General features: G+C 42.4%; 5 protein-coding genes, 3 long non-coding RNA genes and 1 other non-coding gene across 11 annotated transcripts; 6 read left to right on the plus strand and 3 right to left on the minus strand.

The window, feature by feature from the left end:
* Positions 1-8,564: 8,564 nt before the first annotated feature.
* Positions 8,565-9,886, plus strand: LOC134207985 (uncharacterized). The gene is made up of 3 exons (XR_009978452.1): positions 8,565-9,044; positions 9,135-9,200; positions 9,282-9,886. It is a non-coding gene; the product is annotated as an uncharacterized LOC134207985 (long non-coding RNA).
* Positions 9,887-10,780: 894 nt separating this feature from the next.
* Positions 10,781-14,953, plus strand: LOC134219343 (uncharacterized). Its single transcript, XM_062698066.1, has 3 exons — positions 10,781-12,366; positions 12,434-13,030; positions 13,120-14,953. The coding sequence occupies exons 1-3, from the start codon at positions 10,781-10,783 to the stop codon at positions 14,951-14,953; spliced, it is 4,017 nt and encodes a 1,338-aa protein (XP_062554050.1).
* Positions 14,954-16,184: 1,231 nt separating this feature from the next.
* LOC134219354 (uncharacterized) lies at positions 16,185-16,787 on the plus strand. The gene has a single exon (XM_062698077.1). It carries the CDS (start codon positions 16,185-16,187, stop codon positions 16,785-16,787), a length of 603 nt encoding a protein of 200 aa, XP_062554061.1.
* Positions 16,788-24,331: 7,544 nt separating this feature from the next.
* LOC134219369 (uncharacterized) lies at positions 24,332-25,003 on the plus strand. The gene has a single exon (XM_062698090.1). The coding sequence runs from the start codon at positions 24,332-24,334 to the stop codon at positions 25,001-25,003; it is 672 nt and encodes a 223-aa protein (XP_062554074.1).
* A 20,174-nt stretch (positions 25,004-45,177) lies between these two features.
* LOC134219417 (homeotic protein proboscipedia) lies at positions 45,178-145,315 on the minus strand. 3 transcript variants are annotated; one of them, XM_062698158.1, is made up of 7 exons: positions 145,283-145,315; positions 144,489-144,839; positions 94,303-94,460; positions 66,661-66,754; positions 66,480-66,584; positions 66,274-66,407; positions 45,178-46,494 (listed from the first exon to the last, which is right to left on the minus strand). In XM_062698158.1, exons 2-7 carry the CDS (start codon positions 144,787-144,789, stop codon positions 45,460-45,462), a joined length of 1,827 nt encoding a protein of 608 aa, XP_062554142.1. In that variant the 5' UTR covers positions 144,790-144,839; positions 145,283-145,315; the 3' UTR covers positions 45,178-45,459. The 3 variants fall into 3 exon arrangements, with proteins under 3 accessions (XP_062554142.1, XP_062554135.1, XP_062554126.1); XM_062698151.1 differs by lacking the exon at positions 145,283-145,315 and adding an exon at positions 145,054-145,272; XM_062698142.1 differs by lacking the exon at positions 145,283-145,315 and having other exon boundaries at positions 144,489-145,272.
* Positions 145,316-158,503: 13,188 nt separating this feature from the next.
* On the minus strand, positions 158,504-159,296 carry LOC134207986 (uncharacterized). The gene is made up of 3 exons (XR_009978453.1): positions 159,197-159,296; positions 158,847-159,053; positions 158,504-158,771 (listed from the first exon to the last, which is right to left on the minus strand). It is a non-coding gene; the product is annotated as an uncharacterized LOC134207986 (long non-coding RNA).
* A 49,032-nt stretch (positions 159,297-208,328) lies between these two features.
* On the plus strand, positions 208,329-208,457 carry LOC134208452 (U11 spliceosomal RNA). Its single transcript, XR_009978678.1, has one exon. It is a non-coding gene; the product is annotated as a U11 spliceosomal RNA (small nuclear RNA).
* A 30,850-nt stretch (positions 208,458-239,307) lies between these two features.
* On the minus strand, positions 239,308-241,788 carry LOC134207988 (homeotic protein proboscipedia-like). The gene is made up of 2 exons (XM_062684095.1): positions 241,460-241,788; positions 239,308-240,999 (listed from the first exon to the last, which is right to left on the minus strand). Exons 1-2 carry the CDS (start codon positions 241,701-241,703, stop codon positions 240,125-240,127), a joined length of 1,119 nt encoding a protein of 372 aa, XP_062540079.1. The 5' UTR covers positions 241,704-241,788; the 3' UTR covers positions 239,308-240,124.
* A 15,811-nt stretch (positions 241,789-257,599) lies between these two features.
* On the plus strand, positions 257,600-277,292 carry LOC134219432 (uncharacterized). Its single transcript, XR_009981562.1, has 2 exons — positions 257,600-257,697; positions 277,197-277,292. It is a non-coding gene; the product is annotated as an uncharacterized LOC134219432 (long non-coding RNA).
* The last annotated feature ends 11,066 nt before the right edge of the window (positions 277,293-288,358 follow it).

Genomic DNA, 288,358 nt, shown 5'->3' on the forward strand with positions numbered 1-288,358 from the left:
GGCCTGGACGTATGGGTGGCGGTTGTTGTCGGAGTTGAGCGCGGCGAGTACGCTCGCCGAGTCCGTTACGATGAGGATGGGTTTGTCGGATGGCAGAGTAACAGCTCGAAATATTGCCGCGGCCTCCGCCGAGAAGACAGAGCTCGCGTCCGGTAGCCGATGGATTCTGAAAAGCCGTCGCTGGACTCGATGCCGAGGCTAACCTGCCTGCGGCCTTTGAACCGTCGGTGTATCGGATCAGGTGATCCGGGTATTTCTCGCTGATCCGCTGTGCGAAGAGTGCTTGTGCCAGGTGTTTATCGGCACCCCTGCGAAGCTGCGCCTTCAGGAAGTGGTCGATTTTTGGCCTGGTGGAGGACCAGTTCCTAGGGCCGAGGCGGTGGAGGCCGGTGATTTTCGGAAGCTGCTGTTGGGTGGTTTTTTGAAAACTTTCGTTGGCCCTGTCGAGGAGGTGGCAGGAGCCGTCGGATACTTTGCTCTTCTCCAGGTACCCAATCGTTTTAGAGCTTAGTGTGGCGACGATCTTATGGCGGAAGGGCATTGCTCCGGCTTCGGCGCATGCGATGTCCGCAGGTGTTGATGGCAGGTGGCCGGATACTAACCGAACTGCCCTGTTGTAGACCGGGGCCAGAGAGCTGGTGACTTCGGGTAGGTTGATGGACGTTAATTCGAGCCCGTAGGTCAGGCGGCTCGTGATGACCGCATCCACAACGCGAAGGAGCAAGGCACGATCGCTTCGGCTTCTTCTCCTGGAAACTAACTTTATCATGTTGGACCTTACCTTGCAAGCTTCTTTGGTTGTTCTACAGTGCTCGACGAAGGTCAGTCGGCGGTCCACTGTTATTCCCAGGAGACGAACGGAGTTTTTGGTGGGGATGGTTGACCCATTCAGCACGATTGGCCGGCCGGGGGGCCGATGGTTGACCTGGCAGATGTGCGTCCTTACGCACTTGCCAGCGGACATAGTGAAGCCTACCGATTGACTCCATTTGGCGACCTTGTTGACTGCGGCTTGGACTTTCCTCTGTGTTTTCCTGGGATGCTTGCCGACGGCGATGAGGAGTATATCGTCGGCGTACACAAGGATGTGTATGTCCTTAGGAAGGCCCGCGAACACCTCCTCCATCGCGACCAGGAACAGTGTCACCGCAATCACCGAGCCTTGGGGTACTCCGGTTTCCTCCTTCATCGATTTTGATGTATGGTTGCCGAGTAAGACTCGGAACGAGCGGTCGATTAAAAAATTTTTGATGAAGGTGAGGAGATTACCGGAGACACCCCAGAGTGCCAGTTTCTTGAGGACGCCGGGGGTCCATGCGCGGTTGTACGCACGGGAGATGTCGAGGGACACGAGCTCGACGTGTTTGTCTTGTGTCTTAGCCTCTTCCAGGATTTGGCCGAGAGAAGCGAGATAGGTTCCGGTACCACGGCCGGAACGGAAAGCGTGTTGGCGGTGGTTGATCTTACCTGAGGTCTCCAAGAAATGCGTTAGGCGACGGTTGACCATTCGCTCCATAATTTTGGAGCCAACATTGGTGAGGGCGATGGGTCGGTAGCTTCCGGCTTCATTCGCTGGGCCCTGGCTTTAGGGTATCGGGACTACCAAGCTGGTTCTCCACTCTGCAGGGAAAGTGCCGTTGATCCACTCCTGGTTGATAGCCTTCAGAAGGCCGCCTTGCCACACGGTGGGAGGTTACGGTACATTTGGTAGCCGGTGCCGTCCGGGCCGGCTGACTTACCGCTGCCTTTTTGGAGGGCGAAATCCAGTTCGGCCATGGTGAAGGGTCGGTTTATATCGTTGCCATTGTCCGGTGGAACTTGGAAGGAAGCGATTTCCGCCGTGGGAGCAGGATGTTTTTTGCGGAAGTCTTCGGGATACTCCAGGAAGGATGATTGTCGGTGGAAATGGTCGGCTAGTGCGTCAGCCACGACCTCCGGGTCCCGGTGGGAAACGCCGTTAACGCTCAGGGTAATTCCGTTTGCTCGTCGCTTACCTTGGAATGCGTTGATTCGCCTCCAGAGTTCGGTCGAGGACTGATCCGGATTGATCCCGTCTAGAAAGTCGACCCAGGCTTTGTCTTTCGTGTCGCGTAGTGTTTGGCGGCAATCGTTCCGGGCTGTTTGGTACTTGGAACGGATCTCGACGAGGCGCTGGTCGTTAGCTGGAAGCCGTGCCTTGGCTTTTTTCAGCGCTCGGAGCGCCTTGCGCCTGGCTTTCACCGCCTTTTTGGTGGTGTCGCTCCACCAATGGACGGCCTTGCGACCCGGGTTGGGACTAGTCCTGGGGATGGTACCTTCTGCCGCTTGGAGGATGATGTTGGAGATCTCGGAGATTGACTGGTCGGGACGTAGGGGCAGCTCGCGTTCGATCTCCCGCTGAAAACTGCCCCAGTCCGCCTCTCCATATTTCCATCGTGGTCGGCGGGTGATGTTTGTGGGGGTGCTGTCCAGGGCCACGAGGATGGGCGAGTGATCACTACCTCTTGGGTCCCCATCAGTGGACCAGAGAAGCCGACCCAAGACGCCGCTCGAGGCCATAGTGATATCGACGGCGGACTCCTGGGACCCTCGGCGGAAGGTAGGAGTGCCGTCATTTAAGATTGCGAATCCGGCGTCGGCGGCGGCGTCAAAGATGACTTTGCCTCTGGCGTTGCTGGTGCGACTTCCCCAAGACTGGTGATGGCCGTTGATGTCCCCGAGGATGACTGCGGGGGTGGGGAGGCTTTCGAACGTACTCACCAGTTTGTTCTTCAAGTTCGGGAACTTGCCGCTGGGGATGTAGATCGACACGATGGTTGTCGGAGTTGGCCATTCGATCCTCACAGCGACAATGGGGAAGTCGGCGTCGATGGGGATTTCCGTGGCGGGGATTTCCTGGAGTACTCCTACTGCGGCAGATCGGTACACGTTGTTTTCCATCTTGGTAAACCATTTATACCTACTTCCAAGAGTTCGGTTCATAGCGGCGGGTGTGGTTCTGTGGATCTCCTGCAACGCTATGGCTACCGGGTTCGAACTTGACACCAGCAGCTCCAGGTCACACAGGTTGTTGTAGTACCCGTTGATGTTCCACTGGAGTGCTAGCGTGGTTTTGCGGGCGTTCGGCGGTCTTGACTGTAGTTGGGCTTGCAGTGGTGGGTTGCTTGGAACCGGAAGGCGGTTGGCTGGGGTCGCAGGTCCGGAACCCACAACCGGCGGAGATGGGGGAGGCGACGGGCAAAAAGTGGTGTTAAACCATGAGTTTGGTGGGGGTGTGCTCCCCCCCAGAGCTCCTCCGGAGGCAGGTCCCGCCTTGGTTGGCAACTGGAGCCTCAGGAGGCGGGTAGGAACGTCTTGAGGGACCAGGACGGATGGCTGCGCTGGATCCATACCTTATCTTGTGGAGAATGTCGTACGACTCCGCCGACGTTGCCTCCGGCCCTAGTGGAGAGAAAGCTTCGTCCGCGGCTGCGGCACTTGGACTTTGCGCTTGGTTGTTCTTGCATCCCGCGTCGTCCGTTGGGGAAAAATGTGGCGTCCCAAGAACGCCGACTGCTATGCGCTTGTCTCCCACGAAGTCCCTCGAAGATGCTTGGTCCGTTATGGCAGGGATGGCGTCCGAGCGCCGGGGGTTGTCCGCCAGTTCCGGTTGGGGTGTAACGTCCGCACTGGCGGGGCCCCGACTACTCGGATGCCCGTCTGCGGCTCGGATTCCGTTGTCCTGGGTATAGGGCCGGAGGGTGTTGCGGTGGTGGGTGGGTGGTATGTCGAGATTTGTAACTTGAGTAACAGGTACTCTTGTGTGAGGCTCAGTTTGCGCATTTCCGTTGCTGGGGATATTGGTAGGGTGTGGATTGAAGATGATGGTGGGGAGGGTCTTGTAGGTGTTAGCAATGGAAATCGATGGCGAAACTGAGCCTGTAAGTCACTTACTTTCTTACCTTGGGTATTGCGCCACGCTTGCTCTTCGGGTTGGCTGCGGAGTCGCTGCTTTCCCCGGAGTCCCGCGACGTCCGGTCTCTCTTCGGCGTTTGCTTAGCCGGTGTGTCCGTGATGTCGGACTCGTCGCTTGAGAAGATGTTGTACACATTCTTGTTGCTTGGCTTGACCGATGATTCCTGGCTTTGCTTGACTTGGGTCCTCAACTTTTCAATGATCTGATCCTTGACGTTTAGGTTGTCTTGCATTTTGCCGATCTGTTCGGTGAGCTTGGCGATCTTTTGTACCAGGTCCTCGATGGTACCGCTTTTTTGGACTGTGGCCAACCGGGTGGAGACTCCGCTGTTGGCCGTCGTAAGCTCGCTGACCTTCTTACGAAGCTCCTCGATTTCGGCGTCCTTGCTGGTGGTGGTTGTCTTGGCGTAGGAGCTAACTTGGCTTGATCCTTGCAAGGCTTCTACCTCCCGTCGGGCTTGGGGGTAGGATAGGCCTCGATCCACCTTCAATCGCTGAACTTCGGTTTCCTTCTTGTAGGCCGGGCACTTTCTGCTTGACGTCGGGTGTTCGTTGGTGCGGCAGAATTTGCAGTATTGCTGTTCCGTGCACTGTGGGCGGGTGTTGTCATCGGTGTTCATGGCAGAGCTGTTCCGGTGCTGCTTGGAGCAGTTGCCGCAAACTTCTTCGGAACTGGGGCACCTCTTACCCGTATGGCCGAAATCCCAGCATCTGTAACACCGCATGGGATTCGGGTAGTAGTTCCTGGTTGGGCAGCGTGTCCATCCGAACGTAATGTGTTCCGGGATGACAGTGCCGGTGATCGTCAGCACGATGGCGGGGGTATTAACCAACTTACCGTCTGGCGTCCGCTTCTTGATCCGGTAGATTTCTCGGATTCCCTGGCTGCGGAGCTCATCGAGCAAGTAGTCGTCTGGCAGATCGATGGCGTCGTAACAGGAAACCACACACTTGACGACGTTTAGATGCGGGTGTTCCACAACGGTCACGGGAGTGCCGTCGGCGAGCTGCGTCATCGTAAGCAGTTTGGCATACTGCGTTTTGCTTCGAACCTTAAGGACGTAGGAAGCGCCCCGGTTCTCCTTGCTTGCGCCATCGATTATTCCGCCGAGGAATGCCTCCACTGAGCGACGAAGAAGGAACGGATTGGCCGGAAGCGGTTGGCCATTTGCGCCTTGCAGTCTCAGTACCTGAAGCTGACCAGCACTGTTTGTCGCGTCCATGAATACAGGGAGCCTGCGTCCCGTATATTCGCCGTCGAGGCGATTTGTCACTTGGTTGCCATTATTGGGGCCCCCTGGGTCCCCTAGGCCGAAGGAGAGGCCCGTGGCCATCTCCGAATACCGCACTCGCGCCGCCAACCGGCACGGGCGGTTGAAACACGCTCAGAGAAGATAAACGCGGCGTGCGTGCGATGTCACGGGACAAAAAACGACCGCGGTCGCACGAAACACCACGCGTCTCCACCAATTGGTGAGAAAAAACGCACGCGAAAATGTACTCACCGGATCACGGATATCTCCGGTGGCCGTTGTCCGATCGGGTCGGAACCGATACTGGGCGGTTATACACTTCGCCTTTCACACGCTGTCCAATTTTTATCCGCCGCGGACGACGGGAAGGTGTCCTTTCACCGCACAGAAAATAGTCCGAAAACTCGCGTCCTACCGTCCGAATCGGGGCGTCACCAGCCGAATGACGTCACACCCGAATGGTTCGATCTCCGGTCGCCGCTGGACAATTGTTCCGGAACCGGGTTCACTCGACGCGGCGTTCCGCCACCGGCGCTCCGCCCGATTATTGAGCGGGGCTGGCCACGGGAACGGCAACTATCGCGTTTTTTCAGTCGTTTGCTTCGAAAAATTTTCCGCGTCCTACCCGCCGAATGGGTAGCGTCACCGCCGAATGACGTCACTCGCGAAAAACGGAAGACGGAATAACGCACTGGGACGGTCCGGGACCGATTTTCTGGCAAACGGCCAGGCACTTCCACTACTTCACTCGCGAAAGGGCTGACAATCAGCCGAAACCCCGAAAAATCGAAATTGGGACGAAAAAATACTCAAAAAAACGCACTCGCGTGGAAACACGTCCGTTTCGATAGCCTGTTAGAGCTGAACTGAGGGCAGGCTCTGCTTTTGCGGGGGTGCTGGCCACTGCTACACTTAGAACAAAAGGGCGACAAGTCGCACCTTTTATCCTCTGCGATCGGGTGAGAACCCGAGCAGTTCCCACATGTGGCGTTAGAGGCTTTGCATCTTGTCTTGGTGTGACCAAACTCCCAGCAGTTGAAGCACTGCATGGGAGACGGGTAATAGGGTCGAGTGGGGCACCTCAAGAAACCAAAGAAGATGTGCTCCGGTCTTGAGGTCCCGCTGAGCGTTATGACGAGAAGGGGAGTGTTCTCCCTACGTTCGCCACCGTTCCTGGTAATCCGGTGAACCTGGATCACGTCCTGTTCTCTCAATTCCTCGAGCAGTTCTTCTTCTGACAAGTCAATAACGTCACGACAATAAACAATGCATTTCACAGTGTTGTGAACCGGATGGGCAATCACCTTAACAGGGATTCCATTGTTGAGTTTGACCATGCCTAGCAACTTTTCAAAGTGCCCTTGGTTCCTCACTTTGAGTGCGTAAGACCGACCTCCTCCTTCGGGGAAGGCGGAGTCGATGTTCGCTCCCAGGAATTGTTGAACCGATTTCTTGATCAAAAAGGGAGCAGCAGGTAATGATGCTCCGTTCACTCCTTCTAGCCGAAGAACCATCAACTCGCCCCTCTCGTTACGCGGATCCATGTAAGTCGGAAGCGTCCGACCGGTGTAGCTCCCATCTATCCTTCTGTGTTGTTTTTGTGTACGAGGGGGGGGGTCACCTCCAGGGGGAGGCCCCCCAGACCTAGCTGACATCCCTTACCCAAAAATTAGCCCAGAGATAGTTACCTTTTTTAACCAGAAAGCCTCTTGTAGTTTGAACCGCGATGATCCGATGAAAACCAGGGAAAACCGAAAAAGCACCTGATTTCAAAGTCTTCTAGCTCGAAAACCGTGTGAGCTACAACCCTAGAACCGACACTGGGTGATAGCTCCGGATCTTAGGAACAACTTTTGGGGGGAGGGGTAAGGGTTTTGGGGGAAAAACTGCGGAGAAGGGTGGAATCGTCCCCAGACAAAAATGGGGGAAGGGGGGGGGGTAAAAGTGTCCCACAAAAAATTGGGGTGAGGGGGGGGGTAAAGTGTCCCACAAAAAATTGGGGGGAGGGGTCGGAGGGGGGGGGGTAAAATGTCCCACAAAAAAATGGGGGGGAGGGGAAGGGGGGGTCCCACAAAATGGGGGGAGGGGGAGGGAAAATTACTATGTGGTGGGGGAGGGGAGGGTTCCTGGTTCACTCACTGCCGCGGGGGATGGTACCCGGTAACTGTTTCTTCCGCGGGGGTTCAACCTCACCGCACAACAACAACACCAAGCACGTGCTCCTACCTCTTCCCCGGTAGGGCAGAAGTACCCAGCACTATGTTTGTCTCTTCCCTGACAAAAATATCGTCCCAGCAAAATGGGCGATCCTGGTTCACTCCCGGTCAAAGGTGTGCCTCCCTGCAGGGAGTGCACCTAATTAGCACTTTTAATTTCGGCAAGTCAAAACTTTCCGATCCGATGGTACTGAGGAAAGGGACTTTGCCGAAACAGCCGCACTTGACCGACCTTTTTCCGCCCTTAAAGGGCCACTTCCGGGATAAACCGCACTATCCAGATGTTCGCAAGAATGCGCACTTCACAACTGAAATGTTTTATGACCTCCCCACCGCACGGGGAGGGCCTGATCTGGGTTCAAATTCCCCTCTCTGTGAGGGGAAGAACCGGCCTGTAGGCCGAAAAAGTCCAATAAAATTGGCTTAACTGTTACGGAAGGTGTGCCTAGCTTCACCAAATCACACCGCACAGCGGTAACCCCGTGATCACAAGGAAAAAGCACAAAACGAAACACACTAACAAGTAACAGAGATAAAAATCGCACAGCGATAACAAACGCGTCCGCATATAACGAATGCTTGACACGAACTGAGTCAATATTGGTTGTTTGTATCACCATTTGTTTCCTAAGGTGCGTGCGGGAGTAGTGAAAAAATTTTTTGTAGCAATATTAAACCGTTTAAATTATCTCTTTCCAGGGTAAAAAAGGCGCAGAAGGCGTAGTGGGAGGCTCCCGCCAGAGATCCCTATGTGTCGGCGAGTTGTGGGGAATGAAAACATTTTTTTTTTTTTTTTTTTTTGTCTTTATTATAGAGGTTTTCAGCCCTTGGCTGGCTCACCTCTTTTGCAAAGGATAAAAATACATTTCAATTTGTTATTCTAGTGAAAGAGAAAACGGTCCAGATGGGTACCATTATAAATTTGATATTCTAGGGTGATAACCGGCGAGAGTGCCGTAAAAAGAAAAGATTGTTGTTTTTGTTGCTAGCTGTAGGGTTCGAGATTCAGAGTGTCCTTTTTCGTTGCAGTGGTTGGTTGGGTTTCCGTGGCGGTTTGGTCAGTTGTATTCCGTTTCCGAGGGAAGTCAAGTTTCATTGCGGGGTCAGGAGTAGTTCCGATGGGGTTGGAGTTTGTTTAGTGTGTCCTTAGAGATGTCCGGGTGCATTGCTGGGTCTTCAGATTTTGTCGTATAGTCGACAGTCCTTGAGGAAATTTATTAGCAGCTGCTCGCTAACTCTATCGTTCTGCAGAGCAGTTGCTGCGTTGGTGATTTGGTACGTGATTCTTGGCTCGTGGTACAGTGGGCAGGAGTTGAGGATGTGCTGGATTGTGATTCTGCAGTTACAGGTCGTGCAGTGCGTGTGGAAATCACCGGGTCCAAAATTGTGTGTGACCTTTGTGTGGCCGGTGCGCATTCTTGACAGCACGACCTGTTCCCGCCGGTTTGGCAGATCCTCACCAGGAAGGATGGAATTTTTGGCCATTCTGCAGATGTTACGCTGCCTTTGCCACTCACCTGCCCATGTTGCGGTGACTTGCTGTTTGGTCCATAACTTTGCGTCGGCGGCGGGTATGCAGCGGACCAGGAAGGGGCTGTATCTCCCGGTGTTCGCTTGGACGTCGGCGCGAATGAAAACATAGGTAAGACCGTGTTCTGACGAGAAAAGCCTCGTGTCAATTTGAGGTTGTGTTTTCGGGAAAGTAAAGTGCTGTTTTCTTTTGTCTTTCTAGGGAGATGCTTCGGATGCCGGAGCCTTACTGAATGGCAGACTGGAAGAAAAGGGGCTAACCTAACAGGTATGATATCTAGAGTGGGGTATTTTAACCGGCGGAAAACGGCCGGTAGTATCTGGTTTGATTTTCATTGTGTTTTTTCAGTATTTCAGGTTGTGACTCGTGTATCTGAGCAGGTCCATCCCATCCACCACGGATGGAAGGAAGGTTCAAGTCATCGCTCGGTGGAGGAGGAACTGGAGGTGATGTTCGCATTCCGCCTGGGACACGGTCCGTGTCTGTCTTGGAGTCAGTCCCATCATCCAAAGCCGCCTCTGCATTAGCCGTCGTCGACCACTGACAGGAAGGGGTGTGTTGATCAGATAGCCTGTTGACGGGTGATACGGTCCGTATCGGAATGGAAGGTCCAATTGGAGATGCTGCGAGATGTTGCCATGGTTCCGGAGGATCGGCCCTGTTCGATCCTATATGGAGGCTGGACCTTAGTCGGCTAAGACCGACGGTGCCCAAGTTCCCCTCGGCGATGCGACGGCAGACGATGCAAAATTCCGCTGGTCGCCTTCGGGTGTAGTCGCATCGGTCCACCGGGGGGGCCTTTCATCAATTTACATTGGTTTGGGCATTGGGCATCGGCAGCCGACAGGGCCGAAGAAAGTTTCTGTTCGGTTTATTCCCGGACAGGGTGAGAGGTTGTAAGTATTGTTCCAATCAGTTACTTTTAACGATCAAAAATTCATCTGTTTTATCTTTTTTAGGTTTTTTTTTTTTTTTTTTTTTTTTTTTAATCTTTATTTCTGTGTTTTTTTAATCTACAGATTAAGTTCAACACCAAAAGAAAGGGGCTGAAGAGACCCTTTGCGGGCCAACCTTGGGTCCCGCCCATAGCGGTGCAGCAAGACTAAATTATGGAGAGGGTCGGCCGGAGGGCCGCCCTGCGTGCCAACCAAGGGCATCGCCATTTGACTTAGAACTAAACACTTGACTAAAATCTAAACACTTTAAAATGGGAAGTTAAATAATAATAATAAAGGAGTTCTGAAAATTAAAAGTACGATGATGACACTACACAAAACGAGTTAAAAACGGGGGGTTCCGAAGCGGATGGGGACTTTATTCCCGGTGTAGGTACTTCGGCGGTTGGTGTCCTCCTGTGCTCTCCGATAAAGTTGGCGTTTGCTCTGCGCTCCTGCAAAACCCTGTAGTCCAAGAGTTTCTTCTGGGGATCCTGCTATAGTTTGGCAGTCTCAGGATGTCCTGTTGTGGTTTTGCGATGCGCTGTTCTCCGGTGGTGATTTAGCTTCCGGGTGCCTGAAGTAAGTGGTGAGGCCCTAATCCAGAAACCTCCTCGTCAAAATTTGCCATTCTTGAACAGAAAACCTTTTGATTTTCGACCTTTTTACGTTAAAAGGTTCAGAACGCCACCTGGTGGTTGAGGCGATATTCGGAATCCGAAAAATTCGGAGGGAGCCTGAAAAATGCTCGATGATTTTTTATCAAGATCCTTCGGTGAAGGAAAAGAAAAATTCGATTGCGGGTTGGCATATGGTTTGACGAGGTATGGCTGTGGAGGTGGAAGGTCGATGCCCCCCCAGCCGAATCGGAATGGCGATCGCTGGGGGGGGGGTGGGACTTACATTTAGGAAATGCCCGTTCGCCTGATGTGGAGGGCCTCAAAACCGACGCATGACGTTATGGAACTGTCAGACCGACCCCGGCACCTGGTAAAGACCGAGGACGAAGAAACAAAGTGTAGAGCCCTGGATCGTCGGGGCGCCGGTAGACCGGACGCCAAGACCCAACCGGAACGACCGAATCGACCTCGGCATCCAGTGGACGAAGAAAGTAAGAAGAGCCTGTCAAGATCTCTTGGTAGTCGGGGCCCCCCCAGTGCGGACGTCTTTCCCACACCGGAACTGGGGAACAACCTCCGGCACCATCGGATAGACGGAAGAGGGACGCATTATCCCCCTGCAAGCTTGTCAAGCGCAAAGTACCAAGCCGCTGTTTCTCCGGTGGACCTCGAGGGATGCAAGCGAAAAGCAGATGGCGTTCTCGGGTCGCGAGTTTTTCCCCCGACGGACGACGTGGGATGCAAGCTGCAAGGCATCGAACAAGCGCAAAGCAGAAATTTTCAATTCAACACGAATCTCTCCCTCTCACCAAGGCCGCGCTCCGGGCAACCCGGGGACCTCCACCCGGGCCATAAGTCCCAACAGTGTCAGCGTCCTGGGCTCCCCGGGCACTCCAACCCGGGCAATAAGTCCCACATCCACCGTTCTTCTCCCACTTCTGGCGGCTCTAGCGACGCAGGCCCATCCCGGTCGCGCATCGCAACGCCCAGTGGTTCCAGTTCCACCTCGTCGTCATCCTCCGACGCATCGAGCTCCGGGTCAGTCAGTGGATCTCCTTCCTCCATTGGCTCTGGCCTGCCCAGGATACCTCCAAGAACAGCTTCAGGTACGGTAAGAAACCCTCCCTCTTCTCTATCGTCTCCTTTCCCAACTCCGGCCCTCCCGCTGGAAGTAAAATTCTGCCTACAATGGAACATCAACGGGTATTGGAACAACCTTCCAAACCTTGAGCTGCTGGTGCACCACAGCTTACCCTGGACCATTGCTCTCCAAGAGGTTAACCGAGTTTCCAACGCCCTCATGGATCGAACCCTCGGAGGCAAGTACCGTTGGACCAGCAAGGTTGGGAACAACTTCAGGCATTCCGTAGCCATCGGGGTACTGGTGGATATCCCCTTTGATGTCCTCGATATCGACGAGGATCTGCCGGTTGTCGGTGTCCGGCTGCACGGAAATATGCCCATTACCATCATCAATGTTTACATCCCTTGCGGCGCCTTCCCCGCCGTCAAAAGAAAGGTAAGCTCCCTGATTGAAAACGCTACTCCCCCACTGCTTCTCCTCGGGGACATGAACGCCCACCATCCCATGTGGGGAGGGTCAAGGGCCGACCCTCGCGGCTCCGCACTAGCCGAAGCGTTTCAGGAAGGCGATCTCGTCACCCTCAATGACGGGGCTCCCACCTTTTTCAACGGGCACGTTGCCACTTCCATTGATGTTTCCGCGGTAAGTAGGTCCATTCTGCCACGCTTCTCCTGGAAAGCTGGCACTGATCTGTACGGTAGCAACCACTACCCGGTGCAGATCTCCACCAACGCTCCCCCTCCTGTGAACATCAAGCGACGCCGCTGGAAATACGACGAAGCGGACTGGGAGGAGTACGAGGCGCGCCATGTCGACTGCCTGCGTGAACCAACCTCCCTCGTCCTTCTCCGATTTTACCAGCATGATCCTCGATGCTGCCCAGCAAACCATTCCCCGGTCCAGCGGCTATCCCGGCCGTCGCGCACTCAGATGGTGGTCCGAGGAAACTCGGCGCGCGGTCAAAGCCAGACGCAAAGCTTTGCGGGCTCTGAGGAAGCTCAGCCCCAACCACCCTCTCAGGCCAGACGCCCTGGACTGTTACAAGGAGAAGCATCGACAGTGCAAAATCATTATCAGGGAGGCGAAATCCAAGCAGTGGGAAGACTTTGTCGACAGCATCAACCCCTCCCAATCAATCGCCGATCTGTGGAGACGGGTAAATGCCATAAGTGGTAAGTCGAGGGCGACGCCCATCCACCTCGACCAAGGCAACCAAACGATTTCAGAACCCGCACAAGTTGCCAACACCCTCGGGGAATACTTCGCCTCCCTGGTAGCAACAGCTCAGTACCCAGCTGACTTCCGAAGCACTATTTCCGCTCGAAACTTGACTCTCAGCGCCATCTTTATTCCCGCGGACCCCCCCAACTGCCTGTTGAACCTACCCTTCTCAGCAGGTGAGTTGGCCCATGCACTCTCCAAGTGCAATGGGAACTCATCCGGCCCGGATGAGTTGGGGTATCCCATGCTGAAACGGCTTCCTCCAGACGCCAAAACCCATCTTCTCAAACTCGTCAACGACACTTGGGAGAACCGCACTTTCCCAGACGAGTGGAGGAAAAGCCACGTGATCCCCATCCCAAAAACCACACCACGGGTCGGGATCCCTCCAAGTTTCGTCCGATCTCCCTCACCTCCTGCGCGTGTAAGACCATGGAGAGAATGGTCAACCGCCGGCTCCGTGAAAAACTGGAAGCAGATGGAAGATTTGGCTTCCAACAGCACGCCTTTCGCCCAGGGTATGGCACCAGCACATACTTTGCCAACCTGGGCAGTGTGCTACAGAGCGCGTACAATGAAGGCAAGCATGTTGACCTGGTCTCGCTGGACATTGCCAAAGCCTTCAGCAGGACCTGGACACCCCTGGTCCTCAACAAACTACTAGAATGGGGCATCACCGGCAACATGCTTGCCTTTATCAAAAATTTCTTGACCGGTAGGACCTTCACGGTCCTCATCGGCGGCTCTGCATCCGGAGAATATGCCGAGGAAACTGGGGTCCCCCAAGGGTCGGTTCTTGCGGTCACCCTTTTCCTGATCGCAATGAACGGGGTCTTCGGCATATTACCGGCCAACGTCCACCTATTCGTCTACGCTGATGACATCCTTCTAGTTGTCGTAGGCGGAACCCCCGGACGAACCAGAATCAAAGCGCAGGCGGCTGTTAGCGCAATCCACCGATGGGCCACCTCCGTTGGTTTCACCATGAACGCGGGCAAGTGCATCCGAGGCCACGTTTGCCATGGCCGCCATCAAATTGGAGGCCCGCCCATTAAGCTTGGCCACGACCCCATTCCCAACCGGAAAATCGTTCGTGTTCTTGGTGTCGATATCGACCGACGGCTCACCTTCCTACCACACTTCCGGGCCGTGAAGGTGGCCTGCAAACCGCGAATCAGCCTTATGAAAACTCTGGCCACTAAACATCGTACGAACAACCGGCACACCAGGCTAAACATAGGCCAAGCCACCATCGATAGTCGCCTGCTGTATGGTCTAGAGTTGACCGCGGCTGCAAGAAGGGACCTCATCAGCGTGCTTTCCCCAGTTTTTAATAACTACGTCCGACTAGCTTCCGGTCTCCTTCCCTCCACGCCAGCAGAAGCAGCTTGTGTCGAAGCCGGGATCTTCCCTTTCCGGCAGCGTGTCCTCACGGCCATCTGCTGCAAGGCAGCCTCCTACGCTGCGGTCACATCAGGCGATTACGGGATCCCTCTCCTCGACGAGGCTGACCGGATCCTCAGAAGCGTGGCCGGCACAGGTCTCCCCCCAGTGGCGCGGGTCCACTGGCACGGAGCAAGAAGCTGGTCGATGCCTCCCGTTAAAATTGAAGGCTCCATCGCCGCGCGCTTCCGAAGAGGCGACAACTCCGAGGATCTAAGAAGGTCGGTCATCGAGCTGGTGGCCACTCGCTTTCGGAACCATACGGTACGGTACACCGATGGCTCCGTATCTAACAGGGGGGTAGGTTTCGGTGTTTCCGGTACCAACCTAGCCAGGTCCGAGCGCCTACCGCCTCAATGCAGCGTCTTCTCCGCCGAAGCTGCAGCCATATTCGTCGCTGCCACCCTTCCAGCAAACAGGCCAATCGCTATCCTTACGGACTCAGCCAGCGTGGTGGCTGCCCTCCAAAGCCACACCCCAAAGCACCCGTGGATCCAAGGGATCCTTACTGGTATGGCACCCGATACCATTTTCGCCTGGATTCCCGGCCATTGTGGCATCAGAGGGAACGTAGAAGCCGATGCCTTAGCAAGCGTTGGGCACGAAGGTCTTCCCTACACCCGCTCCGTCCCGCTGGCCGACGTTAAAAGTGGACAAAAAGTGTCGTCGGCCAGGACTGGGCACGGACTTGGAACAACTACCACATGCCTTCTTTGAGGAAGATTAAAGGCTCTACTGGTCCATGGAGGGAACTGACTTCCCAGAAAGAGCAGGTGATCATGTCGAGGTTACGGACCGGACATTCAAGGGTCTCCCACAACTTTGGTGGTGGCCCTTTCCGACCTCAATGTGACCTTTGCGGAGTCAGGAACAGCGTGGAGCATTTCATTTGTCGATGCCCTAAATTCGAATTTCCCAGGGAACTTTACGGGATCCCAGGCAGCATCAGGGAAGCTCTAGGCGAAGATGAAGCCAGAACGGCAGCTCTCTTCTGCTTCTTGAAGGATGCTGGGCTTTATCATCAATTATAGGACCCCCGAACACCTTCTTTCGGGAACAGGGTCCTCTGTCGAGGCGAACGGGCTTTCCTCGGATTTAAGTCCCACCCCCTAAGTGAACCACACACCGTTCAGCTTAGGGGGCTTCAGTCTCATCTTCTAGTTTTCAGCCTTCCTTCTACACGACATTCTGCCATGTTCTCGAAACCTTCTCCACCTTTTCATCAAGGTTTTCAAGAAAACACACTTTCGAGCTAAATGGCTCCTCCGATAAATTCGGGCTCTGAAATTGCCAGTTACCGAAACACCTGGCATTCGAACCTTTCTAAGAAAGGACTGAATGATCCGACAGGATCCGTTAAGGCAGAAAAGGCTGAAAAGTACGAACTGAAGATAGACAGAATTTGAACATAGCCCTCATCCTTCAACAAACACCGGAGAACAGCGCACCAAAACTCTCAAGACTATGGAACGTCATCAGGAAACCGAACTGCGATGCGGACAGAAACGTGGCTCATGCTCCAGGAGGAGCAGCACGTCAACTTACCCGGATGTCCCACTAGATGGATTCCCAGCTACCCCCGTGATTATCTGTGAAAATGTCATCATCTTTTTACTCTTTGTGTCTTTTATCTCGTTTATTTTATCCGTTTTACAATAATTTTGATTTTTAATGTGTTAGATTAAGCAAAATAGTAATAAGTACATCAACGGGCGAGCCCTAGGTTGGCACGCAAGGGGGGCCCCTCCGGCCCACCCTTCCCTCTTTTCATCAGACACAAATAGGCATCGTGGCGGTACCCTTGGTTGGACCGCGAAGGGGGCTCCTCAAGCCCCTTTCCATCCGGTGTTGAACTTAATCTAGAATTAAAAAAACACCTAAATAAAGAATTTAAAAAAAAAAAAAAATAAAAATCTTTCAAGCGGTGTCCCAGCCATGCAGCGGATCCATGCTGATCGTGTCCGACTCGGCTAGCGCCCTCTCCGCCCTGCCCTCCGCAGCAAATCGCCATCCATTCATCCAGGCCATCCAGGAGAACATCGATGAAAGGACCACCCTGATGTGGGTCCCTGGCCACGCTGGCATCGCTGGCAACGAAAGCGCCGACATCTTGGCCAACATCGGCAGAGCCAGTCCACTGATTACCCGCAGCGTCCCGGCCGACGATGCGAAGCGCTGGATTAAACAGCAGGTGAGCAATGCCTGGGCTAACGAGTGGCACAAGGAGCGGAACCTATGCAGAATGGTTAAGGGCTCCACCCTTCCCGGAACAGACCTGCCCAACCGCCGTGAGCAGATGGTGCTGTCCCGACTGCGTACGGGGCACACCAATCTAACGCATAACCTGGGCTCTGGGGATTTCCACCATCGCTGCACCACCTGCCAATGTAGAAACACCATCAGTCACATCATCAACAACTGCCCTGAATACGAAGGAGCACGGCAAGCCAACAACATCGGCAACGCGGTCGAGGCACTCAACAACAATCCCATCAACGAACGACTGCTTATCAACTTTTTAAAGGATAGCAAACTATACTACCGGATTTGACAACACCCCCCCAAATGATACTGACCCCAGCAAACCAACCCTGACAACTCTATGGAATACGGAACACAAACTACCACGCCAGATCACCACCGGAAAAACGCTATGCACTACGGACATGACATGGACAATGCACCAACCTCGTTGGAAACCGAAATCTAGAATAACCAATTATTACGGCTCCCCTCAGGACCAACATTATTTTTTGCCACGGCACCCTTCCGGGCCGAAATCGATCCTAGGTTATCAAATTTTTATGTAAAACACTATGTATTATACTCTCTTTTTCTCGCCGGAGACGAGCCAGCCTCGGGCTGAAAGTCTCCTTAATAAAGACACAAAAAAAAAAAAAAAAAAAAAAGGCACAACGTACGCCCTGAAGGTGAGAAACATGCGTCAGGTCAAAGCCTTGCTCTCGATGACCGCACTAATCGATGGAACTCCAGTCACCGTTACCGAACATCCGAACCTTAACACCACCAGATGCGTTGTAAGCTGTCGTGACGTCATTACCATGTCCGATGCCGAGCTTCTCGAGGAGCTGAAAGACCAAGGAGTAAGGGAGGTTAGACGCATCACTCGCAAAAACGGAGAAGGAAGAGAGAATACGCCGACGATGATTATTACCGTCAGTGGAACAACGATGCCGAGTTTCATCGATTTCGGTTACATCCGGTGTCGAACTCGGCCATATTATCCGTCGCCCATGCAGTGCTTTACCTGCTGGGCCTTCGGTCACACCGCAAAGCGCTGCCAGGCCAAATCCCCCGTCTGCGGCAAATGCTCGGGCAATCACGATATTGCAGAGGACAGAAGTTGCTCTAACAACAAATTTTGCTCCCGCTGTCAGTCCGATGATCATGCGCTGTCGGAGCGCTCATGCCCGGCCTACAAAAGAGAAAACGAGATTCAAAGAATTAAAGTCGACCTTGGATTGTCTTACCCTGCCGCCAGGAGAGCTTACGACTCGAGAAACAGTAACAACGCTTATGCTAACATCCTCCCCCGCAACGACAACAACAACGAAGACAACATAAGGCAGATCATGGCACAAAAAGACGCGGAAATAGCTGAGCTCCGTGCGGCACTTTCTTCCCGTGCCCAACCAACCACCCCCAAGGATGACACGACCATCGCAGATCTCAGAACAATAATAGCCCAACAAGCAGAACAAATATCCCAGCTAACCACACAGTTGAATAGCTTCCTCAGAACCGTGATGCCAGCCAATTACATCACCCCCCCCTCAGCAGAAACTCCCCCTACACAAAAAGCCACCCGAAAAACCACCATCGAAAGCATCCCCGAAACCGACCCGTTCGAAGGCATCTTCACCGACTCTAACGATTCGGTGAACATCAGTGACACGGAAGTCACGCCTACACCAGCTACTCAAATGGAAACAACAAGATGATCGGCAGTTTAGCTCGAACACGCAAACGTGACGGTCGTTTTGATACCAACGGGTGCTTCTAGAGCTATTTTTCCGGTGAAAACCTTAAGCGATTTTTCCGACATTTGGTGGACTGGATTCTGTTAGTGCGTTTTAGAACCACACCAATTCGCGAGCCGATCCGACTACGGAGTCCGGAGATACGGTGGTGTCGTTTTTCCCTTGGCCATTCAGGCCGGTTCTTCCCCTCACAGAGAGGTGGAATTGAACCGTGGCTGGACCCTCCCCGTGCGGTGGGGAGGTCCCAGGACAATCTCGTGTGCGCGAAGCGGAACGTGAAGAAGGGCTGGACAGTTCGTCCCGTCCAGCTAGTGTGAACACAAGGCGGTAAAAAAAGGGGTGAAGTTCGGGTGTTTTAGCCTTTTCACCATTAAGTGCGAATGCACCGAAAGTTTTGATTTTCGGTTCAATTTAACTGCTTTTAAGGTGCACTCCCGGCGGGAAGGCACAGAAACGAACTCGCGTGAACTTGCGTCGTGTTGTTGTGCTATTTTTCTGCCCAGTGACGCGTTTCGTAGCCACTCGGCCGGGACCAAGCAGTGGAGGCGCACGGTGGTCCACCTCGTGTGGTCAGGTGGAGACGCACGGTGGTGGAGACGCACGGTGGTGATTTCGGGAGTGAGTGTGAAGGGTGAAAACCACCCCCCATCGGCGCGGTGGAGACGCTTAGTCGATAGTGTGATACACTAGTGACTTGCGCGAAGGGAGTGTTACGAACCAAGGGTGGTCGCCATAGTGACTTGAGCGGTGGTAGTGAGACGAACATTTCTACTGGAGGCGTGGTGACTTCAACGATAGAAGTGAGGCTAACGTTTTTCAAAAGACCGGCGAACACACACGGTAGTGAGACTTACTTCTAACCGAACAAACCGCGAGTGTTTTTCTCGATTTTTTTCACGAAACGAATCCCGCCCGTGCCGGTTGGCGGTGCGCGCGCGGGACCTCGGAGATGGCCACGAGCCTCTCCTTCGGCCTAGGGGACCCAGGGGGCCCCAATAATGGCACAGTAAACAACCGCCAAGACGGCCAGTTTACCGGTCGTAGGCTACCATCTTGGTTGGACCCGATGGACACATCCGGCCCACTACAAAACCTTCGGTTGCAAGGAGTAAACAAGCCACTGCCAGCGAACCCGTTCCTAATCCGCCGCTCCGTCGAGGCCTTCCTCGGAGGAACCATCGATGGCGCATCGAAGGAGAACCGTGGCGCCTCTTACGTCCTGAAAGTGCGCAGCAAGGCTCAATTTGATCGGCTACTACAAATGAGCAAACTCAGTGACGAGACCCCGGTATCCGTAATCGAGCACCCGCACCTGAACACCGTCCGATGCGTCGTCTCATGCATCGACGCAATCGATCTCCCGGACGAATACATCCTGCGTGAACTCCAAGACCAGGGCGTCAAGGAGATTCACAGGATTAAACGGCGAAACCCCGAAGGTAAGTTGGAGAACACTCCAACGATTGTGCTTACCATTACAGGCACAGTGATCCCCCAGCACGTCCATTTCGGATGGACCCGATGCCCGACACGGAATTATTATCCGAATCCGATGCGGTGCTATCAGTGCTGGGACTTTGGGCACACGGCAAAGAGGTGCCCCAGCGTGGAGCAAATCTGTGGCAACTGCTCTAAGCACCATCCGATAGATGCAGCCATGGCTACTGACGACGACGCAAGACCCAACCGTCCACCATGCAAGGAACAGCAGTTTTGCAAATTCTGCAAGAACAGCTCACACCCTACGTCGAGCCGGAAATGCCCAGTTTACCTCAAGGAGGTCGAGGTAAATCGCTTGAAGGTCGACCAAGGCATACCGTACCCGCAAGCCCGCAGGGAGATCGAACTGCGTTGCGCTTCCGGCCAAACGGGATCATTTGCCAAGGTCACAGGCCCCAGCACAACCAGTCAAAGCAAGGACCAGGAGATCGCAGACCTGCGGAAAATGGTCAAGGACCTGCAAGCTGCCAAGAACAACCAGACATCGGCAGTTGGCAACCGCATGGAGGCCATCAAACAAAATGGCACGATTGAAGATCTGATTCGCAAAGTGTCGGAGCTGACTCAAACCATTGGTAAGTTGCAAGCTAACCTCGATGTGAAGGACAAGGTCATCGAGAAGCTGCGCACCATGGTCCAAAACAGCGACGGCAAGGACACCAGAAAGGCCAAGCAAACCAGCAAAACAAGCTCAAGCAAGGCGAACGTGACAACCACTCCAAACATTTACGATATCTTCAGTGACAGCGAAGAAATGGAAGTCGCACCAACACAAACTCCCAAGCGCGATCGTATTCCGAGAGACTCCAGTGAGAGCGGTAACTCCTCAACCAGAGCTCCACGGACGAAGCGTGTGACAAGTAGATTAGCTAAGTAAGTAGTTTAATAGGCTCTGTTTGCCTCTATTGGATCCTAAAAGTTCTTCGCCTACCCCAACCCCCCCCCACCCTTTTCAATCCCTACTTTAATATAAAAACCTCCCACAATGATGTGCAAGCCGAGCCTCCCAGACGAGTACCAGTTACTCAAACTACACCAACTACTACCCTACCACCACACGACTACAACACGACCAACAGCCAAGCCATACGAAACAGCCAAAAAGCAGATGAGCATCCGAGTAGTCGGGGCCCCACCAGTGCGGACGTTACACCCCAACCGGAACTGGTGGACAGCCCCCGGCGCTCGGAAGCTGACCCTGCCAGCCAGGATAAGTCAAGATCGCCGAGGGACACCGAGGGAAGCAAGAGAATAGCTGATGGTGTACTTGGGCCGCAATTCTTTGCCCCAACGGACAACGTGGGATACAAGCACAAGACCTGCCAAGCGCAAAGCCCGAATCCGAGTCAAGAGCAAAGCCCAAGCGCCGCACCCGCGGACGAAAACCAAGCATTCCCTCCATTAGAAGCTGGCATAACCGCCGACCGCTACGATGTACTTCACAGGAAAAGGTACGGCCTCAACGCCGTTATCCTGCCTGGTCCTTCTTCACACGTGAGTACTGCCACCTCAACCACAGTTGACCGCGGCGAGGGACCTGCCTCCGGAAGAGCTCTGGGGGGGAGCACACCTCCGCCACAATCCTGGTCCAACACCACTTTTTTCCCGTCGCCTCCCCCATCTCTGCCGGTTGTGGGTTCCGGACCCTCAACCTCGTCCACAACACTAGCCCTCCAGTGGAACATAAACGGGTTCCACAATAACCTGTGTGACCTGGAGGTGCTAGTCTCAAACACGGAGCCGATAGCCATAGCGCTTCAAGAAGTCCATCGAGTCACGCCTGTAGCCATGGACCGTACCCTTGGCGGGCGCTACAAGTGGTTCGCCAAGATAAAGCAGAATGTCTACCAATCCGCCGCGGTTGGTGTTCTGCAGGACATCCCAGCAAGCGAAATATCCGTCGTCGCCGATTTCCCAGCCGTAGCCGTGAGAATCGAGTGGCCGTTCCCGATAACGGTCGTCTCGGTGTACATTCCCAGTAGCAAGATACCTAACCTGAGGAACAAACTGGTGAGTATCCTGGATAAGCTACCGTCTCCTGCAATCATACTGGGTGATGTAAACGGCCACCATCGATCCTGGGGCAGTAATCGAAACAACGCCAGAGGAAACACCATCTTTAACGCCGCCGCCGACGCCAATTTCACGGTCCTTAACGACGGCTCTCCTACCTTCCGCCGAGGGTCAACGGAGACAGCCATCGACGTTTCCATGGCCTCGAGTGACATTGTGCGGAGACTTCTCTGGTCCACCGATGGGGACCCTAGAGGAAGTGACCACACGCCGATCCTCCTGGCTCTCGACACTGCACCCACAAACATCAGCTACCGGCCGCGGTGGCAATACGGAGTGGCAGACTGGGGCAGTTTTCAGCGGGAGATCGAACGCGAGCTGTCCCAACTGCCACCTCCATCGATCTCCGAAATGTCAGAAATCATCTTGCGCGCAGCCGAACAGACCATCCCGAAGACCAGCCCCAACCCGGGTCGAAAAGCAGTCCACTGGTGGAGCGACGGTACAAAGGCGGCTGTCAAAGCCCGCCGCAAGACACTTCGAGCCCTCAAGAAAGCGAAGGAACGCCTCCCAGCCAACCATCCGCGGATCGAGGAACTCCGAGTCAGCTACCAGGCCGCAAGGAATGACTGCCGTCAAACCTTGCGCGAGGCCAAAGAAAAGTCCTGGGCTGACTTCCTCGACGGAATAAATCCGGATCAATCGGCAACGGAGCTTTGGAGGCGAATAAATTGCTTCCAGGGCAAAAGACGTGGAAAAGGCATCACTCTCTCCATCAATGGAGTCACCGAGCGAGACCCAACGGTGATTGCTGACGCGCTTGCTGACCACTTCCAGCAACAGTCTTCCTACGACAGCTACCCGGAAGCCTTTCGAAAGAAAAATCGAGCACCCGCTTCGGAGATCGCCGCTTTCCAAATTCCACCGGATGACGGAAACCCTTCAACCGCCCCTTTACGATGGCCGAGCTGAATTTCGCGCTCGAAAAGGGAAAAGGTAAGTCTGCAGGCCCGGACTCCACCGGGTACCCTATGTTTAAAAACCTCCCCCCGAGTGGAAAATCAGCCTTCCTGGAGGCGATAAATAAGGAATGGTCGGACGGTACGCTTCCCTCCGAGTGGAAATCCAGCGTCGTTCCCATCCCGAAGAGTCAAGGTCCAGCAAACGAGGCAGGAAGTTACCGCCCGATCGCGCTCACCAATGTCGGGTCGAAGATAATGGAGCGAATGGTCAACCGGCGATTGACCCAGTACCTGGAGGCTACCGGCAGGCTGGACGATCGGCAACACGCGTTCCGGTCCGGACGTGGCACGGGAACACATCTCGCATCCCTGAGCCAGATATTGGAGGACGCCAGGATACAAGGTATGCATACTGAGATTGCTTCGCTGGACATATCTTCAGCATATAGTCGGGCTTGGACCCCAGGAGTTCTAAAAAAGCTGGCCCTCTGGGGTGTCACCGGTAACCTCCTACACTTTATCAAAAACTTCTTGCTGGACCGCTCTTTCCGAGTTTTACTCGGAAACCAGCCATCAAAGACCGTGAAAGAGGAAACCGGTGTACCCCAGGGATCAGTGATAGCTGTCACACTATTCCTGGTGGCGATGGAGGGCGTCTTTGCCGACCTCCCTAAGGAGATCTTCATACTGGTCTACGCCGACGACATTTTGTTGCTCGCCGTCGGAAAGCACATCAGGACAATCAAGAGAAAGCTTCAAGCGGCCGTGAACCGCGTCTCCAAGTGGTGCCAGGCTGCCGGCTTCACCATGTCGGCCACCAAGTGCGTCCGCACCCACATCTGCCAATCCGGCCACCGACTTCAGCCCATCAAGTTGAACGACTCCCCCATCCCGACCAAAAACGCCGTCAGGATCCTGGGTGTTACCGTGGACCGCCGCCTCACCTTCGGTGAACATTGCAAGAAGACCCGAGAGGCTTGTAAGGTACGTATCAACATGCTGAAAACGATCTCCAGGCGACGAACACGAAGCGACCGAGCGTTGCGACTCCAGGTGGCCGACGCCGTTATCACTAGCCGCCTAACGTACGGGCTAGAAGCCACCTCGATGAACGCCGACGAGATCACGCGATCCCTGGCCCCGATCTACAATCGCGCGGTCAGAATCGTCTCGGGTCATCTCCTTCCACACCAGCGGATGTCGCATGCGCCGAAGCGGGAGTGCTCCCCTTCCGATTCAGAGTGGCTGCCGCGCTAAGCTCCAAAACAGTCGGCTATCTTGAAAAAACGAAGGATTCCAACAGCACCTGCCACCTCCTCGGCAGAGCCGACGAACTCTTCCACCGTACAACCCAACAAGCTCTTCCCAAAGTCGCCGGACTTCACCGCCTCGGTCCAAGGGACTGGGCCTCCAAGTCTCCAAAAGTCGACCTTTTCCTAAAGTCCCAGCTGCGAAGAGCCCCCAATCGGCAGTTGGCACAAAACCTCTTCACTGAGCGGATCAACACCAGGTACCGAACACACACCATCAGGTACACCGACGGATCCATGGCCGCCGGAAGAGTAGGAATCGGAGTTGACTCCAGCGACGGACAGTCCCAATCCCACAGGCTGCCTAACATGTGCTCGGTCTTCTCGGCGGAGGCCGCAGCCATCTTTCAGGCAATCTCCCAACCGAACAGCGGACCCACACTTATTGTGTCTGACTCGGCAAGCGCACTCTCTGCCTTGCCCTCCGCATCCAACCGCCACCCGTTCATCCAAGCGATCCAGGAATACATCGACGACAACACCACCCTGATGTGGGTCCCCGGCCACGCAGGAATAGCCGGCAATGAAAGTGCCGACATTCTGGCTAACATCGGCCGAGCAAGCCCCTATATCACCCGCAGCGTTCCTGCCGACGATGTGAAGCGATGGCTGAAGCAGCAAATCAGCACGGCTTGGGCCAACGAATGGCGGAAACAAAGAAACCTCTGCAGGATGGTAAAAAACTCCACCCTTCCCGGAACCGACCTGCCCAATCGCCGTGAGCAGATGGTGCTGTCTCGCATGCGTACGGGGCACACCAATCTGACGCACAACCTGGGCCCAGGAGAGTTCCACCATAAATGCATCATCTGTCACTGCACGAACACCATTTGCCACCTCCTAAACAACTGCCCACAATACGACGAGGCAAGAAGGGCGAATAACATCAGCAACGCAGTCGACGCCCTAAAAAATGACCCGATCAACGAGCGGCTGCTCATCAATTTTTTGAAGGACAGCAAGCTTTTTCACCGAATCTAACGACCTGGAAACCCGAATCGACAAACCCCCGAAGAAATTATACTGACCCCCGCAAACCCACCCTGACACTTCTACGGACACCTTTACACAAACTGCCCCACGCTGGAACTATCATCGGAAAATCGCAACATACCACGGACATCCAAACGGAAAATGCACCAACCCCGTTGGAAAGCAAAAAATAGAATAATTAATTAGCTACGGCACCCTTCCGGGCCGTCAACCAACATAGAATAACAAATTTTGTATTATAAAATGTAATCTTTCCCCTTTCTTTTGCCGGAGACGAGCCAGCCTCGGGCTGAAAGTCTCCTTAATAAAGTCAATAAAAAAAAAAAAAAAAAAAAAAGATCATCGGGCGCAGTCCCAAAGTCTCTGTTCCAAAAGGACAACGGACCAAAGGCTGCACCCAAAGCCCAACGAAGCAACCAACCATTACCTCCCTCTAGCACCCCCGCGAAGCGCTTCCTCTCGAGCGTTTCCCCAGCCGACCCAGCAAATCTGCAGCAGCAGCAGAAGAGGACCAAACAGAAAGCAAACCGGTAACTCATCACCCTTTAAACAACAATGTCGATCTCTTATCCAAAAGGAACTGAGTCATCATCGGCAACGAATTACACAGTAGCAAATGCCCCATTAACCGGTAAAAGAACCCACTACTCGTTACCCAAAGCTGCTTTTTCTGACTCAACGATCTATGACCGGATCCTCAGTCAAGCCTTCGGCCCCAACCTCAAAATTGGAGCCCAATCGACATCTACAAGCCATCTTTTTTCTGCCGTCGGGGCGGCCCTGCCCGTGGTTGGTCAACCCGCGGTACCGATCACGGGTGGTAAACCGCCTTGTTCGTGCCCGTCCAGCCCGCTATCACCGCTTGCTAAGCCTTTCATACCTCGGCAAACACAAAGTAACCAGTCTTTCCTCCCACTGGAGGAGCTTGGGCAGCCCAAGTTCCGCAGCCCGGTCTTGGGTCGTAAGTCCCACCCTTGCAATCGTCGCAATCTTGATGGAATAACGCCGCCACTATACGTTTTACCGTTATCTGCGCTAACGAGTTCGCTGATTTATGACCAATTTTTAACCGATGTCTTTGGTCCCATACCAGGATTAGGAGTCGCCTCCTCCTCAAACCAACATTTTTTTCCTGCCGTCGGGGTTGCCCTGCCCGTGGTCGGTCAACCAACGGTACCGGTCACGGGTAGTAAGTCACCTTGTTCGTGCCCACCGGGTCGACTTTCACCATACGCTGAACCGTTCCTCCCATCCAGCTATTCCCAAAGAATAAATAGCACCGGTACCAGTGAGCTTGGGCAGCCCAAGTTCCGCAGCCCGGTCTTGGGTCGTAAGTCCCACCACGTTCGCCGTAGCAACTCATACCAAGAAATAGCCGATAGCTCGATGTCCACTCCACCCGCCTCTGTGCCTGCTGTCGGGACGACTCTGTCCACGAGGGGTCGTCTCCCGCCTGGTCCTCATCCGGATAACTCTTCTCTCTCTTCGATTCCGGGATACTCATCCCAGAACCCAAATCAACAAGGCTGCAACGCATCTATCGACTTATCAGCGCCAGTTTTCCCACGTCCAACCCAGCCGGCTGCAACAAACTTCTGTTTGCAATGGAACCTAAATGGCTATTGGAATAATCTTCCCAATCTTGAGCTGCTGACCAACCATAGCCAACCCTGGACAATTGCGTTGCAGGAAGTGAACAAAGTCTCTGACGACAGATTGTCGAAAACTCTTAACGGAAAATATCGGTGGCACCACAAAATCGGCGCTAACTTTCGACATTCGGTGGCGATAGGAGTTCTAGAAAGAATACCCCACGACTTTCTGGAACTCGACACCGATTTACCAGCGATCGGGGTTAGGATTAAAGGTTCCATTAACATTACGCTACTCAATCTATACCTGCCTTGCGGTCCGCTAAAAGACCTCAAAAGGAAATTGGACAAGCTTATCAAATCCACTCCTGGTCCATATATGGTTGTAGGAGACATGAACGCGCACCACCCCCAATGGGGTGGAGGTCGTGCCGACCCTAGAGGAAGAATCATCCTGGACTGGCTAGAGAGCAACGATATAGCCCTACTAAATGACGGCAGTCCAACCTTTTTCAACGGGCACGTTCACACGTCAATCGACATCACCGCAATCAGCCAACAACGGATACCCAACTTTCAATGGTCCGCCTGTACGGATTTGTATGGTAGCAACCATTTCCCGCTACAAATAACGAGTAACGTTATAATCGCAGAACCCAGCTGTAGACCTCGCTGGCGGTATGATAAAGCCGATTGGCGGCTTTTCCAAGACAACGTTAGCTTAGAAATCGAAAGAGACACACCTACGAACATCCAACAGTTGACCAAGATCATCCACAACTCAGCGCTCCAATCGATACCTAGGACAAACCCCCGGCAGGGCCGCCGAGCCTTGCGTTGGTGGACAGCTGAGACTCGCCAAGCAGTCAAAGCTCGCAGAAAGGCACTTCGAAAACTTAGAAAGCTGCTACCCACCGATCCAGACCATGAAATCTACGCAGAAAACTACCGAAAAAAACACGCCGAATGCCGGTCAATCATCCAAGACGCCAAGAGAACATCCTGGGAAAATTTCCTAGATTCCATCAACCCAGCGCAATCCACAACCGAACTGTGGAACAAGGTGAACGCAGTTAGCGGGAAAAGGAAAACTACCGGCATCACACTGGATCTAGGAAACTCAACGATATCAGAACCTACAGAAGTTGCTAACACACTGGGAGACTACTTCGCATCACTAGTCACAATGGGCTCCTATCCACAGCAATTCCAGAAGAAAGCACGCAAAGAACTACCCCTTATCGAGAAACTAACCGCACACGCCGAAACACTACCATCACCATTAGATCGTCCTTTTTCCATGGAGGAACTCACCTTCGCCCTGACCAAAAGCCAGGGGAAGTCAGCGGGCCCCGATGGCGTCGGCTACCCGCTCATAAAGCAGCTGCCAACCCATGCAAAATACATTATGTTAGAACTGCTAAACAAAGTATGGACCGAACAAACCTTCCCGGATGAATGGAGAGAGAGTACAGTCATTCCTATTCCAAAAAGCAAAGTACCCTCCAGAGATGTATCAAAATTTCGCCCAATATCACTCACGTCCTGTCTATCCAAAGTGCTCGAAAGACTAGTTAACAGAAGACTACGAGAAAAACTGGAACACGAAGGGCGGATCGACCAGAGACAACACGCCTTTCGAGCGGGATATGGAACCAACACATATTTTGCCGCCCTCGGAGAAGTCCTACAAGACGCCTACTCTCGAGGAAAGCATGTGGAGTTAATTTCGCTAGACCTCGCCAAAGCTTACAATAGAACTTGGACTCCACTAGTTCTGAAGCAATTGGCGAAATGGGATATCAACGGAAACACTCTTGCGTTCTGTCGTAACTTTATGGCCAACCGGTCCTTTAAAGTTTTCATCGGGAATAGTTCCTCCAAAAGCTTCAACGAAGAGACTGGGGTGCCGCAAGGGTCAGTGTTGGCGGTTACACTATTTTGATAGCAATGAACAGCGTGTTCGAGTCGCTGCCTGCCAATATACATATATTTGTATACGCTGACGATATTCTCCTGGTAGTTATCGGGGACACACCAGGAAGGAACCGAATAAGAGCGCAAACGGCAGTCACCGCAGTACATCAATGGGCTATGTCAATGGGATTCACAATGTCAGCAACCAAATCGGTTAGAGGCCACGTGTGCCAATATAAACACCGACTCTCCGGCCCGGCAATCAAAATCGATGGCCAAATAATCCCGAATAAAAAGACGGTGAGAACACTTGGGGTCCAAATCGATCGGAACTTATCTTTCCAACAACATTTCGACGGGGTTAAAGCAAGCTGCCAAACCAGGGTAAATCTAATGAAAACCATCAGCAGGCCGCTCAAAACCAACAACAGGAAAATCCGTCTTCAAGTGGGGAGAGCTATTATTGACAGTCGACTGTTATATGGAATCGAACTCACGTGTATCGGAGGGGACAGAATCATCAAGACCTTGGCTCCCACATACAACAGCTATATTCGGATCATATCTGGCCTCTTACCATCAACCCCTGCGGAGTCGGCATGCGCCGAACTAGGAGTATTACCCTTCAGACTCAGGGTACAATCTTCCATCACGAGTAAAGCGGCGAGCATTGCAGCCAAAACAGCAGGAGAAGAAAGAACCTTTTTACTCAGAAAGGGAAACAGCTTCCTACGGGTAATCTGCAACAAAACGCTACCGTTAATCTCCAAAGTTCATTGGCACGGCGCTACAATTACGGGGAACGTCCACCTATCAAGGTGCAAAACAAAATTAAAAACAATTTTAACAAAGGGGATAATCCGGTAAAATTAAGACAAGCAGTAACCGAACTCATCCAAACTCGATACGCCAATTACGATCATCGGTACACCGACGGATCGATATCAGCCCGAGGAGCAGGCATTGGAATAAAAGGAAGAAACATGACAGCCTCCTTCAGCCTAAATCAGAATGTGTCGATCTTTTCGGCAGAAGCGGCGGCTATATTCTTTGCTATATCACAACCAGCTGAGAAACCAATACTGATCCTGTCAGATTCAGCTAGTGTGATTTCGGCACTAGAGTCGTCTTCACCCAACCATCCATGGATCCAATCGATTATTGCCAACTCTCCAACATCTACAGTTTTCGCATGGGTGCCAGGACACTGTGGCATCCCAGGCAATGTGGACGCCGATATCCTAGCGGCGACAGGATACGTGGAAGAACGTCTCACCGAAACGGTTCCCCTCGGGGACAGTAAAAATGGATTGTTAAATCTTTCCAAGAAGCGTGGGAGGTACAATGGTCCCAAACTCGTGTACCCCAGCTTCGGAAAATTAAAGGCACTGCAACGGCGTGGGAAGATCTGCCCTCTACGAGGAATCAACAAATACTATCAAGACTAAGAACCGGCCACGTAAGATTTGCTTATTCCTATGAGAAAAGCCCTTTTAGAATAAAATGCAGTTCCTGTGACGTCCACAACTCAGTAGAACACGTTCTATGCAACTGTCCGCAATACGAGTTCCCGAGGAACCTGTATGGACTAACAAACAGCATCAGAGAAACCCTAGGCAGAGACAGCATTAACATTGGAGCACTTTTCGATTTTCTCAAAGATGCCCAACTCTTACATCAAATCTGATCTGTAGAGTCAGTCGGCATTCTTCGGTTTCGAGTAGTATGTAACAACCTATTGCCTCATAACCCGACAGAAGAAGAAACCAGACCTCGTACAAAACCGTGAAGCACAAAACCAGCAGCCTGGGTCGGTGACGGCCCTGGAACCGCCGGGGCGCCCCCAACCGGAAGCTATCGGGACCGGAATGGGGATCCCCCCTGGCGTTCCCAGGAGCGATACGCCCTCCCCAGCTTACACAACACGGACACCGAACTCGGGGTCGAACTTTGAAATGCTGAAGCAGTAACATCCTGCTTTACAACACCGCAACCTCCTGCCTTCCGTTGCTATTTCATGGCCTCCACAAAGCCACATTCTACACGCGAGAACAGAATATCTCCTTGCTCGGGACGATGACGGCCCTGGGACTGCCGGGTCGCCCCCAACCGGAAGCATTTTCGGGACCGGAATGGGGATCCCTCTCGGCTTTCTCGGGAGCGATGCGTCCTCCCCAGCGCTACAAGGACCAACTTCAATCCAGCGAGATATGTCGACAAATCAGTTCGGTCGGCTTTCTTCCGACAATTCCACGGACGGTTGGCTTACTGCGATAATCCAACGGTTAATTAGTTCACCGCTAAGGCTCCCATGTGACGCCTTCACCGATGCAGCATCCGGCACCAAACACAGCGACATTTGAATCTCCGATTTTGCTTGGGACGACGACGGCCCCTGGACTGTCGGGTCGCCCCCAACCGGAAGCTCTTTGGGACCGGAATGGGGATCCCTCCCGGCTTTCCAGGGAGCGAAACGTCCTCTCCAGCACTCAAAGGAATCCTCCAGTACAGCAAAACACACGGTGGAAACTAGTTTCGGTTGGCCTACTGCCGACATTATCGACCTCAACCACACTGACGTAATTCCCGCAAATCCAGAATTTAAACCTGGTGGACAACTGGGAAATTATTTGCCGAATTTCCACGGCTAGTTCTTTTCGCTCGTCGGATTACTGCCAACCTTTTCCTGCAACCAAATCCAATCGAACCAGGATCAAGCCTGAAAACACACCCAAGAAGCAGCGGTTTCGATCTCCAGGCAACATAAATCGATGATGATGGCAACATAAATCGATGAGATTCCAAAAATCTTAAACGGTGGCAAGGAAATTCAAATTTTACTGTTTGGCCACGGCTAACTTTGCACTTTGTAACTTTCGAAAACAGCATTAAGCGTTGACGATCTTAGCCCACAAATCCAGCAACCTGGCGCTGGTGGACAACTGGGCTTTTCTCTAAGCAGCTCCTCTCGCTCGACGGCAACGCGTGAGCAGTCGGGGCGCCCCCGAACCGGAAATCCTGCTTCCTGGGATCGACTCCGGCACTTGACGCCTTCTTCAACAATCACCGCTCTCTCGAGCGCCTCATTACCAACGTCAAATGAAAGATAATCTCCGGCTACAGTGTTAGTTGGAGCGGCCTCAACCGAAAGTTAGTAGGAATCGGCATGAGTGCACCCCTCTGACTACACCACAGACCAGATCAACCTCATCCCTTCTGGCCAACCTGCCGAAAACGGACAACTTCTCCCCCGACCTGGATAGGTGGGACGCCGACGGCCCCGGGGGTGTCAGGACGACCCCAACCGTAAGCCGGTGGAAACGGAATGGGGACTCCTACTGGCACTTCCGGGAGCGGTACGCGTGCCCCTTCGCAACAAGTCAGACGAACGGATTGTTTTCCTCGAGTAGCCGGGCGCCCTCGAACCGGAAGTTTTGTTCCACCGGAATCGGGGGGTCGACCTCGGCACTTGACATTGGCGTAATTACTGGAAATCACGCACTAGGGCGTAATCTCAAATCCAACACCGAACGATTGCATCAGGTTCCTAAACTGGGACACAAGTCCCACTTTCTGACCAGGACTTAATAAATAATATCGGAACGAGTCACACAGATCACCATGCAGATAGAGCAAGGATTTTCGACTAACTCGAGCTACTATGGATGTGCTAATCACAGAGCAACACCGGTTACTGGACCAAACCGGCTGGAAAACCCTGTCTATCATCCTAAAAATGCATTAAACTCATCTCTACACCCGGCCACGAACGGGCTCCCCAGGTTTCTTTCCTGGGGCATAAGTCCCACCAGCTGGCCATGAATTGCAATCAGAGCAGGAAAATCTTTTTCATGGGTCAATTGGCTCCAACAAACCTGGTGATAAATGAAGACAGTTCCAATCTCCGCATGCAGCTTGAGAAAGGAATCTACAACAGCAACACGATCACTGAATACTTCGCTCCAAATAATCGGCGAAGGATGCATTGATCGGGGCGACCCCTACCGAAAGCCAATAGGAGTCGGAATGGGTGTCCTCCCCGCGACTACACCACTAGCCGAATTAGCTACAATTCATTATCTACCACTAAAAACTTGTTAACCAAGTCAATGAAGATACCGATTCGCAGGCAATACCGGTTACTGGACCAAGCCGGTTGGAAAACCCTGGAAACCACCAAAGAATCATTTTGCTGAAAATCTATCTAAAATCATAGAAATCAGTAACTAGTATCTTAACTTGGTAACAATCATCAACCTGCGGCCGGGAACATCCGAATAGCCGGGGCCCCCCGAACTGGAAGCATCGTTCAATCAGAATCGGAGAATCGAACCCGGCACTCAACGCCACTCAAATAAGCAACTATTTCTGAAACATTAGATCAACTCTAGTTGATTCAGTTCCCGTTTATCGTTCCTTTATCGGAATGGGTTTTTCCATCTAACTCCACCATAGACCATCTGAAAAGCTAACAACAACACACACTTAGGCAATACCGGCCCATGGACCTAGCCGGTTGAAAACCCTGAGTTCACCGTTTTCATCCCTTACGAAAAGGACAATTTGCCGCCTGGAGCACTCGAGTCGCCGAGGCGTCCCCGAACTGGAAGCTCTCACCCAACCAGAATCAGGGAACCGACTTCGGCACTCAACGCCCAAAACAACAAGCCATAATCCATCTTGCCTACTTCACCTGCTTCTGTCTCGTATTCATCGCCATTCATCGTAGCTCCGGATCACCAGCGGCTGGTACTAGGCTAGGGCGACCCCAACCGAAAGTCAGATGGAGTCGGAATGGGTGCTCCCCCCTGCCTTACCATAGACCGCATGAAAACAAACTACTAAAATGGACAACCTACCACTGGGAGCACTTGAGCAGCCGGGGCGCCCCCGAACTGGAAGCCCTCGCCCAACCAGAATCGGGGAACCGACTCCGGCACTCAACGCTCCCTCTAAAGACAACAAATCTTTGTGTCAACTCTACGATCATCGTATTTCCGGATCACCTTCGGCTGGTATCAGGCTAGGGCGACCCCAACCGAAAGCTAGATGGAATCGGAATGGGTGTTCCCCCCTGCCTTACCGTAGGCCGTATGAAAATGGACAACATGCCACCGGGAGCATTTGAGCAGCCGGGGCGCCCCCGAACTGGAAGCCCTCGCCCAACCAGAATCGAGGAACCGACCCCGGCACTCAACGCTCTCTCTAAAGACAGCAAATCGTAAATCTTCGAGTCAACTCTACCCACGCCTTGTTCCCGCCTATCTTTGACCAACGTAGTTTACCGATCATCAATGGCTGGTGCTTGGTTAGGACGACCCCAACCGAAAATCAGGTGGAATCGGAATGGGTGCTCCTTCTGACCCCACCACAGGCCACGGGAAAATCGGATAATCAGTATCACCACAGCGCAACTACCAACTGTCCGGCTTATCCTTTCGTGCTTTCGATATCGTCATGAGGTTTTCACTTAGGCAATACCGGTTCAGGACCTAGCCGGCTGGAAAACCCTAACGTTACCCATGTATTAAAATTTGGAAACCAAATCAGCAGATAAAGAAAACTACCACCTTCTACAAAAAGGAACAAAAGGAGACACACCGAAAAACAGGAAGCCCCAAAACGGAAGATTTAATCAACCGGAATGGGGATTATCCGCTGGCCTTCGTTTGCCCAATTTTGCCTGGACGCTACAGTTTTCTTGACAACTTGGGTTGCTACACAACAAGTGCAAATCTCAAGGACAACTAAACAGGGAAGTGAAAAACGGGGGTGGTGGTAGCCTAGGGAATGCTGACACGGCCTCAACCGAAAGCAGTTATGGGATCGGAATGAGACTCCCTGCCGGCATCACCCAAAGCAATACACCTCCCCCAGTAAATGAAGCTAACGAGAAAACCTAAAGAAACTCTAAAACTGACGTGATGGTAAACAAAAACGCAGCCTACTCGCAACTACCCTAACTTATTGAAACTAATAACTTAAAACTAACGCTCACCAAAAGCATGGACTATCTCCGTCCAAGATCATTCAGGGATCCCCCTGGCCAACAGCAAGGACCTAAAAAGGAAGAAAGGAGATGAATTATCTTGGCATTACAACGGACCCACTTGGAACGATACTTGCCCTGTTGCACCCCGTCCGTGGATGGAACCGGACAGTATGCCTTCTTCAACTCCACCGGCTGCCAACGTCAATGCCCAAACCAGCATTAAGCTGATGAAGGGCCCCCCTGGTTGTCCGATGTGGCAACACCATAACGGCGGTCTGCGGGATTGTGCATCGTCAGATGCCACATCGCCAGGAGGAGCTTGACGCTGTTGGTATACACCAACTATGGTCCAGCCTCCGATAGGATGGATGGAGTTGATCCGCCAAAACCTTGACCGTACATCATCCCGCCGCCATCACCAGCCACCATGCTTCTCCATCGAAACCATACCGCGCCCGTCTTTCCGTCGGAAACTCGTCGACAGCCGCCAGTCAGCCAAGCCCCTCCAGCAGGAACGGATCTGAAAGAGACAAAGGAAAAGCTGAATCAGAAACGAAAGGGATCCACAAGAAGAACAAGCAGCAAAATCAGGAAGAATCTTTCAATGCAGTACCCCAACCCAACGTCATCATTATCAACTTTAATACTCAGGACTTTCACACAAGCAAAACCACTTCCACAAACCAAACTGTCACCTTTAACCCTTCTCCATCAAAACCATCATACCGTCATAGGCCAACGATCAACCCCGTTCACCTACCCACTACTGAATCCGCACGTCGCAGCAGAACATCACATCTCCCCACCCACATCGGCTGGAACATCAAAACCACAGACCCAAAATTGAGAAAACAACAGTTCTACGATTCCATCTCTACCGTAATTTAAAAATTCCCAAGCTAGCCCAATCAAACGATATAATAAAATTACGAGGCACAGCCCGGCCGTCTTCCGCCGGACGTTACACTTTACACAAATGTAATCCACACGACACAACGCCACCATTGTTTCCCTAACCAAACTGGTTTTACCCGCGACAAACCTCTCCAGAGGTTTTAGGCAACCGGATCAACGTCACCATACAGACAGGAATATAACCTCAAGCCTGGCACGAGGTCCCTTCCCAGAAGGAAATTCACATCTGCTACTTTCTCACACCAGCGCTTTTACTCACCAAATAATCAATCATCCGGCTTCCCGTCCGGAAGTTTCTCCACCTATTCTCCTTGGCTAAACCCGAAACAAAATATTAAAAGCCGAAATCAGTAATTTTCGACAGAAGCATTAGGATTACGTACCGCACGCTTTTCCCAAACTGAGAAGATTGTTTTGAATCCTTTCTGACAACTGTCAATCTCGGTAGCAAACGCACACGACAAATCAGATTTACCCCTTTCTCAATGATTTTAAACCCTCCGGTTGGTAACCCATACGACTGAAAATAGCCACCTAGTGGACAGTAGCACAAATTTTTACCCAGCAAGCCCCACGTTAGACCCTAGTCAAACAATTTCATTTAAAATTTTTTTTTTAATGATTAGGATTTAAGGAAAGCAAGTTAAAATTAGGCGAGACCCCTAGGTTGGGCTCGAAGAGAAGCCCTTCCGGCTCTCTCTCTTTATACACCGTGATGAACTTATGTCAAACCTTAAAAAATCACGTTAATAAAGAAATTAAAAAAAAAAAAAACCAGGCTAAACATAGGCCAAGCCACCATCGATAGTCGCCTGCTGTATGGTCTAGAGTTGACCGCGGCTGCAAGAAGGGACCTCATCAGCGTGATTTCCCCAGTTTTTAATAACTACGTCCGACTAGCTTCCGGTCTCCTTCCCTCCACGCCAGCAGAAGCAGCTTGTGTCGAAGCCGGGATCTCCCCTTTCCGGCAGCGTGTCCTCACGGCCATCTGCTGCAAGGCAGCCTCCTACGCTGCGGTCACATCAGGCGATTACGGGATCCCTCTCCTCGACGAGGCTGACCGGATCCTCAGAAGCGTGGCCGGCACAGGTCTCCCCCCAGTGGCGCGGGTCCACTGGCACGGAGCAAGAAGCTGGTCGATGCCTCCCGTTAAAATTGAAGGCTCCATCGCCGCGCGCTTCCGAAGAGGCGACAACTCCGAGGATCTAAGAAGGTCGGTCATCGAGCTGGTGGCCACTCGCTTTCGGAACCATACGGTACGGTACACCGATGGCTCCGTATCTAACAGAGGGGTAGGTTTCGGTGTTTCCGGTACCAACCTAGCCAGGTCCGAGCGCCTACCGCCTCAATGCAGCGTCTTCTCCGCCGAAGCTGCAGCCATATTCGTCGCTGCCACCCTTCCAGCAAACAGGCCAATCGCTATCCTTACGGACTCAGCCAGCGTGGTGGCTGCCCTCCAAAGCCACACCCCAAAGCACCCGTGGATCCAAGGGATCCTTACTGGTATGGCACCCGATACCATTTTCGCCTGGATTCCCGGCCATTGTGGCATCAGAGGGAACGTAGAAGCCGATGCCTTAGCAAGCGTTGGGCACGAAGGTCTTCCCTACACCCGCTCCGTCCCGCTGGCCGACGTTAAAAAGTGGACAAAAAGTGTCGTCGGCCAGGACTGGGCACGGACTTGGAACAACTACCACATGCCTTCTTTGAGGAAGATTAAAGGCTCTACTGGTCCATGGAGGGAACTGACTTCCCAGAAAGAGCAGGTGATCATGTCGAGGTTACGGACCGGACATTTAAGGGTCTCCCACAACTTTGGTGGTGGCCCTTTCCGACCTCAATGTGACCTTTGCGGAGTCAGGAACAGCGTGGAGCATTTAATTTGTCGATGCCCTAAATTCGAATTTCCCAGGGAACTTTACGGGATCCCAGGCAGCATCAGGGAAGCTTTAGGCGAAGATGAAGCCAGAACGGCAGCTCTCTTCTGCTTCTTGAAGGATGCTGGGCTTTATCATCAATTATAGGACCCCCGAACACCTTCTTTCGGGAACAGGGTCCTCTGTCGAGGCGAACGGGCTTTCCTCGGATTTAAGTCCCACCCCCTAAGTGAACCACACACCGTTCAGCTTAGGGGGCTTCAGTCTCATCTTCTAGTTTTCAGCCTTCCTTCTACACGACATTCTGCCATGTTCTCGAAACCTTCTCCACCTTTTCATCAAGGTTTTCAAGAAAATGCACTTTCGAGCTAAATGGCTCCTCCGATAAATTCGGGCTCTGAAATTGCCAGTCACCCAAACACCTGGCATTCGAACCTTTCTAAGAAAGGACTGAATGATCCGACAGGATCCGTTAAGGCAGAAAAGGCTGAAAAGTACGAACTGAAGATAGACAGAATTTGAACATAGCCCTCATCCTTCAACAAACACCGGAGAACAGCGCACCAAAACTCTCAAGACTATGGAACGTCATCAGGAAACCGAACTGCGATGCGGACAGAAACGTGGCTCATGCTCCAGGAGGAGCAGCACGTCAACTTACCCGGATGTCCCACTAGATGGATTCCCAGCTACCCCCGTGATTATCTGTGAAAATGTCATCATCTTTTTACTCTTTGTGTCTTTTATCTCGTTTATTTTATCCGTTTTACAATAATTTTGATTTTAATGTGTTAGATTAAGCAAAATAGTAATAAGTACATCAACGGGCGAGCCCTAGGTTGGCACGCAAGGGGGGCCCCTCCGGCCCACCCTTCCCTCTTTTCATCAGACACAAATAGGCATCGTGGCGGTACCCTTGGTTGGACCGCGAAGGGGGCTCCTCAAGCCCCTTTCCATCCGGTGTTGAACTTAATCTAGAATTAAAAAAACACCTAAATAAAGAAATAAAAAAAAAAAAAAAAAAAAAAACGAAACTTGAAAACATCAAAAATCCACGACGACCTCAGCAAAGTACCCGGACCACTCTCTACACAACGGAACACAATCCAAACCCCCAGCCAAATCGACCAAGCAATGAAATAGGACACCCACTCTGAAAACGCACCACCCACTGGAACCAGAATGCTCCTGCTCAAAACCCTAGAATAACAAATTTTCCCTTTAAACTAGAATATAAAATTTTGCTACGGTACCTTTCTGGACCGCTAAAACCAAAAAGAAAAAACTTGCCAAGGCACCCCTCTGGGCCTTTTGGAAAAGAATCCAAACAACAAATATCTATGTGAAATGAATTGTATGTATAATTTTTTTACGATAAGAGGTGAGCCAGCCTAGGGCTGCAAACCTCTATAATAAAGATAAAAAAAAAAAAAAAAAAAAAAATTAAAATTTAATTATGTTAATCATTTGATTTAACCTTTTTTCATTTTCAAAAATAAATACGAATTTCAATTTTTATTTCATATTTAGATTCGTTATTTTTGTTTTCGGAATATCTGTAAAACTTGCAACACTGTTTGATGCAAGTTCAGTTTGTAAGTTGTATGTAAGTACTAGTATGTGATTAGTGTATGCAACACTGAATCCATACAAGTTCAGACTGTGGGTTGTATAAAAGTACTTGTATGTGATTATTGTATGCACCCATTTACTGACAGTTTTGATGCAAGTCATCTTCGTCATTTATGATGGCCGTTTTCTTTTCTCGTTTTCATTCCTCTATTTTAATTAATGAGGAAAATACACTTATTTCACTGTTTCTCACTTGTACACTTGTTTTTAATATTGAATAGCAGCGACAGAAAAAGCTTTAGCGCTACCACTCACTATTAATTATCGCTAAGTTCACTCGGAAAAACGATTTGACCACGAGCTGGCGAAAACACTTGTGTACACACGAAACAGTGGTTCTCTGCGTACACTACACTTAAACTACTATTTACAAAATTTGATGACCTAACTTGGGAACAAATCCCGAATTATGGGTTGCTCCGAGGATTGGCAACGGACCCTGTACTTCTCCTTCGACATCTCAAAGCGTTCATCGAGTGTTTTCATCTCGGCCAGACGATGGACCTCAGCATTTCGAGTCCTGGGAGGGGTGTTCAAAATCATCCACATGAATTTGTTCTGTACTCGCAGGAGTTTCAGATGATGGGTATTGGCGCAGCTCTCACAGACCGGAAAGCCGTCGATCACAGGGAGGATGATTTGCTTGTAGACAGCAAGCTTATTCCTTCCTTATGATGACCGGCGGTTGATCGAAGGGTACAGTAGTTTTAGCATAACGCTACACTTTGTCACCGTCTAGTCAACTTGTTGCCGGAAAATAAGCTTGCTGTCGAGGGTCAAGCCAAGGTAGTCAGCAGTATCGGCCCATTCCATTGATGTGCCATTAAGGGTGAATTTTCAATCCCCAGGCGGGACAAATCTGGGGGATTTGGAGTGGGGGAAGATGTTGGCCTGGGTCATCACCGCGTTGATACAAATCTTCCAGCTGGTGAGGTAGCTTGTCAGGACATCCAGGCCACGTTGGAGCTTAGCCACAAGGACTTTGATCACTCATCCCTTATAGACGATCGAGGTGTCATCTGTGAACAGTGACAAAATGCCGTCTTCAGGAAGTACTGGCATGTCGGAGGTAAACAGGTTGAACAACAGGGGGCCGAAGATACTGCCCTGGGGGATGCCTGCGATGATGCCGTGCGCAACGGAAGTCGCTCCGCTGAGTGTGACCCAGAATGTCCTTTCCGACAAATAGTTTTTGATAATCATTATTTCTAAGGTCCACCATTCTGGCTTTGATGATTTTAGTGATGCGATTGCAACGGGTTTTGAGTGCAGGCAGCCCAGTACGTTGATACTGTCTGCGAACCACTTTGCGAAGACGAATGAGATCTTTGGTGAGAGTGTCGATGGTTAGGGAGTTGCTTACCTTACTAGCCGTGGAGACAGGCTGCTCTCTGGCCATCGAGATTGCCTCTTCGATGGCGCACATCTGGCGGTCGATACTTTCTGGCGTCTCCGGACGCACCTCGTAATCGATGGTGTTGTCGACTCACTGCTGGAACCGCTGCCAGTTCACTCGATGATAGTTTCTTCTGGAGAGTTGGTGTCGGTTGATCGAAGAGCAGATTTCGGCCATCACCGGATAGTGATCGGACCTCAGTTCCTGATAGACAACCGGCTGCGATATTTGGTTATCCATGTTCGTGATGAACAGATTGGGCGTCGAATGTACCCCGGGTCTGCTCAAACGGGTGGGTGAGTCCGGGTTCAAGATGGTGTAATGGCCTTCTTCTAGATCGCTACTCCATATCATGCCGTTTCGATTGCTCCGATTGCCCTTGGCGCCGCGTTAGTTTGACGATGTCACTGCGGAGGGCGGCCGATGTCCCATCAGTCTCCTTGGCTTGCGTTGGGCAGTATGCCACGATGAGGGTCATGACGCCGACGGAAGTAGTAACTTCTATCCCAACGGCCTCGATGAACTTGAGCTGGAGACTTGGTAGCAGACGACAATTGATGTTGCTTCTCAGCGCGATGGCCAAACCTCCTCCCCTGGAATTCGGATACCGTGGCCAACTCAAAACAGTTCATTCACTGCGTGACGTCGCGATATGCTCGAGATGGACGAGGTACAGTTGGTCACGGTACCTGCGGTTTTTATCGTGCCACGCGTTTTTGTGAACCGCTACTGGTTGCAGTCCGTAACGTTTCAACTCCTCAACGACCCAGACAACCAGAATGCATGCATAATAGAATTGTTTTTCTGTTATGCGATGCCTATGCGCACAAATTTCATCGCTTACCAGTCGCGAAAACACTTTTTACGTACAAAAGTGGAGGCGATATAAGTGTATTTCTTATCCGACGTTGCACGGAAGTGTATGCGATGTGCACGATTTTTATGCGAGTTTGTTCGTTATGCATTGCGATGTAGTTTGTGATAACAAACTCTGTTTGACAGATAATCCGATTTCATGTGAGTTTGATTGCAGGAATATGCGATGTCAACAAATGAAGCTGGAATAAACTCGTAAAATAGCCTACTGTGCGGGAAAATTTATAAATAAACTGATGAGCTTTGCACAACAATGCGAATCTGATGAAACTTGGATCGGTAAACGATTTTGATCGTGCATTCTTATGCGATGTGTGGTTGTCTGGGGAGCTCCTGCTCCTCCATATCGTCGAGACCGCGGAGCACTATTTTTAGTAGTTTAGTACCGGGGAAGTCGTGGGTGTAGTACTCCCATTCCTTCCTCATTATATACTGCACCACGAAATCGAATGAGGCCTTGTTGGATACTTCACCCCCTCTGAGCAACCGAAAAGTGCCAAGGAGGTACTTGTTCGAGATCATGTCTCGAATGGCTGGCAACAGATTTGGCGTGTCTTTTTTCGGCATCGCCATCCTTTAAGCCGTAGTAGGCGTTATTCGATAGCATCTTCTTTGTTGCATTGCTTACCGCTTCCTCGTCGTCACTCGCGGTACGCTTCGATGTGCTGATCGCGACCGAGTTGGTCGTCGTGTCACCCATGTCGGGGCTGAAAACCGCACGCGACAATGTGCGCATGAATGAAATTCTTGACTGACACTTCTTAAATAGTTGACAGATGCCTGGGTTGCGTGTGCTGATTTTGAGAATGATGGCCAACTGGGCGTGGCTTATCATTCGTTGTCGTTTGTTAGACCGTGGGCTTCTTGGGTGCATGTGTGCTGTACGCCGAGTGCTGTACTGCGTAATGGGTGATTTCCAGGCACAGATGCAGGTTACACAATTTTAATTCATGAATACTGATTGAATTACTAACTAATGATTAATTCAACTTTTGAGCATGAGCATTATGACCGCACAATTCGTAGTTGCTACTCCGTGATTGACTAAACTTGCGAAATTGTACAGAAAACACAATTTCACACCCATTCTCAATGTTCACGTTTCGGGAGCTCAAATATTTAAAGACAATAATAGCGCCGGCCACGTCCTTACGGTCATTTAGGAAGGGTAGGATTGTTAGTACGACCCTCGTTGCTACTAGAGACCTCTGCATCTTCACGATTGTTTTGGGATAGGATACAAAGGATAATTTATCTGGATTCACTTCGGAGGGCGATGCGGAGCAAAGATAATTTACCATCATCGCGACGACTAAAACACGCACTGCACTTACTTGCTCGATGGCTACTGCAAACTATTGACGATCGCGCTTTTTTTTCGACCGGAGCAAAGCGCAATACATACGCATGAGCCATCGAACACAAGATAGATACCTATTTTACTACTTTCCCGACGACTAAAACACGCACTGCATTTACTTGCTCGATGGCTACTCACTAACTAATGATTAATTCAACTTTATGATTAACTAGGCAAACCTGTCCAAACTCGCTCAGGTATTATTTTCGATCTGTCAATCATTTCATTAATTGCATTAATTGCAGTGTCGCACTCTGGATTGATTTCAGTTCGAGCTTCAGAAATCATGGCCATAACATTCAACTTTCCTCGTCAAACTCATCAAATCATAGTAAATATAAACACAGCTGATCCCAAGACGGATCGCACTGTACTTACTTGCTCGGTTGCTACTGCAAACTATTTAAGATCACGCTTATTTCGACCGGAGCAAAGCGCAATACATGCGCATGGGCCACCGAACACAAGATAGATATTTTACAACTTTCCCGACAACTAAAACACGCACTGTATTTACTTGCTCTATGGCTACTCACTAACTAATGATTAATTCAACTTTATGATTAACTAGGCAAACCTGTCCGACCTCGCTAAGGTATTATTTTCGATCTGCCAACCATTTCGTCAATTGCAGCGTCGCACTCTAGACCGATTTCAGTTCGAGCTTGATAGCATGCTTCAGAAATCATGGAACCGTTGTATTTGGACAATTTTTCAACTTTCCCTGTCACAATGCTCAAATCATTTCTCTATATAATAAAATGAAATGGTCCGCATAACTCGAAAACCACTGGATGGATTTTCTTCATTCTTTCAGCAGCTACGTTCGTTATAGTTTCCGACGGGTTTATATGATTTTTCCTCATGCAAAAATGATTAGTAAAGTTGAGTTAATCGTGAAAATCTAAAATACAGATTCGTATGGAAATTTCGTATGGGTAGTGCACAATGCGCATTTTCTCCTACTATGCAGGACAACGTCTGCCGGGTCGACTAGTAAGGTACCCCGGGGCAAGTGAAAATTCGGGGTAAGTGGGTACTATGGCTGCCGATCAATCGATAAACGTTTTTAATGGTAACAATCTTCTAGATAGATGAAGCAGGACTATCAACGAATACAGCCGACACAAAAATATTTGGAATCAAAACCATTTGAGGCACCACGCTAATGCTATTGCTTGGTCATGACTTTAAACTACCGGGAAAAGCTATTACTTTTATTTTAATTCAATGGATTTCCAACAGAATAGCCGTTTCTAAATTTATCATTGATGTGGAAGGTAAATAGTTTGAGCAATTAAATAATTGTGTGACATCAAAAACGATTTATAAGTTTTAATTAAAACCAAAATTTAAAATTTTCACTTGCCCTTAGTTTTAACATACATGGGGCAAATGGGACATATTTGAACAACAATTTCGATAGAGCAATTTTAACTGTTTTTAAATCGTTGTCTAGTGAAAAATAACTTCGACACTCATATATCATATGGATCTGAATCAGATGCAGTTTCATATCGTTGGTTTCATTGTTAAATAGTATTGAACAGTTAATTAACAAATGTGTATTTTTCATTCTAAAAATTATCTCCCGCATTAAAAAGAGCAATATAGTTATAACGATATTTTCCGTTTACAGTGCAAATAATCTATTTGTTCTACGATAGGTCAACAGATTTTGTCTTGTGGGTTGTAATTTTCAAATTTCGCATCAAATTTACAGATTTTCAGATAAATAAAGTGCTCAACACATAAATTGACAATTTCGTTATATTACAAATTTACAACACTGTGCATCGCCTGAACGAAAACGTTTCTTTTGAAGTACTGATTCATGTAATAATCTGTGTTCTAAACACAGAAAAATTCACTCGAATGGTGAATAAAGATTTGCTTATCCTTTCCACCGAAAACTACAAAAGGTACAAAAGTACAAAAGTAACCTAATGAAAAACAAGACAAGAGCCAATTAAACAGTAAATCGGCTGTTGTCTTGTGTTCATATCTACTAAAATTATAATCCCTTCCTTGTAGCAAAAACAAAGATCCGAGAAGCAACAATCCTCCATTCATGATCCAAAAATACTACGACTCAGATATAATATGAACATTATATATTCCTTTAATTAGTTTAGTTCGACAGTATAAAAATGAATAGGTCCCACTTGCCCCATTTGAAGGGGTAAGTGGGTCCTACAGGTGAATTTCTTCACTTCAACACTTCTACACTTCAACAACGAAAGCATATGATGATGTATCCGTGGTTTATGTTGTGAAATATCTTGTTTTCTAAGTATGCGTTAACAATTTTGCTGAACTAGCGTTTTTTAGGTCCCACTTGCCCCGGGGTACCTTATTATATATAAACACAGCTGATATCAAGACGGATCGCTTGGTGAGGAAATCTTGCAAATCGGTTCATTCGTTCGTGAGTTATATTGCCTCGAACGAAATATAATCTCATTTTTATATATAGAAAAAGAAGAAGAAAATTTCTAATAATCTGCGTTGAATACAGCATCCGTATGTTGTAGGCTCTGTGGTTCAAGCACAGTAGAAGGGTAAAAAGGGAAAAATTGTGATATCTTAACAAAATAATTTCACATTTTTATTTGTTTATCTACATGTTATCTGCATAGAGTAGTTATCTATAGTTAATTCAGTTAACATAATAACAAAAACATTTAGTTTTGCTCCAAGTCTTCATCAAACGTAAGCATGAGTTGGTGATGATAATATTTGTCAACAGAATATTAAAGCTACAATGGACATTGAAGTTTAGGCTATGATTTAAATACAAAATATATTTAATAAACTGCGATGTTTTGCTTGTGATGCACAATTGATAATTATCTGTACACAATAAAAACGATACTACATCTGTGTATTAACTTAATTGATAATACTCTGGTGCAAAATCGTTTGCCAAATTACTCAAAAAATTAAAGTCGGACGATGAATTTGAATTTTCCAGATTAACGATGTTCGAATGTACATTATTACTAACTAAGTTTCCACTATTTGGTCCGTAGCTCATAGGTATAGTATTACTCTGTGCATATACAGGATCTTGTCCCATGTGTTGGTGGTTGGGTTCTATAACATTTGAAGAATTCATTGCTGGGTTGGGACCATGATGAAATGGAATATTCGTAGAATGAGGATCGTAATACGTTTGATGAAAGCTATAGTTCTCCGGGACATCATGTGCAGCAAGAATTCCGGTGTTTTCCGTTGTATATTCTAATGGAGAAGATTGCACTATATGTGTTCCGACGGTATTGTGGTGGTGGTGATGATGATAAGTGGACCCATCGTAATAGTACGATTGAACTTTCGGCTCATAATATCCAGCATTAAAATCAGATTGTCCATATTCGTTGTGATAACATTGGGAGTTGTTGAATGGAATATTGCAAGTTGTGCTCTCAGAACTGTAATAGTGTGAATTATGCATAGGATATCCTTCATTATGATGCTGCAAACGCGTATTCTCAGATTGTATTCGTACATTAATATTTTTTATATTTATAGACGGAGGATACTCTGCTTTCTGGACTGCAGTGTTTTGATTAATGTATTGACCATGGGAGGCTGATCTCGTGTACGGATATCCAGTGTCTAATTTATTCACAGTCTCGTGTTTATTTAAAACTCCATAGTATCCACTAGTATTTGATGGAGATGGATTTTCAGAATTAATATGCGCTTGCAATCTATTTTTTACATTTGGATTTGATCCGATATGGTTGAAAGATGCTTGGTTACAATGACTTATACTTAAATCTTCTGTTGAAACCGTTCTTCCTGATCCCGAAATATGCGAAACTGTTTTTGTTTGATCTTTTTTCGAAATCTCTTGACTTTTCGGCAAAATCGTAGTTTTTATTGCACTTGAAATATTTTTCCTTGTAGTCGAAGGCTGAAAAAAAATTGTTTGAAGACATTAGTAACCGATAAATAGGCATCTGGATCAACATTTGAAAAAAGCCTAACAGACAAAATGTAATCATTCCAGTTCTTCATCTACATGCTCAGTTATACATAGAGAACTGGATTTATTACTTTTTAGCTATTACGCCCTTTTCAAATATTGTGGTCTAGGTATGAAGACAGATTATAAGTTTAATTGTATATTGTTATGAATAGTGTAATGCTGTTAACATCCAAAAGGATACATTTTAAAATAGAAAAAACGTAAGTCCATTCGCTTTTAACCGATCAATGTCAAATATTAAGACAAAGTCCAGTTTTGTCTTTCTTGTATACCACGTATACGTGAAGGCTATATGCTCGCTCCAAAAACAAATCTAACTTAGTCGAGTCAAGTACGAGACACTGAAGATGGCCTCACAGTTAAGGTCGGAACACGTATCTGTAAAGATAACAAAAAGTGGTGGAATTAAATGGAAAGTACTAAACTCGTCTTAGACGATTGAGTAAATTGAACTTCAAATCCAATTTCTACGCCTTCAAATCTTCAATCCCACGCCTTTGCTCGCAAGGCTACTGGAGACCCGTTTGAAGGCATATATGAGCATATTTGAGAAAATGAGGATGCCCGGCATTATTTGCTTATGATTCGACATACGACGGGTTAGGGACAAAAGGTCGAAAGATAAAACGTCGAAAGACGAAAGGTCGAAGGGACAAATGGTCGAAAAGGACAAAAGGTCGAAAGGGACAAAAGGTCGAAAGGACAAAACGTCGAACGGGACAAAAGGTCGAAAGAAACTAAAGATCAATAAGATCAGAAGGTCAAAAGGGACAAAAGGGTCGTAATAGATAAGGAACTGAAACGGAGAGAGTCAATCTAGCACCAGCAGAGTTGCCCTACACAGTTAGCAAAAACTCAGCTCTTTTATTTTTCACAATTTTTAACAATTAAATAAAATTCATTCAGTATAACTAATAGATGGATGTTAAGTTTTCTAAATGTCACTTCGATCTGTCAAAATGGTGCACGCCGCACATCAAATACATCGGCGTATATTACACGCCGGTGTATTTTCAATGCGTGCGCCTGCGTGGCTGCGGAGTACACTATTTTGACAGATCGAAGCGACATTCAGAAAACCTTGATATTCATCTATTGTTTGCACTCATTGAATGAATTTTATTCAGTTGCTATTTATAGTTTAAAATAAAAGAGCAACTTTTTTGCCAACTATATAGGACAACTCTGTCTCGCGCAATACAAGTTTTATTCATTTCCTAAATCAACAATCTTTTTATCTCGCTAACAGAACTATCTAGATATTTATAATGTTGTTTCAAAGTAATTACTCCTTCTTTGAAAATTGCTCATTCTTCAACTTTGATTGATGTAATGAGTGTTTTATTTCTGCTTAAAGTTAAATGCATTTCATAAATTCTTTTGGAATACACCCAACTTGTTATCAACTTGTTCTTGATCAACCTTGTGTCCCTTTCGACCTTTTGTCCTTTTCAACCGTTTGTCCCGTTCGACCTTCTGTGCCTTTCGATCTTTTGTCCTTTCGACCTTCTGTCCCTTTCGACGTTTTGTCTTTTCGACATTTTGTCCCTTCGACCTTTTGTTGTTTTGACCTTTTGTCCTTTCGACCTTTTGTCTTTCGACCTTTTGTCATAGATTCCATACCACATACTATGTTTTCACGTCTGTTGAAATATGTACATACAGAGGTGAACCAGCCAAGAGCTGAAAGCCTCTTTAATAAAGAAGAAGAAGAAGAAGAAAAAAGTATGTACATTGATAACAGCTAACACAAGTCCTTTTTTGCGCAAACTCTTTTTCGATGAGGTATATCATAAATGTTGAAAATATCGAAGGAATACGAGTTTTTTTATTGACGTGGGACTTACGTCTTTCTCTACTATACTGGGTGTCATTTAGATTTTTGGAAATCGAGAGCGTTACGCTGAAAGGGAAGATTTTGAACGTTACTAGCGCCTTTATCTTTCGATGGATTTTTAAGATTCATATATCAATCGACTCGGACACTCTCCAGCAATTTGCCAACTTCATTGAAACTTAAGATTTTTAAAGATAAGCTATTAAAAATTTCTCAAATCTCAAAAATCTTGTCAAGGTCAATAAACATTTCATATATAATCAATCTCGTGCATTCCTAACACGGACATCAGAATGCATTGCCACGTGCCTTCGGATTCACCGCAAGATTTAATTTGTGCATAAAAGAAGCAGTGCCTTCCGTGTGCGAGTCATTACAGTTTGTGACAGCAGCACGTACTGACGTGCTTTTCGCTCCCGCATTTTTTAACTACACAGCATGCACTCGCCAGCGAGAGAGCTCCCGGTGGGTCTGCGAGTGTGCATGAAAGAAGAGGGCGCATTTTTTTTCTTGCTTGATGATTGTTGAATGCAGTGATGTCGGTTACGATCGATGCAATCGCCTCGCCCGGACTTCACGGCTAGAGGCTGCGAGGGCAGCGGTGGTGGATGAAGAATAATAAAATTAGCCCAGAGAGATTCTGTCTCATCCACAGAAAGTGATTGGTTTAATAATCCACTAATAATTCTACATAGTATGAATGTTGTCGTTTCCAATATCAATACCTATACCAATCAAACCTCATAAATTCAAAAGATAAATGTAAATACGTTACGATTATTCAAGTCCTACGTCTACTCGCGGTTATGTTTAACATTACCCATTACTTTTCATATATTTATTTATTAGGCACTCTGTGTTCTTAACCGCTACTGTGCCGTGATCTACTTTAGTACTCTGCTGTACAGAATTCGCACATAATCTATTTTTAGATGTCCATAATTCGTTATCGTTGTCGATGCCAGTCTTCCTCATCGTGAGTCCATTGTGTTCATATGAGCAATTTTATGTGAAATCGAAATCGATTTATTTTTGTATTTTTTGAGTTCTTCGTAATTTTGCATAAACATTTTTTGTGATCAAAAAACATAATTTGCATCATTGGTTTGCCATTTTGACTTTAGTCTAACTTTTGACAACGGGCTAAGCAAAAACACCTTGAATACTTGAAAAAAAAAAAAACTTGAAAACGGCTTGACCGATTGTTCTGATGTCTTCGGCAAAGTTTTAGGTAATCAATGGGGCTGCATGAAAAAAATATACACTGCGAAATCGACCCAACTTATCGACCCAATTTTAATTGTTGAAACATTGAACATAAAAATTAAAAATCAATTTTCTCAAGAACGAATTTTTAAATATTTTTTATTTTTTGATATTTAGTAGTTTATAATATATGTATTTTTTCCCCTACGAGTTATAATGGAGAAATGATGGACAAAAAAGTTATAATTTTAAAAAAATAGTTGGTTTTTCAAAAATGGTAGAAATATTTTTTTTTACCTTTTATCGACCCAATTTTTAGAAAGTACGTTAAATTTCCAATTAAAAAGGTGTACAGTATTTTTTTCTATGCACTACCGTTTCTGAGATACAGCAGGCATATAAGATAAAATATAACGATTTTTCAAATTTTCAGTAATTTTCAAATTGTTTTCGAACCTATTCAGCATAGAATCAAATTTTACTGAACCAACGGTATTTTTATATTTATTGACAAATGCCAGTAATGGAGTAGTGGCTGGCCATTTTCATGGTATGAGATGGTGGAGAAAAAATCTTTACTTAGAAACAATCAAATCCGAATCTTTCAACCTAACTAATGTTTAATATATTATTTGGCCAAAGGCCAAATTTTCAATATAGAAGGTGGATCAGGGTGGATAAGTGATAGAAAAATATAAGAAATGAACTTGATAATTACAAAATTACGATAAAAAGAAAGCCTAGACTATCCTTGGTCAATAGTAGAGGAAACGCCATGTGCATGTTTTAACCCTTTGGCATTCGTTGCAGTATATGAATTTGTATTCAATTTGTTTTAGACTTGCATGAATTAAGAAATATAGCCAAGAGTTGGAATTTCTTTTTTTTGCACTTAATTTAAGTGTTTTTTTAATCTACAGATTAAGTTCAACACCGGAGAGTTGGAATTGTAGGTTCCTAACAGTGAATTTGCTTGAAAACTCTTCCTCTCCATTACACAATAGTTCATTACCACTAGATTGGGTAGTTTGTCTGGCCAATTCCAAATCTACAGCAACTAATTTAGCAATCAGAAAGATTTCCAAAACGTTTTTTTAAACACGTTTTTTAATCCTTGCAACAGGTGTCCATCTTCAAATGTATTATTACTTTCTTAAGCTTGTTATCTGCTTGTCGTTATCTGCTATTTCTGTTATACTTGCCTACTATAACAGGAGAGTGTTTGATTGAAATATCATATATATATATATATATATATACGTTTCGGAAATAACCCGTCTTTTTTGTATATTGTTTTAAGTTTCAATTTTTGCCCACTTTGACCTACTGTGCAACAGTTTTTTGTAATAACGATCGGTTTGATGTCTTCGGCAAAGTTTTAGCAAAGTTCAATGGGGCTATGTGAAAACAATGGGGCTATGTGAAAACAAAGTAAAGTAACATATTTTCTTTTATTTCAATAATCCACATTCAAACCGAAAAAATCAACCAACATTATTTTCCGTGCATCAAGTGATTTGACGTTTGCGGAACAGCTTTCCGACGGTCGACCGCAATCTTCTCGCAATAAAAATGAGTTTTATTCATACATAATCCGGAACGTTGTACTTGTCTCTGTGAATCCTACAACCAGCAGTGATGGTTTCATTTTCATATTATTTTACTTGCCCGCACAACACAATCGTACATTTTTAAAACAGCGCGATCGTTCTATGTCCAACATAAAACACGAACAAACCTGTACTGATGGTTTCACTTTTATATTAATTTACTCGCCCACAAATCGGTCAATGGGGCTAGTTCGAAATGTTGCTGAAATTGTGAAACCCACAAAACTCCGTGATCTTACCGAGGCGAACATAACTGAGATCCTCGACACACATGTACAGCGGTTGAGTGCTCTTGCTAAACGATTGCGACGTTATGGAGAATGTTCGAAGAGGAAGGAGCAAAACCGAATGTTCAACTTCAACGAAAGCGAAAGGGAGTTCTACAACCACATCCGAAATGACAAAACTGACTTTGGCGAAGGCCTTCCGGAGATTGGAGAAGGCATGCAGCTTTGGTCCAATCTATCGGAGAACCCCGTCATACACAACGCCGATGGGGTGTGGATGGCAGAAGAAGAGCGATATTCTGGTGGAATTGGCCAACCGATATATCAGGAATGGGGCTGCACTAGAAACCGATTTTGTGCATAACTTCTGGTATAAAAAACTTAAAACGGTCCACGTGCGGATGGCGGAATGATTCAACACAGTACTGGATAAGGACAGCTACTGAAATTCATCACTAAGGGTGAACCCAGCCAAGTACAGACCAATAACATGCCTTTCGATTCTGCACAAAGTGCTGCCATCGGTAGGATGCAGAACCATTGTGACGTCAACAACCTGATGACCGAGGGAGGAACAAAAAAGTTGTCGACGCAATACACGAGGCTGCAAGGTTCAAGTCATCATTGATGTAGTCGTTGTTGGGCAAGCCATCCAATGAGCTAGACCTTACTAAGGTGGTGCAGATCAGCGCAACGAGCCACTAGTTATCTCTTTCACTCTCCCGCTAATCTTATGTAACGCAAATAGTGAAGTCTAGCTCCTTGCAAGCCAGCCACATGCTCACTCGTACATCAATAAAGTACTGCTAGCAGTTGTATAAGATAGATGGTAATGTCATCAGGGTAATGCAGCACGCTATTGGGATGTGGAGCACATCCATACGCATTACCGATGGAGAAAAGGTGTTGCAGTCCAGACTCTCAGTTTTGCCTTGTCATGAACCCTCCTAGCAGAGCACTCAACCAACACAACTATGGCTATTATTTGAAAAGTGGGGAAAGGAGTACAAACACAACAACCCACACTCTTTTTTATGGACGGTTTGAAGCTGTTTGAGGAATCTGTGGACAAGCTGACAAATTTCTGCAGGTTGTAATGGTATTCAGCATCGACATCCGGATGGAGTTTGGTATCGATAAATGTCGATCCATACATCTATGCCGGAGTCAACTGGTCCGCGTCAACGAACAGGAAGAGATTCGAAACATGGTTGAATGCGAAACGTTCAAGTTCCTAGGTTTCCTGCAGCTGAAGGGAATTCGCGTGATCATCGTGTGATCAAGAAGGAACTGCAGAAAAAGTTCTTGAATCGTGTCAACGGTATTTTGAAGAGCTTCTTGTCGGCCGGCAACAAAGTGAAGGCAATAAACACTTTTGCCGCGCCCTTGTTCACATACCGTTTTGACTCCCGAACAGGACTATTCCGAACACTGGCGTTTTAGCATGAGCATGAGCATGATTGACCACCCACGTTGCTACTCCGTTATTGCCAGGTCAGCTGTAATTACACAGAAATCCAAAAGATGATGTTTGGGACTAACATCTTCCTCAATGTGTAAAATCTGGGGATCCAAAATCAAGCAATACCAGCGCCTGCCGTGTCCGAATGCAGGTCAATTGGGGAATAGGTAGGAAAATGATGACGTGATACTCGCTTTGATAGAAGCCGACGAGTCATCTGCACTTCCACGAGAAATCACTGGGATGTTGGATATATGAGGTAGGAAGTGTTCGTTTTGGTAAACGGTTTGCCGTGTGTAACGTGTAGTTCGATGAACACAATTGAACGCGCACTAGTTAATCGATTTATCGACCGCACTTAGCCGAACAAAAAAATTTCGATGATCGCGCGATCACTTTGCGTTCTATTAGAAACACGATAGAACACGCGCTATTTTTTATTTGTTAGTTAATTTAATTACCCGCACAACGCAGAGCCAAATATATCAATGTTCGCGCGATCGTTCTGCTTATTAGAGGAAACCCGATCGTACGCGCACTAATGTTTCATTTGCTAATTAATTTATTCACTCACACAAAACACAACAAAATTATTCGAAGATCTTATGATCGTTCTGTATTTGTTAATTGATTTACTCATCCGCACAACGTAGAACAAAACATTTAGGTGATCGTGGGATCAATCTGCGCGCCAGAAGTTCCTACTATTACATCGATAGTTCAATATGTTTAAATATAATCTCTGGAAAGAAAGACTGGCCTGCAATATTTTCAACATATAAATTACGGTATGAAAACGTACACTCGATTTTTATGCAGCATAGAAAAGTAGTAAAACGCCTGTATGTTGAGAACTATTATCCTATATATCATTTCATGTTCTACTCTGTTTAATTCCGAACACTGGCGTTTTCGCGCCGTAAAACTAAAACTTTCATCGGTTTTCCTACTTGTCTTGCCTTGTCTTGTCTTAGCACATGCACAGCCAGTATTGAAAAGCATCCTGGAAATATAGGTTGTATTCCCGAGCATTTTCTTGTCAGCAATAATATTTGCAGCATATTACAAATATGACACAAATATTAAAACGGCCAGGCCCACCGTGCAGGCCTGGAATTGGGAGATAACTCATAGCTCACCGGTAATCGAATTATTCAGTAATGAATAACATGATCAACGAAGAGTGATGAATTAACGAAAGGAAGAAACGGGGACAGCCGTACCAACCGTTTCACATTCAGGGGTTATATGATTAGGTGACAACGTTGGGAGGGACATTGCTAAGAAGATACCAACCACGCCATGTCGGGGCCGAGGACATCCGTCGAATATCTGAATTATCATGGGCCGTGTACTCACAAGTATGTTCTGACAGAACGAGTAGCTCTAGTGATACATAGACGATGTACCCAATATTCGGATTAGTATCGTCTCGTTCTTTGTTTCGTATCTCCGATTATTATTTTAACACAATCCGCTACTACCACAGCTAGTGGGACTGACTATAGGAAGCTGGCCCAAGAGGTCTTGGGTGACGATGCCGAGGGTGAGGTCGTTGGGGCGGAAGTGACCATCCAGTGCAAGCAACTGGACGAGGTCACGAACGCGGACGACGTCGTCTCTGCCGTCAGAAACCAGTGCGGTACAGAGGTCAACAAGACCTCTGTACGCATAAGAGGCGGTCCCTTTGGCACGCAGGTAGCCTTCCTTAGGTTACCGGTTGTGGAAGCCAAAAAGGTAATGGAGCGAGGTAAGTTGGAGATCGGCTAGTCAGTAAGCCCAGTGAGCAGACTCCAGCCGCCTTCAGTGGACAGGTGCTATCGGTGCTTAGAGTTTGGACACGAGTTCTACAACTGTAAGGGCCCAGACCGTAGCAACCTGTTGTGGTGAGGAAGGGCACAAGGCGCATGAATGTGATAAGGCACCAAAGTGCAAAAAGCAAGCTGAGTGTTAACCACTGTGCAACTGTGCCCAGCAGCTGTTGTGGCAGTCGGTCTCGGAGTCGAGGACTGATGTCGCCCTCCTGTCCGACCCGTACAACGTCCCTGTCGATAACGGCAATTGGGTGGCGGACGGGTCTAGGATGGCGGCTATTTGCACGACGGGACGGTGCCCGATCCAAGAGGTGGTACACTCCTCTGCTGAGGTTGGCGCGATAGCTAAGATCAATGGTGTGTTCTATTGTAGCTGCTACCTGATCAGGAATACATAACAAAATTATAACTCAATTCTATCAACGGTTGTTATTTAAAACAACGTGTGTTATAATTAGATAGTTCGATAAAAATGTGTCTTCGGCCAGTTTTATTTCATATCAAAATTATAACAACATTAGTTATGTATATTTACACAAAATAATTGCCTAAATTTTTTTATATTGGAAAAAAGCGGAGGTAATCACCTCCAGCATAACTTGAATCAATGTTCGATGTTAATAGCTAGTACAAAGTTAATTGCCTACATTATGGATGGAAATCCGGCGTTGTAGCGTACCACATTTTTATACGTAATGTAGGCAATTACCATGAAAGCAGATTTTTGTACCTCATAATCATATCAACGGTTGTTATAATGTTGAAATGAAGGTAACAACCTCTGATATAATTATGTTACGGCTAGAGGAAGTTTTGATATAATTTTTGTTATTTTAACAACTAACCAGCCAATTTTATAACACATTTTGTTACATTATTTTTCTGAAATAAATAACTCCCCTTGTTATAATTTTGTTATGCGTTCTTGATCGGGTATGCCCCACCAAGGTGGCCATTAGAACAGTTCAATCAGATGATAGATAGGCTATCGTCTGACCTAGTGGGCCGTAAGCCGGTCGTCATAGCAGGAGATTTTAATGCTTGGGCAGTGGAGTGGGGTAGCCGCTGCACCAATCGAAGGTGTCAAGCGTTACTAGAGGTGCTAGCGAAGCTCGACGCAGTGCTAGTCAATGATAGTTCCGCTAGCACGTTCAGAAGGAACGGGGTCAAGTCATGGATTGACGTAACGTTTGTCAGTCCTGGTCTGGCACCAGTAATCATACCATCTACCAGAGCTGCGGCAACACACACGAGCTGGGAACAGCTTTCATAGTGATGGGCGACATGCAAAGGCGCGTGATCGGGTGGTGGCCGATCAACGAGAGAATGTGCAGGTTAAGGATCAAAGGCCGGTTCTTCAACTTCAGCATAAACAACGTCCATAGCCCACACTCCGGAAGCACTGATGATGATAAGGACGCATTATACGCGCAGCTGGAACGTGAGTACGATAGCTGCCCAAGCTACGACGTCAAAATCATCATAGGAGATTTAAACGCTCAGGTTGGCCAAGAGGAGGAGTTTAGACCGACTATTGGGAAGTTCAGCGCACACTGGCTGACGAACGAAAACGGCCTACGACTAATTGATTTCGCTGCCTCCAAGAATATGGCCATTCACAGCACCTACTTCCAACACAGCCTTCCGTATTGGTACACCTGGAGATCACCACTGCAGACACTGTCTGCCAGACAGAATCACAAATCGACCACGTTCTGATTGATGGACGGCACTTCTCCGACATTATCGACGTTAGGACATATCGTGGCGCTAACATCGACTCTGACCACTATTTGGTGATGGTTAAACTGCGCCCAAAACTATCCGTTATCAACAATGTTCGGTACCGACGACCGCTGCGGTACGACCTAGAGCGACTGAAGCAACCTGATGTCGTCACTGCATACGCGCAGAATCTCGAGGCAGCGTTGCCGGAAGAGGGTGAGCTCGATGGGGCCCCTCTTGAGGACTGCTGGAATACAGTTAAAGCAGCCATTAACGAAGCAGCGGAGAACAACGTCGGGTATATGGGACGAAGTCGACGGAACGATTGGTTCGACGAAGAGTGCAGACAGATTCTGGAGGAGAAGGACGCAGCGCGGGGGGTCGCGCTGCAGCAAGGTACCCGGCAGAACGTGGAACGTTATAGACGGAAGCGGAGACAGCAGACCCGCCTTTTTCAGGAGAAGAAACGCCGCCTGGAAGAAGCGGAGTGCGAGGAGATTCTCAAGAAACACGCAAGTTCTACCAGAAGCTGAACGCATCCCGCAAAGGCTTCGTGCCGCGAGCCGAAATGTGCCGGGATAAGGATGGGAGCATCTTGACGGACGAACGTGTGGTGATCGAAAGGTGGAAGCAGCACTAAGAGGAACATTTGAATGGCGCTGAGAGTACAGGCAGTGAAAGTCAAGGCAGCGAAGGAGATGACTACGTCAGTTCAGCGGACGATGGAAGCCAACCAGCCCCCACCTTGAGGGAAGTTAAGGATGCCATTCAACAGCTAAAGACCAATAAAGCAGCTGGTAAGGATGGTATCGGAGCTGAGCTCATCAAGATGGGCCCGGAAAAGCTAGCCACTTGCTTGCACAAATTGATAGTCAGAATCTGGGAAACTGAACAGCTACCGGAGGAGTGGAAGGAAGGGGTTATATGCCCCATCTACAAGAAAGGCGACAAGCTGGAGTGTGAGAACTTTCGAGCGATCACCATCCTTAATGCCGCCTACAAAGTGATATCCCAGATCATCTTCCGTCGTCTGTCACCATTAGTGAATGAGTTCGTGGGAAGTTATCAAGCCGGCTTCGTTGACGGCTGCTCGACAACGGACCAGATCTTTACTGTACGGCAACTCCTTCAAAAATGCCGCGAATACCAGGTCCCAACGCATCATCTGTTCGTTGATTTCAAGGCGGCTTACAATAGTATAGACCGCGTAGAGCTATGGAAAATTATGAACGAGAACAGCTTCCCTGGGAAGCTTACCAGACTGATCAAAGCAACGGTGGATGGTGTGCAAAACTGTGTGAAGATTTCGGGCGAACACTCCAGTTCGTTCGAATCGCGCCGGGGACTAAGACAAGGTGATGGACTTTCGTACCTGTTGTTCAACATTGCGCTAGAAGGTGTCATGCGGAGAGCCGGGTGTAACAGCCGGGGTACGATTTTCAACAGATCCAGTCAATTTAATTGTTTCGCGGATGACATGGACATTGTCGGCCGAACATTTGCAATGGTGGCAGAACTGTACACCCGCCTGAAACGTGAAGCAACAAAAGTTGGACTGGTGGTGAATGCCTCAAAGACAAAATACATGCTTGTGGGCGGAACAGAGCGCGACAGAGCCCGCCTGGGAAGCAGTGTTACGATAGACGGGGATACCTTCGAGGTGGTCGAGGAATTTGTCTACCTCGGATCCTTGCTAACGGCTGTTAACAATGTCAGTCGTGAAATATGAAGGCGCATCATCTGTGGAAGTCGGGCCTACTACGGGCTCCAGAAGAAACTGCGGTCAAAAAAGATTCTCCGCCGCACCAAATGTGTCATGTACAAGACGCTGATAAGACCGGTTGTCCTCTACATGAAACATGGACAATGCTCGAGGAGGACTTGCAAGCACTCGGAGTATTCGAGAGACGGGTGCTTAAAACCATCTTTGGCGGTGTGCAAGAAGACGGTGTGTGGCGGCGAAGAATGAACCACGAGCTCGCCCAACTCTACGGCGAACCCAGTATCCAGAAGATAGCTAAAGCCGGAAGGGTACGATGGGCAGGACATGTTGCAAGAATGCCGGACAGCAACCCTGCAAAGATGGTGTTCGCTTCCGATCCGGCAGGTACGAGACGACGTGGAGCGCAGCGAGCGAGATGGGCAGACCAGGTGCAAAACGACTTGGCGAGCGTGGGGCGTATTCCGCGTATTCGAGGATGGAGAGATGCGGCCTCGAACCGTGTATTGTGGCGTCAAACTGTTGATTCAGTGGTATCTGTTTAGATGTAGACTAAATAAATGAAATGAATGAATGAACTCAAGTAACCTTCTGTTGCTTGGGTGGGTTTAGTGGGTCCGGCGGGCTGGCTTTCTGCCTTCCGCGCCAACCCCACTCCCTGAGTGATAATTTCAGGTGTTTGTATGCAGATTTGCCTTCATCCCTCTAAACAGGAACCCCAGGAACAGTGTACGTTAATTTTTTACCGGATTCTCAAACAGCTGAACGTTCGGTAATCAGTTCGGTAAACGAATTCAATACCGAACGTACGGTAATCGTTTAGGATTGCTGAATTGTCAAAAATACAGAACTGTACGGTAATTTCATCAGACTATTTACCGTAGAACTAATCTATGCCAAAATTTCAATATTCATTCTATTGATTGTTATGTCATTACATATTTATATCGAGACGGTTTAGACCGTCTACATACTTTTTAATAAAAAATGTATTTATTCTTTCATTATATGAATGGTGAGAAAAATCGGTTGTTTTAATGACCGAGCGGACGATGGTACATCGATACAGCTTCCCCGTTCCGGTGGACCCCCGCAGCTGAAATTATAAAGTGAATGAAGGGAAATACTAGAACTAATGAACCTTAACTTGCATAAAGACTTTTTCAATGCGAATCACAATATATTACCTTAAACTTTGTTTTTCTGGAGACGTTAAATAAAAATAACATTTGACTATTGATGTGTATTGTAATTTAATATGGCTCACTTGTTTTGGAAAGATTTGTAAGAGCGTTTTTTTTCTTTTGTATCGACCAGAATCGTTGACGAATGTCGTAACTGTCAGACTTATTTTACAGCATTTCGGTAGTCTAAATAGACGATTACAGTTTTCTTCGGTTCTCGATTACCGAATTTAGTACAAGGATAAGATTACCGTACGAGTACGCTGGCTCCTTCCCCTCTCTTATTAACTGTATAATAAAATGATATTGATTGTATATATCACAAAGAACCATGGCTCCGTAAAGTGTTTTACACGCCTGAGCCTACCAACTAAACGAACTTGGAAAAAAAAAGATTACCGTACGTTCTGCATTTTTTTTTGACAGCTTCCGTCAAAAAATATTACCGAACATTGAAATAAAATCTGAGTATGTACGAGTGGCGTTAACTAAGCGTCGCATGCGCCATCCAAAATTGTCCATTGAGTATAGTAGGAGGAAGAGGCGTCACCGATATAAGCCTTTTCACGAGACGTTTGAAAACAGCTGGTTTTATCGTCAATTGACAGTTCTTCTATGGAAACACCTTAATAAAGAATAAAAAAAAAAAAAAAGTTCTTCTATGAAAGTGACAGCGTCGGATTTGAACGGTTTGTTCAGCGGTTGTAATCAATTGCAGTCCCGACAGTGTCACATGAAAAGGCCTATACAGTCGACGTGATGAACTTATAGGGGACCGGTTCGCCACTTCATCTCATAGCTCCTATTTCCATCCCATCAAAAACAAAACAATGGAAAGGAATTTGGTTTGTTTATTATTTTTGTGATTTTTTTCAGCAGTGAGCACGCATGTTGACATAAAGAAGCGACGAATTTGGTGCCGTATTTCTTTGTTTAGCGATGAGATGGATATATGTACAGTGAGATGGAGATCGGAACAGTTCCCCTATATACACAGATAAAAATATGTTGCGATTTTAAATGTACATATTTTAATCCACATATTTAGAGCATGCAAATAACCGCAAAATTCAATCGATATTAGTGTTCTTCCAAATCAGAATGAGTTTATAGAGTGCTTGCTTGTAAAATTCAATCAATTTTAACTGAATATCGAATGTTTATTCGTTTGTTGGGATCAGCTGCAATTTTACACGTCGTTGAATTTTCAAAATTATTTGCTATGTAATTATAAAAAAAATCACAATAGTAGGTAAAGAATTTAAAAAAATCGATATACAGACACTATGTGTTTCCCAGATCCAGCAGTTTCGAAGATACTTCGAGGAAAGCCAGAACCGCCACGAAATCTATCGCGCTGTGTGTGAAACTGACTATCAGCTGAATTCCGACATCAAAACTTTCGACGAGATGACCGCATCGTGTAAGAAGAAGGAGTTGCATGGGGCGCAAACCCATAAGCTGGAGCTGGAATATGTCGACAAAGCTTGAAGCCAAAAACGAAAACAGCTTCAACGTCCTTCAAAGCCGTTGTCAGAAGATTAGTTTAGAGAACATTCTAAATTTCATTTTTTCTTGTTAGTTCCACCTATTTGTTAGTTTTTTGATGAAGCTTTTTTAGTTTCTATTGTTTCAAGTTGTTGTTTCCAATGTTTTAGTAGTTTTTTAACGCATCCTTGACCCAATAATAAGTGTAAACTAACCGGTTATCATTCCCAATAAAAATTACAATTACAAAGTGGCGTCGAACACGTGGCTGGTGCGGGGTGAACTCTTCTCAGTAACAGAAGGATCCATGGTAGCCATCCAGGACCGGGTAATTGCGACGAAAAATTATCGGCTACGAAAGGCACGGCAAATGCTGGGTAAAGCGTACCATTGGTACTTCGCGTACCTGAAGGAATAAAATAGACCCCATTTTGCGGACCTTAGCCTCTTACCCAGCAACTCATATCCCTACCCCCTCGTAGTGCTGACCGGGATACGAGCAACCTTAGGGAAGATCGGGTAACCAACCCCGGTACTTCGCGTACCTAAAGGAATAAAATAGACCCCATCTCGCGGTCCTTAGCCTCTTACCCAGCAACTCATATCCCTATCTTCTCGTGGTGCTGACCGGGATACGAGCAACCTTAGGGAAGATCGGGTGGGAATTATGGTCTTATGCTGACAGGGAAGGCGGGGTTTGCTCCTCTTCAGAGGTGCAAATCTTATTGAGCGTCTGTACTCCATGTTAGGAGCGGCTCAAAACAGCGAATGTTCTCCATGTTAGGGACGGCTGATCATCGTCCGAGCGCCAGCGAGGGGCTCTAAGTGAAACTGTGTATTATGGTCCACCGGAATTAAGAAGGAATGGCCCTTCGGAAATTTGGTGTTTGGTGTCAGGCCCCCGAAGCTAGCAAAAAAAACTTACGCAACGAATAATCAACAAGAGAGTACGGACCGGAACCATCGGCGAAGACCACTGCGACGAAAAGGGACTAGCAATTGGAAACTCGGTTCGTGGAACTGCGAATCTCTCAATTTCATCGGGAGCACACGCATATTCCCCGATGTGCTCAATGACCGTGGATTCGGCATCGTAGCGCTGCAGGAGGTTTATTGGAAGGGATCAACTGTGCGAACGTTTAGAGGTAATCATACCATCTACCAGAGCTGCGGCAACACACACGAGCTGGGAACAGCTTTCATAGTGATGGGCAATATGCAAAGGCGCGTGATCGGGTGGTGGCCGATCAACGAGAGAATGTGCAGGTTGAGGATCATAGACCGGTTTTCAACTTCAGCATAATCAACGTCCATAGCCAACACTCCGGAAGCACTGATGATGATAAGAACGCATTCTACGCGCAGCTGGAACGTGAGTATGACGGCTGCCCAAGCCACGACGTCAGAATCATCATAGGAGGTTTGAACGCTCAGGGTGGCCAAGAGGAGGAGTTTATGCCGACTATTGGAAAGTTCAGCGCTCACCGGCTGACGAACAAAAACGGCCTACGACTAATTGATTTCGCCGCTTCCAACATAGCCTTCCGTATCGGTACACCTGGAGATCACCACTGCAGACAGAATCACAAATCGACCACGTTCTGATTGATGGACGGCACTTCTCCGACATTATCGACGTTAGGACATATCGTTGCGCTAACATCGACTCTGATCACTATCTGGTGATGGTTAAACTGCGCCCAAAACTATCCGTCATCAACAATGTTCGGAACCGATGACCGCCGCGGTACGACCTAGAGCGATTGAAGCAACCTGATGTCGTCACTGCATACGCGCAGCATCTCGAGGCAGCGTTGCCGGAAGAGTGTGAGCTCGATGGGGCCCCTCTTGAGGACTGCTGGAATACAGTCAAAGCAGCCATTAACGATGTAGCGGAGAACAACGTCGGGTATGTGGGACGAAGTCGACGGAACGTTGGGTTCAACAAGGAGTGCAGACAGATTCTGGAGGAGAAGGACGCAACACGGGCGGTCGCGCTGCACCAAGGTACCCGGCTGAAATTGGAACGTTATAGACGGAAGCGGAGACAGCAGATCCGCCTTTTTCAGGAGAAGAAACGCCGCCTGGAAGAAGCGGAGTGCGAGGAGATGAAACAGCTGTGACGTTCTCAAGAAAGACGCAAGTTCTATCAGAAACTCAACGCATCCCGCAAAGGCTTCGTGCCGCGAGCCGAAATGTGCAGGGATAAGGATGGGAGCATCTTGAAGAACGAACGTGTGGTGATCGAAAGGTGGAAGCAGCACTATGAAGAACATTTAAATGGCGCTGAGAGTACAGGCAGTGAAAGTCAAGGCAGCGGAGGAAATGACTACGTCAGTTCAGCGCACGATGGAAGCCAACCAGCCCCCACCCTGAGGGAAGTTAAGGATGTTTTTTCAAAGCTTTATTTAATTTATTTAAAGCGGCCGCTCGACATCTTTACTGCCCAGCAAATCCTTTAAAAATGCCGTGAATACCAGATCCCAACGCACCATCTGTTCATTGATTTCAAGGCGGCATACGACAGTATAGACCGCGTAGAGCTATGGAAAATTATGAACGAGAACAGCTTCCCTGGGAAGCTTACCAGACTGATAAAAGCAACGGTGGATGGTGTGCAAAACTGTGTGAAGATTTCGGTCGAACACTCCAGTTCCTTCGAATCGCGCCGGGTACTAAGACAAGGTGATGGACTTTCGTACCTGTTGTTCAACATTGCGCTAGAAGGTGTCATGCGAACACCCGAGTGTAACAGCCGGGGTTCGATGTTCAACAGATCCAGTCAATTTATTCGTTTCGCGGATGACATGGACATTGTCGACCGAACATTTGTCAAGGTGGCAGAAATGTACACCCGCCTGAAACGTGAAGCAACAAAAATTGGACTGGTGCTGAATGCATCGAAGACAAAGTACATGCTTTTGGGCGGAACCGAGCGCGACAGGGCCCTTTGAGGTGGTCGAGGAATTCTTCTGATAACAATGTTAGTCGTGAAATACCAAGGCGCATCATCTGTGGATGTCGGGCCTACTACGGGCTTCAGAAGAAACTGCGGTTAAAAAAGATTCGCCACCGCACCAAATGTGTCATGTACAAGACGCTAATAAGACCGGTAGTCCTCTACGGACACGAAACATGGACAATGCTCGAGGAGGACTTGCAAGCACTCGGATTATTCGAGAGACGGGTGCTTAGGACCACCTTTGGCGGCGTGTAAGAAGACGGTGTGTGGCAGCGGAGAATGAAACACGAGCTCACCCAGCACTACGGTGAACCCAGTATTCAGAAGGTAGTAAGCCGGTAGGGTACGATGGGCAGGACATGTTGCAAGAATGCCGGACAGCAACCCTGCAAAGATGGTGTTCGCTTAAGATCCGGCAGGTACGAGACGGCGCGGAGCACAGCGAGCAAGGTGGCAGACCAGGTGCAGAACGATTTAGCGAACGACGACTCGAACCGTGTATTGTGGCGTCAAATTGCTGATTCAGTGTTATCTGTTTAGATGTAAACTAAATAAATGAAATAGTGCACGAAAACGAGGGGGCCGCTGAACGAAGTGCAATTCAGTAGGAGACATATCGTATCCGGGTGTTCAGCCTTAGCTGATTCAGCCTATCTCGGTCGCCAAGATTGTGCACTAGGGTGGCTCAAAAAACACTTTTTCAAATTTTTTGAACCTCTTTTTCGGTTCTATTTGATGCCCTGATGCTCTGGACAAAATTTCAGCTAAATCGGTCAACGTTTGGGTGGTGATAAACTCGTTAGAAGTTTATATGGAAAAATGTATGCAGAAACATCCAAAAACAGTGATTTGCAGTTGGAAGGCAATATTTACAATCAAGAACAATGATACTCATTCAGTTCTTGTAGAATTAAATACAGAATGTTATGCTGAAAACCGCGAGAAGATTAGAGTTAATTAGGCAAAGATATTAGCATTTTACTGGAGTGTTGTAGGGGTGAATTTATTTCTTTTCAAAGGTAAAAGAAACGAAATTTGCTTAAACCTCACTTCAGAGAAATGCTAATAACTTAGCCGGGCAAACTCTAATCTTCTCGCGGTTTTCTGCATAGCATTCTGTATTCAATTCTTCAAGATCTGAATAAGTATCATAGTTCTTCATCGAAAGTTGTGCCGTCCAACTGCAATTCACTGTTTTTGGATGTTTCTGCATACATTTTTGCATATAAACTTCCAACGAGTTTAGCACCGCCCAAACGTTGACCGATTTGGCTGAAATTTTATCCAGAGCATCAGGGCATCAAATAGAACCGAATAAGAGGGCGGCCCATAAAAAAAATGAAAAAAGTTTTTCCCATACTAATTTGAGCCACCCTATTGTGCACCAACAGCTTGCTTTAAAGAGCAACTGGGTTAATCAGTTTGTCGCCTACTACAAGAACCGTTTGTTTGAGAAACTTCATATGTAACATTTTTGGTAAAATAAGATTTTCATATATTCTGAATCCTCGTCCAAAAATACGTATTCTGGCAAAAAATACGAAAAAAAAAAATTTTGTTCAGGAATGTATGATTTTTTTTCGTTTGTTTGAGAAACTACATATGTCCACGCACTTTGAAGAGCAATTGTGGAGTACTACTTACAGTTTTAGCACTGGAAGAGCCCCGGAGTGTTGAGTTTTGCCAAAAACTATTGATCTGTATCGAAGAAATCGAAAGATTCGGAGCCAATTTGTTCAAAAACAGTTTTTGTTGTTTTATCCAAATTGTGTAAAATGGATATATGCAGTTTCTCAAACAAATTATTCAAATGTGTGCCCAACCCGGTTCTGGAAAATTGTTCCGTGAAGCTATACTGGGATCGCGAGATCTTAACGGATGTACTCATTCGTGTCAATCGGCTCGATATTGTGGGCTACGACAAAAGAATGAAGCGAGTAACCCTCACCGACATTGCTGTATCGCTAGACCATGATATCCTAACAGTATGCTCCAACAAGATAACGAAGTACCACGACTTGGCGGAGGAGTTGAAGCAGATGTTGTACCTGTACTGCCCTGTAGGAATCCCATTAAACATGGGACAAATATGCGTATGCCGGCAGTGTAGGACGGGCGTATAATTCCGGTTGTTGTCTCAGCAACTGAAATCGTCCCGAAATCTTTTCTGAGATCCTTAGAAGAGCTGGAAATATCTCATAACCTCCATAGCATCCAAAAGACAGTGGTTCTTGCCAAAGTGCCAAAATTCTATAATAATAATACTTTGAGAAGACAAAATCAATTCCTAAGTTGTCTGACCTCCTCTGACCTTTCAAAGAGCAAATGGATTTACAAATAATACTGATAACAAAGAACAGAGTAAAAGCACGATGATCAATCAATTTCAACATCATCTCAAGTTACTATTGGCGTTACATTATTCATGGATTATTAAGTGAAATGGTTCAATCTTTTAAATATATTTACACTATCTGATGTCTTTTTAAGTTTGATATGATCTTCTTCTTCATCGTCAATACTGCCTGTTGATGCCACGCTGGAATCTGCGTTGAACATATTTCCAGAAGAAGTTGCTGTTTCCACTGTAGAATTTGGAGTTGCTAGAGATAAATATTTAAAAAATTAACATTAAAAAATTGTTTATGCATAAAGAGCAAAATAAATATAATTACAAATATTTGGCGTGCTATTATTCTGGCCTCTTGAATTTGATGTTGAGTCAGGTATATCATCAGATGGCAACTCACAACCTTGGCATGACTTTTTAGAGTTAGATTCTGAAATAATGAAAATATAATAAGAATGACAATTAAGAAATTAATTACTTCGATTTTTTTTAGTTGCAATACAAACCTTTCAAGTCATCTTTGCTAGAATCCTCATCATCAGTTTTAGATAATGTTTGACGCTTGTGTTTCATTCGTCTGTTTTGAAACCATACTTTAACCTACAATAAATAAAATAAAAATTTGGTTAATTTAAAAACGTGTATAGATTTAGATACCCATTATTTTTGCCTTTCTCGTACTAAGTACGAGTAAAGGTTATATATTCGCTCCAAAACCAAACTTTCTATAGAATGCCCTGAGACCCATAGTGTTATATACCAATCGACTCAGTTCGACGAATTGAGGTGATATCTGCGTGTGTGTCTGTGTGCCAAAAAGTCTAGTTCACTTTTTGGGCAATTACCCTTAACGGATTTGCTTACAACAAGTTGAATTCAACTGGGAATCCTGTCCAATTGTTTCGTATTGAAAATTAGCCGGATCGAAATTGGAAGCTATGGCCAAAATGCAATCTTTTAAATCTAAAAACGCGTAAAAAAGTTTTGCTCGCTTTTTGGGCACTTATCCTTAACCAATTTGCTCACAACAATTGCTTTCGGCTGGGAATCCTGTTTCATTATTTCCTATTGAAAATTGACCGGATCGGACAATGGGCTTGGAAGTTATGACCAACATACAATCTTTTTAAACCAAAACGCGTAAAACAGTTTAGCTCACTTTTTGGCACTTATCCTTAACCGATTTATAACAACAAGTTACATTCGGTTAGGAATCCTGTCCCATTATTTTATGGGTTCGAAATCTATGGCCAAAGTACAATCTTTATAAACCAAAAACGCGTAAAAAAGTTAGCTCACTTTTTGGGTACCGTAATCCGGGGGAACATTGATCACTGGGGTAACATTGTTCAGTTTCTCCACTTTTAAGAAATTAATAAAATATCATTTCCTGTTATAACAATTTCTTATTGTGAGTTAGGTATCTTAATCTTGACTAAATTTGCTGCTGAATGATATAACCTTCGGATGAATTTGCATTTATTTTTCGCCAAAATTTGAACAGCAAGCTGCCAAAAAAGCACTTAAAACAAGTATAATAACAAAAAGTAGAGGATTGTATTAAAGATATGACCGCAAATTGAACGTAGAATTACGTATAGTGCAAAGAGGATACGAAATTTGATAATCAACATTTTATACATGTTCAATGTTTATGCCGGATGGCTAATAACCGAAATGAAGGCAATTTACTGTTAAAGTGCAATTTCAACATTGGCTGGCGAAATTAAATTTTTATATAGTTAAATGCATTAAATCAATTGAAAAAAATTATAATGAGCGTCTTAGGGGAAAATGTTACAACGTTAAAATACTGCAAACTTCCATTTACTTCCACTATATTCACTTATGTATCATCAGATACGTATTTCGTTTTCTACTTCAAAACTTCTTCAGTGTTTTGTTATCGACTACAAAACACTGAAGAAGTTTTCAAGTAGAAAACGAAATACGTATCTGATGATCCATAAGTGAATATAGTGGAAGTAAATGGAAGTTTGAAGTATTTTAACCTTGATTAAAACATTCCGTGCCGATAGTTCGAACGAGCCTGTGTGCTGTGTCTCATCGCGGATTGTGTTCGGTAGTGCGAGTTGTATTGTGTGGTGCTATTCCTACCTACGGATCCAAGGCGATCGCTGTCGGCGAGTGAAGTAGCTGCTTCTGGCGACGCCAGTGAAGCAGGCTATTGTTACTGCTGCTACCTACAGCAGCAGGCGCAGATAAGTGGAAGAGATTGCTTTATTGTTCTCCCGTCACAGAGCGGAACTAATAGACACAAATTGAATTAGTTTTTTTTCTTGATTTTGTGTTTCTAGTAAGCTATTAGTTGTAAGTTAGCATAAGCAATAATTATCCTTCCACCTTGCGAGGTGAGAATGGAGGCAGAGACAGTAGGAGGCAATGGGCCTCCAAAAGATAGTACTCGCACACGATTGTACCATGCGGCTTCGCCTGGGCCTTGGGTTGTTTACTTTCGGCAGAAAGTGAAGAGCCTAGATTTTCTGGGCATAAAACGAGATTTGACGCGTCGTTTTACGAAGCTTGAATTCAGCCAAATCAACAGGAACAAACTACGCATCACCGCACCTACATACCAGGTGGCGAATGAAATTGCTGGCGACAGGGCGTACAATGTTGAATATTTAGTTTATGTGCCCTCGCGGGAGGTCGAGATAGAAGGCGTAATCAACGCAGCGAGCTTGACTTGCAAGGATGTGCTTGCAGGGAAAGGTCGCCTAAAGAACGCCCTGCAATCTACCGTGGATATTCTGGAATGCAAGGAATTGCATTCAGCAGCCACGGTAGATGGCAAAAAGGTTTATTCCAAGTCAGGCTCGCTTCGGGTGACATTCGCCGGTTCGATGCTTCCAAAATATGTCGATATAGAAAATATGTTGTTTCCGGTGTGTCTTTTTGTGCCAAAGGTATTTAATTGTACCAACTGCAAACAACTTGGTCACACTGTCAAATTTTGTGACAACAAACCACGTTGTGGCAAATGCTTAGAAAGACATCGGGAGGAGTTCTGCCAGCAACAAGCAACAAAATGTGCTTATTGTGGTTTGAACCCTCCCCATGGTTTGCAAGAATGCCCGGTGTACAAAAAGCGCACCCAAAAAGTGAAGCGCTCGTTGGTACAGCGCTCCAAGCAGTCGTATGCGGAAATGGTTAGGTCGCAAGACACATCCGCCACAGCCACTGCATCGACTGCTATTTCAGCCACCGTTCGTGTAAGTGATTATTATGATTCCATATCAATTGACGAATTGAACTCTGACGCAGCCGACATGGATGATTCTGCGGAGGTACACGTGCCCGAAAAGAGGAAGCAACCGTCTTCCCCGGGATCGCGCCGTAAGAGAACAAAAGTCATCCACAAAAGCTTGCCAAAATCTGAAGGTAATGGGGGTTTATTTAAAATCCCGAAGCAATCTGTCCCTACTGCTTCTTTTGATGCTAGTTGCAGTAAGACATTCCCGCCATTGCCTAAATCCGATGTTTCGAAGAAACATCCGGCTAGGAGAATCAACGAAAGAAAAAAACATATTCGCACTTCTAGAAAAAGTATTCCGTCCAAGCGAGGATTGATCTCCTTTAAGGACCTTGTGGACCGTTTTTTGAACTTGTTCAATATTCCGAATTCATTGAGGCCAATCATTGACCTCTTTATTCCAACAGTTGAAAGTTATCTGAAGCAATTGACTGTTTCATGGCCCCTTCTTGCAGAAATTGTATCTTTCGATGGATAATACGGCCATTACCGAAGATACAATCACTGTACTGCAGTGGAACTGTCATAGTCTGAAAAATAAATTAGACGTGTTCAAGTTTTTGATTCGCAATTCCGATTGCGATATATTTGCACTCTGTGAAACATGGCTTTCTTCTGAAGATGAAATCAACTTCCACGATTTTAACATTATTCGCCAAGATCGGGATGATCATTATGGTGGCGTTCTTTTGGGGATCAAAAAATGCTACTCCTTCTACAGAATTCCCATTCCGACTGTTCCCGGCTTAGAAATCGTCGCATGTGAAGAATAAAGATCTTTGCATAGCTTCAGTGTACATTCCTCCAAATGCCTCTATTAATCGTCGAAATTTTGGAGCGCAGTCTCCCTCCTATCATCTCCAGTATTGATATTGGGTGATATGAACGCACATGGTATTGGATGGGGCGAAACGTATGACGATTATAGAGCGCCTATTTTCTATGATTTGTGTGACAATTTCAATTTGAATATTTTGAACACTGGTGAAGTAACTCGAATTGGACCAAATGGTCAACAAAGCCGTATTGATCTGTCTTTATGTTCAAATTCACTATCATTAGATTTCACGTGGAAGGCAATTCATGATTCAAGAACCCATGGTAGTGATCATATGCCGATAGTTACCACAATTAAAAGTAGCTATCAACAATCTGAGCCAGTTAATGTTCCTTTCGACCTCACGAAAAACATTGACTGGCCAAAATTTGCATCGGCGGTAAAAATTGGTATTGAATCAACTGATACTCTTCCACCTTTGGATGAATATCGATTCCTTACTGAGTTGATTCAAAAAAGCGCACTAGAAGCTCAGAAACGACGCGTTCCAAGTACATATGTCATAAGAAGACCAGCCACTCCTGGATGGGATGATGAATGTACTAAGTTGTATTCTGAGAAATCTGATGCCTTCAAGGCCTTCCGTAAACATGGAAGGTCTGAGCTTTTCGAAGAGTATTTGAGACTTGAAAGAAAGCTCAAAAATATTCTCAATGCTAAAACACGTAGCTACTGGCGACGTTTTGTCGAGGGACTATCACGAGAAACCTCAATGAAAATACTTTGGAAAACGGCCCGAACATGCGGAACCGCATTTCCACTAACGAGAGTGAAGAATACTCCAATCGATGGATATTCAACTTCGCAAAAAAAGGTCTGTCCAGATTCCGTACCAGCAGAACCGCTATTTCGAGAATCAGTCACTGATCCCGGTTCTTTGGGTGGACCATTCTCAATGCTGGAACTTTCTATGTCTCTTCTTTCATCGAATAACTCTGCTCCGGGATGCGATAACATCAAATTCAATCTTCTTAAAAACCTCCCAGATATCGCTAAAAGACGATTACTTGACCTGTACAACTGTTTCATGGAGTACAACATTGTGCCACCTGAATGGCGACAGGTCAAAGTAATAGCTATTCAAAAGCCTGGGAAACCAGCGTCTAATCACAATTCATACCGACCGATTGCCATGCTATCATGCATGAGAAAATTATTGGAGAAAATGATCCTTTCAAGAGTCGACCATTGGGTCGAAGAAAATGCATTGCTTTCAAATACTCAGTTTGGATTTAGAAAAGGGAAAGGAACAAACGATTGTCTGGCGTTGCTTTCTTCAGATATACAACTGGCCTTTGCGCACAAGGAGCAATTGGCTTCAGTATTCTTGGACATTAAGGGCGCTTTTGATTCAGTTTCCATAGAAGTACTGTCAGACAATCTGCACAGTAGTGGATTACCCGTTATTTTGAACAATTTCTTGTATAATTTGTTGTCAGAAAAACAAATGAACTTCACACTCGGCACTCTGACAACTTCCAGAAATAGCTACATGGGCCTTCCCCAAGGATCATGTTTAAGTCCCTTGCTTTATAATTTCTATGCTAAAGATATTGACAATTGTTTGGAAGAACAATGCACGCTGAGACAACTTGCAGATGATGCCGTGGTCTCTCTAAGAGGTGCATGTGCAGATGTCTTGCAAGGACCATTGCAAAGTACGCTAGATAATCTGACTGTTTGGGCCAGACATTTAGGGATCGAGTTTTCACCGCAAAAAAACTCAGTTGGTTGTGTTTTCTAGGAAGCGGTACTCTGCTCAACTGAAACTTAAGCTGTTGAATGATGACATCAACCAATCTTTATCTTCTAAATACCTTGGGGTCGTGTTTGATTCTAAATGTACCTGGAAACTCCATTTTGAGTATTTGATAGAAAAATGCCGGAAAAGGATCAATTTTCTACGTTCTATCTCCTGCTCACCCGGAAGACCTCATCAAACTCTATAGAACGACTATTCTCTCTGTTTTAGAGTATGGCTCTTTCTGCTTCCTCTCAGCAGCTGATTGCCACCTGATCAAATTGGAACGAATTCAATATCGTTGTTTGCGTATAGCCCTTGGCTGTATGCATTCAACGCATAACATGAGCCTAGAGGTGCTTGCTGGAGTCACTCCTTTAAAGCACCGTTACTGGGAGCTCTCACTAAGAATACTCATCAAATGTGGAACAAGTAACACACTTGTCCTAGATAAGTTCGAAAAAATGCTTGAACTGACTTGTCGTTCAAGATTCCTTATAGTTTATCTTAACTACATATCAACAGATCTTTGTCTTCCGTGTTATAATAATTGGCGTAACTAATGAAAAATTCTAGGGGGGGGCTAACTTTTATATTAAGTTTTAACTTTAACGCTCGAAACATTTCAAATGATGTTCATTGACGCTCGGCCCTGACATAAAAATTTAGTGATCCCGTAGGATGATGTAAAAAATCAATACCTACTCATCAAATATTTAGCAACAAATTAACTTACATTAACGAATTTAAGCATATTTTCATAAAACAAGTCATAAACTGTCTGATAAGCTGCACGAGTTATCATCCAACTTCATTTTTTACGCCTACTGAGACATGTTCACTGGTTACACTGCTGCAGCGACAACAGCAGCTTTTAGAGAATCAGAATAAGTTTGCAAAGTATCTAAAATCCATCCGAAAGAATACCAAGATCTTTCTAATTTAACTGCTAGTTACCCCTCCTTGAAATCTAAGAAATTTGCCAATCATAAGAAGCCTACCGTCGCTGAGAGTACAGGCAGTGAAAGTCAAGGCAGCGGAGGAGATGACTACGTCAGTTCAGCGGACGATGGAAGCCAACCAGCCCCCACCTTGAGGGAAGTTAAGGATGCCATTCAACAGCTAAAGACCAATAAAGCAGCTGGTAAGGATGGTATCGGAGCTGAGCTCATCAAGATGGGCCCGGAAAAGCTGGCCACTTGCCTGCACAAACTGATAGTCAGAATCTGGGAAACCGAACAGCTACCGGAGGAGTGGAAGGAAGGGGTTATATGCCCCATCTACAAGAAAGGCGACAAACTGGAGTGTGAGAACTTTCGAGCGATCACCATCCTTAATGCCGCCTACAAAGTGATATCCCAGATCATCTTCCGTCGTCTGTCACCATTAGTGAACGAGTTCGTGGGAAGTTATCAAGCCGGCTTCGTTGACGGCCGCTCGACAACGGACCAGATCTTTACTGTACGGCAAATCCTTCAAAAATGCCGTGAATACCAGGTCCCAACGCACCATCTGTTCGTTGATTTCAAGGCGGCATACGACAGTATAGACCGCGTAGAGCTATGGAAAATTATGGACGAGAACAGCTTCCCTGGGAAGCTTACCAGACTGATCAAAGCAACGGTGGATGGTGTGCAAAACTGTGTGAAGATTTCGGGCGAACACTCCAGTTCGTTCGAATCGCGCCGGGGACTAAGACAAGGTGATGGACTTTCGTGCCTGTTGTTCAACATTGCGCTAGAAGGTGTCATGCGGAGAGCCGGGTGTAACAGCCGGGGTACGATTTTCAACAGATCCAGTCAATTTATTTGCTTCGCGGATGACATGGACATTGTCGGCCGAACATTTGCAAAGGTGGCAGAACTGTACACCCGCCTGAAACGTGAAGCAACAAAAGTTGGACTGGTGGTGAATGCGTCAAAGACAAAGTACATGCTTGTGGGCGGAACCGAGCGCGACAGGGCCCGCCTGGGAAGCAGTGTTACGATAGACGGGGATACCTTCGAGGTGGTCGAGGAATTCGTCTACCTCGGATCCTTGCTAACGGCTGACAACAACGTTTGTCGCGAAATACGAAGGCGCATCATCTGTGGAAGTCGGGCCTACTACGGGCTCCAGAAGAAACTGCGGTCGAAAAAGATTCGCCACCGCACCAAATGTGTCATGTACAAGACGTTAATAAGACCGGTTGTCCTCTACGGACATGAAACATGGACAATGCTCGAGGAGGACTTGCAAGCACTCGGAGTATTCGAGAGACGGGTGCTTAGGATCATCTTTGGCGGTGAGCAAGAAGACGGTGTGTGGCGGCGAAGAATGAACCATGAGCTCGCCCAACTCTACGGCGAACCCAGTATCCAGAAGGTAGCTAAAGCCGGAAGGGTACGATGGGCAGGACATGTTGCAAGAATGCCGGACAGCAACCCTGCAAAGATGGTGTTCGCTTCCGATCCGGCAGGTACGAAACGGCGTGGAGCGCAGCGAGCGAGATGGGCAGACCAGGTGCAGAACGACTTGGCGAGCGTGGGGCGTATACGAGGATGGAGAGATGCGGCCTCGAACCGTGCATTGTGGCGTCAAATTGTTGATTCAGTGTTATCTGTTTAGATGTTAACTAAATAAATGAATGAATGAAATGAAGAAGCCTACCGTGATAATTGAAATGCGCTGCATCTTTTAGAATTAGTTTTAGTTAGAAAGCTAAAGATCATACGCTTGCTCGATTTATATAATAAATACGCACAAAACTCTAAAAAAAACTTGAAAATCTTAGAGAATTATTCATTTGCTGATAGAGTCCGTTTCAAGATCAAGATTTGTTAGAACATCTACGGTCCTCTAAGCAATAGTAAGGATTCTGTGCTATTTAAAACAAAGGCAACTTGTCCAAAACTTCATGTTTACTCAATATCAAGACTAGTTCAATATTTTACTCGAAGTTTCTTTATTCAATCAAAATCTAAGAAATTTCAAATTTGTTAAAAGGATATCTGGCAGGAATGTAATATCCTAATAACCTATAACAAAAAATATGTAAGCGAATAGATTCAACTTGCTGTAGAGAGGGATTGGATAATGAAGATAATTCATTCTCTGCTTCAATTCTCTGCTTCTGCTTCGTATAATCAGAGGACTAAATATGTGCAATACTTATGTAAAGTAACAAATTTTCTAGGGGGGGCTAGTTAGATTCTAGGTGGGGCTAAAGCCCCCCTAGCCCCCCTGTAGTTCCGCCAATGGTTATAATCCATCTCGAGTTCACTTCACCAACGACAGTTCCTCCATTGAATACGATCTGTCCATGAAACATGCCATTCAAGGAATACCACATCATCTTCGAAAAATATCCATTCCCTCACTTTTTTCCGAAAAATATGAACATGTCAATTGCAACAACAGATATTTCACTGATGGTTCTTGCATCAACGGATCCACTGGCTTCGGTGTTTTCAATGTGACTTCAACCACCTTCCGAAAACTTCAGGAACCGTGTTCGGTTTATGTTGCTGAGCTGGCAGCAATTGACTTCGCTTTGGGGATAATTTCCAATCAGCCCGTAGACCATTATTTCATCTTCTCGGATAGTCTTAGTTCTATCGAGGCACTCCGGTCGATGAAACCTGTTAAGCACGCATCTTACTTTCTTACAAACATAAGAGAGCAGATGCGTGTTTTGGTCGAAAGATCATTAAAGATTACCTTTGTTTGGGTCCCTTCTCACTGCTCAATCTACGGCAATGAGAAGGCAGACTCGCTGGCAAAGGTGGACGCACAGGAAGGTGAAGTTTATGATAGGGGAAGATCCATTAATTACGTAACGCAAAAATTGGGCATTTTCAACCCCCCCTCCCCCCTATGTCACACTTTTTGTATGAAGCATCTAAAAATTATGTATGGGTCGTCACACTTTGACCAACCCCCCCTCCCCCCTTTAAGCGTTACGTAATTTGTGGACGCTCCCTAGACAATACTCGAGCAACGAGTTTTTCCCGAGTTTTTCCGTCATAGTACTCTTCAGAGTTGGCAAAGGAATTGGACATTCAACGAACTTGGACGGTGGCTATTTTCTATAGTTCCTAAAGTTTCTGGGCAAGCGTGTTTCGGAGGTGAGGACTTAAGTCGAGGCTTCATTCGCACGATGTCGAGACTTATGTCCAATTACTATTCACTAAACGCACATCTGTACAGAATAAACCTTGTCGATAGCAACTTATGTAGGTGCGGAGCCGATTATGATGACCAGTAGCGCCGGGAGTGGGTGGGACACGTAGGACATGTCCTACGCATGAAAATACTTGGGTGGGACACTCGAAGCATTGTCCTACCCATGATTATGACAAGAACTTTAATACTAAATATCCCCCAGCAGCACACATGCTTCACATAGGTTGCTGAAACTCATATGTGACCGGATTTAGTCACAATCAAGTTGCTGCAACCATTTTGTCTGACTTATGCTGCTCGGGTCAAGTTAAATATTGATACAGTTATTAGATAACAAGAATCTGTAAATTAGTTAAGGAATCTTTCCTTTCACAGTTATTTAGAGGATTTACCTAATATCCAAAATATTTCTGGGTTTTGAAAAGATTTTTTCTTAAACAGTCTCTCGAGATTTTATTATGATTCCAGGACATCCAACATTGATTCAAGGAGGCCTGAAGGTTTTCACCGCAAGAAGTCTAATTTTTTTTACCGTTTTCTGGTATTTCGTAAATTTGTTGAAAACTGTAATGGTCCTTGATGAGTCAGAAATATTCTTGAAAGTACATTTTTTGAATTCCTTAAAGTTTCTTGGGAAACCACACAATATAAAATGTACATTTGTTCTCTCTGCATTCACTACGCAAAAGTCCAAAATCCTGAGTGCCACAAATAATGGCATAAATACTCTTTGAGATTCATGAAGATTTCTGAAAATCCTTTACGAGATATGATAATCCTTTAAGGTTTTTGGTCGATTTGAAGTTACTAGTGTGGTCTCTAGCCTTCCGAAATTCCAATGGTTTCCTGAATAGTTAGAAAGATAGTGATATCCGCTTGACACCATTAAAAATCTGCATAGAATGTCTTGAATAATTTGAGTATTATACCAGGACATATCTCTTAAAGTGCAAAGGGATTTCTTTAAACCTTAAGATATTTCTTGAAAGTAGCTTGGATTACAGAGTGTTACAGTGAAAACATTTATGAAGTTTCCGTATGCGCCACGGGAAAGGAATAATTGGTTAGTTTGGAAGATAATCTTGGTAAGCGTTCAAAAAGTCATTATTTCGGACTTAATTGTTGTGTTTCGGTTCATGAGCGATAGCACGATCCGAAATCTACTCAGCGCAATGCACGGCCGACGGCCTATGCGTCATGAGAAGAATCGTTCTTCTTTCGATCAAATCATGCGCACTACAGAATAATGATCTATCAAACATTAAATTATTTATCTTCTTTGTTTCTCGACGAGAAAATAACCACGCACGCCCATTGCCTTCTGTATTCTGAGGAGGATCGCGCTTTTTTTTTTTCGATCGAAACGACGGGTACCACAGAAGCACGGTCCATCAAGCTTCTGCATTCTCTCTCTTGGTAGGCGATAGCATAGCTGAGAAAACTTCATAAATGTTTTCACTGTAACACTCTGTAATCCAAGCTACTTTCAAGAAATATCTTAAGGTTTAAAGAAATCCCTTTGCACTTTAAGAGATGAGGCATTCCACGGGGGCATGTCAGTCGATCCTGAGCGACCATTTCGAAAATATTTGAAACTCTGCAGTTTTTCAATTTCATCTAAATCGTCATTTTTCGATATCAAATCTTCATATTGAGTCACGACTAACTTTTCAAAAGGGTGTATGTGAAAATGGTTCAAAAATATTTAAAAAGCTGCACAGCAAAAACGGAATGTTCGATTGTTATGATTTTTTCAGCAAAGTTAGACAACTAAATGGTGATTCTTAATTTTTGTCACAAAAACTCAAATATCTCAAAACCCTATCTTTTTTCGAACGTAATTTTTTTAGGGAAAACGGTCCATTATATTAGCTATCTACCATAAAAATTTGGTGATGGTAAACTAATAAACAAAAAAGTTATGACATTTCAAACATTTCACAATTTTCACATTTAGTAAAAAAAATTTTTTTCTGTGTAAGTTATTTCGAGAATTGCAGTTTGATGCAGATTTTATTGTTAAGGGACGTGATTTAAACAAGTTGTTTTCATGATATTTTGATTTAATTATTCATAGCATCTATAAGAAACTTAGACACGATCCAGTGTTGTGATCAAAAGTATTGATAGTGTCATAATTTTCATTGCACGTGACTGGCGAAAAATTCTTTTAATAGTGTTGAAACCTGTTGATAATAACGTTGATAGAAACATATCAGAAATGTTATTTTTAAGACAAAAGCTGCAAAATCAAAGATTTATATACACGTGTACGTCTATAGTTTACCTGCAAAAATATACCTCTTAGAGAATAGACTTTATGATCGGGAGGAAACGGGTATCTTCAACAACAACAAATGCATGATAGGTACATACCATGACAATGCTCACGAAAAAGCAAAAAATTACTACTACTAAGGTTGTTAAAGATCTTATAGTAATTTTTTCTTCAGTCAAGCAAATGACACCAAACTAGTCAGTAAAAACTTAAAAGTGATTTTGTTTATTGAAATATTACGAACAACATGAGTAGCCGCTTTCTCAACTGTTGTAGGCCGTTTGATGGAAAAAAGTGTTCAAAAGAGTTACGAAATCTCACCGAAAGCACCATAGATAAACTGAAAGCGACTGGTTATGCTCCAATGTCCACATTGAATACAAATTTACGCATTTGCACGTCCTGCCGTCTAAACGTTGACAAAAGAGCAATCTGTATATCATCGGTTGAGCAGAGCGCAGGAAGTTCGAAAACGACAGCAACTGAGGAATTGCCAGATGTATCGACAACAACTGAGGAATTACCAGAAGTATTAAGTGCTGAGAGCCTTGCCACCGTACCATCAGCGAAATCTGTTTCAACAAATCAATCGGAAGATGAGTGTATCCAAAAGGTCAACATCGAACGCTTTAACGAGGGCATAGCTGGGATAAAAGTGACCTGATTAAATGGAGTAAGATGGACTACGTTTATTACCCGGAGAAAAATACCGTGAAATAAACGAAGCTGTACGAAGAAACCTCTTCAAATTAGGACCTGATGATGTGGAAAATACAGACTACGATGAGGTAATTATAAATATGAAGGAAAGGTTCTCGAATGCAGCCACGACAAGGAAAGAAAAATTATTGATTTTGTCGATGCTGCCAAGTTCGTGGTCTATTCAGGATGCCATTGATGAGTTCAAAACCAATAGAAATACAAAGTAAAAGAGGCAAAACAATTGAAGAATAACTGTCTTTCAACCAAAAATACTGGGTCTAGTACTGCATTAACAGATGAGACAAAAGAAATAGTAGTTCAATATTTTGAAGATGATGAAGTAAGTCGAGCTATGCCTGGTCAAAAAGATTATGTATCAGTAAAAAAATATGGAAAGCGTCAAGCAATCCAAAAACGATTAATGATGACGACTTTTGAAAGAAGCGTACACACGCTTCAAGGAAATTCACGATAATATTAAAATAGGTTTTCCTCATTTGCAAGCCTTCGGCCAAGGCAATGTAAGCTTCTTTCCAATTCAGGAACACATAATGTGTGTGCACAACCCATGAGAATATTAATCTTATTTTACATAGTTTGAAAAGAATCAATTTAACAAAGGATATTAAAATGTTAACTGGTAGTCTTTTGTGTGAAAATACAACATCAAATTGCTATCTACGATCTTGTTCGGATTGTCCAGATTCTTCATCATTGGAAAATACTTTATTCGCTGAGTTTGAAGAAAAATATATTGATCAGTTATCATTTGAGCAATGGGTGACCACGGATAGGTGTGACATAGAAACTATTGTAAAACCTGTAGATGAGTTTGTGTCATATTTTTGCTTGAAATTAGAAAGATTAATCCCTCACGATTTCATTAAAACAGAACAATCCAGCTTTTTACGAAAAATACATTACAAAATGGTGAATTTTTAGTCATTTGTGATTTTTCTGAAAATTACAGCTTTGTATTGCAAGATGAAGTGCAGTCCCATCACTGGAACGTACAACAAGCTACAATTCATCCATTCGTTATTTATTTTAATGGAAGTACGCAAATTGAACACTTAAGTTTTATTATAATTTCCGAAGATTTAAGACACGATTCAGTATCCGTAAACTTGTTCATTGAAAAAATGATTAACTTTTTACGCGTTGATAAGCATAAAGAAGTCAAAAAGATATATTTCATGTCTGATGGAGCAGCGTCGCAGTACAAAAATCGTAAGAATTTTTCGAGCCTATGTCAATTTAAATCAATGTACGGAATTGATGCAGAATGGCATTTTTTGCTACATCACATGGCAAAGGTCCTTGTGATGCTATTGAGGAACAATAAAGCGCATGGCCACAAGAGCAAGTTTAGCCAAAGAACGTGAGCATCCAATTAAAACTGCGAAAGAACTTTTTGATTGGGCAAATCGTAGAAAAGAAAAAGATTTAACCAAATTATCATTTTGTTTTACTACTACTGAAGAGTACGAAATAAGGGCTTCAGAGCTCAGCGAGCAATTTAATAACGCGAAAACGATCCAAGGAACCCAAAAATTTCACTGTTTCATTCCATTGTCGGAAAATAAAATTAAAGCAAAACTATACTCAAACTGTGCTGATAATAATTCAAAAGTGTTCGATATTTTAAAAAATTTGAATAAAAATAATAAAAAATAAGTATTAATAAACTGTTTTCATGATATCATAACCCATACCAAAATTCAAACCCAAAACTCTTAGAGTTTCTATAACAACATTGTGTAACTGCCACATTTAATTTAATACTTAGGATAATATTAATTCATTTTTATTTATTTATACATATAATATTTATACATATAATATACATAATATCGATGAATACATAAATATGGAATATCATACAAACAACTTGTTTAACTCACGCAAGGCCCTTAACAATAAAATCAGCATCAAAACTGCGATTCTTGAAAAAAATACACGGAAATTTTTTTGTTTACTATATGTGAAAATTGTGAAATCTCGCTTAATTTTTCAAAAGGACCTAAGTAACATTTTTTCATGAATTAATTTGAATAGCGCAATCAACAGAAAAACATGAAAGCTTTTGATTGCAGTACTCAAATTAATTTATGAAAAAAATGTTACTTAGGTCCTTTTGAAAAGTTAAGCGAGAAATGTTTGAAATGTCATAACTTTTTTGTTTATTAGTTTACCATCACCAAATTTTTATGGTAGATAGCTAATATAATGGACCGTTTTCCCTAAAAAAATTACGTTCGAAAAAAGATAGGGTTTTGAGATATTTGAGTTTTTGTGACAAAAATGATATTTTTAAAGGCAAAAAAATTTTTTTTACTGTGCACATTTTCTTAAGAATCACCATTTAGTTGTCTAACTTTGCTGAAAAAATCATAACAATCGAACATTCCGTTTTTGCTGTGCAGCTTTTTAAATATTTTTGAACCATTTTCACATACACCCTTTTGAAAAGTTAGTCGTGACTCAATATGAAGATTTGATATCGAAAAATGACGATTTAGATGAAATTGAAAAACTGTGCAAAGTTTCAACTCAATAGAAAATCATGAATTAAAAATTTTCTTAAATTTTGATGCTGTTGCTTGGAATCGCTCAGATATGTCCTGGTATAATACTCAAATTATTCAAGACATTCTATGCAGATTTTTAATGGTGTCAAGCGGATATCACTATCTTTCTAACTATTCAGGAAACCATTGGAATTTCGGAAGGCTAGAGACCACACTAGTAACTTCAAATCGACCAAAAACCTTAAAGGATTATCATATCTCGTAAAGGATTTTCAGAAATCTTCATGAATCTCAAAGAGTATTTATGCCATTATTTGTGGCACTCAGGATTTTGGACTTTTGCGTAGTGAATGCAGAGAGAACAAATGTACATTTTATATTGTGTGGTTTCCCAAGAAACTTTAAGGAATTCAAAAAATGTACTTTCAAGAATATTTCTGACTCATCAAGGACCATTACAGTTTTCAACAAATTTACGAAATACCAGAAAACGGTAAAAAAAATTAGACTTCTTGCGGTGAAAACCTTCAGGCCTCCTTGAATCAATGTTGGATGTCCTGGAATCATAATAAAATCTCGAGAGACTGTTTAAGAAAAAATCTTTTCAAAACCCAGAAATATTTTGGATATTAGGTAAATCCTCTAAATAACTGTGAAAGGAAAGATTCCTTAACTAATTTACAGATTCTTGTTATCTAATAACTGTATCAATATTTAACTTGATATTTAGTATTAAAGTTCTTGTCATAATCATGGGTAGGACAATGCTTCGAGTGTCCCACCCAAGTATTTTCATGCGTAGGACATGTCCTACGTGTCCCACCCACTCCCGGCGCCACTGGTCATCATAATCGGCTCCGCACCTACATAAGTTGCTATCGACAAGGTTTATTCTGTACAGATGTGCGTTTAGTGAATAGTAATTGGACATAAGTCTCGAGAATAGTTGATTCTCGGCCAATCATGATTCGACTATAAAGGAGAGTATAGCTTTTATAATAGAATCAAAATTTATACCCAAGTTATTCCTTTCAAATTCGTTTTTCTCCTGTTTGATAAATCTTTTTATTTGTCCTACCCACGTCTCGGAAGGTGACCGCGCCTCTGATGATGACGTAGTTTGGTTCTGCTCGGAAAATGACGCCTCCAGAGAGCGACTATTGGATACCCTTGTGGCCCGAGGTAAACAACCCTTCAGGGAAGTTCGAGGTGTTTTGGGAGATCGTGATGTAGTCTATATGCAGGCCATCTATGGTTTTCTTTGTTCTCCTGACATCAAAATCTAATACTTTGTTTTTTTTTCTTTCTTCAAATTTTTTTTAAGTCTCTGCCTGTCTGTTCCGTAGAGCTCCGTAGCTCTGGCCATCCGGAAGATGCTCCCAGTCGAACCATTCCTCGAGCACGACGACACACCACATCGTCACTGACGCCAAATAACCGGATGAGCAGCTGACATTCTTTGATTATGATGATTCCCCGATTTCCGAATCCTAATCCCCTTCCATCCCTGAACATTGTAAACCTAACCTCGAGTCACCACGAGTACGTTGGCTTCATCCCCTCTCTTATTAACTTCATAATAAAATGATATTGATTGTACTTATACCAAAGAACCATGGCTCCGTAAACTTATTTTCTTGGTTAATCCAAAGTTTTTGTCTCGATATTTTGATATATATTGTGTGGTGGTGTTCACATTCTGTTACTTGTTGTTTGTTTATTTCGCGCGTTGAAAATGGATTGGGGTATCGTAAATAGTTGTTTTTGAAGGTCAAAATCATTGCGGCGTACTACAAAACTGAGGTTTTGGGGACGGTTTATGCCCCCAGTGGCCCGGTGCTAAGAGATGAGCCCTTCTTCATATTATTATTGGCATTACATCCCCACACTGGGAAAGAGCCGCCTCGCAGCTTAGTGTTCATTAAGCACTTCCACAGTTATTAACTGCGAGGTTTCTAAGCCAGGTTACCATTTTTGCATTCGTATACCATGTGGCTAACACGATGATACTTTTATGCCCAGGGTAGTCGAGACAATTTCCAATCTGAAAATTACCTAGACCGGCACCGGGAATCGAATCCAGCCACCCTCAGCATGGTCTTGCTTTGTAGCCGCGCGTCTTACCGCACGGCTAAGGAGAGAGATGAGCCCTACGTGTTCCAATAGTACGATAACCCTTTATACACGGAAAATGCGATTTAAGCCTAATATGCGGACAATTTCATCGACTTTTTGGACAAAACTTTGCGACCTCCTTGCTTCCCGGTTTTGAACTCTCCTAACTTTTTTGTTTGGTCCTTTATTATGTTAAAGCTGTACGAATACAAGGTAAGTAACGAAGACAAGTTTAAGACGTAATTCTCAAAATCTTAAACGAAATGCCAATGCAGACCGAGCGTGCCGCTTGGGATGGGTTTTAGAAACGTTTGAAGCTCGTGAGAAAGTACATAATAGAGGTCATTCCAAAAGAAATGTTACAAACGTTTCTTATAAACAATCCTTCCAATGAAATTGAACCGGGAAAAGAAATAATTTAATCTCAATTTTAAACACATTTGCCTTTCTCGTATACTAAGTATACGTAAAGGCAATAGGAGACACATAGTGTTATATACCAATCATCTACTCAGCTTGACGAATTGAGGTGATGTCTGTATGTATGTATTTGTGTGTATTTGTGTATGTGGACAAACAATGTGAGACACCCTTTTTGGCACTTCGCATTATCCGATTTACTCGCAACAAGTTGCATTCGACGCGGAATCCTTCCTTATTTTTCGCTGGCCCAATCGGCCATTGGGTTCCGGAGTTAATATTGATTTTTTCCACATTTTTTCCAAAGTCCCATCTTGGAAAAAAAATTTCAAATTCGAAATATTTTTTTTCAATTACTGCGGCAATGCATTTGAATAAACGCAAATAAATGTGAATTGATGGAAATTACTGAATCTATCTTCATAAAGTGCAATTTTGACCTCTCTTATGAGCTTTTGTGTTTTTTTGTTTTATAATATGTACACGAGAAAGGCACCACCACCGCTAGGTGGATTATTCTGGGTTTTTGAAAGTGTGTTCGAACTTATTGAACACCCTGTAGATAAGTGACTGATCAAAGTTACCCCAAATTGAAAAAGAAAAAAAACTCGACAAAATACCTTTTTAAAACAAGTTTAAAATTATCAAATAATCAAGAACAACAACCTTTTACGTTCTACACTAGCAGTACTCATTTTGAAAATATGAAAAAATCTATGATTTCATTTACGGGGGAAATATTTACAAAACAATTTAAAAAATGATCAATGTTCCCTCGGATTACAGTACCAATTGATTTTTACCCTTGGTTAGTTATAGTTTTCTAGGAATCAAACATGGGCGTTTTGGCCAGGTCTTACCCTACTTAGTATACGAGAAAGGTAAAAATGTAGGCTCTCAAACAAATATTGTAAGAATAGCTTGCAAAATTGTAAGGTCTCACACAATATTCGTATAAAAATCTCGTTATTTCGTATAATCCTAGTTTGTTATGATAGATTCTTAATCATAGTTTGAAGAAAATCTTAAAGACACCAATGATGTCTGTTAAAGATTTTTTTTAACTGACCTGTATGTTACCACAACTATGAGCGTTCTTGAATAGTCCCTCCCCTCCCGATATATGTATTACTTAATTGCGTGCCGGGGAAACCCGAACTAGTGAAAGGGTTTCGGATTTAGTAGATCGGGGGGGCATTTTTATGACATCCACACCCACCTCTACACTACCTGAGTCTCCATCCTCAAGGTTAAAACAAAAACAACCGGGATTATGTCGACATCTTCGCGGTATTTTTTATACGAATTTAAAACAGGAAGCACCACGCCCGAGTAGATAATTTACGTTTTCCGGTTTTTGTTGCTAGCCTTCAAAGTCAGTTCAGGTTGTACGCAATCATACACAAAGACAATCGAACGCAACCTACCGATGCGTGGATTGACTTCACCGATGATTTTTTTTCACTAGATCTATTATTATTATTATTATAATCTTTATTAAAGAGGTTTTTAGTCCAAGGCTAGTTCACCTCCGTACATAAAACCACATTCAATGTAGTTTACTCCAGTTAAGATACACACATGCTATTTTATCGCTTAGACAAAACTAATAATTTTTTTTTTTTTGCTTTCCTTCCATTAATGTACAAGGAAAATTAAATGGCTTGTCGCCAAAAAATTGCATATTTTGAAAGATTGGATTAGAGTGAACCATTTGGAATATGATTTGACTTTAATTCTTGTTTTAGACGGACGTTTCAAAATGGTTAAAATGATTTTGCGACATTTATTGAACTGTATCTCCTGTGGGATTCGGGCCTACATGAACAACGAGCTCACCCAGCTCTACGGCAGCACCCAGTATTCAGAAGGGTACGATGGGCAAGGCATGTTGCAAGAATGCCGGACAGTAACACTGCAAAGATGTTGTTCGATTCCAATTCGGCAGGTACGAGACGGCGTGGAGCGCAGCAAGCGTGGTGGGCTGACCAGGTACAAAACGACTTGGCGAGCGTGGGGCGCATTCGAGGATGCAGAGACGCGGCCTCGAACCGTATAGGTATTGTGGCGTCAGATTGTTGATTCAGTGTTATCTGTTTAGATGTAAACTAAATTAGCATTAGCATTAGCATTGAGCAATTCGCACAAATTCGTAGGTGGTACAAGCCCGGATTATTGTATGAGAGTAGCCTCACTTTCATCCGTTACCACAGATATTGATTTGGGACTAATCACTATCTCTTAGATGGAAGCAATGCACTCTTCAATAGTCCAGATCTGTCCTGGCCACGTCCTTGCGAATGCTGAGGAAGAGGAAGGATTGTTGGACACCTACTTAAGATGCAGAGAACTCTGTAACGGTTTGCGTCACGAGTTCAGAATTGATTCAACCTATCTCCAGTTACGCGCCAAGAAAGCAGAATAAAAATACTTGCACGTGGATTAGCATGAGTTCACCTGGCGAGACTACTCAAGGCGAGTCCCCTCGCTAATAGAACAATCCCGAGTCAATCGTACAACAACTGTGTGTTCCAATCGCTTTCGCTAAACCTTGGTAACTTTTAGGGCAAAAACCAGAATTTAATCAAACGTACTAACGATCAATCTTACTCTCTCCTTTCAGTTACCAAGAAAAAAATCTCTTTTTCATTAAAATGTATAATATCGGCTTTTGATCTTAATCTAATCTGATCACCGTATATGCCTTGTAAAGTGCCTTAAAAACAACTTATGCCTTACTTCTACTGCGTGCACGCTTTTTCATTCAAATGGTCCTTTTAAGGTTTAAATTGCGAACGGTTATTATAAAAATAAAAGGTCTGACCTGCTTGTAGACATTCGAGTCTTACGATGTGATATTCGCTCCACAAGCACCTGTGGTCTTTGTGTACGGTTACCCATAGTTCACTTCTCTCCGCCCACTCGACGGTTCATTCGACGAAGATCGGGATACTGAGGGATATCGCTACTAGACCTGTGCGCCGAAGTATTTGTGAACGGCGGCGGCGTAAAGCCATTTTTACACCGGCGGCGGCGGCGCCGGCGGCGTCACGCCGTAAGCAATGTTCGGCGGCGGCGGCGGCGGCGTGAATCGGCGTGAAGAATTTAGAGCTCAGAAAAAAAGTTTCACGCAGCAAGCCATATGATGTTTTTTATTATTTTTTTCATACAATAACTAGCTACAGTCAGACTGATGAGGTGAACATACTAATAGGTGTAACTTGTATGTCCACAGCAAAAGTTTACATCACATCCTCCACTAGGACATTGCCGCATCACAGCACAAAAGTTCATTGGAAAGTATTTAATTTGGATACAAATCCAGAAATTCTTTTGGAAATTCCTCAAGATATTCCTCAGAAAATTCGAAAAAGGAATTCTAAGCATTAATTAAGATGTTCCCTAATGAATTCCTCCAGAACTTCTTCTAAGAATTCCCTTGAAAATTTATTTGGGTATTTCTTCGTAAATTCGTTCCGAAATTTCTTCAAAAGTTCCTTCAGGAATTTCCTTGGAAATTACTTTAGGGATTGTTTCGGAAATTCCTTTACGGAGTTTTTTGGGCTTTAGAAATTCAGAGTTTTTTATGCTTTAGAAATTCATTGGAATTTTTTTTAGTAGTTCCTTTGAAAATTCCTTTAAGAATTCCCTAGAAAATTCCCATGGAAAATCTTTCAAGAACTTCTATAGGAATACCTACGGACACTGATTTAGGAATACAATAGGAAATCTCTTTTGGAAAAAAAAACCTTTGAAATCAGACTTAGGATTTTTTTTCTTAGAAATTCCTTCTGGACTTTGTTTTTGGAATTTCTTATAAAAATTCTTCCAGTAATTCCTCAACAATTTCTTTTGAAACTCTAGGAAGATATTTTTGGAATTCTCTCGAAATTTCCTTCTGGAATTTATTTTGAAGGATTTTTTTCCAAATTTCCTTTAGGAATTCCTTCGGACATTCCTCCTGAAATTCCTTTAGCAATTTTTCCAGAAATTCCTGTAGATCTCCGAAAATTTCTTTTAAAATTCCTTTAAGAACTCTTTCGGGAATCTCTTCTGAAATTCTTTTGAAAAACCTTCGGAAATTTTGTTTGTAAATTCATTCATTTTTTTAAATATTTGTTTACTTGTTATTTTTTTTTAATTTAAAATAAGTTTTACACTCAAATTCCCTCAGGAGTTTCTTCGGAAATTCCTTTAAAAAATCCTCCATATTATGATTCATTCCGGAGATATCCCTGCAGAAATTTTGTATAGTTTACTGAAGGAATTTTCTAAGGACTTCCTGGAGGATGTTCCAAAGGAGTTTCTGAAAAATAAATAAAATGCCTTTCCGGAAGGTTTTCTGACGGAATCCCTGGATGAATATCCATATAAATTCCTGTGGTTTTTCTAAAGAGATTTTCGAAGAAATTCCTGGAGGAACTTCAGACTCAATTCTTGAAAGATTAACTAAAAGAGAACCTGAAGAGATTTTCTAACAGAATTTTAAATGAAAGGATTTTTTAGTGAATGTTTCAAACAAATAGATATTGAAATTTAAATAGAAATTCCTCTGAGAATTTCTTCGAAAATCTGGACAGTAGTAAAACAAACTCAGTTTTGACTCTATAATCAAGACTACATGCCTAGATAAACTCGAAAAATATCGAGATTGTGGATATTCAGATATGCTCAAGAATTTCTTGGGAATTTACTGCAGGAGTACCATCGAAAATTTCTACAGATTTTCTCGAAAATACCTTAAATAATTCCCTAGAAAATATATTCTGGAATTATTTCGGTAAGACATCAATAAACTCATTCTAATATACCTTCAAAAATTCTATCAGGAATTCCATCGGGAATTTCTTCAGGAATTCCTTCAAAAAACGTCCACAAATGAAACTAGCTTTTTCTTTGAAATTTCCTTTAGGAATTGCTTCGGAGCTTCTTAGGACCTTAGGAAATATCTTAAGGAATTCTTCTGGAAATTCTTTTAAAAAAACTTTTAAGATTGATTTTGACAATTCCATCAGGAATTCCTTCAAAAATTCTTTTTGGAATTGGAAATAAAAATTTCTACCCTTGTAGATGGGTACACTCCCCACAGTTGTAATGGATTTGACGCGCCCTTCCTCGAAGAAGCTACCCCTTCGAAAAGCTCAAAAAGGATTGCGAATTTATTTATTAGTCTGTTGGATTACACTGTTGAAAGGAGATCCCGCGGGCTTCGCGTAAGTGTCTCTGCTTATGGGTCTGCCGATGCCGCCTCCGTTTTTGCCCTTCATACAGTAGTGCATTGAAAGCAGAATGGTCTTTAAATTCGACTGTAATATTGGGTGGAGCCGTATGCAGAGCAAGACTCAAGCCAGAATGATGGATAACTGTACATACACACATACTTTTCATTAATAAAGTTAAAAAAAACTCATTTTTCCTTCCAAAATTCTAGGACGAATTTTTAGATATCAGATACAATTTCCAAAGGAATTACCGACATTCTTAAATTCCTTCAAGATTTTTTTTTACATTCCTCCAAGAATTCCTTCTGAATTTTCTCCAGGGATTCCTTCAGAAAATCCTCCAAAAATTACTACGAAGATGGATCCAGAAATTCCTCAAGACTCTAAGCAATTTCTTCAGGTTCATTCCTTCAGAACTTTCTCTAAGACTTCCTTCGAAACCTATTTCAAGAAAACCCAGAAATTTATTTGAGTATTGTTTATCAAAATAAAGTATTGAGTATTTTTTTATTAATCTGTTGGATTACACTGTTGAAAGGAGATTCTCTCTATCTTCGCGTAAGTGTCTTTACTCTGACTCGGATATTCATCTAGTATTTCTTTCGAAATTTTTTTCGCCATTTGCTTCCAAAATTCTAGGACGAAATTTCGGATATCCCCGTACGAATTCCAAGAGAACTCCTAAAGAAATTGCCGACATTCTTAAATTGCTTTAAGAATTTTTTTGGACATTCCAAAATTCCTTCAGAATTTTCTCCAGACAATCATCCACGGGGATAAATCCAAAAATTCCTAAAAAATCTAAGAATTTTCTTCAATTATTCCTTCAGAACTTCCTCCGGGATGCCCTTCGTACATTATTTCAGGAAAACCAAGAAATTTCTTTGGGATTTTTTTATAAAAATAAATTAAACCCGTTTTTTAGAACAATTCTGGTAATTTAAGTACAAGGAGGAGTGAAGGAAATGTTCAATTTGATGGGTCACGGGTCTCATCGTGCTCCAGAAGCCAAGTTACCATTTTTGCATTCGCATATCACGAAGCTATCACAATGATACTCCATGCTCAGGGAATTTAAAAAAAATCCTACCAGACTGGGAATCCAAATTCAACTTTCAACACTATGACTTGTAGCCGCAAATATAAGCACTAGACCAATTAAGATATGTAACATTCAAATCTTTGAAAAGATGATGAACCACCCAATGCCTAGCATTTAACACGCCAATGCCGGTAAAAGTGACAGAGATAAAAACAAATCTGCTAAAGGTATAACAACTTTTTAATCAATGCCTGATAGGTTGCCTTGGTCCGGTAGATGCAAACGCACTACATACTGTGATTTTTGTGTTGGCCAATCATCGGCGTGAAATACGAAGTTCGGCGGCGTGGAGCCAATCGGCGTATGGCGCGCCGCCGACACCTTGACCGGCGTCGGCGTACGTCAATAAGTGTCGGCGGCGGCGGCGTGGCGCGGCGGCGCACAGGTCTAATCGCTACACGCCACGGGCCAGTCGGCTAGGCTCTCAGTGCTGTCAGTTTTCTCGCTCTCCGTTCACTAACAGCGCACACCTCCGCAGTGGGCTGAATCCCGTCAATCCTGGGCTTTTTTCCGAAAACGGTCTTCTTAGCGAAGACGGTTGAGCTGCAACGTACAAGAAAGCTCGTTCTGTTGGACGGCGTTGGTATTAGTGTAAGTGTGGGTCTGGTTACTCGATGCCAATCCTAAATTTCCTCCGAGGCCAACGTCGGTTTATTCGGTGAATGACGTTCGAATAATTCCGAATAGAAGCGTGGATTACCTCCTTTGGCTCAGGGCGCGCGAGAGTCAGAAACGGGCTCGACGACGAGGTGAGCCTACAAGCCGCCGGGCTTCTGATCTGTCTCTAGAGATAGTGTGGCTGATCACTACGCGCTACACTCGCACCTTCACTTGAAGGATGGTGGTGTCCTTCAAAAGAATGGAATACAATAAACGTTCGCATTACATCGTTATCTTCCTATAGATCATCTCAAAGTTCGTTTAATTACCTGCACCTCGTGGGAATAATTGCACAGGCGGTGTTATGGCACAGCCTAATTTTTAAGTTTTCCTAAATCCTCGATTGGACTCGGCTATAATTATCATTATTCAGATTATTATTTACACAATATTACACTAGCTTTCCTGGACTCAAATTTTGCTCTTTGAAAACTTTTCACTCTTGGGCCGATTTAAATTGATTCCACTTCTGTTTCGCAAACTGTAATGGCATTTATTATAATTAATTGAATATATATATTACTTGAAATTCCGTACACGGACTTTTTCGAACGACTTACGATCACGGTTTCACTGGTTTTTACTAGCTTAGGCTTTAATTATCGCAATCACTTCTAATCTGCTCACCGATCGAATTGAATTTCCTTGATCGTCCGAATTTTATCAAAATTTCAAGGCCGACGCAACGCCCCCGTTATAAATCTATTGTCTACGAAACAAAGCCCTCATCAGTTCAAATGGAACCTGATGCAGTTAATCGCTATCAATTTTAGTGATGAGATTTTTACAGCAAAGTTGTTACAGGAAAGATTTGAATTTTTGGCTTAAAAACCCACCAATAGGAGCGTTTATGTTGTTTTAAAAAGATATCGTTTAACTAGCTTAGCGAAAAGTGGGATCTGGTTTTTTTTATTCAACGTGTATATAAATTAAGCTCGATATTCTCTGTAACTTTGTTACAACTCTACGACCTCTCATAGCTGCTACGTGAGTTTTTTTTTTTTTAGTATGGAAGGCTATAACAGTAGGAATCGTTTTGGTATAACGTGAAACACAGAAAGAACTAAGATAGAAATACAAAGTAGGAAAGGGACAAGCCTGGAATTGAACCCATGACCTCCTGCTTATAAGGCAGAAGCGGAAGTCACTAGACCACCGAGATCGTCATCTGTTCAGATGTAAAATAAATAAATAAATATTAAATAAATAAATATCTCCTTACGTTTGGATTTCGGATAGATTCGCATTCAGCGCGTCAAAAAAATCACTTGGGACACATTATTTGGTCTTGAAGACAAAAAAATGATGCTCATAATCTATGCTATGTTGTTACTTTACTCATATGCGTAAGAGCTATAACATATCACTCTAAAATCGAACTGTTTCTACAAGGTTCTGAGTCACTTACGTATACCCCAATCGATCCAGCACGTCGAATTGAAGTGATTAGTCCCAAATCAACGGACTAATGGTATCGGACAGAAGTGATGCTACTCTCATTTGTGCGAATGGCTCAATGCTAATGTCTATTCATTATCTCAGTCAGTAAATATGATGTGCTCGCCGCCGTATGTACTTCTTCTTCTTCTTTGGCATTACGCTCCAACTGGGACACTGCTGCCTCGCAGCTTAGTGGTTCATTAAACAATTCCACAGTTATTAACCGCGAGGTTTCTAATCCAAGTTACCATTTTTGCATTCGTATACCATTAGGTTAACATGATGGTACTTTTCTACCCAGAGAAGTCAAGACTATTTCAAAGCCGAACATTTTCTAGACCGACCGGGAATTGAACCCAGCTAAGGAGGGCCCCTGTATGTATTGCGTCTATTACAAGATGGTTATATAAATCTAGTGAACCACATATCGTATAACAAACTACACATAAAATCGCATTTGAAAACAAAGTCGCATTGAATATCGCGCTTTGTCAGAATATTTTCGATAGAAGTTGTATCAAATATAGTGAATTAACAATACACTCTGGCTGATTTCGAAAGACAACACAGTAGCATCGCGGTGTCACAAAATGCAAGCAATGTAGTGAAAAGACATGTCGAGGGGTGTTCAAACGTATGAAGCAAAATGCAGTATGACATGCCTAAATGATGTGCTATAAATCATTATATGATTCCATTTTGATATCTATATGATAATAATTAAATTTTGAAAAATGTAATTCAAATTGTGAAAAATTGTTAAATTATTGTAATTTTTTCAATTATCACACCCCTTGGCTATCGTTTTCAGACGTTAGTTGCCTTTTGTGACGCAAGATGGTGTGATTGTGCTGTCCGTTGCCTAATATATGGAGATTCTCGAAGTGGACTATTTCAGTTTCAACGACATACAACAGCATCAAGCAGTTTACTAATTAAAAAAAATTACTCAGATTATCTTAGACACAAATCCATTTGACTTCAAGATGACCAGCGTGCAGGGCCGGATTTAGGGGGATCCGGGATGCCCCCGGTCCCCACAAATCTAATGTACCAAGTCCAACATTTTTTGTACATTTTGTGGCCCCCACAAACTGTCGGCCCCGGGCACCCTTCCGGCTAAATTCGGCCCTGCCTTCGTGGTACTCCGGTAGAATATCCACCTGTAGATCCAAAGGTCACAAGTTTGAGACTTGTCGTTGGTAATTTTTTTCCCTTATTATGTCAAATCGTAATACTGTTCATCTGAAGTCAGAGACATCGTATTACAAAACTCGTTTGTACCTCTATCGCCTCCACTTTGGTACCTACGTATATAGCAAATCTGTGCATTATATACGATTAAATTTTCGCGCTTAGTTTCATAGGGGCGTTGCGAATTGCGCTAGTTTGTCGATGATTTAATGGTTTGGTGTGATAAAGGATGATTGTATCTTGCACCAGAATCAATAATTACGGTTATAGCTTTTGAAACAATTGATTTATTTACAAAATATATAATCGATTAAGAGAAATCGATCAATACAGTTACGCCCCTATGAAACTAAGCGCGAGAATTGATTCTTATATAATATCTTATATCAACAGTTATACGTACCAAAATGTTGACTGGGAACTCTCTTACCAAAATAATAAAACATTTTTTTGTTCAAATTGCATACCTGTCTTTCTGTGAGATCCAAGCTGGCAGCTATTTCTATCCTTCTAGGTCTACAAAGGTATTTGTTGAAATGGAACTCCTTTTCTAATTCCAGCAACTGGGTGTTGGTATACGCGGTTCGTAATCGTCTTGGTAATCCATTTTCAGCCACGAATTCAGCTAAAATTAAATGCACACAATTGAAATGATCAATTCTAGACAACAGTAAATACAAGATTATTTGAACAGAAACATATATGAATCATTTGGATAGCAGTCTAGAAATATATAAGAATGGGTGAAGACAAAGGCACTGATATTTAACATATTGCAATTAAATGCACAGATGAAGTAGTTGTTGTCTAAATATGTTTGCCTTTCTCGTACAACAAAGTTGTACTGAGGATTAGGATTACTCCAAAAACGAACTTTTTATAGAAGTCCACGTATCTTCATCGTGACACATTCGCTCTGCCATGGCATGCCAGTGTTGTCCTTCACTTAGTGCCAACTTTCTCAGACTGAGAGAGTCACATTGTATTTTATGTCTCATTTATGTTGTGTGCTGTGAAAATTAGAAACTTCCGTTGCAAACGAACAGTCTTCGCTTTACCCTTTTCGTCTGCTGGAAGTTTCATAAAAACCATACAAAAATGCCGTTTGTACATCCATTTGGTGAACAAGCATTTTGTATTCATTTGCAAGAGCCAATAATACTCGGACGCTGTTCATTTTTGCTACTGCAAATGTTTCACTGTAGTCAAACCCTGGGCATTGTGAACATCCCTTTGCTTCAAGTCTTGCTTTGGAGACCTCGATAAGAGAAACGCGGATAGAAAATGTAACTCTTCCAACACTGCAGCCAATCTTCTTAATTAAAGAACAGCACATGAAAAGGAAGAAACGGTTTATCCAGGTAAAATTTTACATGTCACTATTTAATGTGCTTTAAGTGTGTTTTAATGTGTTTATAAGTAATAAAGACTTAAAAAAAATTAATGTGCTCATATCACATGACAATACAATCCAATAAACAAAGCAATTGAATTTCATAACCTATCATTGATTTGCATAACAAATGTAAAATGCATTCAAAATTTCTCGCTTAACTTTTCAAAAGGACCTAAGTAACATTTTTTCCATGAATTAATTTGAATAGCGCAATTAACAGAAAAACATGAAAGCTTTCGATTGCAGTACTTAAATTAATTCATGAAAAAAATGTTACTTAGGTCCTTTTGAGAAGTTAAGCGAGATTTGTTCATTCATAAATGCTAATAAATTGAATTGAGCCGTTTTCAGTATTTGTGCCGATGTTTTGGCTGCTTGACAGGTCTCTTGTTCGATTGGCTGCTGTTTTTTGACGGTTCGATTGGCGGCACATGCCGATTCGTGTTTCTTTTATCAAGGCCTCTACTTTGTATCTCCCATCTTCTTTCCTTGTGAAGACCCAATTTGATTGTATTGGCTTGATATTATTTTTGTAGTTGACCACTTCCCATGTTTTATTATCATCTACACTGAATCAATTATTTCGTTCTAAATCGACTGCTTGTTGATTCGCTCCTGCCCCTTAACGATTGCCATTCGCTTTTCGGATGATTCGCATTCGCTTACTTCCGGTGCCGGATGACAAACATCCATATGCGCATCATCCATGAATCGGATGATTATGGAAACATAAACCGAATGATATTCCATATGGCTTGAGGATGAGCTCAACACAATGATCAGATGGTAGAAATGTAGGAATATTATTTTTATATTCGAAAAAGTCTATATTGTCAAATTTTTTTCAATATATTAAAAAAAATAGAAAATAGTTCAAAGGCTGGTGTTTTTTTTTTAGTTTTTATTACCACGGCATGTTACACTTTGTACATTTTTTATCGTAATTTGTAATCAGCCATCAACGGCCAGGATATCATAATCTGAACATATTTTTTGCAGAGGTAAGGTTGATCTTTATAGGATTTTCTACGAAGAGCGACTGTTTTTCAGACACTGATAAAAATAAAACATATAACACATGCTATACACATTATGCTGTCCTGATAAACTGTTCGTATTTATCTCCATTGATACCGTCAACATCCAACATCCATCAACATTTTCCAAAGTAAGCGCTTTTTAGGTATTTGGCTATAGACAGCGCCGGTCTCACCCGATGAGCACCTCCGTGATCGTATAAGATGCCTGGGCCAACTTGGCATTAGCGTCGTTTATGAAAAAATAAAAAAAATAATGCTTATCCCGAATTATTGGTCCACTTTTTAGCAACCACTTACCTGATGGATGAAATATTCTATGAACATCATTTTTTCCAAAATTTAAAGGGATAGATCTCAATTTTAACGAAAAATCAATATTAAACAAATTAACGCGAATAGACGATGAGATTGAATAGACGATCTCGCATCGTGATCATTGCCCCAGTCAATAAAGGTAATAAATTATAGGGGACGATTGTCGCTGCGGTTCCTTTTGTTATCGTCCCCAAACATGTTGGGTACCTATCTGACAAAACGTACTCATTTTTCCTTTGTTGACATTTAGCAGCAAAAGATGTTTCGCCAGTGATGACAGCGACAATCTTCCTCTATAGTTAATTACCTCTATTCCCCAGTCCCAACTTTCTGGTATGTGCTGACCAACATATCCATCACTTGCTTCGCATAATCAAGGCCAATCAATTGATTTAAAACCTTATTATTCACCATCAGCACTATTTCGTCTAGAGCGTCCATACATTCTTCCATCCGTTTCTTCATTTTTTCTTTCCTTGCTGCTTCTTCTTCGGATTTCGCTCCAAGCACATTCTGGCATATTCTTCATCCACGGGAGTCCTCGACAGCGTATGCACCAGACGCATTTTATTCAGATGGTGCTCAATCCGCCATTTCCAAGCAGGGAAATTCGCTTCGTTCCCGTCGAATACACATGAACGGTAGAGCGCCGCAACGGACGATGGCTCTCCTCAAGAGGTATGCGTTCCGTCTTGTTGTTCACTACTGGTTGACCATAATTCAACTAGTATTGTAGATCCAGTTGAAAACTGAACTGAGCTCTCGCGACAATCGCATTTTCTCCCATTTCCGAATGTCGCAACTGCATCGCGAGGGAGGGGAGCATCGGAAATGGGAGAAAATGCGATTGTCGCGAGAGCTCAGTTCGGTTTTCAACTGGATCTACAATATATTCCAGTGACTCTGGCAACACTTCTACCAATTTTGGTTTGTGTTGATTACTCATAATTATAGATAGTAGAATCTATAGATGAGCGAAAGCATGGCTGAGTCGATTTTTTTGCCCGTGCACACGCGCATATGACGTCACAGCCCTTAACGTTTCTATTGAAATCGTGACGTCATGCTCGTTTGGAGACACGTTTGACAGTTCGTTTGGAGACAGAGGATTTATCTTCGCTCATCTATATATTCCACTATCTATACTCATAATCATTTGTAGTACAATCCAATATTGCTAGTGATGTTGCATGCAAGTCCAGGGTGGGGATAATATTCTGACGTTTATTTGACAAGACGTCATTCAGTCTGTCATCGAAATTGTTTGTTGTGATCGCATATTCCGCGACGACCGCGATCACCACGCGAAAAGTTTATTTTAGTTAATCCGCCGGGATTTTCGCGTATTTTAACAATGTGAACGTTGATGTAGTTCATGATGGAGATAACGATGATAGACCGCTCGATGATATGACAACCGACACGAACAACGAGACGACCGCAAAGGTCTGGGGGACCCTTAACATTGTTTTCTATTGAAATTGGGATAGATCGGGAAATTGACACGAAAGTTTCATTGCTTTCTGTTGAAAATAAACTAGATCAAACTTTGGGATCAGAAATAATGGTCAAAATACTATATTTTGTACAAAAAGTGTGTAATAGTCAACCATTTTTTTTGGTACCTATTCTCAACAAACAAGTTGCATTCGAATGGGAATCGTGTCTTATCATTTCATATTAAAAATTGGCTGGACCGGACTATGGACTCAGAAGTTATGGTAAAATACTATTTTTCCATAATACACCCGAAAGTCACCGATATCATTAGGTGGATTGATCAGGGTTTTTGCCTTTCTCGTATACTAACTATACGTAAAGGCTATATGTTCGCTCTAAAAATGAAGGCCCGGAGACCCATAGTGTTATATACCGATCGACTCAGTTCGACGAATTGAGGTGATGTCTGTGTGTGTATGTCTGTGCGCACTCACCCAAAAAAAGTGTCACTCATTTTTCAAGCACTTATATTGCTTTTCTCACCGAAGAATAGACTACCGTGCAAATTTGTCGAAGTACCAAAACAAATTCTCACACGTCGAATTGTATAGAAATTAGCGAAAGCACAATCCCAAAACATCATTCTTGCACCTTTTTTCACACCCCAAAAGCTCTTTCTTGCAGTTGAGACGTCATCCATTTATGGAGAAACTGGTGGGAACATATTTTGGTGGGACAATATTTTCTGCATGGGAGTCGAACACGGCGCAAAATTTGCAATACTTAATCAATTTACTCGCAACAAGTTGCATTCGACGCAGAATACTATACCCACAGACAAACAGACGTAACACTTCGCATTTCAACATCGTTTACGTGTTGAACGGTTGTTTTGAAATTCATCTGTGTTACGCGATTGTGCCAAGAGAGGCGCTAGTGCTCAATTGCTTTGACATTCAATTAGTGTATATGCTGCTGAATGTTTTATGTGTTGATGACGATGATGATGATGATTCATATAGAAGTATGCGTTAGGAGGAAACGTCAAATGGGAAATAATCATGGTCGACTGTGTTTCTCGCGATTCTGATAATAGATGGCAGTAGTGTTCTCTGAAAAAGGTATGACTATAATTTTTCGAACAATTTATATGAAGAGTTACGTCTGTTTGTCTGTGCTATACCATTGTTTCATATTGAAAATTAGCCATATCGGACTATGGGCTTAAGGCTCTATAAACCGTAATCAATCCGATAATGACGATGATTTATTCGAATCCGCACCAATACTAATGCACTTTTGAAATAAATTTAATATTTCGGGGCTATTTACCGACTTACCCTCCATCATAATATATTCATGGCATTTCCATATTAATTTTTCACTTATCAAAACTAGCAATTACTGAGAAATTGCTGGAACGTTTTTGAAAACTGCTTTTTTCTTCGGCCGACTTTCGTATGTTCATCGAACGCATACTAACGCTCGAACGTTCGGATCAAACACATACACACCCACTTGATTTTTCACTTGATTTTTTCCCACTGTTTTCGTGATTTTATCACTGCTAAAAACTATTCACCAACTTAGCTTCACATTTTTCTTTAATCCTGGACACTAATTAATTCACTCCATGTCCAAAAACTGTCGAAAACTGCTTTCCAAAAATCTAGGTGAGAGACAAATTTGACGACCGTATTGTGAATGTAATAAAATGCGGAGGACTCAAATTCACCAGCGCAATAAGTGAAATGATGAGCACAAAATCTACGCGAAGCAACTTCATTCAATTCGAACAATACAACGTATATGCTAGCTAACACGCAAACAAAGGTGTGCACACACAAGAAAATAATCATCTCTTCACCGTTGCCAGATTTATTTATTGGAAAAAATCATTGCTGTTTGTCGGATTGCATAAATCAAGCAGAAATAAATATTTAAACATGTTATGTAAGCTTCTGTTACATTCTAAGAGGTGTATAAAAATTTGTAAACCGATAAATACCCATATATTTGATACACCGTGAACATGTGTTATGATATAAAATAAACATTTCGTCAAGTCTGGCAACATTATGTATCAGCTGGCATATTTTTAACACCCCATTTCCACCCACCCCAGTTGTAAACAAAATTTATTTATCACTGCTGCACTTTTTCTTACCAACTGCATCACTATTACAAGCAAGCGATACAGTCATTAATTTTCAAAACATTGTGGAGGAGTCTTGAGCCTTAAGAGTAACTGGGTAAAATAAAGAAAAACAAATTTGTCACAGGGTCTGTTCAAATATTACGTAACGCAATGGGGGGTGGGGGGTTGTTTTATTTTTGTTACGATTTGTTACGCAAAATATAGGGGGGGGGGGTCCTTCGAGAAATTGTTACGCGTAACAATGAAAAAAAATATTTAAATTTTTCAAAAAATAGTTATTTTCTTCAAAATAGCATAAAATACACAAAAAATAATAATTTATTGTATCGTGGTTCAAATTCTACCAAAAACAAGATTTTTTTCAAAAAAAATGTGTTTGTTACGCGTTACGCATGGGGGTGGGGGTAGTTCTAAATTTTTTACAGATTGTTACGAGGGGGTGGGGGGTTCTTATAAACAATGTTTTCCGCGTTACGTAATATTTGAACAGACCAATATATTAGTCATGATTCCGGAAAAACATACATCCTTACAAAAAAAATTTTTTTGGGTGACGGAAGTGGGTATAGAGGTCACGTGTGAGGATTATAAACTGTTCGGTTTTTTTTGCCTTTCTCGTACAACAAAGTTGCACCGGAAGGCTATCATTTCACTCTGAAAACGAACTTTTTACAGGAACATCTGATAGTAAAGTTTCTTATACCATTCGACTCAGTTTGATAAATCGAGGTGATGTCTGTGTGTGTATGTATGTTAGCCAACGGGCAAGTAAATACAGTGCGTGTGTTATTCGTCGCTAACAGAAGAAAAAATATCTATTTGATATTCGGTTTATCATGCGCTTGTATTGCACTTTGCTCCGGACGAGATAAGTGCGATATTCCATAGTTTGCAGTAGCTATCGGGCAAGAAAGTACTGCGTGCTGCGACGGTTGGGTCGACCAAAACGCGATCTTCAATAGTTTGCTCATGCAACCGGGCATGATTGCTGAGTATTGTTCATTCGGTGTGCAGATAGTTAGTTTGTTCTGCATTGGGCTCCCGCATAATTGTTAGATAAAATCATTTGTTAAAAAGAATGGCACAGTCGTACCGCTTATCCGAGTGAATCCAGATTCAACGATGCCTACTGACTAACTAATAATCCTTCCCTCTATCTAACTGAACCCAAAAGGACGTGGCCGACGCCGTTATAGATCATTTGAACATTTGAGTCACTGAAACTTGCACACTGAGAATGCTTGAACAATCCCAGTCAATCATTCAGTTCATTCTTTGTGTATTTTCACTGATTCTGTTAATCTCGGAGTAGCAACCATAGATATGTGTAGTCAGTCAAAGCTAAGCTAAATTACAGGGGTTAGACAAAAAGTTTGAGATAGGAAGAATTTTTTCGAAATCCAAATCAGCATAACTTAGCGTCGAATAATCCGATTTGAAAAAAATAGGACCATCGGTCGAATAAACTCTTCAAGTATTATGTTCCCATTCCAAACAGCGACGTTTATTTACAGCATATTGTATGCTTCTCTCAGAAACTAGAACTTATGTGTTGATCAATGCTGGCTGCAGATCGAAAATCCGTCAGGTATAGGCAGAAAAATGGCCATTTCCGTGAAAACGATCCGGAATTGTTCATACACCCTGAATTGATGTCACTTTCGCAGATCAACCAGAAGTTGTTACACATTGGAAACACATGAAATGGAAAAACATGGTTCCATATGGTTCCAAAACCGCCTCTCTTCGAAGGCCCCTGGAACCTTCTATAGGGACGGCAGTGGACACTATCATCCTGGAAATGCTTATGTAATCATCATTTCGTAAAGCCATGAAGTTAGGACCCATATTCGCATTATTCCTATCTAATATCATTACATTATGTTTCCGGAACCGTTTTTACGGAAAAGGCCATATCTCTGCGATTTTTTTTAAGGATTCCCGATCTACAGTCAGCATTGGTCGGCATATTAGTTCTAGTTTCTGGAGAAATAATGAAAAAAATGATGGAAGTAAAAGTTTAAAAAAATGCATTTCGAACATACCCTCGGGAAACCCGGAACATCCCCGGAAGGGGACAAAATACTCGAAGAGAAGACTATCCGCTGCCGATGATCCTGGTTTTATCAATATCGGATTATTCTACGCAAAGTTATGCTGATTTAAATTTTGACAACATTTTGCCTATCTCAACCTTTTCGCTCAACCCCTGTATATCCATTTGATAAAAAATAGCAAAAAATTTAGGCCCTTCCAAAAGATGGTCCACATTATTTTTGGAAAAACAAAGTACGTATGCAAAGTGGCTTTTGGAGACAATGTCTACTTGCCCAGAAAGTTTTATTGAAATCTGAGAGGGTGCTGCCAACACCCTGTTCGAGTTGTCGCGAAAATCGAAATGGAAATCGGTACAAATCTGTGAGATTTTAATCAATTATGGAAGGAAGCTATAATATTTCTTGATATAAAGTCAACTTTTAAATGTTAGCAAGTCAAGTCTTGGTAGTTAATTGATCATCAAATGCTTTTACTTCGAGTTATTGATGTTTCTTATGTACACGCTGACTTAACGAGATGTATATAAGGACAGATACTCTAAGATGAATAAGGGAGTTTTGAGATGAAGCATAAACGATAACATTTTTGTTCACGATACATCAACCAACATATCCTGGATAGTTGTACAATTATAGGATCTCACCCTAGGGATGTAATAAAACCTAATATATTCAACAAAATGGCACAAGACATTGTCGATGCAAGTCTTAATTTAAGATTTAATTCAATATCCCTTAAAGTCCAGTCTTTATTACAAGTGGATTACCATTGACTTCCTTGTGTTTCCTACCATATGCTATTCTACTACACCACTGTACCTCCATGAACCTTCATATACGTATGATACAAATATGATGTATAAAAATCATTATTCTTTCTGCAACCTGTTATTTGCGTTCATTTTTCATGCAAACATCCCAACTATCGTCATGTGTTTATTGCTTTTTCTTTCGGCTTCAACGTTGAAGCCTAATAGTTTTTTTTTCCAAGTTGCTGCGGACAGCATTTCTTCGCCTCTCAGCAGTAAAATTAATGCAGGTAAAAAATGGTGTTTGTAACTGGGTGGTGCGGATAGAATCGATTTGGTTGTCAAACTGAAGCCAAAATTTTCTATTGTGCCGGAGCCAAACATTGAAGATTGTGGTTATGTTCGTTTCTGATCTAATATTGAGAAGTATTGTTATTATTTTGGGAAAAAATAAAAATAAACTTTATTTGAGTTTTGTATTTTTTGTAACAAATATTCTCACATTATATTTCGAGTGGAAAACTAGTAGGAATGCAACTAAAAAGCACTCGTTAAAAAATTTCTTGAGATTTAGCAGCTGATGTATGTAAGCAATCGTAAAGTCATGTAGAGTCTAGCGCATTTGTGCGCCCTCATGCAGCGTGGAAAGAGAAATTCGAAGAGCGGGTAATGTTCGACAGCCAAGTAACTGCAAAATTATTTTGTTTGTGAGAGTGATTTCAAAATATTCCTCTACTCGCTTGAGCGCAGAAAAGCGGCTCTATGCGCAGCACCCAGGTTTGTAAGTGCGGCAGCTTTTATTATTTCTTTCTTTCTTACGGTTGAGATGCTCATTCTAGCTAGTTGGTTGGGTGGATGAATATTTTTGCCTTGCCGTGAACGTAAAGGCAATATGATCGACACAAATTTAAACTTTTTGTACAACTACGACGACCATCTTCTTCTTATTGGCATTACATCCCCCACTGCACCGAAACAAATGCATCCGCAATCATGAATAAACAATCATGAAATCATGAATCAGGTCAGTTCATGAAACCAGAGTGTATGTAATTAAGAGTGGCGACACTGTCAGAATTGGAACAAAATTTATCTGTCATTCCCATACAAAATCGTGTTCCAAACGAGCAGGAGAACTGTCAAATGCGGCACATGTTACCACTCTTAATTACATACACTCTGCATGAAACTATGATTATGATTCATGATTTCAGGAACATTATTCATGGTACTACGCAATCCTTATCATTCGACAAAAAGCATAACCTATTACACTTTGAACACTCCCTTCCCAAGAAGTCAGAACAGCTGAGAGGTAGCACGCCGGACTCTCACTTAGTGTACTCAAATTTAAATCCATTGGTTGCGTTACGCGCAAATAAATCATGAAATCATGATTTAAATTCATGGTGTATTTTCATAAAGCACGATGGATTCATGAAATTATGAATTATTTTCTCATTTCCGGGAACAGATTTTTACCCGTGTGGGACATTGCCGCCTCGTTGCTTAGTGTTCATTAAGCACTTCTACAGTTATTAACCGCGAGGTTTTTAAGCCAAGTTACCATTTTTGCATTCGTATGTCATGATGCTAACACGATGGGTCTCCAATTAACCTTTTGTTCAAAGGCGTAGGGTTGCTATTCCGGAGATGGCAAATTCGATTCTCGGTCCGCCCTAGGATGTTTTCTGGTGGGAAACATTCTCGACTCCCTGGGCATTGTAATTGCCACACAAGGTATATACTTATTAGAGTGGGGCGTCAATTTTTTCAAATCAATGGTTTTTCAAAACCATTCTGGGTCCCAAACAACTGTGCAGAATTTGGGCCCGATTGATTGCTTCCTCGCTTTCCGCATCGCGTTTGAAGTTTGTATGGAAATTAGTATGGGAAAACGTATATTTTTGTATTTTTACTTCTAGAGATTTTAGTTCATCCCGGTGTTGAACTTAGTCTGTAGATTAAAGAAACACCTTAATAAAGACTAAAAAAAAATTTTTAGTTCATCGTATTACTCATGCAATGGCGAGCATAGAAATCTTTCAATTAATAATTGAGGAAATGCTAATAGAATACTAAGTTGAGAAGCAGGCCAAGTTCCAGTTGGAATGTAGAGCCATATAAGAAGAAGAAGACGAAGAGGAAGGTTTTAACAAGATGATACTTTTATGGTTAAAAGACTATTATTCTTCCATAGTCTTTTAACCTTGTAGCATTTCCCCTAAGACGCTCTAAAATAATTAATCAATTAATCACGATACTTTTATGCCCAGGGAAGTCGAGACAATTTACAAACCAAAAATTGCCTAGACCGGCAATGGTCTTCCTTCATTGTCGCGCATCTTAATACTAGGCTAAGGAGGGCTAGGCTAAGGAGGGAATTTGTGTACTTAGGCTCACTGGTGACTGCCGAAAATGATACCAGCAGAGAAATTCGGAGACGCATAGTGGCTGGAAATCGTACGTACTTTGGACTCCGCAAGACGCTCCGATCGAACAGAGTTCGCCGCCGTACCAAACTGACAATCTACAAAACGCTCATTAGACCGGTAGTCCTCTACGGACACGAGACCTGGACGATGCTCGTGGAGGACCAACGCGCACTTGGAGTTTTCGAAAGGAAAGTGCTGCGTACCATCTATGGTGGGGTGCAGATGGCGGACGGTACGTGGAGGAGGCGAATGAACCACGAGTTGCATCAGCTGTTGGGAGAAGCATCCATCGTTCACACTGCGAAAATCGGTCGACTGCGGTGGGCCGGGCACGTAGCCAAAATGTCGGACAGTAACCCGGTTAAAATGGTTCTCGACAACGATCCGACGGGCACAAGAAGGCGAGGTGCGCAGCGGGCAAGATGGATCGATCAGGTGGAAGATGATTTGCGGACTTCGTGGTTGGCGACATGTAGCCATGGACCGAGCCGAACGTAGAAGACTCTTACATATCGCACAGGCCACTTCGGCCTTAGTCTGAATAAATAATAAGGAGGGCCCCATTATGATGACAATGTTTGTTTGACTGTTGTGTGTCTGCGTCTGTGTGAGTGTTTTTTTACAAGGGTTATAGGTCATCAAAAATCTGTCCCACAAACTTCCTCATTCGATTCCTCCTGACTTCCCCCGGCGTCGAGGGTGGTCCACCAGTTCCGGTGAAGGAACCTTCCGCACTGATGGTGTCCCGACTACCGGCGGCTATCGCAGGGAATGCGCATTGTGCCGATTTCATCTTCGGGTTGCAGAGGTGATCCGACATTTCAGGTGATGGATGACGTCCGCACTGTCGGTGCCCTACATACATACTTCTTCTTTCTTCAGCAGGTTGGCAGTTTGAGTGCCGAGGTCAGTCCGACGATTCCGGTTGGCAGAAGACTTCCGGTTCGCTGGCGCCCCGACGACCCGAGACCAAACTGTTAGCAAAGCAAGCGTTGCGTTTTTAAAAAGATAATAAACTAGTCTACTGTAAGCTCTTTCCCTAACCAGTCGAGTTTTTTCTCTGCTATCAGGTTATGGGCCGCTAGCAGAAGTAACCATAGTAACGGCCGATCAACAAGCCGAAAGTATTTTTTCACCTCAAGACTTCAAGATTCTAAAATCAATAGAAGATGGCTGGCGGCGTGAGACGTTCAAACAGTGAAAAAGGAAATCCAGCCGGAAACGAAAGTAGTGGCGCTGCAGCAGGTGGAAGTGATTCCGGAAATCAAATCGGCGGAACTGAAGACATTCAACCAGGAGGCGGACAAGCAGATGGCGTTTCGAGGTTTCTGGGTGGTGGTATGTCGCTCCACTCGGTGCCGACTCCAATTGAAAGGAAGGAACAATTATGTTTCGTGGGCGTTCACCATGCGTATGGTAATGATCCGCGAAGGAACGTGGCGGGCCGTGGATCCTTCGGAGGGCACCCAGGTGGATTTCGATCTCTCGGAGCGCGCTCTTTCGACGATTTGCCTCAGCATTGAACCCTACAACTACAGCTTGGTTCAAAAGGCGAAGACAGCGAAGGAAGCATGGTCAAATCTGAAAACAGCTTTTCAGGAGTGCGGAAGAACTCGGAAGATAAATTTGCTTCGCAAGCTGACTCGTTTGGAGCTTGAAGATTGTTCGTCTGTGGAGGAGTACGTGGACGAGATAATGTCCACTAGCCACAAGCTCGAATAAATTGGATTTAAGTTGGACGACGAGTGGCTTTCGCTGATCCTGTTGATGGGGTTGCCAAGGAGATATGAGCCCATGATTATGGGACTGGATGCGTCAAGACTCAATCTGACGGCGGACGTGGTCAAATCAAAAATACTACAAGATGTGCCGTGATCAAGATGTCGGTTCCGGTGATTCGAGCGGAGCGTTGCTGGTACGTAACAAGAAGAAGAACGTAAGCAAGAAGGACAAATCCAGCATACGTTGTTTCAAGTGCGAGAAGCTAGGGCACTTCGCATCCGAGTGTCAGCAAAAATCCAAAGCAGTCGGAGGTTCTGGTCGTAATAAGCAGGTGGCGTTGCTAGCATTGCCCAAGCCGGTGCATCAGACGGAAGACTGGATCCTGGACTCTGGAGCGGGGCGTCACATTTGCAGATCCCAAGCGGCTCTCGTGGCTCCCAAGAAGACATCCGAATCAATCTACATGGCCAATGCAACGGAGATTCCTGTGGCGGCTGTTAGAAGCGTGAAGCTCGAAGCCGATGTGGAAGGTACGTACACCGATCTCGATATATCTAACGTGCTATGTGTTCCAGACCTTGCAATCAATCTTCTGTCCGTGAGCGAAATCTGATGCGTTCAGTGCGTTTGAAGAGTTCAAGGCCTACGTTGAAAACCAGACGGGGAAGAAGATCAAATGTTTGCGAACCGACAATGGACAGGAGTATCTGGGTAAGCAGTTTCAAACATTCCTGAAGAAGAGCGGAATACGGCACGAGAGGACGGTGCCGTACAACCCGCAACAGAACGGATCTTCGGAGAGGATGAACCGGACGATTGAGGAGAAAGCACGTTGTTTGTTGGCGGATTCGGGGCTCGATAAACGTTTCTGGGCAGAGGCTGCATCCACGGCAGTGTACCTAGCGAACCGATCTCCGACGAAGGGCAGTCCAGCAACACCGTTGGAAATGTTTTCCGGTAAGAAGCCAGACCTCTCTCATCTCCGAGTGTTTGGTTCCAATGTGATGGCGTATGTACCGAAGGGCAAAAGGAAGAAGTGGGACGTGAAGTCCATTCCATGCATTTTGGTTGGCTATCCGGATTGTACCAAGGGGCACAGAGTTTTCAACCCATCAACAGGAACGGTTTTCGTTAGTCGGGACATCATCGTACTGTCGGAATTCTACCACAACCAAGAGGTTAAAGAAGAGCACAGCCAATACATCGGTGTGGATGTTATCAGCAACAAAGAGGACGAGCCAGTTGCAGTTGATCTGAAGGATGACGATATTCTGACCGCGGAGTTGGAACCGGAAGCAGAGGAAGAACAAGAGGCCGACCAGCAAGGGCTACAGGCAGTCCAACCGTCCGCGCTCCCTCCGCAACTTATTCGAGACAGTGATCATCCTACTCCGAGGCGCAGCGAGAGGGAGCGCCAACTACCAGGCAAGTATTCTGATTTTAGGGTCACATACAGTGTCCTTCCTCAGATGCTTGTTTCTTCACAGGATTGTGGCAGCCAAACGGGACGACGCAACTCACCTGGAAACAGCATCGCGCTCCCGTCACATTCCAAAGAAGAAGATGTTCGTCTGCAACAGATTTCTGAGCACAGTGACTGGGAGCGCTCAGTCGGAGGCAAGTATATCACAGCTTCCATTAGAAACAGCAAACCTTCGGAGTCGAATTGTCCACAGAGTCAAGACGATCCAGAAACCGTTCGGGAAGCGCTGGGACGGTCCGATCGAGATCGTTGGATCGAAGCGATGGAGAGCGAGATGAGTGCGTTAAGCGAAAACGGCACATGGCGTATGGTCGACCTACCCCCAGGGCGGAAAGCGTTGAAGAGCAAATGGGTCTTCAAGGTCAAGATGAATGCGGATGGCTCCATTGGGCAGTACAAGGCGCGACTTGTGATCAAGGGTTGCTCGCAAGTAAAAAGCGTAAACTATACGGACACCTACTCGCCTGTCGTTCGCTACGCAACGGTGCGTTACCTACTTGCACTGGCGGCGAAGTTGGATCTGGTGGTGCATCAAATGGACGCAGTAACTGCCTTCCTGCAGGGCGATTTGGACGATGAAGAGATTTTCATGGAACAACCGGAAGAGTTCCGTGATGATCGAGCACCGACGAAGGTTTGCAGGCTACAGAAGGCGCTGTACGGTCTGAAACAGGCCAGTGCGTGACACGTGCGTCTACTATCGGGTGGTGGCAGGGAATGTCGTCATCATTGCCATATACGTGGACGATTTCCTAATTCTCTCGAACGATCAGCGGTTGGTAGACCAGATCAAGCAGCAACTATGTTCGGAATTCAAGATGAAGGATCTGGGACCGGTCAAGCAGGTGCTGGGATTGCGTGTGACCAGATCGGAAGGCGTTGTGGCAATCGACCAGGAACAGTACATCGACAAGTTGTTGGCGAAGTTTAATATGGTCGACTGCAATGCTGCACAAACTCCCCTCGACGTGAATCAGCGCCCTGTGCCCTGTAGCTGAAGAAGAGAAGGAGAATATGAAGAACATTCCGTACAGAGAACTTGTAGGAGGATTGCAGTTCGTTGCGCAGTGTACCAGGCCGGACGTCAGCCATGCGGTAAGTCTGGTCTGCAGCTTTTGAAGCAACCCTGGACCGGCGCATTGGACAGCGGCGAAGAGGATACTTCGGTACTTGAGAGGTACGAAGCACGAAAAGCTTACGTACACACGGACCGGAGAGACGAGTTTCCATGGCTACAGCGATGCAGATTGGGGCAACGATCCCGATACACGACGATCCGTAAGCGGGTATGCGTTCTGGAGAGTGGTGGCGTTGTCAGCTGGAATTCGAAGAGGCAATCTACCGTTGCACTTTCGACAACCGAAGCGGAGTACATGGCTCTGTCAACGACGACTCAAGAGGCCATGTGGTGGAGAAGCTTCCTGCGTGAGCTTCACTGGACGAACGGTGCTTTGGTGATCCATTGCGATAACAAGAGTGCCATCAACCTGGCAGAACGTGAAGTTGGCTACTCGGCACGTAGCAAGCATATCGACATAAGACATCACTACGTACGGGAGCAAGTCGAAGACAAAACCATCAAGTTGGTCTTCGTGGAGAAGCTTCCTGCGTGAGCTTCACTGGACGAACGGTGCTTTGGTGATCCATTGCGATAACAAGAGTGCCATCAACCTGGCAGAACGTGAAGTTGGCTACTCGGCACGTAGCAAGCATATCGACATAAGACATCACTACGTACGGGAGCAAGTCGAAGACAAAACCATCAAGTTGGTCTTCGTAGCATCTGAACTTCAAGCGGCGGACATTCTAACAAAATCGTTATCTGGTCCGAAGCATACCGAAGACAGAAAGAAGCTAGGTGTTATATAACTTTACGCTTAAGGGGGGATGTTAGAAAAGTAAGCGTTGCGTTTTTAAAAAGGTAATAAACTAGTCTACTGTAAGCTCTTTCCCTAACCAGTCGAGTTTTTTCTCTGCTATCACAAACACTGCTCACTGTGCTGGATTTCCCTGCAAACCGACGCTCATTTGCTGGTCTCTTCTGCATTGACGCTGCAGCTCTGACAGTATTTGCGTCACGACTCTACTTACCGCATTCAACGTACCTTCATCGCGACACATTCGCTCTGCGATGTTGTCCGCCCTTATGGCAGGCATTCTTCTACGTGCCTCCGCAAAACTTGGGCAGTCGAATACCACATGCTCTGGAGTCTCCTCTACGTTGACACACGTCGTGCAGAACGGCGATGAGGCATGGCGACACCGGTACACATATTGGAATCAACCGGACAGGAACTGTGTAAGGTAAAAGTTCACCTAACAATTCTCCCTGTTCACCCACGTCGACACATTGGGGATGAGCCGATGGGTCCACTTTACATTATCCGCAGTGTCCCACTCCTGCTGCCACTTCACCATAGAGTCCAGTATCAACGCCTTCCTCACATTTCTGGTATCTCTCCGTTGGTAACACTCGATATCCTTTTCTATAGGGTTATATAGATTGGAACCATTCCTGCGATAACGCAAACTGCCTCCGCCGAAATGGTTCGGTACGCACTCGCGACTCGAATGGCCATTAGACGAAACACGCTATTCAGTTTCCTCCGGTTACGTCTCGTCTTGAGCGCAGCTCCCCAGGTACCTTAGTATCGAGGATGATCCTGTCGCCAGAAGACGCCTACTGCTGCCTTTCGGACCGCCAACGTTCAGCATGATCCTTGTTAACGCACTGATCATTTTAGCCGCCTTTTCACAGGAATAGTCTACGTGGGTGTTGAAGTTCAACCGGTCATCAATCATCACACCAAGATGTCTCTGAGTCCGCACCGACGGGATGTCGTGCTGTCCGATAGTAATCTGCATCCGCTGGATTACTTTGCAGTTGCTGAACAGCATCACTTCCGTTTTGTGATGAGCCAGCTACAGCTTGCCTCCATTCATCCAAGTTTCTACTGCGTCGGTCGCTTCCGCCACCAGCATTTCCACCTCCTCCAGTAACTCACCGGCTATCGTTAGGACGACATCATCCGCGAATCCGTAAATCTTTACACCTTTGGGCAACTTCAGCATCAGCACCCCGATGTACATCACATTCCATTACATCGGGCCTAGTATGGACCCTTGTGGAACGCCCGCCGTAACCCTGGCTGACTTCTGCCCCGAGTTCGTGTCGTAAACCAGAATCCGGTTCAGGAAGTAGCTCCTAATGATCTTACACAGGAAGTCGGTGATTCGCATTCCATGCAGCGCTGCGGCGATGGCCTCCCAGCTGGCACTATTGTCAGTACCGCACAGGACCAATTGCCGCTTCTCTTCTTGGACGCCCTCTCTGCATCTTCAATGACTTTCCTGACTGCATTCACACTCGATCTGCCTTTACGGAATCCGAACTGTTTTTCCGATAAGCCAGTCTCACCCTCCGTGAACTGTGTAAGCTCATTAAGAATAACCCTTTCCAGAAACTTCCCCAGTGTATCCAGCAGACATATGGGCCTATACGATGCTGGATTCCCAGTCGGTTTCCATGCTGCAGGAAAAGGCCTTCCACGATGATCCTCAGCTTGTCCGGACACATTTCGTCGCAGGACCCCTGATCTTGTTTGTCACGACTCGATAAGCGTTACCACAAGGATCAGAGTCAGCTTCTCGGCACAACTTCTTGAAGCAGTTGGACTTTCTGATTTGGATCGCCAGTTTGAAAACTACTCTAGCTTCACGGAAAACTATCTTTGGCTCCTCTCTGACCATTTCAGACCTTGCCCTCTGAAAGTGTCTCTAAGCTCTGAGACAGACAGGAAGGTTGACAAGATTTTCGTTCCACCAGTAACTTGGCCGCCGGCTATTCGTTGGCTTCAATTTCCTCGGCATCGTCGCATCGCAAGCCCTCACTAGCGTTTCCGTCAGCTGGTCTGCGTCAAAGTTTGTAGCGCCGCTGTCCGCTCGTAGTGCTTCGTTAGTTAGTCTGCTTCCCCAATCCACTGCCCAAGCATTGAAGCTTCCCCTTGCCCTCTGAAAGTGTCTCCTAGCTCTGAGACAGGCAGCGCGAAGGTTGGCAAGATTTTCGTTCCACCCGTAACTTGGCCGCCGGCTATTCGTTGGCTCCAATTTCCTCGGCATCGTCGCATCGCAAGCCCTCGCTAGCGTTTCCGTCAGCTGGTCTGCGTCAAATTTGTAGCGTCGCTGTCCGCTCGTAGTGCTTCGTTAGTTAGTCTGCTTCCCCAATCCACTGCCCAAGCATTGAAATCGCCTCCGATGATCACCGGTTTTCGGCCGATCAGCTTCTTCGTGAGTGAGTCCAGCATCTGGTTATACTGCTCCAAAGTCCACCTTGGGGTGCGTAACAGCTACACACAAAGATCCCGTTAATTTTGGCGATTACGAAACCCTCGCTTGAACTGTCTACCATCTCTTGGATAACACCTTAATAAAGAATAAAAAAAAATCTCTTGGATAGAGAATCTGCCCATCACTTGGATAGCCGCAATCCCCGTAGCATCCGCCACCCAGTTGCCGTTGTCAGAAGGGATCCGGTACGGCTCAGCAATAATTGACACGCCGCACATTTCTTCTGTTGTCGACTGCCACAACAGCTGATGTGCGGTGTCGCAATGATTGAGATTTAACTGGATGATCTCCATTAATCTCCACCCGCCATCGCCTTCTTGTAGGCAGGGCATTGAAAGCCACCCATCATATGGTCGTTTACGTCCTCCGGTTTGCAGAGCACGCATCTTGGTTGCTTCGTGCAGTCTCTAGCAACGTGGCCTTCTCCACCACATTTCCTACATAGACCGGATCTGTCTGGGACACTGTAGTTTCGCGTCCGGTGTCCAAACGCCATACATTTGAAGCATCGCTCCATCCGTTTGATGATTCGAGGGGTGAGTCTCAGCGGACACATTGACCATCCGACTTTAACCTTGTCCACCTGCACCATTTTGTTGGCAGCTTCTACCGGTAGTCGTATCGCTTCTATTTGTGTACCGCCGTACGCTTCCCTCAGCCGAATGATCATCTGAACTTCGACCAGCATGCACTGTGAGGTCAGTGCATCCCTCAGTTCGTCTACCGTAGTGATCTCGTCCAGGTCTCTGCACTCGACCACGTTAAAGCCGACCAGCATGCACTGTGAGGTCAGTGCATCCCTCAGTTCGTCTACCGTAGTGATCTCGTCCAGGTCTCTGCACTCGACCTGCGTTAAAGCTCTTACGTTTCATTCACTACCTAAGGAATTGGCAATGAGCTCCCGGAAGGCCGAGCTCTTGACCGTGGGATCCTACTTCAGCTCGAACAGTAATTCCCCCTTCTGAGTACGCCTAGACTTTTTCACCCAAGTCCTTGAGCACCGGGTCCTCTCTCACCTTCCGTAATATTGCTGCGTATGTCGTCTTGTCGCTCACTTTGACTATCAAGGGGTCCCCTTGACCCTCTCACGAGAAGAGCGATGCCCTAGTAGCACAGATATTCCACATAGGTTGCAGCAACTCATATATGACCAGATTTAGTCACAATGGAGTTGCTGCAACCAATTTTGTCTGACTTGTGCAGCTCGGGTGTTTTTCTTTCTTCTTCTGCTCCTTATTCTTTTCCACGTTCTCCTTCTACTTGTTTCTCTTCTCCCGCTAACTTTCCACAGTTTGCCACAGACGCCTTCCTTCAGTACGCTAGCACAATCTTGCACGTTCCGTTGCTTCTTCGGGACTTCCTGCTCTCCTGGAGAGTCCCTGCTTCGCTTCTCCGCGCGAGTATTCGGGAGGCTCATTGGTGTTTGCAGTGCCTGGACTGTTGTATGCTCCGCTGCACCTTTCAGTGCTTTTTCAGCTGCTTCCGCTATTCTTTTGAGCACGTTCTGTTCGTGCTCAGCAGCTTTAACGGCGGACTTGATGATCGTCACTAGAAGCTTGATCTTCGTGTGAACATTGTGCTTGTCCTTCACGAAGTCATAGAGCTCGTTGACTCGCTTTTGCACCTCCATCAGGTTGGACCTTCCAAGTTGTATGTAGTTCGTCCTGAGTAGCACTACTTTCCGATTTTGGGCTGGACACCCTATTCCCGGATCCTGTTGGCCTGCCTGGTTCTCAGCAGCATTGGCCATACTGCTGGTACTCGCTACTGCTACCTGCGACATCACTGGAGATCGCTGCAGCTTTTCACTTTTTGCGAAAACATTCGCCCCGCCTGCTCCTTTATTGTTTGTAGAATTTGTTTCCATGTTAAAAGGGTCTCCCCTCCGGGCCGTTATCTCTACCTGTTATGGATAGTCGCCCCTTGTGATCCTATGGGTGCCTTTGTAAACAGTGAGGTCCATGTAAGGGTTGACTCCGGTGCCTTATAACACCGTGTTCAGAGGCGGATCAGCGTAAATCAGGAAAAGTGCTTCCGAACCTATTGCCCTTCGGTATAGGTGGCAGGTATTGAGCGTTACCGCAGGACTGCCAGGCAGACGAATCATTAGCCTGCTTGCCATTTCAAAAAGATGTCACTCTTTTTTTCTCAGGAAACAGAATAGCTCGACTGTCAGCCCATATGCGCCTAATCCTATCCAATCTTACTGGTATGAATCATGATGTGCCGGTTGGAACTCCTATTGGGCTTGTGTGCTTTGAGCGGCGCACGGTCGCTGTGATAGGGCCTGGTTGCAGACACATGCAGCTTTTTATAGAGGTTCAACAGAACCCACTGTCAAACCCCACCACATCCTAGACATGCCCCCTAACCCTTAAAATTTATGAATCAATTGACTCGGACACTCTTCAGCAATTTGCCAATTTCATTGAAACGATAAGTTTTAAACGATAAGATATTGAAAATTCAATTATTGTCAAGGCCAACAAATATTTCATATACAGTGAACGTTCGCTAATTGGGGTTTTTCTAGTTGGGGCGCTTTTTAGTTGTGGGTTCGCTAATTGGGGCGAAACCCAATTAAAAAGCAGCTAAACGTCAGAATGTGATGTCAAAAACGCGTTGACGTTTTGTTTCCGTGTTTGGCGGGATCGATATTTTCTGGCGCGTAAAATTTTCTTTTGTTCAATGCAAAAAGTAAACAACATTGACGCTTGTCAAACCGCCCCAATTAGCGAACGGCATTCGCTAGTTGGGGTGAGGTCGTGCCCCAATTAGCGAACGATCACTGTATAATCAATCTCGTGCATCCTTAATACGGACATCAAAATGCATTGCCACGTGCCTTCGGGTCCACCGCAAGATTTTCTTTGTGTATAAAAGAAGCCGTGCCTCCCGTGTGCGAGTCAGTTCAGTTTGTGACAGCAGCGCGTACTGACCGTACTGACGTGCTTTTTGCTCGCCCATTTTTTTCTCGTTCGTTTGCTGTGCTTACCAGGGGGAGAAGGCGGAGCACTGAATCCCTACCCCAACATGTGCGACATCTGGATTTAGTTCTAAACTGTAAACAACAGTATTAATGCTCTACCACCTTTTTGTAACGGCGAGGTAATTTTTATGCACACTTTTGTTTTCGATATTTTATCAAAATTAAACACTCAATCATGCAGCAATATAACGATGTGGTATGCTTGAGACACTTGCTTGATTATAGGGACTCGAAAAAGAATTTATTTGCAGTAACTAACCGAATATAAAAATGTTCACATTAACGATTGCGCCCTAACACCGGTTCTAAGCTTCGATGCAGAGTACACGAGCATTGTTCGCCAGTGATAGGCGTATGAGGCCCTTGGTGCTTACGTACACCAGTGGGAGAGCTGCCGGTGGGTCTGCGAGTATGCATGAAAGAAGAAGACGCATTTCTTTGTCGTTCTATGTTCGATGATGGTCGGATACAGTGGTGTCAGTTGCGATCGATGCAATCGCATCGCTCGGAGATCACGGCTAAGGGCCGATGATGGCTGAGGCTGCGATGGTGGATGAAGGAGAATAAAATTATCCCAGAGAGATTTGGTCTGTTTATCCAGGGAAAAGTCATTGGTTTCATAATCCACATCATCCCAGGATGGGAACCGGCTTACCACGCCTTATGTCCTTGGAAGGTGGGAAAGGTCGACTTCACGCTTGCTTCCCTCAGCACGACTGGTATCAAGAATGATGATACCGCGTGCATCCCAAATTGACCTCTCTGCGATAGGGCCTATTCGCCAACACACAGAGGGACTTGCCGACGCGGTTCCTACGCCTGCCCCAGCCTTGACGAGGACCCCTTTCCGTCCTCGGGCTCGGAACCTGCCCGGTTGACCGACGCCGCGAAAGCAACGATACCATGTTGTTCTTCGCGCGACCACTTGTTCGATAAAAGGATCGAGTTCGACCACAGGGCACCGGTATGACCCATGAAGCCGACTCCGAACCCTTGGACCACCTCTTATTTGCGCCTGATCTTGCCATTCCTCAAGTCCACGCGCCACCTTCTGTGTAGCTCCGAGACGATTTGGACGATAGCCAAATAATACGGCGTTCCAGCCAACTTCATCTATACACATCCTCCGGACTAGGTTGTCCGGGGTAGTGTCCAGACCACATGTGGCAAGCATGTGGTCAAGCATTGTGCAAAAACGTGGACGCACGAACAACACGTGTTCCGCCGTTTCCTGTAAACCTGCACACACTGGAAACTCGGGCGAGGCCGAGTGACCGAACCAGTGTAGATACTGTCTGAAGCAACCATGGCCTGTAAGGACCTGGGTCAGGTGGAAAGTGATTTCCCCACACAAAGACGCAAAGTGCGTCGTGCGACACGGTACGGTACGCGCTCACAACTCTTAGGCACATCCCAAGTAACAATTTCCATGCTTCTTGGATTTATCTAATTCTTATTGCGGACTTATGACAGCAATCACCAAGCTGATTGCTCAGTTTTATTGGCGCTCTTATTGCTATCAATTAACCTCCCATAAATCTGCTGAAAAAAGCTTCAAACGTCAAATTCCTATTGACCACATGAACTTAGCGTAATAAATTCAATTTTCAGCGCTCGAATAAAGCTACAATTTTTGGTCATAATGTGGTCAAATGAATTACCCCCATAAGAATATTTGTATTGCGAAGAGTTTATGACGGTGTTTTATAAAAGCAACATTTTTCTGATCAAATTCCATGATGCCCACATTGAAAACGGAAAAGCATTTCGCAGTCAGTGAAATATATCACTGAAATGCATGATTTAACGAAATTTTAACCGCTTGTCATACTTTTTCCGATAAATAATTTTATTAATTAATAGTTTGGGCAAAAATACTAATCGATTTAGTGGACATCCTAGATGTTGTGGTTATCAATATTTTCGATTTATTTCCCTGAACTACGTTGTATGGCCGGCGCGTGGTGTTCAACCTTATTTTTTCACAACATTATTATTTATTTATTCAGACTAAGGCCGAAGTGGCCTGTGCGGTATATAAGAGTCTTCTCCATTCGGCTCGGTCCAAGGCTACACGTCGCCAACCACGCAGTCTACGGAGGGTCCGCAAGTCATCTTCCACCTGATCGATCCACCTTGCCCGCTGCGCACCTCGCCTTCTTGTGCCCGACGGATCGTTGTCGAGAACCATTTTCACCGGGTTACTGTCCGACATTCTGGCTACGTGCCCGGCCCATCGCAGTCGTCCGATTTTCGCGGTGTGAACGATGGATGGTTCTCCCAACAGCTGATGCAATTCGTGGTTCATTCGCCTCCTCCACGTACCGTCCGCCATCTGCACCCCACCATAGATGGTACGCAGCACTTTCCTTTCAAAAACTCCAAGTGCGCGTTGGTCCTCCACGAGCATCGTCCAGGTCTCGTGTCCGTAGAGGACTACCGGTCTAATTAGCGTTTTGTAGATTGTCAGTTTGGTACGGCGGCGAACTCTATTCGATCGGAGCGTCTTGCGGAGTCCAAAGTACGTACGATTTCCAGCCACTATGCGTCTCCGAATTTCTCTGCTTTTTTCAAACATTTGACCATAAAATCGGAAGCGCACTTCTTTTCAATGGCACTGAATCGAAAAAACAATCTGAAATAAAATACTATTTTGTTGCCATCATCATAATTTTCATCAACAATCCATTTTGTTATTATTTATCTGCAAAGATTTGTTTCTCTTTTTTTAAAGCAACATTTTGACAGCTGCCGCAACCAAATTCCTTTTTTTGCGGGTGGTTTAAAAAGGGTTTCTAAATGCTCTTATAATAGGTTTCTAGTGGTTATCTGGAGAGGGCCACTTGGCAATATCTTACTCTTATAGTGGTCATCAGAAGGTTGCCGTGTATTACTCGGTTTTATTGTTAGATCTTATAAATTGATCTTGAAAACCATTCTTAGAGCGGAATAAAACTTAAAATGTTACTTGGGATGAGCCTATACGTACTTTCTAACTTCGTTCTGTAGCAGTTAATACGCAGGGCCGTGCCCCAAGCTGGCCCCCCATACCTCAGTATGGACAGAGCGACACTAGCCAGAAGCTTGCGCTTGCTTGCATAAACCGCAGAGCTATTGGACATCATCCGGAACAATGCCACTATAGCTGTGGAGGTACGCTTGCAGGCGTAATTGACGTGGCTACCAAAGGAAAGGTGAGCTTATCGCCGATCATTATCCCCAAGAGTTTGATAGAGCGTTCAGAGGTGACCACGCAGTTGCCTGCTCTTATCACCGCTTGTTGCTCCGACTTTCGGTTGTTGACAACAACCACCTCAGTATTGTGGTGAGCCAGTTTAAACTTCTTGGAACTCATCCACTTCTCCACAATTGCGATCGAGTGGGCTGCAGTCAACTCCACCTCTTCGATCGATTCGCCGTAGACCTCCAGCTTAATATCGTCAGCGAAGCCGACGATTACCACGCCCACCGGGAACTTCAACCTCAAGACACCGTCGTACATGACGTTCCATAACACCGGACCCAGTATGGAACCTTGCGGAACCCCTGAGGTTATATCAACGCACTTCCGACTCGCCTCCGTGTCGTATACTAGTACTCGATTCTGGATGTAGATTCCGAGAATCTTGTACAGGTACTCGGGAATTCCAAGACGCAGGATCGCATCTGCAATAGCTGCGCAACTGGCACTATGCATTCCTCACGTCGAGATTCACTACTGCACAATAGCGAGCTCCCCTCCTCTTACGCTGGATAGCTATCTCCGCGGAATTGGTAACCGACAAGATAGCGTCTACGGTCGACTTACCCTTTTGGAAGCTAAACTGGTAACTCGATAGACCATCCGCACCCTCCGTGCGTATCAACAACCTGTTGAGGATGATCTTCTCGAGCACCTTCCGCACCGTATCAAGCAGGCATATTGGTCTATATGCCGACGGATCCCCCGGTGGTTTTCCCGCCTCTGGCAATAGGATCTAGCTCTGCCTTTTCCATGCTTCAGGGAAGACTCCCTCGTCCAGGCATCTCTGCATGACAGATCTGAACATCTCGGGAGCCTCAGCAATGGCCACTTTGATGGCCAGGTTCGGAATACCATCCGGTCCTGGCGCCTTACCTACACTAAGGGACTGTGCAATCCCCGCAAGTTCCGCCACAGTTACTCTTCCCTCGTCGGCCACCCTGGCCCCTGGCAGCTCCACAAAGTGAGGCCAGGGACTTGGGTCATGACGTGGGAAGAGCCCCGCGATGATCCTCTCCAGCATCTCTGGAGACCGCTCTGTAGGGGCCATCGCCCTACGTGTCTTGGCCATTACGACCCTATAGGCGTCACCCCATGGATTCGCGTTGGCACTTTGACACAGGCCCTCGAAGCAGGCTTTTTTGCTTGATCTAATCTCAGTCTTCAGAGCGGCTCTAGCAGCCACGAACGCCACCCGTAGTTAACATGTTCCTCTTCAGTGCGTGCTCGCTGCATCCGCCTCCGTGCCCTTAGGCAGGCGCAGGTTCGCAATTGCTTGAGTCCACCAGTAAGCCGGTGTCCTCTCATTCCTAGGGTGGACTTTCCTAGGCATGGTGGCATCGCATACATGCGAGAGTACTGTTACCAGCTGCTCGCCGCTCAGATCGAGAGTATTGTGCTCGCGGCGGAGCGCTTCCTTAAACACCTCGTCGTCGTAGTACGATGTCTTCCACATACGAGTGCTAGGCCTCGCCCCTTCTTCCATCCGCTGAATGCTGGTCGTATAGTCGATACTGTAGCGAATCGCCAGGTGGTCGCTGTGAGTGTAGCCATCATCTACCCTCCAGTTCGAACTACTCGTTTTGCCAGGGCTCCAGAGCGTAAAATCGGTAATCGATTTGGCCCCGTTCCAACTGTAGGTACTTTTGGTACCGACATTGGCCAAGTCCACATCCAACATGGCAAGTGATTCCAGCAGGATCTGTCCCCGTTGATTCGTGGAACGGCTTCCCCATTCCACATACCCCGCTATCACCACCGGCCTACGCCCCAACAAGTTAGCCGTCAAACAATCCAGCATACGATTGAACTGCTCGATCAACTATCGAGGAGGCGCATAGCAGCTGCAGAAGAAGACCCTGTTGACTTTGGCAATGACGAAGCCCTCGTGTGTCTAAGACACCAACTCTTGGACTGGGTATTTCCCCGTTGTCCATATCGCCGCCATTTTTGACCCACCGGTGACCCAATTACCGTTCCGGGCGGGTACCCGGTAAGGATCTGATATAATGGCGATATCCGTCCCTCATTCAGCAACTGTCTGACACAGCAGTTGCTGGGCTGCATCACAGTGGTTCAGGTTTAGCTGCGTTATCTGCACTGTGATTTGCTGGAACAAATCAAACAATTGGGAGGGTTCGTGCACCATTGGGCAGCATCCGCAGCATCGGCAGAGATTGCTTTTGTCAGGGCCTTCAGTCCCATTGCTTGTGCCCCGGTTCCAGGCACTTGAAGCAAGCATTGCCCTTGGATCGATTGGCGCCTACCCTAGACTTCTTGCTACCCTCATTCGCCTGGGCCTTCTTTTCGGCCGTTTTTTGGACCGACGTTTTCGGTTTCCTCTTGTTCTTGACCAGGGTCCAGGAGGCGTCATCCCCCTCTATTTCCCTGGTCTGATGCGGCTGAGAGCTCTCAGCCTGCCGTTACCCTTTACCACCGTCTTTCCTGGGTGGACGGACCTTTCCAGGTCCTTCCTCCCCGGTTTTGTAGGTACCTGGCCGGGGTTCAGCTTCCCAGCCCACTACCCTTGTTCGGGATAGTAACCCTCCGCGTTTTGGAGCGGCCCCTAGGGAGCTCATCCCCTGGAGACTGTCTCCCCCGTTTTTGTGTCTGCTCCGTTGGAGCAGTCACCCCCGACGTACCTGCAAATACTTGAGCCTCAGTCTGGGTAGACTTTGGTACCACCGTCTTCGCTGGCATGCCCTCGGTCGATTCGACCTTGCCCGAGTCCGCGAATCCTTGGGCCTCAGTCTGGGTAGACCTCGACACCACGTACCTTGTAGGCGGCGTTCAGCAATGTGATTGCGCGGTAGTTGCTACTGTTAATGCCTTTATTGGTGAATATTTATCTCGAATAGTTTTGTAACAGATGATTTGGGCACCCCTATTGATACAATTCTACTTTGAATCCAATTCTGTTTTATTAGTGTACGAGTGATCGCTGTACATCTATACTTATCATTAGTTAGCGTTTCTTTGTAAAAACATAAGAATAGTAGTGATCAAGACAATAGAAATTGCGTTCAACTAAAAATATATGAATACGAACCCATATTGTAATCTGCAACACTATTGAATAGGAAACGTATAAAAGTCCAAAGTGACAGTTAGTCTTAGTCAGTCTTTGAGAGTAGTTAAAACTCAGCCGCCACATATCATGTGGCTAAACAACAGCAATAGTTAGTCAAGAGTTCAAGTGTACAAGTAGAATATTGATAATAAACCGTCTGGGTACTTGTACTTCTCATAGAACTTTCGTGTGTTATTAGCGCGGTACAGTTGCTCCGTCTCTTCACGGTTTCGATCTTCCTGCTGACGCTTTTTCCTCCGGAAAATCGAGTTTTGTCTGTTCCGCGCCTGTTTATATCGTGCTTCGTTCGCCCTCGTGCGGTGTTGCAGCAATCTCGCCCATGCTGCATTCTTCTCCTCAACCAACTGCTTACATTCGCCTTCATACCAGTCGTTTATCTGATCCGAGGGCACCGTGCCTAATGCAGCGGTTTCGGTGCTTCCAAAAGCGGATCGAATATCTCTCCAGCCATCTTCAAGAGACGCTGCGCCTAGCTGCTCTTCCGTTGGGAGTGCCACTTCCAGCTGCAGCGCGTATTCTTGGGCTAGTCTACCGTCTTGTAGCCGCCCACTGTCAAGCCGCGGCGTCCGACTTCGACGCGTGTTGTCGCGTGTTTTGAGCGCAGGCATACTGCAACGAGGTAGTCGGATTCAATATTCGCACTGCGGTAAGTGCGGCCGTTCGTGATATCGGAGAAGAATTTACCGTCGATTAGAACGTGGTCGATTTGGTTTTCCGTTTCTTGGTTAGGTGATCTCCATGTGGCCTTGTGGATATTTTTGCGGGGAAAGAAGGTGCTTCGGACTACCAGTCCGCGGGATGCGGCGAAGTTTATGCATCGTTGGCCATTTGTCATTCGATACGGTGTGCAGACTGTCCGGTCCGATGACCGGTTTATACATTTCCTCCCTTTCTACCTGTGCGTTCATGTCACCGATGACGATTTTGACGTCCCGCAGTGGGCATCCATCGTATGTCTGCTCCAGCTGTGCGTAGAACGCTTCTTTCTCGTTAGCAAGGGCATTGCCCTTGATAACAATCGATCAGCCCTTGCATGCACGAACATGCGCGCGTCTTCAGGATCTGTAGCACTTTTTTATACACTACAAATTTGTTTCGACCGCGGTCACTGCACTGGTTCTTTTGTTTTACTTTTAAGCGAATCATCGCACAAAAGTAGAGCGCAAAAACCAACCGCACTGGAAGACGGTCGAAACGAAACTCGCCCAAGCAGTAGCACCAACTAGCCAAGCAACAAAAAGTATTTCTGCTGCAGAAAGGAAATTTTACTCAAAAGCAGGACTACTCACAGTTTTGAGTAGTCCCGCTTTTGACGGAAATTGGGTTAAATTTCCGTGGGAAGAAAAGAGAGGGCAATACAATTTTACTCAGTCAGTGGGTCCCGACAACGATCCGACGGGCACAAGAAAGCGATATGCACAGCGATCAAGGTCAGGTGAGGTGTCCGTAGGTAGCGTTGATGCAGTCTTTTCATGATGATTAGTGTGGTGTAGACCAGGGACAAACTGTAATGATACATGCAAAACGATTCTACTGAGTGAAGTGAGAGAAAACAAGGTAGACATGGCCCTACGAATGGGGGGAGAGAAAATTAAACAATAACGTTGATGCGCTTCAAAAAATTGTGAACAATTCCCATGTTTTTTTTTCCTGTTCGGGTGTGCCACTGCGGCCTGTTATTAGATCTATTGTAGCGTTACCCGTATCCTTAGTGTTAAAGTGCATATCGAATTATTTCATTACTATTGATAAGCAATGCAGTATCGGTTTCTATACAGTTGTTGTTTTGTTTTCTCAAGAGCACCAGGATAAGGTCCCGCTATCTAGACCCTTCACAGAGAGCAATCCCATTGAAGGCGCGCCCCTTATCAATAGGAAATCATTCCTTTCTTGAGAAAACAGAACAGTGATACTGTTTTTGGCCATGCATCGGAGCCCTAGCCACATCCTTGTCTTGATTCTAGAATATCATCAGTAAACAATGAAACCCCGGGATTTAGCTCTGTCTACAAGACCATTTCAAGCAAGAGAATTTGTTCAGTAATAAGAACTTCCGTGTGTTCCTCTCACTACCATTTTCACCAGTTCATGAAGAGTTAGTACGTATTTAAACCCCTAGCTCAATTTTTCCAGCAGTCAGTTCAGCCAAGGATCGGGTACCGAGGTTTTTTAACTAATTGCTTGAAAAGTTGTTTCCGCTACATACAGTCTAGCCTCAAACAAGAGGAATTCGAGTCTTTCAACTGTCTGCAAGGTAACATTAATATTAATTATGTTTTATTTCTGAGACTGCTGTTGGTAGCGGGGACTAAATACGATGAATCCTTAATTACCACAACTTATTGCCCTAGCTAGAATGGATTAAGCTAGGGCTCTGTTTGGTAGATCTTACACCGCAACACACTACGTCAAAGTGATCTACCGTGTTACGGGAACAATTCCCATGTAGTCAAGATCCCAACGCATCTCTAATGTCCTCGTTGTCTGGTTTCCCTCGGGCCCGGAGGGATGCATATAAATCGGACCTGGCAATACCGTATTCGGGACAGTTCCAGACAACGTGATTGATGTCCTGAAGGCCTGACCCACAACCGCATTGATTGCTGTCTGCGAGCCCTGCTCGATAGGAATGCGCGTTTAGTGAGTAGTGGTTGGACTTAAGTCGACACATTACCTTAATAAAGTCTCGGTCAAGGCCCAAATTTCCTTCATCCCATTTTCGTTGCCAACTGAGCAAGGCCTGCTGACGAGAAATTGAAATAAAAAAATCATGAAAGGCGATCTGACGCTCATATATATCACCTTCCATAGTGCCCACCTTGGCAAGTGAGTCCGCTCTCTCATTACCCGGAATCGAGCAATGTGAAGGGACCCATACCAAATTGATACTGTAAAAGCGATTCGATAGAGTACTCAATATGGCAGGGTTGTTAACGTTAATAAACGATTAACGCCGTTTCGTTAATCCGTTAACGTTAATTTTAACGATCAACGATATTTTCGTTAACCTTTATGAAACGTTAATCAACGATAACGGTAACGCTCTCCGTTAATTTAACGTTAACGGCTGCGTTATTTTACACGTTAATGAGCTGTTAGAACTCAAATTTCAATGAAGACTGCAACTTTTGCAGATTTTGTTCTCTTACTGGCAAGAGTTTTTGTTTGTCAACATATGTAAAATTTTGACATGAGGCGATTTGATATACAACTGAATTTTACAAATAAATTTAAGATCATGTAAAATTTGCTTTCCAATAATAGAACATCATTATTCATCTACGTTCATTAGTCAGATGATGGTAATTTGTAACAAGATAACAATGTATTTTAAAAGGGACTAGGAGACCCGTCGAGCTTTGTTTCGCCTAAAATTGATTTATTCTCTGATTAGTTCTCAAGTTATGCAGAAATAAGTGTTTCATTTATATGGGAGCACCCCTTTCCAAAGAGGGGAGGGGTCTCGTACCATCTTAAGAAGCTTCCCCGGCCCCAAAAACCTCGGCATACACATGTTTGAGCTGATCGGTTCAATAGTTTTCGAGTCTATAAGAGTCAGACAAACAGAAATTCATTTTTATGAATACAGATTTTATCAAATTATCGATATTATTAACTCATAAACCCGGATTTTGTATTTAATGTAAGATGTAGCCATCAAACTGTATTCATGACATAACGATATGCCCAGTGAAAGATCTTTTTCGCTTAGTATTTTCAATGAATGCAATAAACTGATACACTTTTCTTATATTCATGTATTTCGCAGAACTGTATTGTATTTTCATTTCTAGAAGTTGTCAAGTTTGGTATCCACGAATGCATCTAACACCAGCAGCCTACACCTATGTTTTAACTGCTCGCATATTGAGTGAGCTCCTGAAGGTGTACAAGTTGTCATTTCATAAGTTCCAACAGCAAGTTATTTTTCCATGATAAACCTTGATCTGACTTGAATGGGAATATTAATAAGACTGTCATTGGCTTTTTTTTGGTGAACTATGATTGAAAATGATAAAAATTATGACCCATGGATACCGCATTGGCTTAGAAACGTCCTGATTGTTTATTGGGCAGGAGCTAAAGAGAAAAAGTAACGAGCAGATTATCGATGTCCGTTGACGTTGAATCAACGCATCCCGTTAACATTGACGTTACAATCCAAGTAGTTCAACGCAATGCTGTTGACGTTGAACCAAGAGAAAATTAACGACAACCGCGTTAATCGTTGATTAACGTTAACAATCCTGATATGGATCATATTTCGCTCAGGAAATACGGTGAGTGTTGTACCGGCCTCATTGAACGTATAGCCTCTATTGAGCTGAGACTATCCGTAAAAATGAAGTATTGATCAGAGAGGCAATTCGCTCTAATGCGTAGTGTATAGCTACTAATTCTGCAACATATACGGAACAAGGATTTTGAAGTTTTCGAGCGACGCTATGTAATTCGTTGAAGACACCAAATCCAGTGGATTCATTTATTTTTGAAATGAAAAACTTTTTGACGCAACTTTACTCTTGAAAATTGGTGGTATACACTCCATTCGGAGAGGATCTGGAATTCCATGGATCTCTTCTCTCATGGTCAGATAAAAAACTACAGTAGAACTGGAGGAGTATAAGAAGCAACCACGATTGGGAACATTCGAAGAAGGGCCAATCTCCAGGTTCATGTACCAGTAGGGTAAAACGACTTTTTATGGAGGGGTTAAGCACCATGTCAAAATAAAATTGATTACAAAAATTACATGTTGGTCGATTTCCATATTGTAGTAGTTGAATAGGATGCTCGTTAACTATAGTTTCGTAAATATTATGTGAATTGTGCTGAACTTATGTTGTTTTGTTTTTATCACAATAAAAACAAACTACCGCAAGAATAGGACGCAGTTGCCTATCGTTGCGATGTTTTTGAAGGTCAGTTCTATTGTTGCGGTATAGACCTGTGCAGGAGTTCATCAAATTCACTCACCTGATGGATTTTGACATTTGAGCGGGTCGTCTTCTCGAACAAAAGTTCATTTTGCGTTCATTATGCGACCCGCTCAAACGTCATAATTTCTTGTTCATTTTGCGTTAGTCTATTGCATGTAATTCTTATGGAGAGCAATACCGCAATAATAGGACCTTAAGGTAGCATACCTCTGGAATTTGGTCCGCGGATTTTTTCCCCGTGTATTTTTGCATATGCGATGTTTTCGGGATTCGGGCACGGAAAATTAAAATCCCGGCCCCATTTAAAATGCACAGGGACCAAAATCCGGCGGAAAATTTTCCCGAGGTGTAAGATAGCCTTTAGCACTACCGCAATAATAGGCTCAAGGGATTCAAATTTTTAACGAAAAATGTTTATTTTTCATCATTTTGAACGGAATTTTATCAAACAACAGCTGTTCTAGTCGTTAATTCAAAGAGTTTTAGCGTACCCACAATTGTTTTCAATAGTATTATATCCAGAATGGACTAATTTAACACTACCGCAACATTAGGGCATACCACAAGGATAGGACGTTTTACCCTAGTATAGTGTCAAAAATTTGGATTGGAAGTTTCGTTCGATTAGCTTCTCAAAATACTCAATTACCAATGGATTTAAAACCTCACACCGAATGAGGAATCTGAACGATAATTCCGCGATGCGATCTGATAAAGGAAGTACTCCCGCGAGTACCAAACTCATTGTATGAGTCATCACCTCAATTCGCCGAACTGAGACGTTCGGTATATAACACTATGGGTCTCTGGACCTCTTGTTAAAAGTTCGTTTTTCGAGCGAACATATAACCTTTACGTTTGTACGGTCTAAAGCACGTATTGAATATGCTTTCGTTCAAGTGCACTTTCGAACAAAAATTGATGCGTGGGGGAACGATTCATACGAATCGAATGCTTTCGGAAGATATGGTCGTTCGTGACTAATAACTGTAATGACAAGTGAAAGCTATGATGGGCTGGACTTTCCAGTAGATTGCTAATGATTCATAAAGCATAAGTTTTTAGTTCACATATTTTCTGTGGATCGTTTTTCAAGAAGATAGTAGCCTACTTTGGAGGTACACCCAAGTTTTTTTTACGCGGTTGGAATTCATTAATTTCTCGGTTAACCCGAACTTTCGCAGCCTACTAAATACCACCTGAATTTTCTTTGATTTTTTGTGATTTTTTTCGTGGGGTTAACTCATTGTTTCATTCACGCTGAAGGTCTTAAACGACTAAAATCAAACCGTGTAAAAAAACCTGGGTGTACGTCAATTTATGCGATCAAATGGTGCTAACGCAAAAAATAAATTTCAATTTAACTCGAATGTTTCAAAACAAAATATGCATATTTTCATATGGAGCATATGTATAAGTATACAAAGAATGTATATCCGCAAAAAAGTGAGTTTTGAACGTGTTGGCTTATACGTCGACTATATGATCATGGGCCGCACAGCCATTAGATTTTCGCGTTCTGAACAATCATCAGTAGATTCAATTCGAGGTTCATTCGCCTCCACCATGTCCCATCTTCCATCTGCTGCACCCTACTATATAACATGCAACACTTTCCTTTCGTAGACTCCACGAGTATTGTCTAAGTTTTGTTTTCGTGGAGAATACTGATCTCATGAGTGTTTAGTAGATAGTACAACGATACAACGGTGAACTCTATCCGATCGAAGTGTCTTGCGGAGTTCAAAGCACGTGAAATTCTTTGTTACGAAGGGTGTCCGAATCCCTCTGCTGGTATCGTTTTCGGCGATGACCCCGAGTAAACGAACTCTGCAGCCACCTCGATTTCGTCACCTTGAATACAAATTCGTGCTTCTTCTTATTATGTAATATTTCTATGATATGTCGATGACTAAACCATATAGTTATGTGCCATAATATCAATGTCGTCGGTGAAACAAAATAGCTGTACAGACTGTGATAATCGTGATCTCAGGTCTGCGTATTAACTCTGCTCATTTATAAAGTTCTCGCTTTATTTATAGTGGATTAAATATAATTAGGATGTAGAACAAAACGTCATTAAAACTTTTGAAATCAAATGCCATGTTACAATGTTAACTCTAAGATACATTCGCTAAATTAAGTTACGGTGATACATTCGTGCAGAAAATCGTTGTAACTAAATTTTCAAATTACTATATCTCAGTGGTTTTTCAACTATTCTAGTTTCAGGACGTTAAAAAACATTGTGTTAAGAGAGGTTCATTTTTTCGCTAGAGCTCACTGGAGTAAAGGGTGGCTATTAATCTTCAATTTGTCTAATTTATATATCATACGAAAGTATATATCCTAGATAAGAGAATCGTAAAATATTGAAGTGCTATGTTTATTCAAGAAATGGGCTGGCTAAGTAAGAAAAGTTGATAAAAATAAAAAAATCATTCCTAACTTTGATTTGCATGTTCTGAAGCCATTTTTTCTCCAAATTCATTTCATTCATTTATTTAGTCTACATCTATACAGATAACACTGAATCAACAATTTGACGCCACAATACACGGTTCGAGGCCGCATCTCTCCATCCTCGAATACGCCCACGCTCGCCAAGTCGTTCTGCACCTGGTCTGCCCATCTCGCTCGCTGCGCTCCACGTCGTCTCGTACCTGCCGGATCGGAAGCGAACACCATCTTTGCAGGGTTGCTGTCCGGCATTCTTGCAACATGCCCTGCCCATCGTACCCTTCCGGCTTTAGCTACCTTCTGGATACTGGGTTCGCCGTAGAGCTGGGCGAGCTCATGGTTCATTCTTCGCCGCCACACACCGTCTTCTTGTACACCGCCAAAGATGGTCCTAAGCACCCGCCTCGAATACCTGAGTGCTTGCAAGTCCTCCTCGAGCATTGTCCATGTTTCATGTCCGTAGAGGACTACCGGTCTTATTAACGTCTTGTACATGACACATTTGGTGCGGTGGCGAATCTTTTCGACCGCAGTTTCTTCTGGAGCCCGTAGTAGGCCCGACTTCCACAGATGATGCGCCTTAATATATCACGACTAACGATGTTGTTAGCCGTTAGCAAGGATCCGAGGTAGACGAATTCTTCTGACCACCTCGAAGGTATCCCCGTCTATCGTAACACTGCTTCCCAGGCGGACCCTGTCGCGCTCGGTTCCACCCACAAGCATGTACTTTGTCTTTGACGCATTCACCACCAGTCCAACTTTTGTTGCTTCACGTTTCAGGCGGGTGTACAGTTCTGCCACCTTTGCAAAATGTTCGGCCGACAATGTCCATGTCATCCGCGAAGCAAATAAATTGACTGGATCTGTTGAAAATCGTTCCCCGGCTGTTACACCCGGCTCTCCGCATGACACCTTCTAGTGCAATGTTGAACAACAGGCACGAAAGTCCATCACCTTGTCTTAGTCCCCGGCGCGATTCGAACGAACTGGAGTGTTCGCCCGAGATCTTCACACAGTTTTGCACACCATCCACCGTTGCTTTGATCAGTCTGGTAAGCTTTCCAGGAAGCTGTTCTCGTCCATAATTTTCCATAGCTCTATGCGGTCTATACTGTCGTATGCCGCCTTGAAATCAACGAACAGATGGTGCGTTGGGACCTGGTATTCACGGCATTTTTGAAGGATTTGCCGTACAGTAAAGATCTGGTCCGTTGTCGAGCGGCCGTCAACGAAGCCGGCTTGATAACTTCCCACGAACTCGTTCACTAATGGTGACAGACGACGGAAGATGATCTGGGATATCACTTTGTAGGCGGCATTAAGGATGGTGATCGCTCGAAAGTTCTCACACTCCAGTTTGTCACCTTTCTTGTAGATGGGGCATATAACCCCTTCCTTCCACTCCTCCGGTAGCTGTTCGTTTTCCCAGATTCTGACTATCAGTTTGTGCAGGCAAGTGGCCAGCTTTTCCGGGCCCATCTTTTCTCCAAATATGAGGTTTTAAATAGGGGAACTGCTCCGTTTTACATCCTACTGAACATATATTCATCTCATCGCAAAACAGAGAAACATCACCAATGTTGTTGCTTCTTTTTGCTAACATGCGTGCTCACTGCTGAAAAATCACAAAAATAAATGGCTTTGTTTCGCTGTGTTGAACTTAGTTTACAATTAAAAAAACACACTAATAAAGTTTAAAAAAAAAAAAAAAAAAAAAATGGCTTTGTTTTTGATGGGATGGAAATAGAAGCTATGAGATGAAGATCCGAACAGTTCCCTCACCATTCCAAAGGTTAGATAAGAGAATCGTAAAATATTGAAGTGCTATGTTTATTCAAGAAATGGGCTGGCTAAGTAAGAAAAGTTGATAAAAATAAAAAAATCATTCCTAACTTTGATTTGCATGTTCTGAAGCCATTTTTTCTCCAAATATGAGGTTTTAAATAGGGGAACTGTTCCGTTTTCCATCCTACTGAACATATATTCATCTCATCGCAAAACAGAGAAACAGCACCAATATTGTCGCTTCTTTTTGCTAACATGCGTGCTCACTGCTGAAAAATCACAAAAATAAATGGCTTTGTTTTTGATGGGATGGAAATAGAAGCTATGAGATGAAGATCCGAACAGTTCCCTCACCATTCCAAAGGTTGAAACCTCGGCTTATTGATAATTTGGTTTATTTTTCACGTAATGATTAATATCAAAAAAGTTCACAGATGACAGATACGTATGTCGACCTCAACAGTAAGGTCGTCCTCAGTGTCTCGTACTTGACTCGTCTTGAAGAAAATGATCGCAGCTTACACTATTTATACCATGCGTAGGTATAATAATTTATCTAGGTACAATTTACTTGACTTGTCTTGAAGAAAATGATCGCAGCTTACACTATTTATACCATGCGTAGGTATAATAATTTATCTAGGTACAGTTTACTACGGTGCTTACTTCTACTCGCTTGTTGCGCTTAATGCTTAGGTTTAAACTTGAAGAGCCAGGAGCTACCATTTCCTTGATCTTTATTCAACAACCGCGTTTGTACCTGGGGGTTATTAAACGATTTGTATCAAATCTCGCATGCAAACCGATCAGAAATATCTTACTTGTTATGCTAGCTCATTGCTTTAAGTCGGTTCATTTGGTTTCAATCAGTTCATCTAAAAGAGTCTCGTTGGCGGCTCCTCCTAGATCAGTGATCCCCAAAGTGCGGCCCGCGGGCCGCATGCGGCCCTCCTAGCTTTTTTCTGCGGCCCGTGAAGGATTTCAGAGAATACACTACATGTGGCCCATTGTTAGGCGTTATATGACCAAAGAAGCTTCTCATTGAGCAATTTGTTTCGTTGCATTAGGGTATTCTGTCAAGATTGCACCGTTGTTGATAAATGAAGCATGAATCGTGTTATTATACTGATTAATTAAATTGATCACTACATTAATATTATGTAGGCCAAGCCCGACAGCAAATACGCTTCATTATTATTGTCCCGGGCTATAAAAATAGCAAATGTGTGTTTTTTCTTCGCGCATTCCAACGAGCTTAGTGTTGAACTTCATGTAAGAATAATGTTGTCTTACACTGCTCCGTAAGAAGAATGCTTTTACTCTTAAAAATAAGTTATGGTTCGGCAAAATCCAACTGGAAAATTGCTGGATTATTAACTCCAGAAAACACGCTGACTATCACTTGACACACCAACGTACTTTAAGCTACGGAAAATATAGATTTTTTTTTAATTTTTTTCCAATCTCCAATATTGTTGAAGAAAAGGTTTCAGGAATTGATCAATCAATTTGCACGAAAGCAAGGCTCGGCATGCAGATCTATTCGATTTCTATTCAACACTGCTGGCATGATTATCTGGCTTCAAAAACTCTTTTAAAACATGCTGTCGTTATTGGCAGCAAAATAAAATTTCCATAAAGAATTTTCCTTAATTAAAATAGGAAATTGCCAAAATATTTATTTTGTGTAAAATTTTGTGATTATTCAAATCTATTAATTCATGGAAATTTTGTATTTTTTTCCGTGGAATATTTAGATTTTTTTTATGGAAAATTCTGCTTGCATAATTGCAATTTTTGTTTTTAAAAGTGCTAATTTATTTTCGTTTTGTGGAAAATTATCAATTATTTGTGAAAATTGAATATTTATTTATTGCTCATACCCTGATTTCTTCATAGGCAATTATCTTATTTTTAATAGAAAATTTCGATTTTTTTAGAGACATTTTTTATTTAGGTCGTTGTCATTTGCCCGACAACTTATGGTGAACAATATATCCTTAAAAATAAATACATAAGGTCATATAATCATTTGGAAACAAATAGCTCAGAATATTTTTTGCTAACTGAACCGAAAAGATTGTGTTGCAAAAGAATTCTCTCGTATATAAAGTCTTAAAGAGCAGAAACGGTCAGTCAGCTACGGCGATAAATCCTGTAAAATTGAATGTCCCTTCAAGTATGTTAGTCGGAAAAAAATTACGGGAATAAAATATTTTGTTAAAATTTTTATTTTATTTATAAAAATCATGTTGCACTAAAATGAAATTGAAAAAAAAAAACAAATATTGTGAATATACTGCGGCCCGCTTCACCAGTTCGAAATTGCACCCAACAAACATTCACTAGTTTCACCTGTCATAAGACGAGTTTGAACAATCCCATTGAATTCCACCACTTAATTGTATCCTGACAGATACGTATTTCGACCTCAACAGTAAGGCCGTCTTCAGTGTCTTGTACTTGACTCGACTCAAGTCTCGACGAAGTCGAGTCAAGTACAAGACACTGAAGACGGCCTTACTGTTGAGGTCGAAATACGTATCTGTCAGGATACAATTAAGTGGTGGAATTCAATGGGATTGTTCAAACTCGTCTTATGACAGGTGAAAACATTCCACTAAAAAGCTCAAAATAATTTTCTTATCATTCACTAGTTTAACTAACATCAGTGTGATGATTCAGTTCAGCACTGTGTTGGATTATGTCTGTACTATTTCTTACCGCAACTTCTGTTCAGGCTTTGTTCACACAATTTTCGAGAAGTTATACAGCTACAACATCTCATTTCGAAAAACAACTTTATTATCTGATTCGTTAAACCTTTAATAAGCACTTTACTTAGCCTTAATTTAGCTACATGTAAATTCTTCGAAAATAATAACGCATTGAGAGTAACATGATCAAGACCTCCATTAAACGTATTGCAATTGCTATTTTCATATAATCAATTTAAAATTTTACTAAATCGGGTCTCGAACTGCTGACATTTGATCATTCGCCGGTAACGTTGCCATCCGCGCCATCCTTGATTTGTAAGTTATGGCTTACTCAATGCAAAACATAAATAATCCTATGGCTGAATATTAATCATAATTGGACTCTTAATCAACAAGTCAATCTGTCAAACTACAGTTTGTTAATAACTGTACATGATTTTTATTTCAACCATTGTTCAGCCAGTCATAACCATTCAACACTGGGAAAAAATATATGAAAATAATGTCAAAACGATGAAATAAAATTCGTCGCCAATGATGGGGCTTATGAAAATTTAATAAATTTATGTTCGACTATTCTCGGATACTCTGAATAACCGGTTGCGATATTATTCTGCCATCAATACCACACATGCAGCGAGTAAATAACTACACATATCGACATTTATTTACATATAAAAAACAACTAGTATATAGGAAATCTGTAACAGACATGCAATATGGTCGACTTTACAACAACTGCATGAATTTTCTTCATTGCACCAGCAATTTTGTTCGTTATAATCTCCAACAGCTTTATCCTAAATCAGAAATTAATTATATATCACGAAACAATTATGCATTGCCCCACGAATATAAAAAACCTGAGTGTTCTTGACAATGAATCCAACAATGTCTTGAAAATAAATTATTATTTTCCTATCCAAATATCATGAATTCAAGCCATCACGATTTTCTTTCAAACGGAAAAAGCAAAAACTATTATCATGTTTTCTCCCACTGTGCGATAGATCCGGTAAAGGTGAAATCCAATGGTTAAGAAGGACAACGGTTAAGAAGGATGTCTAATGCTTGCTTATTAATCTACTATTCAAACTCAATTCGACCACCCTTTTAGAGCATCACATCATAGTCGAACAGAGAATTTTGAAAATCATTAGTTCAGCACATTGATGAACTTCCCCAATGTGCTGAAATGTGATAAAACTAAAGCGTTAGTTCAACCTCAAATAAAGGTGGTAAACAAATAAATAGGCCAAGTCTAATATTAGTTGGATCAAATGCTGAGATGAAATTTGTCTAGCGAATTATTCAGCATCCATTTTATTCAGCTATGAAGATTACAAATAAACAATAATTCGACTTAGATGCTTATTTGTAGCTTGTCGTTGTTTGTTGGGCAATGCGGCCCTCGATAGTGAACATGCTGGAGACCACTGTCCTAGATCAAGTGTATGAATCGTGTATATCAATATAACTGAAAGGTACACAAATTCTTCTACAACTCCAGATTTTTCACCATCTTGCACCTCTTTACTACCATCATCACTAATTGATTTATTCAATTATAATTCATCTGCAAACTTAGTCTTAGGGTCGATATCTTCATCATTGTTTTCGATAGTTTTTCTAGTGAAATCTTAGGATAAGTTACATCTAACAGGATATTTAATGCACGACGTTGGTAGTGATGAACTTTGTCCAACTTATAAATCACTTTAATAAAGAAATAAATAAATGAATAAAATAAAACGCATAAACTGAAATCATTGTAAACTGTATAATTATGAAAAATCACATTAAAACCCCACTACCTCCACTATTGGTGCTACCTCCACTAAGGGTACGGTTACCCAAGTTGTTTCAGATGCACATGGTAAAAACCGTTCTCATGTATTGAAACGTGTGAAACGGTTTTATAAAGTGGACTGACGGTACAAAATATCATTTCATGTATAGTTTCAATGCAGAGATTAAATAATATAGATCCTTGTAGCTCTTACAAGCAAATTTGGTATGGGTGTAGCGATTTGGTTTAAAACATGTTTTGCCTCCCAGTCTAAAACTTCCAAAATTTTCAAACATTGATTGTTGTTATTGTATGCATGTTTGCATTAAATTCATCACTAGCGTTATAACTATTTCCGAATGCATACAAACATACAAACACTATGTTTTTTAAATACAGAAATTTTTACTTTCCACTTTGTTAAATATGTAGCAATTAATTTTTTTTGCTGATTGATGATAAACTCATGCACCTGTGCAAATTGCACAGCTTACGTTCTGCCTTTCTCGCACACTATGTGTACGCAAAGCTGAAGTATCACTTCAAAAATGAACTTTTGATATGAGGATCGGGGAACCATAGTGTTTTACATCAATCGACTTTGTTTGGCGAAATCAGGTGATTTCTGTTATATGTGTATACTAGCTATATGTACCCGCTTTGCTCGGGACTGAAAAGTAAATTATACAATTAAAATGTCCAATGCTGTAGGGCTGTAGCACAAAACCCACAGAGGTAGATCTATCGCGCATCGAATTTTATCCATGTATCGATATATTTTTATACATTTCTATGGCACCGTTTTCTGAACAATACCCCCTCCCTCCAGACCCTCCCCCTTTCACAAATTACTCTTCCATATGATCGTGATAGTGAATATGTGTACAAAATTTGGTTGAAATCAGTCCTGGGAGTTGAAAGATACACAGAATTGTTCGTTTTCTAAACAAAACCCCTCTAACCCCCCCCTCCCAAATTACCCTCCCACTCCCATTGTTAACTTCCTCTGAGGATACAGAATGTGTGTACCAAATTTGGTTGAAATCGGCCAAGTGGTTCAGAAGTAATTAGAGAACATACATACATAGATAGATTTATGTATGTATGTGTGTATATGTACAACATTTTATAGAAATTTGTTTTAAATTAACATTGGTCGATTCACCCGCAATGAATTCCGTAAGGCGGAGAATCTGCTCCCATGGTAAATTTTTAAATGAGCCAGATCGGACTATGAGCTCAGATGTTATGGTCAAAATCAGTGCCGGAAAATGTCAATGTCAATTGAACATTTTGACCCGAAAATGAACTTAACCTACGTAGATCTCTATCGAATACTGAGATGTTAATCTATTCAATTGACAGCAGCAAACTTTGCATTCGATAAAGTTTTAGTATCATGTCAGTTTAAAAATGTGTAGTAAATCAATGGGCAAGAAACTCTAATCTTTGCCATAGTATTATTTTTTGTCCCCCAATAGTATTTCTAGTATCTATGATTTTCCTCAAACGAAGATATCCCGAATAGAAATAAATTGTACGCCGAATAGTTGATATTATTAATTTTCCATTTCCCTTATAATCATTATAAACTGTATGATACATGTACATTTGAACGATTAATAAAAATAACGACTGAATCATATACAATGATTTACTGATTATCCAGGTTGTGGTAAGGATTACCTGATATAATTTTATTGTAAACATATCATATCATAAATGATTTAGCTAGCTTTTAAACAACACAAAAATTGAGTGTTTTCTTTTTTAGTGTATTAGTGACAATTCGTTTGGCAAAGTTGTTTTGGCTAGGGATCCTACATTCAGAGATATGCGAAAGCGGCCATCTTGAGCCAATCGAGCATTGAGAACTGTCAAAATCTGAGCCAAATGAACATCGTTATTGTTGCAGATCGAAAGGTATTGCGATTTTGGTGAAATAGATTTTATGAAAAGTTTTATCGAATAAGGGGTCGTTCAACAATGATGTCACAGGTTTTAGGGGGGAGGGGTATAAGATTTTGTGACACTACATATACTAGGTATACAAAAAAGCGTGACAAAGGGGGGAGGGGGGTCTAGAAATCTCAAAAAGTAGTGGACGTCATATTTGAATCGCCCCTAAACAATTAGTTTTGCTTTCGTAAGTAAAATTAGTCTAGTTGATGCCTTATATCGTGTTCATTTGTATTGCTCTTTAATTTTAGCGAAAATGCACTGCTAGAGCATAGACAAAATAATCAAAAAGTGTCTTCGAATGTAAAGTCATGTGCAAGCCTAAACATTTTTCAGTGTGGCAAGTGCTGGCAGCGTTTGTTTACGAAAGTTACAGCGTTGCTAAATCGTCTGGAAAAGTATTCGCACATCTCTTAATATAGGATCCCTCGTTTTGGCCAACCGCCACATATGTTTTTGTCATGAAGCAACGGCAATGTAGAAAATAGAACGATTAAATGCCGAAAACAAAAACGGATGACAATGCATGTAAGTTTAAACTAAATATTACGAAACAAAAAACTGATAGATATTTCTTGTTTTTTTTTCAGGAATACTACCTCCTTAAAGGAAAATAGTAAATACAACCGGATTCGGCCGAGCCACGAAAAATGTTTGCAAAGGTAAGTACGACGGGAGCTAAAAGGCTGGCCCCAGTTCAGGGCATCATTCAAGAGATTTGTGCACAAAAAACGAAATTCCCGCCTCTTTGAAAATACATGGGGGACCAAATCCCGTGACACCGTTTTCTGAACTGTAAACCAGCCTTGGGGCCCTCCATAGCCGTGCGGTAAGACGCGCGGCCACAAAGCAAGACCATGCTGAGGGTGGCTGGGTTCGATTCCCGGTGCCAGTCCAGACATTTTTCGGATTGGAAATTGTCTCGACTTCCCTGGACATAAAAGTATCATCGTGTTACCCTCATGATATTCGAATGCAAAAATGGTAACCTGGCTTAAAAACCTCGCAATTAATAACTGTGGAAGTGCTTAATGAACACTAAGCTGCGAGGCGGCTCTGTCCCATTGTGGGGATGTAATGCCAATAAAAAGCCGAAGAAACCAGCCTTAAAACATGTATATGAACCACAATCGATCCGATAACTGAACAGTCTTGCAATGGCCATACCATTATTGAAACACTAATGCCCTCAGTCGCTCTCAGTACTAAGTATTCAGGTTTTTCGTATGGTGGCACAGTCACCCGCAATGTCTCTTCCTTCAATTGGCCTTTGCCGTCAAAAACTTTTATTGGCTTAATCGATTATTTCATTTATTTAAAGTCATTTTTCCAAAAAAACATATTTTTGATGCCTCGAACTCTTTAATATTAAAAATTATAGCCAGGATTATTGCACCTTTGGCGATGTGCATTCCTCACGCATTATAAAAAATAATTTTGAAAATACATTAGAGAGATGCAAATATTTATCACTGTAGGGAGATAGATTTCATTATTTTCAACAATGCACATTTATTCGCGCTCAAACTTACTTATTTTTCTTCATGTATTACAGTCATTCATTGTTTCCTTTGACTTATTTTATAGGAATATGCAGTCCAGGAATATACAGTGCAATTCAAGTAATTGATGGGAGAACAGCAAAGTCATTGATGGACGTGAACGTGAACGTGTTTTCTTGTTCTTCAAATCAAATTTAAAACTCACCAAGAACTTATTATTGTGAAAGTTGAAAAAAGATAATCGACTACGACCTAGTGATAATAATATCAGAATGTCATTTGAAAGAATCCGTGGATTAGGAAAGATCTTAAAAAAAACTATATGAGATGGTAAATAAAATGTTATTTAAACTTGTTTTGTGCTGAATTATTTTATCATGAACTGAAAACACAAAATCTAATAGACAAATCGAAGTAAAAATAAGAAGAAGACACACGACGGTGTTAACTTTGACAGATCCTACAGCACAGCGTAATTTTAAAATGCTTATAATAAATTCTAGACAAAATGCTATTAAAATCTAATTGATGTATGATACGGAAAAAGTTACGAACTGTATGATAGATACATTCTTAGAATACATTTTTAAAAAAATGAGATAAGCTTCCAGGTATGTAATTCAGAACTTTTTCCGTATAAGCAATCATTATTCGTCAATGAGTTATCGGGAATCTAATTTCGACCACATGGCCTATTTCTAATACTCACGAACAGAAGGATTGATTTGCAAGATTTCCGCATTAATCGATTCGTCTTGAGATCAGCTGTGATTATATGTATCTCGTTACATTTTTTGAACATTTTGCTTGGAATGTTGTATAAATGTTAAAATAATACGTCTTCATTAGTTCTGAAGAAAACCATCTAGCTCGAACCGAAATCGATCTAGAGGTCGACGACTAAATGATTGACATTTAGGTCGAAGAAAAAACAACCTGAACAAAATCGGGCAGCGGTTCTCAATCTGGGGTTCCCTCCACTGGGCCTCGGACCTCGGACCTTGGACAAGCATACGTAATGGCGGATGAATTACAATTTTAATTAAAACTTATTCACTTGTCATAAGACGAGTTTGTAGCATCCCATTTAATTCCACCGCTTGATTGTTCCTTGATAGTTACCTATATCGACCTCAACAGTAAGGTCGTCTTCAGTGTCTCGTACTTGACTCGACTTGAAGCATCCTTTCAAGAGGTTTGGTAACTTTATTTCAAGAGGCCCATAAGCCTTCTTTAAGCTTTTTTCTTTAGACTTATCTCTGGCTTTTTCTTTTCTCTTATTTTCAAAAAGCTCGGAAGGCTCTTTTAAAGAGGCACGGAATGCTCCTTTTTAGAGGCTCGGAAGTCTCCTTTTAAAAAGCTTGGAAGCCTACTTCCAAATGACATGGATGCCTACTTTCAAAAGACCTGGATGTCTTCTTTCAAGAGGCCCTCAAGCCTTTTTAAGGCTCTAAATTTTCTCCCTTTTTTCTTTTCTACTTCTTTTCTAAGGTTTGGAAGGCTCTTTTCAAAAGGCTCGGAAGACTTCTTTGAAGAGGCTTGAAAGCCTCCTCTCAAAAGGAGACGCTCAAAAGCGTCTTTTCAGAATACTCAGAAGCCCCCTTTTATGTGGCTCAAATGCCGCCATCCAAGAGGCTTGGTAGCCTCGTTTCAAGAGGCTCGAAAGACTACCTACAAGGGGCTCGGAAGGCTTCTTTCAAAAGACTCGGAAAACTCCTTTCAAGAAGCTCGGAAGCCTCCTTTCAAGCGGCTCAGAGGCGTCCTTTCAAAATGCTCCAAAGCCTCCTTTTAAGTTGCTCGAAAACCGCCTTTCAAGAGGCTCGGAAGCTTTCATTCAAGAGACTCGGAAGGTTCGTTTCAAGATGCGCGGAATCGTATTTCAAGAGGTTTGGAAGTCATAAATAGTCATAAAAGTTATTCAAGAGGCTCGATGTATAAACGCAATTTGAATTGGAAAGTCTCACGGATTTATGAAAATTTCAGCCAACTTGGAGAGTCATTCATCAGGCCCATTTTTCATATATCCTAATGAGTATTATTTTCGTTTATAGCAACAAAAAACATAGCCCTATACTACAAAGCTATACTACAATTTCCACTCCTGTAGTAAACGGCCAGGAAATATGAAGAGTTTACATCACTAGACGATCGGGGAAGCTTCTTTTCATTGAAATCTCAATTTTTTAATTTAGAATCATTAACACACTTATGCCGAGAATAATATTTAGCTACTGTTTGCAAAAATTAACGCAGTCTCACTGAATGATTGATTTCATTAATGTCTTGTCCCATGCTTTATTTATAAAATTGTACTGTCCTACGCTATCTCTTAGAATGAAGAACCTTTAGCCTGGCCGTATTCTTCTTCTTCAATGGCTCTACATTCCAACTGGAACCTGGCCTGCTTTTCAACTTAGTACTCTATTAGCATTTCCTCAGTTATTAATTGAAATCTTTTCTATGGCCATTCCATGGGTATGTATGTTTTGTGGCAAGTACAATGGATACACTATGTCCAGGGTATCGAAAATGTTCCCAACCCGAAAACATTCGAGAATCAAACTCGCAAACTTACGATTGGCAATCCTACGTCTTTGCTCGTAATGCTACTGGAGATGCCTGGTTTTATTTACTACTAACAATTGTAAGGTCTGAGAGAACTAAAAAATCTAATAGTGAAATCAGTATTGATTCAGCTTCGTTGCTAATTTTCTAACACTATTCTAGCTTGAATCTGAGGCAAAACAGAACAAACTCATTGGTTTCCCCAGTTCTATTCATGTTTGAATTTTTCATCATTTAATGAAATGATTATTTTGCTGCTAAGGAAGGCGCCGTAAATGACACATTCATACACCAAAACAATTGAAAAATATTTGAATCTCATGGTTCATTCATGGTTCAAATCTGCAGAAAATAGAACTGAGCGGTATAACAGATTTAAACATTTGAATATCGACTGTTATAAACAATTAATCTGGAGCAGCTGCTGGGATTGTTACACATTTCATCAGTAAAGAGCTCATCTAAGCATTTTAATATAGAAAAAAAATTAATATATGAACATATATCATGCAAAGTTGGCAATTGTACGACCGCGCATCACTCAAGAATAGACAGCCCAATTTTTGCTAATTTATATCCCTTTTATTTTTCTATTTACGAGGAAAAATGTTACGATTAAACTGTTATACTTTGAAGATCAATGCCCAATCTTTTCGTTGAATTGGTTTTTCGTACCATTTGCATGAAATTTTTCAATTTTGATCATCTATATATATATTAAACAAAGTTGGCATTTGTACGACCGCACATTACTCAAGAATAAAAAGCCCAATGTTCCAAAGCCCAAAGCCCAATGTCCAATGCCCAATATGACTTATATTCCATTTCTTCTTCTATTTACGATGAAGATGAAAAAAAAATCAAAAATCAAAATATAATCTTTTCGATGAAATGATTTGTCGTGCATTTTGTATGGTAATTTCAAATCATGTCATTTAAGTTGACATTATCATCAGATAAACGGAAAGATCGATTTGTGCTAATTTTCCTTTGGTAACTAAATTAATAGGAAAAGTGTTGATAAAAATGTCGAAAAAATGAAAAAAATATTTTGAATGACCGGTTTGCTTTTAAGATAAATTGTATACGTAAAAAAATAAATCAGCAAATTGATCAGTTTTGGGCGAGACAAAGTTCGCCGGATCAGCTAGTTGTATATAATAATATGTGTATGAAGGCAAAACGTATAAAAGAAACCTACAACATACACTTCTTGGGTGCGATTTACAATGTTCATTTATATGTATTACCATTTTCTCTATCATCTTCTGCTATATTTCAAAATTTTATCCGTCCATTCTAGTAAAGATTAAAATGAAACCTCCGTGTAAAATTGGAATCTTTTATTTTTTTCAATCCGCTTTCTTTGAAATTTAATTAGAATTAATGAGTTTCACTTAAATCTTCCATAAAGTATTAAACAACTTTTTCGCAACCAGGGCGGAAGCCAATTCTCCTTCGATAGCATGAGATCCTCAAGTGGAACATTTCCGCTCCGCAGTTGGTTGGGTTGAAGAAATGTTTGTTCAAACAGAAATTCACGTTAATAAAGTAGACAAAACAGTTGTTATATTCCTAAGGGGCCCTCCTTAGCCTAGCGGTGAGATGCGCGGTTATAAAGACCATGACCATGCTAAAGGTGGCTGGGTTCGAACTCCGTTGCCGGTCTTGGCAAAACGTATAAAATAAAACGTAAAAATATCACCGTGTTGCATTATGATATACGAATGCAAAAATTGTAACTTGGCTTAGAAAGCTCGTGGTTTATAACTGTGGAAGTGCTGAATGAACAGCAGTAAGGCGGCAATATCCCAGTAGGGGATGTAATGCCATTAAGAAGAATAATATTGCCAAGTTGAGCTACCATTTTTGCATTCGTATAGCATGCGGCTATCACGATGTCCAGTGAAGTTCAGACAATTTCCAGCCTAGGGTTGCAAATCTCTAATCTCTTAAGTAAAAAGCTTCTTTTAGTTTTGTGCGGTAGTACAATCTTCTTGTTTTTATGGTTCCGCTTTCTGTAAAAAAAACACGTAATATTACAAAAATACTACTGCGCTCCATGAAATACCACAGTTATAGGCAAATCCGTCATATGATTGCGTTATTTTGTTTTTATTTTAGTAAAAACAACAATAACAAAAAATAGCACAACTGACGTAATATTTCTAAAACGTAACGTAACGTAACGAAACGACATAGAATTTCTGATTTTCTTTGAGTTTCAGAGTATTTCATTTGACTGTCTGTGACAACAGATATACAGATCACTTTTATGAAATATTCGATGCCAATCTTGTTCTAACACGCTGCTTAACTCATACATAATATGCAGGTCGTTATACCCTATATAATTGTACTATGTATCAGCATAATAATCCTACATCAATAAGGAAACCCTGCAAATATGGGACAACTACGCGGTTACAGGCAGTGTATCTCCACAAAGATAAGCTAAACTTACCTTGCGTTTGACTTTTCCTGGCTGTTTTCTTTTCTTTCATCCATGGGTACTCTGGTACGGAATCTAAATTTTCAGTCGATCCTACAGGATATCCTTGGGAAATTAACTTTGGACTTTCGGAATCGATATGAGTTAAGAACTCGGCCATTGATGGTTGAGAATTTATGAATCCACTTTCACTTTGCATCCAATACGACGAATCCGGGTGAACTTGCGGTTGATGAGGCACTGTTTCCGTATTTGTAGAATTCTGTGTAGCACACCTCGCAGGTTTCTCGCACATTAAAGCTTTACGATTCATACGTGCACTGCTCGGGATTAATGGTGAACTTGATGGAGATGGTGTTGCGTCTGAATCAATTAAAACATTTGCTTGTAATGAAACTGGGTTTGCGGTTTCCGACTTGACCTGAGTTCGTACATGGTCTACTGTACTGCAAACTTCTTGCATTTTATTCAGCAAATTATAGTATCACGAATGTATTCTTCAATAAATCACTTTGATGTAAACCGCATACCACACATTACACCCCAATACTTGATTGTGTCATACATATATACTCACTTAAAAAAAATATACATGGATATTGAGATATAGTATACATATAGCAGTGCTTCACAATCAATTGAAATGTATATCCATCCACATGCACTTTTCATTCGCTTATTCACTTGTTGTCATTTAATGTGAAGTTATCTTCTTCAAAATGTTGTACACGAGCGATTATTATCATTTTTCTACTAAAACTTTCATATTCCAAAACTCATCCAAAGAATTATCCGAATACTCTTACAATGTGACCGTAATATCCAGCTTTATGTTGACTACTGGCATAAAGCTAACATGTGTAAACTTGCCAGACACTCGTTCTGTAAAAATCCCGAACGTTTTTTTGTATCCCATAAAAGAAGGCGTTAACAAACGAGTAGTTGCTGCGTTGCTGCCTTCGTGGCATTAAAAATAAAATTACACACTACGACGAAGTGTCTTTAAAGAAACAACATTCGTAACACTGTTCGTGTGCTGTGGTGGGCGGAGTCAACCGTACACGAAGTTGCTATACGAAAGAGGCGAGATAGAAAAGCCGTATATCAGAAACTCGGAATGTCTAGGTAATTTGAAGGGGAGCTTATAACTGAGGCTGTGAAGTAAACCATTTCACCGATGCATATAACTTTTAGTTGAAATTTATTAATTCGATGGCTTTTTCCCTAAGGTAAAAAATAATCATGCGTCGAAGCAATTTGTTTGATAGTTCGATAGTTAAACTTTTTTCAACAATAGTTAAACTTGTTTGCGACAAAACCATTTTCTTCCATATAACTAACAACCTGTTACAATGGGTCAGCTTCGCAATAAAATTTAATCACGATAGAAAAATAACAAAGGAAACGGCTAGGACAGTTTTGCATTTGTTGGAATATTTTCTCAGCACGATAGACAATGTTATTTTTTTTATAGCACTGATTATAAATCCGATTATACATCACATAACTGTAGCTTTGTAATAATCGAAAGAGAAAATAAACAAAGACTTTCTCTCTTTCAGACATACGACGTTTTCAAAAATCATGCTAGAATTATTTTGTTGTATCTTGTTTGACTGATGGTATAGTTTGACATCTCAAGCAAAGCCTGACAACATGAGAAAATCATTTTTTCTACAATTTTTGGTTTTACTCAATTGATTGCATTTTAAAGTAGCTTTTAAAATAGTATGTTATGACATCTCCAGTTAGCCTTGTAAGTAGGGATGAAACGATACCACTAAGGTATCGATACTTTTACTTTAAAGTAGTATCGAATAAAAGTATCGATACCACTAAAATATCGAATTAAAAGTATCGATACCTACTTGTATCATATGAATACTGATCAATTTGAAGTAAAATTATATTGTCAATCACAAGTAGTCATTAATAATTTATTTTGGATGAAACATGAATAGTGGAAGGCTTAAACACTTTCCATTACTATTTGTCCATCGATTTAAACACGAAACACATTTCAAATGTAAACCAATTATAACTTTAAATCATTATATTTATAGTAACCGTATTTTTTAAATCATTTTCCTATAGACGTAAATCTCTCTTCAAGGGGTTATTGGAAAACAGCTGTAAATATTAGTGCGAATCCCACATTACCCAAGACATTTGCGTAATTCATTATCGAGTTTGAAGAAATTCTAAAGGATCAGCCACAAATAAGTGCTAAGTGGCAAAAAATAAATACTTGAAAGTATTTATTCGATTTTAGAGAGACAAAAATCTCACCGAGTCATTAGCTACATCAAATAAAAATACGGCTAACAAGGAGCTATGTTGGGGGCGGCTTAGTTCGCCATTTTTGCACAGTTGTGTAAAATAAGTGAAATGCATCATCAGAACAAGTGCCCCCCGTAGTGACACCCTCAAAACAGTTTGCAAAAAAATTCTCTCACGGTATGCTACAGAGATGATAATTGAATCATTTGTTTGAGAAACTGCATAAATCCATTTTACACAATTTCGAGAAAACAACAAAAGCTGTTTTTGAACAAATTGGCACCTAATCTTTCGATTTCTTCGATGCAGATCAATAGTTTTTGGCAAAACTCAACACACTGGGGCACTTCCAGTGCAAAAACTATAAACAGTACTCCACAAATGCTCTTCAAAGTGCGTGGATGTAGTTTGTCAAACAAAGGAAAAAAATTTCATACAATTTTTTTTTTCGTTTTCCAACGTGAAATTTGTGCTGCTATGCGCTAGTAAAACATTGTGTGTGCAATGTGCCAGTGGAGAAAAGAAGTCGATCGATATTTAATACGACAACAGTTTTAGGCGATAATTGAACATTGCTCAAAATGGAGATTTGACTTGTCCCCTGACCTCTCAGGGTGTGCAGGTTTTATACGTAAAGCAATTGAGGAATTCGAATTGCGTTCATATCATAAACTTTGTTGGTGCATAAAACAATAATTTTCCATGTTTTATTTAACCAGTTCACAGTTCACTTCCTACCGAATAAGGGTCAGTCATGTGTGACACTTTGCGGAGCCGCAATTCTCAAGTATGATATTTTTTACAATTTATATCATCTTATCCTAACAGTTAGTTGGAAGGGGACATAGACCATAATACACCATAGTATATCATGCACATGTAACTAAATGTGCATGATATACTTCCTATTAAATCAGTGGAAATACATATTCCCCTACAAACGATGGATTACCGCTGGACTATTGCTTTATTTGCGTAATGAGACAACATTTCATCCTATGCTACCATTACCTTCCGAGAACCTAGTTGTGCATATCTGCCATCCAAATTGATGTTAATGATGATGATGGTGACACTACCATCTGTTGTAGCAAGGCACCTGCCTATAGCACTGGTCATATCTTACAAACGATTTGATTATTATTTATTTATTCAGATTAAGGTAGAAGTGGTCTGTGCGGTATATAAGAGTCTTCTCCATTCGGCTCGGTCCATGGCTACACGTCGCCAACCACGCAGTCTGTGGAGGGTCCGCAAGTCATCTTCCACCTGATCGATCCACCTTGCCCGCTGCGCTCTCCGCCTTCTTGTTCCCATCGGATCGTTGTCGAGATCCATTTTAACCGGGTTACTGTCTGACATTCTGGCTACGTGCCGGCCCACCGCAGTCGTCCGATTTTCGTGGCGTGAACGATGGATGGTTCTCCCAGCAGCTCATGCAACTCGTGGTTCATTCGCCTCCTCCACGTAACGTTCGCCACGTTCGTAACGTAACGTTCGTAGGGTACGCAGCACTTTCTTTCCGAAAACTCCAAGTGCGCGTTGGTCCTCCACGAGCATCGTCCAGGTCTCATGTCCGTAGAGGACTACCGGTCTAATGAGCGTTTTGTAGATTGTCAGTTTGGTACGGCGGCGAACTCTATTCGATCGGAGCGTCTTGCGGAGTCCAAAGTATGTACGATTTCCAGCCACTATGCGTCTCCGAATTTCTCTGCTGGTATCATTTTCGGCAGTCACCAGTGAGCCTAAGTACACAAATTCTTCTACCACCTTGATTTCGTCACCACCGATGCAAACTCGCGGTGGGTGGCTCACATTGTCTTCTCTTGAACCTCTTCATATCATGTACTTTGTCTTCGACGCACTAAGGGGTAACTGGACCAAAATCCTGGCCAAAATTATATTTCGGCGTTTTCTGGTAGGTTTTGCATTTATGATGCAAAAACATAGTAACAATCGATTTTAGAACATTTTTACAGGTGCAAATTCACCTACCAGTGAGAAATGACCTTTCTTGATATTTTCAAAAATGAAATTATAAACTGATACAGAAGCGACAGCTCCATGACAGTTTATTTTTTCACACACTTTTGTCCTTAATTCACGTGGGAAACGTGGAAAATGAAAAATCTCGCGTAGCATTTGATAAGGGCCTATTACAGAAAGGTAAACATTAATCGATTCAAAACAAAACATTAGATTTTCAGCTCCTATTTCACAAGTTTATTATATTTTTAGCAGCGAAAGCTACCCAGAACGTACAATCAACACTGATTACTCACGCATAACATCAGTTGCATCGTAAAATTTGAAATTGATTAAACAAAAGTCTGACTATTGTTTTTGCACCCTTATGGATCGTTCATACACTTTTTGCTTAAAACATCTTCATCTTACAATAACATAGTATTGATTATTTTTGGAGAGGAAATGTTTCTTTCTGTTTTGGTCCTATGTACAAGGTTGCCTCATATGGTTACTTCACTTAAGACCAAGTAGACTGCTTATTCGAATTGTTTCTATTTAGCTTGAAGTGGCACTTGCCCATTTTATCAGGCGATATTATTCCCATATTATTTCTTTGCTTCAACTTGTCTACATAATATCAACTATTATGTATTTAAGTTATATCGAGTTTTACATATCTGTTGTCAATGCAATCGCCAAATTCAATACAATCGATATTTAGATTTTTCATAAGATTGGTTAGTGGGAAGGAGATGAAAGATAATAGAGCATTCGCTATGCTTTGTAGAGTTTTAAATGAGTAGCAGATGCCCCAAACTAACATTATTATTTGAGGGTTAGGTTACAAAATTGTATAAAAAAGTTTTTTTTTAATCGGCTCCGTAACGCCCTACAGCATTTGAGCCTACCAAATAAACGAATGAATAACAAAAAACAGAGTATGTTACTGTTGTATTCAATCATGTCTATGTGTCAAATGCCTCGAAAACCAGAAAAAGCTATCTGCGGAATTTTTCTGCCTATAAACTGTTGAAAACAATGGCGGAAAATATGAAAACAACCTATTTTGAAGTTACTCGCAAATTCGTTTGCGGACGAGTGCGGATGATCTTTAACCCGCAATGGAAAGATGAAAGCCTATATTTTCATGTGTGTACAATCTCGTAGCTGAATACGAGGGAGTACTTCTACTTTTTTAATAATGAAGTTTGTTAAAAAATGTCAAAAACTCCATGTTATTTATGTTTATGAAAACATATCTTAATGTTGAATATAATTCATTTCAACTCATGGAGGACCTAGGGCAGTCTATAAATTATGTTTTGTGTACTATAAACCTAACATTATATGTGTTGTTTAGATTAGTCAGCAGTGGTAACCGATCTTTGTCTTACGGCACGCTAAAAACCATCAAATTAACATGATTTTTGATAGGTTGTCATTAATACTTATAAGGAACAAACGTAAAAATTTCAATGACACATAATGGAGATAATATTGAAGAATATTCTAAAAATATAATACTATGCAAAAGTTCGAAAAACGAGAAAGGGTTTTTGGCCAGCCATTTGTTCTAGCTACTCCACCGTGCGACGTGTTGATAACTAGTTCGATCCGCTTAGCTTCCCTCTTCAGCCTGATGTAGGCTTCCTCCGGTTTCCAGCTCGTTGGTGGTGCCACAGCTTTGGTAGAAGGTAGCCGCTCGATGCCAGCTTTTCCACACTGTCTGTCCTGTCCAGCAGATCTCCTGCAGCGCCACGACGTCGAAGTTGCGGGGATGTAATTCATCGTAGATCATCCTGTCGCAACCTGCGAAACCTAGCAACTTGCAGTTCCATGTTCCAAGCTTCCAATCGTGATCCTTTATTCGTCGGCTAGCTCTTGGCCGATTATATCGAGTCGTATTATCTCTTATATTACTCGTTATTATTGGTTCTCCAGGGGGCTTATTGGGCCTGCGCAAACCTCCTGTCTCGTCGGAGAGCCGTCGTGTCAGGTCTGTTTTGTGTCCCACCTGACTCCAGGACTTGGGCGCTTTGAGCGGCACACGGTCGCTTTGTTGCGGCCTACTTGCGACTACATGTAGCTTTCTATAGGAATTTAACAGGGCCCACTGTCAAACCCCACCACATCCTAGGCAAGCCCCACAGCTCGCAGATGGCCTGGGAGGGATCGTCAAGCCCTTGGACATAGTCCCTGCTTCCTTCACTAACGATTTGACACTGTTAATATTATTGTTTGCATTCCATCTAACTCCTGTATGAATGGTCAAGTTGATGTCAAGGCCGAAAATTATGTTTTGTATGGAGTCTACTGAAGACCACCCAACGAATCCACCCATAGTAGCTGGTGCTCACCGTTGGCGCTACCAAATAGATTCTCGTGTTTTTATCAGCATTTTCTTTCTGGTTTCTTTGTCATAAACAGTGGCGCCGGGAGTGGGTGGGACACGTAGGACATGTCCTACGCATGAAAATACTTGGGTGGGACACTCGAAGCATTGTCCTACCCATGATTATGACAAGAACTTTAATACTAAATATCAAGTTAAATATTGATACAGTTATTAGATAACAAGAATCTGTAAATTAGTTAAGGAATCTTTCCTTTCACAGTTATTTAGAGGATTTACCTAATATCCAAAATATTTCTGGGTTTTGAAAAGATTTTTTCCTAAACAGTCTCTCGAGATTTTATTATGATTCCAGGACATCCAAAATTGATTCAAGGAGGCCTGAAGGTTTTCACCGCAAGAAGTCTAATTTTTTTACCGTTTTCTGGTATTTCGTAAATTTTGTTGAAAACTGTAATGGTCCTTGATGAGTCAGAAATATTCTTGAAAGTACATTTTTTGAATTCCTTAAAGTTTCTTGGGAAACCACACAATATAAAATGTACATTTGTTCTCTCTGCATTCACTACGCAAAAGTCCAATATCCTGAGTGCCACAAATAATGGCATAAATACTCTTTGAGATTCATGAAGATTTCTGAAAATCCTTTACGAGATATGATAATCCTTTAAGGTTTTTGGTCGATTTGAAGTTACTAGTGTGGTCTCTAGCCTTCCGAAACTCCAATGGTTTCCTGAATAGTTAGAAAGATAGTGATATCCGCTTGACACCATTAAAAATATGCATAGAATGTCTTGAATAATTTGAGTATTATACCAGGACATATCTCTTAAAGTGCAAAGGAATTTCTTTAAACCTTAAGATATTTCTTGAAAGTAGCTTGGATTACAGAGTGTTACAGTGAAAACATTTATGAAGTTTTCTCAGCTATGCTATCGCCTACCATTATGAGAATGCAGAAGCTTGATGGACCGTGCTTCTGTGGTACCCGTCGTTTCGATCGAAAAAAAAGAGCGATCATCCTCAGAATACAGAAGGCAATGGGCGTGCGTGGTTATTTTCTCGTCGAGAAACAAAGAAGATAAATAATTTAATGTTTGATAGATCATTATTCTGTAGTGCGCATGATTTGATCGAAAGAAGAACGATTCTTCTCATGACGCATAGGCCGTCGGCCGTGCATTGCGCTGAGTAGATTTCGGATCGTGCTATCGCTCATGAACCGAAACACAACAATTAAGTCCGAAATAATGATTTTTTGAACGCTTACCAAGATTATCTTCCAAACTAACCAATTATTCCTTTCCCGTGGCGCATACGGAGATGCAGAGGATTCATTGGTCTCTTGAAACTATGAGTGTTGAACTTATTTTCTTATTCTAATCCTAAACGAACTGTAAGAACGTAACCGGCATCGTTGGTGGTTTTGAATATATGAAACTCTAAAGCATGTACAGTGAGAATAGTTGATTCTCGGCCAATCATGATTCGACTATGAAGGAGAGTATAGCTTTTTTAATAGAATCAAAATTTATACCCAAGTTATTCCTTTCAAATTCGTTTTTCTCCTGTTTGATAAATCTTTTTATTTGTCCTACCCACGTCTCGGAAGGTGACCGCGCCTCTGGTCATAAATATTATGAGGCTAGAAGCTATTTGGACTGCTTGTTTGTGTGTGTTTTAAGAAGTATGAGGAATGATCACGCGATCATCCATCGGTAATTTAATAAATCAGTGCTTGTTTCAGCGTGTTTTTGAGAAGTGCGCAGAACGATCGCGCGATCATCCGAAAAAAAATGATCTGCTTCATGTGATCCGTAAATAAACTAAGTTGTGCGCGTTTGGTCGTATTTGAGGTTAGCACGCTGGTTCGATAGACAGGAAAGTGAGTATAATATTGTAAAAGCTCTTATCTTCTTCTTTGTTGGCACCTGAAATCGAACCCAGGAGAGCCTCCCATTTCAATAGCGCATAACTATATTTCATCCCATAGATCACATCGCTTACCGAAGTATTGTTGGAGGGCAAGGGCAGGTATTCCAATACAGTGCTCTCAGCAGCACTATTGGGTGTTGTGTTTATCCCATACACAAATTGTTCAAATATGGCTATGGAATATATGGCTTTAAAATGATGATTTTTTCAAGATTTTATAACTACAATATATGGTTTTCTGATAACAGGTAAGCAAATGTATCACCTCTAGACAAAAATGCGTCGGAACCACAGAGTTAGAAGTCCACCATACAACACATTCCGGAATTCCGCCTCTACTGAACTGAACACTGAACAACAAATGATTACGAAATGATAAAGTTCAATCCTTGGTTAGAGTAGCTTGTTAAACTTATATGTCATGTAATTTTGAAGGCATTCATTATAAGAGGATCCGAGAAAAGCTTATTGGTAAAGTTTTCTTAGGTGAAGATGAGCGATTATTCGGCAACAACTCCTGCGATTATTATTCTTTATGTCATAAAGTAACCGCAAAAACTGCATTTTACCAACAGCACACGATTGTTACAGGATTTATGGATAGGAAAAGAAAGAAACGCCATCCGTTTTCCGATCCATCTAATTTATTGTTGGAAAGAATATAGGATCAGGATCACCGGATATATCTTGTCGTGTTAGTCGTCCATTTCTAATTGCACCATTATATCCATAGTTTCATTAATTCCTTCATTTTTTGTCCAAAACTTTCACACACTTCAAACTTTTCTATCAAAACACACTGTCAAAACAACTACCGTAAGCACGGCACCATTATTGACTGAAAACATGTGAGCTTCCGAGATCTAGTTAATCACGGAATAGCAACTACTAATTTTACGGTCATAATGCTCATGCGCAATATTATGTAGCTAGAAGCCATCTGTTCACGTGCAAATCAAAATCGTGTCACGTCTGGTTAGTGCTTTACGGCTATAGTACAGAATTCACCAATCTTCGTTTGTATTGCGAATTATGTCCTTGATGACTTGTATGAAACGAAATATATACATGTGTGAATTCAATCCGCGGAGTAGAAGGCACGCGTTTTCTCTTTTATTCGAAAGGAATTTTCCGAGATTTTCGAAACGTTTACCTAGTACTATAGTGAGGTTGGATTTTCACCGCTGAACACGCATTCCCGTTGTTTTTTAAAGCAATTTTAAGCTCTATTTGCCCCGTTGGGTGCCACGAGAGCGAATTTTGACATCAAATTGAAATCATAATTTGTTTTCAAATATGAATCATGAGGATTGATTAGGTACATATTTTTATATAATTTTGCTGTAGATTTCTAAATTGTATAATCTGACATCAAACTGTGTACTCGGAATCAATATCAAAATTAATTTTCGATTTGCTCTCATCGATAGTAGGAATAGTTTTCGATTTGATGTCACAGTAAGATACGTTGATTGCATTATTCAGATTAAATCATGAAAAAAATGTTACTTAGGACATTTTGAAAAGTTAAGCGAGATTTCTCTGCTATGGGTTTTGTTGTGTTAACCGTTAAAACGATCAAAAAGATATCAAATTAAGTAATCATATTCGGCGATTTCAAAACATCAAAACAAGTTATCGATTTGCTCTCAAGATTTGCTCGGGATCCTACAGTGGCATGTCGAAGAATGTTTGGGGGCTTGGTAATTAAACTCATGACAATCCGCTCGAGAAGCGAACGTGTAGCCAATTACGCCACGAAACCCCCCATTGTTTCCGTTGTTAGTGCATTGCAGTCACAATCACTATTTATCCAGTTTTCATGGATAAGCTACTCTGTAAAAGAAAATCACTCGATGCGCTTTTGGAACAAGCAGCAAAACAAGTCTAAGGGCCAATTTCTTCACCTCCGCTTAACTCTTAAGCGGTGCTTATCCATACGCTTAAACCTGGTTTAAGCACTAAGTGGAGGTGAAGAAATCAGCCCCAAGTTCAAATAAATGAAAAGTGAAAAATTATACGATGTCGGAACTAAGCCGTATACCTTCGCATATCTCTCGTATGGTACGTATGGTGGACAATAGTAAGGATGACGAAGTGGATGAGACTCTATAGCATCAATCAATCTTCGAAGAGAGTTTCGTCACGATAATGGACACCCTTTTGAGAATACGGAAAAGATTCTTTGGGTTATCTTCTCGCAATTAGGATAAAGTAACACAAGATGGCTCCAATGCTACACGCAAAAAAAGCGTTCCCGAATTCGTGAACCAGCAAAAATACACCGTGATTTAATTCATGGATTCGGGAACACCAGTCACGTTTTCCAGAACGTTCCAGAAAATGTGACCGTATTCCCGAATCCGTGACTGTTGTTTCCGAAAAAATACACCGTGAACTCGTTAGTTCACGAATACATGAACGCTTTTTTTTGCGTGTATCAGTCAATTGGCCAAGAAGCAGAATTTATTCGCTTGATCACACAAAACTTCAACATGGGTAATATGGGCGCAAGTAGCAGTACAACGACCGTCACAAATGCTGCCAAACTTCTCCGTATAAACCCAATGGGAATATATTTGAATGGCCTTCGTTATTTGATCAGTTTGATACTGATGTGCATAGAAATATAGGACTGTGAGACAGTCAGAAGCTCTACTTCCTCAAGACAAACCTCTCCCGAGAAACTGATGGCTCGTTATCACATCACATAGAGGGTGCCTATATTCCCGTTCTAGAAAAACTTAAAAGATAGGTACAACAAACCGCTGGAAATCGCCACTCAACACACCCGATCAGGAATACATAACAAAACTATAACTCAATTCTATCAATGGCAATGGTTGTTATTTAAAACAACGTATGTTATAATTAGATAATTCGATAAAAATGTGTCTTCGGCCAGTTTTATTTCAAATCAAAATTATAACAACATTAGTTATGTATATTTACACAAAATAATTGCCTACATTTTTTGATATTGGAAAAAAGCGGAGGTAATCACCTCCAGTATAACTTGAATCAAGGTTCGATGTTAATAGCTAGTACAAAGTTAATTGCCTACATTATGGATGGAAATCCGGCGTTGTAGCGTACCACATTTTTATACGTGATGTAGGCAATTACCATGAAAGTAGATTTTTGTACCTCATAATCATATCAACGGTTGTTATAATGTTGAAATGAAGGTAACAACCCCTGATATAATTATGTTACGGCTAGAGGGAATTTTGATATAATTTTTGTTATTTTAACAACTAACCAGCCAATTTTATAACACATTTTGTTACATTATTTTTCTGAAATAAATAACTCCCCTTGTTATAATTTTGTTATGCATTCTTGATCGGGCATCCAACGATTCCTAAGTCAATCATCTTTGACGATTGCTGGTGGTTTACGCTCTTTGCATGACATGTACAATGTGGCAATTCTAGCTCTAAAGGCTATGAATCAAGAGGGAAGAGATATAACTATGGCTCATACGTATGATCATTGATAAGATAGACAGCGAAAGCAAGCAATTATGGTGTCAGAGAACGTCAGAAATGAAGGATGTAGATATCGCTTTGGACAGGCTTCTTAATTTCATCGATGCAAAAAGTTATGCATTAAAGACCATGTGTAATCAATCCGTACAAAAACTGCATTCCTCCCACCAAGAAGCAAGACTTCCACCAATATAGGACCAACAGCTCCTGTTGCTTGGGGCATTATTTCTCGTCACCAACATGCAGCTTCTACACCAGGCCTGGGAATTGTCGCGTTTGTCAGTGACACCTGACAAGATATTATGCATCTCGAGATAAAATAGAATACTGCGGCTTCCTACTGGTTGCTTCTCAGGTAATCGCAACGGTCACTAAACACAACAGAGGCACTGAAAATCTCACCCACCGTATGCACTTTGCCATGTTAAACACTCTCCATGTACTCAGTGACTCCGGTTGCCTCTCACTTATACAATCGAACACTGCTGTCATTTCGCGAAAAGCACGTGGTTTTGTTTTGAGCGGGAAAATTCTGCCTATCTTTTAACACGGCGGCTATCTTGACGTTTACCTTCGCAGTCGAGCCTGCGAGTGTAAGACCGCCGCAGCACTCTAGGAAAAGATAAGCGCGACAATACATAAAAACATGGTCAGTCAAAAAAAACTTGTTAATTTCCAGTTTTCCGTCGCACGACTGGATCCCCTCGACCAGGTGACAACTTTTTCCAACCGCTACAATTTGCTTTTGTTGTATGTCTTGTAAGAGCACACATCTGCGTCAAAAGTGTGACAACGCAAACACTTTCGGCTCTGAGCACGACACAACATTGGTCCCGAAAGTAAGTTATGTCGCATCTTCTGGTTGTCCATCTGCGTTGAGGAGCAATAGCAGCGGACAAATTTGAACCGAAAAAAGCACATTATAATAAATTATTTCTTTGTTCTCTTGACAGATTTTCTGTTTAGAAATAAGAAATTTTATTCAATTTTTGCGTTGTTACGTACATAATAATACATGAACAAAAAAAAACCAAGTGTCTCTTGCATACACGGACAGATAAATCAACCCAAACTTTGAGTTCAATATACGCACTGATGAGAATATCGCAGAAAAAATTTACCCAAATTTGGGTAGTTTTCCCTTTCTTTCCCATGATTGCTATCAAAACTAGAGCAAGATGCAAACACCTCACCGAGGTTGCTCAGCCCAATAACCCAAATTTAAGTAAATCCAATATTCTCTATTTTGGGTTGATTAAGGTCCGCTTTGGATAAATTAAACTCAGCTTTGGGTAAATTGTTTACATGGGATTAAAGGCAAACTACCTAGTGCCAGAAAAGTAATCTTACTCAAATTTTGGTTATTGGCCCAAACCACGGTTTTGAGTGCAAACAACCCACTTTTGGGTAGTTTTGGTTTTCAGTGTAGAGAAAGATCCCCCAGTGTCGAATAATTGAGCCATTTAACGCAAGGCAAGTTTACTCGCTTTTCACGCGGTTTATGGAGTTTTCGTGGTTTTCAAGCGGGCTTTGGATTAATGCGTTTTTTTAACCGATTTTGTTCACGTGGTTTTGAAAAAAAATAGGAGCATCCCGGATAAAAAATATCATTAAAATATCATAAATTTTATTGTTACAACACCATTTAAGACATAATTTTTACCATTGAATATAATGGAATTTTGACAATAAAATCACATGAGAAATAATGGTTTTCCACGATAAAATGAATGGTAAATGGGACTTTTTACATAAAAAAAGGGGGGTTGTTATGTATCTTTACAATAAAAAATCGAAAATTTTCCATACAAAATTTTGAGCAAAACAATTGATTTTACGGTTCTTCAATGGGATGATTTCGGGCGACAAAATAATAGAAAACATTGTGATTTAAATGTTTTCAATTACTGTTTCTATTGTTTTACAATAGAAATACAACAGGATTTAGAATACATTATACTCCAACATTACAATAAAATACAATACAATTATTTGCTTTACAAATTATTTTATTTTCAATTTAAGTTTAAAGCAGTTTAAACTTCATTTTAACTCATTTTACCTCTCTTTGCTGTCGGGACTTCCGAACCGAACTTTCTTCCAAAGTTTTATCTGTCAAACTAATTGATGTGTTGTTTAGCGCATCTTCAGGCGAATCCAGCGCACTACTTTCGAAGTTGGGTAAGTTGCCTATATCTGGAGAAAAATCGAACTTCGATATAAAAAGCGTACTAACTTTGTTCCGGATAGACAATACATGTTATAAACCTGTGAAAAATGTAAATTAAAAAAGAATGTTAGTTTTATTAGAAAAAGTACGTCGAGAAGAAAAGAAAAAAATACCTGCATCAGTTCTTATTATATCCCGTTGGTGAGATTGGCCAAGCATCAGTATTTCATCATAAGCTTCATTTCTGTAAAGGAACAAGGATACATGTTACCAGGTATGTCATCAGGTATTATGACGATTATTTTTTTTATTTATTTTTTGTTCGGGATGAACCACTGCGTCCATTATATACATTGAACTTTTGTAGTATAAGATTACGACTACGGGCGATGCCAGAGTAAACGCGACGTGCGATGCGACGCGACGCGACAGTGCAATTTGACAGCCTGTTGATAATGATTGTTATTCTTTTAAGTGAGTCGCGTCGCGTCGCATCGCACGTCGCGTCTACTCTGGCGGGCACCTACCGGTGGTGAGTATAAGCCGTTTGCCAGCCCAGTATCATTACTTGACACTTTACCGGTCGCTACTAAACGCGCTAGGTGACCAAATTTGGCAGCGCGATAACACCGCGATAACACCAAAAAGTTTGACTAATCTAAAATGACAGCACGGCGAGTGTGATCAAAACACTCGCGCTCAGGCCCAGTAATGATGCTCTAACGCGTTCTAACACTTTATATCCTTACCACGGTACAAAAGCCATAGTGATCCACCGTTGCCCAGCACCAAAAACTGTAATGAAAAAGACACTTTCTGCACCATACAGTTTTATTATTTTCATCTCTTCACTAATTATAAACAAAACTGTACACGCTCAAATGAATCCAGTCATTCTCCGAGTAAAATGATAAGCAAAAGTTTTTGTTCCCTTTAATTTTTTTGAACTCCAATTTTTATTGCATTATGTTATGTTAATGTAAGTACAATAAAGATCTTTTACAACCGTCAACATTTTACAATAAGCGTACAATAGTTTATATTGTTTACCACACAATCTATTGTATTTCAATGGGTTATGTCGTTCAAGTTACTGTAAATTTTTATCCGGGATACGAAACAGCGATTTTTGATAAAGTCGTTTTTACGCGGTTTTAGTGATTTACGCGTTTTTGACCTACGCAGTACAATCGTTCGCGCAAATATCGACTTCAGTAGATTTTGACCGGTACACCGTTTGTAGCAATTGACGGTTATTTGACTGAGAAATACGGAATTTTATTTAAGCGTATATCCTACATTAGGGGCAATTAAGGGACATTCGATACATGTACTGTTGTGGGCCGTATACTTATTACGGTGCATTTTTCTGTGTTTTTCGAAACCCCCTCCCCATGTATTTTTTTCTTACACATTATTTTTATTTATACGGAGAGTAAGAAAATGAAGTACTCCCCCATAAGTGCTTACGTAATAAGTGTACGGTCATGAAACGCTCATGCGGGCTTGTTCATGCTATGTACAGCGTGATATGTTTTTTGGTTTATGTTGTTCAAAATACAACAGCTTGTGCGCTCGAGTGTTAATGGCCCGCTTAAAAGATTTCCGGATATAGATCATTTCAAACCATTCGTGATTTTTAAACATACATTTTAGATATGTAATTAAATGACGCATTTTGGTTAAACAGGAGGAGCTGGACTAAAATCACCAAAATTCGACACATTATTATAATGCCGTACATATTAGCCGTTTTTATAATGAGCTCGGCTTCATTTGCTGTAAAACCCAGAAACCACACCATTTCAGTGGTTTCCCCACATTTTGTCATCAATTCATAATGACAACATTTTGCTGACAACGACAACAATTTTTGTCGCGATAAAATTCGAAGGTGACATGACGAACTTTTTTGTCAATAACCATGACAAATATTCTAATCCGTCTGGTTGTGCAAAACCTTAGTCGTGATGGAAAGCGTCCCACGACAAATATATCGTATCGAAATAAGTATGTGACAAGATTCAAAATGTCCTGTCGGAGCGAGAGACCAGTAGTACGCTGTATCGAGCAACGTTGGTTAGGTTGTGTTGTCCAGTTTGAGGTGACTGTTTTCTCTTTGGTTTTGTCGCATGGTTTTTCTGTATGAAGGTGACAAATCCCAGGCCTGTTCTACACAAAGTTACCACATTAGTTTTGGAATACGAATACTGTAACTTGAAACATTATTGTGATCCTTGTCAATCCGGAAATTGTAATTTTCCTCATCACACTCGTCTTCATGAAACTTTCCAACCATCAGCTTTGCCATCGATTATTGGCAGTACATTCGAAGATGCTGCTTCTACCACTTTGTCTACGACATCACAAGCACTGATGTCATCCCTCAATCTTGCAATTGATAAATTTGGTTGACGATATATTTGCCGTGCAGTTCGAGACAGCTTTTGGGAACAAACGAACAACGTTACCTCGACTGGAGCTTTACTGCCGCTAACCACAAGTCGAACACATCTGTATATGGCGTCCATATACAGATGTGCTCGACTTGCGGTTAGCGGCATTATATGCAACTGTGATTCTTGCTCGTGACAAAACCGATAGATCAACCATTCTTCGAAGTACGGGCATGGGTAGATTTCAATGTCGTACCAGCATGGCTTAAAGCATCTCGCTGAAAGATCCTCGTTGCTAATCTTCTTCTTCTTCTTCTTATTGGCATTACATTCCCACACTGGGACAGAGCCGCCTCGCAGATTAGTGTTCATTAAGCACTTCCACAGTTATTAACTGCGAGGTTTCTAAGCCAGGTTACCATTTTTGCATTCGTGTATCATGAGGGTAGCACGATGATACTTTTATGCCCAGGGAAGTCGAGACAATTTCCAATCCGAAAATTGCCTAGCCGGCACCGGGAATCGAACCCAGCCACCCTCAGCATGGTCTTGCTTTGTAGCCGCGCGTCTTACCGCACGGCTAAGAAGGGCCCGAATCTTTACATACTGGGTAGAAATCGGACTTACACACTAACCCAGTACACGTGCATTGTAGTTGCCAAACTACCACACGGAAGTGTACTGGAGTGTCGGACTCGACCATACCGGTAATACCGACTAAACTCCCTTGGGCTCCACCATCGTTTCCCCCAGGAACTACCTCGCAGTACTACTTCTGGGGGGATGGCAGTACTAAGCGTACTCGCTCATTATCGCTCACACAGGCACTCGTCCTATGCGAGACTGACTTGGGTGCTCGCACACCATTCACTCCATTTGAGTCTTACTTAGATGCTCTCCCGGGCGCTCCGCTGCCATGCCTCGAGGTGTCAATAGCGGTAACTGCCTGGGCCTACAGATATTACGCTACGACACTCCTGCCTCAGCACGAGCAGATCAATCACACCACTGCCGAAGCAGACCGCACGCTACCCTGCCGAAGCAGGGACACTCCCCATGCACCACATGTGCACAACTGTAGGTGTGTGGGTACAACCCACTGCTACCCTGCCGCCAAAGCAGCTTCTCCAAAGACCATTCGCTCCATGTGACCCTTTTTCGGGTGCTCACTCTAACACTCCACTGCCATGCCTCGAGGTGTCGATAGGTACCTCGACTCCTACCTCAGCATGTGCAGTCCATACTCAGACTTCTGCTGCGCTTCGAGGTGTCAATAGCGGTAACTGCCTGGGCCTACAGATATTACGCTACGACACTCCTGCCTCAGCACGAGCAGATCAATCACACCACTGCCGAAGCAGACCACACGCTACCCTGCCGAAGCAGGGACACTCCCCATGCACCACATGTGCACAACTGTAGGTGTGTGGGTACAACCCACTGCTACCCTGCCGCCGAAGCAGCTTCTCCAAAGACCATTCGCTCCATGTGACCCTTTTTCGGGTGCTCACTCTAACACTCCACTGCAATGCCTCGAGGTGTCGATGGGTACCTCGACTCCTACCTCAGCATGTGCAGTCCATACTCAGACTTCTGCTGCGCTTCGAGGTGACAATAGCGACGACACGCTATGACACTCCTGACTCAGCACAACCAGATCACTCACTCCCTGCCGAAGCAGCTCACGCGCTACCCTACCGAAGTAGGGACACTCCCCAACTCACTCTAACACTCCACTGCCATGCCACGAGGTGTCGATAGCGGTATGTAGGGACCAATCAACGATACTACGCTACGACACTCTTACCTTAGCATGTGCAGTCCATACTCAGACTTCTGCTGCGCTTCGAGGTGACAATAGCGGTGACGCGCTATGACACTCCTGCCTCAGCACAAACAGATCACTCACTCCCTGCCGAAGCAGCTCACGCGCTACCCTACCGAAGTAGGGACACTCCACATGCCAATTGGCACTCCCTGGGCTTGTGCTTTTGAAGCGGCACGCAGTCGTTTTGATAGAGTCCGCTTACGGGCACTTGTGGTTTTTGGGAGGATTTTAGCAGAGCCCACTGCTAAATCCCACCACGCCCTAGGCAGTTCTCCCTGACTCGCAGACAGCTGGGGAGGGGTCGTCAAGCCCTTGGACATGGTCCATGCTGTCCCTGCTGTCCCTGCTGCCCCTTTCCGACGGCGTTTGAGATATATGATTGGTACTATTCTGGGTATCGAGACGCTGGATGGTATGATCATGCTTTATGCACGCGCTGCCTTGATGTTTTTGTTTTTTGTCCGATATTAAAGAAATGTATATATCTTTGCCAATTAGTATTGATTCATCAGAAAAAATGCAATCCGAAAATTATTGATTAAATCCTAAAAACATAAAAATACCGAATTGGTTCGGTACAGGCGATCCAGAAATTACCGAACAGTACGGTTGTTTTTGACAGATCATCAAAAATCTGGTTACCGAACTGTACGGTATTTTTTGACAGTTCATCAAAATATTCAAGTACCGAACGTTCGGTAATTGTTTGAATTACCGAACAGATTACCGTACGTTCAGCTGTTGAAAGTTCGGTAAAAAATTACCGTATACTGTAAAATATTCTAAGTGTGTAGGTTCGATCTCGATAAATCGGCAGAGCGAACCTCATTCGCTTTGGGTCGGATCTGGTGCGGATCGCGATCCAACCTGAACGAATAACCGAACGTTTTGACAGCTGTTAGAGCGGATCCGGGGCAGAACTAGGTTCGACCCAGCAATAACCGAAAACGACATTAGTGTTCATTAAGCACTTCCACAGTTATTAACTGCGAGGTTTCTAAGCCAGGTTACCATTTTTGCATTCGTATATCATGAGGCTAGCACGATGATACTTTTATGCCCAGGGAAGTCGAGACAATTTCCAATCCGAAAATGGCCTAGACAGCCACCCTAAGCATGGTCTTGCTTTGTAGCCGCGCGTCTTACCGCACGGCTAAGGAGGGCCCCGTTGCTAATAGAGTTGCTGAAATATCATCGTACCTACCTGCAGTCAATTGTAGCTACATTTCATTGCAACAAAACCTAGCAGATATTGTTTCGCGTGGGATCTGCAGAACAAATCTAATACAATACTTTATGGTGGACTGATTCTCTTGGTGCATCGACCATGATATACTAGTTATCAGCCTGGTACCCGTATCTGTTATCAAACTTTCTTGTACTAAACAACAATGACCAACAGCATATCCCTAGAGAGCAGAGAGTGAACGCGATTACTTTTGTAAAAAATTATGAGAATTCCTTTCTTGGTGTGATGCTGGCATGGCACGATATTATTGTAGGGTGCTGTCAATACGATACTCCGCGCGGCGGTTGTAATGTTTCCAAAAGTGCATTTGCACAATATTCCACGCGCCGTTTCCCATTCGAAAGGAACAATCGCACGCTAGGAAACGCCGCAATGTTATCTCCACATAAGAATCCAGTATACGGGCATCAAAAAGCGCGGTGCGTCGTTTCCTCTGGGGAGCACCGCGTGTACTTTTGCGCAAATGCGTTAATATCCCAATCCAACGAAGCTGCTTCGGGTTACTGCTCGTATTCTTCGCTTTCGCTTTCCCAAAAATCGTTCATAATATCGTTTAGTACCTACTTGGCTTGGAAACTGTCTCGACTTCCCTGGGCATAAAAGTATCATCGTGTTAGCCTCATGATATACGAATGAAAAATGTGGAATAACTGTGGAAGTGCTGAATGAACACTAAGCAGCGAGGCGGCAATGTCCCAGTGGGGGATGTAATGGCAAAAAGAAGAAGAAGATTTAATAAGAAGAAGAATCCGCCAGTTAGTTGGCAGTTGCTTGTATCAAGTTCAAAACCCAAACCAATGCTTCGCAATTCAACTCTTATATATTATTTGATGAGCCACGACCACATCGTTCAGCACCATTGTGAACCACAAATGCTATTACCACCGATTTCACGCGGGCGGTTTTGGATCATTCGTGGCGCGAATGCAGCAAGGGAGGTATAACTACTGTCAAATCGGTCAAATCGACGGCCAATGTTTGATGTATGCTCCGTATAAAAGTGGTTGTTTTCTTTCTTTAGAAAACAACCACTTTTATACGGAGCATACATCAAACATTAGAAAACAGATCAACTAGGGTATCTCCCCCATCGAATGCAACTTGTTGCGAGAAAATCGATTAAGAATTACTACATGAAAAAGTGGCTAATGTTTTTCGGTTTTCGTGTGTGCATACACACACACACACACACACACACACACACACACACACACACACACACACACACACACACACACACACACACACACACACACACATACACACACACACACACACACACACACACACACACACACACACACACACACACACACACACATACACACACACACACACACACACACACACACACACACACACACACACACACACACACACACACACACACACACACACACACACACACACACACACACACACACACACACAGACACACACACAGACACACACACACACACACACACACACACACACACACACACACACACACACACACACACACACACACACACACTCACACACACACACACACACACACACACACACACACACACACACACACACACACACACACTCACACACACACACACACACACACACACACTCACACACACACACACACACACACACACACACACACACACACACACACACACATACACACGGACAGAAAGACATTTGTTCAGGTCGACGAGCTGAGTCGATTGGTATATAACATCATGGTTCTCCGAGACTTCTATAAAAAGTTCGATTTTAGAGTGGAATGATAGCCTTTCGGTACAACACGGACAGAAAGACATTTGTTCAGGTCGACGAGCTGAGTCGATTGGTATATAACATCATGGTTCTCCGAGACTTCTATAAAAAGTTCGATTTTAGAGTGGAATGATAGCCTTTCGGTACAACTTTGTTGTACGAGAAAGGCAAAAACCTTCATTAATTGAAAATTTGAGTCATTTCAGGCTGGGATGCCAAATATGTCTAATCACTAGGAATCGAGATTTTGGTCTTCAAACATGACCATTTTGTATGAGAATCAGCGAATGCCGAATGCGAAATTATTTCTGGGGGTGTATTACGAATTATATACTCTATGAACTATATTAAACGAAATATATATAGGGTAACCGTACCCTTAGTGGAGGTAGCACCAATAGTGGAGGTAGTGGGGTTTAAATGATATTTATCATAATTATGCACTTTACGATGGTTTCAGTTGATGCATCGTGCTTCAAATATCCTGTTAAATGCAACTTATCTTGAGATTTCGCTTGAAAAACTATTGAAAACAATGATTTTCCTTAACAAAATTGACTCCCTTGCACCTATAGTGGTGCAACTGTACCAATAGTGGCGAGTCTCATAAGAAACCAATGGATAGCACCACAATGGGAACCAAAATTAATTTCTACCGCCACTAAAGGAACAGTGTACCCATAGTGGTGCAAGCAATATTTGTTAATTATTGATGTTAAATGACATCTATCTCATTTTTGTTAGCAAATTTATTAGTTTATCTATTGAATAAAATATTAAAGCTTTAAATTTCCCATAATTATCAATTTTTAAAAAATATTTTCTTTTGTGGATCTACTAATACCTCCACTATTGGTACCACTACCCTAAACATATATATTTCGTATGAGTTCGATCCTTGGAGTAAACGGCATGCGTTTTCTTTCTCTCCGCCGAAAAGACTTTTTCCGAATTTTTTAAACGTTTTTCGGACTCTGGGCAAACACCACCAATGTTTGACCAATTAGTTAGTAAAGTTCAGAGCCATGTGAGCAGTCCTGTTTCGCAAATTTATCTGTCTATACTATATAAATAAAATGGTATGTGTTCGTATCCGCATTACTCGATAACGGCTGGATGGATTTATTTCATTACTTGAGCAAATATGTTCGTTATCATTTCCGACGGGTTTATATGATATTTCTTCATGCGAAAATCACGATAAAGGTTGAGCAAATTGTAATTGAATTGTAATTGTAATTGTAATTGAGAATCGTATGGAAATTTCGCATTCGTAAATTATGGTTCATCCACTTAGCGGTGTTTGAGCCTTTCTCGTGCATTATAGGTATATACTAAAAAGACTTGAGTGAGATTTCCTTGGCGTTTTTTTTGCATAGAAATCGTATTTTGGCCATAACTGTCGATCCTATTGTTCGATCTGGTAAAATAGCTTCCAATATCTTGGTAGCCAAATGGCGTCAGACGGCGGAACCAAGATCGAAATAGGCGCAGGGATAAAAAAAAGCATGGGCTGCATTTGCGAGTTTAAGAAATATCTGAAAAAACAGGCAGATAAGTGAACGCTAACGTGAAATCTGTGCTGTTATACGCTAGCGAAACATGGTGTGTATCAGTGGAGAACACTCAACTAATAAAAATCTAGCATTTAGGTCATCAAGGAAGAGATGCGCAATGAGGCACCAGTTAATTGATGAGGTCGTTTTTTACGCGAATTTTGAAATTTACGCGGTTTTGCTTTACGTAGAACTTATCCACCGTGTACCAACTACAGTGTTGTGTTAAGAAAACTATTTTGACCTTTTTAGTGGAATATCCTACGGCTTCCAAACAGTCAAATCATAAGTTTTATGTGAAGTGAGCCGGGAATCGGGTCCATAGGCCCAAGTAGTGATTTACCCTATAGCTATTCCGTTGCACCTTGGTGTATGAGAAAGGTAAACATATAGTCAGCCGTGATTTAAATATAGATAATTTCGGACTATGGTGTTTTGTGTGCTGTAAAAGCCGAGTGTTATTCGCTCCGTACCGAAATTAATTCATTGCTGTGAATTGGTTCCAAACTCACCCAACCCAAAGTATTCCAGGAAGATCTGCGATCGACCAACCATGAAGAATTCTGGTAATAGTCCCATAGCTATCGAACAGAGTCATTTTTTTGTGTGTAAACTAGTATATAAACAAACAGAATATAATAACTATATACTAACAATAACTACTTTCTACTTAAATGGTAAAAATCTAGCATTTAGGTCATCAAGGAAGAGATGCGCAATGAGGCACCAGTTAATTGATGAGGTCGTTTTTTACGCGAATTTTGAAATTTACGCGGTTTTGCTTTACGTAGAACTTATCCACCGTGTACCAACTACAGTGTTGTGTTAAGAAAACTATTTTGACCTTTTTAGTGGAATATTTTCACTTGTCATAAGACGAGTTTGTACTATCCCATTTAATTCCACCACTTGTCAAGTGGTGAATTTTTTTCGAATAATTGTTGCTAAATTTCGAGGCATTTTTGTCTCACGATGTATATTAACGATTTCTACAGATTATATTATTTTATAGAACGACGCTTTTATTTGTAAATACAAACAAAGGGGGTTCTATACAATATATACAATATTGTATTTCATAATTAGATTTTCCAAATCAAGCCAAAGTTAATAGAGGCAACCCAGAGAGTTTTCATTATTAGCAATTGCATTTTAGTTCAACCACTTCTGTCGTGGTCACTGTCACTGTCGGTCACTGTCGTGGTCGTGGCCACTTCTTGGCCTTGGTCGCAAAATCTATTTTAGTTTTTACTAGCTGCATTCTTGATATCCTTGGTTTTAATTATGTGCCGTACCTATTCTAACAGTTTTCAATAAATACCAAAACCCACATGCTTCAGAGAAAGAAAAAAAAACAGTATAATTCACCTAGCGGTGATGGTGCCTTTCTCGTTTTTTTCGAGTGAGTAATTTTTCGCACTTTTTGTATTTTGGCCATAACTTCTGAGCCCATAGTCCGATCCGGACAATTTTCAATAGGAAACAATGGGACAGGATTCTGCGTCGAATGAAACTTGTTGCGAGTAAAGCTAAGAGTAAGTGCCTAAAAAGTGAGTGAGAATTTTTCTTGTAGAAAAATATATTTTGGCCATAACTCCGAAGCCCATAGTCCGATTGGGCCAATTTTCAATACGAAACAATGGGACAAGATTTCGCGTCGAATGCAACTTGTTTCGAGCAAATCGGTTAAGGTTAATTATTTAGCGCACACACACGCACACACAGACATCACCTCAATTCGTCGAGCTGAGTCGATCGGTATATAACACTATGGGTCTCTGAGCCTCCTATAAAAAGTTCAGTTTTGGAGCGAACATATAGCCTTTACGTATAGTTTGTATACGAGAAAGGCAAAAATGGCTGTAAAATTTTCTCAGTTACGCGTTATATGGGGGAGGAAGGATGTGCGAAAAATGTTACTTTTTGTTACGAGGGGAAGGGAGGGGGTCAAAAACTCAGATGTTTGCGTTACGTAATTTGAGTACAGTCCCTAATGGAATTTCACCCACCTACGTTTTATAAACAAACACTCTATCTCGTACTTGACTCGACTTAGCACGAGTCAAGTACGAGACACTGAAGACGGCCTTACTGTTAAGGTCGAAATACGTATCTGTCAAAGGTACAATAATGTAGGGGAATTAAATGGAATAGTACAAACTCGTCTTATGACAAATAAATACATTCCACTAAAAGCTTAAAATAATTTTCGTAATAAACTCTCTATGCAGACGCAGCAACAAATGTAGAATGCATATAATTGATCAGATCTCAAAGCTTTCCCCTTACAGCGTTAACTTCATTATGCATCATTCGGCGGATGAGTGTGATACTCACTTCCATGTATAGCGTTTGCACTTATATCACGTTGTTGCCTTTTTCATATGGCATATTGAAGTGGCGGCATAGATATCGGAATGAGCTTTGATTCATTTGTGTCTGAAAACCGACCTTTACTTTTTTTTAAATTACGGTAAAGCATCTTTATACATGTATTGCTTACAGTATTGGTAAATCTTAAAGGCATTTTATTTTGTTTAGTTCTAGACTCAGTTATTAAAGTGAAGTTTGATTTGGCATAAAATGTTGACAAACCGTAAAGTTCAGAATTGCCACAAGAAGGGTTAGTCCGTCTTCTTTGCCTCTTACTTGATTCGACTGATTCGAGTTTTGTACAAGACAAGGACGTCTTAATGTTACGGTTGCAATACGTAACTGTGTAGTTTCAAAAAGGTGGAATCAAATAGTATATCTCATATTGTGAAGTGAAGAGTGAGTGAAGTTCTTCTAAACAAGCCCTTAACATAATTATCTACTTTAATTACAAAGTTTCCGAGCCATAGTAAAAAGATAAGCGAACACAACCAAGGATCGTGCTTGCAACTTGGTGTCTGTCCCAAGATTTTTCCGGTTTGTATTCTTGAAAACTGCCTTTCTGCAAGCATAAACATAATTCATTGTTTCTTAGAAATTTCATTTGTGGTTTCAAATTCACAATATGTGGTTTTCCCACAAATCAATGTGGAATGTGAATCTAACAAATTTATAGTGTTTTGTCATTAAACGATACATACCCACCACATAGCATAAAAATCTAAACAACTGCTAAAAACGGCGGTACAGCAAAAGGTATATGGTTCTATTCAACAAGTTATGAGTCTTAAACTCGTACTCAAAATATTAATTTTAAACCTTGTTGCTTATAAGATTTTTATGCAAACCGTATACACAAACGTACCATGTGAATGCTGGATGGCGAAACGCCTATAACCGTGTTAGCGGGAAATCTCGAACTCGTTATTCAGGCTGTGAGTCCCGGAAGGACTGAACAAGATCCTGGAAAGTTATTTCAAGAAACGCAGGCATGATGTACTGTGCAACCACATGCGAGAAGCCAAGAATGCCCATAGCACCTCCAAGGCTGCATTCCTATTTAGATGGCACGGAGTATGGGACAGCTCGACGAAGGGTAAAAAAAAACTCAACGTACATACTGAAAGATTTCATGACGGGTCCATACTGCCGCTAGCCGCAAGTCGAGCACATATGGATGTATATCTATACATACATATGTGCTTGAGTTGCGGTTAGCAGCAGCATAGACCCCATGGAAAATTGCCAAAATCAGTTTCACACGTCATCTTGTCCAGGTATGACCGAGACGGCAGATCATGTTCTGCAGGATGCATTCTTGACATCGTTCAGAGAATGTATCAGTTCGTGAAAACCTGTGGTATGCATAGCCCGTATATGTGAAATACAGCGGTCTATGCGAGAAAATGCGCAGCACCAACGAATTAATGATTACTGCTAGAGCAGGCTCAGCATTGCTACAGAGAGTATTGAGACGATGGATTATGGGGAATCTTCGCTGTCACTGCCGCAGAACTTTTCGTTGGAGCAGGCTAAATTCCCTGAAGAGTAGATATTGGGTGCTAGCGAACATGGGCGTAGCCAAGGGGGAGCAGGGGGGGGGGCGTTGCCCCCCCTAAATTTTGGAAAGATTGCACGGGTACTGAAATGAATTCCCTTAAGCATGTGCACTTTACGATCCAATCATATACAGAAATAGGTGGTTGAAATTCAAAAGATTCCCAAAACTTATTAGGGCATCCAGGAGCCATAATATATGAAAGTTCAAAACAACTCGAAACATTTCGGACTCAAAAATTCTCCATGAAATCCTTCTAGAAGCTCCCCTGGAAACTTCTGAATTCCTCCGGAAAGTTATCCACAAATTCCTCTGAAAATCGTTCGAGAATCCTTCTCATGTAATTGTAATTCCTCCTTATATAGAAACCCCCCACTATTTTTTTTTTAGGAAATTCACTAGGAAATTCTTTGAAGGTTTCTTTTCTTCTCTCCAAGATTTACTTCTAGATATTTCTTCGGTTATTATCTCTTCAGGAAAAATCCGGCATTCCCTTCAGGCATGCATTCGAGAGTTCCGTCAAGGATACATACGGAATTTCTTCCCAAAATTCTAGCAGAAGTCTCTTCAAAAGTTTATGACGGAAATCCTCCGATTTAGCTCCATAATTTCACTTGTAAATCTATAAGAAATTCCTTCGGAAATTCTTCTAGGAAAATATCCGGGCATTCCTCTCGGAACTTTTCCTTTAATTCCTCCGGGATTACTTCCAGGAAATTTTCCGGGAATACCTCCAAACATTCAATAGCGAAATCATCTAGCATTCCAATCTGGCATTCTTTTCGCAATTACTTCAGAATATCCTTCAAGAAATCCTCTAGAAATATCTTCATGAATTTCTCCTGGAATTCGTCCAAGTATTTCCCCAGAAATTCTTACAGGTATTTTTTCGGGAGTTTCTTCGGGTACTTCTCCAGGAATTCCTTCAGGAATTTTCCCGGGAGATTTTCCGCGGAAGTATGCTAGAATTCCTTCCGGACTTCACTCGGAGTTTACTCGGATATCTGCCAAGAGTTCTTCCAGAAATTTCTTCGGAACAATCCACAGGGATTTTCTTCAGCAATTCATCTGGGAATACTTTCAGGATTTCATCTGGGAATTTCTGCATTAATTTCTCCTGGTATTTTTCTGCGAATTCCTTCAGATATTTTTTCGGAAATTCCTGTAGGAACTTCTCTAAGAATTATTTCAGGACTTCCATGTGGGAATTCCTCCGGAAGTGCTTGTTGGAGTTCCTCCGGGAGTTCTTCTAGGAGTTTTTCCAAGAAATTCTCCGGTAACACCTCCAGGAACTTTACAGGGAATTCCTGGACGATATTTGGCAGGAATTTCACGGGAAATGGGATTTCGGAAGTTCCTTCAGAATTTTTTTTTCTCTTCCTCTATGGTATTCCACCGGATATTCCTCTGAAGTTCCACCAGTAGTTCCTTCGGAAATTCAATCAGGCTTTCTTCCAGGAATTCATTTAGCATTTCTTTAGGCATTTATCTACAAATTCCTTCAGAAGTTCCTCGGAGAATTTCTCTGGGACTTCTTACGGGAATTCCTCCAGGAGGTTTTTTAAGAATTCTTCCAGGAGTTCCTCCTGGAATTCTTACGGAAGTTCCTTTGGGAGTTCATCCTAGAATTCTTACGAGAGTTCCTCCAGGATTTCTTCCTGTAGTTCTTCAATAAATTCCTCCAGAAGTTCCACCGGCAGTTCCTCCGAGAATTCCTCTGATAATTTCTCCGGAAATTCCTATAGAAAATCCCCCGGGAGTTCCTCCGGAAATTACTCTGGGAGTTCCTCCGGGAGTTCCTTTTCAGAGGAACACCCGGAGAAACTGCCGGTGAAACTCCCGGAGGGATTCTCGTAGAAACTGCTGGTGGATCTTCCGGAGGAATTCCCGAAGGAACTGCCGGAGGAGATCCCGTAAGACTCCCGGAGGAATTTCAGGAGAAACTCCTAGAGGACCTCCCGGATGAGCTCCCAGAGAAACTATCGGAAGAACTTCTGGAGGAATTTCCAGCATAATTTCTGAAGAAAGCCTAAATGATTTCCTGAAAAAAAGCCTGAATAATTTCCTGGAATAGCTTCTGGTGGAACTCCCGGAGGAATTTCCGGAGAAACTCCCGGATGAATTGCTGGTGGAATTCCCGGAGGAACTCTTAAAGGAATTTTCTGGAAGAATTTCTGAAAAAACTCCCGGGAGAATTTTCAAAGGAACCCCGGGGAAACTACCAGAAGCATTCTCGGAAACAAGAGAATTCATCTTATAGACAAATCTCGTCTAGCTGAAAACTTTGTTGGGGTTTGTAGCTGGACCATGATCATCAGAGGACCTCCCGGAGAATTCCCTGAGGAGCTCGCAGAGAAATTCTCAGAGGAGCTTCTGGTGGAAAATCTATATAAATTCCTGAAGAAGCCTAAATAAATTCCAGTTCTGCCGAAATTCCTGGAAGAATTTTCAGAGGAACTGCCGATAGAACTACCGGATTTATTTCTCGGAGGAAATCCTAGAGAAATTGGAAATGCCGGTGGAACTCCTGGAAGAATTTCAGGAGGAATTTTCGGAGAAACTCCTGGAGGATCTCCCAGTGGAAATCTTGAAGTTTCCACCGGAATTCTTTCAGGATTTCATTGCGAATTAATCTAGGAATTCCTCCGAAAATTCCATTGTTGATTTCATTTTCGGTATAATTTTTATATAAATTTCCGCTGGCCTGGAGAAATTCTTTGAAATTTTCACAAGAAATTATTCGAAACAATTCACTGAAAATTTTATGGAAATTACACAAGAAATTCGAAGATTTTTCGTGAAATTCTCAGGAATGTTTACTGGCAATTCTGCGGAATTTCCACGGAATATTCTTATTCTTAAAAATTATGGGAAACAGCACGAAATTATTTGAATTATTGCAGAGAATTCTGCAGAACTTATAAAGAAGTTCGTGAAGATTTTCGTGGAGTAAATAATGGTGGAATTTTCGGATTAATTCCCGGCAAAATTTATGGTGGAATTCCTGAAGACACTGCCGAATAAGTTGCTGGAGACATTCCTAAAGAATCCCTGATAGAATTTCGGATAGAATGCCAGGAGCAATTGTCGAAGGAATTCCTGGAGAAAGCTTGCATATTGATTTTTCTCCCAATTTTATAATAAATATTATTTCAGAGAGGATTTGTTTAGAAATTCAGATGTATGGTTCTAGTTTTCTTAAACTTATGGAAGAATGCATAAGACAAGACTTATGGAAGAATGCAGGATTTTTATAATAATTGTTGTAGCCGATTTTATATTCTTTCTGAATACTAAGTTCGGTAAGATTTTTCTCACTTTTTAAAAAAAATATCTGATGAGCAATAAATCACGCATGTTCAAATCCATTATTGTTTTAATCATTATTGTTTCGATTTGGTTTGGATTTGATTTCATGTGTTAATATTCATGTGTTTTTATAAAACTACTATAAAACTACGATTTAGAAAAAAGTTGCCCCCCCCCCCTTCTCGAAATCCTGGCTACGCCCATGCTAGCGAAGCTGGATTTTTCTCATAATCTGTACGTTAAACCTAACTTCGGAAGTGGTGCACTGACTAACGCTTCGCGATATGAAAACAGCGCACCACTTCCGAAGTTAGGTTTAACGTACGAATTGTGAGAAAAATCCAACTTCGCTATCCCCCAATTCCGGTTTTCAACTGGATTGAGAATAGTGACACGTGGAATGCCAGTTTTGTGTCGTCGGGGTGCCATTGAACCGAATGCTTTTCTCTACCCGTAATCTCTGAGAAAGCGCTTCGGATCTGCATTAATCTGGAAAACACGAAAAGAGATGTACAGAGTTTTGCGGGCTGCGTAAATGCCCTTCAATGGAAGCAATTCGTCGGTTTCGGTAGTATTCCACCGCTTAGGAACTCCCTATTGAAGTGTGATAGGTCTTCCGCCATGAATTATCTGAGTCCTAGTTCGCGACCAAGCCGGGAGCTAAATGGTTCTATAAGAAAGTTGGAGCCGATATGCAGCCTTCTGCCTCCTAAAGTAATACCGAAAGCTAGCTCTCTGGTAGGTATATAGGCTTGAGCCCGCTGACGGTCGTGTTGTTTTACTTTCTGAGAAATTAAGTGTGACACCGACTTGAAATGGTTATAGCAGGGGCGGTGCAGCAGAAAGAACAGCAGAATCAACATTATTAGCAGTAGCTAAAGCAAGGCAGAAAATAGCGGGTTAGACAAAAAACTTCAGCTGATTGTAACGGTAGCGAATAGATTTGTGGAAAAGTTTTATCAGTTTCGTGATAAGAAGTATTGGCACAGTTTCGATAAATCATAAGAAGCAAAGTTGAGAAGATAATTTTGCTGTCTCCTTGACCCCTTAGAGGACGTCAACCTCACCAAGGGACGGGACATCAAGTGAGCTTAAGTAACAGACGCATGAGGATGGAATTGCAGCTAAAGAGACGCACGCCAATCCAAAGGGGTTGTCCATAAACCACGTAGCCTTGGACAATATTTAGCGGAAATTTCATCCATTTCCTGACGAATATGAATATGTTCTCAACAGTCAACTTTACAATCCGACTGTGGCTTCACTATAGCTGAACTTGTTTTTGTCTTCGATACATCCATAGGGAGATCGGCAGGACCGGATAATGTAAGCTATCCTTTCATCAAGCGGCTTCCCCTACGGGTCAAAATCTCTCTCCTCGAAAATTTCAATCATGTCTGGACTACCGGCAACTTTCCGAATGGAATGCGCCATAGTTTGGTCGTTCCTATACCAAAGCTCAAGCTAGCTCAAGCAACCCCCGGACTATAGACCGATTGCACTTACTTGCTGCGCCTCTTGAATAATGGAGCGCATTGAATCTAATTTTACATTCCCATCGAGGAGTGTAACGCTGTATACTTCGACAACCTCAGCGAAAATTCGGCCAAAGACGGGTATTGAACCTGATTCCTCCACCCTTAGTGTATTTCGACTGACGTGCTAACCATCTGGACTATAAACCAAAGGCTACCATAATCCACGTTTAAAACGATGTGGATGTGACAATCATAATATCATCTCAAGTGGAAGTGTCGTATATTTAATTGTTTCGCAGCCAACCAACGCGACTTCCTATACATTATTATACATTACATTCCAATGTAGATCATGGAGATACAGAAGATTGTCAGTCTCTTGTATAAATGTGTGTTGAATTCATTTTCCACTCCTCATCATGTATTGGATGGGGATGTTATTGGTTTTAATTCAACGTGACGTCGTTATTGGTTTTAAATAAGAAATAAACACTGAAGCATGATCTTCAGCCGTAAATAACAGCTTACATTGCACATTATTCGGTAATTCAACCGTACGAATCATTTTAAATAACACTCAAACACGCGTGATGTTGTATTTTGTACAACATTAACGAAAAAATCTCCCTCATGGTACACAGCATGAACGAGTCTGCATGATTGTTCCAGGATATAATCATGATTGTGTATATGCAAGCACTCGGAGTATTCGAGAGACGGGTGCTTAGGACCATCTTTGGCGGTGTACAAAAAGACGGTGTGTGGCAGCGAAGAATGAACCACGAGCTCGCCCAGCTCGATGACGAACCCAGTATCCAGAAGGTAGCTAAAGCCGGAAGGGTACGATGGGCAGGGCATGTTGCAGGAATCCCGGACAACAACCTTGCAAAGATGGTGTTTGCTTCCGATCCGGCAGGTACTAGACGACGTGGAGCACAGCGAGCGAGCGTGGAGCGCATTCGAGGATGGAGAGATGCGGCCTCGAACCGTGTATTGTGACATCAAATTGTTGATTCAGTGTTTTCTGTTTGAATGTAAACTAAATAAATGAATGAATGTGCATATGCATATTGCATATTGGTGGTAGAGTTTTGTGTAGAAATTAGAGGTTGTGGGTCAAAATTGGACCATCGTTCTCACGAACAGTCTGGTAAAAAGGTATCTTATATTACATTTTCCTTGTGCCCAGATACATCTTCTTCTTCTTCTTATTGGCATTACATCCCCACACTGGGACAGAGCCGCCTCGCAGCTTAGTGTTCATTAAGCACTTCCACAGTTATTAACTGCGAGGTTTCTAAGCCAGGTTACCATTTTTGCATTCGTATATCATGAGGCTAACACGATGATACTTTTATGCCCAGGGAAGTCGAGGCAATTTCCAATCCGAAAATTCCCTAGACCGGCACCGGGAATCGAACCCAGCAACCCTCAGCATGGTCTTGCTTTGTAGCCGCGCGTCTTACCGCACGGCTAAGGAGGGCCAGATACATAAATTCTTTTAATAGGACATTCTAATTCGTTGAAAACATGGGCCAACCTGACCCCTATTTGGCCAAGTGTCATCCCCGATGAAGGTACTTACATCAAAGTTTTCCTTTGTATTGTTCTCAACACTATGGCCTTTCAAATTTTAATCAATTTTGTAATTTAGACCTTTTGTCCTTTCGGCATTTTGTCCCGTCGACGTTTTGTCTATTCGACCTTTTGTCCCGTCGTCCATTTGTCCCTTCGACCTTTTGTCCATTCGACCTTTAATCCTTCGACCTTTTGTCTTTCGACCTTTTGTCCTTCGACCTTTTGTCATAGATTCTCATACAGAATTGTTTTCGGTGTAGCAAAATGTGAAATTATAGTGTAACCGACAAATGGTTACAAAATTGTATAATTTAGTAGAGAGAAAAACAATATAAATATTTAGCAATTTTCACTGCCTTGTTGTGGTTTTTGGAGCTGGTGAAGGTTTTAGAACCCTTTTACTCGGTACGGTGCTACCAAGGTGGGCGATATGACAGAACCAGATTAGTTAATGGTAGCGATAACCGAGGTGTGACAGAACGAACGTCAGCGGAAAGAAAAACGGATATGCCGGCCACACAACTTCCAGCATCTTTAATTAAGAAACAGGTGTGCCGCAAGGATCTGTATTGGCCGTGACTCTCTTTTTAATAGCCATGACCTCCATTTTGTAAGATGGAATTTTCATCTTCGTGTATGCGGATTGCGGATTTTGTTGGGGCCCTCCTTAGCCGTGCGGTAAGAACCGCCGCTATTTAAGCAAGACCATGCTGAGGCTGGCTGGGTTTGATTCCCGGTGCCAGTCTAGAAAATTTTCGAGTTGTAAATTTTCTTGACTTCCCTGGACATAAAAGTATCATCGTGTTAGCCTCATGATATACAAATGCAAAAATGGTAACTTGGCTCAGAAACCTCGCAGTTAATAATAACTGGAAATGCTTAATGAACACTAAGCTGGCAATGTCCCAGTGGGGGATGTAATGCCAATGCGATGTATGCGGATGACATAGTCATCGGAGTAACTGGCAAACATCCAAAAATCCACAGACGAAAACTACAAGCAGCAGTCCGTGCCGTAGCCAAATGGGCAGATCGCGTAGGAATTACAATGGCCGCTGGAAAATGTTTAAAAGTATGCGGGTGGACATAGTGAGTGGATAGAACGGACATGTTAATAATTTAAGCTTAAAAGAATGAATTTAGTTGATGAATTGTATGCATAGGCTAAGTACCTATAAAATGTGCCTCTTGAAATAAAAATGTTGGATAATAATTGCAAATGAAAAAATGTATTTTGTCCATAACTCCCATGCCCATGGTCCGATGTAGCCAATTGGCATTAGGAAACAATAGGACAGAATTCTGCGTCGAATGCAACTTGCTGCAAGCAAATTGGTCAAGGATATTATTATCGAAAAAACAGTACGGTTTCCGTGAAGGGATATCGACTGTGGATGCAGTCCGGACAGTCATAGAAGATGCAGAGAGGGCGTCCAAATAGAAGAGGAGTGGCAATCGGTTCTGCGTGGTAGTGACGATTGACGTCAAAAACGCGTTCAATAGTGCCAGCTGGGAGGCCATCGCCGCAGCGCTGCATGGAATGCAAATCCCCTACTTCCTGTGTAAGATCCTTAGGAGCTACTCCATGAACCGGATTCTGGTTTACGACACGACTTCTTCTTCTTCTTCTTATTGGCATTACATCCCCACACTGGGACAGAGCCGCCTCGCAGCTTAGTGTTCACTAAGCACTTCCACAGTTATTAACTGCGAGGTTTCTAAGCCAGGTTACCATTTTTGCATTCGTACATCATGAGGCTAGCACGATGATACTTTTATGCCCAGGGAAGTCGTGACAATTTCCAATCCGAAAATTGCCTAGATCGGCATCAGGAATCGAACCCAGTGATGCTGGTCAGCAACTGCAAAGTAATCCAGCGGATGAAGATCACCATCGGTGCGGACTCTGAGACATCTAGGTGTGATGATTGATGACCGGCTGTAATTGAAGAATTTGCCCCGTATCCTCAACACACAGATTCGTTCGCTAATGGGTTTCCACCGCATAACTCGCTTCATCTGCTTGCCCATCACTACGAAACCAACTCCATGCTCTGCTTTTTCGCCGCCGATGTGATAGATGTTATATTTGAATGCAGTGTTGGTCGTGGGGTCTACGGCTCGGAATTCACGTTCTCTTGATCTAGGCCATCGGACTTCTTGAATAGCGGCCACATTCACTCCAACCTTCTGTAGTTCACGCCAGAAGGCTCACTCGTCCAGGTTCATTTGGGGTCCTGACATTCCAGGTACCGAGTTTCAAATCATAGTCCTTATTTCATTGCCGGGTCGGTTGCCAAAAATAACGTTCTCTTTTTCTTCTATCTTCATTTTTCGTGGTATTTGAAAGGCTTCAGTAAGCTACCTTACCGGGTTCGCGTTACCTACATCGCGCTGGTGAGGCTGCCACCTTAGTTATAGCTGACGCGATACAGCATTTCGTTGATCAGCCGCTGGGTACCAGGCAGATGCTGTTTGAGCCGCACCTTCTCGTGAACAGACGCTCGAGGTGTACCTTCTCACTCTAGCTGATGTCAGGATAACAGTGCCCAGACTGCACTACCAGCTAAGTACACAACCCTTAGCTAGCGGTCTTTTGTCATCGGACGACCCGTGGAAGCGTGAGATAGGAACTTGTGGGGACCAGAGCTCTGTTGAGCGCTCCTTCCTTGATGTCAACCCACCATTTTGCAGCCCTGTTTAACAGATTGAGACCGCTTGAAGAGTCCTTCGTCGGCGAATTCCAAGTAGGTTTTCGTGAGGGCCGATCAACGACGGATCAAATGTTTACCCTGAGACAAATCCTTGATAAATTCCGGGAGTACAACTTACAGACACATCATCTATTTATTGATTTCAAGACGGCGTATGATTCAGTGAAACGGAATGAATTATGGGAAATTAAGCTTGAACATGGTTTTCCGGCGAAACTGATACGGCTAATTCATATAACGTTGGACGGATCGAAATCAAGTGTAAGGGTTGCGGATGAAATATCGACGTCATTTGTTACCTTAGATGGATTAAAGTAGGGTGATGCACTCTCGAATGTACTGTTCAATATAGCGCTCGAGGGAGCGATTAGGAGAGCTAGTGTGCAAAGAATCGGTACCATTATCACAAAATCGCATATGCTCCTTGGATTTGCGGATGATATCGATATTATCGGGATTGATCGCCGTGCCGTGGAAGAGGCTTTTGTGCCTTTTAAGGTGATTATAGAATGAAGCCAGAAATCAGCCATTTTGTAAACCACGTGCTTTTCCAATATTTTTTTCAAGAGCACGAGATGAAAGAACCATAACGCGTATGGGACTGAAATAATGGTAGGTCGTTTGCTTAGTTAGGCTGAACAATCATAATTTGATTTTCGGCACTGTACGAAAACTATTACGCCAGATTTGGGCTTTTGGAAATGTATGTAGATAAACGTGTGGTGAATATGAAATTCACCATGGGCTTCATTCTATAATCACCTTAAGAGGGAGACAGTGAGGATGGGACTCATGTGACGTGCGATAATAATGTTACCCGCGTGGTGAAAAGGCGTATTGCATCTGCAAATCGGGCTTATTACGGACTTCGTAACCAGTTTAAGTCTCGTAGTCTGCAAACGAAAACAAAACTCGCGCTGTATACTACTCTGATTCTTCCGGTGGCTTTATACGGCCATGAAACATGGACGTTAAAGGAGGCTGATCGGAGAGCTTTCGGAGTGTTTGAGCGTAAGGTGCTGCGGACAATACTCGGCGGTAAACAGGAGAACGGTATCTGGCGGCGCCGCATGAATCACGAATTGTACCAGGTGTATACTGCCGCTAACCGCAAGTCGAGCACATCTGAATTTTTGGCAATTTTGAGCAATTATCATGTATCACTTTATTTTTACATGTACTATGCGTTATGCTATTCAACTCGAAAAGTTTGTTCTAGAAAAGTGGAAAAAAATACCAATTCAAATTGTACCATATTGAAAAGTAACCGCAAGTTAGTCACATCGAGTAAAAGTGTACTCCCTTCGTAAAATGTTATACAAACTGTTCATATTTGTTCAATACATGTGATCAGAAAACCTCTCAAATACAAAAACAAATCATTTCGAAAGAAAAATGCGGAAGAAAATTGTGTACACATTTAAGTTTATGTTGTGGTTGGAAGTTAGGATGAATTTGAAGATGAATGAAGATTGATGGATAGAGGAATATACGTTGCACTAAGTATGCTATCCATCGTTTCACTTTTTTCACAATATAACGTGTTGAAACTTGCACGCTACATATAGCAACTGTTCTTTCGAATATGTTTTGGATTACGATAATAAAGATTTTTTTAAGGTGATGTTTACTTCCCATTTTACTTAATAAGCAATACTATTGTGAAATCATTCTAATTTCTCACCCAGATAATTAGTTGGATTTTAAACTGATTTAGTTCAGGGCTTTGATACATTTACGCGTTGTTTGTTACCATTTACCCAATAAAATTAAATGATGAGAATAAGACGCAATCAACATATTTCCGAATGTTATTCATATGAGTCGCGATGCTATCCTTCAAAATCACAAGCGGGTTGCTCGGTGAGCGCATTTTTGAAATCTGAGAATGATTTTATCAATAGATTCATCAGCTAATAGAATCATTTACAATAAAATTGCTACTATTTGTATTGTCAGCAGGTTCCCAATGAGAGCAAAGACCACGTCCACGTGCCAAAATATGGGTGGGCCTTGGGACAAAATGACACGTAGCAGACATGACGTAGCGGGATTCTTAAGAAAGATGAATTACATCCTGCAAGCTATTATCATGAACCACAGAAATTCAAAGCCACTAATTTCAAGAAATGATCATTACCTTTCTGAAATCTTCAGAAATTTATATGGATCAAATTACAAATTACTTAGAAATCTTATGATCGTTCAAGAATGCTCTAAAGTTCCGGGTCTTATATCGGACAAGATATGTGGAATTGTGTTTTACAATGGACTTCTAACAATTTATCTAAACTTGGTAGAATTTATAACTAAGACTTTTTATAAACTTGTTATTAATCATATTAGCAGATTTCAATAATCTTTATTTTCTACAGAAAGTCATATAGAATTTCAAACATTCTTTTGAGAATCCAGAAATATTTTTAAAAGAAACCATTGCGTACTTCCTGGAAATGTTTAATAACCTTAAGGAAAACCATAAAACTATCAAAACATTTAATTTCTTGGAAAGCCTACACATTCTTGGTTCCTGAGCCTCTAAACATTCTTGGATTAAAAATACTTAGAAATTTTCTTGGATTAAAAATCCTTCCGGACTGTTGGAAAAGAATACTTCTTTTTTTAAATTCCAAATACCTTCACGATTGGGCCCTCCTTAGCCGTGCGGTAAGACGCGCGGCTACAAAGCAAGACCATGCTGAGGGTGGCTGGGTTCGATTCCCGGTGCCGGTCTAGGCAATTTTCGGATTGGAAACTGTCTCGACTTCCCTGGGCATAAAAGTATCATCGTGCTAGCCTCATGATATACGAATGCAAAAATGGTAACCTGGCTTAGAAACCTCGCAGTTAATAACTGTGGAAGTGCTTAATGAACACTAAGCTGCGAGGCGGCTCTGTCCCAGTGTGGGGATGTAATGCCAATAAGAAGAAGAAGAAGACCTTCACGATTATCAGTTTAACCTTAATTTAATTTTGAAATAATTAATTTTAATAAATTTGTTAGTAGTAAAACTTTGTGGAAAAGTTTTTGTTCAAAGTGTGTAGCATATATGTTTTCCTTCATTTCTAAGCGGGTAATGAAATACTTTCATAATGTTGTTTTGATATCGATACTACATTACCGATTTTATATTATGCCTATAACGGAATACCATCACGATATCACGAAAATCTGCGATGTGGGCTTTCAAAGCATCCAAGAGTTTCAAAATGTTTAGATTGCATGCTTCACCATATTTGTTATTAGAGCATTATATTTTTTTTTTCCAATTTAAGGTTTTGCTCGACGGAATGTGACTGACTTGCGGTTACTTTTCTTATTAAGATGAAAAGTAATCGCAAGTCAGTCACATTGCGATTTCCAACACGGCAAGTGAGTTTTTCACTTTGTAGCCACTATGCTCCATTAAATATTCAAACAATCTTTGGTGTGTGACGTTTAGACCTGATCAAAATTACTTATACACAATTTTTGAGGAGAAAAATTACAAAAACTTCCCAGGCAGTTTTCTCATTTGCACGTTTTTCCAGATAAGCTCGACTTGCGGTTAGCGGCAGTATAATGGGCTGGATGTTATTAAGATTATTCAACACGGCAGACTACGGTGGGCTGGTCACGTTGTTCGTATGCCGGAAGAACGTCAAGCGAAGATAATATTTAGTAGAGAACCCGGAAGAGGCCGCAGGCTTCGTGGAAGGCCGCGTACACGATGGCTTTTTGCAGTTGAAGTGGACCTGAGGGCGCTCAATGTTCAGGGCGACTGGAAGCCAATGGCCCAGGATCGAGTCCAGTGGAGAAGGATACTCCATTCGGCGTAGGTTCATCGAAGAGCTGTAGCCCATGAAGTATCAAGTATCAAGTAAGATTGATGACTGGTTGAAATTCAACACCCACGTGGATCATTCCTGTGAAAAGGCGGCTAAAATGATCAGTGCGTTAGCAAGGATCATGCCGAACGTCGGCGGTCCGAAAGGCAGCAGTAGACGTTTTCTTGAGCCTGGGGAGCTGCGCTCAAGACGAAACGTAACCGGAGGAAGCTGAATAGCGTGTTTCGTCTAATGGCCATTCGAGTCGCGAGTGCGTACCAAAATGTTTCGTCGGAGGCAGTTGCCGTTATCGCAGGGATGATTCCAGCCTGCATAACCCTAGCAGAGGATATCGAGTGCTACCAACGGAGGGATACCAGAGATGTGAGGAAGGCGGTGAGACTGGAATCTATGGGGCCTTTCACAAATTACGTAACGCTAAAGGGGGAGGGAGGGGGTCAAGCCGAGCGTTACGATCCATACAAAAATATAAAACCTTCCATACAAAAAGTGTTACGAGGGGGAGAGTGGGGTCCAAAATCACCAAATTCAGCGTTACGTAATTTTAGAAAGAACCCTATGGTGAAGTGGCAGCAGGAGTGGGACAATGCGGATAATGGAAGGTGGACCCATCGACACATCCCCAATGTGTCGACGTGGGTGAACAGGGAGCATGGTGAGGTGAACTTTTATTTAACACAGTTCCTGTCCGGACACGGTGTGGCCATGCGTCATCGCCATTCTACCCGGCGTGTATCAACGTAGAGGAGACTCCAGAGCACGTGATATTCGACTGCCCGAGGTTTGCGGAGGCACGTAGAAGAATGCCTGCCATAAGGGCGGACAACATCGCAGAGCGAAAGTCGCGATGAAGGTACGTGGAATGCGGTAACCAGAGTCGTGACGCAAATACTGTCAGAGCTGCAGCGTCGATGGAGAAGGGACCAGCAAGTAAGCGTCGGTTTGGAGGGAAATCCAGCACAGTGAGCAGTGTTTGGTCTCGAGTCGTCGGGGCGCCAGCGAACCGGAAGTCTTCTTTCAACCGGAATCGGAATGGAATGCGGTAACCAGAGTCGTGACGCAAATACTGTCAGAGCTGCAGCGTCGATGGAGAAGGGACCAGCAAGTAAGCGTCGGTTTGGAGGGAAATCCAGCACAGTGAGCAGTGTTTGGTCTCGAGTCGTCGGGGCGCCAGCGAACCGGGAGTCTTCTCTCAACCGGAATCGTCGGACCGACCTCAGCACTCGATCCGCCAACCTGCTGAAGAAAGAAGAAGGAAGTGCTTCGGGTATGTAGGGCACCGCCAGTGCGGACGTCATCCACCACCGGAACTGTCGGACCACCTCTGCAACCCGAAGACGAAGTCGGCGCAATGCGCGAAGGCGTCCCCTGAGATAGCCACCGCTAGTCGGGGCACCATCAGTGCGGAAGTTTCCCTCACCGGAACTGGTGGACCACCCTCGACACCGGGGGAAGCCAGGAGGATTCGAGTGAGGAAGTTTGTGGCACGACCGCCGAGGGATAGAGCCAACGTAGCAGTGGATCTCAGCAAACCAGTCGGCGAACTAGCCTAAGCTAGGGGCCGGATTTTAGAAAAAGTGCATGAGCACAGCTCTCCCGAAGTAGTCGCAGCATCCCGTGGTCCCGGGGGGATCGAGGCAAGGAAGATAAGGGACCCGGTTTATCCGGGAGGTACATTTTTAGCAGGTCGGGAGGAGCCCATCCCTGTTCGCCTTCGAGCATAGTGTGGATGCTCAGGTGTCTGTCGCGCAGATTTTTCCAAAGCCCTAAACCCTTGTAAACAAAACACGCACACACAGTCGAATCACTTCGTGCGGCAAGTGGTAATATAAACCTAAATGCAGTTCAGTTAACAGAAACTGTAGCGAGGGCATGTGATGCATCAATGCCGATAAGATTGGAACCACGCAATAGGCGACGTCCGGCTTACTGGTGGAACGAGTCACTCAGGGATCTCTGTTCTGCTTGTCTAAGGGCAAGAAGACGCGTTACGAGATCGCGAACAGAACTGTGTTGAACTTAATCCTAGAATTAAAAAAACACATTAATAAAGTAAAAAAAAAATCGCGAACAGAAGAGGATAGAGAACAGAATAAGGTGGTATTTCGTGCGGCTTGGGCGGCATTGAACCGCGAGATCAAGTTGAGCAAGTTGAACTGCTACAAGGAGTTGTGCCGCGAAGCCGATGCCAATCCGTGGGGCTACGCGTATCGGACGATAATGGCAAAGACCAAAGGACCAACGACGGACGCCAATTAAAATGTGCCCGGAGAGGCTAAAGATAATAGTGGACGGTCTCTTTCCGCATCACAGCCTAACGCTGTGGCCATCAACTCCGTACGATGATGAAGACGACACTGTTGATGCTACGGTATTCAGCGAAGCGCTTGAACTTGTCGCGAAAGCTTCTTCTTCTTCTTCTTCTGACGTCTTGTCGATAACGGGTGAGAATCTAGAGGAGGTGGAAATGCTGGCAGCTGAAACGATCGATATAATCGAAAACTAGATAGGTAGTGTCAGTTTACAATTGGCCCACAAAACAGAGGTTGTGTTGGTGAGTAACTACGAAGCCGCACAGAGGGTGAACATTTCTGTCGGAGGGCACGTAATTCGGTCTCAGCGTTCACTGAAACACCTGGGGGTGATGATAGACGATCGGTTAAATTTTAATAGCCACGTTGACTATGCCTGCGCGAAGGCTGCGAAGGCAACCACAGCGTTAGCCCGAATCATACCAAATGTTAGGGGTCCTAGGAGTAGTAGAATGTGACTTTTGGCGAGTGTATCATCAACGATCCTGAGGTACGATGTCCCCGCGTGGGGTAATGCGCTCAAAGCCAAGCGTAACCAGGCAAAGCTAAAAAGCGTGTATCGGCTCATGGCTATGAGAGTCGCTAGCGCTTATAGGACTATATCGTCGGAGGCAGTATGTGTGATCGCCGGGATGATTCCCGTCGGCATAATGCTGGGTGAGGATATTGAGTGCTACCATAGAAGGGGCATTAGAGGTGTGAAGAAAACAGTGAGAATAGAATCAATGGCAAATGGCAACATGAGTGGGATAACTCGGACAAAGGAAAGTGGACCCATCACCTCATTCCAAACTTGACGAGTTGGCTAAACATGTTTTAGGAAGTATCTATATCGCTTTGGTCACGCACGTTCGCCATGCTGCCCGGTGTACGAGGATGCGAAGGAAACGCCTGAACTCGTCCTATTCGAAGGCCTTAGGTTCGAGACCATACGAAGAGAAATATCAGCTTTGAGCGTGGAGAACATACTCGGTGAGATGTGTCGCGATGAAGCCACTTGGGATGTCGTCAAAAATGTAGTATCGCACATTCTTACGGAGTTGCAAAGAACTTGGTACTATTCGAGGTACTATCCAAATATTCAATTCTTTCATATCTGCAGCAAATGGTAGTTTCATCTTCACGATGAATGTTGCTCGAAGGATCGGAACACGGTGAACCTTGCTTGATGATGTATATGAGCTGCTCCTCTCAATGCAAAATGACCTCCTAGGGATGGCCAGATGTCAAGGTTACTGCCAATATGGATGACGTTAGGTTGCAGAAGGTGAGGTTCTCGACAAAAATAGAAATCTAACTTGGGAGGAGACCATAAGGCCTCGCTTGTGTTGCTGGAACCACGAACTGCTGAGACTACGCTGCTTCCTGGTCCCCAAGTTGGTTGTCGGGAATAGGCAAGACGCACAAACGTGTAATTGCCCTTTTGTAGATCCCATCTTTCGTACGTATGTTGACGACCCGGATGAGACCGTCGTTGCCAGGGAGTACTTCAGTTACACGGCCAAAACGCCACTTCTGCGGCGGAAGATTATCTTCACGAACTAACACCATTGTTCCGATGCGAATGTTGTCGCGCTCATGGGTCCGTCTATTTCATTGTTGCAGTCCCGGAAGATATTCGGTTGACCATCGCTTCCAAATGCAACGGACATACTCCTGTGTCATTTGCCATTGAGAAAGGCGGTTGCTAGGTGTTTCTTCATTGGAGGGCTCAGGAATTGCAATCAGTGGTCTATGTACCAGGAAGTGACCAGGCGTAAGGACCTCCAAGTCCTCAGGGGAATTGCTGACTTGCATAAGTGGCTGGGAGTTGAGAATTACCTCAGTCTGCGTAAGCACTGTGTTGAATTGCTCAGTTGTCACTAAAGCATTCGCAAGTGTTTGGCAAAGGTGCGTCTTCAGGGATTTTACCGCTGCTTCCCAGATTCCCCCAAAATGGGGTGATCTAGACGGAATGAATGAGAATTGAATGCCCTCATCGGAGCAGTGTCGAATAACATCCAGGCGATTCAGGAGCAAGAGTTGGTTCAATGTTCGATGAGTCCCGACAAAGTTCGTCGCATTATCGCAATAGATGGTATGCTGGACTCCTCTGCGTGCGGCAAATCTTTTCAGAGAGGCAATAAACGAGTCTGCAGATAAATTACCCACCAACTCAAGGCGATACACCTAGGTTGACAGACAAACGAATACTGCAACGATTTTACTGGCGCAGCTTTTCTCGACGGCGGCCGCAGGTAGAAGGGACCGCAGAAATCCACCCCGGTATCAAGAACGGAAACGTTGGTGACACTCGAACGGGGGGCAAGTCTGCCATGATGGTGACGCATTCGTGGGTGACTTTGCGCACGATTTCGCGCAACCGAAGAGGTCAGAACTTTGTCCGAACAGTTGCTACCTTAAGCGTAGGTCCAGCATGTAGATAATGCTGGTGATAATGCCTAAAGACTAGCAGCGTAAGCATATGTTTGTTGTCCAAGATCATAGGTTGCTTCTGAGCGTACGAGCACTGGAGATAGGGTCTTTAGCTTCGACGTAGGCTTCACTTGACCAGTGGTACGGATAGAGTGCAGGTCTTCTGCGAACGATTCTTGCTGAGCAATTTTGACCAAACTGACCAATGCTTCTTCTAGTTCTTCTGTGGACAATGGTCCAGATCTTCTGGTTGCTATGTTACAGTTCTTCGTATTATAGCAGAATCGCAGACCAATCGAACAAGACCAGAGAGAGTAGCCTATCCTGTAGTTGCACGGAACTGAAGAGATCATCGGAAGTTCGAACTAAATCAGGCCAAAAACGATTTGGTTGTAGCAGCCATTGTGGACCTTGCCACCACAAGGAGTGATTAACAAGCTCCATAGCAGACATACCCCATGATATGGCGTCTGCTGGGTTATCGATGCCTGGGACGTGCCTCCAGCTTCCAGAAGCAGTGATTTGCTGGATTTCAGCCACTCGATTGCCAACTATTTTTTTCCAACGAGATGGTGAAGCTGACAACCAGTGTATAACAATAGTTGAATCCGTCCAGAAAAATGCACTGGCTTGGTTTCGAAGACTGGTATCCACCTTTTCGAACAAGTGGCTTAGTAGCAGCGCACCGCAGAGCTGTAACCGAGGGAGGCAAATAGTGGGCTCAAGTTTGTTAGTCCCCGTAGGTGCAACTTTCGACTTTGCTGTAAGTAAGTACACCTAGACGTTTGCTATAGCAGCAACTGTGCGGATATAGATGCATGCACCGTATGCACATTCGGATGCATCACTGAACCCATGGAGCTCATAGTGAAGGTGTCGAGAACTAGGAGATCTCTTCGAAAGGACTTCCAGAATTGCTGTTCCCGATCGTTCAGCGGATTTTCCCAAGATACCTTCGCTTTCCACAGCTTTTGCATAAATAATTTTGAGGGTCGAATAGGTGTACTGCCTCAGAAAGCACCAACCGCTTGGTTATCACAGTATCATAATTCCAAGCAGGTATTTTGAAGCGGAATACGTCGTCGGCTGGCTGCCAGAGCAGCCCCAAAGTTTTCACAGGTGCGGTAGAAGAATCGAGCTCCAACAGACTTCGATCTTCTCGAAGTTCCACTGGAATATGCTGTAGAATTGCCAAGCTATTGGATTCCCCTTCTTTGGAGCTTAAACCCGGCGGACTGCAGGAGGTCAATCAGCTCCTGACATAGTTCTATTCCTTCTTTTTCCGATACTACTCCACCCAGAAAATCATCAACGTAGAAGTCTGTCGATAGCGCCTTTGTCGCATTGGGGTGGGTTGATTCACCATCAGAAGCGAGCTGCTGTAGACAGCGGGTCGCAACCCAAGTAGCACGCGCAACATCTTTCAAATAGGTGTTTGTTTGTTTTGGCACGGCAAATGCTGGGTAAAGCGTACCATTGGTACTTCACGTACCTGAAGGAATAAAATAGACCCCATCTCGCGGTCCTTAGCCTCTTACCCAGCAACTCCTATCCCTACCTCCCCGCGGTGCTGGCCGGGATACGAGCAACCTTAGGGAAGATCGGGTAACCAACCCCGGTGGGAACTATGGTCGTATGCTGACAGGGAAGGGGGAGTTTGCTCCTTTCCGGAGGTGCAAATCTTATTGAGCGTCTGTTCTCCATGTCAGGATCGGCTCACAACAGCGTCTGTTCTCCATGTTAGGGGCGGCTGATCATCGTCCGAGTGCCAGCGAGGGACTCTAAGTGAAACTGTGCACCATGGTCCACCGGAAATAAGGAGGAATGGTCCTCCGGAAATTTAGGGGGTTTGGTGTCAGGCCCTGCAAGCCAGCCTTTAAAAAATCATAAGCAACGAACAACCAACAAGAGAGTACGGACCGGAGCCATCGGCGAAGACCACTGCGACGAAAAGGGACTAGCGATTGGAAACTCGGTTCGTGGAACTGCAAATCTCTTAACTTCATCGGGAGCACACGCATACTCGCCGATGTGCTCAAGGACCGTGGATTCGGCATCGTAGCGCTGCAGGAGGTTTGTTGGAAGGGATCAATGGTGCGAACGTTTAGAGGTAATCATACCATCTACCAGAGCTGCGGCAACACACACGAGCTGGGAACAGCTTTCATAGTGATGGGTGATATGCAAAGGCGCGTGATCGGGTGGTGGTCGATCAATGAAAGAATGTGCAGGTTGAGGATCAAAGGCCGGTTCTTCAATTTCAGCATAATCAACGTCCATAGCCCACACTCCTGAAGCACTGATGATGATAAGGACGCATTCTACGCGCAGCTGGAACGTGAGTACGACAGCTGCCCAAGCCACGACGTCAAAATCATCATAGGAGATTTGAACGCTCAGGTTGGCCAAGAGGAGGAGTTTAGACCGACTATTGGAAAGTTCAGCACTCACCGGCTGACGAACGAAAACGGCCTACGACTAATCGATTTCGCCGCCTCCAAGAATATGGCCATTCGCAGCACCTACTTCCAACACAGCCTCCCGTATCGGTACACCTGGAGATCACCACTGCAGACAGAATCACAAATCGACCACGTTCTGATTGATGGACGGCACTTCTCCGACATTATCGACGTCAGGACATATCGTGGCGCCAACATCGACTCTGACCACTATCTGGTGATGGTTAAACTGCGCCCAAAACTATCCGTCATCAACAATGTTCGGTACCGACGACCGCCGCGGTACGACCTAGAGCGACTGAAGCAACCTGATGTCGCCACTGCATACGCGCAGCATCTCGAGGCAGCGTTGCCGGAAGAGTGTGAGCTCGATGGGGCCCCTCTTGAGGACTGCTGGAATACAGTCAAAGCAGCCATTAACGACGCAGCGGAGAACAACGTCGGGTATATGGGTCGAAGTCGACGGAACGATTGGTTCGACGAAGAGTGCAGACAGATTCTGGAGGAGAAGGACGCAGCGCGGGCGGTCGCGCTGCAGCAAGGTACCCGGCAGAACGTGGAACGTTATAGACGGAAGCGGAGACAGCAGACCCGCCTTTTTCAGGAGAAGAAACGCCGCCTGGAAGAAGCGGAGTGCGAGGAGATGGAACAGCTGTGCCGTTCTCAAGAAACACGCAAGTTCTATCAGAAGCTCAACGCATCCCGCAAAGGCTTCGTGCCGCGAGCCGAAATGTGCCGGGATAAGGATGGGAGCATATTGACGGACGAACGTGTGGTGATCGAAAGGTGGAAGCAGCACTACGAGGAACATCTGAATGGCGCTGAGAGTACAGGCAGTGAAAGTCAAGACAGCGGAGGAGATGACTACGTCAGTTCAGCGGACGATAAAAGCCAACCAGCCCCCACCTTGAGGGAAGTTAAGGATGCCATTCAACAGCTAAAGACCAATAAAGCAGCTGGTAAGGATGGTATCGGAGCTGAGCTCATCAAGATGGGCCCGGAAAAGCTGGCCACTTGCCTGCACAAACTGATAGTCAGAATCTGGGAAACTGAACAGCTACCGGAGGAGTGGAAGGAAGGGGTTATATGCCCCATCTACAAGAAAGGTGACAAACTGGAGTGTGAGAACTTTCGAGCGATCACCATCCTTAATGCCGCCTACAAAGTGATATCCCAGATCATCTTCCGTCGTCTGTCACCATTAGTGAACGAGTTCGTGGGAAGTTATCAAGCCGGCTTCGTTGACGGCCGCTCGACTATGGACCAGATATTGACTGTACGGCAAATCCTTCGAAAATGCCGTTATTACCAGGTCCCTTCGCACCATCTGTTCTTTTATTTCAAGGCGGCATACGACAGTATAGTTCGCGTAGAGCTGTGGAAAATTATGGACGAGAACAGCTTCCTAGGGAAGCTTACCAGACTGATCAAAGCAACGGTGGATGGTGTGCAAAACTGTGTGAAGATTTCGGGCGAACACTCCAGTTCGTTCGAATCGCGCCGGGGACTAAGACAAGGTGATGGACTTTCGTGCCTGTTGTTCAACATTGCGCTAGAAGGTGTCATGCGGAGAGCCGGGTGTAACAGCCGTGGTACGATTTTCAACAGATCCAGTCAATTTATTTGCTTCGCGGATGACATGGACATTGTCGGCCGAACATTTGCAAAGGTGGCAGAACTGTACACCCGCCTGAAACGTGAAGCAACAAAAGTTGGACTGGTGGTGAATGCGTCAAAGACAAAGTACATGCTTGTGGGCGGAACCGAGCGCGACAGGGCCCGCCTGGGAAGGAGTGTTACGATAGACGGGGATACCTTCGAGGTGGTCGAGGAATTCGTCTACCTCGGATCCTTGCTAACGGCTGACAACAACGTTAATCGTGAAATACGAAGGCGCATCATCTGTGGAAGTCGGGCCTACTACGGGCTCCAGAAGAAACTGCGGTCGAAAAAGATTCGCCACAGCACCAAATATGTCATGTACAAGACGTTAATAAGACCGGTAGTCCTCTACGGACATGAAACATGGACAATGCTCGAGGAGGACTTGCAAGCACTCGGAGTATTCGAGAGACGGGTGCTTAGGACTATCTTTGGCGGTGTGCAAGAAGACGGTATGTGGCGGCGAAGAATGAACCATGAGCTCGCCCAACTCTACGGCGAACCTAGTATCCAGAAGGTAGCTAAAGCCGGAAGGGTACGATGGGCAGGACATGTTGCAAGAATGCCGGACAGCAACCCTGCAAAGATGGTGTTCGCTTCCGATCCGGCAGGTACAGAGACGGCTTGGAGCGCAGCGAGCGAGATGGGCAGACCAGGTGCAAAACGACTTGGCGAGCGTGGGGCGTATTCGAGGATGGAGAGATGCGGCCTCGAACCGTGCATTGTGGCGTCAAATTGTTGATTCAGTGTTATCTGTTTAGATGTTAACTAAATAAATGAAATGAAAATGAGGTGTTTGTTCTTAATAAATTGCATTGAGGACACTGGCAATACATCGAGTCACATTAACGCCACTTCCCAGTTTCAGAAAAACAGAATGTTTCATTTCCGTTTAAGTGGCGTCGCAATTTTCTACCCATCTGACTTCTTGGGTAGTTTAAAATTCGATGTGTTTCATATCAGAAACAAAACAGATAAGTTGCAGAATTAATAACACTTCGGTTCATTGCTGTTACGACAATGTTTCTGATATGTTGCAAAACACTTTGAGCTCAGCTGAGCAGTATTTTATTTTCGAAAGTCCCCTGCATGTTCCGTATAAGGTACAATGCAGTTACAAATGACTTTGTTGTTTATGTAGTGCACTTGTAGCAGAATCTCCAAATAGAATTGTTGGTGTGGTGAAGTTTGAAGTAGAAGTTTGCAAATCTCAAGGTCCATGGTTCGATTCCCGGTTGATTTTTGTGTTTTTATTTCATTGTAGCACCAACATGTTGCATATAGGCTCCACCTCTTGCGCTTTTTGTGTCACAAAGGAGTTCCAAATACGACGCGTTGTGCATAAGTTAGACATTTAGTAAGTCACACCACAGTTGTTGTTACTCACTGAGCAACAAGAGGTGTTGCTTGGGAAGGTATGGGGCTGACGCTGTACCATAAGTAACCGTCAGCAGTTCGTAGGTTTGGGGTCGTACACATATTACGTAAGCAGCTTTTCTGGATTTTTCGACCCCCCCTCCCCCCATGTAAGATTTTTTCATACAAATGATTTTTTATTTATATGGAGCGTAAGATATTGACAAACACCCCCTCCCCCCTAAGTGCTTACGTAATATGTGTACGGCCCCTTTGTAGGGGATCTGAAGGAGAAGGTCGAAACACAATGCGTTGCACGGGACGATCGGCTGGAGACACCAGCACTTGGCGGTACATTTTCTGCAAATCAGCCACAATAACGAAGCGAGGTAGTCTGGATTGTAGAATGATGCTGTACAGTTCGTTTTGTACAACTGGGCCCACCATCAGCGCATCGTTTCACGATACGCCAGTGTCAGTGGAGTATGATGCTTCGAAAACGACGCGGAGTTTCGTCGTTAAATTCTCTGGACGCACGATGCAATGGTGAGGCATGTAGGGGAACTGTACCTATCTCCATCTCACTGTACATATATCAATCTCATCGCTAAACAAAGAAATACGGGACCAAATTCATCGCTTCTTATTTTCAACATGCGATCTAACTGCTAAAAAAATCACAAAAATAATAAACAAACCAAATTCATTTCCATTGCTTTGTTTTTGGTGGGATGGAAATAGGAGCTATGAGATGAAGTGATAAAGTGGCGAACCGTTCCCCTAGTAGGATTTCTCTCCGGGTTTGTCAATTTCAGAGCTAGTATTGATCGGAGCCATATGTCCCAGCCATATGTCGCGTGAAGCTGTCTTTCCAGGGACAGAAAACGTCGAGTAGCGATGGTACGAGATTCTCCCTATTTGTCCAGAACATCTGACTTTTTTGGCAATGAAACCACAAGCCTACCAGTACAACCTCGGGTTGTAGTAGGGTCGGTGTACCGGTAATAGTGGTATTATGGATTGGTCCAAATTGTTTAATTCATCACTATTTATAGGAATATATTTTCTGTAAGGTAAATATATTGACAGAAAGCTGTTCTTCTCTACTTTTCAGGAAAAATATTGTTGATACTTCAAAATATTGTTTTCTTTTCAAAATCGCTTCCTCCATTAACTGGTACATGGACAAGTAATAGTGGAAATAGCTAACTTTTGCTCCTATAATAGTGAATCCCATTGGTTTCTCATGGGATTCACTATTATAGGAACGCCTCACTATTATTGGTGCAAGGGAGCCAAAAAGTTAAGGAAAAATGATATTTTTCGATGTTTTCCTGGAAAACTTGTAAACTTTTTCTCACACATTCACTTTTTTTTAAGCAAGCGCTATACTATGAAGGAATTTGTAAAAATCAAAATGCACTACATCTAGTGAAAATCGAGTTTCCACTATTACTGGTACACCACTATTACTGGCACAGCCACCCTAGCAGCAAAGTAGGTTTCGCATTTCCGTTCTTCTATGGAGAGGATCTCGTTCGAGTGGCATGACTCCACTTCCCAGAACCGAGCAAGCTGGTTTTCCAAATCGGCGTCACTGCAAACAAGCGTCGTGGCAGGTTGACTTTAATTCCACGTGTTCACTTTCCGGAGACTTTCCACCCGATAACCGTTTCCTTTAAATGGGGTAGTTCCGGTCCAAGATCGATGAAACCTTCCAGTAGTAGACGATAATACATTTCGGCTCCGATGATGGCATCGATTCGATTTGGCTCAAAAAAGTGAGGATCAGCGAGTTTAACGGACGGGGGAATATTCCAGGTGGAAATCAAAAGCCGGTTGGATGGTAAAATCAACTTGAACTCCGGTAAAATGTGGAACTGTGGGTCCACCGTGTATGCAGTGCAGCATGAACTAATGATTGCCGTCGTCGATTGTTTCGATACAGCAGCACTGGGTCCCACGCCTTGGAAAGATAATGGGTTATTCTGACGATGGAGATCCAATTTTTGTGCCAAACGTTCGCTGAGTAGATTCCGTTCGGAGCAGCAATCTAGTAGAGCTCTTGCGAACTGGATGTTGCCTTTATAGTCGGCGATTTTAAGAACAGCGGTGGAGAGAAAAATAACACTACTTTCGGAAGAGCAAATGGCTGGGAAGTGGAGGGGTCAACAGAGGGCGCACTGGTGGAGCTTTGCGATTGTGAAGCAGATGAATTGTTCATTGGCGATTGAGGGCTGACTTTGTGGAATTGTGGGTTTTGGGGGTTGCGATTGCGAGTGCTCTTGTCCTTGTCTGGAACCGTTTAATTGCAGGGTGCAAGTGTAGCATCGTATGGTGCCTTTGACCGCATACACGACAGACTGAGCTGGGACAAGCCCGTACCAAGTGGGAAGAGGAAAAACAATTCAGACATAAGCCAGCTTTTTTGACTGATTTCAGTCGGGAAGGATTCATGTTGTTGAAGGAGTCACATTTGAACGGAGAGTGAAAGGACTTTTGACAGTGTGGACAATTTTTTTCTGAGCTGTGATGGTTGTGAGCGTAGAGCTAAATATCCCTTTGACCGTTGTTTTTCCATGGTCTTGGCGCGAGTCCGATCCTCGAGATTTCATGGATGCCAGAGGTTGTAACGTTGCAAGATGGTCCCGCAGAAACTTCATCAAGTCCTCGTACTTTGGTGCTTCACGAGAGTTGTGAGCACGCTCCCAATGCCTTTGTGTGTCAGCATCAAAACGTGTATAGAGCAGCGAATAATGACGTGTAGATTTTTTTACGCGAGTTGTTTACCTCATCTTAAAACCGTTTCGGATGGCGGTGGCTCGGGTTGCGCCACCCGGAAGATTGTTGAGAAACAGCGAAAGGTCTTGCCGCGTGTGATATAAATGTTTTGAAAGCTTGTCTTCAATTCAAATGTTCATATTGCGGTTTTGAATTGTTGAAGAACGTACGCGTAATGATTGGAACTTTATGTGATGCGATATTAGTGTTTTTTAATCAGTATTTTTTAATCTATCTTGTTGGTGTCGTTCGACTATTCCGAAATTAAGTGCTTGGAGCTTTTGCGGATAATCTGGTGAGATCATTTCATGTTGACTTTTTGTCCTGCCACAAATCCCAATTTAATCTAGCAGTTTCAACGCATTCCTCTATACAATAGAAGATACACCCAACCAGTGGATGTTGGATTTTTTTTGCGATTCTGTATGGGGGCCTGCCGCAATCTGTATGGATGCTTGATATGTGCAAAATTACTGGATTATCGGGATTATCATAAAATAAACTAAGTTTTTTTTATACAGGTATATTACTAGAGAAGCTTTGTGGGTTTATTGTCAAATAAGAATTTGTGTGAGCATCTGATTATTCTGTATTTTCCCAGTTTTTGTGGGAATTTTGGTGGGTTCCTGTACGAACCTGTGGAGTTCTGGCGTACGCTTGTTGGGTGTAGCATAAAAGGACATCGAAAGGGTGAAAATTGCACTTCAGTGAAATTGTTACATTATTTGTAAAGGTAGCGGGGGTAAAGTGAACAGGCGGGGTAAAGTGGGTAACGGCTTGTTTATCCCCTGTTTATGGATTTCTTGTAATCTTGTATTATTTTCCATGCTACATCATAAATGAAGCATTTCATGCTCTCCGAGCTATTTAAATCATGAAATATCTATTTAACAGCTAGATTTCAGCAAAATTCTGGGTGCTTTCGCAAAGTACTAGTTTGATGTAATTTTGGCAATGTTGCATTAAGCAATGAAAACTCTGAGTTAGTAGTTCCAAACCAAAATATCGTTCACATCGCTCATTTTGCTTGTTATGAAGCGAAACTGGTTGATGGAAGATAGTTTTTAATTTTTTTCTTAGTTTAGGTGTAATTTGAAAAACATGTAGCTATAAGGGTAAATTGGTCATGTCGCCTGGGGGTAAAGAGAGCAATGTTCTGACAGAGAGATAAACTACCTCAAATTTAAACCTTAATCGTTTCGGTTGACAGTGGGATCATCAATCAGGGGTTAAGAAAAGGGGGATCTGGTCATTTACGCTCCACACATACATTTTCGTACAGATCGAGCAAGCGTTGTACAGTGTGTGTTTAAGTCGTCGCGAAGTAGTTAAGATATCGAATCAGTCTTCGGGAAAATATGTAAGACACGCGTTGCTTTTCCGTTTTTTGTATCATCATGAATATGGCGTCGTTCAAGAGTTCAGTGCGTGTTTTCTATTGTTTCGGATAGTAGAACGATCGCGCGATCTGCCGAAATATTGTGTTCGGCATTGCGTGAATATGGCGTCTATGAGTGTATGATGCATAGTGCATAAAAAGTGTTTCAGACACGCGCATGTTTGTGCAACCATAGAGTGATCGATTATAAGCAAGGGCAATGCCCTTGCCAATAATTTGAGGATATATGAATGCACAAACATGTTCAGCGTCAGGATAAATTGGAATAAATGGTAAGCCGATCTCCATAACCTATAATAACCATAACAATAATGATATTTTTACCACTATATACGGGCCAGAATCAAACGGATTGAGTTTTGATTCAGGAAGTTTGAATACACTTCAGATATCTCTATGATATGTGGGTGTACTCATGCGGGGCTTATTGTAAACAACTATAGCTTCGGAATGCTCGCGTTCTTGAAATGGGCTATAGGAGTTGCAATAGAGCTATCACCTTCTAGCTCCCGGATCTAAGATTCTTGCAATTATATAAATAAAATGGTTGCACGAATATTCTATCCATAATGCCACTGCCAGACAGTGGGAGTTAGATTGTAATAACACACACACACAGCATCAAAACGTGTATAGAGCATATGCGCTAGTAAGTGAGACCATTCGGTTGTATTCAGTCCAATTTTCCGCAGCTGCAAAAGGTTTCGTTCATACGAGTCGATGAGAGCAACTAGTGCTTCATACGGCTCACGCCTTATTGACTCAGCATTCAACAAAGTGTCCATAAGCGATCGAGCAATGATTTTTTTGTTCTCGAACCGTTGCTCTAGAAGTTGCCATGCCACGTCGAAGTTGGCCCCTGTCACTTCGAAAGATTCTACCAACGTTCTTGCCTCCTTGATTAATACTGAGAGAAAATAGTGAAACTTTTCCACAGACGAAAGCAAGGCGTCGCGAAAGCTCAACAAATCTGTTATACAACCATCAAATGAAGGAATTTTGAAAACAGGGAGGTGAACTCGGGAATTCGGAGGTTGGCAGGTCGGAGCGGAAGACGAAGCTGCAGTTGTCGGAGTGTCTCTGTGAGAAGTGAGAAAATCCTTCACATCAAAGAACCGATTCTCGGAATCCAACCGAATTGTTGTGCAACCATCTTCGAAGTCCTTTTTGAGCTGTTCCTCCTTATCTTCCTCGGTAGAAGATTTCGATTAGTCTTGCTCTTGTTTCGCTTCAATCTTCGCACGATTACTCCGAAACTCTTTGAACAGCGTTTCTAAATGCTCCAAACGTGAACCCGTTCTCACTTTATCTCGTTGAGCTTGTAAATTGACCACAAGGCCTCTATTTTGGCCATAGAGTCCACAAAACCCCGCTCTATCTTGAACAGTTCGCGTAGTGATGCCATATTTCATTCAATTCCTGATATTGGTCCAAATCGCAAACCCAATCAATTTCCAAAAATCGTAGCGTAGTCAAATTGCCCAAAAAATCGTTAAATCGCAAACAAATTCCTTACGTACTAGAGTGAAACTTATATGCAAATTATATTTCGCTTCAGAAATTATCGTACCTTGCTGGTTGAGTGTACTCACGCTACCCTCTATTGTTTGCCGACCCAAGCCAAGCCAGATTCGCCAGGTACCGGAGGAAGGTGTGTAAATGCGCCTTTGAAACGCCGAAATGCTCCGTGTTTGTGATACCCGTGCCGTGGGAACAGGTCTACCCTAGTAACATTTTGGTTTTATGCTTGTTTTATAACACTCTTAAAGATTAAATTGTAGTCTTCAAGAGCGTTGTAAAACTTAAAATGTACTTGGGTATGGACGAAATCCTGGTTGCTTTACCGGATCCGTAAGCGCCGATGTGGTATCCGACGATGATGCTGCCACCCGCAATGTAGCACAAAAGAAACAGTGTCGACCCTCGAGCAAATTGTGCCTTTATCACCACACACAGTGGGGAACTTTGTTCGCTAAGTTTTGGCCACTAAACTTCACAAATCCGGATCCTCAAAGGACCATAAATGTTCAGTACTGGTTCTCCAGACTTATGGGACCACTCGCGGAGAACTCGGATGCTTCGAATAGCACAAAATAGTGTTATTACGCGAATTACTAACAAGAGAAAACTGGCTTGGCGAACAAACTTTATTACTGCGATAGTCTTCCGTTGTACACTCGTCGATGGCTTTATTATAAACTGATCGTGCAATCAATTATGCATGGGCAAACAGTCAAGAGAGATTTTGGTTCCTACTAATGCGCGTGAAGAGATTGAGTGTCCAGCTGTATTTAGTTCAGTAATTCATTTAGGGTTAATTCTTTAGTTTAAGAGCTTTCCTAACAATATTTAAACAACTAACCCTTTTCTATTTTCTTCGATACGAATATGTCTTATAAACTATATCTTCCAAAGGGGCAATAATAATATTTCATCAGTTCTTATAATAACGGTGTTGAACTTAATCTATAGATTAAAAAAACACATTAATAAAGAATTGAAAAAAAGTTCTTATATTTTTTTCTAACAAATGCGATGTGAATTTTAATTTAATTCATCGTACCATGTTGTTCAATTATTTACCCTCCTAACTAATCGAAAATCATTAGAAGGTATTTTTTTTATTCCAGTACTATAAAAAAATACCAGTAAAATTTATTTTGAAAAAAAATCATCGAATATAATGTCTTCGGGAAAGTGTTTGCATGAACTTTTGGCATGAACTTTTCTGTCCATTGCCGATTGAAACAGCTGCCCGTCTCTGCCCCATCGCATAAACGGCATATGTGAAAACTTCCATAAATTTGCCTTTTTTCCACGATTAATCGCCAAAAATCGTTTTTTTCTAGCTGGATCACCATCACGAATCGTGTATTTTACCAATATCTATGATTTTGAATAATATCCAATCCAAAGTACAATTACTGATCAAATTTCATTTTTTGGACTTTCTTTTCAAATAAGCAAATAAATCATTACAGTAGGCTCAGGAAATTTGAAAATTTTAGCAAGGTTTATCGAAATTAAGTGATTGGCGTGGTGGACCTCTTTTCCAGAGCAACTCGTGGGACCAAAATGGAAAACCAAGTCAATTCTTCAATTAGTGGTAGTAGTGTAGGCGACAACCCCTTCGTAAGAGGTGGGTTGTTCGGGTCTCCGCCTAGGAGGCCAGAGGCAATAGTCGGCAGCTCAGTGCGCAGCGCCAGCGTGGGTCACTTAACCATCTCCCAGGCTACGCCGGTAAAGGTTATAGACGGCCCATGGATCGTGAAGGCAATGAACCGCAAACGCGATGGGCTTTCGGCCTTCGAGGTGACGGAACAGCTGGACGCCATCATCTACTTTGCGTCATCTAAGCATAATAACAGTAAGGACCTCAAGAGGAACTGGCTGGAACTTCGAAAGTCGATGTTGGACGCCAAGCTGGAGAGGGCGGTCGGGACGGGCAAATGTAAACCCGTGAAATCCGTGGAGTCGAGGTCTACCCAGACTGAGGCCCAAGGATTCGCGGACTCGGGCAAGGTCGAATCGACCGAGGGCGTGCCAGCGAAGACGGTGGTGCCAAAGTCTACCCAGACTGAGACTCAAGTATTCGCGGGCACGTCGGGTGTCACTGCTCCAACGGAGCAGACACTAAAACGGGGGAGACAGCCTCTGGAGGATAAGCTCCCTGTGGGCCGCTCCAAAACGCGGAGGGTTACTACCCCGAACAAGGGTAATGGGGCTGGGAAGCTGAACGCCGGCCGGTAAGGGGTTACGGCAGGCTGAGAACTCTCAGCCGCACCATACCAGGGAAATAGAGGGGGATGACACCTCCTGGACCCTGGTTAAGAACAAGAGGAAACCGAAGACGTCAAGGGCCGAAAAGAAGGCCCAGGCGAACGAGGGTAGCAAGAAGTCTAGGGTAGGCGCCAATCGCTCCAGGGGCGATGCCCTAGTCATCAAGACGGACGAGGCCAAGTACTCGGACGTCTTGAAGGCGATGAGGAGTAACGTCAAGCTCGGTGAACTCGGCGCCGACGTACCCGGATGGGTAGATGATCCTCGAGCTGAAGCGGGGCGTCTCGCAAAAGGGCGGTGCCTACAAGAAGTTGGCGGAGGAAGTCCTTGGCGAGACGGTCAAGGTGAGGGCACTCACGACGGAGGTGAATCTAAGGTTTAAAGACCTGCACGAGATCACCGAAGTCGAAGAGCTCGTCACGGCACTGCGGCGACAGTGTGAAGTGGAGACGCCCACCGCAGCCGTTCGGCTACGGAAAGGTCCGGCAGGGACGCAGGTAGCATTGGTTCGGCTATCTGCAGCGGACGCTTCCAAGGTCGTCAAGCTAGGGAGCGTCAAGGGGGGGTGGTCGGTGTGCCTGTGAGCATATACGAACAACCCGAAGTTTGCTTCACGTGCCTGGAACCGGGGCACAAGCAATGGGACTGCAAAGACCCTGACAGAAGCAATCTCTGCCGACGCTGCGAATTGGAGGGACACAAGGCACAATACTGCACGAACCCTCCCAATTGTTTGATTTGTTCCAGCAAAGCTGTGAACAGCAAACACCCCATGGGGGGTTCGAAGTGCCCGGCGTTTAAGCGTGCTGCAAAATCACAGTGCAGGTAACGCAGCTGGCTTGCTCGGCCTCGCCCGAATGTACGGTGTGCGCAGGGTTAGGGGAAACGGCGGAACACGTGTTGTTCGTGTGCCCACGTTTTCGCGCAATGCGTGACCACATGCTTTCCACATGTGGTCTGGACACTACCCCGGACAACCTAGTTCGGAGTATAGATAGTAGAATATATAGATGAGCGAAGTCCTCTGTCTCCAAACGAACTGTCAAACGTGTCTCCAAACGAGCATGACGACACGATTTCAATGGAAATGTTAAGGGCTGTGACGTCATATGCGCGTGTGCACGGTTAAAAAAAGCGACTCAGCCATGCTTTCGCTCATCTATAGATTCTACTATCTAAAGTTCGGAGGATGTGTAAAGATGAAATTGGCTGGAACGCCGTTTTATCGGCTATCGTCCAAATCGTCTCGGAGCTACACAGAAGGTGGCGCGTGGACTCAAGGATGGCTAGTTCAGGCGCAAATAAGAGGTGGTCCAAGGGATCGGAGTCGGCTTCATGGGTCATACCTGTGGTCATGCCCTGTGGTCGAACTCGATCCTTTTATCGAAAAAGTGACCGCGCGAAGAACAACATGGTATCGTCGCTTTCACGGCGTCGGTCAACCGGGCGGGTTCCGAGCCCGAGGACGGAAAGGGGTCCTCGTCAAGGCTGGGGCAGTTGTAGGCACCGTGTCGGCAAGTCCCTCTGTGTGTTGACGAATAGACCCTATCGCAGAGAGGTCAATTTGGGGTGCACGCGGCATCATCATTCTTGATACCAGTCGTGCAGAGGGAAGCAGGCGCGAAGTCGACCCTTCCCACCTTCCGAGGACATAGGGCGTGGTAAGGCCACCTGGAAAGCCGGCAATGCGCTGGCACGATACCATGGTGTTCTTCTAAAAAAGCGAGTTACGATGTTCGGTGCTGCAAGGACACGCAGCTAACCTCGAGGGTGCGTTGTGCACTGGCCCCCTTTGAAGCATTACTTTCTGGTTGCACCGAAGGGACTATGGGCTTGGCGGCAATGGAAACGGTTTAGCGGGTCGGGGATGTAGTCCTGCCTCCCTCGGTGATCCCTAACCCCGCACTTCCTGGTCAACCCAGGATGTCTGTTGAGCAGATTCCCCCTCCATTGTATAGGAAGAAAAAAACACACACACACACACACACACACACACACACACACACACACACACACACACACACACACACACACACACACACACACACACACACACACACACACACACACACACACACACACACACACACACACACACACACACACGAGTACGAGAAAGGCAAAAAAAAATCTGTACAAACGTCATTATGGCTGAAATACATTTTTTATAGGCAAAATGCATTTCAAAAACTGATTCATTTTTTATTATTTCTTATTGAAAATGGGTCCGATTGAACTATAGGCTCAGAACATACTGCAAAAATATTCGTTTTCTTTAAGGTGACACGGGAAGCACTAACAATCATTAAATCGTCGTCATTTTCATCATTGAATGCTTAACTTTTTTTTCTAAAACAAATATGATTTTGAAAAAGTATCACCGGCACGTGCTTACTCGTATGTAGATTGCTGATACATTTACAGTTACATCAAACAACTTAAAACCGAAATACGCCGCTTCAAAGTTGCGAGGTGATAATGCTTAAAAGAGACGAAAGATAGGAAAAATAACACGGTGTTTAGTAGCTCCCCGAGTCACCTTAAACGATTAATTGCAATAAATTGCATTCAATGGTGCTGTTCCATTGCATTGTTCAGACAATGATCCAGATCGGACCACAATCTTGAAAGTTATTTCTACCTCAAACTGTGTTTTGAGACTCACTTCTTGCGCTTAGTTTCATAGGGGCGTAATTGTATTGATCGATTTCTCTTAATTGATTTTATATTTTGTTAATAACTCAATTGTTTCAAAAGCCTCAATCGTGATTATTGATTCTGGTGCAAGATACAATCATCCTTTATCACACCAAACCATTAAATCATCGACAAACTAGCGAAATTCGGTACAATAATAAAAATATAAAATCGACGAGCGCTATAAAAAAGAGATCTGAGTAGGCAACTAATCTCAATAGATTATCATGTGTCATCGACAAATACAGATTTAAGATTTCCTCAAGGCACTCTCCCTCAGCAGATGAATGTTCCATAAAGCAGTGAGTTAGGAACTTCAATGTGAAATTTAGTGAGGATTTTCCAATTGCGTTTATTCATATCTTATCATTTTCAAATAATAATATAATTTTGAAACATAATTCTGTGGATATAGTTAAAATCTTGAAATGTTATTCCAACAGTGACTTGATTGATATTGATAGTGTAAGCCTGTGTTTGGACATAAATCAGTGTAAGCGATTCTTAGTCGACTTTTTAGACACAAATTAGAATGTAAGTTAGAAGATTACGAGTTCTGCTTTAACCAGAGCAGTTCAAAATATCTAGTCACCAGGTTAGTTTCGGGCCTAACCCACTTCTATCTAGTACTAGCTGATGGTAAAGAAGACCGATGAAATGAAATTTTGAATATGAGGTTTCACAATTTAACTTAAAAAAGGTACTTTCAATAGTTTGCAATATAATTGTCATAGCATCATTCTATCAGTAATATGTGCACGATAGAGTGATGACCCGAATTTTAACATGTACAAATTTTAACTGCTCCTGGAAGAATTTTGGAAGTCTATGAGGAAGAATTATTCCAAAGTTTTTGAAAGTCTATATTAAAAACACAAACTTGTGCCTGGCATAGTGTACTGTATATACATTTTTCAGTGCTAAGCCATTAATTGACCCCCTAATAAATTCTCGATACATTTTATAATGAACGAGAAAGGCATTATCACCGCTAGGTGGATTGATTTGGATTTCTAATGGGTTTGTTTAGAGTAGCCATATGAGCTTAAATCCAAAAAAACTGTAACTGTATGTACAAAAGCAAGTTTTATGGAATTTTTATTTTAGTTATTAAAAATGTTTTCAATAACACGGGATTCAAATTATACAAAACCTTTATATTAAAATTATACGAGAATGGCAAAAAGATAGTTACGAATTCGAATGTCTAAAACGCCGTCGGCTCTTTCGCGGACAACACGAAGAAGAATCTGCTTGAAAGCACCTACAGATATAAATGTATTATGAATACAACTGTGAAGGGAGAATCATTCCTTCAATAGTCAGTATCAGCGGCAGCGGTATTGAATTCTCTGATAACTCACCCTTCGGCGTTTCGTATATCCGCCTAACTCACTCATTCCACAGACCTGAAAATACACACCCAACATAGACGACGGTACGTTTAAATGAACAAAAAATTCATGGCGGTCATCAATCTTCTTCTATGTTTGACTGACAGCTCTGGGTTGTAGTCTCAGGAAGAAGGTATACGTTGAAAAAATAATTAGTATTCCGTTTGATTTATAAATAAAAGTTAAAAAACAATATTATATTAACTAATTTAATCATCGTTGCAAAAAAGCTTATCACTGATAGAACTTGATATTTGTACATGTACAACAATTATGCAACGGCTGCTCGTACAAGGACATGTTTGAATGAATATCATATTTGGTACACAGATCAAAATATGTTATGATTTAATATGTGTTTTTGCCTCATGCAATGCAGTTTAAAAAACTTGTTTAAAGATTTTTCAATTTCATATTTTTATTGGTTGAATTCATAATTTTGTTAGAACGCAATTGAATCTCGTTTGCAAGTTGAACTAAATTGACTTCAATAACAACGGTGTTGACATATCGAAGTCAAGCTACTGGTACTGTTTGCTCGAGCTCTTGTCCGAAAAGTAAACCCTGGTTTCCTCTCACACGTACCGTCTAAAAGTAGCAAAAGTTTGAATGCTGAAACGTAGAGCCTGGAATAAATGCAGGAAGGAATACACGCTCATCGTTCCTCTACCGGCGTATCTTCGCCCACTTTTACTTCCTTTTTCTTCGGTTGTTCACTTTTTAGATGGCTCTCCTCATTCATTTTCCGCTTGTATTGTTCTGTGATCAAGAAAATTCGTCTCTGCACAATCAGCGAAGAACACCTAGAGTGTCGCCAAACAGCGGACAAAACGACGAGCATGGGCACGAAAAATCTAAATAAAATGTGTTGCATGATAAGCGTAGGAGAGAAAATTTCATGTACGTCATCAACAACACTCGTGCCAGCGTGCCACCACTTCACGTGAATCAGACAAAAAGAGCAAGAGATAAACTTCAAAAGGGAGAAAAATCAATGACTGTGTTTGCATCATTTAAATGCATAAAGCAGATAGTTCAGTGGGTACGTTAAAATGGCTCAAGGTTTATTACACTTTAATTTTAAATTGTTAATCACAAACACATTAAATTAATTAACCTAGTACACCCAAGTTTTTTTTCCACGGTTTGTTTTTGGTCGTTTAAGACCTTGCGCATCAATAAAACAATGAGTTACCCCACGAAAAAAATCACGAAAAATCAAAGTAAATTCAAGGGGTATTTCAAAAGCTGTGAAAGTTCAGGTTAACCGAGAAATTAATAAATTCCAACTGCGTAAAAAAAAACCTGGATGTAGTTATATTGCTTTTGAAGTCTCCATTTAGCCTTGTGAGCAAAGACGTAGGGTTACCATTCCATAAGTGGCGATACTCGATACTCGGTCCTGCGTATGATGTTGTAGAATAGGAAACATTCTATATTCCCTGGGCATAGTGTATCAATTGATGTACTTGCCACACAAGATACATACTCATACAATGGCGAGGATAGAAAAGCGTTCAATTAACAAATGAGAAAATCCTAGTAGAAGACTAAGTTGAAAAACAGGTTAAGGAAGAATTAGTGTTTAAATTGAAATTTTAAAATAAATAGAAAATGCACACGCACAAGCAAAACCCCGTAGGGGACTTTGCTCCAACTTTTGACAGGTAATATATGGACCTGACGTTTTGGGCTGATGGTTCATTCGTTATGAAATATTGCATTTAGGGCTTTTAGACCCAATTTTGGCGACGAACATTAATAATAAAATATAAAAGGGTGCTTGCTCTACGTTTATATGGCACATCTGGACGTGTTTCCGATGGAAATGCGATCAGGTGAGGTATGGTTATCAAGACATACTTAGCACGTAATTTTTAATAAGTGGGCTTTGTGGCCGTGTGGTTAGCGAGGTCAATCGTCTAAACGCATGTGCTAGGGAGTGTGGGTTCGATTCCCGCCTCGGTAAGGAGGAAACTTTTCGTGATCGAAAAATTCTCCACTGGTCCACTGGGTGTTATGTGTCCTGTCCGTTATCTCATGCTAGGTGTTAAGTGTTCAGTTTGTACGACCTCTGGTCGAAGACGGTGTTCCTGTCTTTTTATAACATCAATATAATCAAGGCCGACGAACATCAATTGTAACCGTTCGCGAATGGTTTCGAGGTGATTTTAAACACGGTGGCTTAAGCGCCACTCTCGAAGAGAGACCACCGGTCGTGTTCCCTATTTGCCCGACTTTCACAGACCCTTTACCTCTGGGGACTCTCGAACGGTCGCTGGCTCCAAAATTACTTACGCTTAATATTCTTTACCCACTTCCCACCTACCCGAACTCGCTCAACCCACTGAAAAAGAACGGAAAGTAACTTTCGAAGACAACTTTAAGACTGTAGCCACGGCAAACGCAATGGGAGTGAATTTTCCCAGCCCCGTGAAACGCAATACAACTAAAACTCAAGCTAACTTCCTCAAATTACTTAACGGCATTTATTCTTTAATTCAGGTTGGACGTATCGGTACGGAATGGAAAAAGAGAGCTAATCATGGCCATGAAAATACAAGCTCACATACCTGCGCAGGATTTTGCTTCACGATGCACTGATGCGAATACTCCGCCGGGAAGATGGCGACGATGTCCTCCGACCAGGTTGTGGCGATGGCGGCCGATTGGCTTTGCCGCAGATGCTGCAGATTGGCGCGCAGCGATGGAGGTCGAGCTCGAGCGATATGGCCGAAACTAAAGATGCGGAGGGAGTGGCGGCTGGACGGAAGGCTTCCGATTTCGGAATCGAGAGTGGTCCGGAATAACCGTTCCCTCAAGCTAGTAGCTTCCTTTCCCTAACGACCCGGCTTCGCGTACCTTTCCGGTTCACCGAGCGAGGACTAAAAGAAAGACTACTAACCGTCGGTTCGGGTTCGGTCCAGCGTACGATTAATGACGACGTACGGGGACCGCACTCTCGGGACTGATCCACGGGGATTGGCTTGGGGATCTTACCTTCGACGGTTGATTGGTGACCGCCGAGTTTTCGCTTTTAGACGAGCGACTTCACTCCTCCTCCGTTTAACTACCTTTGCAGGCGGGCCTTAACGCACGCTCGAGCTCTCGATGTCCGTTGGACGAAATGGCGGGCCCTGTAGACGCCACACGTATTCCCGTACCCGACTCCGGTCGAATACACAAATTCAGCCCGTACCAAAAAGCGCAATGCGCTGGAAAAGTCCACGCGAATTCATTTTATTAACAAAACTTTACATTAAACATTTAAATTCGTTTTACCTTTTTGTACGTTTCACTAAACTAACTCGGTGTTCGCGGAATTCAAAAAACACGTCCTAATGACGTCTGCTACGTTAACTGTTAATTTTAGAAATTTGATTAAAATAGACACAGAATAATTCACTCCAATCACACTTTACCTATTAGTCAAACTAGCCAAACTCAACTTAAAATACTGAAAAACTTCGTAGCCTACTCGCAAACACTTCTAATCACCAGCCGTTCACTTAGCGAAATGATCGAGTTCTTGTCTGAATTTTATAAAGAAACTTATCCTTTGAAAAGTCGTCAATTATTTTAAATTTGCGCCAAATAAATTTGAAATGGCGACAAAGAGTGCGCGCCTTCGGTGAGTCGATAAAAACGAGCACATGAGAACACTACAACAGTACATGGTCAATTTCTATTTGGATAATAATTTAGTCAAGACACAAACCTCGTAATCGACATACAAATAAAAATTCAAATTTCTTTTCGTCCGGTTTGCAAATTATTTACGTAATGTAATGTTTCACTATTTGATTAATTCCAAATAACTTTAATTTATGATTTTACTTAAAAAGAGAAAAACGTCATAAATTCTTATTTTGACTTAATCACAAATTGATTGCAAAAACGTAAAACGTTACATCACACACCCAGGTTTTATGAAAATTTGATCAGATTCACTGATCAAATTTTCATAACTCCCAGATTTGTGAGCCATAACATCAGTACTAAAAATTCCCTCTTGCAGTTGAATCAAATAAAACAGTTTTACTCAGCTTTTATATCCGTGAATAGAGTGTTTACTACCTACTACACCACTACTGAAACCACGATCAGCACAATGGATCTTATCCATCACTACCGCTGATCGTAACTAACGTAAACCTGGCTGACTGTATCATCAATCCTTGATTGACACTTCTACAGTCAACGCTAAACAAAGCTGGATTATCAGATTTCATCAGAACAATGTGTCTGACCCATTTCTCTGATAACCACGAAACTAAATTAAAAGTTGAATTCTATCATCGAAACATTTTTTCGACCAGTCTAGAATTTCAAAAATATAGCGCACAACCCTATTCACTTCAAATTACAAACTGACAGCATCTGAACTTGCATGCAATACATCGCGCTCAAGTTCTCACTGACAACTGACAAAACATCGCACTGTCATTATGAATGACGTCTGCGAAATAAACATCGCACTGTCAGTTGTCACGACCGAAATAAACAACAACAACGAAAAAGGAACTAAGAAACTCAGTTCTTGTTGGAAAAAGTGTTCTCGTTTTGGACAAGCTGCTATAAAGGACGTCGTGGGACCGATTTTTTTCCTAATTACTTCATCAAAACTGGGGAGTATTCGGTATTTTCGTACTTATTTCTAGTTTATCTAATCTTTTATTTATTTATTTACAGATTATCGTCGTGGGATTATTTTGCAACCGACCTCCGTCGGGGAAACTTAAAAGGAAACATAAAAAATGAGCTGTCGAATCCAAATAATTTTACACGCGGCAATTATTCACTACGCGATATCTTCCCCCATCAACAATGGGATGTGTTATGAGTGTGAACCGGAAATTAATTGAGGAATCGAACGTATCGACTGTGGATCCGGAGTGTACCCGATCAGGAAAAAAGGAAACTGTTTACGAGTTCCTTCAAGACACCAACGCCGGCGGATGCCAGTGTCTTATAATCAGCCGTTATTTACCTTTTTTCTCCACGCGTTTTTGGACATCATGGCGGATCATGACAACACAACTCTTATCAATCGATAGCACAGAAAACATTGCCGAAACGCGACGAAAGTATCCTGCAATTGTAACCCCCACACTTCTCAGCGGAATACATCTCCAGAGAATATGCCGGGACGATAATTCAAAGGTAATTATTTGTTCTAATCTTCACTTCTCACTTCATATTAGCTTATACTAACTATTATTATGTGTTTTAGGTATCGAATCTCGAAAACTAAACCCGAATTATTTCAATGTGTGCGATCGAAGGGACGAAAAGGTTCGGCGTGGAGTGTATCCACAGCCAAGTATCCACGGCAGGTGGACCTATTTATTCCGGAAAGCTAATTTTGATTCTCAGGTGAGTCAGTTCCATTTATCGACTAATATAAGCGTAAAGACTAACCTAGTTCTAAGTAGATTTGCAATAGTCCTGTTCAGGTTAGACAGTATTACATGTTTTCGCTAAAATACTAACTTAATTACGTAAGCCTTTTCGCTAACAACAATTGCTGCATAGTTGATTCATTTCAATTTGCTATTTACACATTTTGTCATTCTTGTATTTGGCTTGTAATATTTATCATAGATATTTTGCATTATGTTTGTACATTCCTTTGATCTAGGTAATGTCATAGCTTTTAAAAATTGGTATTTTATAATATACTAATTTATCGCGATTTCTCATGCGGAATTTATAAAACTGTCAAAAGATTTCTAAACTTAATATTTTTTAGAAAATTTGCATGAAATATTCCTAAATTATTTCCATTTTCGTCCACAAGGTCGTAGCTATCACCTAAAACTCTTTCAACATATGCTACAACATATTTAGCTCCTAATTTTGCACAAAATCTTTCGATTTGTCTGATAATACTGTATTTTCTTTAATATTTTTCTCCTACTTGGTAGGTCGGTGCGTTTTACTTGATCTTAAATTATAGTATCTCGCTTGCTTTTGATACGCCTCAGATAGATTTTTCCTCACTTGTTGGTACAATTTTTCTCGCTCTGTGTCATTGAGTGAAGAGTAATTCGACCCGATAGAATGATGTCTCATTCTTTCGTACTCGGCTCCATTTGAGATCATGTTTCTCCCAAATGTGAGAAAATATGGTGAGTACTTAGTCGAATCGTGGACTGAGTTACGAATCGCACAAGCTATTTGCTGTAAATTCTCAGTCCAATGTTTATGGTTGCCTTTCAGAGTGGCTCTTATAGCTGTAGTAACTACTTTATTCACCCTTTCTGTGTTATTAACTTGTGGGTGGTATGAAGGTGTGAGCCAATACTTCACCCATATTGCTTAAGTAATGCGGCAAAATCTTTAGAGGTAAATTGACTACCGTTATCTGTCAATACCATTTCTGGAACCCCGAAGAGCAAAAATATTGCCTGCTCTAAGAATTGTACCAATGACGAAGCCGTGGCTTGCCTAAATGGTTGGACCATGATGAACTTAGAGAACACATCCGTTACTACTAATAAACAAGTAAATTTACCCTTACCGGAGGAAGGAAAAGGACCAACGTAATCTAACGTTATGAACTGAAACGGATAGTCACAATATTTCTTCTGTGACCCCATAGTCGGGGTTGGGTTTATATTTATTCCTTTCGATGTCTTACAAGGTAAACAGTTTTTACAAAACGTTTTGACCTCAGATGCCATTTGCGGCCAGAAATACTTTTCTTTTATCGCACTAAGAGTCTTTTCGTACCCTAAATGTGCTGGATTATGTACGTATTCAATTAAAGAGAGTCGTTCGGACTCTGGAGGATAATACTTCCATTCAAAGCGCTTGTCTCTGAATTTCAATGGTTCCTCAACGTACTTGTAAATACACTTTCCAGTTACTTTGAAGTTTTTGTAATCGTGTGGAGCCTTTACGATTTTGTCAATTAGTTCAGTATAGGTTTGGTCTAAAATACGGATTGCGTTAATCCGAGATAAGCAATCAGCAAGAATATTGTCTTTACCTTTACGATACTGCAATACAAAATCGTAAGATTGTAGTTTAAGTGCCCAACGGAGCAACCTTGAGTTCGCATTTGCTGCTGTGATCGAAAATAACCACGTTATGCTTTTGCAGTCTGTGATTACCGTAAAAGTTGTCCCTTCTATGTAGTGCCTAAAATTTTCCACCGCCATGAGTACTGCTAGGCACTCTTTCTCGGTGGCTGCATATTTTCTCTGGGTACTTGAAAGCTTTTTGCTGTAGTACCCAATGATACGTTTTCCGTCATCAAATTGCTGCAACAGTGCTGCACCTACTGCTAACTGAGAAGCGTCTGTTTCAATTATAAACGGTCTTGTGTAATCGGGATTCGCCAAGACCGGTGCAGATGTTAAGACCGATTTAAGCCCCTCTAACGCCATCTCTGCCTCATCTGACCACTTAAACTTTTTACATTTCTTGAGTAAATCTGTTATCGGTGCAGTCAAATGGCTGTACCGTGGAATAAATTTTTGGTAGAAGCCCATCAGGCCCATTAGTCTTCTAACATCCCGGATAGATTTTGGCCTCGGGTAATTTAGGATTGGCTCTAATTTCGCGCTGTCAATGGACAGACCATTTTCTGTCAATAAGTATCCCAGGTATTTTACCTGTTTTCTACAAAAGCGGCTCTTCTCAACCGAAATGGTTAAACCTGCCTTTCTTAAACGGAGTGCAACTTCTTCTAGTAAACGGAAATGCTCTTCTAACGTTTCCGTCGCGATAATAATATCATCAAGATAAACGAATACAAATGGCTCTAGGTCAGAACCCAATTGCTAAATTCATAAGTCTGTTCATTGTGAACGGTGCATTCTTTAATCCAAAGGGAACCACTTTGAACCTGAACAGGCCTTTTGGGGTTCTGAATGCAGTGTAGTTCCTAGAGGATTCCTTCAGTGGAATTTGGAAATATGCATCCTTCAAGTCCACAATACTGAAGTATTTCGCCTTCTGTAATCTGTGGAAAATCTCGGTCATGTTCCTCATAGGATACGCGTCTTTTTTCGTTACAGAATTAATCCGTCTCGAATCAAGACAGACTCTAATTTTGCCATTTGCTTTCTTGACTGGCACTGGTCGCTGGCTCCAAAATTACTTACGCTTAATATTCTTTACCCACTTCCCACCTACCCGAACTCGCTCAACCCACTGAAAAAGAGGATCCTAGAGGATTCCTTCAGTGGAATTTGGAAATATGCATCCTTCAAGTCCACAATACTGAAGTATTTCGCCTTCTGTAATCTGTGGAAAATCTCGGTCATGTTCCTCATAGGATACGCGTCTTTTTTCGTTACAGAATTAATCCGTCTCGAATCAAGACAGACTCTAATTTTGCCATTTGCTTTCTTGACTGGCACTGGTCGCTGGCTCCAAAATTACTTACGCTTAATATTCTTTACCCACTTCCCACCTACCCGAACTCGCTCAACCCACTGAAAAAGAACGGAAAGTAACTTTCGAAGACAACTTTAAGACTGTAGCCACGGCAAACGCAATGGGAGTGAATTTTCCCAGCCCCGTGAAACGCAATACAACTAAAACTCAAGCTAACTTCTTCAAATTACTTAACGGCATTTATTCTCTAATTCGGGTTGGACGTATCGGTACGGAATGGAAAAAAAAGAGCTAATCATGGTCATGAAACAACAAGTTCACATACCTGCGCAGGATTTTGCTTCACGATGCACTGATGCGAATACTCCGCCGGGAAGATGGCGACGATGTCCTCCGACCAGGTTGTGGCGATGGCGGCCGATTGGCTTTGCCGCAGATGCTGCAGATTGGCGCGCAGCGATGGAGGTCGAGCTCGAGCGATATGGCCGAAACTAAAGATGCGGAGGGAGTGGCGGCTGGACGGAAGGCTTCCGATTTCGGAATCGATGGTCCGGAATAACCGTTCCCTTAAGCTAGTAGCTTCCTTCCCCTAACGACCCGGCCTTGCGTACCTTACCGGTTCACCGAGCGAGGACTAAAGAAAGACTACTAACCGTCGGTTCGGGTTCGGTCCAGCGTACGATTATTGGTGACGTACGGGGACCGCACTCTCAAAAATGATCCACGGAGATTGGCTTGGGGATCTTACCTTCGACGGTTGATTGGTGACCGCCGAGTTTTCGCTTTTAGACGAGCGACTTCACTCCTCCTCCGTTTAACTACCTTTGCAGGCGGGCCTTAACGCACGCTCGAGCTCTCGATGTCCGTTGGACGAAATGGCGGGCCCTGTAGACGCCACACGTATTCCCGTACCGACTCCGGTCGAATACACAAATTCAGCCCGTACCAAAAGCGCAATGCGCTGGAAAGTCAACGCGAATTCATTTTATTAACAAAACTTTACATTAAACATTTAAATTCGTTTTACCTTTTTGTACGTTTCACTAAACTAACTCGGTGTTCGCGGAATTCAAACAACACTCCCTAATGGCGTGAGCTACGTTAACTGTTAATTTTAGAAATTTGATTAAAATAGACACAGAATAATTCACTCCAATCACACTTTACCTATTAGTCAAACTAGCCAAACTCAACTTAAAATACTGAAAAACTTCGTAGCCTACTCGCAAACACTTCTGATTACCAGCCGTTCACTTAGCGAAATGATCGAGTTCTTGTCTGAATTTTATAAAGAAACTTATCCTTTTGAAAAGTCGTCAATTATTTTAAATTTGCGCCAAATAAATTTGAAATGGCGACAAAGAGTGCGCGCCTTCGGTGAGTCGATAAAAAACGAGCACATGAGAACACTACAACAGTACATGGTCAATTTCTATTTGGATAATAATTTAGTCAAGACACAAACCTCGTAATCGACATACAAATAAAAATTCAAATTTCTTTTCGTCCGGTTTGCAAATTATTTACGTAATGTAATGTTTCACTATTTGATTAATTCCAAATAACTTTAATTTATGATTTTACTTAAAAAGAGGAAACGTCATAAATTCTTATTTTGACTTAATCACAAATTGATTGCAAAAACGTAAAACGTTACATCACACACCCAGGTTTTATGAAAATTTGATCAGATTCACTGATCAAATTTTCCATAACTCAATTTGTGAGCCATAACATCAGTACTAAAAATTCCCTCTTGCAGTTGAATCAAATAAAACAGTTTTACTCAGCTTTTATATCCGTGAATAGAGTGTTTACTACCTACTACACCACTACTGAAACCACGATCAGCACAATGGATCTTATCCATCACTACCGCTGATCGTAACTAACGTAAACCTGGCTGACTGTATCATCAATCCTTGATTGACACTTCTACAGTCAACGCTAAACAAAGCTGGATTATCAGATTTCATCAGAACAATGTGTCTGACCCATTTCTCTGATAACCACGAAACTAAATTAAAAGTTGAATTCTATCATCGAAACATTTTTCGACCAGTCTAGAATTTCAAAAATATAGCGCACAACCCTATTCACTTCAAATTACAAACTGACAGCATCTGAACTTGCATGCAATACATCGCGCTCAAGTTCTCACTGACAACTGACAAAACATCGCACTGTCATTATGAATGACGTCTACCCAGAAATAAACATCGCACTGTCAGTTGTCACGACCGAAATAAACAACAACAACGAAAAAAGGAACTAAGAAACTCAGTTCTTGTTGGAAAAGTGTTCTCGTTTTGGACAAGCTGCTATAAAGGACGTCGTAGGACCGATTTTTCCTAATTACTTCATCAAAACTGGGGAGTATTCGGTATTTTCATACTTATTTCTAGTTTATCTAATCTTTTATTTATTTATTTACAGATTATCGTCGTGGGATTATTTTGCAACCGACCTCCGTCGGGAAACTTAAAGGAAACATAAAAATGAGCTGTCGAATCCAAATAATTTTACACGCGGCAATTATTCACTACGCGATATCTTCCCCATCAACAATGGGATGTGTTATGAGTGTGAACCGGAAATTAATTGAGGAATCGAACGTATCGACTGTGGATCCGGGTGTACCCGATCAGGAAAAAAAGGAAACTGTTTACGAGTTCCTTCAAGACACCAACGCCGGCGGATGCCAGTGTCTTATAATCAGCCGTTATTTACCTTTTTTCTCCACGCGTTTTTGGACATCATGGCGGATCATGACAACACAACTCTTATCAATCGATAGCACAGAAAACATTGCCGAAACGCGACGAAAGTATCCTGCAATTGTAACCCCACACTTCTCAGCGGAATACATCTCCAAAGAATATGCCGGGACGATAATTCAAAGGTAATTATTTGTGCTAATCTTCACTTCTCACTTCATATTAGCTTATACGAACTATTATTATGTGTTTTAGGTATCTAAGCTCGAAAACTAAACCCGAATTATTTCAATGTGTGCGATCGAAGGGTCGAAACAGGTTCGGCGTGGAGTGTATCCACAGCCAAGTATCCACGGCGGGTGGACCTATTTATTCCGGAAAGCTAATTTTGATTCTCGGGTGAGTCAGTTCCATTTATCGACTCATATAAGCGTAAGACTAACCTAGTTCTAAGTAGATTTGCAATAGTCCTGTTCAGGTTAGACAGTATTACATGTTTTCGCTAAAATACTAACTTAATCCTGTAAGCCTTTTCGCTAACAACAATTGCTGCATAGTTGATTCATTTCAATTTGCTATTTACACATTTTGTCATTCTTGTATTTGGCTTGTAATATTTATCATAGTTGTTTTGCATTATGTTTGTACATTCCTTTGATCTAGGTAATGTCATAGCTTTTTAAAAATTGGTATTTTATAATATACTAATTTATCGCGATTTCTCATGCGGAATTTATAAAACTGTCAAAAAGATTTCTAAACTTAATATTTTTTTAGAAAATTTGCATGAAATATTCCTAAATTATTTCCATTTTCGTCCACAAGGTCGTAGCTATCACCTAAAACTCTTTCAACATATGCTACAACATATTTAGCTCCTAATTTTGCACAAAAATCTTTCGATTTGTCTGATAATACTGTATTTTTCTTTAATATTTTTTCTCCTACTTGGTAGGTCGGTGCGTTTTTACTTGATCTTAAATTATAGTATCTCGCTTGCTTTTGATATGCCTCAGATAGATTTTCCTCACTTGTTGGTACAATTTTTCTCGCTCTGTGTCATTGAGTGAAGAGTAATTCGACCCGATAGAATGATGTCTCATTCTTTCGTACTCGGCTCCATTTGAGATCATGTTTCTCCCCAAATGTGAGAAAATATGGTGAGTACTTAGTCGAATCGTGGACTGAGTTACGAATCGCACAAGCTATTTGCTGTAAATTCTCAGTCCAATGTTTATGGTTGCCTTTCAGAGTGGCTCTTATAGCTGTAGTAACTACTTTATTCACCCTTTCTGTGTTATTAACTTGTGGGTGGTATGAAGGTGTGAGCCAATGCTTCACCCCATATTGCTTAAGTAATGCGGCAAAATCTTTAGAGGTAAATTGACTACCGTTATCTGTCAATACCATTTCTGGAACCCCGAAGAGCAGAAATATTGCCTGCTCTAAGAATTGTACCAATGACGAAGCCGTGGCTTGCCTAAATGGTTGGACCATGATGAACTTAGAGAACACATCCGTTACTACTAATAAACAAGTAAATTTACCCTTACCGGAGGAAGGAAAAGGACCAACGTAATCTAACGTTATGAACTGAAACGGATAGTCACAATATTTCTTCTGTGACCCCATAGTCGGGGTTGGGTTTATATTTATTCCTTTCGATGTCTTACAAGGTAAACAGTTTTTACAAAACGTTTTGACCTCAGATGCCATTTGCGGCCAGAAATACTTTTCTTTTAACGCACTAAGAGTTTTTCGTACCCTAAATGTGCTGGATTATGTACGTATTCAATTAAAGAGAGGCGTTCGGACTCTGGAGGATAATGCTTCCATTCAAAGCGCTTGTCTCTGAATTTCAATGGTTCCTCAACGTACTTGTAAATACACTTTCCAGTTACTTTGAAGTTTTTGTAATCGTGTGGAGCCTTTACGATTTTGTCAATTAGTTCAGTATAGGTTTGGTCTAAAATACGGATTGCGTTAATCCGAGATAAGCAATCAGCAAGAATATTGTCTTTACCTTTTACGATACTGCAATACAAAATCGTAAGATTGTAGTTTAAGTGCCCAACGGAGCAACCTTGAGTTCGCATTTGCTGCTGTGATCGAAAATAACCACGTTATGCTTTTGCAGTCTGTGATTACCGTAAAGTTGTCCCTTCTATGTAGTGCCTAAAATTTTCCACCGCCATGAGTACTGCTAGGCACTCTTTCTCGGTGGCTGCATATTTTCTCTGGGTACTTGAAAGCTTTTGCTGTAGTACCCAATGATACGTTTTCCGTCATCAAATTGCTGCAACAGTGCTGCACCTACTGCTAACTGAGAAGCGTCTGTTTCAATTATAAACGGTCTTGTGTAATCGGATTCGCCAAGACCGGTGCAGATATTAAGACCGATTTAAGCCCCTCTAGCGCCATCTCTGCCTCATCTGACCACTTAAACTTTTTACATTTCTTGAGTAAATCTGTTATCGGTGCAGTCAAATGGCTGTACCGTGGAATAAATTTTGGTAGAAGCCCATCAGGCCCATTAGTCTTCTAACATCCCGGATAGATTTTGGCCTCGGGTAATTTAGGATTGGCTCTAATTTCGCGCTGTCAATGGACAGACCATTTTCTGTCAATAAGTATCCCAGGTATTTTACCTGTTTTCTACAAAGCGGCTCTTCTCAACCGAAATGGTTAAACCTGCCTTTCTTAAACGGAGTGCAACTTCTTCTAGTAAACGGAAATGCTCTTCTAACGTTTCCGTCGCGATAATAATATCATCAAGATAAACGAATACAAATGGCTCTAGGTCGAACCCAATTGCTAAATTCATAAGTCTGTTCATTGTGAACGGTGCATTCTTTAATCCAAAGGGAACCACTTTGAACCTGAACAGGCCTTTGGGGTTCTGAATGCAGTGTAGTTCCTAGAGGATTCCTTCAGTGGAATTTGGAAATATGCATCCTTCAAGTCCACAATACTGAAGTATTTCGCCTTCTGTAATCTGTGGAAAATCTCGGTCATGTTCCTCATAGGATACGCGTCTTTTTCGTTACAGAATTAATCCGTCTCGAATCAAGACAGACTCTAATTTTGCCATTTGCTTTCTTGACTGGCACTGGTCGCTGGCTCCAAAAATTACTTACGCTTAATATTCTTTACCCACTTCCCACCTACCTGAACTCGCTCAACCCACTGAAAAGAGGATCCTAGAGGATTCCTTCAGTGGAATTTGGAAATATGCATCCTTCAAGTCCACAATACTGAAGTATTTCGCCTTCTGTAATCTGTGGAAAATCTCGGTCATGTTCCTCATAGGATACGCGTCTTTTTCGTTACAGAATTAATCCGTCTCGAATCAAGACAGACTCTAATTTTGCCATTTGCTTTCTTGACTGGCACTGGTCGCTGGCTCCAAAATTACTTACGCTTAATATTCTTTACCCACTTCCCACCTACCCGAACTCGCTCAACCCACTGAAAAGAACGGAAAGTAACTTTCGAAGACAACTTTAAGACTGTAGCCACGGCAAACGCAATGGGAGTGAATTTTCCCAGCCCCGTGAAACGCAATACAACTAAAACTCAAGCTAACTTCCTCAAATTACTTAACGGCATTTATTCTTTTAATTCGGGTTGGACGTATCGGTACGGAATGGAAAAAAGAGAGAGCTAATCATGGCCATGAAAATACAAGCTCACATACCTGCGCAGGATTTTGCTTCACGATGCACTGATGCGAATACTCCGCCGGGAAGATGGCGACGATGTCCTCCGACCAGGTTGTGGCGATGGCGGCCGATTGGCTTTGCCGCAGATGCTGCAGATTGGCGCGCAGCGATGGAGGTCGAGCTCGAGCGATATGGCCGAGACTAAAGATGCGGAGGGAGTGGCGGCTGGACGGAAGGCTTCCGATTTCGGAATCGAGAGTGGTCCGGAATAACCGTTCCCTCAAGCTAGTAGCTTCCTTTCCCTAACGACCCGGCTTCGCGTACCTTTCCGGTTCACCGAGCGAGGACTAAAAGAAAGACTACTAACCGTCGGTTCGGGTTCGGTCCAGCGTACGATTAATGACGACGTACGGGGACCGCACTCTCGGGACTGATCCACGGGAATTGGCTTGGGGATCTTACCTTCGACGGTTGATTGGTGACCGCCGAGTTTTCGCTTTTAGACGAGCGACTTCACTCCTCCTCCGTTTAACTACCTTTGCAGGCGGGCCTTAACGCACGCTCGAGCTCTCGATGTCCGTTGGACGAAATGGCGGGCCCTGTAGACGCCACACGTATTCCCGTACCCGACTCCGGTCGAATACACAAATTCCAGCCCGTACCAAAAGCGCAATGCGCTGGAAAGTCCAACGCGAATTCATTTTATTAACAAAACTTTACATTAAACATTTAAATTCGTTTTACCTTTTGTACGTTTCACTAAACTAACTCGGTGTTCGCGGAATTCAAAAACACGTCCTAATGACGTCTGCTACGTTAACTTTTAATTATATAAATTTGATTAAAATAGACACAGAATACTTCACTCCAATCACACTTTACTCATTAGTCAAACTAGCCAAACTTAACTTAAAATACTGAAAAACTTCGTAGCCTACTCGCAAACACTTCTAATCACCAGCCGTTCACTTAGCGAAATGATCGAGTTCTTGTCTGAATTTTATAAAGAAACTTATCCTTTTGAAAAGTCGTCAATTATTTTAAATTTGCGCCAAATAAATTTGAAATGGCGACAAAGAGTGCGCGCCTTCGGTGAGTCGATAAAAACGAGCACATGAGAACACTACAACAGTACATGGTCAATTTCTATTTGGATAATAATTTAGTCAAGACACAAACCTCGTAATCGACATACAAATAAAAATTCAAATTTCTTTTCGTCCGGTTTGCAAATTATTTACGTAATGTAATGTTTCACTATTTAATTAATTCCAAATAATTTTAATTTATGATTTTACTTAAAAAGAGAAAACGTCATAAATTCTTATTTTGACTTAATCACAAATTGATTGCAAAAACGTAAAACGTTACACAATATGATTTTGCCGCAAACATTTATTTTGTTTCAAGAATGGTGGCAATGCGTATTAATTGATGCAAAAACATGCAAAGTATTAGAAAACATGCATTCTAATCCCCTAAAGAGCTTTTTGACCTTTTTAATGATTTTTTTTTCAAATAAATTTTATGATGCACGGGTGACCGATCTTCTAGGTGGATTATTCTGGGCTTTTTTTTATTGGAAATTTACCGGACTGTTAAGATATGACCAAAATACTATTTTTTATAATGCATGAGCATGGCACAATTATCGCTAGGTGGATTAATCAGGTTTCTTTATTCATTGACATTTCCGGTATGGACTAAACCACGATGACGTCACGCGTCGATTTTCAGTAAGAAGAAAACCTCATCTGAGGGCAAAGTTTACAAAAAATGAATATCAACGTGAACATCCGGTGAACTAAAAGCTCCAAATTCACTCAAATGTTCATCGGCCCGCAGCGGATGTCATTTTTTCGAGCGAAAAGAAGAAGAATCGTGAAAAAAGAAGACGCTCGTGGTTAAGTCCATACACCCAGTTTTTTTTTACGCCGTTGGAATTCAATAATTTCTCGGTTAACCTGAATTTTTACAGCTTTTAAAATACTACCTGAGGCATCTTATTTTTTTTTTGATTATTTTTTCCGGGGGGTTAACTCAAGTTTTTTTGAACGCCTTATTAAAGTGATTTTTCAACAGGGTTAACTCATTGTTTTATTTACACTAAAGGTCTCAATTGACCAAAATGAAACTGTGTGAAAAAAACCGGTGCGTGTACTGTGTGGCGATCGCACCCAGCCATCTTTAGCATGGTTTGCTGCTGAGCAAATTAAAACTTAATTTGGAAATTCACGGATATTTTGGAAAAGTACATATTTTTGAAATAAACCTTTTTCAATTGTTGGCGTGGTTAAAATATTCGTAGAAATTATGCAATGACTAAAATAAAAACTCCCTTTTAAAAAATTAGATATTTTCCATAAAAAATAGGAAATTAGGATCAGGGTATCTATATAATAAAAATGAAATGGTCTGTGTTCGTATCCGCATAACGGCTGGATGGATTTCCTTCAGCAGATATGTTCGTTATCGTTTCCGACGGGTTTATATGATATTTTCTTATGTAAAAATCACGAATAAAGTGGAGTAACTCGGGAAAACCTAAAATTCAGAATCGTATGGAAATCTTACATGGGCATTATCGCCTACGTCTGCTGGGCCGACTAGTAATAAATAAAATAAAATTTTCACAAATGATGCAAAATTTCCATAAACAATTAATAATTTTCCACAAAACAAAAATAAATTGACACTTTTTAAAGCAAACATTGTAATTATAAAAGAAGAATTTTCCATAAAGAAATCTGAATATTCCATGAAAAAAACTCAAAATTTCCATAAAAAAAATCAATATTAGCAATAAACAATTATAAAATTTTCTACAAAATGAATACTTTTTTTTTCCAAAAAAATAAAAACTTCCCAATAAAAAAAGAATAATAAAAATGGTATTTTCCATGAAGAAGTATAAAAAAGCAATAAAACTAAGCATATTTCTAAGAAGTACCTTCTTTAAAAGTACATGGAAAATTTTATAAATTTTATTGTTTTTTTGTATTTTTATGGAAATTTTCTTATTTTTTATCGCTCTTTATTGATTATTATGTGGAAAATTTAAAATTTTTTGTGGAAAAAAATATTTTTTCTGTGGAAAAAAATATTTTTTCTGTGGAAAAAAATATTTTTTCTGTGGATAGTTTTGTAATTGCTATTTGCTAATATTAAATTATTTATGAAAATTGTATATTCTTTTCGTGGAACATTTTGATTTCTTTTATAATTGCAATGTTTGGTTTTAAACACGATAATTTATTTTTGTTTTGTGAAAAAGTGGAAGTTTTCTATTTATTTATTGCTCATACCCTGATTTCTTTATTGGCAATTTCCTATTTTTTTATGGAAAATTTCTAATTTTTCATGGAAATTTTATGTTGCTGCCATTATGCAATAATTATGTACGGACTTATGAGGTCCGTCATTTTCTATATATATATATATATATACGTTAGAATGTTTATAGTGCATATGCACTGCACATAAATATTATTTCCATATACTGTGTATAACAATATCAAATCCACGACAAGAGTTATACAAGCAACCGAGAATACTAACTTAATTATAGGTTATAAGCGTAATAACGTTTAATGACAGGTCTCATGCAATCTCTCGTTTTCTCTTATAGCATAGACTTTGCGTGGCCGCAGAAAAGAAACGCACTCATTTTGTATAATTTTCAACGTGATCGGTGAGTATGGTATTGGTGTCGAGGAGGGAGACGAATTTAAGTGGACTAACATGCGATCAGCTACATGAGATGTGAGAAAATGTGTATAATTTTTATTTCATATCTTGATGGCGACTCCGCTTTCCACAAAATCCACTTCCAGCTCGCCATCGGGTTATTAACAACGGCCATTCTTTATTCGGCATATGACAAAACGAGAATATTGGTAGCGTAATGGCCGTCAAGCATTTGTACAATTCATTGTTGATCAAAAGAACACATTTAAAACGGTTCATGTTAAGAGTGGAATGTGAATAGTAATAGCTGTTAACATATTGTTTGCAATTCCTGATCATAACACCAGGTTTACAGTTCGTGTGTGCTATGAAGGATTTTTTTGCAATTCCTGATCATAATACTTGATTTTCAGTTCGTCTTTGAGAGAAAAAGCCTACTTTTCAAAATCAAACATGTACTAAGGGTCTGTCTCATTTGTAGAATTAAGCTTAAAAGTGACAGTTTGAAAATTAAAATATTCTGCTTTGCAAAAAAAAATGCCACCTTTTGTGATCATTTTCCAAGGCTATCATAGATGTGGAAAATTTATCCGCAGTACAAAAAGCACGTGCTATCAAAGCATTCATCGCCACAATCTACCACGTGGTGACCGAATTTTTGAATAAAACAAAGTAGCTTTTTTCTGGAGGTATGTTTTTCTTAGGCGACTATCTGGCGTTCATGTTTTGTTGCGATTATAAATAAGCGGAGGAGTAGATTTCTTTATGAGCGGCACAAAATCACCCGGTCATAAGAATGTCTGAGGCTACCTAGGAATTCCAATAAAACATCGATGAAAAATGACTCGATATCTGTCAAAAGTAGTCTTGCTCTGCGAGCAGGGTTATTCGATAATGATTGACACGTCACTTTTAAGTTTAATTTCAGTTTAATTCTCCAAATGAGACAGACCTAAGGCTTTGGTTCCATTCGCGAATTAAAATCAAATTAAACTTAAAAACTTCGGGAATATTGAAATCTCCCGGTCGTAAGAATGGCTGGTGCTACCGAGCAAGACCAACAAAACATCTATCATAAATGATTCAATATCTGTCAAAAGTAATCTTGCTCTGCGAGCAGGATTATTTGAATTTTTTTGAACTGTCATTTTTAAGTTGAATTCGGTCTTAATTCGCGAATCGGACCAAAACCTTAGTATTAGTTTTTAGTTGAATGACCAATGAATGTATATATTTTCAAAATAAAATAATGGGACGGCTGCCCTGCCGTAATCTGACAAAGTGACGTATGCGCCAAATTACAATCTACATGATTTCCATTTTTCTGTTAAAGAGCTCGATGGGTACTACTCGTTAACACTATTTTTGGAAAATGGCGTATACGTCACTTTTTCAGATTACGGTAGTGCCACCATCAAATAAATCAAACCAACGAAATGGGTGCTTTGATGAACATTATACAACTCAAATGAGTTTTTTTCTTTCTTTTTTTCGAATCTTTATTAGAGTGAAACTCAAATGAGTTGCATAAAACCCATTTACACTTATTTGGGTGCTATAATAAAAACCAAGATCAGAACAGTAGTTACATTACTACATTTTACTGTATTTGGGTAAGTGCTCAAATAGTGTATTCTCAGCTATCAGTGATGAACTCTTTAGATATTAAGAAAAATCACTTAAATAAAGATAAAAAAATGTATTCTCAGCGCCACGTAATCAATGAATTAGTTTGATGGATATGACATCAACCTGTTCCAAGGGCAAGTTCATCTATCGCTCCATGGCCTGTCAAGCTATGTAACGTGGCACGATCATATGGATCTATATAGCTACACAATTTATTGGCAAGAACGTAAAGTAAATTAGACCAGAGGTTCCCAAACTTTTGAATATGCGACCCACCTAGCAGAATCCCATATTGCTTGCGACCCACCAGGTACCAAATGTATTAATTTGTGATATTAGATAAAAATGAGTTCGCGTTAGATTGGACAAATCATAATAAATTGCTATTTACCCCATCATTGTATTTGTCCAAATTTCGTCATTTTTTTAATTTGATGTGGATTGGATTTGGATGGGATTTGAATTGAATTTGGGTTGGATTTGAAATTTATTCAGATTGGATTTGATTTGAATCAGTACATTCAAAGTTAATTGCCTATATGCCGGGCCACCCGGAGTGGAAATTAATTACTATGCACTATGGTCCAGGATACAGATTTACGCGGAAAGATGAATTTTACACCAAAACCATATTTTTTGGAAAAAAATGTTGTTCTACAAAATTGTTCGAAATAGTAAGGCCATCATTATGGTTCTATCAAAAAATAGGATGGCCCATCATATAAAAAAAATTAGAAAATATTTTTTCTATTTCTCAGAATTTTGACATGTTATGTTCTACAAAGTTGTAGCGCAGCTTATTCCAATCAATTTTGCTAAAAAAACTTTTTCTGTAGCTCTTGAGTTGGTTGATGTAGAGCAATTTTACCTAATTGGATTAGGGTGTACCTCAAAAAAACAGTATTTTTTATCTACTTTTTTTATTTCAGATTTTTCGAAAAAGTCGTCTTCAGGTGACTTTTAGAGCTCAAAAAAATGCAACTTTTTATTGGTACACACTTAAAATAATATACCGAGCTCGGTTGAATTTGAACCGAGTTTTTATCTGCTGAACGCTCGGTTCTCTGTTCGGTTCATTAAATAATAACCGAGCGCTCGGTAACCATTCTGTCCAGCTCAAGCTGTCAAAAGTAACCGAAATAACTCGGTTCGCTTTTCCTAGGATACCCGAAGTTCGGTTATATAGTGTTACCGAGAGCTGTCAAATGAACCGAACATATTGTAAAACAATAATTTCTTAGTTCGGTTCGATATTTCAAAATCGATCATTCTCCATGAAAAGGTTTTTCATGAGGAAAAATTAAACTGATAACTAACTTTTATGCGAGAATCATTGTTCTATTTCAAATTAGATGAAAAAAATTTCAGCGGCTTGCGATAATTCCAATCCGTTGCAAGAAGTTGGACAAGAGCGCTTATCCAAATGAAATAATAAGCTGGATTTATTCCGGAGGATTTGACGAAGTTTGTTCATTCTGGAAATAAAAACAATAATCGTTTCATGAAACTAGTTGTTCATTTTTCGTGATTTTTTCAAACACAATGTTCATAAATTTATATGTTGCACAATTCGAATAACACAGAAAATATGTGAAACTTTAAAAACAGCTGTAGCGATCAAAAATGTCTAACTGTTTCGCTACCTCATTGCTTACGAAAAAAAAATGCTAGGATAGGTCGGTATTGATTTATTGTACCGAGTTTTCTCGGTTATCTCGTACCGAATAAGTACACGAAAATATTTTACCGAATATTTCGGTTCATTTGACATGTTCTCTGTCAAATATTTTCTGATGATACCGATTGTTCAGTTTAGATTTGAAAACATGAGACTTAATAATTATTTTAAAACGAATTATTCGGTTCTTCAATAATAACCGAGTAGTTTCGGTAGAAATGTGAACCGAGTTCGGTCATATTGTTTAAGTGTTTATGTTAAGTTTTATAAATATGGTCAATATCTTTTTCCGATAAAAAGTTATAATCGTTTTTCTGTCAAAATTACATTTTTTTCATAAGTTGATATCTCCGGTTAGGGCAGACCAAAAAAATATATTTACACGGCATCTGAAAGAGGAATTCATATTCTTTATTGTGTCAAAAAATTGGGGATATGTTATTTTTTTATCTCAAGTTTAACCAATTTTACTAAAATCATGTTTTTTTTCAAATAAATTGATATAACTCGACAACGGAAAAAGATACAGACGATATTCTTATAACAAAACACGCGTTTTAAAAAGCCCCAAAAGTCTTCAGAAGGTGACATCCGTGAAAAATAAAAAATGAAATGAGCAGATCATAAATATTGTTTTTTAAGGAACACCCTAATCCTGGTAAGTAAAATTACTCTAAACAAGTGAGCTTGAGAGCTACATAAAAAGTTTATATAGCAAAGTTGATTGGAAAAAGCTGCGCTACAATTTTGTAGAACATTTTATGTCAATATTCCGCAAAATAAAAAAAATAAAAATTTTACATTTTTATAAAATGGCCCACCCTATTTTTCGGTAACTCTATAATAAGGGCCCAAGTATCCAGAACAACTTTGTAGAACAAACTTTGTTTCTTAAAAGTATGCTTCAGACCGAAAATGCATCTTTTCTCGTAAATCTTGCAATACGATGATAATGATAAAACTTATAAAAAGTGTTAAAGCTGTAGATTTTTTAGTTTTCATTTTTCACGGATGTCATGTTCTAAAGACTTTTGGGGCTTTTCAAAACGTTCCGTTGTCGAGTTATAATAATTTATTTGAAAAAAACATGATTTTAGTAAAATTGATAGAACTTGAGATAAAAAAATAACATATCCCCAATTTTTTGTCATAATAAAGAATATTAATTTCTCTTTCAAATGCCGTGTGAATATATTTTTTTGGTCTGCCCTAACCGGAGATATCAACTTATGAAAAAAATGTAATTTTGACAAAAAAACGATTATAACTTTTGATCGCAAAAAGATATTGAGCATATTTACCCATCAAAAGCTGCATTTTTTTGAGCTCTAAAAGTCACCTGAACAAGACTTTTTCGAGAAATCTAGAACAAAAAAAGTAGATCAAAAATACTGTTTTTTTAAGGTACACCCTAATCTAATTAGGTAAAATTGCTCTAAATCAGCCAACTTAAGAGCTACAGAAACATTTTTTTAGCGAAATTGATTGGAATAAGCTGCGCTACAACTTTGTAGAACATAACATGTCAATATTCCGAGAAATAAAAAAAATATTTTCTAATTTTTTTTAAATGATGGGCCACCCTATTTTTCGGTAGATCCATAATGATGGCCTTACTATTTCGAACAATTTTGTAGAACAACAGTTTTTTCTAAAAAATATAGTTTTGGAGGAAAATGCATCTTTCCGCGTAAATCTGTATCCTGGACCATAGTGCTATGTCTGAAACTCGATTATGCATATGTACAACATGTGATAGATTTAGTTCGGAAAAGGTATTGGAGGGTAACCGCCCCTTCGGTGGGGCCTTTACCTTATACTTAGTATACGAGAAAGGCAAAAAAACTAATCTATAGGGTAAAACGTCCTATCCTTGTGGTAAGTCCTAAAATGCTTCCTTTGAGCCTATTATTTATTGTATTTATTGTGATCAAGGAGTGTAATTGTCGCTGAAAAATGCAAACAAAAAACAAGCAACAAAAGAGAATAGCGATCCTCATCTGCAGAGGATAAAGACAATGTTGCGTTCTATTTTATCTGCAACAAACATAAAGAGATAATAAAAACTTTACAAATTGCGCTTCTATATTTCAGAAGTAAAACAAAAATCATTTCAACAGATGTTTATGTTTATGTCTAAACATTGATAACTGATACTTATTGAACCAAAAGCATCACATACAACCGAAGAAGAATTTTCGAAACCCATTTTGTTTTGACGCGTGGATTGCCCCTCCATAATAGGTCGTTTTACCCTATACATTTCTTGGAGTCTCCAGTAGCCTTGCGTGCAAAGGCATGGGGTTGCCAATCTGGAGAGTTCTAGGATCTAGCATCCTTTTGGATAGGGAACTTTCTGGACACCCTGTATTTGTATTTGTCACATAAGAAAAACTTTCAATTAATAACTGAGAAAATGCTAATATAATACTTAGTTGAAAAGCAGGTCAAGTTCCATTTGGAATGTAGAGTCATTGAAGAAGAAAAAAAGACGAAGAAGAAGACTAGGAGAAAGAAGAAAATATAATTTGGCCTTTTGTATCTGTACAGATACACACTTTTAGCCTTTACTGCTGAGGTTCTCGAGTTAACATTTCAAGCAAAGGCGTGTGATTGCATAGATGCTTGGTCATTAGGCCGAAGGTCATTAAGCCGAATGGCCGCCGAATGAGAACTGGGGAGTGAGAAGCGAGTAGTGCGAAGTGAAGAAGAAATTGAATGGAAGAAGAAAAAAAAGAAGGAGGAAGGAAGAAGGAAAAAGGAAGGAGGAAGAAGGAAGAAGGAAGAAGGAAGAAGGAAGATAGAAGAAGGAAGAAGGAAAAAGGAAGAAGGACGAAGGAAGAAGGAAGAGGGAAGAAGGAAGAAGGAAGAAGGAAGATGGAGAAGTATGAAGGAAAAAGGAAAAAGGAAGAAGGAAGAAGAAAGAAGGAAGTAGGAAGAAGGAAGAAGAAAGAAGGAAGAAGGAAGGCGGAAGAAGGAAGAAAGAAGAAAGAGGAAGGAAGAAGGAAGACAGAAGAAAGAAGACGGAAGAAGGAAGAAGAAAGAAGAAAGAAGGAAGAAATGAGAAGGAAGAAAGAACAAGGAAAAAGAAGAAGGAAGAAGAAAGAAAAAGAAGAAGGAAGAAGGAATGAATAATAAGGAATAAGGAAGAACGTAGAAGGGAGAAAAAAGTGAAGAAAGAAAAATGAAGAAGAAAGAAGGAGAAAGAAAGAAGGAATAATTGAGAAAGAAGAAGAAAAAAGGAAGAAACAAGAGGAAAGAAAGATGCAACAGAAAGAAAGAAAATAAAGAAGGATAAACGAAAAGGGAAGAAGGAAGGAAGAAGAAGGAAAAAGAAAAAAGAAAGTAGAACTAAGAAAAGTGGGAAAAAGAAGAAAACATAATGAAGAATGAAGAAGAAGGAAGAAGAAAGAAGGAAGAGGAAAAAGGAAAAGGAAGAAGGAATAAGGAAGAACAAAGAAAGATGAAGAATGAAGCAAGAAAGAAAGAATGAAGAAGAATGCAGAAAGAAGAAAGGAAAAGAAATAAGTAACAAAAAAGAAGGAAGAATAAAGAAGGAAGAGCGAAGAAGAAAAATGGAAGAAGAACGAAAAAGAAGACAGATAGAAGAAGGAAGATGCAAGAAGGGGGAAGGAAGAAGAGGTAAGGTGGAAAATGAACTTCTCATTTTTCACTTTTTGTCTTTTTCTGCTAATTCGGCTTAATGGCCATTCGGCCTGATGACCGTTCGGCCTAATTACCATTCGGCCTAATGACCTTCGATGTCGGTGTTGAACTTAATCTAGAATTAAAAAACATCTTAATAAAAAGTGATGAACTTCTTTACATAAAAAAATCACGTTAATAAAGATTAAAAAACATCCTAATAAAGAAATTTAAAAAAAATGACCTTCCACCAGAAGGCCTTCGGCTTAAAGGTCTTCGGCCTAATGGCTCGACAGCGATTGCATATCCGGAGATCGCGAGTTCGATTCTCGGTCCGGTTTAGCATGTTTTCGGACGGGAAACATTCTCGACACCCTGGGCATAGCACGTTCATTGTACTTGCCACACAACACAAGATTCATACTTATGCAATGGCGGGCATAGAAAAGCTTTCAATTAATAACTGAGGAAAAGCTAATAGAATAATAAGTTGAAGAGCATGCTAAGTTCCAGTTAGAATGTAGGATGTACAGCTGATTTCAGATGGAAAATGAGAAATCACTGAAATACAAAAAATACACAGAAATCAGTTGAAAATTACGCGAATGAGAACTGTCATCTTAGATCACATATTCATCTATAATTTTTGATGTGGATGTGGATGCAACGTGTTGATTCTATCACACCATTATTGAGAAATCAGCTTTTTTATCCGTGAATGTTGTAATGACAACTAATTTGATAATTTTTAATTGTATTTATGCTGAGCTCAAAATGACTCCCTCTCAAAATAAAGCAGTCTTGATGGTGCCTTTCTCGTGTAAATCTTCTTCTTCTTCTTATTGGCATTACATCCCCACACTGGGACAGAGCCGCCTCGCTGCGCTCCACGTCGTCTCGTCCCTGCCGGATCGGATGCGAACACCATCTTTGCAGGGTTGCTTTCCGGCATTCTTGCAACATGCCCTGCCTATCGTCCCCTTCCGGCTTTAGCTACTTTCTGGATACTGGGTTCGCCGTAGAGCTGGACGAGCTCGTGGTTCATTTTTCGCCGCCACACACCGTCTTCTTGCCCACCACCAAAGATAGTCCTAAGCACTCGTCTCTCGAATACTCCGAGTGCTTGCAAATCCTCCTTGAGCATTGTCCATGTTTCATGTCCGTAGAGGACTACCGGTAGTCCAACGTTTTTTTTTTTTTTTTTTTTTGTCTTTATTAAGGAGACTTTCAGCCCGAGGCTGGCTCGTCTCCGTCTTATTAACGTCTTGTACATGACACATTTGGTGCGGTGGCGAATCTTTTTTGACCGCAGTTTCTTCTGGAGCCCGTAGTAGGCCCGACTTCCACAGATGATGCGCCTTCGTATTTCACGAATGACATTGTTATCATCCGTTAGCAAGGATCCGAGGTAGACGAATTCCTCGACCACCTCGAAGGTATTTCCGTCTATCGTAATCGTAACACTGCTTCCCAGGTCTATCGTCTATCGCAACACTGCTTCCCAGGTAACACACCCGGCACTCCGCATGACACCTTCTAGCGCAATGTTGAGCAACAGGCACGAAAGTCCATCACCTTGTCTTAGTCCCCGGCGCGATTCGAACGAACTGGAGTGTTCGCTCGAAATCTTCACACAGTTTTGCACACCATCCACCGTTGCTTTGATCAGTCTGGTAAGCTTCCCAGGGAAGCTATTCTCGTCTATAATTTTCCATGGCTCTACGCGGTCTATACTGTCGTATGCCGCCTTGAAATCAACGAACAGATGATGCGTTGGGACCTGGTATTCACGGTATTTTTGAATGATCTGCCGTACAGTAAAGATCTGGTCCGTTGTCGAGCGGCCGTCAACGAAGCCGGCTTGATAACTTCCCACGAACTCATTCACTAATGGTGACAGACGACGGTAGATGAACTGGGATATCACTTTGAAGGCAGCATTAAGAATGGTGATCGCTCGAAAGTTCTCACACTCCAGCTTATCGCCTTCCTTGTAGATGGGGCATATAACCCCTTCCTTCCACTCCTCCGGTAGCTGTTCAGTTTCCCAGATTCTGACTATCAATTTGTGCAGGCAAGTGGCTAGCTTTGCCGGGCCCATCTTGATGAGCTCAGCTCCGATTCCATCCTTATCAGCTGACTTATTGATCATTAGCTGTTGGATGGCATCCTTAACTTCCCTCAAGGTGGGAGGTTGGTTGGCTTTTATCGTCCGCTGAACTGACGTAAGCATCTCCTCCGCTGCCTTGACTTTCACTGCCTGTACTCTCAGCGCCATTCAAATGTTCCTCGTAGTGCTGCTTCCACCTTTCGATCGCCACACGTTCGTCCGTCAAGATGCTCCCATCCTTATGCCGGCACATTTCGGCTCGCGGCACGAAGCCTTTGCGGGATGCGTTGAGCTTCTGGTAGAACTTGCGTGTTTCTTGAGAACGGCACAGCTGTTCCATCTCCTCGGACTCCGCTTCTTCCAGGCGGCGTTTCTTCTCCTGAAAAAGGCGAGTCTGCTGTCTCCGCTTCCGTCTATAACGTTCCACGTTCTGCCGGGTACCTTGCTGCTGCGCGACCGCCCGCGCTGCGTCCTTCTCATCCAGAATCTGTCTGCACTCTAAGACGAACCAATCGTTCCGTCGACTTCGTCCCACATACCCGACGTTGTTCTCCGCTGCGTCGTTAATGGCTGCTTTAACTGTATTCCAGCAGTTCTCAAGAGGGGCCCCATCGAGCTCACCCTCTTCCGGCAACGCTGCCTCGAGATGCTGCGCGTATGCAGTGGCGACATTAGGTTGCTTCAAACGCTCTAGGTCGTACCGTGGCGGTCGTCGGTACCGAACATTGTTGATGACGGATAGTTTTGGGCGCAGTTTAACCATCACCAGATAGCGCGTCTTACCGCACGGCTAAGGAGGGCCCCCAGGAGCCCCCCCTCGTGTAAATAAAAAATAGTATTTTGGCCATAACTTCCGAGCCCATAGTTCGTTCTGGGCAATTTTCTATAGGATGGGACAGAATTCTACGTCGAATGCAACTTTTTTTTATTCATTCCTTTATTTGGTAGGAACTCGTTAGTCCATTGTGTCCTTTTGTCCTTATCGTGGATCCAATTGCTCGTTGCATTGTTCGGTTGACATTTAATCGGGTTGGTTGGAGGAATGCCTCCGAGAAGAACAATTCGTGAGTTGTCATCGGGCAGCCGTGTCGGTAAGACGCGTACCCTAAAACGTCACCGTTAAGGCTGCACCTCCGGGGACTGACAAGGGTTTGGAGGAGGGGCTGTGAATCTAACCCATGACCATCCGCTTATAAGACGAAAGTGTAGCCAATTGTGTAGCTACGGTACCTTTCTATATTCGAATGCAACTTGTTGCGAGCAAATCAGTTGGAGGTAAGTGCTTGAAAAATGGGTGATGATTTTATTCTCGGTCGGCCTTCTGCCATCCCCGCACCTTGGTTGCAGATTTTCCTTCATCCCTCTAAAAAAACACACACACACAGACATCACCTCAATTCGTCGAACTGAGGCGATCGGTATAACACACACACACACACACACACACACACACACACACACACACACACACACACACACACACACACACACACACACACACACACACACACACACACACACACACACACACACACACACACACACACACACACACACACAGCGCAAGCTTCTGGCTAGCGTTGCTCTGTCCATACTGAGGTATGGGGGGCCAGCTTGGGGCACGGCCCTGCGTATTAACTGCTACAGAACGAAGTTAGAAAGTACGTATAGGCTCATGTGCCTAAGAGTTGCGAGCGCGTACCGTACCGTGTCGCACGATGCACTTTGCGTCATCACCGGTATGATGCCTATCGACATAGTTATCGGTGAAGACATGGAGTGCTTCGAAATGCGCGGCACGAGAGGCATCCGTAGGACTGTCAGGTTGGCCTCAATGGTCAAATGGCAGCGTGCGTGGGACAGTTCCACTAAGGGTAGATGGACACATAGGTTGATACCGGAGATAGGTACGTGGGTCAAGAGGCGCCAGGGGGAAATCACTTTCCACCTGACCCAGGTCCTTACAGGCCATGGTTGCTTCAGATAGTACCTACACCGGTTCGGTGTGGGTAGGTTTAGAGGAAACGGCGGAACACGTGTTGTCCGTGTGCCCGCGTTTTCGCACAATGCGTGACCACATGCTTGCCACATGTGGTCTGGACACTACCCCGGACAACCTAGTCCGGAGGATGTGTAAAGATGAAGTTGGCTGGAACGCCGTTTTATCGGCTATCGTCCAAATCGTCTCGGAGCTACACAGAAGGTGGTGCGTGGACTCGAGGAATGGCTAGTTCAGGCGCAAATAAGAGGTGGTCCAAGGGTTCGGAGTCGGCTTCATGGGTCATACCGGTGCCCTGTGGTCGAACTCGATCCTTTTATCGAACAAGTGGCCGCGTGAAGAACAACATGGTATCGTCGCTTTCGCGGCGTCGGTCAACCGGTCGGGTTCCGAGCCCGAGGACGGAAAGGGGTCCTCGTCAAGGCTGGGGCAGGCGTAGGCACCGCGTCGGCAAGTCCCTCTGTGTGCTGGCGAATAGGCCCTATCGCAGAAAGGTCAATTTGGGGTGTACGCGGCATCATCATTCTTGATACCAGTCGTGCAGAGGAAAGCAGGCGCGAAGTCGACCCTGCCCACCTTCCGAGGACATAGGGCGTGGAAAGGCCACCTGGAAAGCCGGCAATGCGCTGGCACGACACCATGGTGCTCTTCTAAAAAAGCGAGTCACGATGTTCGATGCTGCAAGGACACGCAGCTAACCTCGAGGGTGCGTTATGCACTGGCCCCCTTTGAAGCATTACTTTCTGGTTGTTCCGAAGGGACGATGGAAGCTTGGCGGCAATGGAAACGGTTTAGCTGGTCAGGGATGCAGTCCTGCCTCCCTCATTGGAGGTGGCCCTTAACCTAGCACTTCCTGGTCAACCCAGGATGTCTGTTGAGCAGATTCCCCCTCCATTGTTTAGGAAGAAAAAACACACACACACACACACACACACACACACACACACACACACACACACACACACACACACACACACACACACACACACACACACACACACACACACACACACACACACACACACACACACACACACACACACACACACACACACACACACACACACACACACACACACACACACACACACACACACAAACACAAAAACACACACACACACACACACGCCATACCTAAACAATGTTGCTTGGTTGCTTGGGTTGAGGAGGTCCTAGGCGAGACGGTCAAGGTGAGGGCACTCACGACGGAGGTGAATCTAAGGTTTAAAGACCTGCACGAGATCACCGAAGTCGAAGAGCTCGTCACGGCACTGCGGCGACAGTGTGAAGTGGAGACGCCCACCGCAGCCGTTCGGCTACGGAAAGGTCCGGCAGGGACGCAGGTAGCATTGGTTCGGCTATCTGCAGCGGACGCCTCCAAGGTAGTCAAGTTAGGGAGCGTCAAGGTGGGATGGTCGGTATGCCCTGTGCGCATATACGAGCAACCCGAAGTTTGCTTCAAGTGCCTGGAACCGGGGCACAAGCAATGGGACTGCAAAAGCCCTGACAGAAGCAATCTCTGCCGACGCTGCGGATTGGAGGGACATAAGGCACAACGAACCCTCCCAATTGTTTGATTTGCTCCAGCAAAGCTGTGAACAGCAAGCACCCCATGGGGGGTTCGATGTGCCAACGTTTAAGCGTGCTGCAAAATCAAAGTGCAGGTAAAGCAGCTGGCTTGCTCGGCTTCGCCCGAGTGCTTGGTGTGCGCAGGTTTAGAGGAAACGGCGGAACACGTGTTGTTCGTTTTCGCGCAATGCGTGACCACATGCTTGCCACATGTGGTCTGGGCACTACCCCGGACAACCTAGTTCGGAGGATGTGTAAAGACGAAGTTGGCTGGAACGCCGTTTTATCGGCTATCGCCCAAATCGTCTCGGAGCTACACAGAAGGTGGCGCGTGGACTCAAGGATGGCTAGCTTAGGCGCAAATAAGAGGTGGTCCAAGGGATCGGAGTCGGCTTCATGGGTCATACCGGTGGTCATGCTCTGTGGTCGAACTCGATCCTTTTATCGAACAAGTGGCCGCGCGAAGAACAACATGGTATCGTCGCTTTCGCGGCGTCGGTCAACCGGGCGGGCTCCGAGCCCGAGGACGGAAAGGGGTCCTCGTCAAGGCTGGGGCAGGCGTAGGCCTCGCGTCGGCAAGTCCCTCTGTGTGCTGGCGAATAGGCCCTATCGCAGAAAGGTCAATTTGGGGTGCACGCGGCATCATCATTCTTGATACCAGTCGTGCAGAGGGAAGCAGGCGCGAAGTCGACTCTGCCCACCTTCCGAGGCCATAGGGCGTGGTAAGGCCACCTGGAAAGCCGGCAATGCGCTGGCACGATACCATGGTGTTCTTCTAAAAAGCGAGTCACGATGTTCGATGCTGCAAGGACACGCAGCTAACCTCGAGGGTGCGTCATGCACTGGCCCCCCTTTGAAGCATTACTTTCTGGTTGTACCGAAGGGACGATGGGCTTGGCGGCAATGGAAACGGTTTAGCTGGTCGGGGATGCAGCCCTGCCTCCCTCATTGTAGGTGGCCCCTAACCCAGCACTTCCTGGTCAACCCAGGATGTCTGTTGAGCAGATTCCCCCTCCATTGTTTAGGAAGAAAAAAAAAAACACACGCACACAAAAACACACACACACACACACACACACACACACACACACACACACACACACACACACACACACACACACACACACGCCATACCTAAACAATGTTGCTTGTAACAATGCTAAACAATGAACTTGCTTAGTCATAACCGGAAAATACGGAGAGGAGTAAAATATTGTAGACGATGATACATTTTGAGGGGGGGCAGTCAATCTCTTTGGAATAACGCAGTGTTGAAGAAATCAAAATTGTAGGAGACCGTGGTGTGACCAGCTCGGATCCGGGAGATGATCTGCTGATCTCTCAAATTAGGGAGATCTGCCTAGGCAGAGGGGGTGCCTTTTACTTTGCGGAGTTGCGTGTTGGTAGATGATCTCCAACTGTGGTTCCAGTCTTCCCACAATACCTTTTTACCCATATTTTGGTATTCCCCAGAGGGACGGCTGTTGAGAACCGCTGACCTGACCGAGAGGCTACCCGAGACTACCTGGTTTGTCCCTATGACCCCGATCCTGACTGCATGGACTATACGTACATGTCAATGGATTCTAGGCTATTCCAAGGTTGATCAAAAATGATGCGAAAAAAAGGGAATGTTAGTCAGTAGTTATTTTAACTGCTAGAGACCAAGAATAAATATCTCTGTATTTCCATTCCACAAGAAAGTTTTTTTTATTGGGTAGAGTAGATAAACTGAAGCATAGATCGAGAAATCAAAGAATGAGATGGCCAACGTCGAGATAGAACACATTTCTCCGACTCAACATTTATTAGATATGCCGGAAAAGGGTACATCAATTCACTTTGAAAAAAATCATATATGGTGTTGAGTTGATTTTTTATTATTCTTAATAATATATCAATAGCATCTTAAAAATATATAACTACTTAATTAAATATTTTGCTTATCGTATGCCTTTGAATATTTCTTAGTTATAAAAATATTTAATGTAAACATATATTATACTGACAGGACTCCTTGCATAACTTTTCAAAAAGACCTAAGTAACATTTTTTCCATGAATTAATTTGAATACTGCAATCAATAGCTTTCATGTTGTTCTGTTGATTGCACTATTCAAATAAATTCATGAAAAAAAGCGAGACTCGTCATGTATGTGGTTGCATCTTCTCCTCATTATATTTATTGTTCTGTAATGCTGGGTTTAGACGAGACATATGTATAGATCAACTCAGTTGATTTCAATTGATTTGGCAACAGATGCATTTGTTCAACGCAGGCAAACAGAACACTTGATAAATCCATCGTTCATGTCGTACGAAATGAAGCTCATGCGAGATTGTGGACAGAAAGCGTTAGTGTAAAAATGCCAAGCACTCATAGTCTATTAAATAGATACGATATTTGATTATGTGGTAGACTGGAATAACCTGAGTGTTAAGTCTATTTGTCTGTTCAACTTCGTGTTTTAAGTTTAGTGACTTGCATGCTCCTTTCGTCTTCAAGTTATTTTAATTTATGCCTTAAATTATATATTCTTTGGATGATGGGTATCCTGTCAATGGTGCAGCCTCAAAGTAACATTTTTCCGTTAATATATTATTGTTTTTTAAATAGTTGGTTCCTGAAGCACTTTTGTTATGAGTATTTTCATCATTTCCTCCCCATTGGATAGTAATAGTTGGTAATGTTTCCAATGAGTTAGGCTTAACGATATCAAATAGCTGTTGAGATATATTCTCATGCGAATATGATGGATTGTTTTTAATGTATTCTTGAGCGGGTGATTTGTTCATCGAAGATCCTGCATTAATCAACGCAGATAAATACGGATCTTCAATGTCAGGAGAACTATTGTGCATTCTAAAATCTTTTTTATCCAAATAAATAAAATTATTTTGGTAAAGTGATTCATGATGATTTGTAGGTGGCGCAAATAATTCACTACCTAGCAGGAAATCAGATTGATCTGATGGGTCTATATTATTAACATATTTTTTATCAGACGATTGCTTTCTTACCGTTAACATACTTGGAGCATATGTTGAATGAGCCATAAGTCGATTAACTATAGTTTTATTTTCGATAGTAGCTAGAGAACAAGCCCTCGTTACGTCCTTGCGGCTATTTTTATCTGTATTATGCTCCTTGTTGTAGTCTCCTGCAGCCATGACTTCCTTTTTGTGCTTCATCCGACGATTTTGAAACCAAATTTTAATTTGTCTTTCGGTTAATGCTAGTTTTGTGGCGATTTCAATTCTCCTAGGACGGCATAAGTAGCGATTTAGGCGAAATTCCTTTTCCAACTCTACAAGCTGCTGGCTAGTAAAGGCGGTGCGAGACCGTTTCGTTGCAACATATGATTTTGAACCGTCGACAGCAGAGGGTGTATTGTTCACTAAAACAAGGGGAAAATATGGGATAAAAATTAGAAACATATGTTAATGCCGCAATGTTGAAAAAAGTAAGAGAAAACCCTATTGGAGGCGTTTTTGAATTTCAAGTAATATGCTTTAAATATACAAATGCAGCATAATTTCTAAAATGCACATGCTGATTCGCATTCTAGAGCATATGCATGTATGAAATCTGAAAAGATTGTGCTTTAGAATTGTACTGAATCTCATCTCTCACCCTAAGCACCTGAATGAATAAAAAAAGGCTGACAAATTGCCTTCGCCCTGTGATGATGGGAGAGATGCTATAAGGAATGATGATGATAAATATCAACATCAAAAGCCGTCTACCCTAATCGTACAATAGTATATTTCCCGTCACAATCGAGTGTTGTAACCTTCAGCAGAGGTTGTGGTTTTGTTGAAGATATTTATTTCAATTATTTTAATGATTGACCTTACCTTCCTTTTCGGCGGTGCTTTGAGCATTTCCTGTTGTGTTATGATATGTGGGTTGGATCAGAGAACTCATGCACTCTGTTTTGATTCCTTCACTTGGGTACACAGGTGATATTGCGGAATCCATAGGCATTACTATTTCCGTTGACCACTGTTCACTAAGCTGTTCCAGGATTGGAGTTAGCGATAATTCATCCATACCAAGCTCTTCTCGAAGACTATACATTTCATTAGCACTAGAAAACATTTCACAGTTAAAATAAACTTTTCTATATTGCAATGTTCCACCAGACGTTATCTAATCTGATTACCACAACGTAATGGTTTGCGAATATTTATGCCATTCATTTTTATACGTCACATAGTTAGGTAAATGAAATAGGGATGGAAGTTTTGGAGGTTTTCTACCTTCGTCCTTTCCCATGTATTGGAGTGTTTTTAATGGGGAAGAAGAACTAACAGAAATAGCACACGGTGCAGGTCAAGTGACAAAGGTGAATTTGCAGCCGGAATTGTCTGGTTTGGTTTGGTGCCTGTCGTAAAGAAAAGGGAGCGAAAGTGGATGAAGTGTTACGAAAGTAAACAGGTGGACAAGAAAGGAGTGAGCAGTAGGTTTTGGGTCTTAGTCGTGTGTCTAGTCTAAATGCCAGGCGTCAAAAAATTATTTGGATTCAATAAAGTCAAATAGCCGCCCATGTTAAGAAATAGGCGTCTAGAAGTGAGCATTTCGTTTCATTCATCTTTTCCGTGGGTAGCAGACTGACCGATTGTTCAATGACGACTATTCGGCTATACCGATTAGGAACTTTTGAGACGGTCAGCGGGTAGCAATTGTTGGTTGGATTAGTCACACAGGAACTATCTGTCGCATGCTCAATGAAACAGGTATTATGTATAAATTTTCATAGGGAGGAGCTCCAAAAATAAAATTGTAGTGTTATTCCTATTCGCGCTATTCCTATTCACCTATACGAATACACAGCCATATTAATCATTCTTAATCAAAATTTTGGAAGCAAATTTTTAAGGTATTTATTTTTTTTGTATACGCTAAACAGTGAGCCCGAATCATATCGACCATGAATCTTATCGAAAATGGAGAGTAATTAAAATTAACTATTTTCTGGTACACTTCAGATATCAGACACCATGCAAACTGCACATATTTCCGGCACAGACTCAAAAACCATTGATGACAATATAATTTAATCTTTAATCTTGGAAGCATACATTATAATGTTATAACATATACACCGAAAAAAGCGAGAGGGCCAATACTTTTCTATTAATCCTCTATAGTTGTATGCAATATGCTAAATCATCAATAGCAATCAGATAGGTCTCGTTCTCGAACCAACGAGAGTCGTTTAGATGCATTGACCGATACCAAATAAACCGATTTAATGCAATGAGATGGTTAACAAATATAACATTCAGTTAAATCAAAGTTAATTGCCTATATTCAACCCGAATTGGACATTAATTTACAATGTTCTGAAAACTCATATGTGAATATGTACATTATGTGAAACATATTGATTTGAAAAATGTGTTGGCTTGACAAATGCGTCCAATTTGGGAATCTCGAGCTCATTCAGTAGCTGCTAGGTTGCGAAGGCCGACGGAGGTCCTTCGTAGCTTAGTTGGTTAAAACACCAGTCCAGCGTTCTGAGGGTCATGGGTTCGAGTCCCATCGAAGGAAAAGTGGTAACCTCCAATACATTTTTCAAATCAATATTTTTCACATTCACATATGAGTGTTCAGAACATATAACACTTCCAGGTCGGTTTGCATGCGAGATTTGATACAAAACGCTCAATGCAAAGCATTTAGAACTGTTTGTTTTGGGTGCAGAAATATAACTTGGACCCACAAATTCTTTTCGATTCCGTTCAGCTTGCGTTGCGTTGAAATGGAGAATTTCGCAGAATGCATACTGATAGCTGTCATGTATGTTCTTTAACTTTCATACTCCAACTGCTTATGGATTACTATTTGAGATTCAAGAGCAACCCAATTGGAAGTTTAAATGATAAAGCACGAAAGCTACCATTGCTGGCCACGCCCATCATCTCCGTCAATAGGGAAAGTAAGGAAATGATGGTATGACATCTACTTAACAAGAGGCCAGCGACTCATCAACGCCCTCAAAGATGCCAGGGAGTTTGAAGATACTCGAGACGAGCCAGCCTCGGGCTGAAAATCTCATCAACGCCCTCAAAGATGCCAGGGAGTTTGAAGGTACTCGAGACGAGCCAGTCTTGGGCTGAAAACCTCGGTAATAAAAAATAACAAAAAAAAGTTTGAAGGTTGAATATAGTTCAATCAAATGATTTTTAGTAGGCATTCTGTGTTTCTTAACCGCTACTGTGCCATGATCTACTGTGGTATTGTGCTGTGTACATAATCCAAACATAATCTATTTTTAGACATCGGTTGTTGTTATCATTGCCGGACCCATTTCATCGTGAGTCCATTGCAGAGTGTAAAATAATCGAAAATTTTTAGTGAAGTCCATTTTTCTTCATTTGTCAGTTCACTTCCGACACATTCATAGTCGGCTCTGGACAGTCAATATTCAGTTGAATATTAGTCATTGAATATTTATGCACATTTTACAAATTGATAAATTATCTGAAATCTAAACACGTTTCAAATGAGTAAAGTGATTTATCACACAGGACTGAATCCGATGTTCATCCGCGAGGCACTTTCAGCGGTAAACATCAACATAAACAATGATAATTATGTTTTTTGCTGCATATAGTAAACACATTCAATGACAGTCGAATGAATGAGTTCGTGGAGTAGTCGTCTGATTATGTCATTCTATGTTTTGAATATTCATGCGATGTTTGTCAAAATTCGGACCGAAGTTGTTTCATGAAGATGAATATTTCAAGCTCTTGTCCATTGTGACCATTTGTCCATATCGTGTATCCAATTTCTCGTTGCATTGTTCGGTTGCCATTTATCCGGGTACGCTGAACGAATGCCTCCGGCTCGAAAAGAACAATTTATCGGTCGTCATCGGGCAGCCCGTGTCGGTAAGATGTGCACCCCAAAACTCCACCGTTTAGGCTGCACACCTCAGGCGACTGACAAGGGCTTGGTGGAGGGGCTGGGATTCGAACCCATGACCGTCCGCTTATAAGGCGAACGTGTAACCTACTACGCTACGGGACCCCCATAAGCAAATGATATAAGAAGTTTAGGCAGACGTTGGGAGTGAACATGCTAAGAAATTTTTGTCACTCCATTGATGATTTTCCTGGGATGGGACGAAGCTATCAAACATGACCTGTCTAAAAGCCTTGATTTAAGCGCAATTATTCGCTCTCTGAAACGAAAAAGAATGTAAAATATATTAAATGCCCTATCCCCATTTGTTTCTATTCGACCCATCAAATTCATTATTTTTTCATTGTACGCGTAACACATATCTCAAAAGTGACAATCAAGCTGGAATTCATTGAAATGTGATAACACAAACGCTTCCTATAACAGTAAAGCCATTCCACTAAACATTGTATAACATATGTTTAATTCAGTAGTTTTTCACTTTCGATTCCGTTCAGCCTGATGACAGAAAAGGACACAATAAACACGGTGCTAACGCTATTTAACTATTTAGCAGGCATGAGCGATTTAAACCACTCAAACAGTTCTAGATAAGGTTTGTATGTTTCCATGCAATTTGTATCATTTATTCAAATGTTAATTTTCTCTTGCAATTTATATTATTTAATTATTTAAAATTAGTTAATTTATATTTATATTTAATAAATTAACCGATTGAAAAACAGTATATGGTGTTAGTGTCTATTTTGCCAAAATTTCTCCGTAATCGTGCGTGTTCACTCGAGAATTCACGATGCTTGTTATTGTGATGTGGTGTACCGAATCGCAATAGCTTGCCGGATTACCTGCGATTCCACTATCTATAGGATAGAAGGTTATCCGATACGATTTTTGTGTGAAATTTGTACGAAAATTTGGGTAATTTTTCATTGGCGCTTGGTGCGATTTGGCTGAACCCCGACCATATGTTCGCTAGAAAAACTAACTTTTCATAGGTGCACCGGAGACCCACAGTGTTATTTCGTGGACCACCGGTTAATTGATCATTTTAAGTTCGTACACTTTTTCAATTGAACACCGTTGGTTTGAACATTGTTCAAATTCCTGGTCAAAATACAATTTTTATCAGAAAACACGCTTAAAAAAATCTCTCAAGTCTTTTTAGTTTATCAAATGCCTGAGAAAGACACCAACACCACTAGGTGGATCAATGGAATTTTTTATTTAATTAAAATAAAATTACTTTTCCAAACGCCATTAGTTTATACTATTTCTAGTAGGTTTAGTTTCTTAGGGCTTTGGGCAATATAATATACGCTCCTCACATGAATGAGACATACTGGATACGATTGCGTAAGTTTTGACAGTTTTCCCATGGAAAACTCTCAAAACGTACGCAAACGTAATCATTATGCGGAGCACTTTCCATCTTCTCTATAATCTTCCCAATTTATAACACCAACAAAACAAATTAAGATCCAGAAAAGAATTCTTGTAAACTCCAAAGTTGTTATACTAAGCAATCATGATATTTTTGCTGTTAGAGCTAGGAGGATTTTTGATTCACCCAATTTATATCGCAATAGGTTTTTTTTTCAAAATAATGTATATCCTTATCGAAAGTGCATTGTGGAATTATTACATAAATTCATAAAACTTGTACGATATTGATATTAGTTTGAAAAACTACAAACCCACACAAAATCACTTTTTATTAAGTTATTGCACTCGTTATTATATACATAACTGAAAAAGATATAATTTAGTTATTATTTTGCTATAGTCTCTTAGCAGGGATGAATAATTTGAAATTATCTCTTATGAAAAAAAAATGCAAAGCATTTTCCTTAAATGAAATTATAAAGCTCAGTTACATGTACGAAGCAATATGCTACGTGTTTATTTTCAAATATATATGTTTAAAATATAGTCCCGTGTTAATGAACAATTTTGTGCAAGGTTTTTAAAGGAAGAATGTTCTCATGTCACTTTTACAGATTACTTTATTTGAGTTCTTTCAAGAATTACAATATGAAGCTCATCTTTATGTATACAACAAATATGAACCGTTTGTTTGAGAAGCTGCTAATGCTAAAATTTGTGTACATCCAATTTCAATTGCAAATATCAAGGTTGCAAGTGTACCTAGGTCTTCAATTTTGCCAATAACTATTGCTCTATGAAAAAAAAAGTTTCAGTGCGGTTTTGTTTGAAAATAGTTTTTCCGCCGTTTAGTTCAAATGGAAATGTTGTAACAATAATCCTATATATAAAAATGAAATGGTCTGTGTTCGTATCCGCATAACTCAAAAACGGCTGGACGAATTTTCTTCATTCCTTCAGTGGATATGTTCATTATCGTTTCCGACAGGTTTATATGATATTTACTCATGCGAAAACCACGAGTAAAGTTGAATGAAACGTGAAAAATTAAAATTAGGATTCATATGGGCATTTTGCCTAGGCAGTTCACAACGCGCATTTTCGCCTTCTATGCAGGACAACGTCTGCCGGGTCGACTAGTTATTCATAATTATGAATAAATTGCAATACACTTGTCGACTAATTAAGTCTCAAAATGTCTTGATTTCAAAAAATTACTGACAATAATTATAGATCTCGGCAATGCATAGCTCGATTGAACTTTTTTAATGAAGGAATCCGGTTAAAAACAGGCTTGTTTACTATAAACTCTAAGGGTGCTATTATAAATAAACTAACTTTACCGATATATAAGAAATGAAGTATAAGCCAAGTGCACAAATATGCGCCAAAGGATCTACAAGTGCCAAGCGCATCTTTCAATATGTAACTTTTTTTTTTTTTTTTTTTTTTTTTTTTTTTTTTTTTTTTTAACTAATTTTATTTGCTAATTATCTAATACATGCATTTATCTCTTAGACTAGGTGTTCCGTGTTTTCTTAACACTATCATCCTTATTTGCTATGTTACGCTTTTAGATATTATTAATACATTTCAATTGCCTCTGGCAGTTACGATATTTCCTCTGGTTGAATTAAACCATGTAGGAATTACAATGTTTTCTACTTAAACTAAACTTAACCTAATTTATACTAAGGGTACAAGGAGCTAATCGTTGCAATAGAAGATTGCAACGATTTTTGTCTAAAATTGAAAATTATTTTGTTGGACATTTGTTGCAATGTCTCAATATTAGAAATTCTATGAAGTTCATTGGTACTATACCACGGAGGTAACTTCAGAATCATTTTCAAAATTTTATTTTGAATCCTCTGAAGTGCCTTCTTTCTGGTATTGCAGCAACTAGTCCATATTGGCACAGCATACAACATGGCTGGTCTAAAAATTTGTTTGTAAATCAAAAGTTTGTTCTTAAGACAAAGTTTTGATTTTCTGTTTATAAGTGGATATAGACACTTAATATATTTGTTACTTTTGGCTTGAAGGCCTTCAATGTGATTTTTAAAAGTTAATTTTTGATCTAGCAGAAGTCCTAAATATTTGGCTTCGCTAGACGAATTAATTGGAACCCCATTCATAGTGACAATATGTCTGCTAGAAGGTTTCAAATAAGAAGCTCTCGGCTTATGTGAGAGAATTATAACCTGAGTTTTGAAAGCATTCAGGGAAATTTTCCATTTTTGCAAGTAAGTGGAGAAAATATCCAAACTTTTTGCAATCTACTACAAATGACACGAAGGCTTCGCCCTTTGGCTGAGAGACCTGTGTCATCTGCAAACAAAGATTTTTGACACCCTGGTGGTAAATCAGGTAAGTCAGAAGTAAAAATGTTATACAATATGGGCCCCAGTATGCTGCCTTGCGGAACACCAGCTCTAACAGGTAATCTATCAGATTTAGAATTCTGATAGTTTACCTGCAGTGAAACGATCTGATAAATAATTTTGGATCAGTTTAATAATGTACAGAGGAAAATTAAAATTCATCAATTTTACAATCAAACCTTCATGCCAAACACTATCAAATGCTTTCTCTATATCAAGAAGAGCAACTCCAGTCGAATATCCTTCAGATTTGTTGAGCCGAATTAAGTTCGTAACTCTTAATAACTGATGAGTGGTTGAATGCCCATGGCGAAAACCAAATTGCTCATCAGCAAAAATAGAATTGTCATTAATATGAACCATCATTCTATTTAAAATAATCTTTTCAAACAGTTTGCTTATTGAAGAAAGCAAACTGATTGGGCGATAACTAGAAGCCTCAGCTGGATTTTTGTCCGGCTTCAAAATTGGAACAACTTTGGCGTTTTTCCATTTATCTGGGAAGTATGCCAATTGAAAACATTTGTTAAATAAATTAACCAAAAGGATAAAGAGCTCTCAGGAAGTTTTTTGATAAGTATGTAGAAAATACCATCATCACCCGGGGCTTTCATATTTTTAAATTTTCTAGTAATAGATCTCACTTCATCCAAATTAGTTCCCAACGAAGGGTCAAAAACATTATCTTGGTTGAGAATGTCTTCGAAGCTTCGTGTAACCTGATCCTCAATTGGACTAGTGAGACCTAGACTAAAATTATGGGCACTCTCGAACTGCTGAGCAAGTTTTTGAGCCTTTTCGCCATTTGTTAATACAATTTTATTTCCCTCTTTAAGCGCTGGAATTGGCTTTTGAGGTTTTTTAAGAATTTTCGTTAATTTCCAAAAGGGTTTCGAACTGGGATCCAACTTCGAGACATTATTCTCAAAGTTGGTATTTCTCAGAATAGCGAAACGTTTTTAATTTCATTTTGCAAATCTCGCCAAATAACTTTTAAAGTAGGATCGCGAGTTCTTTGGTATTGCCTTCGCCTCACATTTTTAAGACGGAGCAGTAGCGGAAGATCTTCGTCAATAATAATGGAGTTGAATTTAATTTCACATTTAGGAATTGCAATGCCTCTGGCTTCGACAATTAAATTTGTCAAAGATACGAGAGCATTATCAATATCACTTTTGGTATCGAGAGGAATATCAACATCAAAATTCCTATCGATATACGTTTTGATATAAATCCCAATCAGCTCTATGATAATTAAAAGTAGAGCTGATTGGATTATAAATGGCTTCTTGTGAGATTTCAAATGTCACAGGAAGGTGATCAGAGTCAAAGTCAGCATGAGTTACCAATTGGCCACACAGCTGACTTGAATCCGTTAAAACTAAATCAATTGTAGAAGGATTTCGACTGGAAGAAAAACAAGTTGGTCCATTGGGATATTGAATAGTATAATATCCCGCAGAACAATCTTCAAATAAAATTTTACCATTGGAATTGCTTTGAGCATTATTCCATGAACGGTGTTTGGCATTGAAGTCACCAATTACGAAGAATTTAGATTTGTTGCGAGTCAGAATTTGAAGATCAGCTTTCAACAAATTCTTTTGCTGCCCATTGCATTGAAAAGGCAAGTAAGCTGCAATGAAGGAAAATTTTCCAAAATTTGTTTCAACAGAAACTCCCAAGGTTTCAAAACTTTGGTTTTGAATGAAGAAAATAATTTATGTTTGATACGTCTATTGATGACAATGGCGACCCCACCACAGGCGCTGTCAAGACGATCATTTCTGTAGATAAAATAATTTGGATCTCTTTTAATGGAGAGTCCTGGTTTTAAATAGGTTTCTGTTATAATGGCAATATGCACATTATGAACTGTTAGGAAGTTGAATAATTCATCTTCCTTACCCTTTAGAGAGCGGGCATTCCAATTTAGAACTTTCACACAATTATTTGGATCCATTGAAACGGAGTCCGATAACAATTTTTGTGTGTACTTTATACCAACCTGAACAGCTTCTGGAATGGTATTTGCTTTGAACATTGCATCAATCATGTGATGCAATTGTTCAGTTAAAAATCAAAATCGGAAGCAGTCATGCTACCTGAATCGGCAACATGACCATTATTTCCCGTTGGGACATGGGTATAAACCTCATTTTGAGAAGAGAAATTTTGTCTACCAGCAGCGATGTTTGCATACGTAGGTACATTCGAAAAATTGGAATTTACTGAAGTGCTTGCTACCCGTTGACGAGCGGCAAAATTTGTTTGTGAATTGTGGTGGGTATGAATTGCTCGACCGGTAACTGGTTTCGAAATTTGAACGTTTGAAAAATTTCTACCCGTCGAATCTGGGATCCGATTGGAATTTCCCGTCATCAATTTTGCACGGGAATTCAAAACTTTTTTGCGTGAAGGGCATTCCCAGAAATTGGATTTATGATTACCCCCACAATTTGCACACTTAAATTTATTGGAATCTTCTCTCACAGGACAAGCGTCCTTGGCGTGAGAGGTTCCACCACAAATCATGCATTTAGCATCCATGTGGCAATGTTTGGTTCCGTGACCCCACTTTTGGCACTTACGGCACTGAGTGGGATTTTGGAAATTTCCCCCAGGCCTGCGGAAATGTTCCCATGTAACACGGACATGGGACATAATACAGGCCTTTTCCAAACTTTTCATATTATTTAGTTCACTTTTGTTAAAATGAACTAAATAAAATTCTTGAGAAATGCCCCTTTGGGAAGTACCAGAGTGGGATTTCTTTTTCATCTTAATTACTTGGACTGGTGAAAATCCAAGTAATTCAGAAATTTCAATTTTAATCTCATCCAGTGATTTGTCATCACTGGGCAGACCTTTCAAGACGACTTTGAACAATCGCTCAGTTTTGTCGTCGTATGTGAAGAATTTATGGCGCTTCTCAGTTAAATACTGGAGAAGACGTTTGCGATCGTCAAAGGATCCCGGCAAAACGCGGCAGTCACCCTTCCTAGCTATCTGAAATGAAACCTTGATCCCCCGAAGGTTACTCAAGATTTCATTCCGAAAGCCAGAAAATTCGGCAACAGATACCACAATTGGCGGAATCCGTTGTTTCTTCGCATGAATCGAATCACCTGGGCTAGAGGTAGATTCGATTTCCTCAAATTCGTTATTAATCAAATCGAACTGATTGCTCAGTTCGATGGGAGAAGAAATAATGTCAACGTTAGATTTAGAAGGAATATCTGAAGTCTCCAGCTTCCTTCTATTTTTTCCGCGCTTGGGCAGGACGGTCTTGAAACCTTGTTTCTTTGAAGGAAGTGGAGAATTCAGAGACTCCCCTTCCTCTTGTTTTTATTAATACTCATTGCTGAGCGTGGAGACGTGATGACCTTCTTAGAGGTTTTTCCCAGAACGGTGTCCCTGCAGGATTACCACCGCTTGTCGGAATTTTACTTCCGCAAACGGGTCCAACGTAAAACGAAGGCACGGGTCCTTGCAAAGATCGTAACGGGATCAGTGGGTAGAAATAGCGCTAAGAAGCACCGTTGAAATTAAAATAGCTTCGGGTAGTATTAAAAACTTCCTTCCGCAAAGAGAAAGAACCGCACAGCACGAAAGCACGATGCGGTCTGATTCAATATGTAACTAATTTATTTATTTATTAGGGACCCTCCTTAGCCATGACCTCCTTAGACCATGCTGGGGTGGCTGGGTTCGATTTCTGGTCCGGTCTTGGAAATTTTCGGGTTGGAAATTTTCTCGACTACCTTGGGCATAAAAGTATCATCATGTTAGCCTCATGATACACAAATGCAAAAATGGTAATTTGCCTTAGAAACCTCGCAGTTAATAACTGTGGAAGAGCCTTCTTCTTCTTATTGGCATTACATCCCCACACTGGGACAGAGCCGCCTCGCAGCTTAGTATTCATTAAGCACTTCCACAGTTATTAACTGCGAGGTTTCTAAGCCAGGTTACCATTTTTGCATTCGTATATCATGAGGCTAACACGATGATACTTTTATGCCCAGGGAAGTCGAGACAATTTCCAATCCGAAAATTGCCTAGACCGGCACCGGGAATCGAACCCAGCTACCCTCAGCATGGTCTTGCTTTGTAGCCACGCGTCTTACCGCACGGCTAAGGAAGAGCCTAATGAGCACTAATCTGCAAGGTGGTAATGTCCCAGTGGGGGATGTAATGCCAATGAAGATGAAGAAGAGAGATGAGATGAGATTTATTTATTTGATTGAGCACAGAAAAAACAACACACATAGTCTGTAGCATAAATCGAATGGGTTATTTTGCCCGTATCGAGTACGGTTGCCATGGATTTATAGCAGTTGGCGATTTCTGAATTGATGGATACGGTGCATGAAATAGATCATTCCCCAGGATGTAAAAACAATCGATGTCGCGATCAACATTCTTTGAATTAACACTCGAGGTCTGCCAAAGGCTGTAAGTCAATCAAAGCAAAACGATTTTTGCTTGGTTGGCTGGATTATTCCATGATAAGCTGCGCAAAGCGTAATTTATGAAACCCAGAATAATCCACCTTAGTGGTACCTTTCTCGCGCAGAGTAAAGATGAGAAAAACACATAAGAGAGGTCAAAATAGGGGGACAGATTTCCCGAGCAAAGTCTGAAAACATAATGAGAGCATGTAGAAAACATATTTTGATTGTGACAGCAAATAGAAATCATAATTTGTTTTCAAATATGAATCATCATGATTGATTACATATTTTGATCTCATTTTGCTGTTGATTTCTAAATTGTATGATCTGACATCAAACTGAGTACTTATTTTGTTATCAAAACCAATATCAAAATAAGTCTTCGATTTGTTCTCATCGATAGAAGGAGTAGTTTTCAATTTGAAGTCACAGTAAGATTTTTCTGCTATACATTTTGCTATTTTAACCGTTAAAACGACCAAAAAGATATCAAATTATGTAATAATATTCGGCGATTTCACAACATCAAAACAAGTTATCGATTTGCTCTCAAGCTTTGCTCGGGTTAACTACTTCCATTAATTCATATGTATTTGCGGTAATTTGCATAATGCATTGCAGCAGTTTCTGGAAAAACATTTATTTTTCGAATTTGAATTTTTGTTTTCCAATGTTTTCTTTAATATAACTCTGGAAAACAATGAACAATCGAGCCAATTTTCAATAGGAAACAAGTAGTTGGGTTGTTCAGGTCTCCGCCTAGGAGGCGAGAGGCAATAGTCGGCAGCTCGGTGCGCAGCGCCAGCGTGGGTCACTTAACCTTCTCCCCGGCTACGCTGGTAGAGGTTATGGACGGCCCATGGCTTGTGGGCTTCCGGCCTTAGAGGTGGCGACGGAACAGCTGGACGCCATCATCGACTTTGCGTCATCGAAGCATAATATCAGTAAGGACCTCAAGGGGAGCTTGCTGAAACTTCGAAAGTCAATGCTGGACGCCAAGTTGGAGAGGGCGGTTGGGACGGGCAAGTGTAAAGCCGTGAATGCCGTGGAGTCGAGTTCTACCCAGACTGAGGCACAAGTCGGTGTGCCCTGTGGGCATATACGAGCAACCCGAAGTTTGCTTCAAGTGCCTGGAACCGGGGCACAAGCAATGGGACTGCAAAGGCCCTGACAGAAGCAAGCTCTGCCGATGCTGCGGATTGGAGGGACATAAGGCACAATTCTGCACAAACCCTCCCAATCGTTTGATTTGTTCCAGCAAAGCTGTGAGCAGCAAGCATCCCATGGGGGGTTCGAAGTGCCCGGCGTTTAAGCTCGGCCTCGCCCGAGTATCCGGTGTGCGCAGGTTTAGAGGAAACGGCGGAACACGTGTTGTTCGTGTGCCCACGTTTTCGCGCAATGCGTGACCACATGCTTGCCACATGTGGTCTGGACACTACCCCGGACAACCTAGTTCGGAGAATGTGTAAAGATAAAGTTGGCTGGAACGCCGTTTTATCGGCTATCGTCCAAATCGTCTCGGAGCTACCGAGAAGCTGGCGCGTGGACTCAAGGATGGCTAGTTCAGGCGCAAATGAGAGGTGGTCCAAGGGTTCGGAGTCAGCTTCATGGGTCATACCGGTGGTCATGCCCTGTGGTCCAACTCGATCCTTTTATCGAACAAGTGGCCGCGCGAAGAACAACATGGCATCGTCGCGGAAGGACGGAAAGGGTTCCGAGCCCGAGAACGGAAAGGGGTCCTCGTCAAGGCTGGGGCAGGCGTAGGCACCGCGTCGGCAAGTCCCTCTGTGTGTTGGCGAATAGGCTCTATCGCAGAGAGCTCAATTTGGGGTGCACGCGGCATCATCATCCTTGACACCAGCCGTGCAGAGGGAAGCAGGCGAAGCAGGTCCCACCTTCCGAGGACATAGGGCGTGGTAAGGCCACCTGGAAAGCCGGCAACGCGCTGGCACGATACCATGATTGTTGCCGCAAGTCTATTCGCACCAGCACTGAAAGGTTGAACGAGAAGTGACCACAGTGGACAAAGAACGTCATTGCCACCGTCACCGAGTGTGATGCATGGTAGAGCATTGTCGCATATCATTGTTTTCTGAGCTAGATGTGAATCTCTACAGTGAATATCAATTTAACTATATTATATATTTTTGTTTGCTATTTCCAACTTTCAACTTAAACCATAAATATCTACCTTAAACGAGATAGTTCATGTCTGCAGAATGTTGCTAAGAACTTAACAGTCAAACAGCAGTCAAACCAGGTAAATCAGCAGGAACATGTAGAAAGGCTAGAACATTGGGTGACCCAAACCGGTGGCGATGCGGAAGAAGGCGCAGTTGGAGGCATTTCCCAACCAGCTGCCTCAAGATCGAATCACGGTGAACAACCTCTAACCATGAAACAAGCTCCGAAAACCACCAAGAACTTCCAGACATTGGTACAGCAGACAGAGACTCGTAAAGAAGTCGCGAAGCTGGAAAATGGTATGAAGCGAAGGGATGAAGGCCTTCATATCAGTCATCCACCAAAATCACACACGCTACTACCATCGTCGGCTAACCAACCGTCACATTAGAAGGGCGAGCCGATTCGAGAAACAGGTACCATACCTAAGTTGTACCCGAATTAATCAAATCAAGCAGGTAAGCGTTCGGCTATTTTTTACACTCAGAATAAAAACAGCACCAGTTTTTTCGATATCAGTCCTCCCGCGAACACTATCCGAAATCCACCCTCTAATTTTGAATCACTGAGAGTCTGTCTCAATTGGATAATTAAACTGAAATTAAACTTAAAAGTGACATTTCAATAATTATCGAATAACCCTGCTCGCAGAGCAGGATTACTTTTGACAGATATCGAATCATTTTCCATCGATGTCCTATTGGAATTGCTGGGTAGCACCAGCCATTCTTATAACGGGGTGATTTTTTTATTTTCGAACTGTCACTTTTAAGTTTAATTCTCCAAATGAGACAGACCCTGAATGTTGGCGCATGCCCAGAATTTAACCCTGGTATGCTCCGGAATAATTCCATTCGTCTAGAGCTTCCCATCATAAATCCCCATCGAACCGTCCACGTTGACCCTCAGCTAGGTCCTACCGCTCAGCAGATTGTAGCACGTCAGTATTTGGCCAGAGAACTTCCCATATTCAGCGGAGAACCAGCAGAATGGCCTATATTCATCTCCAGTTTCAACTACACTACAGCAGCTTGCTGATACACGAATGGGGAGAATATGATTAGGCTCCAACAATGCCTTAAAGGAAGTGCGTTTGAAAGTGTGAGAAATCGTCTTGTTATTCCCGCCACTGTGTTTCTAGTAATAGATGCTCTGCAAATGCGCTACGGACATCCGGAGCTCCTCATCAAAAGTCTTCTTCAGAAGGTGCGATCAATTCCTGCACCAAGAGCCGATCAACTAGAGGGGCTCGTCGACTACGCTCAATCTGTAAATCTTCCCTTTCAAGACAATTTGAATACTTTCTGGCGACGATGGCTGTACGAATATCTACCTGTAATTCGACGGCAACCATAGTGGTTCTCAAATGCAGCCAGGACAATTGTAGAATGAGATCTCGTTCTTCCGGCTTTGTCTATAAGCATTGTCCAGGTCACAACTATCGTTTCAATGACGATTAAACCTATTCGATCGGAATGTAACTTCAATACTTCTAATATGCACTAATATTGTTTTCGGCGGTCATCAGTATGATTAGTTACAATAACTCATCAAAGACCTCGATTCATATTGGCTGGCTTTTAACTTCTAAGCAAGCTTTGGATATCAAACGACTGCATGAATTTGGTACTTTTATTGCCAAAGAACGACACGATGTTCTAAGAAGTCGAGAAAATTTCTAATAACTAATTGTGTCAGTTTAGTTTCAAATCTAGATCGATGGTGTTATATGTGGCTTTGATGTTGTTGAATCCCACCTATTACTGCAGTTAGTGATAAGAGACAGAGCATATGAAGTACCATTTCCCAAAAAAAAAAATAAAAGACATACGAAGATCAGTGAATTTGAAATACATTATTCCACTGGTGCTGATTCCAATACAGCCCAGAAACTGAATTTCATATCCACTGAAGAAACTATGTGACCTACGTGAATTGTCCATTAAATACATTTTGAAATTAAGGATAGTAAAAGAAATATAGAGTTTGGAATCAAAACGGTCAGTAATATTGTTTTTTCTAGAACTCCACCATAATCCTTTATGCTTACTCAAATTGCAAAATTTGCTGGTGCAAAAGTTAAAACTAAACCAAAGAGTAAAACTGCCGGAGTGTGCCGAAGTTAACTGACTTACCAGGAGTACCTGTCGTGTTTTCAATTAGTGGGTATATACATGTTAGTTCAAAATGATTATAATATTATTTAGCATTCAACAAATCTTCTGATTGGTTTATCTCCGGTTACATTAATCTAAATTGTGAAGTAGGTCATTATAAAAGTGGAGACAATTTCAAGTTAACAAATACCACGATAGAGTTGATAAACATATATTAAAATCACGAATTGTAGAATATGATTTTTAAGTTTTGAGAGAACATATATTGATTGTTCTATGTCCAGTAACACCCATTACCACATTTAACAATAAAACGTTTTGGTATGAAGAAAACATGATTATATGTATGCCTGTATATACGCTAGAATGGCTGAAAAATAGAAGCATCGCGCTGCCCTCTGTTGGTCGGTATTTTCAAGCTTTTCCCCAAAAGCACACAATCTCAATTCGAAGCTTGCGCACTTTCGTATGTTTTACGTTTCTCTTGGGTTGGACATCAGCAGAGCTGAAAATATAATTTCATTATTGGTTTGTCTTTCGACTGAAAACGTAGGCGATGGAATAACAGGGTGGATACATCGAATTGGATTCTTCAGTTCACTGTTCAAAAAAAAAAACACGTATCAGTTCTATGGTAATTATTATGTTTATATTAAACATCTTTCATAAGTGTTAACTATTTAACAGTCATTATGACGTATAATTATTTATATCCAAATAAAGCTTTGGTGACTCAGTGGATTATAAAAATGTGTGTCATTTTCATTGATATACTCGATAGTGTGTTTCTGTTTACCATCGTTGTTTAGCATCAATGTAATTTTGGCTATATATGCAAATGATGACAATTAATGTGATATTGGAGAACGTGATTCAAGAAAACGAATTATTACTGTGTGTTTATTGCGAGTTTAACTATTTCGTCAATCGATTTACAAGTTTATATTTTTAACCGTGTGAACTAAAATCTGAAACATGTGATGAATTAGTCAACGAAAAAAGATTGTTTTGGCTGGTTTAGATTTATTAGCTGGAAGGTATTCTGAGGCTCTGTCCCATTTGGATAATTAAACTCAAAAGTGACATTACACTAATTATCGAATAACCCTGCTCGCAGAGCAAGATTACTTTTGACAGATATCGAATCATTTTGCATCGATGTCTCATTGGAATTGCTGGGAAGCATCAGCCATTCTTATGACCGGGTGATTTTCTAATTTTCGAACTGTCACTTTAAAGTTTAATTATCCAAATGAGACAGACCCTAAGGCATATTATGTTTGAATGAATTACCAACAGTGGCTAACATATATGCGCAATTAGCCGGGTTATCCGCCACAAATTTGTATAGCCAAAGGCGTCTAACGCGAATTTTCTCCAAAATAGGAACTTTTTCAAGAAAACTGTGTGGTACCAGTTATGCAGGAAAGTGTCCACCAAATACTGTTTTGATGAAAATGATAAATTCAATAGGATTCCCCTTCTAATGCTACTTATCGCGAGCAAATCGATTAAGGTTAAGTGCCTAAAAAACTAATAAGTTTTTTGCGCACATATACACACACACACATCCAGACACACACGCACACAGACAAACAGTCGAACTTAGTCGATTGGTATATAACACGGTCTCCGGGCGTTCTATGAAAAGTTTGTTTTAGGAGCGAACATATAGCCTTTACATATACTTAGCATACGAGAAAGGAAAAACCATCAAAGTCTTTATTTACTCTGTTATTCCCAACGGCTCAAATTTTGATTCAAATTTTGAGTTACTGTGCATGATTTTCAGGGTTCAAGTAAGGACAGCTGTTGTTTTTGTTTCAAAACAGAATTCCATTGGCGTTGTTACTTTGCCCTAAGAAGCATTGAAACGTTCGCATAGAATGGGGAACAGACGTCATCAATCATTCTTCCCCTTTTTGATGACACTTTTTTCCGTCCTGCATTGTAACCGCTCATATTCCTCTGGCTTTGTCCGTGCAAGGAAATTTATTGCAATTTTAACCTTCACTAAGTTTGACGACTCCTACCTAAGTTAGAAATGTGATCGAATAATAATTTGCTTCAACTATAAACACTGTTGAAAACCGTTGTGTTTTTTTTCAAGTTCGTTTTTTCGGTAAGCTCAGGCGTGTATAACAATCTACGGAGCCACGATTCTTCGTGCATACGGAACTATCAAATTTGTACTTTCACCACTAATTTTATCATGAACATGTACGTCTGAGCTTGGAAAATGATATTAGGCTTTCCATATCATTGATATTATCTTATTATTAAGTTAGTAAGAGAGGGACATAGGCTCCGTAACGTGCGATACACGCCTAAGCCTACCAAATAAACGAACTTGAAAGGACATAAGCCAATGTACTCGTTTTGACTCGTGGTTATGTTTACAATGTTTAAGTATGCACGGGGCTTTGGATTCGGGATAAGGGAATTCCAGCTTCTCAGCCGGATGAAGTCAGGGATCATGTGGCGAGTCGTCGTTCTCAGTGCTTCAGTTAAGGTGTGGGCCAAAGTCCTCTAAGTCTGTAGTAGTCGGAAAAATAATGTAAACAATACCACCCACAGTGGGCGGGCGGAGTGAAACGTCACGTCTGTTATAAAAATTGTACTGACTATGCCAGACGTGACGTCACCTTCGGTCGCCTTCGGCCATCTTCGGCAACCCAGCTGAGAGTTTCTCTCTCAAAAGAGCGAATTTTTGTTGAACAAATACTACTTGAGGGTTTGGGCCACACCTGTAGTAAAGCACATCGGGGTTGGCCATTTCTCACACTTCGTCTAGAAATGTGTAGAGATTTTACAAATAAAGAGAAGTGTATTGATTCACACTCGAGAGCATTTACACGTGCGTGTGAATAAAGCCGAGAGAAACATGATCGAAAAGAGTGAGAATACTTTCGGTCGCGTGTGTTTTGTTGTTGTGTATAAAAAAGGTCTATGTCTAGACGCTGGGGCCCTCCTTAGCCGTGCGGTAAGACGCGCGGCTACAAAGCAAGACCATGCTGAGGGTGGCTGGGTTCGATTCCCGGTGCCGGTCTAGGCAATTTTCGGATTTTCGGATTCGGATTCCCTGGGCATAAAAATATCGTCGTGTTAGCCTCATGATATACGAATGCAAAAATGGAAACTTGGCTTAGAAACCTCGCAGTTAATAACTGTGGTAGTGCTTAATGAACACTAAGCTGCGAGGCGGCTCTGTCCCAGTGTGGGGATGTAATGCCAATAAGAAGAAGATGTCTAGACGCTCACAACAGCTTATTTACATGGAAGATTTAGAACACAGCCTGAATGTATGCAATTTGGTTAACAGCTAATTGTCATTCTCCTGTGTTATTTACACTTTTGGGTGTGTTTAAGCATGATACACTCGGGTTCACTGGTGACTGCCGCAAATGATACCAGCAGAGAAATTCGGAGACGCATAGTGGCTGGAAATCGTACGTATTTGGACTCCGCAAGACGCTTCGATCGAATGGAGTTCGCCGCCGTACCAAACTGACAATCTATAAAACGCTCATTAGACCGGTAGTCCTCTACGGACACGAGACCTGGACGATGCTCGTGGAGGACCAACGCGCACTTGGAGTTTTCGAAAGGAAAGTGCTGCGTACCATCTATGGTGGGGTGCAGATGGCGGGCGGTACGTGGAGGAGGCGAATACACCACGAGTTGCATGAGCTGCTGGGAGGAATCTATGACAAAAGGTCGAAGGACAAAAGGTCGAAAGACAAAAGGTCGAAGGACAAAAGGTCGAATGGACAAAAGGTCGAAGGGACAAAAGGTCGACGGGACAAAAGGTCGAATGGACAAAAGGTCGACGGGACAAAATGTCGAAATTACAAAATTGGTTAAAATTGAAAAGCCATAGTATTAAGAGCAATACAAAGGAAAACTATGATGTAAGTACCGTCATCGGGGGTGACACTTGGCCAAATAAGGGTCAGGTTGGCCCATGTTTTCACCAAATTCAGCACAAGGAAAATGTAATACAGTCGCCTCTCCACATCTCGATATTGAAGGGACCATCGAGATAGGGGGAGATCGAGGAATGGAAGAAAAATTGTATTGGGTACTAGATCCAAAAAAGCTCGTTGCTATGAAAAACGACAACAAAACTAATGTCATTTGCTGTTGTTGATGTGTTTGTTATTGTCCAAAGATGGTCTAGTAGCCTAAAAATTTGACCATATCGACATAAGGAGAGTGAATCCTGAACAAAATATGATCAGAACCCATCGAGATAGAGAGATATCGAGATAGGGAGGTTTTCGAGATGTAGAAAGCTCAAATGTATGTAGATTGAAGGGACTGAGGAAACCATCGACATAGGGAGAGATATCGAGATATAGAACATCGAGATGTAGAGAGTCGACTGTATAAATATTTTTTGAGCGATTCAGATAGTCGACCTGTAGACTGTTCTTGAAAACGATGGCCCAATCTTGACTTGAACCCACAACCTCTAATTTCTTCACAAAACTCTACCACCAATATGCAATATGCATAAGCCTATTCATTCATTCATTTAGATCACATCTAAACAGAAACCACTGAATCAACAATTTGACGCCACAATACACGAGTTTAAAATTCGAGAACACGAAGTTCATTAAAAAAATCTTAAACGTCTAACTACCTTCACTGTTCACAACCAACTGATTTATTATCCTCAACTTAACTACATTACAAGTATGCTGAGTCTGCACTGCCTTGGTAGGTACAGATTCGATGATCGCCCTCGATATCGTTCGCCTGGTTCTGCTGATGCGCCTCAATGTTGCCAAAATGCTGAAATACTCCAAAATGCTGACACCGATGGGAACGTCGATGGAATTCCACAAAGTCCAGTCGGCAATGACGTTAACTCATGGTTCGAGGCCGCATCTCTACATCCTCGAATGCGCCCCACGCTCGCCAAGTCGTTTTACACTTGGTCTGCCCACCTCGCTCGCTGTGCTCCATGCCTTCTCGAACCTACCGGATCGGAAGCGAACACCATTTTTGCAGGGAAGTTGTCCGGAATTCTTGCAACATCCCCTGCCCATCGTACCCTTCTGGCTTTAGCTACCTTCTGGATACTGGGTTCACCGTAGAGCTGGGCTAGCTCTTGGTTCATTCTTCGCCGCAACACACCGTCTCTCGAATACTCCGAGTGCTTGCATATGCACAATCATGATTATATCCTGGAACACTAATGCAGGATCGTTCATGCTGTGTACCATGAGAGAGTTTTTTTCATTAATGTTGTACATTCTACAACATCACGCATGTTTGACCGTTAATTAAAATGATTCGTATGGTTGAATCACCGAATAATGTGCATAATGTAAACGGTTATGTACGGCTTAAGATCAGTCTTTGTGTACATGCTTCAGTGTTTATTTCTTATTTAAAACCATTAACAACGTCTCGTTGAGTTAAAACCAATAACATCCCCATCTAATACATGATGATGAATGGAAAATGAATTTGATACGCATTTATACAAGAGACTGACAATCTTCTGATTCTCCATGATCGACATCGGAATGTAATGTATAGGAATGCATAGAAAGTCGCGTTAGCGAAAAAATTAATTATATGACACTGAATCAAAGATACCAAAACCAACGGATTTCACTTAAACAAGCATTCGAAGCGACACGTGTTACAAGAGCACGATCTAACAAGTATAAATCGTCCCGAGAACTAATCAAAATCATACAATGCTCACCCTGGCTGCTGAATATTCACTGTAAATTGGTTGAAGAACTGCCCATGAAATAAAGAAGGAGAAATCTCTGGGAAATGTAATAAGCTAGATTATTTTTCAGAAACACGTTTTCAAACTTGTCGTATATTTAGTATTTTTCATGTTTACAGAATTGTAGGTTTTTAAATTTTGTTCATTCGACTTTTTGTCCCTTCGACCTTTTGTCCCTTCGACCTTTTGTCCCGTCGACGTTTTGTCCCCTCGACATTTTGTCCCGTCGACCTTTTGTCCTTTCGACCTTTTGTCCCATCGACCTTTTGTCTCTTCGACCTTTTGTCCGTCGACCTTTTGTCCTTCGACCTTTTGTCTTTCGACATTCTGTCCCAAAGCCGCTGGGAGAACCATTCATCGTTCACACCGCGAAAATCGGACAGCTGTGGTGGGCCGGGCACGGTGGGCCCAAGTACACGAATTCTTCAAACGCCTCGATTTCGATAGAATCGATAGAAACTCGTGGTGGGTGGCTTACATTGACCTCTCTTGAGCCTCTTCCTATCATGTACTTCGTCTTCGACGTATTGATGACTAGTCCAATCCGTTTAGCTTCGCTTTTCAGTCTGATGTAGGCTTCCTCCATCCTCTCAAAGTTACGTGCCATGATATCAATCTCGTCGGCGAAACCAAATAACTGGACGGACTTCGTGAAAATCGTACCACTCGTGTCAATCCCTGCTTTTCGTATTACTCCCTCCAAAGCGATGTTGAATAGCAGACACGAAAGATCATCACCTTGCCGTAACCCTCTACGCGTTTCGAAGGGACTCGAGAATGCCCCTGAAACTCGAACTACGCACATCACCCGATCCATCGTCGCCTTGATCAACCGTATCAGTTTATCCGGAAATCCGTTCTCGTGCATTAGCTGCCATAGCTGGTCCCGATCGATTGTATCATATGCGGCTTTGAAGTCGATAAATAGATGATGTGTGGGCACGTTGTATTCGCGGTATTTCTGCAATACCTGACGTATGGCGAACACCTGGTCTGTGGTAGAGCGTTCGCCCATAAATCCCGCCTGGTACTGCCCCACGAACTCTCTTGCAATTGGTGTTAGTCGGCGGCGTAAAATTTGGGAGAGTACCTTGTAGGCGGCGTTCAGCAATGTGATTGCGTGGTAGTTGTTACAATCCAGCTTATCGCCCTTTTTGTAGATGGGACACACGACACCTTCCATCCACTCCTGCGGCAGAACCTCATCCTCCCAAACCTTGGTAATTACCCAGTGCAGCGCTCTAGCCAGTGCCGCACCACCGTGTTTAAACAGCTCTCCTGGTAGTTGGTCAACTCCAGGGGCTTTGTTGTTTTTCAGCTGGCCGATATCCTCCTGGATTTCCTGGAGATTCGGAGCCGGAAGGCGCATGTCCTGCGCGCGAGCTCCTCGTGGAATGTAACCCGGTGAAAATGGTTCTCGACAACGATCCGACGTGCACAATAAGGCGAGGTGCGCAGCGGGCAAGGTGGATCGATCAGGTGGAAGATGACTTGCGGACCCTCCGTGGACCCTGCGTGGTTGGCGACCTGTAGCCATGGACCGAGCCGAATGGAGAAGACTCTTATATACCGCACAGGCCACTTCGGCCTTAGTATGAATAAATAATAATAATAATAATGGACAATCTCTAAAAACACCTAGAATACCATGAAGTGTTGTTTACCTCGGTCCACTAGGGTATCCAAGAGCTGCTCTCCGGAAATGTAAAAAATACGGATTACAAGTTAAAAATATGTTTTTTCATCCACATATTAGGAGCATGTAAACGCAATATTAAGTTAAACTATTCTACTAAATCGAAATAAACTTAAACGGTGCTTGGTAGTGTAATTCAGTTAAATTCAATTGGGTCCTAAAGCCCTCCCTCGTTTATGGTTGCAAACGATAGTGCATCGGTCAAGAATACATGATCCGATGTTAAAAAAATTGGGTAATATTCTAAGGGTCGATTTCTTCACCTCCGCTTAGGGCTTAAACCAGGCGTATGGGTAAGCACCGGTTAAGAGTTAAGCGTAGGTGAAGAAATCGGCCCTAAGTCAGTAAAAATAATATTTTTGTTTTTTGAGACATTTTAAGACATGTTTTGTGTGCATTTGTGAGACATTTTAAGACATGTTTTGAGTTGCTTAAACTTCTGTTGCTGAAAAGTCCAAATTTAAGAACGAATGAACGATCAGCCCAAAACGTCAGGCCCATACGAAGGTTAAGTTAAGTGCCATGCGGTGGTGTTGTTAATGCGTTTAAAACCATATTATATCACTTTATTATGTACGTCAAACAAGACCGAAAATGTCGAGGAAGCATTTTCCATCTATTTTTAAATTTCAAATCAAACAATGTTCCTTTCGACTTCTGAGTCGGAAAATAATATTTACCCAAAGTACCCATATTTTTGAAGCGAAGTTAGTTTTAAAATCGAAAACAAAATCGAAAAAGTGTGAACCGGCCTGAGAAATTCACCCGATGTTCGTCTAAAATCGGGCCAATTTTGAAAAAAGAGCACCTTTTTTTAATTTTAAAAATTCTTAGAGGCGTCAAAAAATATGAGTTCTTTGGGAAAGCTGACCCTAAATAAGCCAAAGATTCGATTGAGCGAATAAAAAATGTTGACGGGAAAGGTCAATTGAATATTGAATGTTAATTCGTTTGATGGGTTCAGCTGCAATTTCACACGTCGTTGAATATTCAAAACTATTTGCTGTGTACGTAAACGAAATCATCATTGGACAATGGCCTTACTGACAGTCGAATAATGTAATGAATGATGAGAATGACCATCGAATTATTTCCATATGGGGGTCTAACAACGGATGAACTTAATCCTGGTGAACACAGATGCATCAACTTACTACTAATCCGGAGTAAACTTGGTATCTCAGAAACACTACCACTAGGAATGGCACTACACATTTGCAAACTCGAGACGGCAAAACTGAACGAGTGACGCATATGGTTTCTCCAGGGTCAACAACGAGGACCGAATATTCCATAGTTATACAGACGAGTGAGATCAACTGCACTGAATAATAGCGTACATCGAACTAAATATGGTATCAATCCAGCAATAACACTCATGTATGATTGAATAAGGCTGCAATTAGACAAGACACACACTATTGGTTTCCAACATTACATATACAAGAAAATATATTTATGGAAGAAGGAATCTAAAACGATTAGAAGGAACCATCACATAGCTGGAGTTTCATAACACCGATATTGCACCGATAACACCGATATAGTACACGAAAGGTACTTCATCACAACGAAGACGATAGCTGATATTTACAATAGGAACTAGCAAGGGTGCTCGTTCTTCAAGATTTGGGTACACGGGTTGCCCAAAGGTTTACACGGAATGTGCGTTCCTAGGATTTCAGGCACACGGGAGGTGTGGATTTCACACAGGGTGCACTGTGGTTTCCGGACGCTATGGGTATCCAAATCCAACCCCAACAGATCACGAACACACAGGGTGTGTATCCCAAGGAGTTTTGGCACATGGAGTGTCTAATTTCTGATATGTTGGCTAAACAAGCACACAGGGTACTGTTAAGGTTTTCGCACACATTTTCACTTCAAAGCAAATTCCCAAGAGTTTACGAACACACGGAGCGTTCGTTCAAAGGATTTCGAGCACACGGGAGGTCTGATTAGTCTAATGGATATCGTGCACACAGGGTGCACTATCTATAGTTTCCGGACACATGGGTATCCAGAGTTATGCCTAACGGATCATGAACACACAGGGTGTGTATCCCAAGGAGTTCAGGCACATGGAGTGCCCGTTAGCCAATATGTTGAATAAACCAGCACACGATGTGCTATAAATATTTTCCGACATATGTCCACTTTAAAACCAATTCACAAGGCCTACGAGCATACACGGTGTTCGTCCTCAGTCGCGTTTGGAAATCGAGCACATAGGGAGCCCCCTACACGATTTACGAACATAAATTGTGCTTAGTGTACTCGTTCAACGATTTCCAGGCACAGCGAATGGTGAACCCAAAATATCATACAATGGTATCAACGATAACAAGCACCGGGGTGTTTGTTACAATTGATAAATGCTGAATGGATTGGATACGTGTAGGGGAGAGTGTTCCAAAACCGACCCCCGATCTATCTCACAGATGGCGTCGTCGGCGAATATGCCTGTATTATCAGTATACTCAACCAGAGAATGCAACATTTTATTACAATCTTGCATTAGCTTCGCGTACAGTTTGCCATGATTTGTGACATATGCACAGATTGCATAAACGTAAACAGCAGGCCCTTGCATTAGGTCCTCGGTCACGAGAAAATAAGAGCTGTTTATGTGTTGGTGTCTACATTGAATCTATTTTACACTTCCCCTTCGAAAAATGAAATGCTGTTACTGCGAGAACCTCAGTCACCTTACAAAAAACATCGGCCAAAGACGGGTGATGAACCTGGACCCTCCACACTTAGCGCATCTCGACTGACACGCTAATCATCTGGACTATATGCCAGATAAGGAAAGAAGCGGCTATCATCATCTACGTTTCATGCTATTTCACCATGCAAACTTGTGTCCTTTTCCGTCATCAAGCTAAATGGGATCGGGAAGATTGTGTGGGTCAAAGTTATATTGCTGTACACGATCCATACACTTGTTCTAGGAGGAGCCAACGAGATTCGTTCAGATTAGATATGGGCAAAATGCCTCACCTTATTGAGCGATCCGGAATCGTTTCGCTCAATAAAGTAAATTGCTCATCTGAACGATTCATCCGCTCACTACATTTTTTGAAGTATATTTAATAAAGCGAAATATAATAGATTTTTTTAGGTCAGTTCAGTGGTTATTTACTTTATGGTATTAATACAATAAGAAAGCGTTTGATTATTTTCGTTGAGACTTCGCTTCTAGCGTACCAACGCATGTTTTTTTTTTAATTTGTAAAGCCAATCCATGGGAAAGGGAATGTAAAGAACTGAATATAGGGAGAACACATAGGGTAAAGCACTAAAGCACTGCATGACTACTAAATAAGCTGCAGTGCACCAGAACTCCTATCAAATACTCCTCTCCATTGGCTTTCACCCATATAGAAATTAGACAGATTAAATAATATGAAGGACATATTTATCAAGCAATAATCATTGACGGAAGGTTATTCCAACAAAATTCATTTTTGTTATTCGCTGTCATAAATAACAATCATTTATGCTACGATTTGACAAAGCAAGTCAATTGAACAATTCAGTTGAATTCAATTGACTTGCCAAAAGCTGAACTTGTTCTACTTTCTTTTCGTTCAAGTGAGTTGAATGGAGGCGTTTAGACGTTCAATCCAAGCGACTTGTTCTTCACTTCCCTTGCCTTGTCTAAACATAGCATTCGTCTTATTACTCAAACAGCACACGCTTGCTACATCCTACGACGACATCCATTCGACTTTGCAACCCGTTCATTTGTTTCCGTTTCCATCGTTGTCGCTCTTCAACTGTTTGCCGATATACCTACGACACAGAAACGCGCATAGACTTACATACACGCTCACGCTACCGATAAGCACGCAACGCGCCGTGGCGTGGGCCACGCCGATATTCTGGAGCACATCGACTGCGCTGGGTAAGTAGCTCTTTTTGCGCTCCCGCTCCACGCTCATTCATTCGTTCGTAATGTGGCGTAATGAATAAACTACCAGCAGTAAGCAGTTTCATGAAAAGATATTTTAGTTACTAGCTAAAGATTGTCGCTTCGGTTCCCTTTGTTCTGCTGTCCGGAACATGTTGGGTACAAAGCTGTCAAATCGTATGGATTTTCCTTTTTTGACATTTAGCTCCCCTATCCTCGCCAGCAAAAGATGTTCCGGACAGCGACAATCTTTATCTAGTAACTAAAATATCTTTTGTTTCATGCTTTTGTGTGGAAAGAGCGAAAGAACTACCGTTCGTTAAAAAGGAGCTACCGCTTTCTCAGTCGCGTAGAAGAACTAGTTCTTTTGAACCGTTCACGAGCGGGCTGCTCACCTCTAGTTCAGATGTATTGATCGAAACCAAAAAAACCAACTTAATGCAATGAGCTGGATTAACAAGCATGACATTCTCTGATCAGTTTGCATGCGAGAATTGATACAAAATGCTTAACACAAAGAATGTCACACACAATTATTTTGGGTGTTGAATACTGCCGCAGCACTACTAATTAGGATGTAGGCAGCAATCTTCCAAGGTGTTTTTCGGAGTTTCTGAGCCATTTTGTGTTTTGACTACGCCATATTGTGTTTGAAATGATTTTTGGCTGCAGGAGATATCGGTAAAATATTTTAAGCGTATATTGCGAAATTGAACGATAAGTTATCTTTGCTGCTTATGGTATTGGCTATGTTGCACACTACTTAGGTAAGGTCTTATGAGGTTAGGTTAAGTCTTATGAGGTTAGGTTAGGTCTTATTTTGTGAAAAAAGTCGAGGTGGTCCGAAACCGACCCCCCATTTTATTGCATTCTACTTTTTTACCGCAAGGTTTGAAAGTGGAAAAGAAAGTGAACGAGTTTCTAAATTGTTTTGTAGATTATAGATAGATTATTTGCTGAGGAGGGGCAAAAAGGGGAAGGAGAATTTTATTAGGTAGGATAAGACGATACAATATGCCCCCCCTTAAGGCAATACTTCAATAACTTATTACTTTTCAACACAATTTCTGCAAACTTTGTGTTATTTGGTATTCCAAAAAGCCGTAAATGCATTGCCTGTGAGTTGTCATATGAAAATATTACAGAAAACACCTAATGAAGTTTTTTTTGGTCAAGTAATGGAAAAATGAGTTCCAAAAAAGCCAGGGCAAAACTTCCCACCATATCGTATGCCACTACAAACACGTTTATTAGTATTTTATCTACCTCATAATTATTGATGTATTTAGCTTACATCTAAACATATAGCACTGAATCAATAATTTGACCCAACAATACACGGTTCGAGGCCGCACCTCTCCATCTTAGGGCCGATGCCCACGTAGCGTTTTTTCAACGGTGCGTGCACGTGGCGTTGAAAAAACGCAGGTGTGCATCGTTGCGGCGACGCTGCGTTACCGCTTTTTCCCGATGCATACATGCGTCCTTTTAACGCCGTGTGCACGCAGCGTTGAACAAACGCTACGTGGGCATCGGCCCTTATATTGCGCCCTACGCTCGCCAAGTCGTTTTGTACTAGTCAGCAAACAAACATTGAATGTAGCATCAAATCTATAATTTTTAATATTTTGCAATTATTTTCATAACTAGCTTTATGTACCCGGCCTTGCTCGGAGTTGCCAGTTTGGTTTGCAGTTTTTTTTCACAATCGGAAAATAATAAAACCAATTGGTTAACAAGGTAATTGTGTTTACTTGTTGATACTTCATCATTTGATTAAAAGAAGGCTTTTGGAAATATTGATTGATTTTGAAGAAGGGATTGTGGGTTTGAATAGCCTTATTCCGGGCAAACGTCTATTTCTAAAAAAGGGAAAACATCCACCAATGTCTTATTCCGGGCAAACGCATATTTTTAAAGAAGGGATCACACCAACGCATTATTCCGAGAAAATGCCTTACTTTAAAAGGAGCAATCACATCCACCATCCAGAAGGAAACACATTATTCATTGCTTTTCACTGGGCAAATCTATGATTTCCGATGAAGCTGATAACAAATTTATCACATTGCTTTATACCCAGCAAATGCATTTTTTCTCTGATGATGTTCAGTATTATCCCAAATTCACTTCATGCTTTGAATGACCCTTAGGCCAAATAGTGTTTATGTTAATGGCCTGCTTCATTTAGGAATATGCTCATATTCAAGGGAAATGTGTTATTGTCGAGGATTTGCTATTTTTGAAGAATTGTTTTTCGGAGCATTGCTGTACAATGTCAAAGAACCTCGGATGAATCTAAATAAGAGGGACTTTTAAGTTAAGTCGTTTTCTAAACAATGTACCCAACTCCTAACATTCTTCCCGCATTTCAAAAAAGCTCCTCCCAGCCTCTTCTAAAATAATTTTCTTTGGGTAAAACAATACGTGTTTAAATATCTGGTTTGAATTCACCCATGTGATAGAAAGGTATACTAAACTGTTCGTTTAATAAATATGCTCTCTCTCGTTCAGCTATGACAGTCCTAACCTTAGCATGATATAGTCTTTCCTTAGACAGAGAGAATATGGGTTCCAAAATTTGAGTGGGACATCGGTAAATGGGTTCAGAAGTTATGCTGAATTGATCGCTAACTAAACAATACCCCTCTCTCACAACCTCCCCATTTTAAAAGGACCTACCAATATCCACTAAAATCGGTTCCTTTGGATAGACAATATTTGATACAAATTTGGTTCAAATCGGTCAAGACTTACATTGAGTTGATCGATTGCTAAACAATACCTCTCTCCACATACCATCTCTTATTTGCAAAGCGCATGCCTAACCCCTATCGTCGTCTCCTTAAGATAAAGAATGTGTGTTCTAAATTTAGTTGAAATCGTTTAAGGCATAGTTTCCCAAAATAATGGGTCGCGACCCCCCAACATTGGGAAGCTATGGTTTAAAGGGTTCAAAAGTTACACTGAGTTGATAGATAACTTAGCAATACCCTTCCCCCTTTTCCGAAGAGCATCCCTAACCCTCCTATCGTCGTCTCCTTAATATAAAGAATGTTTGTTCCAAACGGCCAAGGTTGACAAACATTGAGTTGATCAACACCTAAGCCAAATACTTCGCTACTCCTCACCCTAACTCCTTTTTTAAAGAGCATCCCTAACCCCCCTATCGTCGTATCTCTTAAGATAAAAGAATGTCTGTTTCATATTTGGTTGAAATCGACCAATGGGTTCAGAAGTTATGCTGGAACATACATACAAACATACAAACATTGTGTTTATATATATATATATATATATATCTATATAATAAAAATGAAATGGTCTGTGTTCGTATCCGCATAATCTCCGGAAAATGGCTGAATGGCTGAATGGATTTTCCATTCCTTCCAGCAAATTAAATATATCTGTTATCAGAGCAGGTTTATATGATATTACTCTCATGCGAAAATCAAAAATCACGAGTAAAGTTGAGTAAAATCCTGAAAGCCTTAAAATTAGGAATCAAGGAAAATTTCTCGCATGGTTCAGACTCCTACTTTCCGCCTACTGTGCAGTAAAGTTATCGTAAATCCTGAAAACCTAAAATTAGGAATCGTATGGAAATTTCGCATGGTCAGACTCCCATTTCCGCCTACTGTGCAGGACATCGTCATCAGGTCGATTTAGTATCGGGTATATATATATATATATATATATATATATATATATATATATATATATATATATATATATATATATATATATATATATATATATATAAGAATAAGATGTAATACAAACATACTTCCACATTCATATATAATTATGGATATATAAATGTTCCAACTGATTTTAGACTTTAGTTAGTTCTGGTTTTCTAGGAAACTCACAGGAGCGTTTTGACTCTACATCAACTCCGTGAACGTCATGCCTGCAATTCACTCTTGAGCAGGGTTTGAATCCAAATGAGAATGAAAATATCTCTCAACTATCATGTCTGTATACACTCTCGACGGGTAGTAACTCATATCAATAACAATCGAATACGAAGGATTTGGTTTTTAGTGGTGAGCACGAATGATAACGACAAAAAACTACACAGACTGAACTGACATCGTTCCTTGTGCAAATATAATTAATTTCGGAGTATGCTATTAATAAAGCAACAAATATCCTTTGAGCAAAATTCTCCTCCCTATCCCTTGCAGTAATTTGGTCTTCGTATTTTACATGATTTTCTCACTTTATAATATTATCTCACTGAAGTGCTGGTAGTAGGTAGGTGCGGCGTATCACCTTGATTTTTTGCGGCATCTTTACCGATTGTAAGGTATAGACACCACATCACTATATTTTTTACTCAAAACGTAAACTGCTTACTATACTAACAAAACCTTCAAGCTTTATGAAGGATTCACATAATGAAATGAAGATGCGGACTCGTGAAAAATTTTGCAAAACCGCACGAAAAATCTTTACTAAAAACAGCGTTAGAAATTTTACAGCCTCCGCGGCACGTGTAACCATCATATTACTATTTTGACTGATAAGAATCAGCAGTTACTACTTACGTTTTTGTTTTCGCTACAAAAGACACACTCACATACATTTGCGCCAATAATTCAAGTTTATTCTACCAGATCTCTCAAGTGCGGCAACTATACCGACGCGGCATCTCACCCGGATTTACGCTATATGTTATGTATACTAGTTGACCCGGCAGACATTCGACACGGTTGTTTCATAAGGGCCAATGGCGCAAACTTAAACAATGCCTTTTCCTGCAAATTCCTCAACAACTAGGATCGCTCCCAGCTAATAACCACTTGGAACTGGTGAGGCGCTCCAGCGCCTTCTATCGAAATCCAGGAAGTGGAAAATACCGCCAGAAGTCCTCTAAATCTTCCTCAAATCAGCAGAAGAAGTCAATGTTTACGTTTGCGACTTTCGCCCTTTTGAAACAACAATGTCGCATTGTCCTGCATAGTAGGCGAGAAAGCACGTTGTGAACTGTCCTTGTAAAGATTCCCATTCGAAATAAAGTTTTATTTTCTCGCGGTTTCCTCGCTTTACTCCAGGTTTCTACATCGGAGAATACCCTATAAACCAGTCGGAGATTATAACCAACAGGTTTGCCGAAGAAATAAAGAAAATCCATCCAGCCGTTTTCTAGTTATGCTGATCAATTTGCTGGTAACTTTGAACGATTATTCTGCCTACAATCGCATATTTGTCCCGTATGAACAGGAAATCCAGAAAAGATGGGACTGATATGCGAGCATAGGCAGTATTAGTTAAATTTGGCATGAAAATTGCATCATTTTTAATTGCAGTTAAATCATCGATTGTGAGCACTCAAGCCTTAAGGTGATTATACAATAAAGCCACAAATCAGATTGATCCACTGGTTGTGTTGGTCCCTTTCTCGTGATTTAGAAAGGCAGAAAAGCAAATAAAAAAAAAATCGGTAGATAAACCGATCCCATTTTTCGTACCTTTTTGCATCGAATTCCCGGACGCTTCGAAAGCTGGACATTCGTTGTTGATTCCCTTAGTGAATTGCCTGAATACAATTTTGCTGAGATTACTGTCAAAGTAGCTAAAATCACCAAAAAAATGCCGATAGTCTGCTAACAAACGTCATTTTTGCCGAGATATTTCCAATAATAATGACACGCCTCTTTATCCGAAAGGGATGATTACGGCTTGATCTGGTAATAAAATTGAAAAATAGAAAGTATGGTTACTGCTCCTGGTTTTCATTCAATACCCTCCGTTGTTCATCTAATAGAAAACAAAGCAATAAGAAGCAATTTGATTTGTTTCTTATACGCAAAAGCGTTCACAACTTCGTGAACAAACAAAAAACACCTTGATTTAAACTTCGGATTCGGGAACATCATTCACGTTTTCCAGAACGTTCAAAAAACCCTAATTAGAAATACAAGATGATTTTGTGAGTTCACAAATTCGTGAAAGCTTTATTTTGCGTGCATTTTTCTATTTTTGCCCAGTAGTTAGCACGAATGTAACAGCAAACAGAAGCATCGAGATCGGTGTAGTAATTCATTTTATTGCGATGAAATGAACATATGTTCAGTGAGATGGAAATTGGAACAGTTTCCCTGCAATGAAACAGTACAACCTCGTTTTGTAGAGCTGTTTTCAAGTTTTTGTTTTAGAGTTGTTCTGATGTTTTATCTTTAATAAGACCTAAATAAAAGTATGTTGGTGCATTCTTAAATATATTCTTTACACTAGTTGTAATACAAATTTATAGCAAGTCAATAAAAATATTCATTGAGTTGAGCGTTGTATTATACGGTAATAATGCTTCAAACCATATCTGTGCATTATCTTCAATTCTTATCGCAAGGCAAGACAAAGAAATTTCACATAAAAATGTCCCAGGAAATAGATCCTGGGACGGTTTGCGCAGACGCTAGATTTTGATTCTTGGTATGTGGTGCATTCAGCATCTTTTACAAAAATCTGCCACAGATGTAGAATGGCAGTGAAAAGACATATTGCATCGCCACGTTCTTTAAAGAAATCAACTGCACATCATACGTAAATCGTTTGGAATGATAATTCGTGCTATCATCTGCCTATTGAAACTGCGTTGGAAAAACTGGCAATCTAAGAGGGGTGATTTATTGAGTGTATTGGTGTAAAAGTTGTTTCACCCTCCTAACTGCGTAGTATTAGTATATGCAGCACAATAGAGTGGGAAAAGGTTTTAGAATGTGATGCTGCGGCAATGATGGTGAGATGGACCGCACCCCAAATATATGCAGAAAATCGTGTTGGTAGCAGAACGCCAAGTGGAAAGCAAGCGTTTACAGAGTGAAGCACTATCATGGCGGTGTAAGAGGTGGTGCTGTGAATTTTCTCAGTGATTTTAAGTCTTCTTCAATTTTACGGTTTATGTTCAAAACTTCATTTCAAGATAATGAGTTGTGCTGCATTACATGCGCCACAATTCCGCATAGTTTGAATATAATGAATGCGAACAATTTTGTGAACTTTCTGCGTTCTGAGTCAGAAGCAACATATCGGATGAAATTAGCGCTCCTCCGTGACCTACCCTGTAGTTCCGGGCTTTTGTGGTTTTTCTTGTTAATAATTATCAGAAGCTCGTTTCTATAGAGGTATCTCACAGGGTGAACAGTCTTCAATAAATTTCGTGGGGCATGTTCCATAAAACCCCTTAGAGGTAATAATAATGTACTGGGTTTTGAATATATATATACCGACATCCAGACACCAAGGTATGTGAGGCAGAAGTGAATTAGTGCTTTTATTTTGACCAATCTTTATTCGTGTATCAAGTGTTAATGGAAGATCCGGATTATTTATTGATTATAAGGCATGTTATTTCAAATGCATACTGGATTTGATTTTTTTTTCTTTTCTTGACTAGTCTTGTTTTATTTTTATTTGAACAGTGTGTTTGAATAAATCATTCATTTACAGTTTAATCCAATTAGCAATGACTTCGGAATGAAATATTGTATCATTGTATCATTATTAAAAATGTGAACTGCTTTTGGAAATTTTGCATTCGAATACCATGTAGATAGTAAGTGTTGAATTTTAGAATGTCATCTAAACTAAACAATTAGAAACCAGTTTAATTCACCATGCAGCATCAGAAAGATGGCAGCACACAGAAACTGAAACTAAGTGAGACCACTTAGAACAAAATGCTATCAAAATTATCGTCATGCAAACATCGCCCATTGCTGAATTCACATTGTGTGGTCAAGCGGCAACCAGATGGCGGTAGTGCGCAAACGTCAAAAACAAGCTAAATTTATGGAAGCGCCATCGGTGGCCGATTGACCACCTACAAAAAATTGAATCTGTCGTAAGAAAGGTGAACGATGGAATATGTGTTGAGTGAGACGTCTGTTTCTCTGTGATGGCAGGTTCTTATACAAAAACCCACATTAATCCACCTAGCGGTGACGATGTCTTTCTCTATTCAATGGTTTGGTTTCGCCTTAGTGTGATACACATCATGAATAATTGCCTGCATGACCTACCAAGCTCGTTTTCTTCATAACTTTTGAACGCAAAGACCGATCGTGATTGTATTTAATAGTGATCAAGCTAGACCCCAGTCGAATGCAACTTTTTGTGATAAATTCGGTTAAGAATTACTAAATGTAAAAGCAGGAAATTGTCATTGGTTCGCGGTTTCGCATACACACGCTCACACACACACACACGCCCACATACACACACATACACACACGCCCACACACACACACACACACACATGCATACACACGAACTGACAGACGTTTGTTCAGCTCGGCGAGCTGAGTCGATTGGTATATGGTCGGGGTTCTGCCAAATCACACCAAGCGCCAATGAAAAATTTCCAATTTTTTGGACAAAGTTCTCGTGTAACAGATTTAATTAATCACAAATCACATAGGACATCGTTCAACGCCCTAACTGAGAATATCCTACAACAAATGTAATACGCATGAATTGACATAAAATATATTCCGTTTTCGTTTTGCAAACAAAATATCACAAGTCAGTCAAAAAGCCGCTTGATGCGGTTTGGTTGAACCCCGACCATATAACATCATGAATCTCTGAGACTTAAAAAAAATACACTTTTTAAATTGTATTAACAGCATATTGTATCATATTATGATGTGGCTACAAGTGTATATATTCTATATCATTAGATACTATATATAGAATGATTTTAACGTAATTGTTGATTATTGTTGTGTACTTACCATTTTATTTTCTATTTTTCAGATTTTTACATTCAGTACGATTCGGCATCATGTAATACAAATATTTTCTACCACATTGAATAGGAAGGAACATTGGTAAATAAACGAACCATTAATAGCCTTCTTCTATTAATTGAGAAATAAAGAGAAAATTCTTTATCATATTGACTCCCATCCCTAAGATAGCAATATTTCTGAAATTCGGGTTTGTTTCACCAATAATCACTTTACACCTTATTAATTTTATGGTACCCTGATTAATCTAGCGATTATGGCGCCTTTTTTAGCTGTGCGGTAAGATGCACGACAACAAAGAAAGAATTTTTGACATATCAAGTGTGGTTCTTCTATTTGAATATTTTTAACTGCGTTTATCATACACTCCTAGGCTTCGAAAATATACATATTTAGAAAATTATTATTCAACCGTCTAAGACGAGTTAAGTAACTCCATTTAATTCCACCAATTATTTCGATATCTTTGCAGATACGTATTTCGACCACACAGTTGTGGTTGAAATACGTATCTGCAAAGATATCGAAATAATTGGTGGAATTAAATGGAGGTTACTTAACTCATCTTAGACGGTTGAATACATTCCACTAAAAAGAGCTTAAAATATTTTTTCGGGAAATTATTATTCCCAATCGTGGATAAAATGTCATCTCATAGCCATTCCATTTGAGTTTTGGCAGATTTTATTTTGTATATAACTAGGTTTCCGAGGATTGTCAAATTTTAATGGTTAAACGAATCGTAAAAATGGGTTACCGCCTTAGTCGGGTAGATTTTTTAGCCTTTTTTAAGTGATTTTAACATTAAAAGATAGTTAATCATGGAGAGTCGGGATCAATAGATAAATAGATAGATCGGAGAGACCAGTGGTCCCCAGCATGCTTACTATCAAGGGCCGCACAGAAATTTTGAGCTGTTGAGGCAGGCCGCAATATATTTGCAACATTTGGTTTTCGGTTCACATTAAATGATACTAGCTTCTCACGCTGTAAACATTAGACATATAGCAATGTACCCTTAGAAAAAGTTGTAGAGGAAAATAGCGCTAGAAGTCCACCATACAACTCTTTTCGGAATTCCACCTCTGGAATTAGTTTTTGGCTGAATACTAAATGATAAGTTCAATCCTTGGTTGACGCATCATTACAAGCAATTGCATTACCTTGACTACCAGCGGTATCCCAATGCGGTATTATGGTTCTGATGAATCGTACTACCATATTGGGACTTGTTCCACAAACTTCTGAGGGCTCTATCTGCCCCTTGTTGAAGAACTGATTTTTTTTTATCTTTATCAATGTGTTTTTTTAATCTATAGATTAAGTTCAACACCGAAAAAAGAACTGAAAGTAGATAGTACAGTTGTTCTTGAAAATCTTAATGTTTATGCTCCCACTCGTCAATTAAGGAATTGATATCTGTTTTATATTAATAACCAAAGAACTAACTATGCCAAAAATGGACCTATCAATAGAATGATGTCCTGCTATAATAGCTATTGTGAATCAGTTGACATAACAATGAATACGAATGTGCTATAAAAAACTTTCTTCTCTAGATTTTCGAGGTAATGATTGATGCAAAATAGGCATTCATCGTTTTACAATAATATGATAAAATCAAATCGACTTCTATAAAAAACATTCTTCATGCCTGCCGTATCCTAACGGAACTATCAATTCTATACTTTCGCCTCTAATTCTATCATGAACATGTACGTCCAAGTTTGGAAGATGATATTAGCATTTCCATATCATTGTAAATCGTTTAACTTCACGTAGAAGTAACACACACGAAATCATTAATTTAATGATAAAATTGTTAATTTGGTCTACGTATTGTTTGACGACAAAATAAATAGTTGGTAAGATCTGATGTTTCACTAAATATGAGAACTCTGCATTACACATAACATCTAATATTGAAAAGTCTCAAATAATGCTATATTTAGTGGTGTTCCAAGGCTATTTGAATTGGTACGTGCTTCAATTTTTCAATCAATTTGAAAAGGAACGACACTGAAATTTTGACATATTTATTTACTTTTTTTTGGGTTCTTAAAAGGAAAATAGTTCTATAACTTTGAATATTATCAACCAAAAGGTGCAAAATGTTTACTGGACATTGTTTCAATACTTTAGAATTGAATAAAGTCCCACAGTGTTGGATAATCTTGATACATGTGACGTGAAGGGCACGTTTTATGAATGTCATGGTAAAGCCTATGGATAGTGCCCAAGGCAAGACGCTAACGATCAGGTCGGTAGAGAGGACTTTTTTCCGCCCATAATCGGTAGGAAGAGCCTTCACTCCGCTAGCAATGACGACGGCCTACGGCTAGTACATTTCGCTGCTGCCAGAGGGATGGTAATAAATAGCACCTACTTTGCACGGACGAACATCCGATAGCATACCTGGAGACCCAAATAGTGAAACTTGCAATCAGATATACCATGTTCTGGTTGATGGGCGCCATTTCTCGGATGTTATCGATGTGCTATCGGTTATATTCAGAGGTCCGAACATTGACCCTGATCACTGCCTCGTTGGCGGAGGGAGTATCGGCTGAGTACCGCCAGGAGCTCGCCGAACAGATAAGTGCAATCAACGTTAGCGACAACAAGATCTATAGGAGTCGATCCATGGAACGGTGAGCACAACAGCACGAGAAGTGGTTGGCACTGCAAAGAGGACGGGTTGGTTCGATGTGGTGTGTCAGAGAGTGACAGACAAGAAGAACGTTGCCAGTAGCCGAATGTTGGTGTCAGGTACCCGATCGAATAGAGATCGGTACAAGGAAGCAAGAGCAGCCGAAAACGATCCCACCGCAGGAAGAAAAAAGAGTATGAAGAACAAGTGATTACTGAGAAGCAAGAAAGAATGGAGCAGAATGATATGCGGAGGTTTTATGAGACTGTCAATGGCGTGCGGAGGAAGACAGCCATAAATCATGCATCATGTTGTGTAGCATGTTTAATTCCATCAACAACATTGATTTGACACTTCAGAACAAAATTTTCAAAACGACTTATCTGCTTTTGTAAACAAAGATTCAAACGACGATTTGACGAATCTGATAGCTCTCCCACGTAAACCAACACCACCAATAGGTAGGTGAAGGTTTCCGCTACCTGTTGATGGTTGGTTTGCGTGGGAGAGCTATCAGATTCGTCAAATCGTCGTGTGAATCTTTGTTTACAAAAGCAGATAAGTCGTTTTGAAAATTTTGTCTTGACTTGTAGTACCGGTACTTTGACTGCCAGGTCAAAGTAACCTAGATGTTAGTCACGCGAACAGGAACGACATTAGCAATCTTATACTTTTGAATCAACTCTAGACACTAGATGAGTTTAAAAAATCTATTAAAGAACCGAAAAACAAGTAGGCTACGGGGAAGGACCAGAACTTTTTAAATATGGATGTTAAAAAAATTGGAGTAGTAGAAGAATGTGTGTATCTTGGAACATTAGTGACGTTCAATAATGATGTTAGCTGCTCGGTGAAAAGCCGTATTGCAGCTGCAATTAGGGCTTATTACGGATTTCGTAACCAGCTGAAGTCCCGTAGTCTGCAAACGAAGACAAAATTCGCGCTGTATACTACTCTGATACTTCCGGTGGTTTTATACGGCCATGAAACATGGACGTTAAAGGCTAATCGGAGAGTTTTCGGAGTGTTTGAGCCTAAGGTGCTGCGAACAATACTCGGCGGTAAACAGTAGAACGGTATCTGTCGGCGTCGCTTGAATCACGAGTTTTGCCAGCTGTATACAGGGCTGGATATTGTTAAGCTTATACAACACGACAGACTACGGTGGACTGGACACGTTGTTTGTATGCCTGAAGAGCGTCAAGTGAAGACAATATTTCGTAGAGAACCCGGAAGAGGCCGTTGACTTGGTGGAAGGCCGCGTATACTATGGCCTTTTGCAGTTGGAGAGGACTTGAGGACGAATCGAGTCCAGTGGAAAAGGATACTCCATTCGTCATTTATTCATCATCATTGTAGCTCATCATGTATCAAGTAAGTATAGTTTCACAGCGTATTGGTTCAACAAATATTTTATCGAAATTAAACTTCTACATACCATCACGAAACTGCGTTATCGACATATATTTTAAACTAATCACTGTCGCACAATCTATGCCAAGTTGGGACCGCTGAATCAGATGATTATTATTATGTTAAAAAAAAAAACAAAATAATAAAGTTTAAAAAAATTGATTTTTTCATAATCTTTCGATTAAGCCTTGGAGATTGAAGTTCGGACATACAGCTACAGACATATGTGAATAAAACATTGTTATAATTTGTGAGTGTGATCTTAAACTTATGATCGGGACTTAAACAATATTAGGATTCCATCAAATGTTTGAGAAAAAGCTCAAAATATGACCCTATGCAAAATTTTAGCTTAATCGTTTGAGATGCCTTTAGTGATGAAAGTATTAATATTTTCGACCATGAAAGTTTTCCCAAGAATCATTTTTGGAGAATCGAAATTTTATTTTGTAAGTTAAGCGACAAAAAAAATCAAGAAATGTCGAAATTCGCTGCCACCAAAAAAACAAAATTTGGGACAATTGTTTTACTAATAACACTTTTGGGATTTGATGAAATTGTTTTAATCGAATTTCAAAAACAAACTTTGCGCAAAAGATCCATTAACCCAAAATATTGCATACGCTGAATTTGCAAAAAAATATTGCCATGATTTGAAGATTTTGCGTGAATTGCAAAAATTAGTGCCATAATTTGAAGATTTTCAGGACGAAATGAGAAACCTTCTTGAACTATCTTGCACGCAATTCAGTAGGGTTCCGCTTTGGTTGTTGTATACAATCTTGCAATGAATGTAACTGATGCTAATATTTGGTTCGAATTTCTCGTTTTACCTAGTGACCACTAGATGACTTGTTTGGTGGATCGAAATGGAATGGACAACTGATTAAGTATGCTGCAGTGCTTTTCATTTACCGGAATAACTGTCCGATGAATATCAGTGGGGGGTGTTCGGGCTACGATGGTTTGCTTCAAAAATCAGATATGGACCATCAGTGGTCGGTTCAAACTTCTGTCAGCATGGTACGCAAAATACTAAATAGAAGAAAAGGGTTACATAGAATGATAAATTGAATTTTGCAAAGTTTATGGCTGCTGTCGGTTGGTTTCTCCACTGCTTCCTTTTGGTTGAAACTCTTCAATTGTCTAGCTACAGTCTTGACGGTCCGAACGAGTAGTATAAAATTTGAAAATTATTCTTACTGGGCAGCGGCAGGCATTATTCCTTCTCCGCTTTATATAGTGGATACCATAGAGAGTGTTTGAATCATATATGGGCGATTTTTGAAGCGTAGCTAATTTCCTATGTTTCATTTTTTATGCCGTCTGTCAGAGGTTGGATTGTTCTGGCATACAAGTCTATCAAAAGTAATCCGGCACTTTTATAGAATTCTATAGGTAATATCCAACGTTTGGGACGGGACATGTGCTGTCAGTGATATGTGCCCCTTGATTTTTCTTCAGTATTTTATGCCAGCGGTTGCCTTTTCTCCTCAATCCATGTTTTGAATTCTTGCAGAGAGCGGCTGACTGACGTGAATAATCATTAATCAAATTGCAAGCAACCAAGTAAACACAAATAGATGTTCGCCGGGCGTCAGCAATATGAAGAAGAAATCCATTTTATATTTTTCTATATTTCTGTGTGAACCTTTCTCTATGCCTGCCCCATTCGTATTCTATGCCACTAGTTAGCCATCAAAGTAAAAATGTCGGGTTCCACAAGCAATGCATTCGCTTATAAATGTAATTGAGTAACCAAAATTGCCAAAATTTTCAATACATCTACGCTGTATGGAGACTATTTTAGTAAAAACTAAAGTTACAATTTCGCTGGGTCGCCTTTTTATTCTATTCCATGATGCTCTGCACAAAATGACATCCAAATCGGTCAACGTTTGGTCATTCCAAATTTTTATAGAAAAATGTGTGGAGAAATCGATTCATCTTTAAGAACTATGAAATCCATCCAGCTCCTACAAAATTCAATGACCATTCGAATGCTGAAAGCAGCAAGAAAAGTAGTTTTTATCGGTTGGTAATTTAATAAAGTAGTCTGGGTAAACAAAACTTCAGTAAAATGCCAATAACTTCTCTGGATAGACTCTAATCCTCTCGATGCTTTCAGCACTCGAATGTGGATTGAATTTGGTAGAGATGGCTTGTTTTTATAAAAAATATTAAACAAAACTAGTCCACCGAGCGTTGGTGCCATGGTGCCATTCTCTCACTTTATAAATAAAAAAAATCGGTTTTGATTTTTTTTCCACGAAAGGCAAAAAATAAGTCGAAAAAAATATATCCAAAATTATATTTGCTGGTTCTTTCACGGAAAAATCTATATAAATTATCATAAAAGCTACAGGAAAAACTTGAATAATGCATTGGTTTTTTTTTGTTAATTCCTGTCTTAATATAGTAGATGCATTGCATAAAAATCTCAAGATGAAATCGGAATCTCGGATTCCAAAGCTTAGAATCTACTGATTGCAAAATCAAGAAAAGCATGAGTATTTAACACTGCAATGGATCAATCAATCAGTCATTACATAACTTGTCTAGAGAAGAGCATTTTTCAAGATCAGTTTTACTCAACGTTACATCAATTGTTTCACAATGTGCATTATGACATCATTCTATTTATTGGGCCATTTCTGCCAGAGTTTGTTCTTTGATTATTGATATAAAATAGACTTCTATTTCTAAGTGGATAGGAGCATAACAATTAATATTTACCAAAATTTCACTACTATCCACTCTTTGTGCGATAATATCGTTTATGAAAGCTATCATTGTGAATACCCTGCGTTTTTTAGTACTTCTAGGTTAATTAATGAACATCGTGATTTATAAGAAGGCAATGGTAGATACGTCCACCCTAGTTTTCGAAACGCAAAGAGTAAAATCTGTTTCTTAACTGATTCTATGCGGTTCACATGTGTTTCTTGATACGGAGCCCAAATAGCATATTCTAAAAGATGCCTAACATGTGCAATAGAGTGATTCAAATTTCATTCCACGTCGAGCATCCGTGCGAGACGGTTGTAAGTCCGCGTACGGTCTGCTTCTCATTCGGTTTTTTTTCCTGAAGTACAGGTGGTGGTTTTTTTCCGAAAGTGTTTTGAAGCATAGTGCTTGAGTGGAAGTGGTGCTTAGCTGTAGCAGTTAAGTAGCCATTTCGTTGGTTTTGCAACTACGCAAAACTTTGCAGTTTATTCAGCGTCCATCGCAGGCGCAGGCATCATCGTCCCACGCCGACAGTCATCATCCATCGTGCGTCTCCACCAACACAGACGCTGCCGTCCTGCCACCATCCATCCACCCAGTTGCAGTGTTGGGTGCGGCGAGAACACCAACAATAGCGTGGTTCGCTTCGACCGCACCACCGGCGAGTGTCCATCGAGCTAGTGTGTGCTGACAGAACCGTTAGCCGGCGACACAGCAGTGTAAACGCAAGTATTTACTTGAGCTCCCTCTCATTGTTCCCCTCTCTTCTTCATCTTATTGGAACAATTATTTTTTTCTTTCTTTTTTACTCGTCTTCCCCCCAAATCATTATTTTATGTGTGTATTTTTTCTTTCATTGTGATAATTGTTTTAAAAATAGATCATGCCTCGCTGCATCGGCGTATTTCGTGTCCGCAATGCGCGAAGGCGAAGTTGGCGGGGTACTTCGTATTCCATGTCAGATGTTTTGTTGCATTCGGGTGTTCCAAACCAAAACGAAATGGACACCAGCAACGCTAAAATTTCCTCTACGAGCCCCCGTCCCAAGGTCTACCCTCACGACTCTAGTGGGCCGTATGTTGTTTTCTTTCGACCCAAAGGCAAACGTTTGAATATCAGCCAGATTAGCAAAAGATCTGGAAAAGCGATTTTCGTCTGTCACGACCATTGACATGGTTGGGTCCAGTAAAATCCGTGTCACAGTCAGTGATCGCAAACAGGCCAACGAGATTGTCACCTGTAGGCTTTTCACTCTCGAATATAGGGTGTATTTACCGTCAGCAGTGTGTGTGAGATCGCGGGGTGGTGACGGAGGAAGTATGACATGCGACGATTTGAAACAAAGGTTTCGGTCGTTTCAAAACGTTTCTTTGCCTCCTGTTTGCGATACTGGATTGCAAACAAATGTATTCGGTGTCGCAGGAGGGAGAGAAGCGGAGTTATTCCCCGTCTGACTCTTTCTGCGTCACTTTTTCCGGGTCCGCACTGCCTGACTACGTAGTGATTGGCAAACTTCGTCTACCTGTTCGGCTGTATGTACCGAAGGTGATGAATTGTGTTAATTGCAAGCAGCTGGGCCACACCGCTCAGTACTGTTGCAATAAACCACGCTGTGCATCATGCGGAGAGAAGCATGTGGAGGCGCGTGCAAAAAGACGGCACCGAAATGTGTCTATTGTAACGAAAGCCCTCCACATGCTCTTGAAGCTTGCCCAACGTACATACAGCAGCGAATCCACCAGAAGCGGTCTCTTCAGCAACGTTCTCGGCGAAGTTACGCCGAAATGTTGAGGAAGGCCGCTCCTCCACTCGTTTCTGACACCATCTACTCGTCTCTTCCTTTGGACGATCAAGGTAGCTCTGACTCCGAGGTTGGAAATGGGGTTCCCTTTGTTTTCAATGGCTCAACGAGGAAGAGAATAAAACAAAGCCAGCGACCCTCGAAAAAGCCTAGAAAACAGCCTCAAAGTGAGCCCCAATCCAACATGGTCAAATTCAAAGCGGGAGGAAATACTCAAAAACGATCGATTTTGTGGTTTCACATCGGGATGATCGAGAGTTTCCACCGCTTCCGGGAACATCTAAAATCCCAGATGCCCCATTTTTTGCGATTTCTCAGCCAGAAAGAGAGCATACAGAGCGAGCAGAAGAACTCCCGAGCGCTCCAATGTTCACACTTTCTGGCATCGTGGAGCTCATCCTCAACTTCTTTGATGCTTCCGACCCCGTGAAGAACATGGTCAAAACTGTTCTTCCTATTCTGACTCCTCTCCTGAAGCAGCTGGCTTCGAAAATGCCCCTCCTCGAGTCATTTGTATCCTTCGATGGCTAACTTAGTCAATAAGGGTAACATGATTTCGATTCTACAGCGGAACTGTCGAAGTATTCTTCCAAAATTAGATATTTTTAAATTTTTAGTTAACAAATTACAATGCGATGCTTTTGCTTTATGTGAAACGTGGCTAACACCAGAAGTGAACCTTCATTTTCCTGATTTCAACATAATCCGCCGCGATCGGGCAAATCGATATGGAGGGGTGCTTTTAGGGATCAAAAACAGCACTCCTTCTATAGAGTCGATCTTGCGCCGATGTCTGGCACCAGAAGCTGTCGCATGTCAGGTGACTATTCGAGGAAAAGAACCTCAGTATCGCCTCGGATATATCTTCCTCCAAACACCGCGATATCTCGAAGAGATCTCTCGCACATCTGCTCGGTTATGTCCGGGCCACGGTTGCTCCTGGGAGATTTTTAACTCCCACGGAACAGGCTGGGGGAACTGTACGACGACAACCGTTCATCAATGATATACGACCTCTGCGACGATTTCAATATGTCAATTTTGAATACAGGAGAAGTTACACGAGTGGCTCCTCCAGCAAGAGATAGCCGTCTAGATCTTTCCATTTGTTCGAGCTCATTATCGTTGGACTGTACTTGGAAGGTGGTCCAAGATCCCCATGGTAGTGATCACTTGCCGATCGAAGTCTCGATTTCCAATGGACATAAACAATCTGCTTCCATCGATCTTTCATATGACCTCACGAAGCACATCGATTGGGGCAAATATGCGGACGCCATCAGCGATGGCATACAGTCGATAGAGGCACTTCCCCCGCGGGAAGAGTACAAGTTTCTATCGCAGTTGATTCTTGAAAGCGCTCTTCAGGCACAACGTCGGCCGGTGCCAGGAGCTTCGGTTCGTAGGAAACCCTACAGTCCGTGGTGGGACATCGAGTGTACGCAACTTTATCGCGAGAAATCCGCCGCGTGCAAAAGAATTTCGGAAACACGGGGCGATCGTTCTTCACAAACGATACACCGCGCTCGAAGTCCAGTTCAGAAACTGGTCAAAGTGAAGAAGCGCGGATATTGGCGCACTTTTGTTGAAGGTTTATCGCGCGAGACTTCAATGAAAACTCTGTGGACCGTCGGGAGAAGAATGCGCAACGCGTCGTCCGTAAACGAAGATCGTGAAAGCTCGTCGCGGTGGATACTTGACTTCGCAAAGAAAGTTTGTCCGGATTCGGTACCGGTGAGGCAAGAGCTACGTGATGCTTTTGCAGACAGGGATGATATGGATCGTCCCTTTTCGATGATTGAATTCTCACTTGCTCTACTTTCATGTAACAATTCTGCTCCAGGGATGGATAGAATCAGGTTCAATTTGCTCAAAAACCTCCCAGACGTCGCGAAGAGGCGCTTATTGAACTTGTTCAATCAGTTACTGGAGTGCAACATTGTTCCGGATGATTGGAGGGAAGTGAGGGTGATAGCCATCCAGAAGCCCGGAAAACCCGCGTCGAATTGTAACTCGTATCGCCCCATCGCGATGCTGTCATGTCTTCGGAAGCTGTTGGAGAAGATGATTCTCTTCCGGCTAGACAAATGGGTTGAATCGAATAGTTTGTTGTCAGATACACATCTTATCATAATGTTATTCATTTCACTACATATTTATTTATATACAACTACCAAAATAAGAACTTGAAAAGAACGCGGTGCGTATGGTACGGTATGTCCATACGCAACCCCTGTAGATTCGTGATATGTATCATGTTGAAGTGACTACTTGAACACGATACATCTCGAAGAATCATCTCTGCGGCAAACACATCGCAGTGGGCCTGGCCGCTTTGATGTTTATGTCATACCACTGGCATTCTGTGAGCCTCAATATTGGAAGCTGTCCACAAACCACGTAGACCGAAGTTTCACATTTTCAAACCACCCCCCTCCCACCCTGGTAGACTTTCGTAGACTTTTCCGAAACCCCTCCTCCACCCCCTTGAAGTCTACGTAGACTTTTTGAAATTTCACAAAACATCATATGTGATTGGAAAAATATCAACCACGTTTTCAGCAATTCAGCTATTCAA

This window comes from Armigeres subalbatus, chromosome 1 (assembly GCF_024139115.2).
Source record: "Armigeres subalbatus isolate Guangzhou_Male chromosome 1, GZ_Asu_2, whole genome shotgun sequence".
NCBI lineage: Eukaryota > Metazoa > Arthropoda > Insecta > Diptera > Culicidae > Armigeres > Armigeres subalbatus.

Coding starts and splice junctions, on each gene's coding strand:
- LOC134219343 (XM_062698066.1), top strand. CDS start 10,781: ATGCCCGTTCGCCTGATGTGGAGGGCCTCAAAACCGACGCATGACGTT. Junction 12,367..12,433: donor GACGAAGCGGACTGGGAGGA/GTACGAGGCGCG, acceptor CGATTTTACCAG/CATGATCCTCGATGCTGCCC. Junction 13,031..13,119: donor TCCGGCCCGGATGAGTTGGG/GTATCCCATGCT, acceptor GCACTTTCCCAG/ACGAGTGGAGGAAAAGCCAC.
- LOC134219354 (XM_062698077.1), top strand. CDS start 16,185: ATGCTGATCGTGTCCGACTCGGCTAGCGCCCTCTCCGCCCTGCCCTCC.
- LOC134219369 (XM_062698090.1), top strand. CDS start 24,332: ATGTGCTCGGTCTTCTCGGCGGAGGCCGCAGCCATCTTTCAGGCAATC.
- LOC134219417 (XM_062698142.1), bottom strand. CDS start 144,939: ATGCAAGAAGTTTGCAGTACAGTAGACCATGTACGAACTCAGGTCAAG. Junction 94,461..144,488: donor CAGGAAAAGTCAAACGCAAG/GTAAGTTTAGCT, acceptor ATTTAATTTTAG/CTGAATTCGTGGCTGAAAAT. Junction 66,408..66,479: donor TAATAGCACGCCAAATATTT/GTAATTATATTT, acceptor ATTTATCTCTAG/CAACTCCAAATTCTACAGTG.
- LOC134207988 (XM_062684095.1), bottom strand. CDS start 241,703: ATGTTTTCTAGTGCTAATGAAATGTATAGTCTTCGAGAAGAGCTTGGT. Junction 241,000..241,459: donor AAGCACCGCCGAAAAGGAAG/GTAAGGTCAATC, acceptor CCCTTGTTTTAG/TGAACAATACACCCTCTGCT.